Source organism: Pezoporus occidentalis, unplaced genomic scaffold (assembly GCF_034315485.1).
Source record: "Pezoporus occidentalis ecotype Australia unplaced genomic scaffold, CSIRO_AGI_Poc_V1 ctg164, whole genome shotgun sequence".
NCBI lineage: Eukaryota > Metazoa > Chordata > Aves > Psittaciformes > Psittacidae > Pezoporus > Pezoporus occidentalis.
Genome location: NW_026913466.1, coordinates 1,585,250 through 1,812,188, shown reverse-complemented (window position 1 = coordinate 1,812,188; position 226,939 = coordinate 1,585,250). Strand labels below are relative to the sequence as shown.

General features: G+C 41.0%; 2 protein-coding genes and 1 long non-coding RNA gene across 7 annotated transcripts; 2 read left to right on the top strand and 1 right to left on the bottom strand.

The window, feature by feature from the left end:
• The first annotated feature begins 35,858 nt into the window (after positions 1-35,858).
• Positions 35,859-154,990, top strand: TGFBR3 (transforming growth factor beta receptor 3). Of its 3 annotated transcripts, none has more exons than XM_062613156.1 (17): positions 35,859-36,083; positions 50,001-50,176; positions 82,127-82,311; positions 103,172-103,309; positions 115,893-116,076; positions 123,976-124,144; positions 126,225-126,372; positions 130,686-130,875; positions 132,088-132,410; positions 133,063-133,212; positions 134,996-135,127; positions 135,357-135,524; positions 137,787-138,086; positions 138,897-139,017; positions 142,705-142,740; positions 144,601-144,708; positions 150,979-154,990. In XM_062613156.1, exons 2-17 carry the CDS (start codon positions 50,116-50,118, stop codon positions 151,095-151,097), a joined length of 2,532 nt encoding a protein of 843 aa, XP_062469140.1. In that variant the 5' UTR covers positions 35,859-36,083; positions 50,001-50,115; the 3' UTR covers positions 151,098-154,990. The 3 variants fall into 3 exon arrangements, with proteins under 3 accessions (XP_062469140.1, XP_062469139.1, XP_062469141.1); XM_062613155.1 differs by having other exon boundaries at positions 35,861-36,083; positions 132,085-132,410; XM_062613157.1 differs by lacking the exon at positions 35,859-36,083 and adding an exon at positions 62,117-62,216 and having other exon boundaries at positions 132,085-132,410.
• A 2,976-nt stretch (positions 154,991-157,966) lies between these two features.
• LOC134160806 (uncharacterized) lies at positions 157,967-217,270 on the top strand. 2 transcript variants are annotated; one of them, XR_009963700.1, is made up of 7 exons: positions 157,967-158,685; positions 193,067-193,163; positions 208,916-209,057; positions 210,059-210,212; positions 211,355-211,458; positions 215,845-216,456; positions 216,712-217,270. It is a non-coding gene; the product is annotated as an uncharacterized LOC134160806 (long non-coding RNA). The 2 variants fall into 2 exon arrangements; XR_009963699.1 differs by lacking the exons at positions 157,967-158,685; positions 193,067-193,163; positions 208,916-209,057 and adding an exon at positions 209,672-209,795.
• Positions 201,661-218,986, bottom strand: CDC7 (cell division cycle 7). Of its 2 annotated transcripts, XM_062613153.1 has the most exons (12): positions 218,963-218,986; positions 216,279-216,384; positions 213,618-213,701; positions 211,618-211,753; positions 210,916-211,009; positions 210,691-210,833; positions 209,501-209,750; positions 208,855-208,950; positions 207,843-208,021; positions 206,530-206,612; positions 203,557-203,706; positions 201,661-202,818 (listed from the first exon to the last, which is right to left on the bottom strand). In XM_062613153.1, the coding sequence occupies exons 2-12, from the start codon at positions 216,370-216,372 to the stop codon at positions 202,466-202,468; spliced, it is 1,662 nt and encodes a 553-aa protein (XP_062469137.1). In that variant the 5' UTR covers positions 216,373-216,384; positions 218,963-218,986; the 3' UTR covers positions 201,661-202,465. The 2 variants fall into 2 exon arrangements, with proteins under 2 accessions (XP_062469137.1, XP_062469136.1); XM_062613152.1 differs by lacking the exon at positions 218,963-218,986 and having other exon boundaries at positions 213,618-213,704; positions 216,279-216,378.
• Positions 218,987-226,939: the final 7,953 nt, after the last annotated feature.

Here is a 226,939-nt window from a genome sequence, read left to right as displayed (position 1 = left end):
TTTTACTGCTAAAGATAGCATCTTCAGGTGGCTGTAAAAAGCTGCCTAGCTTCTTCATAACACAGATGGAAGTGTCATTAGCCCACATCAGCTGGCAACGCTGATGTTCACCATCCCTACTCATGGTATGAATGTGAGCCGTATGAACTTAAGGCCAGGAGCTTTATCAGGCTGCTGGTGGAAAAGGTGATGGGCTGTTTAAAGCTTCTTCCTTCATTCCCTTGGGCAAGAGGAGGAGGAATAACAGCAGAAGCTGGTGATTCAGTTAAGACACTAACCTCTGCAGATTCCAGTAGGTTTATATGAATCATGCCTACCAAGCCTGAGCCTTCCGCTCATGCTCAGGTTACTCATAGTGCCAACTTTAGGATTATCATACAGCTAATCAGACTTTGTGTTTATAACCTTTATTTTATAGGGAAAAAGACTTTGCAGCTTCTCAATATCAGACTTAACTGCCACAGGGTTTTTCCTGCAGTGCACCTCAGTAAACCCAGTTAAAAGAATTATGAAGTTTGGCAGGAGCAAAGCAACCAATGTTGTTGTTTGTATCATGGCAGTCACCAAGTTCCTTAATAAACCAGTAATCAGAATGAATTAGCAGAAAACATCCTCTAAGAAAAATCAGTAAACCAAGGTTGGAAATCCTGCAGTTGACCACAAGCTTCCTCTTATTGCTAAAGAAATGTTAATGAAAGCCCAGCAACAGGTTAGACACAGCATTCACAAAATGATAGTAGTCATCTAGAATGCCAGAAGGATTAAAGATGGAAGTGTGATGTGCCTTACTATAACCAGGTATTTAGCCAAGTTATGCCACATTTCTTTTACAAAAAGCAGACCAAGTGTTTTCACAAGAATAGTAATAAGTCTATTTGTACATCACTAACTACCTGGGAAGTTTTATGCCATATGTCTTAAATGATACAAACCTTTTGCCTGTGGAGGTTAGCTGCATCATTTTCAGATATTAGATAGGGATCCAGTATCAGAGCTGGGAAGAAGATAGAGCCGGGAACCTAGCAGTTCTGAGCAGCTTCTGCACAGTGAGATTGATGCATGCCCTAGCTCAGCATTTCTGGGCACCTCTAGCTGCACTATCTTTGCTGTCCTGTTGGTCAAGGAAACATTAGCATTCCTTTTATTGGGAGTGCTTTCTTTGTACTCCAGGACCAGGCTGGCTACGTGTGTGGCAAACCTGTTTGTACAAGGCAAACACCTTCCACACATTTTCCTGCATCTTGTAGAAGAAAGTTCAGAATCTTCTATGTATCTTGTATGAATAAGAAAAATGCAGAATCCCAATTGTTTTTCCAGCTTCTTTATACTTCCCTTATACTTTTCCTATCTTCTGCTCCAAATTGTTGTTCTAATGGGTGCCAAGCCAAACCAACCCCAGGGCAGATAGTCTTATGTGCTTTGACAGTGTGCTTTGCACTCCATAAGGTGCCATCTGCCTGCTTATCTTTTGTCAGTTCAGCTGAGAGAGACAAAAGAGGACAACTTTGCCCATCACTGCCCTACCTCCAGCTTGACCAGCTCCTAGTTGATAGGGCAAAATGTAAGATGTTCCATTTATTAATGACTGAGGAATCTGTTAGAGCTTTTAACTATCTAACCCTTCGTTTACATGCAGATAAGAATTACTGGTGTAGACAAAAGTATAAAATGGACACTTTAGTGCAGCTATTCGCATGAATTATCAAGACAAATTAGCGCCAGAATATAACATACATTTTAACTGTTAGGCAACAAAAAACAGTTTAAGCGGCTTGTTGCCTGCAGGAGGTATCTATGCAAGTGGTATTCTTGCTTCCTTGAGTCTGGTGATAGCTTTGGGCAAACTCAGCCATTATAGGCTTGCTACTTGAGTTTGGAGGCCATATCTCTTTCTTATGAACTCCGCCTTCTGTCTGGAGGTAGGAACTGATCATCCTCTTTAACTGACTTGCAGGTTTCAGATAAAGGATTTGTCAGATTAGCATTAGCAGCACTGGCATTGTGACTTTTAAGTCCTCATGACAATGTAGAGTTGTGGAAGCTGGAATTAGTTTTTCAAGGGGCAAAAGCAGCAGTTCATACTATCAGCAATGCCAGTAGAGTTATACAGAATGTGTGAAATGCAGAAAATAAATTCTTGCGCTACCCTTCATCACCTCCTATTTCGAAAGCAAGAGGTCTTGAGCTTGCATTAATCCAGTCAGAAAGTATGTCTAGATGACAGCAGTGTAGGAGTCCTCAGTATGAACTGTAATATTTTATTGCAGACCAAACAGCTATTAATGACGTATATACTACAAGTGAAGGTAGGCCTTAATCACTTTTGATGTGGATGTGAAACAAAACCTCCTAACAGCATCACTTTGCATTAAGAACCATCTTTCACCCCAGATCCCCTTCCTATTTAAGTACACGTCTCCCAGACAATATACACTTGAGCATGCATCCAGGCAGGGCTCATGTAAGAGGACCTTGTAGGCATTTCAAGGGGCGATACCCCAAGCTGAGCATTTGTCAGTACTCTTTCTGCTATTGAATGAAATACTGCTATTCCAGCTATGGCAGGAGTAGAAGATAGAGAGCAGGATTTTGTTGCAGGATAGGTATTCTGGAGCTAGCACTAGATCATCAGCCTGCGACCTGAAAGACCAGGTTGCCATTTGTAAGCATGCTTTAGCTGAGACTTACGACTTTAGATGCAGTTCATTTCCTTCATCTGAAAATTCAGTCATTTGTAGAAAGTCTTGTCCACTTTGTTTACATGGATGCTCTTTGGCAGACCCTCACCATAATGCTGGCAGTGTTACCTTCACTTCCAGCTTTGATTCGGGAACTCAGCAAGCCAGAGGTCTTCACAGGAACAGGGAGTTTTGAGTGGGAGGTTCAACTAAATCAGCGGTCTCCAAAGTGGAGAGTGGGAAGAAAATCTTTAATAAAAATAATTTTTTTTTTAAATTACAAAAGAAAAATAAGTAAGCAAAATTGAATCAACACAATTTAGAAGAGTTGAGTTCCCTTTTTGTGGATTTTTTGTAATGTAAACAACATATTGGCACAGTAGAACATGTATACGTTTTGCAAAGAGATAAATACACATGCTTAAAATCTTTTAATGATGGGCTGGGTGCATGATGAAAAAGGTTTGGAGGCCACTGAAGTATACTATCTTGAAAGGACCTCTTCCACCCAACAGTTCTGTTGTACATATTGTGGTTTGGTGTTGATTCTACAGAACTGTATCTTCTTAGTCCTGTACTTTGCGATAGCTGTAGTAAACAAGCATGTAAGGTTTTTACAATCTAGTGCCTACTTCAGACAGGTAGTCCAGCATTAATAAAATCTTCCACTGATCAGAAAGCCTTTCAAACTGGGACAGATGAGGGATATTTTAAGTGATTTTTTCCTGTGAAGAATCAGAACTGTTGGGCAGACATGCTTGCACCCTTATCCAAATGTTCTGTTAACATAAAATACGTGAAAGAGGAGATCAACATGTCAGGGCCTTAAAGGGCATGCAAGTAAAGTGGATTTGCTGCTGAAATCACAGAGTTCCAGGAAACTTTTTGCAATTATAAATGATGTTGCACACCCTTTACAAATGATCACTATTACAGAGATCTTTTGTCACAGGCTAGATTCTCTGCAAGCGTGCCATAGTAAAGTAATTGCTTTAATAGCAATCACGTGATTGACACAAACTTTTCAAGTAGTTTCTATTGGTGCTTATTTAGTATATTATGACTTAATGCAGTCAGAAAAGAGCTTGGCTCTGCTCAGTGCAACAGAGTCTCAACTGCTTCTGAAAAAAAAAATAAAGATCTTTTAAAAAGCAAGAAGAATTCAATCAACTGGTACTTACTCGTATACATACACACAACATACGAAACTGTAATGAAGAGAACAGCTCCTGTTCCACTGTGTAGCAGACTAGATTACATAGAACATAAACATCAACAAAAAGAACTTGTGAGGCTTCAGGTGTCAGTGAACAAACATTTACTATTAAGTGTTTCAGAGGAGCTTGCATACACTGAAGATAGTCTTAACATTACTATTAGTCAAACAGGAGTTTGGATATGACAGCTTTTTCAAGAATGGCAAAAAAATGGAAAAGCTGGTATTTTCTCGTATGAAACTATAATCAGAATGTAATGCAAAAAGAACTTGTGATGCTTCAGGTATCAATATACAAGTTTATAGAATGTTTTAGAGGTGATACCATACTTTTTAAAGTGGTGTTAATATTTAAGCTCAGAACTAGAACATTTAATAAATTATAATGTTTCTAGTAGTCTTGAAGTTCTGTCTGAACTCAAGTCTCCTTCAAGATGCTGTTCAAAAGCTGCCTAAATATCCCTCCGCCGTTATCCATCTAATCCAGACTCTTTCTGCAAGAAAGGACATGAATGTATTTTCAGAGCAGTCAGACATCAAGGAATAGTATGCAGGTTCAATATGTAATAAAAAAAATAAGAAAGAATTGGAAAGCTTCTATCCAAATGGTATATGCTTCCTCAGTTATTACAAGTTTATGTGTGCATGCTGCTGCAGCCATCTCTGAATAGAGGTGAACAGGTTGAAAGCTTCAGTAGCCCATATCTGAATCTAGCAAGATCTCACACTGCAGTTCTTACGTTCTATTGTACAATGTTATAGGTTTTTAAAAAAATTTTACTCTAGAAAAGGTAGCATTCAAGAAACATTTATTGCCTACACCAATAAAAGCAGTAAGTTAGTTTTAAAAAGGCTCAAAAGACTGTTTCCAGCAGGTTTTCCAATAGTACCCAGGGCTGTTTCCATGCCACTCTTATTACTGTTGCTGGATCAGCAAGGAAGGGCACACTAATATCTTGAATATTAGAACTAGTTCCAGGAATGCTGATCATTGCTTCAGTATTAAAACTGGATGAGGTAAGCTATGTTTTTAATGACAAAATGGATGTGTTACTTCTAACTGAATGTCGTATTATTTACCTTCTGCAGAGGTCCAGACCCATAGATGTGTTTGTTTCTGTGTTTATTGTTAGCAGTAGAGGTGAGGTAAATCCCCAGAGATTATAACAAAACCAGAGACCTATCAGAACCTCTCAGACACAAACTGTTTGAATCCCAAGACCAGATTTTCAGAGAAGATCCCAGGACAGGGAATTCCTGTCTTGGTAAGTATACTCAAACTCTACTCAGCAAATAGAACTTCAGCAATACTTAGCTGTCTTGGAAGAACTTCAGATTTTGTCTCTAGCCTGTTTATACCATTAGGTTTAGCACTTGGCGTACGGGGTCCTAATGAAAGAAGAAAAAAGATTTTTCACTCATGTTGATTTTATGGACTATGTTTCCTTAAATTTCAGTGATAAAAGTGTAGTTCTAGAAGCTGGCTTAAGAATTGACAATGCAGTTGTTTCTTCTTCTTCTTCTTTGGTTCACAATGACAGAAATGCTGCTAAACATTTACTAAGATGGAACTGGACTGGACCTCTTGAGATAGGACAGGGAAAGGCTTGGTTAAGATCAACTTTAGATGAGAAATTAGCTCCTGGATAATGCAAGGAGAGGTCCCAAAAAGTCTGGTCAGAAAGTCTCAACACAGCACCTCTTCCATTTGACTCCAGCATTCTTTAGCAGTACTTCCTTTGTCATATAAACTCATTTTGCCTAAAGCTTTCCAGCCTCTGTTTGTTTTGGTTTGGAGCAGATAGGTCAGCCAGGAAGGGTTGGTCATCATGTTTCCAGGAGCCTAGAGCATGTGTGAATACTCCATGCTGTTGGCTCTTTATTACTTGGGATGGAAAACATCCCCACCACTTACAGAGGCAGAGTGCTATTTTGACAGTCCTAACGTCAGACAAACAGTTCTGATTTGCAGTGTTACTGAACAAGGTCCAAATCATTTTGTGTGAGAAACACTTACCAAAACCCTTTCAAGACTTCAAAACACTTTTAAAATCCAGGAACAGATAAAGTTTCCTACAGTCACTATGGTAAGCTTGCAAACAAATATTTGTAATACTATGGACTAGGTGGAATACCATTCAGTTAACAAAAGCCATGTTGTAGGGTAGGTGTTAGTGCTGTGCTTTTAATTTATTTTCATTTTTATGTATTGTTCTATTCCTTTCTAAAGGGTTCTGGGATGAAAATCCAGGTGTACTATGAAACAGCCGCTAATTAGAACTTTCCACCCAGATATCAGCACAGTGACAATACGTACTTGGTTACTGACTCTTTGATGTTGAATCAACAGCTCCCTCACCGGCCATGTTCTGCATTTGATTTGAATTGTGTAAACCTACTCCTTTCTCATCTTTTTTGAACCCGGCAGCGGTGACACCCAAGGACTTGTTCTTGAATACCCTGAAGAGAAGATAGACTTCAAACTATGTTCTGAAGTGCTAAACATGTGGGTTCTTATAGCTGTAGGATTAAAGATGTAGAAGCTCTGAGCAGTGGTTGTAGCTCCAGCTTCTCTAAACACTAGGGAAGAATTATATTTCATTCATCTTGTGGTAGCGAGGGCAAGTTCTTACATCAGCACTGTGGATTTAGAGCATGAACTGCTCCTAAATTCTGAGTGATGGAGTGGGTAGAATATGAGAAACCCACAGAAGCTCTTTAGGCCTTAACAGAGCAGTTGGCTTTTACTGTTGTGAGGCCAGTTTCTCCAGTCCAGCTTAGGGCCCAGGGTGAAGGGCTGCTCTGTTACTTCAGTTCTGAGGCAGTTTTTCTTTGTGCAAGGTTGTGTAGTGATTGCCTTAAACTGGGGGAGGCGTTGCACAGACCTTAGCCTCATAATGCATGTGACTTGCTGCCTTGGATGGGGAACGCAAAACGGAACGGGTGAGTTGCTTTTCCTCCTTTCTTGCAGGACAGCGTGTTATAGACTGAAGAGGTAGTTTCTGTCCATTTCAGAAAGCAAAATATATTGAAACTAAAGCTTCAAGGGAAATTGTGAAGGGCAGCTAAACCCTGACAAGAATCAACACCCACTATCTATACTGGCATAGAGCAGTTAGAGGCAAGAACAATTATTTCTAGCTAAAACTACGGTTGCTCATAGTAGGAACATAACAATAAGTAATATAAAGTGTCCTGATAACGGTAGGTATGGTTTATGGATTTTCCTGTTGTGGGTGCGGGTGGGATGGAGCCGTGGGTTGCGTGGGGCATTCTTCCCCTCTCTTCTTTTCCCTTCATCTTTTTCCAACATGGAATTACCACAGTGATTGTAAGAGGTAAAAGCCACAGGACTTGTCCCAGGACATCAGTTTCTACACAAGTAGAGAAGCTTCTTTTGATGTAGAGCACATTTTACATCTCCACGTAAATGAGTCCCACAGAATAAGCAGCATTCAAGCCCTGTTCCTTATTTCCTGATACAGTCGTGTCATTTCCAGTAGCTTTGTACGTAAGAAACCATTGTTTAGGTCAAAAATGTGATGCCCATTCCAGTCAGTTTACCTCAGGCTTTTCCATAGCGGTTGTCCCATTCTTCCTGGCTCCAGCCTTTTTTGAGGAGGTTTCTGTAACCATAAATACAGGGAGGTGTCAGAAACAGGGGGATGGAAAAGATAAAAAAAATCATTCACTGTCATCTGCTCTATGATTCACACATCCGAGATGCAAGTTGCAGTTGTACCTAGAGAGCCAAAGCTCCTAGGGAACGGAACATTCTTATCTTGGATACTTTGACTTAAGCTTGACATGTTTAGAGAACTCCTTCTAGACATAACCAGCCCAACAGAGATTCCTGCAGGACTAACGTCTTTGCTGCCACCAATGCCTTCACTGTGTTTGTTTCCCCATGCTGCAAAGGGTTGAGCATTCATCTCACCTCACACTGCTACCTCATCTAGAAACCCACATTGTAGGACTCCAGTTTGCTAGATCTATTGTGTCCTAGGAAAGTGGAGTGAGTTGGGTGTACAGAGAGAAATGTCGCTAGGATGTGCTGATGCTGCAGGACTGTAATGGCCCATGGACAAGCTTGAGACAGCTTAAGCAGCAGGGTAGGCTTTGGCGCTGCAGGGAATGCTGTTGGCAGTGTTCTCCTTCATCTTAGGGGCTAAGCCTTACCCCCATGGTAAAGCACCTTTGAGGCTGCAGACCAGGAGAGCGGATAAAGTAAATCACACTTTCAAAGAGGAATCAAAACCACGGGAGTAAGCTTTAGCCTAATAGTCAAGTCTCTGGGTTAGATACTCAGAGTTCTTGTTTGCTGATTTTGGTCCCTCTGTTTTTTCACTGGAAAGTTGAGTGGATGTGTTTGTGGGGTTTTGTGTTTGCTTTTTTGTTGAGGGGGGTGGGTTTTTTATATTTGTTTCTTTTCTTAAAGTAGAAGTTCAGCATAAGCCACTCGTTTACTAGCTGTGAATTGGGCCTTAAACATGGAGCAGACCTTCAAGAGTAACTGAAATCCTTGTCAAGCATATGGAAGAGTAAGTGGTAAGTGAGGAGGGAGATGACAAGGGGAAGTTTACTGACCCAATTCAGAGTTGCTTCTGTCTGAAGACCTAGAAGCAGCTGTGCTGGTACCGGTGCTGCTGGTCCTGGTCTTAGGTTTTTCAGCTCCAGGAGTAAAAGAGAGAATTTAGACAAAGATGCAGCGGAGAGGTGTTCATATACAAGAGTGGGATCAACCATGTTAGGTCTTTTTTTGCCATATAACTCATTATCTGTCACTTCATTGTCCACTCTTCATTTACAGTGGACTTGAGACTGTTATGCAGGAGGGAGATTTACCAGTGGCAGGCTGGCTGAATGATTGAAATAACCAAGGAGGAGCCAAACCACACTATTTCTAGTCTTAAAGTAGGTTAAAGCTGTGCTGTTTCAAGACACAATTCAAGCAGTTCCAGTTCTTCCTGCCAAGTTTTCTGGCTGTTAAGAGCCTGTTCCTGTGCTTGCTGCCAGACCTCCATGCTGAGATCTTTATTGATAGCCAGCTCTCCTTTCTCCCAAGCCATAGGTGCTGCAGAATTGTCATTTTTTGCCACCTCTCTGCCATCTGATTATTTTGTACCTTCAGGGTGGATTTATCTCAGTGAATAGTGGATTTTGCATTAAAAAGCTGTCTCAAAGCCTGTTGTTCCAATGGAAACTTCAAGACTGTGAAGTTACTTGAACACCAGTTCCCCTGGACACAAGGGAGATGTGTCCATTCTAGACACAGAAAAAGAGCCAAGCATCTATTTAACAGCTTTTTCTTTCTGATTTGCTGCCTTTTCTGTTTGGTTTTGGTTTTGGTTTTCGGTTTTTTTTTGAGGACAAGGGGAAACTGCACCCCCTCCATTATTCTGCAAATAGATTGATCTCCAAGGGTTCCACATTTTATTTCTTCAAGGCAGGTTCACAGACATTTTTAACTTTGCACCCCTGATATCAGTTACAGTTTTTATCATGACAATACATACTGGGTTCTTGACCCGTGAATATTGAATCAGCAGTTCCCTCACGGCCATGTTTGTAGTTTCTTCGACTTGTATAGGCCTATTGTTTCTTTCCTGTTCTAAACCATTCAGCACTGGCAGCCTGTGGAGTTCAGTTGGATACCTGAAACAGAAATTAGATTTCAAACTATGTTCTGAAGTGCTAAACATGTGGGTTCTTACCTTATAGCTGTAGGATTAAAGATGTAGAAGCTCTGAGCAGTGGTTGCAGCTCCAGCTTCTCTAAACACTAGGGAAGAATTACATTTCGTTCATCTTGTGGTAGTGAGGGCAAGTTCTTACATCAGCACTGTGGATTTAGAGCATGAACTGCTCCTAGATTCTGAGTGATGGAGTGGATAGAATATGAGAAACCCACAGAAGCTCTTTAGGCCTTAACAGAGCAGTTGGCTTTTACTGTTGTGAGGCCAGTTTCTCCAGTCCAGCTTAGGGCCCAGGGTGAAGGGCTGCTCTGTTACTTCAGTTCTGAGGCAGCTTTTCTTTGTGCAAGGTTGTGTAGTGATTGCCTTAAACTGGGGGAGGTGTTGCACAGACCTTAGCCTCATAATGCATGTGGCTTGCTGCCTTGGATGGGGAACGCAAAACGGAACGGGTGAGTTGCTTTTCCTCCTTTCTTGCAGGACAGCGTGTTATAGACTGAAGAGGTAGTTTCTGTCCATTTCAGAAAGCAAAATATATTGAAACTAAAGCTTCAAGGGAAATTGTGAAGGGCAGCTAAACCCTGACAAGAATCAACACCCACTATCTATACTGGCATAGAGCAGTTAGAGGCAAGAACAATTATTTCTAGCTAAAACTACGGTTGCTCATAGTAGGAACATAACAATAAGTAATATAAAGTGTCTTGATAACGGTATGTATGGTTTATGGATTTTCCTGTTGTGGGTGCGGGTGGGATGGAGCAGTGGGTTGTTTGGGGCATTCTTCCCCTCTTTTGTTTTCCCTTCATCTTTGTCCAACATGGAATTACCACAGTGATTGTAAGAGGTAAAAGCCACAGGACTTGTCCCAGGACATCGGTTTCTACACAAGTAGAGAAGCTTTTTTTGATGTAGAGCACATTTTACATCTGCACGTAAATGAGTCCCACAGAACAAGCAGCATTCAAGCCCTGTTCCTTATTTCCTGATACAGTCGTGTCATTTCCAGTAGCTTTGTACGTAAGAAACCATTGTTTAGGTCAAAAATGTGATGCCCATTCCAGTCAGTTTACCTCAGGCTTTTCCATAGCGGTTGTCCCATTCTTCCTGGCTCCAGCCTTTTTTGAGGAGGTTTCTGTAACCATAAATACAGGGAGGTGTCAGAAACAGGGGGATGGAAAAGAACAATTATTTCTAGCTAAAACTGCAGTTACTCATCATAATACCATGCCAATAAGGAATAGAAAGTGTGCTGATAGTAGCTGGTGAACTGTACCATTTACTTAGTTCCAGGTGTAGATGGGAGGTTATTAATACGTTATGAAAACTTTGAAGTGGGATTTTCACTGTTACGTGCTCAAAGATCATATTGCAGAGCAGTTGCTTTGCTGGGTGTGGGTGGGATGGAGCTGTGGGTTGTGTGGAGCATTCTTCCCCTCTCTGCTTTTCATTCTCCTTTACCCAACATTTATAAGAAAAGATGTACCGAGCAGTCATCCCAATTTCTGCTTACTTTCTTGAATTAATACTGGCTCAGTTATTTAGCAGAGACTCAGAAGATTTAATCAAGATCTCTTACTGTCTTCTATCACAATAGAAGGTCTGTAAAGATCCTGCAGTGAGCATGGCTCCTAATGGTTTTGCTCTTAATGCCTGCAGGAGCAGTTTCAGTATGTTTCTCTCTGAAAGCTATTTGGGGAAACTTAACTCTTCTTTTTGGGACTGCAGGTGGCATAAAAGGAGTCGTCTGAGCTGGTGGAACCTGCTGTAGCTCTCGAGTCACCACTGGAGGCTGCTTACAGCTTACAGGCTGGGGCTGCTGTGGTTCTGGTTATTTTAAAACACGAAGTGTCAAAGTTAGGTCTTAAGTGTTGCATTGTAAGTTCCTTCATGATCAAACAGAACAATTGTCAACAGAACCACTCTTCCACACCCAAGCTATAGAAATGAATACAATCAAGAGCATATACAGCAACATTTGTATCCTCCTCTACTCTGCACAGTTAATACCTCCCCTACAGTATTGTACTAAGTTACGCATATTTGTCTTCAAGTAGATTAAACTAAGAGGAAATATTGAAGAAACATCACGCAGAAACATATACATTGTAAAAACATTCTTGCCAAGAAGAGGATCATGTTGTTTTCTACATGCACACTTTGCTGCTTGGTCTGTCTGTAGTAAGCTGTGTGTATAGAGCAGTCTCTAAAGCCAAAGTCTGCAAAAGACAGGACAGAAATATTTCCTTGATCCTACTATCCAATTCAAAAAGAAGCATTTAGAAGATTTGTACTAGTTGCATATTTGTGTGTGCAAAGCAAATGAGGGGACTTAAACAGCATTAATACAAGCAAGATGGTGTTATGAAAGCATCTCAACAAGTTGTTGGAGTCATTTGAGAACCAAAAAGCTACTTTCACTTCCAACACATTTCTTAACAGAAATTATGTTGAGAGCTTAGATGTAGTAATGACCACTTTGTGAAAGTCAAACATTGTAAGAGCAATTAAGAAGACATAGGAAGTCAGTGCTAAGTAGTAAGTTGCAGCTAATCACCCATCCCCTTGTAATGAGGCTTCCCTGTGCCCAAGCACTTACTGAGTGATTTCCTCAGAAGTTTGAGATGTTTTGACTGAATCACCCTTTTCTGGTGCAAGAGCTCTGCATTTCATCAGGAGTTTGCCTCTGAAGCTGTGCTGTTGCACTGCCAGTGAGGTTGTTAGTCCTGATGTTTACACCTTCTTAAACACACTTCGTTAGTAGAAAATACAAAGTTTAGCTACTGCCTATGAAAGACATTATGGCTGCACTGCATCTGCTAAAGGCTTACAGCAGTGTGTTTACTTGTCTGATATGTTCTGGGAAGATAGAGAACATCCTGACTGCTTCAGGATTGAGTTGTGTCAAGTTGTGGAGGATTCCCTGTGTTTTTTTCCTATGCTTTTGCTTGTTTAATATGTTAACAACTTGGCATAGAATACAGATCTTACCTTCTGATTTTTTTCCTTTATCATTTCCTTTGTTGGAAATGTTGCCACTTCTAGTGGTGCTTTGGCTATACTCTGCAATAACATTTTTTCTAGTTCTTGGGCCATAATCACAATGTCATCGTCAGGCTACAAAACAATGTCAGTAATGTTCAGAGTAAATGAAGGGCTGCAGTAACAAAGGGCTACCTTGTAAAATAAAGAGTCTACAGAATCCTGCTCCAACAGATTGAAACAAGCCAGCAGTACCAGAGAGGTCTGTAAGTCCTTGCCATCCCTGCCCCTCTAAGTCACTTTAATACAAGTTATTTCATTATTTAAATACTTTCTTCCACTGCCCCATTGCACACTCCTTCCTGCTTATATATCCACATACTTCCTACAGCAAAGGTGAAAGGGGGCAGATCTGAAACTCCCTTACTTATGCCTATGTTCTAAAGCTGTTGAAGCTTAAAGATACTAAGACTCAGCCAACAGACATCCAAGTGCAGGGAGATGCTTACACTTCAAATTAGGTTAAACTTGTTGGGGGAGCAGAGCATGGCTCAGGGTTGCCAGCCTTAAACTTGTATAGCAGTTTTGGGGTGCTTGCTGCTTGTGAGCTCTGCAGCTAAAACCCAGAGATTTTGCAGGTGGAATCCTTGCAGAAAAGTCTATGTATTAACACATCCATTAAAGTCATGCTGCTGTCTAGGATAGCGCTCTGCATCCATGATTCAGTGTAGAAAGTACAGGGTGGTGGAGAAGGGAATCACAGAATCATAGAACAGTTAGGGTTGGAAAGGACCTTAAGATCATCAAGTTCCAACCCCCCTGCCATGGGCAGGGACACCTCACGTTGAACCATATCACCCAAGGCCTCGTCCAACCTGGTCTTGAACATTGGCCAGGCATGGAGCGTTCACAACCTCCCTGGGCAACACATTCCAGTGCCTCACCACCCTAACAGGAAAGAATTTCCTCCTTATATCCAATCTAAACTTCCCCTGTTTAAGTTTTAACCCGTTACCCCTTGTCCTGTCACTACAGTCCCTAATGAAGAGTCCCTCCCCAACATCCCTACAGGCCCCCTTCAGATACTGGAAGGCTGCTGTGAGCTCTCCACAACGGGAGAGGGAAAACAAAAAGGGCTCAGGAACTTCACTGATAAATGATCTTGCCTCACTTTTCCCCATTTCTCCACAAGTTCTTATTTGCAGAACACAGCCTGTACAATCTGGCCAGCAGCATGAACAGACTGGCAGTGTGGGGAGCATCGAAAGCTTTCCACACACATCAAAGTGGCACTCAAGTGCTCTGGAATCAGTCCTATGGTGGCAGCACTGCCCACCAGAGCTGCACTTGGAATTTACTGCCACACATTCTGGCCAAACTACTCTTTATGACATGATTTAACATCTTATACATAACAGAAATCAGATCCCTAATTTGTGACAAAGTTTCATAAGGCATTGAAGTTGATAGCTAGTTTTTATGTAAAAGAGGTTAAATCATGTAATTTAGTCATAAATTTGGGATCTAATTTCTGCCATGTAGAACAGAATGAACAGAATCTGTGGCAGCCATTTCCCAGTTGTCTGGAACTTCTCATCTGAAACCCCATGGCAGAGCCCCATGACAGTTGTACAGGCAGGTGTGGCCCATAGGAACAGGAAACTACAGTCAAACCTTGCATCCATTGCAGAGATCTGCTTTGTTCCGGTTTTTTGGTTCTCAGAACCAGCAGGTCCTCTAAGGTATCCCTAAAGCAAGAGTACATGGTAAAATCCATGTATTGAGTCATGAATTGGAGATCTATCTTCTGATCTTTAAAAGACGTTAAGTCATTTAAGTTAGACATAATTTGGGGATCTAATTTCTGTCATGTAAAAGACATGTAATTTACGCTTCAATTTTGAATCTCATTTCTGTTATGTAAAAGATGTTAAATCATGTAATTTAGTCATACATTAGGGATCTAATTTCTGTTACCTAAAAGACATTAAATCGTGTAATTTAGAGCAGTTTGAACGGAATCTGTGGCAGTAACTTCCCAGTTGTGTGTAACTCTGTAACTCTGCTCAGCTGAGACCTTGTGGCAGAGCCCCATGGCAGGTACACCTATACAGGCAGGTGTCAGCTGTTAACAACTGGAAACACCGGTCAAACCCTGCATCCATGGCAAGGAGGTGCCATGTTCCTGCTTCCTGCTGCCTTTCTTACCTACCACAGTGGTGCCATATGTGGAGCAATGTCACCCTTCACTAGCTCAGCATTCAGCTGGTGCCCAGTCGAGGGATTGCAGCAGAATGAGCTGTGGTGGTCCCTGGTTGTCATTGTATGCAGCCGCAAGGCAACATACAGCCGCAAGGCAACATAGAACCATCGAATGTGTGGGTTGGAGGGACCCTTAAAGGGGAATTGCTTGCAACACAGCCCTGCAAAGGCAGGGGTACCTTCCACTATCCCAGGTTGCTGTGAGCGTCCTTGGGGTGTGAAACCAGCAGAACCAAATCCTCAGCATGAGGAAATTACTCCAGAGTACTTGAGTCCAGTTTCATGTATGTTGAAATCTTTGGAAGCTCCTCACACTGCCAATCTCTTCATGATGCTATGTGGGAAACTGAGGGTGTGAAACATGCATCTGCAGTCTTACCTGCATAGTGAATTGATTTTGTTAATGCAGTGTTTTTTTTACTAGTTCAGGTCTCTGAGAAAACAATCTTTTTCTGATTTACTAATGGTTTATTTCAGAATACTTTGGATTTTATACCCTCTTTATTCGTGGCTTTGTGCAAGCTGCATTGACTCTTGCAGCTCTCCAGGAGAGTGTGCATGTTACTAATTACTGTGCTTCAGCTGAGACCTAAGAAGTTTGTGAACTGCTGGAACACATTTGCAAGCTATTATTTGTTCATAACCTCCATGATCTAAGCTAACCCAAAGCAGATCTGACTAAAATGAATTTCAGCATAATTATTTACATTAATAAAACCTCTTGACATGCAGAACTTGAGGTGATGATTGAGGAGTTACATCCCCCAGTTATGTTCCTGATCTCTCTGTGAGAGACTACCACCCTTACAGAGGAATTGCATAGAATTTAGACTTCTATGAGCTCTCATCCTGTCCAGTCCCAGATCATTCACAGGGATGACTTGGAGATCCTTAACAAAGCATCTCTGTTTCCCGATTGTGTCCTACACTGTTGCAATCTCCTGCCAGTAGATGTCATCTCAGAGCTGTTGAAAGTTTATTGTTTTTGTTTCACGGTAATTAGTGTGGTTCTGTGGCTTTGGCCTTGACTTTTATTATCAGGTTGCTTGTTCAGAACAGGAGAAAGCATCCTATCACTAGTCAGACATTCAACGTGTCTCACACTCAGCGTGTGAGCAGTGTGACATTTGCATACTCTTGTGACATTTGTGAAGAGAGAGGAAAGATCTTGCAGGATGAGACTCTAGTTCTAAGTTAGCATACTTCTAAATTAAGCTAATAAGCCAGGGCAAAGGAACCACAGTGGTGCAGGGGGTGGTAGCAATTCGTGGCATCCTCTACACTGCCAGAACAGAATTACTGGAGCATTTGAGGAAGCATCTGACCCAGTGAACTGTGAGACAATGTGAGGAGGGGGTGTGCTTGGTCTGTACTGCTCTGTTGGGATTTTTGTTTCTTTCTGCTTGGCTGTCCTGGGTTCAGCTAGAACATCATCTGAGAGGCATGTGTGGCACTGTTCTATGGTTCCATGATTTTCAGAGGTTAGTTGTCTTTTGAACTGGCATCTTGTGGGTGGCAAACCTGCTCTCACTTGGTCCTGTAAATAAAGAAAACAGATACATCAGTTCCAAGGGAACATTATTCCTTATTTTTGAGGACTGTGGCCTAGTTCCATGTGCAGTTGTGAATGTGAATAGATTAAATTCAGTAAAGTTAAGTTGCAGGGTTCCAGTGTCTTTAGAAGATCAGCTGCCTGTATTCTTTAGAACAGGAGTCTACTCACATTGCTGTTTCCCAAGTGTCATTACTGGGGTTTTGGGGAGGGAGAGGGGCTTCCCCACTGCTGTCATTGCTGAACAAATGGTACTTCTTTCATGTCAGAGGGCTATGCACAGTAGAACTGGCTGTAAATGTCTGCCAGTGTAAGAGGGTAATTTTGTTGAACTGAGTGAAGGTTGATGGGGGTGTCAAAAATCCGTTTGGATACCAGTGTAGTCAGGGCCATCAGTTAGACTGTACTTGTAGACCCAGAGATATTTTTATATGAGGTGTTTCCAGGAGTCTACTTGTTTAGGGAGTTGATATGGGCAATCAGAGTCCCTTCATTCCTGGGTCTGGATCAAGGCAGGTGGGGAATTAAGAGGCAACCTGCATACCAAAATTCAAATGACATAGGATATGCGTTTCTGAGGGGGGCTACAATGGTTTGAACAATTTAAATCAATTTGTACTTAGATTTTACTCTACAACCATCTGCTAATTTGTCACAGACTTTATGGGATTACAGGTTTAGTGAGATTTCCTAAGTGGTAACTGACCGTATGTTTTACAGTCTTAATATGGCTTTGTTTTTTAGGCAATTATGACATTTTGTGACTTTTTTAAAGCTTAGTAATCTGTTCCTTGGCTCTTCTGCATATGCAGAACCCATGTAGTACTGTATTGTAAAAGCAAACCAAATCATTAACTACTGAATTAAAGCCAAACCATTTTAAAACCTGCTAGCTGCTTGTTCATTTGCAGAGAGAATAACCCGTGTGCAATGTGATCTGTATGTTTATGTGCTTAGAACATATCAAATAGTTGTAGTGAGATTATGTGAGTCACAAGGAAGATTACTGAAGCTCAGACTCATTGGTAGTGGCAATCTGAAGAACTCTTCCAATTCTTAGGCATTCCCAGACTTAGCAGCTCCTGTGGCTGCTTGTATGAAGTGACTTGAAGCTGAGCATATGGATGCTGATGCTTCAGAGTAGTGATTCTGTGAAGAGAAGCTGCTGTGCAGCTGCAATATCCAAGTTCTTGGCTCCAAACTGGTGAGTGATTTCATGAGTATGAGGTCCTGCTCCTAAGCCTCTGTCCTTCTGCAGGGAACCTGCTCTGCTGTTTCCGCCTGTGCATTTGTGCATCCACTTCTGTGGAAAACTCATCCAAGGCCTTCTTGACTTTCTTCCATTGCTAACCCCTCCTCCTTCTGTGCATGTCAGCAGCAGCTCTTGCTATTAGTGTCTACAGGCACATTATGTTAAGAACAGTTCGATCATGTTAGAAATTGGCCTGGGAGAGCCTCTATTGTCAGTGCTGGTTCTAACTTTGTTTTAGGCCAGAGAAGTCCTGGAGAGCGCAACAGTTGCTAAAATACCATAATGGAAAAAAAGAAGTAATATTTGAGGCCAGTGGGAATATTCCACCTCTTTGTGCCAAGGAGCCTGTGAAGGGAGCGCTGTATCAGCAAATGGAGAGGCTTAGTAAGTGGCCACTGCAGTCCTCGGGCGTCTGCCCTGTCCAGGAGTCTGATGGACTGTTACTGCTCTTGCTCTAATAAATAATGCTGGCCAGAGCTATTTACTAGGGAGATCAAATGATAATACAGTGCTGCACTGGGATGCAGATGCTTGCTATTGGAAGAATATTTTTCTCCCTTCATCCTCTACTTCAGCTGTGTTGTGCAAATAAACAAGGAAGGATAAGCAGTGTGGACCTACAGCTTTATACAGCTCTGCTCCTGCAACAGTAACGGTCCTTCAATAGTCGCAAATGTTTATCACCTTATGTGACTTCTCTGTGGGGTGAGGTGTTGCGTTAGCTACAGTCCACAGAGAGGGAATGAGGAACCTCACACGGGAGGAGACAAGAGGTCCTTGCCGAGTCTCACTCTTGCAGCATGGACTGTCCTTGGCTGCCACCTGGAGCTGAACAATTGATAGAGGGGCTGCTCCGAAGGTGGCAAAGGTGAACAGACTACTTGGGTTGAGATCACAGACTGTGTGCTGATAACTGACTCAGCTCTGGGACAGGCAGGGATGCTGCTGGGGGTGAGAGACATGGGGGTAAATAATGGACTCTGGTACTCATGGACAGTGACTACTGAGCAGAGAGAAGGGAAGAGGGGTTTGATAGAGCCTTTTTTTTAGATGATGGAAAAGAAGCTGCAGGCAAGTTGTAGCTGGGTAGACTGTCTATTTCTTTGAGATAAATGGCTGGCTGGAGTCTCTGTTTTAGCTTAAACAAGGGTCATACAGTTTGTGCAAGACTGCAACAGCAAAGTGTATTTATTTTGGTTTATTATCATCCAGTTTTCTGAATTTCTAAACCCCTGTTTCAACCTATGTAGAATTCTATTTCCTTTTTACAAGACACTGCATTTTGTGTTACACTTTTGGCTGTATTGCATGTGCAAGGGTTACAAAAATGTCACTATATGTGCATTACTGCTGTACCTTCATATTTATCTACATGCCAAGATTAATCCAAGGTGCAGTAATGTTTTGCCTTAGAGCAATTGTACCAATGAACCTTAACCCTGATCTTAAGAGACTTCCTCTCTGTTCCTGTGACAGTTTGTTTATTCTTCACTTCAGGGCCTCTTTTGAGCTAAAAGAGCCATTAAAAGCAAATTGTTCTGGACAGCTTTTCTGCCTCTGAGTAACAAAAACTGCAACTTATTTTCATGTTTCCTATACCTTTTCCAGGTGATTCCTGCAAACATAAATCCACTGTTTTATCCATCCAATTCTGGAATATTCTAAATGCAGGAAATGATGCGACTCATTAACAGTGTGACCCTTCAGCACTCTCTCAGTAAAACTTGCTGCCTGCAAGAGGCAAATCCCACTGTACCTTGTGTACTTTTCACTGTGAATAAAAGGTGTACAACGTCCATGCTGGAGGAAGATATTTCATCCAGGTACTTTGTATATTTTCAGTTATCTGTACAGGTTCTTATGGTATGTGAGTGGCAGATAAAATTACAGCCATATTAGAATCACAGAACCACTTAGGTTGGAAAAGACCATTAAGATCACCGAGCCCAACCGTTACCCCAGGACTGTCAAGCCCACCACTAAACCATGTCACTAAGGACAAACTCATCTCCCCTCATGGCTGCCCCTCATGATCTCCAGTCACAGCCACTGTTCATCTGCCCCTTCATAGTGGCCTGCAGTACATAGCTGCCAACCCTACTCCTCATGGCCGCCCCTCACAGCCCATGGCTGCCCCTGATCTCACCTCACGATCTCCCCTCACAACCACCCCAGCACTCCCCTCACCTCTCATGGCCGCCCCTCCTGTCCCTTCACAACCTGCCCTCATGGCTGTCCCTGCTGTCCCCTCATGACTTCCCCTCATGGCCTCCCCTGCTCTCCTCTCATGATCTCCCTTCATGGCCACTGCACCCACTCTCCTCATGGCTGCTCTGCTCTCCCCTCATGACAAGCATGATTTCCTGCATCTTGTATGGAATAACCCTATGGAAATATATTCTAAAAGAATGTTCCATTTGAGGGTTTAGTCCTAAAGTAGATTTAAACCGCTGTAATTCAGTGGAAGGTGGAAGTGCTCTGCATTTATTCAGGTATTTGATTAATCCAATTAATCAACTTAAAAATTATTAAAAAGTATAAAAAAAAAAAGTAATATCAAAAAGTGACTGAGAAAAATCCCTATATTGAGCAGGAAATATTCTTTATTTTACTTCATTATAAACAAACACATTAGGTGTGAAAGGGTAAAAGAACAGAAATGAAAAAGGACTGTTTGCATGCAGTACAGTGGAGATATCAAGGTTAAAAAAGGAACCCACTTCAGCTGCTGTTAAAGGTAATAAGAGCTGGATCAAACCTAGGATTTGTTACAGCTCTCATGAGGCACCATAGCTCTTGACTTCACTCATCAAGAGTTAAAACAGTAATTATGAACTGTATCTTTCTATTCACTAAAGAAGAAACAAGTCCTGGGTAGATTTAACATGGTAAAACTTGCTTTATTAAACCAAATATCTTGCATTAGTTTAGGTCCTGCTATACTTACAGGAGTATATAATACATTATAATATATATAGTATTCTCTTCTAGGAGAACTACTGAAACAGACAAAGTTCAATTTAGGAATATAAAACTATATATTTTAGAATGATATCTTAAATAAAAAAATAATCAGAGATAAAATCTTGATGGAGCTAAAATCTCAGGCTGACAGTACAGGTAGGTTTATAGTAGAATAATAAATCATTTACTGCTCTTTTTAAAAGCACATTTTGTTGAATTACAGTTGCAGAATTTGCAAATTGCTGAAAAGGAGATAGAATCATTTTTTAATGTTTGCATTTTTCTTTGTTGCTGCCACAGAACAGAGGCAGCAGTTACAGTTGTAGCATGGCAAGTACTCTTCCTTTCTGTAATCCTAACATAACTGAGACATTGCACTGCTTAGAATGAAGAACAAATGTTACAGATGTATAGATCCGTATGTATAATATTTATGCAATTACTGATTTTTAATAGAAGTATTTGTATTGTTAACAGTAACTGAGAGTTCTATTTTGTCCCTTCTGTTTCTGTTTATTACAAATGATGATCTAGGAAAACATGAACAAGTAAAAAACTGATCTAACATTTCATATTGCATCTCAGTAGTTTTCAAGTGTCAGTACATAATTACATACAGTACATACAGTAATAATTGTGAACGAGTTTATAAGCAGTTGAATAGATAGAGGAGCTGAAGTGGAGTCTTAGAGGATGCTTGAGGTATTTTGTGAACACACTGTACTACATGCATTAATGTTAGATTCTGAGAAGTGTTATGTGTTGATGGATGTGATGAACAGAGATGGCAATAAGCTTCATTACAGCTGCAGCAGTTTGTAAATATGAGGTTTATGACAGCTTAAAGAAGCTGGAACTGAGGAATTCTTGCAGAATAAGTGCCTGCTCATGGGCTGTGCTACCAGGAAAAATGAAACACTGAGACAAATCTCAGACTGGTGTTTTGTGCAAAATCTGCCTCTTTCTGGCAATCATTGCCCTCAAGTGAGGGTCTGAGCAGCTCAGCAGATTTTACCATATGAAGAAATCTTGTCTTGTCTGTATGATTTTACACAGAATATGGAAGTTTCTCAGGTGGTGCTCAGTCAGCTGCAGTTTTCAGCAGAATTATGTAGGAACATAAATAATTCCAATAGCTCATGAAATATGAATAAAGGCCTGTTCAATACATTCTCTTTTTTTTTGTGGCTCATGGGAAACCTAAATTGAATGATGTTGCTGAAGCTCTTTTGAAAGAGATACTCTGTAAAATTTTGAACATGCAACATACTTTTCCATTACTTTGAAATAGTTTTCAATTCTTTCATTGTTCCCTTACGATTAAAAGTGTTGTCAAGTTCCAGTCCTCAAGTTGGGCACAGTTTCCAGCAAGAGCTGTTGGACTTGTCTTAAAATGCTTAACCTTGGTGCTAGAAACATTTCACTTTCTGCATTGCTGCTTCTTGTTATTACAGAGTAACAGCAATAACTGTTGGGCAAAATGCTTTGCCTCTAAGTAAAATGATACTGTTACTTGTCTGACATCTCTGAACACAGAAAGGCCAGTGCTGCTGATTCCAAGGCATCTTAAGTTCCCCTTGTATCCACTCATGCAAGGGGCTTTCCCTGCCTCACAGCCTTGTGTGCTGTGAATTAACAGGAGCAGAAAGGACAGAGTTACCTGTCACATATGTTGATAAGACTCCTGCTGCCACAACATCTTTCTTGCCCCAAATTACAGCAGGTTGCAACAAGATTAGTTTGGTAAAAAAAAGTGAAAAAAAACACAGCAAAGCTTTCAAACTGAGAGGTAAAAAACTACAATTAAGGTAAAGGAAATACGTCCCCTTCTATGTGCCTCTGCTTTACGCTAAGAGTTTCATCTGATAATTAAGAACCAGCATGAAGAGGAAAATGGAAACCTTGAAAGTGCTTCACAGTAAATGAGGTGTTCAGCATCTTACCATTTACTGCTGAAATATGATTAATGACATATAATGCTATTTACTGTGAAAGCTGGATGCACTTAAATATCATATCTCCTCAATATATATGAGCTGCCCAACGTGGATGTTTCTTATGCTTTTTCATTCTTGTTTTTGGCAGCCAATTTCATACATTCTAAACATAAACTCCTATATTTTCTCATTACTGCTGCATGTCTCAAGTATCTCTCATAATTCTGGGTGTGGTTTTACTTGCCTTATCATTGTCATTTCCAGTAGTTCTGTGGTGGTGATTTGGAACCTGAATAATAGAGGCATCCCAGCTCTAAAGTAACAGGAAAATCATAAGAAAACCAGAGTGTAATACTACAAAATTAGACCCCTTTTACACCTTTTGCCCCTCCCTGCCCCCAGGGCTGAAGCTGGCTGAGCCACAGCTAATTCTAGTTGAGAAGTTTGTTTACAGTCTTATGCAAGGGCTTTTATTCTGCATATGTTACAAATAATAGCTTTGGACTAATAGGAAGAGATCCTAGAACATTACTCTGACATCTGTAAGTCATTCTTGGAAGCTACATTCTTGGTTGAAGGATCTCTCCAACTCTCCCCTCCTCCCCTTCTCCAAGATGTCTGCTGGAGGAAAAGCCAGCCCCTGCATGCTTGCAGAAACTGATTCTAGTATCTCTTGTAGTAGCTATGTGGATAATCCTTATGGTAGAAGTCTGATCTCTCTCCTATGTGTCAAGAATGGCTTAACTACATGACAATTAGTGTGATAAAAGAAAAAAACCCTAACTTCTTGGAGAGCAGATTGTCTGGTGAACATATGTTTCAATGCTAAAGTTCATAGGCTCTTTAATCTAAAGTGGCCTGATTCAGCCCTTCTTCCTTGTGTCAAATAATGTGTGAAATTTCCCAATAAGCAGAGCTACCAGCACTGGGACCTCAGCTGAGTAACGCAGGATTCTACAAGTTAAAAAATGAGGCATCCTACCAAATAGTATGTACTTTTCTCTCTGCTTATTTTGGCCTGAGTCTCATTTTCATTTGAGTCTTGGTCTTTGGCTAGTATTTGTTAGTACCACTAGGAGATCTGAACTCATGTAAACTGAAATAGTGAGGGGTTCCAATCTGCATCTCTTCAGGCACATGACCTCGTTACAGCTTTAGTCAACACAACTTAGACGCTCAAGCAGTTTAATTAACTCTGAGGGGAGCAACTTATAAACTTACTGGTGAACACATCAGTAACTGGTTAAACTGGAGCTTAACAAGATGTATATTATGGGTCAAGTTCCCTAAAAACTTCACTGGCAGAGATGGGTGAGATGATGCCCTAAATCAGAATACCAGAATAATCCATGCTCTGTTCCAGAATGAAGAACAAACATAAGTTGATACTAAAAGTAGCAAAGTAAAATCACTTTGTAAAAGTTGTCTTCTTTTGGGAGTTTTTTGACGTGTAGTGTGCAGAAAATGGAGAGAGCAATGTAATTGGATATTGTAATGAAAATGTTTTGTGAATCTCCTCGAATTAGCTGACAGTTTTTGTAAGCTCTTTAATCAGATCCATAAATCAGATTAAATTGATTTTTGCTCTTTTTTTTTTAATTATTGAAAGAAAAATAATTCAAGTTTAATCTGTCCAGTTTTAGTGTATACAGAAAACACACATGGTGTTTAAGCAGGAAAGACTTGCAAACCGTGTGTACGTGCAACTGATGGCTTTGTATTTTCATACATGCTAAGTTTAAACTAAGCTTAAAGTGATGGCACATTTTCACAGCGCACAGTTGGTAAAAATACATTCAAAATGTATTAAATTAAATACGTTAAAAATTTACAATTTTGAATGTTTTCAAAATAATGCTTATTCTTTGGAACATGTTACAAGGACTGTAAGAAAGCAGGAAAAGAGGTGACCTAAGAAAAGATTGCTCACATTTACATAGCTAAATGAACAGTGGGCTTGTATAAGGCTTTCCTTTCTAGTGTGTGATAAGCCCCATGTGCAGTATCTGTATCTGTTGGCAGATGAAAGATGGGAGCAGAGGGAGGTGTTTCTCATTTAAATGGATCTGCTTTCCTGTTTTTTAATAATAACCAAGAAATAAAGTATACTTTTAGTGTGCTTGGCTAGATGTTCTTTGTTGCTTAAAATTACCCTGAGCATATTAATAGTATAGCACGGCATTCAAGTAATACCACTTGTGGTGGGTGTGGGAGTGAAGACGTAGCTGGGTTGGGGAATATATATATACCATGGGAAATCTCTTATGAAATAACTGTTACTTCGTGCAGTGTGGTCCATTCCAAATGCTAACCATTTACTCTTCAGATATTTTTTATGAGCCTTGCAGATAAGATATCTCTGTGGAGATTGATTTAACTGCCTTCAGAATAAGCTCTCAGCAGAAATGGGGCAATCAGCCCACCTTTCCTTCAGTTTGGTGGTAGAATATTAACAAGGGGAGTGTTGGTCTCTGGAGTTTCCCCCCCACCCTTTAACACATCAGATTCATATTAGCAATATTTATTATCAAAAAAGGGTGACTCAGTGTCAGCTGTTTTCAATTTTGGCTTATAGCACCCGGGAGGAAAATGTATACCTAAGTAACAATTTACATTCTCATTTCTCTGTTTCACTGTGGTGGAGCTGGTCACACTGCCATAGTAACGGTTGCTTTGCAGATTCAGTTTTTGACAGCGTTTGATTCTTTGCCATAGTGGAGGTGGTTAAAAGACTTGCTTGTGATAAGAACTGGCAAACCTGCAATTCAGAATAATTAAGTGCTGTTATTTCGTTGAAGGAATTTAAGGAAGCAAAGTTTGTCTCTGTTTAAAGGAAGCCAAATATTTACAAAAATAAATAAAAAAGATCTATCCAGTGCATTATTTTGCTTCAGGATTTGCTTCATACATAATGTGTGTGCATATTGCGTACAACAGCATGTGCAGCGTGTAAAGACAATTTTACAACTTCCACAGCTGCTCACCACATGTGTGGCTGCATGGGGAAAACAAGTACAGGCTAAGAATGGTCCCCAGCTTATGCCCCTATGAGAGATGTACATGGTTACACTAAAAAATATATGTATAGGTGTTGTTAATAAAATGCTAATAGTTACCAAGGACTAAGTTTTGCGTAGCACAACAAACCTGTATTTCAAACACTACATGTAGAACAAGAAAATTCAACTAAACTGCTGAATATGTTGGTTGGGAATTTTTTTACCCACAGAAATTCAAAAACACACAAAATTCAACCTGGGATTTAGTTTTACTACTTAGGATAGGAATTGCTTTCAAACATTAACTGCATTTCTTGGAATTAGAAAGAGAGGAAGCAGCTCAGTCATTTTTTTTCTGTCTTTTGCAGACTTGACCTAACATTTGCTAACTTAGCCTTTCTGCTGGAGGGATGGCTTCTTTTGTTGCCCTCACACTTTTTTACATATAAGGTGAAAGAAAATATGTTGCATCAGAGAAAACACTCTTGGTTTTGGCTTTGAAAGAAGTATTCTCATACCTATGCTAAATAAGTCTGTTTTATCATGAATGTATGTGGGATTTACTATGCAGCTTTTAAGAAATTACCTTTGTAATCTTTTCTGCATTAAAGAGGCTTTGCTACCTTTTATATTCTGAACACTGAAAACTGGACCCAAAGAATCCAGCTGCTTTCGCTTACAGGATCTGAATTCCATCCCCTGCAATGAAATAGGACTGTGGTTAAATGCTTTTACTTTTTCATTGTAAAAATATTCTAGAAATAAAGGTAAGCACAGGACAGTGTCTCCTGTGGTATATCTGCCTCATACATACAGGTATGGATATGTAAGGTTCCCAGCGTAATGGAAAAGTCATTTGTGTTTTGTTTTAGAGGAGAAAGAGGATTGGAAAGAAGGATTCTACAATTTCTTCACGGACAGTCAGTGAAGATCTCCCCAACAGAGAGCCAGTACAAGCCTGGACACCACATTGAGTCACAATAAGAATAAAGAAGGACAGAGCATTACATAAAAAGCTTTTTCTCTGCATTAACACAGATTTCAATGCTTAGAAGCAGAGGTTTTAAATGTTTCATGAATTTGCATTCACTTTGAGTGAGAATATCTTAGAATAGTATTAGATGCATCAATTTGGCAAGCAGCAAGTGTTAATGCTGTCAGTGCCCTGCAGTGTTCTTGTCCGTTAGTTTCTCTGGCCCATGTGAGTCCCTGTACAGCAATTAGACTAAGACTGTGTTCTGTGAGGTATTTGGGATATTCCCACTTCAGCATTCTAGGTTGGATCAGGAGCAGGGTTTGGAAATTGACCTCCTGGTCATTCCCATATTTGGGGCTTTGGTTCACAAGATAGTTTAGTCTTAGAGTACACAAATAGGATTCCTCCTGGGTGAAATTAAACTGTGACCTGGGACCTAAGATGCTTCAGCAACTAATGGACATGTCGTCCACCCTGAAATTGATTGGAAGTAACTCCCCATAAGCTGCGTCTAATGTAGACATCAGACCCTCAACATACACAGTTTTGTTCTGTAAACCCCTTCCCATTGTACAGTGCTAGTTGTTAGTAGAGAGATACTCGCAGTCTGATCATGCCTTGCTCCTTTTTAAAACAGTTATGGGAATCTCTTGTACCTCCTGTCCCTTCTGGAATTAATTACTGTTCATTAACAAAGTGGTTGGTCTATTTCATGGGAGAGACGGGATGAGACAAATGGAGGCCAGCCAATGTTATTTAGCATGAGGCCTTTCTCACCCTCATAGTGATAGTTTTGTGGCTCATACGTTAGGACAGTTTTCAATGTAGTTAACTATTCTGCTTCTGTTGCCTTTTGATATCCAAATATCTTGATGTCTAAATATATAGCTGTCTAATTAACATGAAAAAATGTGTTCTCTTTATCCGAGATAACAAACAGCTCTCTGGTTTACAGATTCTCCTGCCTGTCGTTGTGTACTTGGATGTATCAATGAATTTTGTAGAGTAGGTAAATGCTATCCTTCCATGTTTTAAAAAAGAGTATGTTGTATAGAAATGATCTGGGGGGTTTCCGCTTCTCTCCCCCCGAAAAAAGTAACTGAATGAAGTACCAAAATGAAAATGCAAGCTCATAACATTTCTCTCTTAGTAATTTTGGTCGCACCTTATGCAAATTGAACTTTTTAGGTACATTTTGGCTAGTTCAGAAAAGGATGCATTTTTCAGTATAAGCTTTGAAACTTCCTGCAGCTTTATATTGCTGTGGTGGACACCTACCATGCCAGCCTGTAAATACCTCAGGAAAAAGAGTTTGGTGCAGGTGGAACTCCCAGTCCTCAAGATAAAATGAATCCTTAAGGTGGTGGCAAAATTGAAGGGCCTGAATAGCGAATTTACTAGATACATAAATTTATGATCTCTGCTAAATGTATAACTTGCCTTTGATTGTTTCTTTCTGTCCATAGTTTTCAACAGCACTGAGTGTGGATTTTTTTTGTCTGTCTGACAAACTTCAGGTGGTTCAGCAGATGCACAGCTCACATGTGGTGAGTGTAAGCAACCTGTTTTGTACATAAGGTTCTCGGTCCAGTGATATAGCAAGGTCTGAATTGTCCTTGCTTTTAAGTGATTTCCATGCGATAACACTGGGGGCACTGGCTCTGACGTCCTTAGTTTGCTGATGTCCTTCAGCTCATTATTGCCTTCATGTTTGACATTGCCAGTTCTGGGGAACAGATAACTCAGAAACACAGCCAATGCTTTGTAAATTGTGCAATCTTGGGGAATCTTGGCGGCTTACAAGAAGCAGCTGTGAGAATTACCAAGGCTTGTGTTTGGGCCCTTAGCGAGGAATATTAATGAAAATACAGCTAGTTAAATGTACTCTGGGCTGCTTGCGGACTGACAGTTCACATTTTTTGGTTTTGGAGCTGTGCTGTGATTGGTGGTGTTGATCAGTTTATTTCAAGGTTCTTTCAGCTGCTTTCAGCGTCTCTGCGTGGACTTGCATGTTGAATGACTGCGTTTCTCCACAAGCCCCATTCTCACTAGTGCAGTCAAGAGACCCAAGAATTGGAAAGACTAATCTTTCTCTCAGAGTTTGGTAAAGGAGCAGGTGGGAGGCTGAGTGACCTTTCCTCCTTTCTCTCTTTTCTCAAGACCTTTCTTGATCATCTGTGTATATGCGAAAGAAAAAGAAACTTACATCTGGCTTATTTGAATGGCAAGCAAGAACGGATTTTGATAGCAATTCACACACATCTACACTAAATAATTGATACTTTATGAATCAATGTATGACATGTAAGTCAGCAGCAAATTATATGTCAAATTTAAGTGTAAACCCTTCAAATATTACATCTCCACTCAGACTCGGTGAAGGACAGTAAAGACTGAGAGTTCACATTCCCTGGCATATGTGTTATTGTAATTTCAAGGACGATGAACTAACATGTGGGAAAAACAAACAAATATCCAACATAAGGCATTAATCAGTAGCAGTCTAAAGCAAAATAAGGAATGTAACGTATTACAGATCACTTGGAGGGATGAAATTGAGATCTTAACACTTGCAAAAAGACTAATTCTTATACATATACACAAAGACAAAAGAATATACCCTCTGAAACAGCTAACACTGTACAGTATATATGAAGAAAAAACTTTTATATTAATTCGTAATTACAGCTAGATCTGAACTGTAAGTCGCATAGGAAAATACAAAACTAAACACTTTCACACATTTCTTTTGCAGTAGTATTGGTAATTTCCATTGCAAAAGGAAAATAGAGGTGTTTTCTCCAGGAGGAATTCTAAATGTGAGCACAGAGCAAATTCCTTCCTTGAACTTTTGCAGTCCAAACAAGAAATAAATTGGAGCCTGGCAATACGTTAATCGGTGATCCCCATATCCAGAAATGTTGCCAAAGGTTGGTATTTAAGATCATATAACTCATAGGTTTAAATGGGTGACTTTTGCTGGGGGGAGGGGGAAGCAATTTTGGAAACAAACTGTACTAAAAAGAGGCTTATTCTATGGTTCCAATTTAAAATGTGATTACCTAAACTGGGCTCCCTAAATATCCTGCTGTATCACTTTATAAACATCTCATGACCTCCTCGTCCTCAAGCCCCTTTGCAAACAGACTGATAACAAAGCAGTAGCTTTATTTAATAAAATAAGGACTTGCACTTCTGGGGTTTTCTTTGTTGTTAGATTTGGTTTGGTTTGTTTTTTTTACTTTACATGAAATTTTTTTATTTCACTGTAATTTGTAGCTAGATTCTGAACTTTTAGCCAATTCATTTATTCTGGGATAGAAATATAGCTTAAGTAGACTTAATTCAGGCATTTTAGTGTGCTGGATGAAATCTATGTTATTGAAGATAATGACTATGTATCTACATGCTTGATTTTTGGCTCTGCTTCATACTGAGGAAGGCTGTATTTGAATCTCCTTCTATTTCTGTGTTAAGAGGCAGTGGATTGTGTCCTTGGAATCAAATCGGATTGGAAGGGAAGAAGAAGAGAAAAACAAGCCAACAAAAGGTCAAAAGGCTAAACCAATATCCAAGCCACATAGTTAATACAGTGTTTCAAACTTCAGTGCCCATTTACTTTGTCTTGCATTCCTTTCTTTCAACTCACCTTTGCTAATTAAAGTTATTCACTCTCTATACAGCAGCTTTGTCTTGATATCTTTCAGTAAAACATTTGGCACCCTGTGGATATTACATAAATAATTTAAAAAAAAAGTAATTAGGCCATTATAACCATGAGAAGATTTTAGCCTATGACATCCTGGCTGCAAAGAATTCCATCACATAACATAATCTTGAAACCACAAGCATGCCATATAAACTTGAAAACAGAATCCAGCAGTTGGGGACCTGATCCTGCAAACCACATGTGCAATTTTAGTCATATGTATAATTCCGTATTTTAAGGATTAGCAAGGGTGAATATGAGTTATTTAATATATAGGCTTGAATCTGAAAGTATGTGTTAAAGGTTTTTTTTTCGTTTTTGGTTTTTTTTTTTAATGTGACTACTTTCTAGGTTTGTTTGCTCAAACATAAAATGAATTATTGTCCAGAACTGAAGAGTTTAAAGTCACCTGTTGACTTCTGCCTACCTGATTAGATTTTGGATTGGGCTGGAAACAGACAACATGCAATATGAGGAATGGGATCCGGCCGGAAAGAAGTGATTGAGCACTGATGGTATGCTAGTTTCACATACTTCTTGTTTGATCTTTTGTTGATTTTCCCCTTCTCTCATACAATCTATCCATCTTTCCTCCCTCTTCTGGTCTGTTGTGTTTGCACTTGTTAGGTTGAGGGCCTATAAACATCTTATCAGAAGAATGTTGGAAGGAGGGTAAGGGGCATATCAGTCAGTAAAAGAGGAGTGCTGGGTATAGGGGAGCCTCTGTAAGGCATGCAGGTGAGAATGGGAGGCACAAAGGGGATGGTTAGTCATGCTGGGTTTTGGTCTTTTTCCTTACTTTTATGTGAAATCTTTAAGAATGTGTTACTCAAATTGGATACGTAGCATCAGTTTTGAGGTCAAAACCCATGGTACCTTTTATGGCTTTTGTTTGGAATAATTCCAGATTTGCTGCTGCACTTGAAATTCATTCCCTGCATTAATCCAAATTAACTTTCAAGTGTAGGCAAACTGAACAGTTCAACATTAACATTTATTTACCTTTGGCAGAAGTTTTAGGTGTTCAAGGAATGCAGAATCATTCAGTGAGGAGTGTAGAATTTTACCTCATTAGTTGGCATTAATGAGTTATTTCCTGAAAAGCTTTTAATGACTTAAGTTTATTAACTGAACCTTCATATTAAAGGTTGTATAGGTAGAGTCATATAACTATAATGACGCAGCATAACAACCCATAACTACTCAGCAACTTACAGTTAAGGCTTTTAGACCTTTCCTTTCCCTGCCTCCAGCTGTACAATAAAACACTTCAAATTAAATTGCAAAGTTAATTTTAAATAATAGCATTTTACCTCAGAGAGGAACAGAATCGATCACCTGGCAAAAACTGCAGTCATCTGAACACACTCCTTGTACTTGATTCCAATTCCAAGCCAGTTTTATGTACGAGATGATACCCTTGCAGGATGCTTATTCATGCGTTCCTGTTTTGAAATGTAGTGAATTGGGATATTTACTCTTTCCTGGGCATTGAAAATTACCAATCATAGAATCATAGAATCATAGAATAGTTAGGGTTGGAAAGGACCTTAAGATCATCAAGTTCCAACCCCCCTGCCATGGGCAGGGACACCTCACACTAAACCCTATTGCCCAAGGCCTCGTCCTGCCTGGTCTTGAACACTGCCAGGGATGGAGCATTAGCATTTCAGGAGCATGGATGCTGGCATGTTTTCTGGAGCAAGGGTTACAGAACCTGTGTTGGCTTAATGTAGAACATGATCCATAAGTTTAAAAGCAAACAATCAAACAGTTTTTAGAACAGTGTGGTCCTTCTCATCTTTGATTCTGGCACAGTATTTTAGCCTTGAAAAGATTCTAGACACTGTATGAAGTAAGATGGAGTTTTGTGAAAGTAAGTCTGAGTGTAATTTCTGTGACCTTGAAATACTTTATCACAAGAAAGCATAAATTGCTCACTTATGCATGTCCGTGCTTTCAGGATTATAATCTCCAATTCTAACCCAATTCTTATTCTCAATTTGAAAATAAATATTTTGTAGAGCTTTTACCCTCTATTTCTTTTTAGTGGGTGAGGTACTTTTAGTGCTATAGTGCATGAATTATAATTACTATTATATAATGTATACTATAAAATATATATAATATATAATTATAATTAGTGCTGTACTAATAGTGCTATAAATAGGCAAGTGATCATCAGAAGCCAACATCCTACAGTAGCTACTTAAAGCCCACTTGTACCTGTGGCAGTGAAGAGTATGTTCATTAGCAGGAAGTATATTCAGTGCTGTACCAGCTATAGCAGCACATAGTCCCCAGCTCCATGTTTAGTCCCAAGGCCCCAGTTTAGCGTCAATACAGAAGGCAGAGAGGATTCTGTGTTCCTTAAACCCTTGGAAATCACCTAGGCAATAATGGTTTTAGGATGGTAGAGTTTTGAGAACAAGAAACTAATTCTGTTGTTAAACTCCAATGTATTAAATTACTTTATGGGAAATTAGATTTCACAAGAAGTTGAACGCTGTGGCTTTGATTCAATACATGAGCACTGGTTAACTATGAGTAATGCTTTATTATCTTCAGTAGTGTCTGCTTAAAACTTTGTGCCTGAAGTTATTTGTTGAATCAGTGGTAAATGTGCTAAGCTGAGCTCCTTGCTGGATATCCAGTATGTTGGGTACTCAAGAACCTGGCTAATGCCAAGTCTTCAGGCTCCTGTAAACCCAGAGTAATATGGGATGTATGTGTGTCTTGAAGAATGCAATGTGAAGGCCTTTGATCTAAGGCTGATGAAGGCTGGTGTATGTATGCTGCTTGTTACTGTAAAGGTCTAAAATAATAAGAAAGGCTGAGAGAGCTGGGTTTGTTCAGCCTGGAGAAGAGAATGCCCTTGGGATCCCTTAGAGCAGCTTCCAGTGCCTAAAGGGAGCTTGTAAGAAGGATGCGGACAAGCTTTTTAGCAGGGCCTGTAGCAAAAGGACAAGGGGTGATGGTTTTAAAATGAAAGAGGGTGGATTTACACTAGCTGTAAGGAAGACATCTTTTACAATGAGGGTGTTGAAACACTGGCACAGGTTGCCCAGAGGTGGTAGATTCCCCATCCCTGGAAACATTTAAGGCCAGGTTGGATGGGGCTCTGAGCAACTTGATCTGGTTGAAGATCACCCTGCTCATTGCTAAGGGGCTTGGACTAGATGACTTTTAAGGCTCACTTCCAACCCAAACTATTCTGTGATTATGTGAATATAGAGTGGTATCCAAATTCCCTGGGAAGGAATAGCTCAGGTTGAATGCCATTTTAACAGATTGATGCTGTTTCTGGTTTGGGTCATGTGAACTCGGCTGGTTCTTCAGTGCAGGTTAGAGCTTTATGGCCATAACGTGAAGTTAGTAATTGAGGCTGGCTTATAATTTTGTGTGAATAGTGAATTAAAGGTTGTTACCCACAGAAGTATCCCTAAAGTATTTCATGGGACTGTGCAGATAAAAGCATTAGTGCTAATGACTCAGAATTGATGCTGTCTGAAAAAAAAAAGGAAAGGAGGGACAAGAAGTTAATCACTAGATCAGCAAATACATAAAAAGTAAGTAGAAATGTAAATTACATATATAATTGTGTTCCACAGCTGCAAAGATTGAACACCACAGCTAAGACTACAGGAATTTTCCTTGTTTTCAACAGGAAATTGGGTGGCTTTGTTTATTGTGCCATGAAATGTTTCTGTGTGAACCAACCCATGCATATAATTGTACTTTCATGTAGCAATTTTTCATATCTTCAGCCTTTGCACTCCATGTACATCAACTACATATTAGTGTTGAGCATGTCCTGGAGAGTACTGAACTTCTTCAGACACCAGAGGAAGTGGTGTAAAGTCTGAACTATGGTCAAGGATGGTCAGTACCTAACAGAGTTGGCGCCAAGGACAAGAATCAGTTCTTAACCAACATCAGTGAAAACAGCGAAAACAATTTGGCTGGGTTCAGATCTGTGTACAAAGAATCTGATTTTGCCAAGACTTGTGCACACATTTGACTTGACACACTTGAACAGCTCTCATGGCTGCTCATTTGAGTAAACCTAATATATTTAATTTAATCTTTCCAGGACTGGGACCTCACTGACTATTTAAAATAATTGGTTTGCTGAAGTTTCAATCCCATTTTTAATCAGCACTCTGGAAATTCGGCTAGCGGAAATAGAGCAGACACACAGTATGCATTGCAATACATATGTTGCACTTAGTGCTGCAGAGTATTAATTTTCTTTTTTGCTGAAGGGACCTTCCCTGCCTCCATATCTCTCATGCAGAGATTTTGCATCCTACATATAGACTGAGAATGATAAGAGTGTGTCATGCTCCAACATGCACAACTTCTCGAACACTAAAAATAAAACTTATGTAAGTGGCCCTAGGCTGCCAACAAGCAGTCTGAACTTGCATTTTACTTGTTTCTGCAGGTTTTTTAAGCCTGTTCACCAAAATGTTTAATGTAGACTAAATGCTTTTTACAGCAGTATTTGATTTACTTGCTAGAGGTCTCATACACAGATCATGTAGATGTTTTGAGGCTTAGTCTTGGGGCTCCTGAGCACTTCCCATGTCCCAGCCACTTACTGGTGTATGGCACATGCAGCAGAACTCCATAAGACTCATCCAAATAGGTAGAGATCAAAATTAAGTGTAAGTAGGTGGCAATGTTTTTTTCTAGGTTGCAAGCTGGCATTTCAGGAGTGGCTGAATAGTGCCTGAAGGCTCTTAACACACCTCTTGCTTGGGTAGATGTAGGAACTCATTGTTGGTGGTGATTCAGGGACAAATGGCCTGATTGGTAGTGAACAAGACCAGCACAATAAAAACTGTTGACACCCCCCTAAGTGAGAAAACACATTAAACTAGTAAAGTTTTATTGAAGCATTCTGGAAGTCCTTTGCATTTCTCTGTGTCTCAGCATGGTCTCAATGCCTATGCAGGAAAATTTGCTTTTTTGGATAATATTGAGATGAGAACTTTGCTGTATTAATGTTTGCAAAGTTCCAGTAGCACTAAGAATTACCTTGATTTTTAAAGGTTTTTAGGTAATGAGAGCAGTAGAGCAGCACAAATGAGTCCTTGTAGTCTTGCAAGACTGTATCAGAAATGAGCTCTCAGCTTATCCTTGCTGAAGGAGAAAATTATTGTTAAGCTGAGGTATGTGTAGAAAGGCCTCATCCATAGCGCAGCTGCCTTGATGATGGTTTTTTGCTCCAGAATTCAATGGCTTCGACATTGACCGAATCAGGCAGTAGTGTGGGTTGGAAAGGACCTTCAAAGCTCATCTATTCCAGCCCCCTGCCATGAGCAGGGACATCTTCAGCCAGACTCTGGGCAACCCGTGCCAGGATTTTACCACCCTCATTGCACCAGCCTGAATCTCACCGCGTTTAGTTTAAAACCACCACCCCTCGTCCTATCGCAAGAGGCCCTGCTAAACAGCCTCCCCCCAACTTACAGAGCCCCCGCTAAGTCCCTCACACCGCTTCGAGCCCCTCGACCCTCTTTGTGGGGCGGGCGGAAGCGCCCGTCACGGCGCTGTCCCCGCCCCGCTCCCAATGGCGGCGCGGCCCCTCCCGCCGCCGGCCCCGCCCCGCCCCGCCCAACCCCGCGATGGGGTTACTGGCGAGCTGGGGGCCGGGCGGGCTGCCGCACGCCTCCTCAGCCTCCGCCTCCTCCCGCGCTGCGCGGGCCGGGCAGCAGCGGCTGACGCTGGGCGGCCTCGGCGAGGGCTGCCCTCACGTCTCGTCCCCTCCTGTCCTCGTCCCGGCCGCCGTTGCGGTGCCCATGGCGTAGCTGCGCGCCTGCCCCTGAGGGACGCGGCGAGGCCGGACCTGCTGCCAGGTAAGCGCGGCGGCCGCGACCCCCGCCTCGGCCGGGGTCGGGCGGAAGCGCCGGGTCCCCCGGGACATGTCACCCTGGGCGCGGCGGGAGAGTGGCGGTGGCCGCCGCGGGGCTGCCCGGCTCCGGGGGCCGGGCGGTGTGTTCGCGGGTGCTGTGAGGAGCGCTGGAAACGGCTCGCCCGTCCGCCCTGTGCAGCCGTGAGGGCTTCGTCCGTTCGTGCGTGCAGGGGTTAAGCCCAGGGTCGTCAGGGGGCTTGTGGCGAGTAGCAGCTACAGGTGTCGTAGCGAACGTGGGCTCTGTCAGGCTGGATGGGACGTGCCGGGCGAGTTACTCGCTGGCACCGAGGTTAAGTCCTCTGCAGATGCGAACACCGCTGTGCGTGTCGAGGTATCGCACCCTTAACGAGCCCAGCTGGGAGCTTAGCAGTGTACTAGCAGAGTGTAAATTCGGTGTGTGTGAGAAAAGTCCAAACACCGGTAACGCGTCACTTCAGTACTTTTTCAGGGAGTAGTTGTTGGCCTGTGGGGTTTATCGTAGCAGGCTTTGTGGGGGATGTGCTGAGGTCAGTTGCCTGCAGCCTTCTGAGTTGCACCTCTCTAGCAGAAGTATGCCATTGAAATTAGATACAAGTTAATAACTTTTTCAACTTCCCCCAGTTTTGGATGTACTTGGAATTCCAGAGATACTGTCATCAAGTCAAGCGGTGTGGGAGATGATACTTCCTGTCCCTTTGAACAGAAAACACTTCAGGTGTAGCTGTGTGTGTGGTTGCACCTTTTCCCCTGGTTGTGGACGTAACCAGATGTAAAGCTACTTATTTCAGTTCTGTTAAGACGTAGGTGTTGTAAGTTATTTCCATCGTTTATTATTCTCAGACGTTTGATCACCAGCGCAGTTCAGTTTCAGTAGAATCCTCTTGATAGGTTTATAACGAATTAGAGTTGGATGAACAAGTGTCATGATTTTGTTCTAAGAAGGAAATTTTCCTGAATGGGTCTGTATTTATACCAAGCTAAGGATATATTTACTCCTTTTGTATGAGGCCGAGCAGCCTGATATTGGCCTCCACCTGGGGAGAAAACCCATAATGAGAGGGCTGCTTGCTCTGTGATTGTGGGACAGGTTATGTTCGGCTCATGGTGACCGGGAGCGCTGTTGCTATTGTAGTCTTGTAGGGGGAAGACTTAAAACTACATGTGTAAATACAATTTCTTACAAAGACAAAATGTATTTGTTCATTGCTTCTTGCTAGGAATACTTTATTTCCCTTAAAGTCCATGTCTGTTTCAGTGAATGCCAGGCACAACATAAATTGCTTTTAATTAGCATAATTTGCTTTTAACTAGCACCTGTCCAATTTAATTTAGACAGGTGCCCTGTCAAAAGTATTTCCAAGTAGAGCATTAACAAAATGTTAATGGCAGATGCTTATTCCTTTGAATGGCTCCAGTTGAACCCATGGAAGCTTACAGAGCTTGAGTGCTAGTTGGGGAACTGCTCTTGTTAGGACGCAGACCTGAGCTGACACCAACAGCTGCAGCCAGTGCTCCGCATTCCCAGCTGGCTGGGGGAGGAAGGGAGGGACGGGTGTTGGAGGGGGAGCAGGTTCTTGGCTTCCTTCAGTGAAGAGTCCTTTACTCTGAATCTTGCTTCCCCCAATTGTTTGCTATAGTCCAACCTTGTTAAGTTTAAAGTGACACTTCAGATTTTTCTCTTCTACCATGCTTTCTCTCTCTGGGGAGGTCTTGTTTGGTTGTTGGTTCTGGTGCATGTTTTGGATCTCCATGGGATCACCTAGTCAAAGTATGTAAGTACTGTCTATTATGGGTGTGATTTCTTTTAAACAATAAGCTTCAATTTTTCTTCTCTGGCGTGCAGAACATCTTTTAATACCTCAGCATCTTGATGCCTACCTCTAGGAACAGTGTTTTGAAGTTAACTTGCTAAGCCAGCAGGGGGAACACAGATCTCTTCATCTGTAACATCTCTCTTCCTACAATTGCAGTTTGTTAAAATGTTGGGCCTATATTTTTGATAGTATTTCCTTAGAAGATGATTATCAATTTACTTGGAAAAAACCACCATACTGTGGAATAAACACATCATTTTTGAATGTTTAATACTAGTTTGCTAACAGGCATGTCTCCCACTGTTCTGAATGGAATTTTTGTCATGTTAGCCAGAACCAAACTTGAAAAGATCATTAGAGGTTTATCTAAGTGAAGATAAACCTCTCTGAAGATATTGGAGGTGAATTAATTAAACCCAAAAAAGGAGAAATATTTTGAGCAATCCTGTAAAGTTTTTGAAAATAAGCTAGACAAAAGTACTTCCACAGTAAAACTGTTGCTGTAGCATGTTTGTGGTTGCATATAGAACTTTTGAAAGCTAAAGCTGAGTTGCAAAAAAGCTGTATTCTCACAAGAAACTATTCCTAGTATTTAGGGTTTCCATAAGAGAGAGTATTTTTAGATATTCTCTTAGGTTTTAAGAAGTCATTACTAGCTTATTTTTGTAAAGGTCAAGTGACACTCTCATCACAGATCAATAATAAGTTTCTTTTTAATTTGTATTGGTGTTACAATTGACTGCATCTTGTGTGTGAGGAATACTAAATGCAAAGTCTTGTGCCTGAGAAGGTCACCTGGATGACTTGCATTGATCCTTACTGCTTTCTAGTCTGTGAAGCATGAGTATAATACAGCCAAATGGCAAATACTTAAGGTACGAGTATACAAACAGATTGCTGAATGCTAAGTGAAGAATGGGAATTTGCAGCATGTCAGCTATTCCCCAGTAAGAGCCAGGGAATGGGCTCTCACCCTGCAGTAAATATGATTTATCTTGCTGCTTATACTTGGACTTAGCTGTCTTTCACTGATGCTGGGGTGAAAATGTGCCTGGGAGCATGTACCATGCAGTAGCTGGTTTGGTACTTGTGAGCGATAACAATTTTATATTCTCCTAGCATCAGGAGAAGTGGAGACAAAATATATTTCAACTGAAAAGTCACAGGGTAGGTTTAAAGGAAGAGATGCAAGCTTCTCTGGTTCTGGAATGGCACTGCCTGAATACTGAGGTATTGACTGCATATGAATTTTCCTCCCTTTATTTTAGTGACTGTGTGTATGTGTATCCCAGTGGCTGTGCATTATTCTCCAAGAGCATTATGTGATGTTGCCAATTACTGAAGGTACAAAAAGATGCATTCTAAGTTCTACTGACAGTCTCCCTCTTCCATTGTTTTTGTGGAATCACAAAACTTCCTCCCGTTTACAGTTTTCAGAGATGCTGAAGTACGTAATGTGTAAAGTTAAAGCGTGATTTCTTTGTGAATGTCATTGGAAAATAGCACTGAAGCTTTGCCTAAGTTGTCTTAGAACCGTTTTGTTTGATATCTCCAATAATATTCTGTTAAGATATGAATTACCAAGTCACGGGCAATTGTAAATCTCAGAAAATACTCCGTGGAACACGGAACTCCGTGCAAAGTTATTTGCAATCACATTACTTTTGATCTAGTTCCACAGCATTCTTGTGTATTATACATAGGCATTACTTGGACAGCAGTAATATTTGTGGTGATCAACAGCAGTATGCTAGTTTCTAGCCACTTCATGAATATAAGCATGTTTTGCCATAAAAACATACTAGCAAAGAAGCAGTGCAATTGGAATTATTTTATCCTTAACTGTAGATTCACATTTTTATGTCCTGGCAGTCATCCAACAGAGCAGCATTTCTTGTGCTATTTATTTACAGCAACAATTAACTCTCTGGTAGCCAAAAGGAAACAAGATTCACACGTCTCTGGAAATCACTGAAAGAGGGACTTTAAAGCTGCTACTTTGTGTATATCCCACATTTTTTATTTCCACTCTGGCAAAATAGATTTTTTTTTTTTTAAGAACAACCTTTATGACCTCGAGTATCTAAAAAGGTTTGTCAAGTTCAGCAAAGAACAGTTTCTGTATTGCACTATAGCTGTTAATATTGTTGTACTCCTTACAAATAATCATGTTTGGTGAAATATGGTCTTTTATTGTATTTATAATAAATGAGTTTATTGATGAAAATGTGAAAGTATTTCATATTTGTTCTGTGTATAGTACTTTAACAACAGACAGATATAGCTCATTTTAACAAATTTAATTGCATTACATGTAGCACTTTAGTAATCTGTCTAATATTAATACAGTCGCTGGCCAAGTTCAGATTTATTTTTTCTTCCTGTTGCAGTATGTTGTAAGGTTGTGGGAGTTGACTGGAGGGGCCCCTCTTATATAAGTTTAGTTGTGACCTTGCAAGAGACCTATTTAGATTGTAGAAGAATAGCTTATCTAGAGGTCATGGGTCTGAAACAGGTTAATTATAGAGCTAACATGTATAGGTTGTATTTGTGCAGAGAAGGCAATAGGGGCTGTGATCTATAAGCTATCTATAAGAATTAGTGATTCTGAAAAAGAATAAAGAATGCCAATGCACTTATGCTTTGATTTCCTTTGTAAGCACAGGCATTTTCTGTTGGACATTGGTGTAGGTTTATTGTGAGTTGGGGACAATTAAAAAAATCCCAAACTATCCAGTGAGCTGACTGCATAATACAGATCTGCTGAATACGTGTATTTCTTTGCCAAGAAGCTGGAGGTGGATTGAAGACTTCTATGTCCTCTTTCTTTTGTCTTAGATTTATAGAAGTTGTTTGTTAGACTAGAGCCATTCTTTAACTGTAACTGAGAACTATGATGGTATTTCATCAAGAATGTGATACTTTGTTTTTGACAATGATTTGAGTACAGTAAAATTCTGCTGATTTACAAAAGAGCTATTGCTATATTTGAAAAGGTGGGCCTTTTCTTTTGTTAAACCTATTACATTAACGGAGCAAGTCACTCCAGTATGTACAGCTTATGGTATGTGAGGGATTAGTTCCTCCCTCCAGAGTTTAAATGACCAGTGTGTCTGAATCCATGTAGATCTGGTGATGTGGCTCACTCCAGTGATGTAGTGATTTCCTTCTGCCATATGAGATGGACAAATTATTTATATGACCACAGGAATTTATTGTGGCCTTCTGTCTCCCTAAGCTTGTGTTCAAAGGTTTTTACAGTCTTTATAAGTGCATTCGATGTAAAATACTGAAAGACAGGAAATTCTGCATGGTAAAAATTACAGGGGAGTATCTCCACTCTGAGTGGAACATGACAGTGATGTGTGTCTTGATCGAAACAAATCCTCATCGCAGTGCTTTAAGTGATAATTTGTTATGGAAAAGTTTACTTTGTCCTGAATATGTTTCTCTGCCCAATAAATTAAATTAACTGGTTATCTGTCTGACAAATGGGGAGAGGGTAGATTACCCCTACACAAAGTGAAGAAGCTCCTTTTGACTCATTTTTTGAACTGTGAGGTAGTTTAAGGCCTTCCCTATTTGTGTGGGAGAAGTTTCCAATCTTCCATATACGCATCTGAAAATGTAGTGGCTAGCAGCTAACGTTAGATAAATGTATATATTTTCTTGTTTGGCAACCCAAAGAGATAATCTGTTCATCTACCTTCTTTCTTGAGTGTGCTTTGTTCTAGAGAGCAAAACTCATTACCTTCTTTTTTTTCCAAAATGTGGTTTGGTAATGCATGTGGTTAAAGTACCTACTAGCTAAAATACTAACCTGTTACTTTACATCTTATAATATCTTGTGGCCAGTGGCAGCGGGGAGGGCTGATTTGTATCACCTCATCCAGTTCCCCTATAATGGGAAATGCTGGTTTTCAATCCTGTTCAACCTTTGCTGTCCAGCTTTCTCCTCTCCTCCCTCTTCTGCCTCCCAGGGGATTGCATCTTTATATAGCAAATTTATGCTTAATGCTATAGTCTTGCTTTTCATTATTACCCCTTTTGGGCTTCTCACAATTAACCCAGAGAATTTCAGGTATTTGTAGGCCATGGTTTCAGAACCACTTCTCTAAATGTTTAAAGGTTGTTTAAAGATTTTTAAATCCAGCTGAGATTGATTTTACTTTTTTCCTGGTAGAAAGGTTCCAGCTGGATTATTTCTAGATACAGGGCTAAGGGTTTGCAGTTCAGTCTTGAAAAAAACACAGCATCAAGCACTCACTGATAGAACAATTTGCTGAACTCTTTTACCCTGAGTGGAAGAAGCCTTGCTGAGATGTTGGTAACTTTCCTTCCTGCTGTGGCTCCTTCTCCACAAGGAGATGCCTTCCCTAGAGTTTTATCTGTCTTGATAGGTACATTAGAGCTGTCATCTGTTTAGTTTAGGTGTGCAATTAGAAACCGAGCCAAGTAAAACTTAAGATAAATGAAATTTGTGTGAGGTTGTTGGCTGCTACTGTGTTTGTGTAGAATAAGACAGTCCAGTGCCGGGAAACCTATTATGTTTCCAATTAGAAACCATAAAAAAATGAAGCAATTAGGCCAAATAAGATTAACTATGAGGAGGAAAGGTTATAGAGATTTGTTTTGTGCAATTTATGATCATCGTTTTCAGCCTGAAGATTCCTGTGCGCTAGAAATGTTTTTATTTCAGGGTAAGCTTTTCAGAAACAGCAAGTCCCACTTAAAAACATTAGCCTCACTCCTGTTAATTGTGGTGAGATATTACTGGTTGAGTTCATTTGGTACCTGAGGTTTATTTAAATGTAGATATGAGAATCATAGATTTCTTGAGCTTTCATGAAAACTTTAACCCAGCCTTTATGTATGTACCTTTCTAGAAGTGTCTGCTTTTTTCCTCCTTCTGCTACCTGAATATTCATCAGAACATGGCGTATAATTGTACCACTGGTATTCCCTGATGTAAGAGCAGTGAGATGGTTTTTATCCGTCCTCTAACAAGAAGATGAAAGCAGAACTCCCTAAAGCAGTGTTGTTTTCCTAGGTGATCGTTACGGGGGGGGTGGGGGGGGGGTGCTGCCGCTGTGGGCACATCAAGGTCCTGCTACAACTCTTTTGGTTGTGAAAGAATAGACTGAGTTGCACAGAAAATTCGGGGCTGAACCTGATACTAGGTTGCAGATTGCTTGAGCCATTATAGTACAGGAACAGTACAGCATCCTGGCATCTTGTTTTCCCCACTCCCTTTAGAGATGCTGTGAAACAGGATGCTCCCAAGTGCTCTGTGTTAAAGTAGAAAACATCTGATTTGGTATTTAAGTTACATGTAGGATGTTGGTCTTGCTAAACTCTGTCTTCAGTGCCTTGTGTGCTTCCTTCTGTAGAGATATGCTAACCTCTAGGAATTTCTGCTGTTGTCAAAAAGGAATCTGTTCCAGCCTCCTTCTTGTGGAAGATTCTTGTGTACTCCTTCCACTAAAAGACTCCCGAAGTGCACTTCCTTCCCTTCCACCTATTGAAAGCCTCCTACATCCTGATCCTGTAAGAGGCTATTCTCTTGTTTATGCTTGGTAAGCAAAACCTTGTCCCTCAGCCTATGCAGATTTAGCTGCATACCTCCCTCTGTTTGGGGGAAAGGAAGTCCTGGGAACATTAAGCAGAATGATTTTTATCCTGTTTCTGTAGACTGTCTCTTACTTTTGTGCTATATTGTGCAATGATTATTCAGCTGAAACTTCTCAGTGTCTGGCGTTACGACTTTATTTTTCTCATCTAAACTCACAGCAGTTCAAGTCAGGTGATGAAAAAGAAATATGTTGGGAAGCTGAAGGGAAAGTTGGTTATGAAATTTTACTGATAGTAGCTGCTGTCATCCAGACCAGAGCTTCATGCCAGCTGTGGGCAAAATACGTACCAGGTAACAAAACCAACCTCAGTGAACTGTTACTAAAAAGGCGGAATGGTTTCACATCTTTTATGGACTTATCTGTGTATATTTTGTGGCTTCCTGTAATTTGACAGGCTGCATTGTAATACATTAATAAGAAAATAAATAAAATGTTAAAACAAAAGTCACGTGGAATAGAGGGGCACAATTGCTAAATGGCATAAAACATCTTCCCTTGGCACTTGTCCAGTTCCCATAGCATTTAACTGTGACTTGTTGAAATGTCCCATTACAAGCACAGCAGCATGTGAACTGCAGGCCATCAGGGTTAGTTCTTCTTAGGCTTTTGATATGTCAGGACTTTTATTCTTTATTACTATTCATGTACTCCCTGAAATTAAATCACTTTGATTCTAAAACAGAATCTGTCCCCTTAATGGTTTATGAATAAGTTACTGTTTTGAGTTCTGAATTGTGGGACTTCATGTATATACCTTGGATGTAGGTATTAAAAAAAAAATAGATACAAATTTTCAGTTCCACATTAATGTTTTCTAGCCCTGTTAGCTTTTTGACCTGTATGTGTCCAAATCATGCAGAATTGACAGAGGATAAATCTGATCTAATAAAAAAGAAATCTGCTAACATGTATATTTGATAGGAGTAGTATTATGAATAAACTCTACACATCTAGGAATAGAAGAGGTTTTGAAAGAGCTACTGGTGTAGTTGACCATTTGTGGGGGGAGGGGGTTTCTTTTATTGATCTTGAGTCTGCTTGATTACAAATGATTGCCTTTTTATCTTCTGCATGGCATGCATGTATTCATGCCTTTGCATAGGGAACCAACACGGAGCAATGGGAGAAAACCTAGTTGAGTGAAATGGTTGCCATGCATAAAGCAAGCAAACAAACAAAAAGTGAAAAAGTTTTGGCTGTAAAGGCTGCCTTGGATGGCCTAGAAACCTGGGTTCACGTTGCTATGGCAAAACAACACAAAGGGACAGATCCTGCTGGCTTCACTCTAGTATTCTCATTCACTTCAGTGGGACTTGTGACATATAAGAGGAGGATTTTTGGTAGAGAAGTGTTTATCATTGTTGTAGAGAGCTGTGCAACTTCTGGCACCATGTGTGGAAAGAGGAGGGAATTACCAGAGTCCATGTTGATAAGGAGGAGAGGAAGTGGAAGTTATTCTTCAGGCAGTAGAGGAAAAGGTTAGACATCGAGGAGGATAGAGTTAAGGCAAGGGAAGAACTTGTATGGGGAAAGGTAGTTTGTGATTAAAGAAACAGATGGTGACTATTGGGGAAAAGGCTTAAGGGAACAGAAATAAAAAGGAAAAATAAAGTGATAAGAATGCAGTTCAGCAATAAATGTGGCAAATTCCTATGGTATAGAAGCCTTTTAATAGGGAACAGAAACACCACCAGATCTGTGGTCGTGGCCACCTGCAGGCACGTATATTGCTAGGTTAAGCTGGGCAGAGAAGCTTTGAAAAAGTAGGCAAAATTAAACTGACCAGCAGAAGACCAGTGGTACAAACTGAAGTTAAGGAGATCACGGATCCCAAGAGTAATATGTTATGGGTATTTTGCTAGAAGTACAGGAATAGGCTGAGTAGAAAGGTGCTCAAATGTTCTGAAGGCAGAGCTTAATCCTAGGGCTTACACTTGGTCATTTTCATTTGCAAGAAACTCGCATTTAGAGCAGTGGCCTGTCCCCTTTAATGTATTAGAATTCTCATAGACATTAGAGGCTCCTACTTCAGACCACATTAAAACCTCATACTTCCTCCTCTTGTCCTCACGCACTTCAGTGTGTTTCCCCCAGTCTTCTTTCAGACCTAATAAAATCTAGTAGTAATAAGATTCTTCCTGATGTTCCCAGTAGCTCTCATTCCTGATTGCATCTGCAAAATGATACTTCTCAACAAAACAGGCTCTTTTGTGCCTTCTTGTGCACTTTTATTCAGGACCAGTGGCCTCTGTGACAGCAACCTTCAGTGAAAATGACCCCAGCCAAGTGTGTGCCTCTTAGGCAGAGTCTCCAATGGCTCTGGCTGCAGATGCCCTCTTTTGCCAGCCTTTCTTGCAGCTTCTAGTAGTATAAAGCATTGGCATGAAGTGTTTGGAAAACCTGAGCTCTCATGTCAGCTTCTCCTGCTCTTCTTCATTGGATTTTTTTTGATCCTATTTCTAATATGCTCTTTTGTGACCTCAGTTACAGAAATAGCCACCCAGATATACCCCAAAGGAAAAGATGATTCTCTCGGAAATTTCTTTTGAATCTCAAATGAACTAGCACTTGTGTTTACTGCTTGGATAAATAATTTAGGTTTGTGGTCCCTTTACAAAGATTTCTTCTTTTATTTCAAAGGAAATGTCCCCCTGTTGTGTGGACTTAACTGGTTTGCAGTGTAGAAGCCTAGGGCTTTCCCTTCATATACTGCCTGCTCTGACTTACGTGTTGTAAATGTTACTGGTCAGTGGCTTGTGGCAGGCATCAAATGACTCTCTTGGTTTTACATAGAGATGGCAATGTGTATATACTCTCTTTCCCTTTTAAATCATTTCTCTCAAATTTAATGGTAACTGGCCTTTTAACATACATAGGTGGTCGGCACAGAACGGGATTCTTGTCAGCGTTGCTTTATCTCCAGTTCTTTCCCTGTGCTCCCTTTTTCTGAACAGCTGTGTGCCTTACAAAAACCTCACCGAAAAATGAGGTCTGTGCTGGTGGAAGGGTGATCTAAGTAATGGCTTGTCTTTTGCTATTCAGTTTATTAGTGAGCATTTGTGCTGTAGTTACTCTTTTTCTGATTAATATTTTGCTTGTTGTTGATGGAATGGTTATACATCAGGAACTCAAGTTTCAGAATGCTTATTAAGGACGTCTTGCAGGACATTATGATGGTCTTTTATAGGTGACACTGGCTAGAACCTCAAGATTTGCCCTATTTGATATTTTTTCTTCATGGCAACATTTAACTATGGAGTTATCAGCTGAATACTCTCACTGAGTAGGTTTCTTTTTAGCTAGAGAAATAGCAAAAAATGATTCCATCTTAGAGTTGACTTCCTTCACTATAGTATCTTAGAATGGTTTAGGTTGGAAAAGACCTTTAAGATGATAGAGTCCAACTGTTAACCCAGTACTGCCAAGTGCACCCATGTCCGTATGTGCCACATCTGCATGATGCTGCTGCTTTTGGTGTTCAGGGGACAAGGTAGTGTATAGAATTCTTATTGCCAAAACCCCCTTCATTTGTCAACATGAAATACACACTGGCTGGAAGAGACTTGCAGAGACTAATTCTTTCTAGCCTAAACAAGGTCCACGGAACCATTGACAACACCAGTTGCCAACTTCCTGTGCTTGACTGGCCAGTGGAAGTCACGAATTCCTTATGGCTTGCCATTCTGTCATGAAACCTGTTTAATTTGGATTTTCAGGGTCAAAATCTTCTGTATTGCAGGATTGTCCAACACTCTTGTCAACAATTTATTATTCCTGTTTACCTTAATTTACCACAGAGTTTGGTATCCCTCATGGATTTGAGGGTTTAGCTGTATAATTTTACACTCTGGGGAGAGATGCAAGATATCTAGGAACTCGCTGAATGCTTCCAGTATGTTCAGGATGAGTAATTTTTACAAGCCTTATAAATTGCCCAAGGAAGCTGCTGTTCTATGAAGTTTTCCTGTTTTGAGCTCTCTCTAGCATTGTGTTTGTGTGCGTGTTCATCCTTCTCCAGAACTGTTTTCTTCAAAATCCATCTTTTATAAGATGTTGTAGCAGAAATCTTTGTGTGAATCGTGCTTGGTTGGGTTTTTGGGGTGGGCTCTTGCTGCTTTAAGAGGCTGTGTTGTTTGTCTTGCTCTCAGTGATAGAAGTTTGTTGCAGTGTCTTATTACCTCGGTCAGGTTGTGTGGTGGTGTTGATCCTAGCAAAGAATAGTTTGTGCTAGTGAACCTGTAAGTGAGGAAAAATTCATCGTTGGTAACAGTGCTATGTTTTAAGATGGAATAAGTGAAATGATACAGAATTGGTGTTTTATGTGAATGATATATAAGTAGGTATTTGTTTATTTATTGAAATGTTTTTCTCTTAGATGAATTAATCTCTTATTTCTAAATTCAGGGCCAGTTTTGAAAAGGACAGTGCATGGCAGAGCACAAAAATGCAGTTTGAGGTTGGTTTTGTGGCTAAGGTTGCTTGAAATGTCCAAGGATAGTTTCACAGGTTGTTAATTTTTGAGGTCAAGGTTTTAGGTTCGTTTGATAAATCTTTTCACAGGTAATCACAGTCTGAATTTGATGGAAAAGTTTGCAATATCCAGTCATACGTTAATCATACATAACTTCATGAATAGCAGATAACAAGATACCCAGATCTTTTTTGCGCTGTGCAAAGTGACGTGTACCTCTTCAGAATGAAGAGTTAACTCCTTTTCCCCAGATTAAGCACTAGCAGGTAGAAGATAAAGATTAGTAGGCAGTGTTAGCAGAACTAGCTTTTCTCTAGGGGTTTCCTTCATTCACTGTTGTGGTATGACAATGTTTCGAAGTCAGTGGAAGCCAGGCCACGAGGAGGTACGCATGAGAGAGAACCAGTTACAGAATTTTAACCTAAAATATCCAGTGTCAAAAGCCAGCAGGGAACAAAAGTAAATGTGCTTCTTACAGGATGCTCAGCTTGAAAGTGACCTGCAAGAAACCCTGTGTTGTGATAGATACTCAACTCTTTCCTTGCTCTATTCCTGTCCTGCAGCAGTGTGGTGTCTGGGTGCTTCAGCATCCCGCAGAGCCACTCCTGGGCTCTTCTACACAGAAGACCTGGGGCACTGCCAAGACCAGTCAGAGGTGCTTGGAGCAGGGTGCTGAGGGAAGTATCTGGTGGAGGCTGTAGTTCAGTGCTTGGGCATTGACACACCTTTCCTGGTGGGTGGCTGCAGCTCCCTCCGCACAGGGCAGTGCTGGCTCTGCCAACTAACCTATAAAGAGGTTCTGCAAAGGAGTTTCTAGTGTTCTCCTTGTAGGCATAGCAGTGCTATGAGCAGGTGTCTTGAAATGCTGGTCTAGGTACAGGTCTTCCTTGTGCAGACTTGATTGTGCACAGCACATGCTGCATAACAGAGCCTAGCCTTTTGTCTTTGCACTTCATTCCAGTTTAGTGTCAGCAAGAACTTTTTGAATGGTATTCATGTTTTGCGGTTCAGATGTTGGTCCTGACTCAACGTTCTGCTCTCATTTAGCCCCGTGATGGTTATTAGTAATTGCCTGCATTGCTTTGTGGTGAGTGTTAGTGGTTGCTGAGGCACCATCTGTTACTGTCTGCTCCTGAAAGCTGGTATTGAAGTAAAGTAGGTAAGATTTGTATTAGATTGAATACAATACCAACATTCTGGTTCCTTACCTGCTTGGTCTGTGGTCTCATTATAGACCTCTAGATGACTGAGAATAGATTAAAAAAGTGGAGGAGGATATTGCACATCTAGTGAGTGTTTCCCCTCAAGAGTCTGCAGTGTGCATTCTACAGTCAGAATTCCCTATGCTTTTAACGCCTGTGGGCATCAGCTGTATCACCATTCATTTGTATAGCATATTTAAGTTGTTTTACTGACCTGGTATATCGTCTCTCGAAATCTCTTGACATAATGATTCTGAGCAGCTTTGTGTTTGTATTTATTGTCAAGTGGCCTGGAAAAGTTTTCAGAATTTGTGATACTGAGAAATAATGAGTTAAATTTATCGTGTTACCAGTAAACCAGCTAAAGCACATGTGAAACATTGCTTTGTGGTGTAATAAAGGTAACAGCAGATAATTAAGCAAACAAATGTTTATATGTCCCAGAGAAAGTCTGAATACTTAAAATAAACATGTCTGAAGCTATGAGTACTACTGGCAGTCTTCAGTTGACAGAAAGAACTCTGGGATTTCACTTCCAAGAAGATCACAACTTGGACAATGTGTAATATGAAAGAGCAGCAGCTGCACAGAAGTTCAGGAGAGGGAAGAGTACTGAACTGTCAGTACCTAGGCTATCTGGTAATAAAGTCCTTTTAGAAAGAATTCTGTTTCTCTTATTACAAGAGTGATAATTTTAAATACCTGGTAATGCTTCTGTAAGTGACATTTGTATTCAGATTTTTTTTTTACTTCTTTCTGTAGGCAATTAGAAGTCTGGAAGATTTGATTTCAAAACACACCGCAAATTTCAAAGGAAGTAAATCTACATGAAGAGCTACAAAGGGAGTTGATTTGAGAAGATACAGCGCTTGCAAAAATGTCTTCAAGTTGTGCGACTTCAGTGTTTGCTTTGATGATTTTGTGCTTTGCAGCTGCAGGTAGGTGACATTATGTAAATCATGCATTCATTGGAACTTATTGTATATATTCAGAATTATTGATCAGAAATACTTTTTCATGCTGGAAAAATGTAGGTCAGCTGGGTTTTATATAAAACTATTGTGATCATAACTGCTGGTACAGTGATGTGAGGAGCAGTGCTGTTCCTGTGTGAGTGTTTTTGTGCACCTGTTTTCCCCTTTAAAATCATTAAAGAACTGCAGTTGTAATGTCAATTATTTTTGCAGTTATTTATTCTAAAAAGAAAGTAACAGAAGTGTGTGGTGCACATATATTATAAAGCTTGCTGTGGAAGCCTTTGGGAGTGAAAGCAGGGTAGCTCTGCCAGTATGTGATGCTGTGGAGCTATTAGCTCTGCCAAGAGGCTGTTTTTACTTCCTTGGGTGCAGGGTTGTGCTGGTGAAGCTGAGCTGGGGTCTCTCTCCCGAGCTGGGCTGAAAGGGTATACCCCTTTTCAGTTCAGTGCTGCCTTTGAGGGCTGTAATCTAGAATGAAGTCCCCCTTATTTTAGTTCATCAAAATAAAAACTGTGTTACAGTAACTTGGAACAGAGAGATCTGTACAGTTCAAGTACCTATATTGTAGTTTCTTCAAGTGCTGAAGTGATTCTTCTCGCTATGTTTGTTTGTCAAAGTTCTTCCTGTGGTTGCAAAGGGAAGCCTCTTCTTATGTGTCCAGCATACAGCGTGGGTCATTGGAGAGGAGGCCAAGTGGATATACAGTTAGTCAAAATGAGATAGTGGGAAAAGTGGACAGTGGACAGATGGTTTGCTTAAATCTGAGATGTCCTCACTGTGGAAAAGATGACCAGCTTCGGAAGAGACAGGGCTGAGCAATTAAATGTGCTACAGTTTGGCTTCTTTTCATCATCGGCATGGAAAATTATGTTGTTTCAAGCCCTCAAGCCTTGTGGGACTTTCTCTGGGCTTGACCTCCTGAGGGCATCCATCCAACATTAGTAACTTCGATTGTTTAATAGTACATGATGCTAAGGTTTTGCAATAGCTTCATTCCAGATGAACTTGGAGCAATCCAGGGTGTGTCTGAGTGCGTCTGCGGCTTGAGCTGAGGATGTGAATGCTGGTCTTGGCTGAGAAGAGCGATTGCTGGGAATGAATCTGAATTTAGAGATGCAGAAAAATCGGCTTTGAAAGAAGGTGCCAGTGAAGAAAATAAAAACTGTTTTAATTGATCACAACCACAATTCCCTTTTGCTGCTGAAGAGATTGCTTGCCCAAGAAGTCAGCTTACCTCTTAATGCCAGCTTTAACTAACCCACTAATTTAAAAGTGTTATCAAGCACAGTACTACTATTGGTTGTTAGCATGTCTGTCCTGAAGTTTGTTGTGGTTTTTTGGTTTTACTCTCTAATTCTGTGTTTCCTCTGGCAGCTATTCTTGAAGCAAACTCTTAAAAAAGCACGATGGACTTGGATTTGATCAGATGCTTATTCATAAGTAGAATAGTAGAACAATTTTGGCTAGACGGGACCTCTGGGAGTCTAATCCAGCCCCGTGCTCAGAGCAGGGCTAGTTTCAAAGTTACTTCTCTTTTGGAGACTCATTCTTCCCACTATCTTCATGTGAAGTAGATAGCAGAAGGGAGTGGAAAGGGTCACAGTTTAAGAGGAGGTGAGGAAGCACTCTGTGGTCCTGTGGGTTTTGGTTTTTCTTTCATGCTTTTTATTTTTGCAATAAATTCTTAATGAGAACACCTACTTAATGTGCTTTACAGAGTATAGTAAGTACAGTGAGATAAGAGCAATAAAGAACTGATGTATTCTGAAGTGTGTGTGTCAGGGAGTGATCTCTGGCAGATATAGTTACAATCAAGGAAGGACTGTTCTCTGAAGGTTGTTTAGATAGAGCTTTTGCAGTGTTTTTCTGTTAGTAGTCCTGTTAACTTAAACAATTATACTTTAAAGGCAGGGAGTTTGTGTCTATAGGTGAAATAGAGATGGGAGCAAGCAGCATGTTCTAGTTGTGTGGCAGATGCCCATGAGCTATTGTCAGTGTGATGGCCAGGGGACCACAAGCTCAGCTCTTAGTTGCTGGTGTACAGAACCCCTGCTTGTTCAGGCTTGAACCATTACCAAGCCAGTATAAATAAAACCGAGGAGTATAAATAAGACTAAGAAGTATAAATGAAATCCCTGTGTGCCTGTGGTAAAGCCTGGGGGAGGCAGGGGGCAGCATGCCACCTCCCGAGGGTGTTCAGTTTTATATATTGAGGTTTTTCTAGCTTACTGTTGGTTTCTGGAGCAGTGAGGCTGCTGGAGAAGAGCACGCCTTTTTCTTGTTTGCCACTGCTGCTATTGGTATAGGTTTTGTTGCTGGCATTCCAGTACCTTCAACATTGTTATCATTTTAGACATAGGCGATCTTCTGGACAGAATCTGTGTTAATGTTTTATTTTCTTTCCATTCTTGCATTTTAAGGTACTAATGTGTGAAGTCTATCTCAGAAAAGCGCCAGGTGTTGGATGGCATGATGCACAGAGATGCATATTCAAACGCAAGCTACAAAATTGCATGTTTTTCACGCTGATAGCATGAAGAATACACCTTGCTAACTTCACATTGAAAATGGTCTGCATAAGTATTTCAAAGCATATTTGTCTATTCCTCTACCCTCTCTTACGGCTCAGATGTATGTAGCTAAATGCTTATCTGAATCTGATTTACTTTGAGCTTGTACACGGATTTCTTGTAAGCTCCTATTTATACATCTTTAATTGTACAGAAAAAGACTGCAAAGAAAACCTCGATTACTGTGAGCCTTTTCTTCCCCATGGAAAGTTCAAGGCAGGATGGAGAAGAGAACTGCTGGCAAGCTACCTGCCTGTCTGAAGGAATTATGTTTTTGAAGTGGGCTTAGACTAAGGTCTGGCAACCTGCAATAGGAACTCCACATAAACACTCAGAACTGCACACGCTATAGCCTTGAATAACCTCATAAGCAAGTCTGGATTTGTAGTCTTAGGAGCAAAAATATTCTATCCTAATGTGGCTTAAATCAAAGACTGAAATGTATTTATTTTACTTGCTGGCAAATTTGTGCATTTGGGTGCATGATGTCTGTCTGATTGGAGGGCAGCTGAGACACATACTTGCCCTAGACCCTGAGGGCTAAGCCATCAACAAGATAGGTCCTTCCATGAAGGAATGGGAATGTGTTTTAAACTTGTTTTTTCTGTTTTTCTTCCCTGCTTTACTGTTGGGCTGGGAGGAAGATAGAAAGGTGATGAAGCCTGTGGACCTGCCCTGGCCCAGGGTCTCATTCAAGCTTCCTGGAGTAGATCCTCCAGCAGTGCAGATCATTCCTGCTGCCGACAAAGCAGCGCAGCTGTGGTGTTGATACCAACCTCAATTCACGCATGTAGCTGTATTCTCCTTCCCTCATACTTAGTGTTTCCTGTGCCTTCCTTGTAGACACCTCTCTGTGAAGCTGTCCTGTAGGGGCTGTAAGGGTTCTTGTGAAAGGTTCTGAGAAATAACTAATTAGGAAGCACCTGATGAGCTTTTAAAGGTGGAAATTGCTCTAATTTTTTCTTTATCTCTTTGTGGAGTTTTGTGGTTGTGGTCAGGCTGATGGAGAGACTGTAAGAATTGGATATCTTATATTGGATTTCTCTACTGTGAGAGTGACAGATCACTGGAACAGGTTGCCCAGGGGGGTTGTGGAGTCTCCTATGTTGGAGATATTCAAGGCCTGCCTGGACAAGTTCCTGTGTGATGTACTCTAGGTTACCCTGCTCTTGCAGGAGGGTTGGACTAGATGATCTTTTGAGGTCCCTTCCAACCCTTAGGATTCTGTGATATATTGAAGAATTTACCCATTTACTGTAAGAATGCCCATTCTGGTTTATCTGCTTATTTTCGGTCTGTCTCTGTGGTTTTCTTTCAACAGCTCTTTATTCCCTGGTTCTCTATTGTTATCCTAGCTTTTTTTCTTTCTTTCTGCATACTTGTTCTTGTAAGTAATCTTGTGTTGTTCAGAGCATGTGTGCTTCGTTTTCAGTAAGGCTCTTTGCCTGTATCTGGTGTATCTTTTGGATCTGTACCCCCCCCCCCCCCAGATATGGTGGTGGTGGGTGCCATGTTAATAAGCATCACAAGAGGAAGAAACAGGCCTTGTCATGACATCGTTTTTGGTTTGCTTTGAAGAGGAGCTTCCCCTGACCATAAACATGGTGTTTGCAGAAACAGTGTAGTCCTTCCACTGGTAGGTAAAGAACACAGCCTAAAAATACATATGCTGGGAGTCACTCACACACATTGCTTTGTTTTAAACAGTGTTTGCTAGGTATTTTCCCAATGTAATTAAATGGTAAGCTTTTTTTTTTCCTCAGTACATTTGTTTCCAGAGGTGCGGGGGGGTTTGTTTGTTTAAATTGTGGTTAAAGGATGAGAACCAAGGGACAGAGGTTGGCCCTGGAATTATTAGGGCTGAAGTAAAGCACAGACTGTTTGCAACTTGTGAGCGGATAGAGATTTCACTCTCCATCTCCCTTTTCCTTCAGTTCTTTCTCATAATCATCAAGTGATGCGGTGAAGCTGATCAGATGAATCTCTCAGGCTCAGTCTAGCCTTTCTTGAGACTGGGCACAATACTCTAGAAATGTTGTCAGAAATGCTAGATAGAGGGACATAATAAATTAATAAGCCTGCTGGTTACACTTGCTAATATACCCATGTGCAGTCATTCTTCTGTACCACATGGGCATGCAGCTGACTCGTGTTTCCCACTTTGCTTCACCATAACTCTCAGGTCTTTTGCAGCAAAGCTGCTTCCTTGCCAGTCAGTCCCAACCCTATGTATCTCCATAGGGTTATTCCATACAGGATGCAGGAATTCATGCTTATCATGAGGGGAGAGCAGGGCAGCCATGTAGGGTGAGGGAAGATGGTGAAGGGAAAGCAGGGACTGCCACGAGGCAGGTGCTGGGGCAGTTGTGAGGGCAGATCATGAGGAGACAGGAGGGGTGGCCATGAGGGAAGATCATGAAGGGAGTTCTGGGGTGGTTGTGAGGAGAGATCCTGAGGGGAGAGCAGGGGCAGCCATGGGCTGTGGGGGGTGGCCATGGGCTGTGATGGGTGGCCATGAGGGGTTGGGCTGGCAGATGTATACTGTGGGCCACTATGAAGGGGCAGATGAAGGGCGGCTGTGACTGGACATCATGAGGGACAGCCATGGGGGGAAGATGAGTTTGTCCTTAGTGACATGGTTTAGTGGTGGGCTTGACAGTCCTGGGGTAACGGTTGGACTCGGTGATCTTAATGGTCTTTTCCAACCTAAGTGGTTCTGTGATTCTGTAATCAGCCAATTTTTACGTTCTTTGAAAAGCCACCCAGCGCTATCCCTTTATGGTCTGGTTAGGCAGTCTTTTAGAGGATGATATTAACCAGTACACTGAGCATGACTTGTAAGCTGAGAGAAGAGTTAGAGGAGCAGAAGGCTGGTTCACATGCTGTGGCTTGCTTGTCTCATACCTGTACTGCTGCCATGCTCTTTTTGTGAGAGCCTGTCATGCTCTCAGTGCTGAGAAATACTAATTAGGAACCACTGATGAGCCTTTAATGGTGAAAAATGTTCTCATTTTTCCTTTTTTTTTTTTTTTTTTTTAATCCTTTGAGCACCATGATGGTGATTTGAAGCATCTTCATGTCAGCTGTTTATCTGATAGGGAGCCAAATGATGAATTCCTAACTTCATGTCAGTGAGCTGGTGAGATAGCTTTGAGAAGCCAAAATAGACATAAAAACTATTGATAGTTTATCTAAATTTTACACAAAAAAAGAAGTAATACAAGCAGTAAATGATGTGTTCAAGTGAGCAATTTAAATACAAAGACTGGTCAGAACTGGGAAGTTAGACTAAATCTAGGTCCTCTGAGTTAATGTTTCTTCAGCACTGCAGTTTAGTGATCTGTTCCTGTGTGAATTTGGGTTTTTAATCTGGTTTTCTGCCTGTCTCTCGAGCAGCTCAATTGAGTCAGATCCTGTGCTGTTTCTTTGTGGTTTATGCATAAATAGTATTTTTATCTTCCAAAGCCACACAAAAATTCTGAAGAACTTTGGAGCATCGCAATACAGAGAAAGGTTATGTATTTTAGAAGAGGTAATTGTATCACAGACTTAGAATGGCTTAAACTTAGCAGACTGCATTTTTCCTGTATCAGCAAGGCTCTGACATGAAAAACCAGTTGGATTTCAGCAGAGTTTTGTGCCCGCACAGAGCAGTAGGATGTTGGGTTGTGGGTGCTGATTCAGCAAAACAGCCGAGTATGTATCTAAGTGCTTTGCTGAACGAGAGTGTTGATGGGTAAACATGAAAGTCTGGTTCTTTGACTAAAACTGACTCTGGATGATGCCAGAGGAATCCTAAGAAATGTCAAGTCCATGTACTTGTATGTATAGATGCAGGCAAATTTATATGTCAGTATAGATTGAGACACAATAGTGTCTCTGGAGGGAAGTACTCAACTGATGAAAAGTAGTTCTGCAGAAAATGTTATGGCATAGACTGGTGAATGGCATTAATCCTTGTCTTTCTAAGGAAATCTGTTGAAGTTTTTTAAGGAGAAACTTGTCTTTAACAAGTCCTAAGCATCACATAATTGTTATATAAATACTGTTCTAAAAGTAATTCTTTTGTTTTCCAAAGGGAATTGAGATTTTGCTTTTAGATCTTTTAATATCCTTTCTGTACTGTAGACCCTTCTTAACTCTTTCTTAGCTTCTCCATTTGTCATTTATGTTAAAAATAAGGCAAACCCTTGATCTCGTTAATAAAAAAATGAAAAGGGCATACTTGGTTAACTAGAGACAATATTTTTGTCTTGTCTGATGTCAAGGAGAGGTACAAAAGTTTTCTGACTCAAGGGTCTACAGAGTAAAGAAGTGGGTACTCTGGAACATACCAGAAAATAACTGTCTTCTAACTAACAAGTATTTGCATCGTTATGATTTTAGGAATTATTCTCCTCCCATCAGAATGACCTCAGGTGTTGATGGGCTGAACTGTGAATGTTTATTTCTTTTGCTGCAAGGTCATATAAATGCTGTCCTTTGGACTAAGGAGGGCATGTGCAAGCATCAAACTGTTTTATCTGTAACAGGAAGAACGAGGCTCCAAGGGCTGTAGGACCCCAAACCCAGCATTCCTGCATGTGATCCTAGGATGTCACAACAAGAAATGGAGCATCTGCTTTTAGAAAAGCAGTTGTTACTTGCACCTGCAGAATGTATTGAGTTTCTGCAAGTCTTTTGCAAGCTTTTTGCACTGACATATATTTGCATGAATCAATACTGTTGTTTTACTACTGGTTATGGTATAGTGTAGAGAAAATAGAGGGTTCAGATATATTCCTTTTCAAAGAGAAATAATTTCATCCGCTGTAGCTAATGATAAGAAAAGGAACTGAACCCCCTCGAGCTGTAAGTCACAGAAGAGATGAATTTGGAGTTAAAAATATATATTTAGCACAAAGGCTTTGTGCCATGTTTTGTTACCTGAAGGCACTGAATTGGATTCCTCTTTGGTGCAAACTTGTTTTAAGTCAGTAGTATTTCAGGAAGGATAAGTTTTGACCCGAGGTGACAAAAGCAAAGGTTTTAAATAACTCCAGTGAGGCGTAGCTGCTCCAAGCACAGTGAGCTTTTCTTCATATTTTTAAGTGTACTTTATAGGATGGATCTATTGTTCCCTTATTGGGCAGCTGCTACACTGTGAGGCTTACTAACAGGCAATTAATAAAAAAAAAGGATATTACCTGTCCGGGATGGAAAGAATTAAACAAGGAATGTCATTACTCTCACTACTGGAAGCAGTGCATAGAAGAAGTAACAAAGGAATTTGGAGTTAGACGATGGGAACATTTGTAAGGTTTGTTGCTGTTTTATCTCTTTAGCAAAATTTTACTTGCCTCTGGAACAGGTTTGGTGTTTTGGGTGGTTGTTATTTTGGTTTAAAATTTTTAATTAATTTACTAACACTTGGAGCCATGAGTGGGTGAAGAGTTGATTTTTTTGTTGTTATCTTTACTTCTCGTCCTCTTTTTCTTCCCTTTCTAGATCACCAAATTTGCTTTATGTCTGGAAAGGATGGTTGATGCAGTTCATTTTGGAATAAATAAAACTTTCCTTTATTAATTTCCATTTAAATGGAGTAATAAAACATCTGTTCTATTAGAGATTCTCCTCAGGCTATTTTGATTTGAGCCACTAAGTCAAGCTGAGATCTTTTTTTTTCTCCACAAGATTGTGTGCCTCAGTGGGAGTAAATGGGCACTGAGCATCACAATGTCATGGCTGTTCTTCAGGCCTCAGCAATGGTATGGAAGTGCTCTGCTGTGTCTGAGTTCCATGGTGGAGTCTTCTCCAGGCTGCTGACTGACACACTTTTCACACAGCCAACTCACAACTGCCCTGTGGGACTCGGTGTGTATGTGTTCACCCTATGTGTGACTAAATACAAGTGCCTGTGTCTGAAGGACCTTTGGGAGAGGGTGGAGTGAGTTAGGGGCTGACAAATCAATTCTTTCCAGCTGTGGCCTGTCCTTGACCATGACCAAAACTCCTGGAGAAGAGCCCAGAGGCCGGATCAATTCTTCTTGTGGAGATGAAGGTGGCCTGATGGCCATAAGTATATTAATTATATTTTTTATATTTATATAATTAATTTATACTTAGTATGTTAAATGCATAGGCCTAACCTATGAGCCTCAGCTTTTGACTGAAAGATGAAAGGCTTGTGTCTGGATTAATGACTTTCTCTGTGATCTCATCACAAGTTATTTCATCTCTCAATCTTGGTCTCTTAATATGTAAAACAGATGTGTTCTGCCCTGTCATCTTCTGTGCAGGACTATTTGAAGGGCTCAAGTAATAGCTTGAAAGTACTTGGATCACATCAGTGCTAGCTGCTGTTATCTCATTAATTCTTCAAAACCTCCCCCCTGCCCTTTTTTTGGAGGCATGAAAATGGCAGAGGTTTTATTTAAAGGTCTTTCATCCTTTCTGCCTGCCTTGTTTGTGTTTAGACTCCTGGATGCTGAAATGCAGGAGTTCTTTGTGATCTCAGATAAGGAGCAAGCTGGTTGAAGTTTTGGCAAGTCATAAATTAGTTAGGATGTCCTGAGGAGTGCCTGAACTGATGGAGCTGCTTCTCTTTTCTCTTTCTTCTCCTGCCATGCCAACCCTTATTTAAAAGAAAAAAAATAAAGTTTATATTTTACAGGAAGTAGAATCAGTTATACTCCAAGCAAAGGGGTGGAAGTATGGAACACTCTCACTTTAGCTGTAGGCAAAAGGATTTTCAGGTGAAATGTTCTCTTTTCTTGCATTATTAGAAGAAAACTTATCAGATAGGACTACATTACATCTCATGCATATTTCGAGCAACATGTTAAAGCTTAATATGTGGCTTCAGTTTCTTGCATTAGGGCAGACTTCACCTTTGAAGATAATTTGTTAAACTATGTGATTTTGAAAGTTGTTGGTTTTCTGCATGTTGTGCTTTGAAATGTTAGATCAATTTGGCAAAACTTCCTCTTATAACACTAATGAATTCAAAGCAGTAATTAATTGTTCTATGGGATATTTTCGCCTTTAGGCTGAGAAAGTAGTAGGTGTTTGAGAAAACTGGCAAGAAAACTGTTCAGAGATTACCTTGGATATTACTTGTCTCAGTTGCTTTTTGGAACTAGGCCAAGAATAGTTGTTTTTCTTGCTGAAGTAGAGCCTCATGGCCATACTGAACGCTAATGTTTGAGCTCTCTGATATCATCACGGAGGGAAGTAAGAGGGCTAAAATATGCATCATAGCAAGGACTCGAGGCTTTTTAAAGGATTGCAATTGTTTAAACTGTCACACCCAGGCAAATGCTTCTCCAGTATCTCTTCTTACAAAGCCAGCTAACTGACTTTAGTAATAGGTTTTATAACATGGGGGGGGGGGGGATCATGTAACTGAAATGCTTAGAATAAGGGATGTTTCATGCCTGTAGCAGAAAAATAAAAGCAACCCTGGAAAAGGCCCTATTCTGTTGCTTGTTAATTCCCTTGAAATCCCAATTCTCTTTTTTAAATTAGCAAAGCTAGGGTGGTTGTTCTAAGCAATCTCATGCAAAAAGTAAAGCAATGTGTAAGACTCTGAGTGGTTTTGAATGAAAGAATTTTAAAAACTAAAGTTACTTAATTCTTGGTCTGTTACATTTACTGGATCTCAAAAGTCCATTTGCAGCAAGAAGCCTGTAGGTCAGCTCTTGTGAATACCAAACTGAACTTCAATTTTATTGATGCCATTCAGGAGAAAAGAATTCTAATGAAACAGTACTGAATATTGAGCTGCTTGATGGTGGTGTTAAAGAAATGGATAAAACCTAATTGGCTAATTCTTCCAGTTGCTTCAGCATCACACAAGCAAAAGTTTTCAGCAAAGGAAATTGTCCAAGACATTTCAAGTAAAGGCTGTTGCTAAAAAAGAAGCCCCCCTGCCTTGAGAAGTCCTAGAATGCAGCTTCCCTCTTTCTACAGTGAAATCATAATGCGCCTAAGATGGTTTTGTAGGTCAAGCACTCATATATCTGTCTGTGATTTGACAAAAGTGCTGAAAGGAAATCGGGATTTATTGGGGAGTATTCCTGAGCAATGAATCAATGTTTGGGTTTTTTTTTGGCTTGATGGCCTAGGATTAATTTTAATTAGAGCAGTAAACATTTTTTGCTTTAGTTGAGTGAACTAATTAAGTGAATTCGGTTCTGATACCTGTGTTGTCTTCCTTGTTCCACTTGCTCTCCTTAAATTTTTGAAAGGACCAATACTCTGTTCCAGTAGAAAGGATATGATTTTTCTGTAGTGCTCCTCAGTGCCAGCCTATATGCTGGTGCCCAAGTGCTCCCAGTAGAGTCCCTTGCTGGAATGTTTCTCCAAGGATTCGTTTGGCTGCTTCCTGGCCTACAAGCCCTACAACCTGGAAAGGGGTCGATATTTACTTTCTGCACAAAGTCACTACATCTTCTGCCCTTTAATCCCATTCAAAACCAGTCATTGGGTGTCTGATCCTGACATGGTCCTGTAACACTACGTCTCTGGGACAATTTTGTGGCAGAAATTTGAGAGCAGTGTAGTACAGCTCCTGCTTCCTTAATGGAATTAATCCTAGGGTTCATGGCCTGAAGTGGGTAACAGTCAGTTATCCAGGTCCAAAGTCTTCTGATGTTACTTTTCCACTTCTGATTTGCTTTTTCTTGTTAGGTCCTCCACACTGTTCTGTTAAATAAGCTATGAGTGATACAGTTAGAGATTTAGTGGGAACCTGCTGTAGCTCCAGTGAAGGGGCTCATATTTGTTACTTCCTGTGGGACCCTGCCATGACTGTGATGCTGTCTGCTCCCTTCTTTCCTTGGGGGTGCATTCTTCCTCCTGTGGCTCATACCTCAGTGTAACTCTCTATATCCAAGATGTATATTAATATGTTTTCTTAGTTAGGATGATCTCATCACAAATGAGTATTTGATGCCTTTGTAATGTTCCAATTGTGCACACAGAGCGGCTGGCACAGACTTTTTAAACAACAGTCCTTGTAATCTCCTGGATAATCTCAAAGAACACTTAAATACAACAGTGCAGTTACTGTGGAAGTTTTAAATGTAAACATTTTTTCTCATACAATGGCTTAACATTCTGTGTTATATATGGGGTCTCTCTCTGCATTTATGGTGAATGAAAGCTGCAGTTGACTGTCCTAGGTGGTTAACTAAACTGTTCATGATTATATTAAGGGCCGTTAGAGAATTGGTGAATGGGAGTACACTTCCGTGCTTTATTTCTGAATATGTTTGATTTGTTATTGTAGCCTTGTTATCCATAGAGAAGAGTGTTTGTGCTGAACAAGAACTTCATTCTTCTTTTCCAGGCAATCTTGTGGCATTGGGAGTAGGGATGAGAGCAGTGGGACTGCTGAGCTGCTCTGCCTTGTTTCTCTCTTGTGAGTCAGGTCTGTGTTGACCTCAGGGGTGTGTCTGTTTATTCAGTTGTTTGTATTCCATTAGAAAATGGTGGTACCACTCTTCAGATGGATCAGTAGGAGGTGTTTTTTTAAAAGTGTGGATAGTAAGGCTTATGCTTAACCAAGTAACTTCCCTTGCAATGTAATGTGAAGACTGCCTCTCAGTTGTACAGCCAATAAATGATCACAAATCTCATGAGCTGTTAGTAAAATAATGGGTGTTAAGTTCGTTGAAAGGAATGGAAGTTTAACCACTTTTTCACTGATAGGAAGAGTAAGTTTCAGCCTGGCTCCTTTGTGTTTACATGAGAACTTTTGAAGTCCTAGAAGAGCAGTTGATTTTTCCCTGCACCTTCATGATTGCTAGAGCAAACACAGGGACTCTTGAAGGTAGGTGGCAGGAGTAGTGGCCTCCCTTTGTTTTGTTTTGTTTTTTTTTTGTAGCAGTTCATGTTTGTACTAGATCAAAACTGTATTTCCTCTTATAGAAGTCAAGTATTGAAGTATTGTTCAAGTACTTTGAGTAGCTTCATCTGCGGTTCACCTGGTGGCACATTTATACTGCATCTACTGAGTAAAACATATCTTGTCAGAATTGGAACATATGGCAACAAAGTCCTTTGAGTTACTGCCTTAACTCAGCCTCCTTACCCTAAAAATACACAAAAGGCTGTCAGAAACACTTTTTTGTTCATGTAACTGATGTAACTGTACCAATAAGAAGGGTTTGCCAACATAGCAGATTCCAATGCTACATTATGGAAATTCCAACAATACATTATGGAAAGGAAATGCACTGTTGTAAGATGGGATGTTGAAACTCACATGCTTTTCCTATTAAAATGGTTAGATGAGAGGCAGTAAGTGAATCTGGACTGAGCTGGAGCCCTTCACACTCGGGGCGTTACGTTGCAGTGTTCCCGAAACATCTGAATTTATCTCAACCCTATCAAACAATATGAAAGAACCCTTAGGGTGATTTAACCAGGCCCTGCATTGGGTTCTTTGTTTGCTTTGAGTAAGTGTTGTTCGTATTAAAATGCATCAGTTTGTGTTAAAATGCTATTTGTTTTATATCCAACTTTTGTCAGCTGGGAAGGATAGTGCCTAGCTTTTTTCCCCAAAATCAAAACCTTATGTTACCCCCTAATTATGGATATGTTGAAGTGGGTCATTTGACTGTTATTTTATTCTACAAGAATAATAGTACTAACTAAAAAAAATACATATATGGGTATGTGAGATGTGTAGCAGTGGGCACACTTGGATTGTTACAAATTCCAGCAAAGCAGATTTTACTCTGCGGACTGCCAACACCAAGTGCTGACTCAGAGACAGTTTTTATGTGTACCTCTAATGTTTAACAGGAAGGGATATTACTCACTTTTAATGCTCTTTCTGGGGGATTGTTTCAAAGCTTGCAAAGTATGTTTGAGGCCCCACAGGCTGCTGACTCCACTGCGAAGTTATTTTGCATCTAGTAAGTTAAGAGAATATTGAGACTGTTTTCTAAGTACTGCTATCCTTTACTGATTGCACTTGAAAACAGAGTTATGCTGTTGTAAATGTTGCCAAGTCACTTTGAAAGTCTCACTTGTAAGGTTTCTTACTGCTCACCCCTATGTAGGGCTGGATTGTTGGTTTGTCTTTTTGCTGGAAGGAAAAAGCCACCTTGCTCATTGTGGTATCTGCTTCCAGTTAAGTTGTGGTGAGAAAGCTTCTGTGTTCTTGCAGCATGAACATCCTCAGGCTTTTACATTTAATTAATATTTTGTGGTTAGTTTTTACAGAATCTACCTGCCTTTTGTTTTTTCCCCTCCTTGAAGCCTTGTTTGCTTGATCATTCAAGAAGGAGCATCTAGAGTTTCTGTGTACTGGAAAAGACAATTACTTGCACTGCATCACTGGCAGTAGGGTTCCCTGTGCGAGTCCCTCCTGCCCATAGTGTCAAGGGGGCTCTTGCTTTCTTCAGACAAGCCGTTAAATGGGATTTGAACCCTTGCCATACAAGAGAGATGGATTTCAGCTCTGTGGGGTCTCTGCAAGGGAGGTACTTTAGATGTGTGTGTGTGTGTGTGTGTGTGTGTGTGAACATTTTATATTTTCATGAAACCTGAATCAGCTTTGAGGTTCCCTGAGACTTTTTTTCCAGGCAGCAGTGATACTGTCATACATGCCTTATAAAGGTTATGTTAGCATTGGGCATGCATGACTTATTTCCTGAGTTAAAACTCCTTTCACCAATTTCCCTTTAAATAAGAAAAAAAAAGGGGGGGCAAAAGTCAATAAAAGATGACTTGAGGAGAAGAGCCATTGTGATTTCCTGTTGCTCGCCTGGGAGTATACACTGTACTTATGTCCTGGGCTTGAATTATTTGAGCTTATTAATAGTTTTGCAAATGCATTTAACAGTTAACTGCCAGTGTGCATGCTCCTTGTGGTTACAGCTAACAAGCAGCTGGTCAGTAGATTAACAAAATGTGGACTCAGTTAACTCTTGTAGAACTGCATCTCTGCATTTCTTCAGATGCCTTGTCAAAACTATATGGGGAGTAATCCAGTAGGATAACACAAAGAGCACGTGCTTAATAAGGAAAGAAATGAGCAGAAGGAGGTGAGGAAGGAGAAAATGCTTTTGCATTTTGGAAAGGAAGAAGGGGTGCACAGAGCAGGGCATTGAATTGTTTCCTAGGTAGAAAGAAGAGAGTGGTATCATTTAGTAAGGAAGTCCTTAAGCAAAACTTTACCTCAAGGGAAGTGGAAAGAGAGGCATTAGTAATTCATTTAAGAGCTCTGACTGATATTGAAGATCACCTTTTGAGAGAGATTTCTTAAGTGAGCAATTTTACTTTTCTGTTGAGAATGATTTTGTTGTGGTGTGGGGTTAGTTTCATTTCTGGTGGGGGTCTAAAGGGCAGAGAAGAACCTCAAGGGTACTGATTAGAAAGTGCTTTATTTTACAGTTGAAGTTACATACTTTTATGGCTGCTTTAGCAGCTTTGACTGAATCTCATTCCTGACTCTTTCTGTTAAAATGTACGTTCGAGATAATCAGAATCATGCCTGTCCAGTGATGAGCCATTCTTTCTTTTAATGAAGAAGAGGTGCAAGTATAGGATATATACGGCCAAATCTTTTTACATGTGGCTGCCATCTGCATGAGCTAAATAACTCCCTATGAATCAGACATACAATGTGCATGCTCTCTGTTCCCTATAAAGATCTGCTCCCAAGTTGTTTAGAGTCATCCTTTCTCACTCCCCATTTAGTCCTTTCTCTGGCAAATCTCCCATGGATTTCATCTGAATTCTTGCCTGATGAAGGACTAAGAGCTTGACCCTGTGAGGTAATAAAACCCCAGCATCCACACAAGAACCTGTGGATTTCAATGGGAGTTGAAGGAGGTATGTGCTGCTACAGTGTTCAGCATGTATGCTGGGTTTAAGGTAATGATTTTAGGACTTGGCTGCTTTACAGTATACATACTTGCTGGCCCTAACTTGATTAAACTGCAAGTATATTACCATGATTTGAATCCTCAATGGAAAGGAAAACACATGGTGTCTCTGTGGATTTTGTGGCTTGTTTAGAATGAATTTTCTTTTTCTGAATGTGTATATTGAGATGTTCCTCACCAGAAAATTCTGGCGTATTGGTACTTGTGTTCATTTGGAGCTGTTTTCCTAAAAGCAGGGATCCAAGAGCAGATTCCTTTGGGAAGTGGAGGCCATGAAACTGCAAGTTCTAGGAAGGGCTGTAACTTTGATTCTTACTGCACACAGCCTTCCAATATGATTCACTGCTTCCTTAAGAGATTCCGGTATCTTCAAGTTCTTGTTAAAAACAAAGAAACACAAAGCTAATTATCACATCCCAGAAGAAAACACATTACATACTTAGGCCATATAATGAGATAATGAGTAGTAACCTTCAGCTCTTTGTGTGGACAATACCCTTTAGACTTTATTTACAAAGCAGACTACCAGACCTAAGGCTTGTTGTTTGAAAAACAGAACTCCCACCAAATCTTTGAAGGGAGAATGAACTATGGAAGTTCTTACACAATCCCCAAATTCGCTTTCAATTAAAAACCAGGTAAATGTATAATACAGTTTAACTTGTGGATATTTTTGACATTGAAAAATTGTTCTTTAATGTTGTAATGCTGTTTGTAGGTTTCTTTCTGATTACTGCTGTGCTGAAGCATAAGGAAGCTCAATTTTATGTCGAAAGGATAACCTTTAAAAGTTGGAATTGAAGGCTACAGCGTGGCTACATGATGCCTACCAAAAGAATCACTTTGTATTGAAAAGCAAACCACAAACATAGGTAATATTCAATTAAAGCAGCATTTTTTGAAAACGTAGATGTATTTGTCCCCTGAAAAACTAGGTAGCTTTTTGGTGTTAAAGCTCTTTCAGCCTTTCAAGACTAGCATTTCTGTTTGTTATAGAAACTTTTTTGGTGCGTGCAGTCTTCTTTTTCCCCATATAATTGGCATCTCACAACATTCATGGGGCTGGGTTATGCTGTGATTTGACACATGGTACTATCTGGTCAAACAAGATAACACTTGTGTGTTAAAACACGTCATGCTTGTTATCCTCCTGCAACATGGACTTCCGTTGTGATGACCTAGTGACACATAATGTTTATGCAGATAGGAATAGCTAAGTTTGGGTGCTTGTAAGTCCAGCAGAATGGATATCCTTTTGCTAAGGCCCAAGTAATACCTGCCCCAAAGAGATTATAATGATAAACGGTAAGAAACAGGACTAGTAAAGGTGTTCTTGAACTTACAGCAAGAACTGTGAACAAGATGTTATCAACCAAGACATTTATGTTCATTCAGCTTAAGGAAGTAAACACAGAGTTTGACTGAGAAGAGTGCAAAGCTGTGAAAAGAAAGAGCAGACAGCAAAGACTGAAGGAAAGAATTGGAGAGATCATGTGGCATATGCTGTAAAGTGCTATTCTGGCCAGGTGCTGTATCATTGCATACTTAGACCTTCAGTTTCTCTTTCATTGTGTGTAACAATATGTTGGGTTTGTTTTTTTTAGGGAAGATGTAAATCACAAGTGGTGTTTGTTGTGTAAATAGTTCAAAAAGAACTGTGTTAGGTAAATACATTAATTTCAAGTCTCATTTAAAAGCCATCAAGGTGGTTTTTTGTTGTTTTTTTTTTTTTTTGCCTAAGGACAAGCTCACTTTTTCAACTGCTGATTTTCTTTTGCTCTATAAATTAGTGGTAGAAATGTTAACAGGTTATAAAAGTGGAAAATATGGCCCTGGAGTCACACAGGGGCAAAGCATTTATCTTATGTGCTAAGCTTCCTTTTAAATGATAGTTATGTATTTAGGAAAGCAGGACCTGTTTTGCTGAGTGCAAGAATTTCAACAGCCTCAGATCCTTGACTCTTTGAAAATACTCTGAAAAATATTTGTCTAGGTCTTAGGACCGGGCGTTTCTGGTTTAGGTCATCTTGCTTGGAGATAACTTCACTGTGATGGTGGTAACACAGAGCTATGGTGGAATGGCCTCTGGACTAGTGGAGGGTTGGTTAGTTATTTTTCCCACTTCAATATTAGTTTAAAAGTTGAGTTTAATATGTAACATCACACTTCAAACAGAGCCTGTTTTCAGAGTGTGGTGTAAGCACTGAACTTGTTAATGTTCAGGTATTGTTTCTGTTGCTTCTAATCAGCCTTTTTGTATGGAGATTTGCAACAGGGATTTCTCAGGCCACTTGACCTCTGCACTTGTATTCCACTCATCCTGTTGAGTCAGCCTTATGAAGAGGACAAAGTTCAATTTCTTCCAGTTTGGGGAGGAAAAAACAAAGATGTTTTCTGCTTTTCATAACTATAATCCAAAAGCAGTGAGCTTGAAGAGCAGATGTATTTATGTAATTGTTTGAATATCGACAGTTTAATAGAAGCAGCACCAGACGAGAAAAAAACATGCCCTTGATCTGAACAGATACTGTGCCCAGCAAATAAACCTCTTTGTGATTGAGGAAATGCTTATTCCTGAATTTTTAACAAAGGTTTTTTATGGTTGAAGACCATAGATACAGCTGTTCATGACAAGATGCTTTCAAAGCTGGTCTGAATCAGAGGTGCTTTTTTTCTTCCCATAGAAAGCTTTTTCCTCCTTTGAGGCAACAAACTGCCTATCAAGTCACCCTGCATAGTAAAAAGCAATAATGTAAAGGGATTTGAATTTTGTCATTTAAATTCTGTGTTGCTGATTCAGACTTTCTGGTTCCCAGCTCTGTGTATGGTGGCTCTGACTGATCATCTCCCTGTACTGGAGTGGCTGGTATCTTTGTACAGGTACCTGGCAGCAGTTGGTCATTTTGGCATGACCCTAACAGCTAGTTGGGTGGAATGGATGCAGGCATTGAAATACATGCAATTCTTAGAAACAACGTTATTTTAATCCTACTTTGAGCTACTTTTTGACCACTGGAGCATTCATCTGTATTTAAGATGCCCTGAGTGTTTCATTTAGTCTGTTAGCTGTCTTCTGATTTTTCACTTTGGAGGCTTGTTTAGGCTAATAAATTGAGTTTTTAATCTCAAGTACAAATTGAGAGTAGATACAAAGGAGGGAGATCGTAATTGTAGCAGCAAAACCTGAATTCCCTGATTCTTCACTACTAAAATTGCATGAGGAACATCTTTTAAGGTGCGTTCTTATGTTTGGTTGGGGAAGGGGGGGGGGGAAGGTTGCAAGCTTTTGAATACATTGAGCAAAGTTGAGCTGGTTGCTGACTTTAGGAATATCCATGGTCTTGCTGAACTACATGAGCCATCACGCCTACAGTCAGCCAATGCTGACTGCACTCATATGGCTTAAAAAATGACTCTGGGGATTAGCTTGCAAAGCTAAGGCCTATTACCATGATAATGTAAAGGCACTTTGTATTTCTGCTGTAATGATGCTTCTGTTTTAAACAGAAAAGGCAGCTGCAAGGTTTAGTAGGCCTTTCTTTTTTATTGTTGCAGTTACTTGCCTATCTTGAGAGTTAAAGTAATTTTGTAGCTGAGCTTGTCACACAGCAGGGAATTTAATATTTGGTAATAAGTATTTTAAACAATGTTTTAAAGATTCTGGCATGTGGACTTTAGAAAACTCTCTTTGGTCTTGTTCTACAAGATGTCGCTTGACACTGTTTATAAAACATAGGCAGATGCCTGTGGATCTCTATTAACATATGTTTGTTCTTTTGCTTAAGGTAATCAGATCTAAATGGGCTTTATAGATTAATGTGTATCTTTTCTGAGGAGCTTGAAAACTAACATAAGGGTTTTTTTTCTTATTTTGAATCAGAAATGGGAGATATTTTTTGAGGAATAATTGGCATATATGGAAATAGTGAAGATAAATGCTTCTTAAAGCAAGCAGGTCAGCTGCTTACTGATGGTGCTTACTGACGGCTGTTCCGATTGACTTCTGTTCCTAGCAACTCAGAAACATGGGATAGTTTTGTCTTCTGCAGCAATACCCAGGTGTGTAGTCAACCCTTTTGAAGTATGGTTACACATACCACAGACCATGTATGGGCAGCTGAGCCATCAATGACCTGTGGACCACAGTTCTAGTACCACTGTTCTGTTACGTTTATAGCCCTTGTTAGAGATTGAGCTGTGGTTTGAGCTATCTTCAACACCAGCCTGATTCAGCCAACTTGCCTGAGGTACCTTGATGAACTTGGAAAAACATTTGGCAGCATTTAATTTTATAGCTTTCAGATAGGGGAGTGTGGACACTGTTCCCCTGTCCAAGGGGATGCTGTCCTTGAGTTCAGGATAGATCAAGGACTACATAAACATTCCTCAGTACTGGGGTCAACCCCATGTTGCCTCCTCTCCTTTATGCAGAGTCAAACATTTTGGGTACAGGGTCTTTCCTTGTTAAAAACAAACCAGATAATAAAATTAGCAAGTCTGAAGAGAAAACCTGTAGCAGGGCATATTCCAGAACTGATTTCCTTGCTGATTCTGCAACAGAGGCTGAGCAGAGTTGGTTAACTGAGTGGGGGATGGGGAAGAGTATAGCAGTTTTTGCTCCCCCCTCCCCCCCCCCTTTTTTTTTTGTATGAAGTTTTTACTTTTTTCAAGGCAAGGCTGAAACTTTAAGTGTTTTGAGGAGGGAAGATTTGTTTTGCTTAAGCATTTGACACGGATCGGTTTTCAAGGTTTGTGCAGTGAGACGTTTAGTGAACTCATCCTTAAAGGGTCAGTTACAGGAATTCAACCTTCAATTGAACTTGTAATCTTGTTATTTTTAATTAGGAAAGGGCTGGTGCTCTTTCAGTGGTGGAGCCATCTTCTCCCAAGACTGTTTCCTTCCCTTTGGCTTGTGCTGCTTTTGAGGCCCGCTGCTTTGATGGGACAAAGGCAAGCAATTGCCAGCTGCCACAGCTGGAAGCCCAAGTAACGGAGCAACGTTTTTGCCTTTTATGAAGGGGCCTGTCCACTGCTGAACATTTCCAACCCGTTTGCAGCTGAGGAGGTGGGAAAGGCAGCTTCAACACATCCCGGTCTGGCTGGCAGCATGTGCATCACGCGTTTCAAAGCCGCTGCTCTTGTTCTGACTCTGTGGCCAGCGGCGTGTTTATCAGATCTTCTCCACATTCGGCACTGAGCAGATGTTCCCTTTTTTAGTATAAAGTGATGTTCCTGACGTGCTAGCTGGGATTAGGGAGGGGAAGGCTTATAAAGCTTCATGCTGGAGTGGAGCACCTATACGTCAGCATAGAAGGGCTTCTGACAGGCAAAACCAAGGGGTAGGAGAGGGAACCAAAGCAAAAAGCCTTTTTCATCTGCTTTTCACTGAATGCCTGGTGTTGCAAGCAGGGTCCACATGTTCCAGTACTGGCCAAGGATTAGAGGCAATGACTGCTAGCCTGTTGTTCAGATGTGTTAGACATGAATGAGAAGTCTCCCATGTGCCCCCAGGGGTAGTGACAAAGTTCAAGCAGAAGAAGATTGCATGCAAGTTGCTGTTGAGCTTAAAGCTGCACCCTCTGGTACTCCACATCTCACTCATCAGAAAGATATCTTTGCAAGGAAATCACTTCTCTCTCTCCAGATGTGTGTGCATCAATATGCATCAACATCCAGAATGCATTATTTCCTCTTTGAAGACCAAAACATGACTTGCCAATAAGCCAATTGATAGATAAAAAAGCATGGCTTCTTACTGAAAGAAGAGTCCTTTGTATGTGCAGTGAATGACAAGTGCTGGTGAAACCGAGTGACTGCATAGGAACTGTTTAATGTAATAATAAGGGCTGTATAGAGCAGAAAGCAAATTACAGAGAAGTTTGAGAGCTGTGGAAAGGAGTGCCTAGCAAAAAAAAAGGTGCAGACAGAGCCCCTGAAAATTCAGTGTGTCTTTGTGTGAAGGAGAAGCAGCAATTTGGGCCCAAATAAAAGAAATTAAATAAAAAGGAAAACTTTAGCTATGAATTTATTTTGGAGCTTGGATGACCTATCAAAAATGATGCTCATGTTCTGAATTAAGGGAAAATCTGTTAATGGTTTGTAGAAGTCTCTAATGCTGTAATGGTTTAGAAATGTTTATTGAGTGTCTAATAGTTCCAGTAACAACAATTATAAAAGCCTGGAAATTGAAAGAGTAGCTATCAACTCTGGTTGGTTTGCACCCTGATTCAGTTAACATGAGACATCTTTAATCTCTTCTGATCTCCTTGAGGGTACTCTCATTAGCCATCAGGTAAGACTTGGGCTATAAACTCTTAACTGCGTGGTAGTGCCCCTTGGACAACCAGTACAGCACCATGTATTTTGGGCAAAAAGATGGCTGTGCATGTATCTCCAAATGGAAGTCAGTGGGGATCAAGCGTAAAGAAAATCCTCTTAAACCAAAAATCCTGCCCCCAATTGAGTATCTTGTATAATCTTGCTATTACTGTGTATTTTGGTACCACCTTCTATAGTTATTGATGCTGCCTCAGATGGGATATTAACACTTCATGTGCTGGTTTGAAAATCATTAGAACTTGTATCAGCACCTTCCAGAGTACCAGTATACAAAGAACTGAAGTATACATTTGCAATTTAAGTAGGTAACACTTTGCTGAGAGGCTCAAAAGACTTTTTTTTCTTAAATAAGCATAGACTGCTGAGGTCTGATTTATGTTTGCACGTGTTTTTATGCATGCTTTTTGATGATGCATGAATTCCTGTGTAGCTGATCATGAAGGCAAGTATGGTTCTTTCTCTTTGCCTCTTGAAACTGATTTTATGAAGTCTGGCATTTCCTCTCTGTCATCTTCAATTTACTCATTACAGTAACAGCAGTAGTGTGGGTAAGATGGTTTAAGGAGTTTCAATTTATTGAAAATACAATGGTTTTGAAGCCTATTTAAGCTATTTTTGTTCTAAGCAGGCATTTCATTTTCATAGTCTTCCTCCCTCGCCGCCCCAGCTTTTGGCCCTAATACAGAGCTCTCATGTAAACCAAGCAGAATGCTTCCTGTCGTTGTCTGATAAAAAGTGCACTTCCCATTCATTGTTTTCATGCAACTTCCTATCCTTTCTACGGTAAAGAGGGATAAATCTGAGAGAATTTATGGGCTGTCTCTGGGGAAAAGAGACTTTCACAACAAAAAGTTTGGCTGCTGTTTGGAATAATGAACAAGGAATATTACAAATAGTTTGTTCATTTTTTCCTTTTTGTACAATCATGGTGCTTAAGACAAATTCATCCGTTAACATTGGTGAAAACTGAATGCTACATTTGGTTCTTCCATTAAGGCTGTTAAGGCAAAATGATTTACTTGCATTTTAGAGAATTTGTGATGGAAGTCAGGCATCTCTGAAACACAGCCGTGTCTGGGGTGGGGAAAGCCCTCAGTCTGAGTAATGTTAGCTACTGCTGAAAAAGGATAGGAGCTCCATGGACCTGAGACTTGTACAAGAGCATGACCTACACTTGAGTTTTAGACCAGTTGCTGGAAACTTGTCTGTTTCTACTAGTTGAGGATACCAATGGGAAAAACTTGTCAACCCTTTCTGAAACATGAATAGTGGACTACTTTGTTTTCAGTTCTTGGGCATGGAAAACAGAGGTTGTGTTTTCTGGATATATTTAAATGAAAGTCAACACATTCATGCTGTTCTGTTTATACAGTTTAAAAAGATGCTCTTGTGTTAGTGGCGTGTTTTTCAAATACTCGCTTGGGAGAAGGGATGAGAAGGGAGAGAGAACATGTATGGAAGTATTTGGATGTTTAAGCATGGAAAAATACTAGAGAGGAATTCCCATAAGCAATGTTTTGCTGCAGACCTCAAGAGAAGGTAGAGATCTGACCGTACTTCTGGTCAGAAAGAGGTTACATGAAATGGAGCTCTGTGGTACAGTACATCTACTTTGAAAGACTTCTTTGTTTTCCAGGTGCAGATGTTTGTTTTCTAAGATTATGCCTCATGCATAGCTGTATCTTAAAGTTGTGCTCAGCAGATGTTAAACCAAACAGGTTTTTAACTCATTGACTTCTCTGTTTAACTGATTTGAGGTGTATAAACAAGACAGATGGAGTTCCTTTTGTTAAGCAAGATACTGACTTACTGACATTGTCTAGTTTTGCTGTGCTCGTTCAGCCTTTGAAATAAGTTTTGCTGCATAAAGAAATAATTGGACTTGATCATTTACTTATTTTCATGAAAGGGGTAGGTTAAGTATAATTAATTATTTCTAAATAGCAGTACATTGCTACAGAAGTTGAGCTCTATTTGATGGTAAACTTTTCCAATTGAACTTGCATCAATTTTATGTCCTGGTAAGGACAAAACATCAATAGAAGCCTATTTTGAAGAAAGTAGAAGAAAGCATTTCTACTTTTGAAATGTAGTTTGTTGTCCATTTTGTGTTTTCTTTTTTCCTGCATGGAAAAAAATGTGAGATCTGCGCAAGCACCATTTGAAGTTAGATCATCTCTGCTAAACAGATGAGATAAACCTCATGTTTTTACCAGTGGTTAGAAACAGTGAGAATGGATATTTTGCAACACGTTCTCCAGAGAGGCCTAAAGGATTACTTTGCTTAGAAGGAGAAACCAGCACCAGAAGGTTGTACCAAACATAACAGCAACCCAAAAAAGGTATGAGGCATGTCATCTGTGGGTCCTAGTGATTCCCAGTGGGCAGGCAGAAGATGCTAGGTAGATTTTACTGTGCATCACAGAAACGTCTAGAAAGACTACAGAAAATAGAGGATCAAAATACATTGCAGTTTAAATACAATATTGAATAGTTTGGCCCCTACATGGAATAAATCTGGGCAGAGTTGGTGATAGTGGAATTGGAATTAATTGGGGGTTGATAGTTGGGGATTGGGAGCACACAGAGCAGGAGTCTGACTGAAACATTAACAACAGAAACCAGCGTAAGGTATGTAGATTAATGCATAGTTCCAGATGGTTGGTTTGGGTATTTTTTCCCTTTGAGAAAGACAGAAGGAGCAAGGGTAGTGTTAGGAAGGGGAGTTGCTGAAGATTAGTGGGCTTCAAGCACTGGGATGGGGAAACTCTGCTGTGTTTTTGCATAAGCACATGGTTTTAGTTAGTGCAGCTTATACATTTTATTTAACTCTTTCTACAACCAAATCTTGCCATCTGTATTAAATATTTCTTGAGGATATAGTGGGTTTTTTTCCTCTTCTCAGTTCAGGTTTTATAGCTCATTTAGAATAGATGTATGTGGAGGTTGAGATTTGAGGTGTTTTGGTTGGTTTGGTTTTTAAAAACGGCCAAAATCAGTCCATGTCCATGAATCTTTTCCCCTGTAACTTTAAACCTGTCCCCCCTCACCCCTGTGGTAATTCAGTCAAAAGTAGTTGCATCATGAAAAGTACTCTTTCATTGCTGAGAAGACTGTGCTAGATGTGGTGGTAAAAGAACTCCCTGAAAAATCAGGATATGAAGGAAAAATTACCCAGCCCTGTGTACAACAGCTATGCTGTGTTTGTGGTTTCAGTACCTTTTTCATGTACCCCCGCTTAATTTTCAGTGCATATTTGTTTTCTCACACACTTTTTTGTTCCTCTGTCAGTTTCTGCTAAAGTCCTGAAATGCATTCAAGGGCCTTCATTAACATTTACTCTATTTCAGTCCTGCTTTGGCTGCAGTGCACGAAGGGTCTGCTTTTCCTTCTGTTAAAGTAGAATCTGCTCTAAGTTCATCGATACCAGTCCGTGGTTAAGATGCAGTGATTGAATGAACTCTCATCAGTTACTCCACAAATGTGGAAAATGTGAGCTTTTAAGGTTTAAAATACTCTTTGTGGGTAATTCCTACTTCATGTAAGTAGTCTTATTGAAGGGAGATACCTGCAGCATTTCAATGCAGTCATAGTTGCATGAGGAGAGGCTTAGAAGACCTAATATGTAGGTCTTCTACTTATTAGTAGATATGTTACTTAGATATATTACTTAAAGTAAGTACATAAGTAAGTGTTGGGACATACTGTAAAATATCTACATATTAGTAGATGTATCTATATATCTATTTAATGTATTACTTAAATTACTGTATTACTTACTTAAGTAATATATTACATAAGTGTTGGGACATACTGTGAAAAGGCCAAATGTCACTGAGGTTTTTTGTCCTAGTATAAAGTAAACATGTAGAAAGGACAAAGAGGAGAGAATATCCAAATAAGAATGGAATTTATTTAATACTGTAAGCTTATTGCTTTTATCTCATTCCCCAGCCCTCTAAAATATCAAAGCTTTTATTGCAGTATTGAGCATATCCTATTGTAATTGCTAGGAGGGTTTGAAAATGAAGGTTAAATAACTGGAAAACCCACCCCACACTTTAAAATTTGCTTTTTAAAGCATCCAGAAGTTGCTTTTTTTTTTTGCTTTTTTTTTTTTTGTTAGAATGTATCTACAATCTTTTTAGTCCCACCCTTCTCTGACTACGTACTAAGGCAGAAAAGTGATATTAAAACACCCCCAAAATTTTGTTTGGCACTGAATTTCTTCCGGCTTACCAAAATGATGGCAGATTAGCAGTAGTATCATTTTGTGTTGCATGTGCTGTGTTTCCTCATAGTTGGAACTGCTGCCATGAGCTGTATAGAACAAGAAAGCCATAACATTCTCCTCCCCCTCCCAGTAATATTCTACTTCAGTCTTCCTACTGGCTAGTGTGAAGGCCCTATGTACAATTCTTCCTTTCAATATCTTGTTCCTCTCCCCTGCATCTTACGGTGGTCACACTTACTCAGAGAGGAAAATTGCATAGTCCAGGAAGAGTCTTTGACAGTCCAGCTTCTTGTTGGTGATCATGGTGGAAATGCTTCTCCTTTTCTATGAGGAGAAACACTGCAGTTTCCTCTATGCCACTGCCTCTCATCACGAAGCAGCTGTGGTATTTCTTACCATCTCATCTTTTCCATCTCTCAGGACTTCAGGCTGCTTGCCAAAATTGACTGAACCCGAGCAGGGATGTCTTACTCAAGTGCTCACTTAGGAGTTGAAGCTGTTTTTTCATGGTCACCTGTAGTAAAAGCCGCTCTTTGTATTGATGGTAGAGGTTGTCCATTATCCTCTACTCTATTTGAATCACCAGCCACTTGGCTTCCCAGGTGGTGTTCCATGAAGGGGTGTGCAGGAAGGAATTTAATAGTTGTTGTTACAGAGCCACCTATACTAAATAATAGTAATGACTTATGTTTTCTCTTTAAGTGATAGGCACTCCTCCTTTCTGTAGATTCTAAGTTGCTTGAATCTTTGAGTACAACTATTTGGTATAAATGCTTCCCTCGGTGGGAAACCCTTAATGAGAGGAAGGTTGTGTAGGTGGTAACTATTCCACAAGGAACAGTGGCCTTTTGCCCATGCACTTTGTATCCTTAGAAATGAGTGATAAAGGTTATAGAAAGAAGTTATTGCTAAATCTAGTCAAGTGCTCTGCAGTGAATCTTAAGCTTTTCAGTTCCAGAGAAAATGGCTTCCCCTCCTCTTGTTTTTACATAACCCTGTTATCATTCAAAAGTAGGTTGAAGGATCCTGTCTCTTTTCTTCCTCCTTGTTCCAGTTGTCATTGTCACTAGCTGATGTAAAAAAATACCCTTAAATTAACCTTCTTCAAAAGAAATTTGTGAAAGTCCGTCATTTGGACATACTGAAATCTCTGCTTGGACAGTTGGCCTCCTCTGAGATACGCTTTTCAGCATATGAAGTGATGAATTCTAGCAGGATCTGCAGTCATTTATATTACTTTGTGCCCAACAGCACAGGGATCTCTAGTGTTGCTCAAGTCTGGATTTTGAGTTGTCTTCCTTTATAATGACTAGATTTGTGTCATTCCTTCATTCAAAACCCAATTAGAACAGATCTGTCCTTCTCCTAAGGAGTGTTATATCCCATTGGTGTAGCTTGTATCCTCTGGTGTGGCGTATGGGAACCGCTATAGCATGCCATGTGTCCTCCAGCAAAGATTGACAAAATCCGCAGGAGCTGGTCATGCTTTTCAGCTGACAACAGTGTAGAAATCTCCATGGAAGTACAACAGAATGTATATTAGCCTTTACAATTTGAATAAAATCCATCACAGTTATGAGCTGCTCTTGGGTTGTTGTATTGTCCCCTTTAGTGTCTTACTCCCATTTCTGTTACTTTCTTCCAGCAGAACACATGTTGCTCATTAGTAGCATGGATGATATGGGAAACAAGAATGTTGAAAATTGCATTGAATAGGTTCCAGATGTTTGTATCAAACAAGGTTGGGTCTGCACGAAGATTTCCTTTGAAAGACTTATTAATTGGAAGTGGAAAATAATTCAATACTAAATGATTCTCTAGAACTCAAAATTTGCTAAACAGTTGCCATCATTAAACACTTGCCATCATGAAACACATATGTAATAAGTGGTTCTTATAATACTGCCTAACCTGCTTTCCATCTTCAAAAGGCTTTTGAGGCATTAGGCAACAGAAGTTTGACTGTGGGAAGCGGCAGGATTTGCTAACAAGGTTAACTGGATGCATGCTCCAAAGTTAAACAAAAGCCCAGTGATGGCTGTGCGTGCACACTTGTGTTCTTACAGAGAAGAAGCTAAAGGCTTGTAGGAGCACAAGGGTGCATAAACTGGGAGATACTTTTGACTTGTTAAGTGCCACTTCGATGGGGATGAATGCAGAAGAGTATCTGTATGTGTTTGGAGCTGATGAGGCAGTCCTGGATTGTTCATTGGATGAACTGGCCCTTCAGCAGTGACGATGGTGAATTTTGTTGCTGGTGAAGGTGAGGTCAGCAGGAATGGGCCATGGGGCTGGAGCAGGAAGCTGGCAGAGCCCAGTCCTGGTGTTTGTAAAGGGGCGAGCAGCTCAACAGTAAAATCCAGGCAGGATGAGGCTGCGGCTTCACATTGGCTCTCAAATAGAAGCAGGCGGTGCAGAAGTGATAAATAATCAGATTTGTAGTGTCATAAAAAGGGATTGCTGTTTGGTTTTTTTCACTGTGGTAAATATGCATTTTTAGGATTTAAACTGCCTCGGGGAAGTAACTAGCTTTCCAATGGTGGCAGGAAGGAATGTGCATGAGCAGGAGGGGTCTGTGAGGGAGCCAGGAGCCAGAGCAGCTAACTTGAAAAGATGAGAGCTCTTGCTGCCCTCACTGGAGTGAGGGTGCTCGTAGTGGCACCTACTCGTCTTTGACTGGGACAGATCTGCAAGTGCAGTAGGAAGTGCTGGAAATAAAATTACTTAATGTTTAATGAATAACTCAGGCAGCACTGGGGTGTGTGCAGTGTAAAAATAGGCAATTTTATGCATAAAGAAATAGATAAATGGAGAGAAGGTGGCTTGTGCCATAGACAGGCTGACCATCAGTGGACTTTTTGAGCTAGAGACAAGTTTTGCTTTCACTTGGCACTACCTCCAGGAGTGCAAGCATATGCTGGGCATGGCACTACACCCCATATAGTGATTGGGCAAATGTGTGTATTTCAGTGCATTAAGATTGCTGTTTGGTACTGCCAGCAGCACGTTTAAGAGAAATAATGTTTATGAGAGTCTTGAGCTCCTAGGAATTGTATTATGGCTCTAGGACATAGCTACACAAGCACCTACACGAAACTTGGCAAAAATGCCTCATCTGGAGTAGCCCCTCTGTTACTTACCCCACCATCATTTCTTTTATGTAGGCAGCCTTGCCTACATATGTGGTCTGAATGCAGTGGAACCAGCCTTCAGTAGGTACTCTGATCTTCTGTTCTGATTTTGAGGACCAGCTGCTTATGAGGCTGGCCTGAAAGCGACTCTATCAAATGCAGGAACTCTACAAAAACACTGGTTTCTTCTATAGAGCAGCTTAGAGCAGCTCTGTGCCCTGTTTGTTCAAAACAGAGCTGACAGAAGTGGCATGCCAGTGGGGTGATGGGGTTTCTGCAGGAGATCTGGCCCACTTCCAGCCGCTATGGAGTGCAGGCAGAGCGGGCATGCTTTGCTTTGCTCTTTGCTGTGTAGATAAGCTCAGCTGCACACAGTTATCCAGGATGTGAACTTCTGCTCCCTCTGGGAGTATTTCAGTCTTTCATGTCAAGCAGAACAGAGGGCCTTGCAAGAAGGGCTTGCTTAAGCACACTTGAGGTGCCAGCAAGGGAGTCAGTTACAGGCAGCCTGAATGTACCAGTCACTGTCGTCTTCATGTGGATGAGTCCTCATAGGAATTGAGGGGAAAATCCAGATGTCTTCTAATGTGGCCCATTTGTACAGGATAAAGATCAGATGAAGGCTGGAGGGGAGGATTGGTAGATGTACTGCATGGAAATAGGCGTTCGCAATGGAATCCCCTCTGCAGAGAGGGAGTTAGTAGCTGTTCTCCTGAACCTTTCCTAAGTTGTTTTTGTCAACAACTCCATTTCTGTCGAGTTCTGAGTCTTGCACCTTGTTCTTCATGTGTGCTTTATGATAGAAGCATCTTAACTCCATTCTGGTCTGCAAGAAGGAGTTCAAGGAACAAACACTCCTTGGTTCTCAATTTATTCCACAGCCCAAGAAATGCTTGTGGAATTCAGAAATACTTTTTGTGCAGCTTGTATAACCTGGTCTGCTGCAGGACTTGCACACCAATGGCTGGGCTAATTGATTAGTACGTTCTCTGATCTATGCTTGTACATCAGGAAAACAAGGCCTCTCTGCTGGTTGTGTTACTGTTACAAATTCTAAATACTACTTCAACCATTACAAAGGGCAACTTTTTCATAGTTTGTGTGTTTTTAGTGGTTTGGTTTTGGTTTGGTTTTGAACTGAGTATCATTGCTTGGACTCGTCACACTTTGTATACACATTCTTGAGAAGGAATTAAACCCAAATGAACCTTAAATCCTCCAGGCTGGTGGTCAGTGCTACTACCAAGGTCCTTCTGTACAGAGTAGAAAGTTTATCCTGTTTCCCAAGCACAGGCACGCGTAATTCATGCCTTGAGCATTGTCTTTAACAAATATTCCTGTTCTGGGGGAGCTGGTGGGATACGTGCTATGCACTGGTGGGTTTCAGGAATGGCCCCTTCGGCAGGACAAGGCACGCATGGCCCAAGCCACTGCGGAAATCTCCCTGTGCTCAGGGGCTTTGCTTTTTCCAGATGAAGTCTGGTTTAAGACGGACTCTGCCTTCTAAACAGCCAGCTGCTAGCTGTGTCGTGAGTGAACTGCCTTTATAATCAGTGCTAATATAATTAAACATATGTGTGCACATAAGTCAAATGACCTCTGGGGCTGCAATAGCTGGATGTAGACTTCACAAAAGCAGATGGAGCTCTGCCATTTGATCAGCTGAGGATTTGCTTTCATTTTGAGCTGGATTTGAAAGAAGCATTTTACTTCTATTGCAGATGCACGCTCTCCAAGGGGGGAAAAAAGTCATGCTTCTAGCTTATATTTCTCTTTTATGCCTTGCAGCCTCTGAACTGACTGGTTGATGCGTGTCTCATCTGAGTGATTTTGGTGCAAATCAGGGGTTAAGTCAGTTGTGCTCCCCTGTGACCTTCTGAATCAAAAACATACAGTATCTGTTACTGTCAGGGGTGGGTTTGAGTCCTTTTGGAAAAGCAGGGCTGCTTTTCATAAATATTTGTCTTGCTTTAGTTTCCTGAGATATAGTTTAAATGTAAACTGCTCCCTATGTTTTAGCTTTTGTGCTATCTTGCTGTATCACATCACGCTGTCTCACGTACTGTATAACTGTATGGCACTACATCATGCTGTGGTGATTATTTGAAAGGGCGTACACTCTGTTTTGGACTAGATATCTGTTATCAGTATAGATAATTGCTGTCAGACACAAAATAGACTCAGTAAACAAACATTTCATTTTTATCATGTGACAGATGCCTGCTGTTTTGTACAATCTATTTGAACAACATTCACTATAAATCAGCACTGCTTCAAAAGCAACAAATCCAACTCTCCCAAATCCTTCCTGATGTAATTATCTGTGTATTAGAGATTAACTTTTCATTGTTATATGTACATGATTGCATTTTTCAATGCTTGGAGATAACACTGTTTGACATAAACAAATAATTCACATCTAAGATGACCCAATTCCTCCTACCACTATAACCACTTTGGGGTTTTTTTTGGTTGGTTTTTGTTTTTTTTTTCCTCTTTAATCCTTGATTTTTCTCCCTGGTAAAGACAGGACTACCTTCAATTTGGAATTCATACTTAAACTTTCCAAGAGAAATGAACCAACGAGTTAGTGTATTCAGTGAAAATAAATGTCTTCGTTTTGTGGGCAACGAACTCAAAGTCTCTGCTTTTGTTCCTATGGGCTTCATGACCAAAAGAATGATGCTTATTTGACAGGTGTAATCTGTGTATAGCTCTTTTCTCCAAATGACGTGCCTCTGTGTCTTCCTCTGCAGGTCCTGTGCCTAGGAGCGAATGTGTCTTGTCGCCTGTTAACAATTCACACCCAGTCCATGCCTTGCTGGAGAGTTTCACGGTGTTGTCTGGCTGTGCAAGCCGAGGCACAACAGCCTTGCCACAAGAGGTGCACGTCCTCAATCTCAGAAATCCTGAGGAGGGCCTTGGCCATCATGAAAGAGAGGTAAAGGGGAAATAGCTTTTTGTCCTGATCCCTGGCTACAAGTGTGTCTGCAAATGGGATTGTTCTACATTAATTTGCTGAATGAAACTATTTCTGATCTGTGACCAGAAGGAAGCATGCACAGTGTGTGTGGATACTTTCCACCTATGCTTTGTGCGTCATGAGTAAACCACTTCTATACCCAGCCACTCTCTCCATCACCTTTCACAACCATGAAGTACACTTTAAAAAGGTGGCAGGGTGGGCAAAGGAAATAAGAAACAGATTTAGATCTACAAGAGGCCTTTGCAGAATTGGCTGCCTTCAAAAGCAAATCGTTTACCTAAATGTGTTGTAAATCAGCATGAATACCTTTGGATCCCTGCCAAGGCCACTATAAACAAATATTTAAGTTCAGATGCTTTTACCTCTAATACATCCTTAATGTTTCCCTGTGGGGGGACTGCCGTACAGAAAGCAAGTGTTGCTGACTATGGAAGTACGTAAGTACAATCCAATTACTTATGTACGTTGCACTCAGAGGGACCTGCAAGAACATCAGCTGCTCTGAAAGCAACAGCACAAGCAGAAAAGTTTTGATGTTAAGTGTGCAGTACTGTTGTTTACTCTCAAAACACATCAAAACAGAGTGCCGAAGAGGAAACACTTCGTGGCATGACAGCTGGGCTTCTTAGTTCATGTTCTCATAGTATTACACACACAAATCCTTAATACTGTGTCCTGTGAGAGCAATGAGCATGTACGCAATTAGCAGAATTTGTAATGAGAGAACAAAGATGATGATCTTGCAGGCAGAAGCTTAGAAAAAGAGGGTCTATTATCTGTGCTGAAAGAACTTTTAAGTGGAGTCTTTTATATAAAGTGATTTAAATAAAGGCAGATCTCTTGGACATAATCAAAGTCTTTCCACTGGCTTCAATAGCAGCTTTGTTGGGTTTGTGGTGTGTTCAGCTCAATGTGTCTTGGATGCATCCATGAAACTTCAACTGTTGTGTTCACTTTCAGTGTATACACTGTCTGAAATGTCTGGTGTATGATGAAAAAGTTGTTTACTGTTTTTTCAGTAGGCATCTCATGGGCTGCCCTCAATCAAAAATGTCAGGTCTTTCTCAGTTCATCTGTCACTAAATGAACAGAAAAGTACTTTGGGTTTTTTGTGGGGCTCAGAATGAGGAACAGAGATTTTTATATTTGTGTTGTTTTGGGGGGTTTGTTTTGGTTTGGTTTTAAAAGCCTTTCTTAGTTTGCCAGGCACTGGATTGTCGTGTGATGAGTACACTGTGAATGCCTGACAAAGTATAGGTACAATCAGTTCTTTGGGCATGAAAGCTAAAGCTGTATGTGATTCTGCTATGTATTTGTCATTGCCTCTTTCATCACTCAGAGACCTTTAAGTCCATTAGCGAGTCATAGACAAATTTAATATAGGAGGTGGTAGATCTCACAAGGTGATCACAAATTTTGTTGAAAACAGGCAGAAGAGTGCTCTCACTGTGAGAACATGGGATAGTGGGAACTGGTAACTTCTTAGTTACTAAAGGGTGCCCGGGGACGGGATGGAGCAGGCTATAGCTGGGGCTTGTGCCTCCCAAGAGACCAGAATGAGTCAGCTCAAAGAGCCCATTTGCATAATCCTAATTTTCACTCTGGTTTGATGCTGTTGGCACTGCTTGTGTAACAGTGTGCACACAACGTGAACAAGTCGCATGTGCACAAGGCTGCAGGCTATGCCACTGCTGTCTGATCCTTGACAGAAAGACATGAGATTTAAATATTTGGCTTGCAATAAAAATAATTGCTGTCTAGCAGAAAGAGGCTGCTTGTGCCTCCTTTAGCACGCTTATGGTAAGAAAGCAGCTTGTCCCAAGCTGTCCTTTCCATGTGCTTCTTTGGTATACCAAAGTGTAGAGCACAGAACATGCTTAAGGATTTGTAGCCCCTTAAGCTCCTTCCCTCATCTCCCAGCCAGTTTCCAGTCACAGCCCCTCCTTGGAGATAGATGGCTGCTCTAAAAATGCACAGGAAGCTGGAGCAAGGCTTGCTGGCAACAGTGTCAAGCAAAAGAGCATAAACAAGTTGGAAAAATCAGATTTTACTTATAGGATCAGGGCCGGGAAACAAAGCAGAGCAAATGTTATCTTTTCCGTTATTGTAGAAACCAGCTCCAAGTGGCCTTTTGTCTTAAAGTAGAATGTACCCATCACCTCAGTTACATTAGCTTGATTTACCAACTGAGGTATTTCCTGTTGCCTGCAAATGCTGATAGCAAAGGTAGAGATCTCTGTCATCCAGTATTTCCAGGATACTCCAGAATAAAACCAGTCTTTTTGTTTGACAGTGCCTTAGTTAGGTTTAGCAGAATCAAAAGCATGTTTAAAATAAATCATGCACTTGTTCAGAGGTTGGTTGAAGTTCTGAATGTGGAATGCAAAATCTGAGAATCTTTAAGTGAAGGCTTTCTCTGGGGGAGGAGGTCAGTTTTTGTTTTGTTTTTAACCTGCCCTGTGCTAGATGCTGCTAAATTACACATTCCTTACTTGCTGGGAGGAGTGTAAACTTCCCCTAGCAAATTCCTTGGAGGGCTTATGCATTAAACATACTTGTGCAGTTATCCTGGTTCTCATAAAAACATGTATGCATTAGTTTAACTCATTTTGACACTTCTGTAGAATATACAGACAAGTGCTGGCAAATTTAAGCATAGGAGGGGTGGCTGATGCAGAGGGGAGGGCATGGCAGGGGCATGTTCCTCCTGTGATACATGCAGGGTTTCTGTAAAGATTGGTAAAGTTTGGGTGCTTTTTCTTCCCTGTAAATGTGAATAAATAATAAAGGTGAACTGGAAGTTTATAGGTTTATGAGTTCTGAAACTTTGCAAAACTAAATCAGTACTATATTGCTTTCATGTTAAGGCTGAAATCTGGTCCTGTCTGTGATCAAATGCTGTGACCGTATCTCTGATCTTCAAGGGATTTGTATTTTACTTCATTAATCCCTGTTGGGATGAAATCTCATTTGCAGAGACTGTGAAGGCACTTTCTTCAAGTAAGAACCCCAAAGTTTTAATCTTTTTCAAGTATTTCTTAGAAATGTCTTTTATCACAATTCATATTGACCATGCTTTATCATAGGAAATAGAATACGGGTGCATGTAATAGCCACAAGTGTTTATGTTGAACTTGGCATGAGGAATGCAAGCCTTTTCTGTTTGTTTTATTTGATCAAGTATTCCTGGGGAAGTGAGTGCATGTGTGCATTTCTGTACTCTGATCCGGGTCTCAGCTAAAAGCCAGCAACTACTGAACTCTACCCAAAGCTGAAGAGAAAGTTACTGTATCTTCACTGTTTCAGTTTCCCTGGTTTTAGAATGGAGGTAGTTGCTTTCTCATGGAGCTGCGTGTTCCATTACAAAAAAAGGTTATTGTTTGTGGAGGCACTTGGAAACTAGAGATTGCACCAGAAAAAATGCATCTAGAAAATAAAACTTATTTGAAGATGAAGTTATCAAGTCCTAAGTTAATGGAGGATTCTTGCATTTTACCTGTCAGTTGGATTTCCCTGAGCTGCTTCAGGCATGGAGCCACAATTGAAATGGCTGAAGGCGGAGTAGTGGCATATAAAATTAATCTCATGTGAATATTTAGGATTGAATACATATGAATACATGGAGACAGAGTTCCTGGCAATGGATTCACTATTGTTTTCATTGATATCCTCATCCTCAATAGCTTTTATGCCTGATACTGATGTTTAACACGTGTTACCTGAAATGAAGGCAGGAAAATCAAGGACTCATCTTTATTTCTATAATTTTGAGTAATGCCACTGAGGGTGCAGTAATTTGAGAGATTTCCCCCATGCTTTAATCACTGTTACTTGGCAACAGTTTCAGAATAAAAAAATATTTTCCTTTGAGAGCAAACCTGCTATTAAAATGCCTGTTAGTTCCTGTGGAGCTGGCTAATGATAATAGCCAGGTACTTACTAGAGATGTATCTCAGATTCCTGAGCCTGACCCACTTCAAAGTCATAAAATGATGGGCAAACTTATGTAAGTCCAGTGTTTTAAGTACTTTTTGAAGAGATCCTCTACATTGTAAAAACATGATGGGAAAAGACTCTGGAACAGTCACCTGATAATATATTTCTACATCCTGGCCTTTGCAATGCATCGTGAATTCAAGATAATTCCTTTGTGTCACAGTGGTTATGTATTTTAGGACTATGAAGACATCACAAGGAGGGTGATGACAACCTGGTTCATTTTGCCTATATTTTCACATATTTACTCTAGTTCCCAGTGTGTTCATTTAACTGTTCTCAGAAATTTAACACAAGAGCTTTACCCAAGGCTATGTCAGGGAAAAATGTTTTGTTTCATGCTCAGACATCCAGAGATCTGGGGACAGCCTTGAGATTCAGCTGTGATAAAGGGGCCACTTATTGAGTGTGGTTTAAGCATGCTGACCTGCTGCACCAGGGCCATGGCTGGGGGGCCCTGGAGGTCATGTGTCATCAGCAGGCAGGAAGGGGATCCAAGGTTTGTTATTTGACAGCTGGAGTTAGTGACGGGTTTGTTACCTAGTCACTGGTTTGATTCCATTTTGTTTATTTCTTCCTCTAAGAGTGCATTTGTTAAAGTAAGTTTCCATTTAGCATCCGTCAATGTCTGCTCTAGGCTGTTTCCTGAGACTTTAGGATCTCACACAGTAAAAATAAGTTCAGCTTCTTTTATTCCTATGGCTTTTCAGTGCTAAGCTCTCCATGTCAGCTTGTCCAGCTGCTCTAAAACTGACAAGACAGGCTGGTTTGATTTGTACTTTTGAAGCACCCTGCAGCTTGGTCTTAATAATCCAAATTAAAGTAATTAGATCATTATCCAATGCAATCCTAAACTTATAGCAAAATAAGAAGCTCAGGAACAAAGAGTTTGTTACTCCTGTGAGATCAAACCTTTGAGAAAGACCACAGGTTTCACTAATGTTAATATTTGATTTGTGCACTGCCAGGTCACTTGGCTGTGCAAATTTGATGTTTCTGGTGAGCTGAACAGAACATGTGGTGCAGAGTTAAGCTGGGAAGTAAAGGACATGTTGCTTGGTTTGCAAGGCTGCAATGTATCTGCCCTACGCTCATTTACTGTAGTGTAGTGGGAAGCCCACGCTGCTGTTCATGGGTATATTTGGTACTTCTGGTTGGCCAAAAGGCCTTTGTTCTGAAGAAAAACAGTTGCCACTTTAGAAGAAGCTTTCAAAGATAATAAAAGCACCGTGCCTGTGCCTCTGCTGGGGTACAGACCAGATCTGAACATTGCATAGGAATGTTGCTCCTCTTGTGTCTCAGCTTTCTAACCACGCTTGCTTGGCAGCAGTAATGGATATCTAGCTATGGCAGCAGACATACAAATGGCAGTGCAAGTATATGCAGGGCAAGTATATGCATAGTATATGCAGTGCAAGTATATGCATAGGCATGGCATGAACTACCTATAGTGAGATAGCTTGAGAGAAGAGTAGTGCAGGTGACTATGTTCCTGCCTAGTCTGTCTGGGGGTGAAGGAGGATGGCAGTATTGGAGATGCTTAGTCTTTCTGTGGATGGGGAAGTCTGAGGTGAGACTTCTGATGAGAGGACCAATAACTTGGTGGCAGATGACTTCGTTCAAAATGTGAGAAGGTAAACCCTGAAAAGAAGACTACAATGTGGGAGAAGTTTGGTGGAAGTCTGGGCTGATCTCATCCGGCTTCATGGGTCAACCAGTAAGAGAGTGTCTTCCAGGAAAGGTGGCCTTTGTCGCTTGGAGTGTGACATCTAGCTAGCCAGCCAGCCAGTTCCATACTGGAAGTTGACAAACTCCAGCGTAGTTTGGGAAACAACTTTTGCTATTTGGGAAGTTCTTGCCCCTTGCTTCCTGTGCCTGACTTTGCAGTTTTGCTCATACTGGCTTCCCCAGCTGTCAGGGTTTCAGTGGGGCTGTAGATCTTTCCTGTTCCTGCAGTACCAAGAGTGGTACTGCATGTTTTTGTAGGCCACTGTGGACGTTTTAAGATACTATATCTGGGTCTGGGTGGGAGCATTCAGGTTTTTCAAAACACTGGTTGGCTTCAACCTCTTATATGCAGGCCAGCTCTCCTATTACATGGAGCCCAGCAAGTTCAACTTGATCACTTTCACCCTATAACTGCTTGTTCCTTGGTGATCTGTGGCTCACAAAATCATGGAGAGGCATCCTTATCAGTCCAACTAGGATGTGCAGTGTGGCAGTGGAAAATCAGTTTGACTGCCTGCAAACCTCTGTGTCAAGCTTGAAGTTGACTGCTGCTTTTTATCACCATCTTCTTTCATGGTGTTCTGCATACCACTTGTAAGAGCGAGGGAAGGGGCCCACATCAGAAGACCGAGAATGGGAAGCCCAGGTGAATTACTACTTCCACCAGTGCTCCATGCCAGGGAGGTCTCAGAGTCAAGTTGAGACATACTCCAGGAATACCCTGTATTTGTTGCTTGGAAAGCAGTAGTCCTTCATCATATGCATCTCTTGATCCTGAGTATTTTCCAAAGCTTGCCCGCAGCCTGTGGTAGCTCCACTGGCTCACCAGCATGGTTTCACAGGCTGTTGTTACTCCCTTTCCCCACAGCCTTGTTCAAAAGCCCTTTTGAGGCTGCCTGGGTGCTGGACTGAATCAGAAGTGAAGCACATGGTGGATCTTAAAGCTCTAAATGATACTGACAGAGTGCTCCACAGAAATTGTAATCATTCAGTGTCTTTCTCAGATGATGCAATTTTTACTGAAAGCAGCAGCTTGCATGCAGCTAATACGCTATATGGCACTGATGTCTTAAAAGGAACACTGAATTGCCATGTCTTTAAAAAACAAAGAAACCAACAGCCACCCAGCCTCTGTTTCTTAGAGCCCCTCTTCCTCCTCTTCATTAGCACTTTGAAGCATCTGTGCTTGCATAAAATCCAGCCTTTTTTTAATGTGTTTTTTTTCATCTTGTTTGCTCTGGACTGCAGTGTCTGTGGGATGTTTTTAGCCAGCTCTGGATTTGCTGGTCATTGGTATTTGGCAATCTTTTCAAGTCCTGCCCACCAGAACTGCCAGCGGAAGTCATGTGTCGGCCAGAGGAGTCTGTTTGTGCAGAGCCTGCTGTCCTGCAGGAGCATGGCTTGCTGCATGCTGCCCTTAAAGAGGCAGCAGTGACTTCTCGCGCCTTGGAAAGTCATGGTATTTTCCACAGTTAGAAAAGGGACTGTTTGCTGTGCACAGGAAGTGAGACCTGTTCTCGGTTTCAGAGCTGCATGGAACAGTGACTGAAGCCATGCCAAGGCCCAGCACAGATAGCTAAAGGGTTCAAACAGAAGAATGTCAGAACGACTTCTCTGGTCTCTCATATTGTTCAGTTTTGCTGACTGCTATTTAAAATGACCTGATTCTTCTTTTCCTCTGCTTCAAGTGCCCAGTGGGTACTGTTATGCAGTTGCTGTACTGTAGAGGGAAAGGTGGCTACTGCTGCTGTATTTACTAGATGAACTCTTCCGCTGCTTGTGTATGTAAGCACACTGTGCACATTACTCACATGTTCTCTTAGTGTGTTTTGATTTTTGTCCTAAACTGTGATTCACATTTATGGTCTCCAGTCCCCTCCTCAAAGCTTCTCTCTGACATGCCCTGGAGTATTTATGAATTACTGCTTTGTCTATAGTTAATTTCCCCAAGAAAAGGTAATTAAGGAAGTGATGACATTTCAGGAGTCATGACAAACAGGAGTCTGTTTCTATCACAAACTTGATGGGCAGGTTCCAGTCTAGCTTTGGGCTCACAAAATTAGAATGGTTTGGCTTGGAGAGGACCTTAAGTTCCAACCCCCTGCTATACGTGAGAGAGGTGTCGGAGCACCACTTGTCATGAGTGGTTATCTTTATGTTGTTCTCTGGAGTGTCTGTTTGAACCAAAAGCTGTATTCAGTGAAGCTGTTCTCCTCCAACCTCCCAGCATTGAGGAAAACTTCCAATATAAATTGTGTAGAGCTGTGCCTGACCGTCGTGCTCCTCTTGTATCAGCTAAAAAAGTAAAACCTTACAGTGGCAAGATGTAAGAGGCACAAATGGTTTAATTGTGGGTTGTTTTTTTTTTTTAATGTAGATTATGCTTTTGATAACACCATATACTCAAGTTTGTGTTTCTCTAAAAGAGCATCTTATTTCCCTTGTGAAACATAAACAGAGTACTTCTGCAGGGGTAAAACTTCTTATTTAAAGAAGATGCGAAAGTAGCACCACCGTGAGGTACAAGCATCTGAAACTTAAATTGCTTGAAAAAGTTTGAAGGAATTACAGGTAATTTATAGTTGATAGTGCCTCTTTAACAAGTGCCATGGCAATTTAGAATACAGAAGTATTTTTCTTCTGGTTGGAGCTGATGCTGTATGTGATAAACATGACTGGCAATGTTTCTAGATGAGAAGTAATATTTGGTGATGAGCCAAATCTTATCAGTAAGGGAAAAGTATTAAAACATGTCACCTTTCTGGAGATAAAAGGCATTCTCTAACCCTGAAGGCTGGTTGAAGCCTGGCTTGCCCTTTTGTCATCACTCAAGGATGCAGAGTCTTCATTTCTTCTGCACAGACATGATCTGCTAGTGCATGCAAATACGTAAGTAAAGTTTTGAGGCCTGTTGGGAAATGTGACTCTGCATGACATTAGTTTTGCAGAGAAGCACAGTGCACTTGCTTTGCAGTATCCTTTCAGAATAGACCGTTGGAACGTCGCTTCTTTCCTCCATTAATTGGGTTTCAAGTGATACTTGCATTGAGGATGCTGAAAAATGCACCTGAAGCGACAGGGGAAAATACAACACACAAGCAGTCTGTTCTTACACTTAGGTGGAAAGTATGCCAGTATTTTCTTCAGTAAACCTGTTTTCAAGCAAGAATTTGCAACACAGTGCAGATAAGTGCACGGAGTGGCATCATTGTGTAAGCAAATACTTGCATGGCAGCCTCAGTTAATGTCTTCTGGCACATTTTGTCAGTTCTCATGGCTTTGATTCTGCAAGCATATACAATATATATATATATATATAAGGCCTGATTAAATAGAAGATTTGGTTCGTTGGGGGTTTGGTGATTATGTTTTTTTTTCCTTTATTTCTATGTAATCAATATCACAAATTCATTCTTTGAACTATTCCCAGAATACTATTTTGTTTGTACAGGGAGTAGTAAAAGTTCTGATTGTTTTCTCAAGTTTCCAAATAGAAAAAACTTGGGAAGAATGAAGACCTGCTGCAGAGGAGTAAGAAGACAATGTGTTGATTACAGTTACTTTGAATCTTCTAAAAGCAGTTTCCATTGTATTTAATTTCTAATACATTCGTGAGAGTCTGTATTGCACCAACTCCTACTCAGGCTGGTGTGTTACTGACAATAAAGTCAACAAAACTGTTCCCTAAATCTGGTGGTGCTGCCCAGTGTTTTAGTTTTTTATGACTCATGCACACACGCTGTTCTTTACTCTGGCTTGGGAAGCAAGACTTTGGTTTTACATGTCCAATAAAAACGTGAACTCCACATTTTACACATCCCAGTGTGACTGTGCCTCTCTAAAAGACACCTGTAGAATGACGTTTCTTTTTTCCACTGTTAGATCTATGTGTGATCTGGCTGAAAAACCTTACAGGAACAAATTGTTTTATATGTTTTTCAAACGGCATAACCCTTTGTCCTGCAGTCTTTCCATCATCTCATGTTTGTTTGTAATGTTTTTTGCTTTGTGAAGCCTCATTGTCTCAGCCTCTTCCCCTTCCCCACCTGCAGCTTTTGAAACAAGCGAGAAGTGTTCATCCTTTCAGGATTTACCCTGAGATTTGGATAATTCTGTATTCAGATTCCAGTTTTTCTGTGGTGTTCTTGTGACACCATGTGCTCTGTTACATCTGCATGTTGTTCTGCAGTTGAGAGAACTGTGAACTTGCTGTGTCTACTGGCAGAGATGAGATAGTGCTAATTCTGAGTCTCTGAACCCACAGTTACTATCATACTCTGATTAATGAGAGCTGTTGGGAGGCAAGATGTACTACCACAGTATCAACACATCAATGCAGCTGTGTAATTTCTGGTCGGGTGGCTAGCACCTATCTAACCAACTGAAAAATACAGGTGGTGGAATCTTGTGGTTACCTGGAAAAACCTGTGTAGATTTGCTCAGAATGCCCCAAATGCATTTAAGGAAAGGGGTCCTGGCAGCAGTTTGTCATCTGGCTTCTACCTGTCAGTTTAAGAAACGTTTGCTTTGGGGTAGAAGCTCCTCTTTAGTATGTACCTATATATCCCTCAATTTAGTGGTTAAATCCTTCCCTCCCCACCTTTGTTTTTTCAAGGTGTTGAGCACTATGTTACGCAACTATCTGGTAATAGTACAGGGATGGGAGAAAGGAAAAGGAGTATAAAATTAAACTTACATTGCAGCCCAACTGATTGACCGAAGAAAAGCACAGATCTGCAATATATCTACACATAAGTGCAGAATTGTCTGGGAAAAAGTTGGCTTTTCACATGAGTCTGCTGCCTTAATTGTTAAAGTACAACTTAGTCTGATGTGATACCATTTTGTGAATAGGCCACTTAAGAACAGTAGGGGAGATACTGTACTTGTAGCTTACAGGAATGGATCCTGTGCCCTTAAACAGATCTAAAGCCAACAAGAGATTTTCCCACAAGATGTATAAAAGGATGACTTTCCCCTTAGGATTCATTATATGGCATGTGAACAGTATTGGCATCTAATGATTTATGCAAAGCTGAGTGAAACATTGTGGTTTTAGGTCTCAAGAGCTGGGAAGCTTAGCTATTATGTGGAAGGGCAGATGGCACAAATGGTTTCACTTTATCTTTGGGAGCCTGAGCATCTATTTCGAGTCAAAAGAGGAATGTGTGAAGTGGCCCCAGCCTTGCTCTGGTGGGCATGGGCTTTCCATTAATGATCCCTGGGGCTGTCACTGTGGGCAGTCCTTGTTCTGCAGGTGCCCACAGCAGGGGTGGCCTGTGAAGATCAGATCTGATTGTCAGAGCTGGGTGAGATACTTGTGGAGAGATGGTTTTGAAAGCTTGCTTTTCCGGAGAATTCTGGTTCTCCAAATGATATAATGCATGAGATAACACAGCAGAAGTAAAAAACTGGGTTAAAATATATACATACACAGGGAAAGATGGATCTTGTATTACTCAGATAAACAAAACTCAAGTAGACAGTTTACACTGTGTATGATGTCTACATAAAATTTATCAGTAAGCTCTTTGGGTTATACTTTTGAATCATAGAATCAGCCAGGTTGGAAAATACCTTTAAGATCAAGTCCAACCGTCCCCCAGCACTGCCAAGGCCACCACTAACCCATATCATTGAGGGCCTTGTCTACATGGTTTGTGAATACTTCCAAGGATGGTGACTCCAGCACTGCCCTGGGCAACCTGTTCCAGTGCCTGAGCACTCTCTCGATGAAGAAATCATTCCTAATATCCAGTCTACATCTCACCTGGTGCAGCTCGAGGCCATTTCCTCTTGTTCTATTGCTTGTTACTTAGGAGAAGGGACCAACCCCACCTCACTACCTCCTTCTTTCAAACAGTTGTAGAGAGTGAAAAGGTCCCCTATGAGCCTTCTTGTCTCCAGTCTAAACCCCCCCAGCCATTAAGATCGTTGTCACAGAAGTAGCACAGTCTGAATATGACTTGTGCTAATACAGTTATTACCCTTTGAGTTCTAAATCTGCTGTCCTTACATAAAGCCTCAAGTTTTTTCACTTTTCTTATTCTCTTACTGTGAAAGTAATACCTCTTTCTAGTGCAAATTAGGACTTCAGTAACCATCCTGCCAGTTTGTCAAGTTATTTGTATTAGGAATAGCTTTGCTCTGAATATTTTGATTACCTAGCTATTTGCATAAATTATTATCATCTAACACAACGTGCTTGCATTTGGCAGCTCCAGCTTAAAATAGCAACTTTGGAATGCTAGAAATTAACTGAAATTTATCTGAAGATAAATTATGTGACTTAGCCATGGGCAGAAACGGTCCAACGTTTTCATGAAGTTAGAACTAGTATTTTGTAGTATTGTGTAAGAACTACTACTTGTGTATGAACTGTCTGATGCTGCGTGAGCTGTGGGGCTTTCTGAATGGGCACTTCCATCACTGCATTTCCAGTTAAAACTTGCCAGCACAGTTGCCTACTCTTAAGCTTTTGAGGAGAAAGTTGTTACTGGTACAGTTGAAAATGGCAGCACTGCTAGGTACTGAGCAGCATGTTTAGTTCTATACAGCATGCTACTGTACTATACTGTGCTCATCTTGCACATAATGTATTTGACATTTTACTTGTGGTTGGATTTTTCAGTCTGCCTGGAGCAGCTGAATTACAAATCCATGTGAGGAGTCTATACCTAAATGTGCTGTAATACCATCCTGTTACACAAATCCTCAGCTTTGTCATTTAATATTTAGGGCTAGAAAGGTACCAGAACATACACTGGAGGGAGAACTACAGACAACATTTGAATATGCTGCAAGCTATTAGTGTTTTGTTCAAATGGACTCTGTTTATCAGGCTGTTGGACACAGCTACCATGTCAGTGGATGGGCAGGTCAGTTTTCAGGTTGGTTCTGAGGGTAAACTTTAGATCTTTGTTAAAAGTACTGTTACATCTGAGTACATTGCTTTTCTCTGAGGATAACATGTGCCAAATATAGAGCTGATGCTGCGTCCTCACTGAGGGTGAAGGGAGCTTTGCTTAGTTCTTCTCTTGAGCACACGAGCTGGGGCTGCATTTCTGCTCTGAGCCATTAATAATGCATCTTCATTTTAAAGTGGCCGCCTGAGAGCATCATGTATACTTCAAAATAGTTTGTTGGTGCATCCTGGCACACATGTGGTGCAGGAGCGTGCAATGGTCTGTAGTTTATATTTGGGTAGTTCTCATCAACCTTTCTGTTCTGTTGCATAATTTTTGGAGCCCAGTTTTCCATTCTGGGTTGTGGTAGATCATAAGCACCAGCAGATTTGCAGTAGTATGGGACCACATCAGTCCGGCTTAATGCTTCATTAGAATTATGCCAGGGATGAATCTTTCCCATGATTTTCAGAACTGAGCTATAACTGCTGTTTAGTCAATCTGATTCTCTTCGTAGAGTGTGGGTGAGAAGGTCCAGGCAATACCAGTCCATTTGCGACCATGTGTTTAGGATAAAATAAGCAAAGGGTTTATTTTAAAATGAGAGTGTTACATGAGCCTTGGAAGTAAATTCAGTCTTCCACACACCTGGTAATTGCTACCAGGGACTTAGACCCCTTCCCTGAGGACTGAACCGTGCCTCATCCTGGCAGTAATGCAAAAAGAAAAGGCTTTTCCTCCCCACATGTGCTTCATGCATTGCAGCCCCCCTGCTTTCTCCCAAAGGGGCTGGTCCCTGCCCCAGCAGCATCCTTTAGTGCTGGCCTGACAGAAAGACGGAAGCATGGTGTACCTGGCAAGGGCTGTGAGGGTGGCACAGCTTTGAGTTCTGCAGGAGAAAAAGTAACTGTGTGTGGATGTGAGTGCTTGTTTTTAATGGCATTGCAGTTTTCCTGGAGATACTTATTTCTGTGATGCTGTTCTGAAGATCTTCTGTCTCATTGCTGGGCTAAGTTTTAAAAATAAATAGGTCCTTGCCCTGTGCAAATGAGTGTGGCAGGGATCTTGTGCTTATAGGAACTGGCTTATACCATAGTTTGATTTAAGAGTGTGAAGATGTAACCCTTTACACAAAAGTACCTTTAAGCAGTGACACCACGTGAATATATTTTGTGTTTCTTGGAAAAATCAGCAAACTTTCTCTCAGAAACTGTTGGCTTCCAAAAGCTGGACGTTGCAATCTACTATAACTGGCTCAGTATCAGAAGTGTAACACAATATTCAGTAAGCATAGCAAAAACACAAGGCAGGGGGAGGAGGGAAGTGTTCCATTTTGAATTCACAGTGCCTGCCTAAAGAATACACTTTTGCTTTCATCTTAGAAGAAAAACTTGCCTGGAGATCCTTCCTAAAGCAATTGATTAACACTTTTATAAATCAGTGCAGTACCAGATCCCACCAAAGGAAGTGGATTCATGGATTGAATCTGAGCAACTTGACTGAATTCTTTTAGAAACAATGTATGGACATTAATGTTCTTCATGTGGCTTTCAGTAGAAATTCTAAACCTCTTATATTGGATATTACACAGTGATAAATTGTGAAGATAAGTTTCTTCATGTTAGTTTCTTTGACTGCTACAATACCAGAGTAATTTGTCTATTACATATTAACGAAAAGAGTGAAAACACTTAATAGAGGGCAGTGACAGGTATAGATCTTCAAATTTCAGTTCTGTATTTTGCCTGCTTTGTACTGATTACCTTAATCTTTGCAGCTGAGCAGTGAGTTAAGAAGTCACAAATCCCTCTTAAGTGCATCACTTTTAAGTCAGAAAATGTGTTTATATGGTCTGAGAGTTAAAAATTCATTTTTCTCTATTAAAGAACAGCTGTCCTAGCCTGGGCAGTGTAATTCAATACAGCACAGCACATTTTGTGCACATTTATTAGCACAAATTCATAATGGCTGTTTTGGAAGATGTGCTATGAATTTCTCTAAAGCCCTTCACACTGGAATAGTTAATTCAACCTTACAAATCCTTGGCACTTGACTTTCATCTTTTTAGAACAAAACACAGAGGCTGTGATCTGATGCCTTGAAGTCAGCAAAACAAAATGGTACTTTACCAGCAGCATTTACTTTGATCAGTTTTCACCATTTGTGCCCTTGCCTTTCACGTAGTACAAATTGCTTTACCAGAGGAAAGGGGCAGGAGCCCGCAGACTGTTTTTGTAGTTGGTTTCTGTGGTGATACTCAGCCTTCCATGAAACTGTGATCCCTGGGGATAGAGGAACCTCAGCAGCTGCCTTAACTGTGCTGCTGCAAGAGACCTTAAAAGAACTCTGTGGAGACTGCAGACAGCAGTGACCGGCATGGATACATGCAAACAGAGCTGGCTTGATAGACATGGCACCTCTGAAATGTCCTATCACAGTATGCTAGAGATTGGAAGGGACCTCGAAAGATCATCTAGTCCAATCCCCCTGCCGGAGCAGGAACACCTAGGTAATGTTACACAGGAATGTGTCCAGGCGGGTTTTGAATGTCTCCAGGGAAGGAGACTCCACAACCTCCCTGGGCAGCCTGTTCCAGTGTTCCGTCACCCTCACCAAGAAGAAGTTTCTTCTCAAGTTTAAGTGGAACCTCTTGTGTTCCAGTTTGTACCCATTACCCCTTGTCCTATCATTGTTTGCCACTGAGTAGATCCTGGCTCCATCCTCGTGACACTCCCCCTTTATATATTTATATCTTTTAAAGGTCTTTATTTTTCTACAGTTTTTATGACATGCATTGGAAAATGTATTCTGTCAGAAATGGCAGAACTTCTCTGTGGTTCATGTCCTAGTCACAGTTCTATGCTTTGTGTTGGTGTGCTTTTTAAAAGTGTATTTGTAGGGTTTGTCATAAGGTGTTTTTAGACTAGCTCTAATCTTTACTTTTCACCTCTGACCAAGTTGTCATATTCCTCACAAGTTAGTCATGTATTGTGTGGAGGAGTGTGTGCCAGAGGAGGCTGCAAGGACAGACGTGGGTCTGGAAGAGGAGCTTGCTCTGACAAACAGCTGCTGAAGCTGAGCCTTGTCGAGAGGACTGCTGCTGACACACGTCTGGAAGGTCTGGCTTAACTGTTGATTGTACAATGAAGCTGCTGGCTATGCTCATCTATGGAAGTGAGGCATGTGTTAGACTTACTGTCCCATTTGCAGCACTGTGCAGTTCTGGTGTCCTCAACATAAGAAGGACATGGAGCTGTTGGAGCAAGTGCTGAGGAGATGTCATGAAGATGATCAGGGGACTGGAGCACCTCCCGTATGAAGACAGGCTGAGAAAGTTGGGGCTGTTCACCCTGGAGAAGAGAAGGCTGCGTGGAGACCTCATAGCAGCTTCCAGTGTCTGAAGGGGGCCTACAAGATTGCTGGAGAGGGGCTCTCCATTAGGGGCTGTAACGATAGGACAAGGGGTGATGAGTTTAAAGTTAAACAGGGGAAGTTCAGGTTAGATATGTGGAAGAAGTTCTTTACTGTGAAGGTGGTGAGGCCCTGGAACAGGTTGTCCAAGGAAGTGGTAAATGTCCTATCCCTGGCAGTGTTCAAGGCCAGGTTAGACAGAGCCTTGGGCACCATGGTTTAGCGTGAGGTGTCTCTGCCCATGGCAGGGGTGTTGGAACTGGATGACCTTAAGGTGCTTCCTAACCCAAACCATTCTGTGATTCTGTGATTGTTCTGTGTCATTGTTATGCTGATATCTGCATGGTTAAAGTGCTGGTCCTTAATATGTTTTAAAATCAACTTGGGCAGATCAGTAGTAACTGCTTGTTACATGGACTAGGTGAGCTAAAAGTACGTTAGTCCATTTATTAGCTCTGGTTTAATTTTCTTTTGGTATTGTTTGACCAAACTGTCTAAGATGCAGAAGACTTTGAGACAGTATGTTGTTGACAAGTACAAAATGTGTGTGTTTTTATAAGCTTGTTTGAACCTGTAAGAATGGATGGAGAATATCCCTTTTTAGATAACTAATGTTAAAAAGAAAAAAAACCCGCTTACATGGGAGTTCCAGAAAAATAATGAATTTTACCACAGAGTTCATTGAGTTCAGAATTTCACACCATGTCTTCATATCCAGCTGTACAGAGCTGAACAACAGAACTGGTTTCCGATGGAGTTTCTGGGCGATGATTCACTTAAATATTTAATAATATGGATGCTGCCAGTGAAAATACAAAAAGAAAGGGAAAAATTCTACTTAGCTTTTTGGCTGTTAATTAGAAACATTTTGTTTGGTGGTTTGAAGTGATCCGGTACCTTTCTGTTAATTTGTGGAGTATTCAGAAGGTGTTATGAATTGTCTAGACACTTGAGAAAGGATGTACCTTGGAGAGCTCGTAAGCTGAGACACAAAGATGGCCAGGGGAAGGGGAGAACACTTAGGATTCAGCCAGTATCTGGCTTAACTGGAGCCACAGTGGGGGCACTCCAGCAGAAATGATGTTTTGGTGAGATAACACTGCAGATCATCCACTGCAGTACTGTGGCTGGAGACAACCATGGCAGAAGCTAGCAAAAGGGCAAGAGGATGGGAGCTTAACCAAGTGTGATAGTCCACTGACTACTGTTACACAAGGTAAAACCCACATACCTGGCAACTAGGTTGTTGGCAAAATGCTAGTAACTCCCCACAGCAGTTTGATGGAAAAAACTTTCCAAGGGCCAGGAAAAAGCCTCCCGTAAGAGATATCACTGTTGCGTATCATCAAGAACAAGCAGGGGAATAATTATACTGAGGAGTCTGCTAATTTTGTGTGACTTCTCAGTGGGAGCAGTCGCGTTCAGACAAGGCTGCCCAGCTGCTCCTCTGAAGCAAAAATGAATGATGAAAAATATGATGACCAGGGTAGTCTTGAGCCATTTTTGAGCAGGTCTGGGGGTTGTTTTTCTTTGCCTGTAAAACCAAGCTGGCGCTGAGGACTTCATTATTCTAAGAAGTGTAGTGACAGGGAATATATATGCCAAGAAATACAGTGACAGAGGCTACTGCAGAAGCATGATCACATTGACTATATTCTCTCTCAAGTTTAGGACTAGGAATCTGAATCGCACATTCTATGGTTTGTTGCAGTCTCATTCATGAGCAAAGTTACATTTATTCTGAAAACTTTCACAGAGATACTGAATTTGCTAATGAAAAATTAATTGATTTTGTGCTCAAGACCTGTAGCTTTTCTTAAGCTTTTCTTAAGGATCAATCTGCACATTTCAGGCAGAAATGCAGGAAAATTCCATTGTGTGATATAACTTATCCTACAGTTCCAGCCAAAGGCATGGATAGATACATCGCTACTTTTGAATATGGCTCAAACTTTGATTATTTCCATGCATATATGGAAATAGTCATATATGTGCATAATATATACATATTTAATTTCCAAATTATAAAGGAATAGCAGCTACAAAATCTGATGGTAGATCCAGTTGCAAAGAGTCTCTGATTTTCTCACTAAGATAGTGTGATTGCTCTTAATGCTCTCTCATGTGAACAAACTGACAGGCAGAAATCTTCCTGAAGTCTAAAACATCTGTCTTGTCTGATAGATGTTGGCTTTGAATAAACTTGTCTGAGATTAGTTGAAACAGAGATACTTCTCCATTTCCTTATTACCCAAAGGACTTGGCCTAGCTGTTTCTGAGATGAAGTTTTCAGAGTGTGTCATATTTCTTGTATCACTTCTGGTTTTAATAAATACCAGAGGTTTTAAATACCAGAAATGTTAAAGATTTCTAATAGGAGCTGCTTCTTTACATTGACTTGACATTCTAATGAAAACACAACCAGGGTGCAAACCCAAACTGAGTATATGTGGGCCAGAGTGACAGGGTTGTTACTGTTTTCCTACTCTTGGTTATTTACATAAGCCTATATTACAGCTGATTTCATCGATAGTTACATTAGCCTTTACTACCTTTAGGATCAGTATCCTTTAGGAAACCCAGTTATCATTGGGTGTGAAAATGGATGCATATGTTAAGAGTGCATGTGTTTAATATTTATTCCATTTAGTGTAGTAGACTTTCTCTTTGAAACTTTAAAAAAGTTTAAGCTGGATGCACTTTATGCCATTTAGAGCTAGGAAAACCCTAATCAGAATAAAAATTGATCTCATATTTGCCAGATCAGGACTGCAAAAGATAGAACTGGGCTGCTTTGGTCATCTTAGATTACAGTATTTTTCGTGCTTTGTAAAAAAATATAACCCCAGAACAAGGTAATAATATTTAATAGTTTAAACAGTTTATTACTAATTAGCTGTGATTACAGCTGAAAACCCACAAGGATTACTGAAAGCTTTTTAATAGCCATGAATTTAATAGCAGTTCTAAACACCTTTTTATTTCTACTTCCATCTCTCCATTTCTAGACAGAACAACAAAGTGGAACCCTTGTAAAACAAATAATGTTATCTTCTTTCTTATTATAGCCTGATACTATAAAGCAGTTCTTATAGCTAAGGTCATAACTTTGGCATTTGAAGTCTTTGTCATCCTGTTAGCATTCAGAGTGCTGACACCCTGCAGTTACCTAAATGAGGTATTTTATTCTTTTTCTTTCTTTTTTTATTTTTTTTAAATTTTTTTCTTCTTTTTTATTTTTTTCTCTCTTCCCCTCTCTCTCTTCCCCTCTCTTCCCCTCTTTCTCTCCAGAAAATGGAGAGATGTGGTAATCTGTGGTACTGTGTGTTTTCTGTTGGAAATGCACAAATACAGCTTGAGCCAAGCAGTGAGGAAGGTGACTCCTTTAGGTGTAAGGTGGTAGTGCCCAGCCTTCCTGCAGGCAGGACTAGTGCTGCCGGGGCTGCTGGCTGAAGGGAGGAGCCCCACATCTTTAAAGCAGTTTGGGTTGAGGACCAATACAGAATTATTCCTTTAATATCAGTTTTCCAACTAGTTTTAATAAGGATAACAGATAGGGATGTCCTCAGTGCCCCCAGAGGTGTACTTACGGGATTAGACAGCTGTTTCACTACTTTAAGTAGTAAACTGATGCCTACTGCTATGTAAGAATAATGCAGTGAACTCTTAGCACCGTCCATGTCTCAGATTTCCTTTCAAATTCTCTAGCAGGAGACAAAAGGAATTCTGAATTAGCTGTGTGCTCATTTGTGCATGCCACCACTCAAATTGGTGGCTGTGTTTGCTCCCTCTAAGCTTTTCCTAGGAAGACTTGTGATTGTCCCACCTGCTCTTCCCACTGTTGAGACATCAGCTTGCCTGCTCAGTCTGTGATAGATCGTCTCCCCATTGTGCACTAAAGCCTTTTTCCTGTAAATCAGGATGAGCTATAAAGCCAAATGCTGACTGCTTAAAATCTTAGATACTGCAAAACCAGTATAATATCAGTTACAAGTTGTTACAAGCTAAACACTGGCAGGCTGTTCTGTCATGCATTTGGTTAGGGTTTTGCCTGAGATTGTGTCCTTTCTAGAAGGACAGCATTGGGACAGAAGGAGCCAGGGAGGAGAGGCTTCCAGCAACTGCAAACTGGTTGCTTACAAGTCACCTCTAACAGGTTGCCTCTCTTCTACGATGTCTGCTTTCCTAGGATCATTTTCCACATGTATTCGTTTAGTCCCTGAAGACAGGCGTTTTCTTTCCCTGGTTTATGTTAGGTTTTTTACTGCAATTCCTTCCACAAATTAGTGCAGTGCTTGCTTTGTGTTTCTGGATGTGTCCCTCCTGTTTTTTGTTTGTTTAGTTTCATTTGTTTTGCAGGTTAGATTTATGCCCTAATAGCATCAGCAGATGAGGTTTGTACTCTAAGCCAGCTTTGTAGGCTACCATCTAGAAACCAGAGTTTGCTTTGCAATTCTTTTTATCTCCTTGTTCTCCAAGTCTCAGCTTAGTGGTTTGACCTTTTGCGTAAGCTATTTTTCATCAGCATTTGCCAAGGTTTTCTTAAACACTTTAGCAGTGCTTTGCAGGCATACAGCACAAACGTTAACTGTTTCATTCTTTGCATTATGTGTGCTCTGCCGACTGATTTTGAGGGGAAATAGATTAGTCTGTAATCTTGAGTCATGAGGTCTGAATGCTGAAAGCTGTAATATATATAAAAAAGACCTTTCAAATTTCACTTTGGTTTTGAAACTTGCAAGGAGGTATTCATATATTTATGTGTTCCTTTGTAGGTCATGTTACATTTGAATCCAATTTCATCAGTGCATATTCACCAAAAGCCTTTGGTGTTTCTTCTCAACTCTCCTTTGCCTCTGGTCTGGAAGCTAAAAACAGAAAGGTTGGCACCTGGAATCCGAAGAGTTTTCTTTGTAAGTACACACAAACCTCTGCCTGCTTTGTATCGTAGCTACTGTCGCACAAGACTTGGTTAATGGCATTCATTTGGAAAGTTTTCAAACATACATTAAAAAAAAAAAAAAAACAAGTTAAAAGGAGGTCAGGTTTCAGTGTAGGGCTCTGGGGAACAGTTAGGTGCTAGGGCAAAGCAGTTTGGGAAAAGTAACCAATTCCTTGTTAGGTGAATTCAAGGTAAAGAAAGCAAACCTGCCTCTTCAGGATGTGCATATCGTGCAATTAGCAGCCGCTCCAGTTCAGAAAGCTGTGAGGTTATAATAGATTGCCAGTCCTGATTAGAAGTTTAATAGTACCATAATGCAAGAAGCCCTAAAGCAATGGGAAATACTATGGGTGGACGCTAGTTGTGTGGTCTGTGACCAAAACAAAAATGTGTATGCATTGAGCTCAATATGTACAATTATGGTTTACTCCTCTAATGGAGCTTTTTTTGACTGAGCTAAGCCCAGAGTGAAGTCATTTTTATTTCTCAGAAAGACTGGAGCACTGCTTATAATGTAGGATCCAAATATTACCTAGTATTTGTAAATCATGTCCTTACAGTTTGCCAGGACATTCAAGTTTTCTATTTGTAGTGAAACAGACAATTTGTTTGGATGAAATTTTTAATGTGTGACATCATGTCTAATCACGAGTTGTCTTTATCAAAGTTGCAGCTTTTACTGTATTCAATTCTAATTGCAGAACTAACCTTGATTATTTTTAGCTATATCCTTATAGGGTTTAATTTTGCTCCTCCAGCACAGCTGACAGTGGTAGGCAAAACTGTTTCTGCAGTACCAGATAGGAACTTGATGGTGTCACTTATTTATCACCAGCAGGGGAAGATGAACAGTACTGCAGCATTAGTGCACTGGAAAGGGACAATGCTCTCTCAGTTGACCTGCTATAGTGGTGACACCATTAAGTGCATCAGGAGTCTTATCACTTGCTGGACACCTAAAGTTTTCTGGGTTTGTTTTATTTTTTCCTGTCATCAGGGTATATGAGTAGAAGTATCCTTGATATTTTGAACTCTGAAGGACTCCATCCTGGTTTTGGTACAGTGTTACTGATTGGTGCAAAGAACATTTGCTTTTTTTGTCTTCTAAGGTATTCATAATCTTAGGTTTTCTCATTGCTGTGTTAGAGACTCTTGACTGTTACCTTCTTGTTGAGCATTCCTGGTATATGTTCTTAGTGCAACCAGTACAGTTCAGGTCTGCTTAGAAAATGACTGAGGAACAAGATGATGAAGAACAGTATTGTAAGAGTCCTCATTTCTATCCCGGCCAAAAGAAACAGCACCTTTCATCAGTTAATCAAGTCTTGGATCTACTTCCAGTTTAGATCTCCTCCTACAATTACTACATCATCACTCCATATCAGCTAGTTCAGCTATCTCTTCCCCTCTCTTCTCCTCTTCTTCCTCCTCATTCTTCTCCTCCAGGATTTCCCTCTTCCCTCACCTTGCTTCTGGGAGCAGAAGTGCTCTGCTGAAAGCCATCATCTATTTCTGCTCAGCAGACTGTGCTGGTGTTCAGGCTGCGATCATGCTGGGCTTGCTTGGCTTGGCTCAGCAGGGCTTCAGCGGACTGCATTAGGGCATAGGAACAATAGGAATGTGCCTAGGGCCTTGTCTGCCCAAACTGTACCATTAGCTAACTGTTTGCTTCAGAAAACTGTTTCAAGCTCTCCTGGTTACAAAAACAGGCTTGGAAAGGTGAGCAACAGCACTCATGATTTGTGCCAAACAAGAAATTGTCTGACCTCAGGAACTGCCACAGTGGTTTAAACCTGATGCTGCAGGAAGGAGTGCGCTGTCTCTCAGGTGGGGCAGCAGTAGCTGGTAGATGCTACAGGTTCAGTTCTTGGATGGGACTCCAATAACTCCTCTCAGTACTCCAGCCTCTTAGGCTCTGCTGGTCATAGTAAGGGCTGAAAGTCATAGTACTTCATCCATCCTCCCAGCACATGCCTGTGGTGGTAGGGTAGCACTACTTCCCAGATAAACTGTGCAGATATGAACAGGGAGCTCACCTTTCCCTTGCAAGGAGTGAACTGGCTTTCAATGTTGACCCATCCCTAATCATGTTTAAACAACTGAATAACAATTTTGTCCATAACAATTCTGGATCTTTACAAGTGCCATCTGATTCTATGTATTCTTCCTTCCACTGTGTTAAGGTTTCTATTATTTTCTATAAAGAGCTTGAACAAAAAATGCCAGGGTACTGATGACCATTACCTCTCCCAGTTTAGTCCCTCATCCCCTATCGCCACAGAACTGAATTCTCTGTATGCTCTCTTAGCTGCAGGCATAAGCTAACTTCAGCCTGTTATCAGAAGCCCATCAGCTTTCCTGCTTTTCATCTACCAGTTTCTCAGTAGCTAGTGTGGTTGAGATGATAGGCCATAAGGTTACAGGCTGAACAACTTCAACTGTTCCCCATGGATTTTCCACAGTTCCCCTCTACACACAGGGACAAATGCATTGTTTTCCCAAAAGTTTTTTGAAGAAAAGAGCACTGGGAAATGCTGAGGAAGTCCTAGCAGCACTTGTGGGTGAGTGCAATATGCTGAAAAGAAATGAAGGGGCTGTAGTTTTGCAGCCTTCGTAAGTAAATAACAGCTTCAAGGGCTGCAGAGCACAGAGCTTGCTGCCTTGGCCCTAGTTTGAAAATACTTGGCTTATCCTTGTACTTCTGCAGCTCTGTCCTGCTCCTTCTCCTTAAATGTATAGCCAAGCCAGAGAGCAGAGTATTTTGAATCAGAAAAGATTTCAAATTTAAAAACCTTTTTTAATGCCCATGAATTCTGTGCTCAGAACAGAAATCTGTGTCACACATACCATAGGAATGTCATAACTATTGTGTCTGTCTCTATGGAAGCCTCGGGCAGAATAATCATTGACTTTCCAGCTTCTCTTTCAGACTTTGCATGCAATACATTCATTCACAATTTTATTAATATACTGTATGTAAAGTATGAATTGCACCAGTTCATTGATTAATCCCTAGTTAGAAAGGTAAGAGGTTTAAATGGCAACTTCTGGGACTTACTGCTGACAAAGACAACACCCCTAGAGCCAGGTCAGGGTTAAAGAATCATGTAACCATTAGTGAAGTCCTAGCTGGTTATTTCTTTTTATTGCTAGCTCCTATTTTTTTTCCTGTAAAGCATCATAATAAAGTTCTTAAACTGTTACAGGGAGGTGTGTTTTGAGTAAATCAATACATAAAAAATACAAATTAAAGCATTAGAAGATCCAAGGTTATTTCTAGGAAAGAAGAGAACTTCAGGATATGAGCAGATAATGAACCGGAGCACTCTGTTAAGTGCTGTTAGTACCACTGTATAGGTGGAGAAACTAGGGCATACTGAGCTTAAATGGTGTTTATATTGGAGCAGAGGGTAGAGTTAGTGCTCTGTGTTCTTTGTGTCCTCATTAGGAAGACGGTCTGCTGCCTTTGCTCTGTGAATTTGTTGTTTGAGTTTCCACTAAGGCTTTATTTAAAGGAAAGGATGAAAAGATTTAAAGCTTGTGTCAGCACATATTGTAAAGACCAGGAAAATACAGTACTACTGAGTTGGTCTGGAGTTTGACTTCTTAGCATACAGTTCAAGCATGGATTTTTGCCTTGAGTCTGGTCCTCCATTAGGCAAAATTTTAAAATGAATGGGGGCAAAAATCTAGCCTTTGAGCATATAGTGTAGAGAGAATCACAAAATGCCTCCTTGGTAAATGCTTCTCTGTACAAAAAAATACGAATTTGGTGTATAAGTATGGTTTTGCACTTACATTCATCATGTGATGCATGTAGCTTAACCCAGCACAGTGGCTTGGCATGTGCTTTATCTTCATGGACACAGCTCACAGTTTCATTTTCACAAAATGTTTATTGGTACCTAAACCTCAGAGTGGAACAAACTGTCATTCAAATTAAAGCCTGTTGCCTTACTGTATTGTCATTTTGCCTCTCAGGGTCCTTTCCCCATCTGTAAACCAGAAAAAATGCTAGTGAATATTCTTAAGTATTGGCATCTTGGTAAAAACCTGATGTAAATTTCTATATGTGTGTTAGAGAAAAGTGAATGTATAGTGAGTATGTAATGTGGTGTTAATACATTTGGCATAGACAGGGTTATTTTCAGACTCTGCGTGAGTTATATATATCTTGATGGGTTAAGTAGGTGGTGCTGGGAAAATTATTGTGATTTTAGTAAAGTAAGTCTCATTGTGTTAAAAATAAATATACTTAAAGTATTATGGCATTTCAGTACAAAAATACCTGAAATGGGTTAGTGCATGAACTCCACCTGACCTAAGTATTGAAAATCACATTCAATTACTGGTATATAGAGTCGTATTAGTCTGGTTGGGTATTTTTTACGTATCTCAAAAATTCAACAGTTTGGGACTCGGCATTTTCTATTGAGGTGTTCCTGGCCTGGACTGTTGGTCTTCTTGTGCCTCAGAAGAGCAGTGCATGGTTGGGAAAATCTGATCAGTTCAGTAAGGGGGGAACACTTAATATCTGTGCTATATGTATATTTTAATTATTTTATTTTTTTTTTTCCTCAGCTGGAAATAAATGCCAAAATTATAACCTAAAAGGGGAGCGGGAGAGGAAGTTGAAGGATGTTTAGATTGCAACAGATTGCAGTTTTACATAAGCTAGGTAACACCTGTAGAAAATGCTTTTACCTGCAATCTTTTTGTAGGTCAGTCTTGCAGAAAAACCTTACCAGACATCTCCCACCACCACACTTTGAAGTTTTCATATAACAAAGTCATTTCCTCCCTTTCCATCAAGACGTTATTTCTCTGCTTCCCTAAAGCAATTTATTGTGAACATGTCCTGGCAGAAAACCAGCAATTTAATGTAACTACCCAGAAAGAGGGGTTTATGGGTGCTGCTCAGCTAGTGATGTTTTTTAGTTTTAATTTAGATTTGGTAGCCTTCTCTATTGCTTTTCTAACCTAGGAATGTCTTTACTGGGCAACTGAAAGTAGTGAGAATTAAGGACCCAATCCTTCGTGATTTCCTGACGGAAATCAGTGTTAAATCTCAAATTCCCTTCAACATATGTGATTTTATATAATATTTGATTCAAGATGTGATGCTTCAGCTCTTTCTCTGAGTTACTTTTTCAGATGATTGAATAAGTTATGCAAGCAAATAACCTTACTTAGAGGAACCCCTTTAATAGGAATGAATGTGTGTATTAAGTTAGTAAAATGGAAGAAGCAATAGCATTAATGATAACTACAAAACCAGATCACATGCTCTTGGCTTGAGATGTGAAAAGAAAAAAGCTTTAAAGAAGAGTAAGTTTAATTATTAGTCATTTCTGTATTTATAAGAAGAAAAAGGCCATGTTCTTATTACTTCAGCCAATAACTGGTTTATTCTTTTCACTTCGTGAAAATATGGTTCACATATTTTGGATCCCTGCCACCAAACCACAGGCTGTTCTATGGTTTGCACTCGATTTTGGATGATTGACAAAAGTCACTGAAAAACAAGTGCTATTTGTTTTCCTGTGCCTAGTATTTAACGGGAAATCAGGAGGCTAAATTTCCAATCACTGGTTAAACAGACCCAGATGTGAACAGAGTGCTCTGCTAGGAGAAGAGTGAGGAAGGATAGGAAATGCATGACTAGTGATAAATTTGGTATAAAAAGTGACCTTTCACTATTCAAAGTAAAAGCAGGAGATTTTCAGTGTTGTGTAACAGTTTGAAGAGGAATTTAAAAGGACTATTGCATTTCTATAGAAACCTGGGTCTGGTTTGTTTTTTTTTTTTGGTAGATCTTCATCCTCCTTCTACTCAGGAGCTGGAAGTAATCCTGTAGTTGCCCTTTTTCACTTGGCAGAGTTGATATTCCTTGTCACCCTCCCCATACCATTTCCTTGCCTTTTCAAAGAGTGTGAAAATAACATGAAGTGTCTAATTAAAAAGCAATGTTTAATAAGCAGTAACTTTTACAATGCTTTTCACAATAGTCAGTTTCCTTTGTCTCCTGGTCTGGTTCACCCCCCCCCCCCCCCCCAAGATCCTACTTCTCTAAAGTCTCTATAACTGGTTTACTCTCGTAAATATCGGGGGGACCTCAGGCTATGTATGGTGGTTCTGAAGTTCTTGGCAGTAGGGTGGAAGGATTTTGTCAGAAATAGGGATGGCAGAACATGACAGGGTGGTAAATCCATGTTTGAAAGTGATGCATTGCTTGCATTCAGTGAAACGAGTTTGAGTACAATAACCCTAGTGAGGCATCTTTAAATATCTGGTTTTCTTCTTTTGGTTTGTTGTGGTTTTTTTATGGTTTTTTTCTACTTTTATTTTTATTCAAAGCTTGCTTCAGGAAGGCGTTCCAGAAAAGAGTGATATTTCTGGCTTAGGAAGCAAGATACACAGTACATGAGGCATAGTGTGGTAAAAAGTGTCTATATGTGGTATGTGATGTCCCAAAATAGGGAAATCTTATGATGCCTTGGTGTCCTCTGCTTTCACTGGAAGCACTTCAGCTTGGACAGAAATATTGCAAAAATACCAACTTGCCAGTAAATTTCAGAAGAAGGAAGGTGCAGGTCTGTGTGCTTTAGATTCTCCTTTCTTGTGGCTTTCACGTCCTGTACTTTATGGAACCTGGTTTGTTGAGAGTATCACCTGGTTCCTACTAGATCTTTTTCTGTCCCAGGTGATTCAAACCATCTTTCAAAACTCAGGCTTTATTGCTTGGTGTTTCTTTCAGCTTTAGGAGCAGGCTGTCTTCATGGGTCATTACTCCAACCAAAACTCTGTGTTAGGAGTGTGGATGGACCACATCTTGGATCTTATGCTGGTGTTTCTCATTGCTGCCACTGATCCTGAGTGCTCCCTCTCACAGTCCCTCTAGGAGCTCAGACGCACCACTTTCAGAGTAAGGGAGGCTGATAGACAGAAAGACCTGGGGTTTTAAGTTAAACCAGGCTGCAAAAGTGAGGAAAGAAACAACGTTCAGGCATTTAGTAGTTGAGATGTGTTTGCAGACCCATTGTGCAGGAGGCTGAAGGGCCTAGAACAGGTGTATGTGGTGGTCTTCTCTGTATGGTCACAGCTCCTTCCCTTCTCTGCTTCTTTCAGTATACAGGGGTTTTAGCTAGTGGAAGTTTACGGAGGCAGGCAGCAGATTCTGGCAGGCTATTGGTGTTAGTGATGTGGAGATAATAAATCACAACAGGTTGTGTTACTGAGTCATCAATTCCAGTGGAAACTATGGCTGCAGTTGCTTAGATAGGCTTTTATTCTCCCCTTCTTTTCTTCCACTACATTGAATCTAACTTGAAACAACCCCTTCAAAGACTTCTGCTACATTATTTTGTTCAGATCAAATGCGTGTTACGTTGAGTCCATGAAGATGTTGTTAGATTAATGTGAGATGAGTGGACAATTACCTGTGTGCAATTAATAAACCCCTGCTGAGCCCTAAACTTTGGGAACAGATTTCCCTTTTACATGAACTTGTTTTCTTTCTTGTTTCCTTTGTATCATTCTAGTAACTGTTCCATGGGGGTTTTGAACGTTGTACTTGGTTTGGCACAGTTTCAGCTTTGTTTGAAAATCCCAGGATCTTCTTTCTAGGTACATAAAGATGCACAAGAGTCTGATCCCACAAGGTTCTTTCATCCTGAGAAAGTGTTGAGCAGCCTTAATTCCTAACAGCATCTTTTGTAGTTGAGCATCTCCTAGAAGTAGAATTAAAATCTAAAATATAACTAAGATAATGCTGCTGCTTTTATGTGTTTGCTTTCAAAAACTGGAAGTAGAATTTTGTTATAACTGTATGTGGTCTTGAGAACACTAAACTGAAAATTAAAAGCTTTGCTGCTGCATGGAAGTATCACACCTTTGTGGTTGGTAAAGATCATGCAAAGCTGATAGATGATTCACGAATGTTACATTTCATTTCAAAAGCAGCATGTTTCTTAGTCACTTACCAAAGAGAATTGTTCTCTTTGTGATTACTGAATGTTGAATGTAGGTTTATGCACATAAAAGGAGATAGTTTTTAGTTCCCAAATACCTGATACTTCTCCATCAAGGAGATGGAGAAGGGGACCAAAACACATCAAAGTACGTTAACAAAAACCACCAGCTGAGTCTAAAGCCCATGTTGGCCACTGTGCAAGTTGGTTCAAGTTTTAGAGTTTCATTCTGAGCAGACTTACTCCTCTCCTACACATTTTGCCAGAGGTCTGATACTGAATAGCTCAGATAAAATTACGAAGGGGGCTCCTTTTCTTCTGCTGGTGTATTTGCTTCTGTCGTGGCTTTATGGGTGGCTTTGTTGGCCCCTTGTGCTGGAGGGGCCTTGGTGGGTAGTAGTGTAGTTGTTGCTGTAAGGGGAGGGATTGGTTCATGCTGTGTAGTCATGGGCACATAACTTTGTATAATGAGTTATCTCCCAAAGGTCCCTACCTCTGTTTCAAGGCTAAATTACAAACTTGCTTCCTACTTCTTCCTACTTGGGAGTTCTGAATTATAGCTATATTAAATACTTAAAATGTCATAAAACAAAGTAAATATCCCACTTGGATCAGGCTCAAAGAAAACAAAAAGCAATAAACATTTAGAAAGAGAGAAGGAAATAGGTAAAATAGGAAACAGAAGAAGCTGTTTTGAGTGTGTGCAGTGTTCACCTTCACCACTATATGTATTTGAGACAACTCAGGAATGGTTCTGAGAGTTGTTCTTTCTGGGGAGTAGTAACTTACACCATCTGGCACATCTGCCAGGTTGCTGGTGTCCTGAACTACCACAGCAGCCTGGCAAGGTCAGGTTTTGTAAGACTGGAAAATTTTCTTAAGGGACATATAAAGTTTGCATTTTGTATTTTCTCCCAGCATGGGGGACGTATGTTTCCTTGCTTCTGTACAGTGCAAAGGAAATCACAGTCCTTATTTTCCCCAATGGTCAGCAGAGCAACAGCGTGTGTAATCAAAATATGTTCCCAAATGTGTTCTGCTCTTTGATAGAATACTCATGTTTTGGTAGCATATTTTCAGAATCATGTACTTGATCCTCACTTCCTCTGAGTGCAGAAGTGCCTGTTGAACTGTGGTCCTTGCTGTGGTTAGTGACCATAACCATCTTTTTGTCTTGCAGACTGATTTTTCCAAGTCAGGCTTGGAAGTTTCCTCATTTAGCCTCAGAATTTTGTGAGGCATGTAGGTGAACTCGGCAGCAGAGGATGTTTCTAATGCAGTCACTTCTGATGTCCTCAGAACAACAGGAAGAAATAGACCTGGGGCACATTTTTCCATTCTGCAACCTCAGAAAGTAACCATTGGGGATGAAGTGAGGAGATAAAAGCGTATGTGGCAGCAGTTCCTTAATCGTCCAGTCAGCTGTGTAATGAGTGCACAGATAAAACTCCTTGATATACTCCCAAATACTTAAAGCATTTTTTGGTTTTAATGCTCTGGCTTATCCTAAGTATGTTAGCGAAAGCTGCTTTTGGTTTGTTCTGAAGAGTAAGCAGTTAATGTTCAAGGCAGGTGTTGAAACAGTGATGGTTGCCTTTTTTGGAAGAGGCTGTTGAATTCTCTCCAGAAAAAATAACGTGCTTGGCTCACTTAACCTTGCCTTAGGTCCGTGTAGTAAAAATCCCAACACTGGCAGGCACAGCAGTTCAGTCCTTTCTAAAACCTGGTAGTGGAACCAGCATTTCAAATAGACTTGAGCATGTGGTTAGAAAAATAAATGATGATAAGCTTCATGTTTGTTTAAAGATATTTACTGTATGATCATGCAGGGAGGATGCTTGTGCCAGACTTTTTAGTCACTCTGTTTTCTGTCTCTCCATTCCTCCCTACTAGGGCTCAGTGCTCTGGGGGTTCATTGATAAGATCTGTCTCTGAGGAAGACATTTGTCATGCCACAGAATGATGCAGAAGGTTTTCAAGTCTAATTAGGAATAAATGGAAAGCCAAGTGTGTTCTGAGGAAGAGAGCTGTTGTATTAGCAAACATTTAAGTATCTCAAATGAAAAATACAGTGAAAATGCATTATTGCAGACTAATGCTTTGGGGTTTTTTCTCAATATTTAGGAGGGATAATATTTTCTCTTACACTTTCCTCAGATATTTTAAATCCTCAAGCCCTGCAGTTTTTAAGCACTGTTAGGCCAGAGCTCCAAAAAGATGTTCCACGTGCCTCAGATGTAAAAGACAACATTGCTAAGAGGTGGTGTTCTTCTGTATGTGATCATACATACTTGCCTTGTGCTATGTCAGTGTTGTCCTGCGAGACTGTGAACACTATAAACCTTCATGTCCTAGGAGCATTGTAGAGGTGCCCTGTAAAATCAGTCCATGGTGTGGCTGCTTTCAAGTGATGAAAGTATCAAGTGAATGCTACTTGATAACTACATTTTAAAGATAACTATTGTTCTCTTTTCCTAGTGTTATAAATTTGTAGGCAGTTGATTTATTCTAATGGCAGAGTTTGCTTTCTTATTTGACAAGTTTTGAGAGTATTGGAAGAATATGGTGTATTCTGCATTATGCTGAATAAAGACTTTTCATTTCAAGGAAATGTTTTATGGTAGTCATGTGCAAAACAGCAAATGAGGAAGATCATTCAGAATTGAAACAGATGTTAGTTTAAACTTTGGAAACTCTTCTGGCAGAAGGATTTCTAAGCTGGTTTTTGTCACAGGCCTGGTCAAATTGAACTCTGAATTACATGGGCCTCCTTTTAGAGGAGAGTATGTGATATGTAAATGCTAGTGTAATAGCTGGAAGCGCAGGGAGGAGTTTTGAAATTCTTTCCATGTGCCAAAGTGTGTAATTTATGTGCCTACTTTGACAAATATTTGTAGGTGCTAAACAAACCGATGTGTAACATCCTGAACTAGTGCTGGGAGCAACAGCTCCAGGGAAGGCAGCAGTTGGTTGCAACTAGTTCATTTCTCTAACAGGAACCTGACCTCGGCTAATCTTTGTTAAATAGTTGCTATTGATGCATTTTGTTGTTTAAAAGGTTAGAGAGAGATACTAATAACCATTATCCTGCTACAATGTGTAAATAATACTCAGAACAGGTTAGAAATTGTTATGATGTATTTTTCACTCTTCCAGTCATCATCATTAATCACTTTGGATTTTCGGTTGGAGAAAAAAATAGAATGAAAGGGAAAGGGGGAGAGAGCAGCTGAGTGCATTAAGCTTCTTTCTATTCTGCCCTTAGGACAGAAAATAGTACTTTTTTCCTGAAGCCTACTGCAGTGATCTGGAAGTAAGGGCTGTGCTACACTGGGGCAAGCATTGGGCAACACACCACTACAGGGAGTATGTCCAAAGAAATCTTCACTGATGCAGTCAGACCTGAAAGCTTGTTCGTCTTTCTGTGCTTTCTCACTCAAGCACATGTTATTCTTGACTTGATGTTTTAGATCTTAGTGGAATCAAGTGCTGATGGAAAGACCAGCCTGAGTAGGGCATGCAGGCCCCAGTCCTCCAGCACCTTGAAGGAGGAAACAGGGAACTGCATAGATGAGTGGTGGCTCCTGAGGTTGGGCACATGAAGAAGTGCTCTTCTTTCAGTACTTGATATAAGGACCTCTTGAGAGCTGACAAATGTTCTGAAATTGTTGGCCACGTCCATCTGTAGGAGCAAGAGAGCCAAAAGGTTGTTGTTGGCACAGTCTAGCTTTGCAATCAGTCTGGAACGACTTGTTTATCTGTTGAGTCCAGTGCAAGTTGAAGCAGGTCCCAGTCTGAGCCTGACCCTGTGCTGTTGCCTTTTCTTGAATGATGCTATTGCCACTCCAGTGAAGTTGTATTTGAAAATCTTAGGCTTTCCTGCAGAACCTGTTACACTCCCACTTTCTGTTTCTCCATTTTGACTCTTTGAAACAGCATTATGGTTTTACCAGTCAAGACCTGAGTTAGTGTAACATTTATAAAGATTTTTCCAAAGATGTATAACTCATCTGTTTTATGTGTTAGACTAAAGCAATTCCTTGCTTCCTGTAAATAAAGCAACAATAAATATCTTCTCTTCCTCTTAGCCTTTCTCTTTCCTTACTCTGTGTTTCTCTCTTGGCCTTTATCTGTCATTGGGCTTGGACTTATGTTCTTTCTGATTTAGGAGTTGCTTGAGTACTTCCAGGTTTTAATGAGCTTCACATCCTTGTCTTGCTTCAGTTCCTGAGACCACCATCTATTTACTCTCTCCTGTCTTAGTTTTCCTGTTGTCTTTCTGCCCTCCCCTTGCTTGCACAGTTCAGCTCCTCTTGCAGCACAGTTGTGCCACTTGTGCAGCAGGATGATTTTGGACTCTAGCACCCCAGCTGGGCTGAGGGGTGCCTCATTTTGTAACAACATCTCTGAAAAAGGAATCACGATGCAGATGTGAAAACATGTGAAGTTTAGGCGTTGTTGGAAATAAGCCGTAATCACCTTCAGTGAATGCATGTGGGTGTGACAGATTACATTGCTTAAACCCGCTACCTTGTCTGTGAGGATAAATGTACCACATTAAAACTATGTTTTTATTCCCATCAGGTGTCCTTAGGTTCCGTTGTTCAGTTTGAGAAGGGAAATTTCTCCTTGTCAGCAGAAACAGAAGAAAAGCTTTTTCCTGAGAAAAATGAACAACTGCTACAGTGGGCCCAGAAGGAATATGGAGCAGTAACATCTTTCACTGAGCTCAAAATATCAAGAAACATCTATATTAAAGTAGGAGAAGGTAAACCAAAACAAACCCAACAGAACTGATAAACACTCTGGATGTTGAGAATGTCTTGCTGTAGTTATTTGAATCTTTAAACAACTCATTTTCCAAGGGATGTGATATGAAAGGGGAAGGCAGAGAAATAAGAGCAAGTGTAAAGACCAGACCTTGAAGTTAGGCAACTTCTAGTGGATTCTGGTACCCTAATTTTATGCTCATAAACATGGATGCAGTTGGCCAGAATCTTACAGGAGTCAAAGTTTCACTTTTTAAAAAGGAATGAACTACTTGTGGTGATTGTTTGGATATCTTTTGTATAAAGGACTGAAGTGAAGAACTTGAGGTAGGGGGTAATTTCTAGAACAACCTGAATTAGGGCTTTGGGGTTGGGATTTTTTTAGCATTTGCTTGTATAAGGCTCGAGACTACTTTGGACAAAGAATTACTGCTTTCCTCACAGACACAAGCTGGCTCAGTCTGGTGTCTTTCTGTGTTTTCGTCCCAAGGAGAAAGATTTCCTGTCCCTGTGATCTGCATGCCAAATTTATCAGGTGGCCTAGGGTAGGTGGGAGAGGACTCCAGCTCCACAGGGATTTCACAGGCATATATTAGGGTAGGGTCTGGGCTGTAGCTCTGTATCTGAGAAGTGTTGGAACAACTTAACAATATGAACCTCTGCAGAACTTTGTCTCAAGCTGGTGCTGATCACATAGCATGCCTCCTGCAGGGGAATTCCACCTGAGCCAGTCATAAACCAGGGATAACGCAGGAGCCATGGCTCTTCAACATTCTTGGAGAAAGGCAGCTGGTTCAGAGGGGTTTATGCCCTACTTACTTACCTCTATTCAAGTTTGTTTTTTTTTTTTTTAGTTAGTAAAAGGAGCTTCACAGGGAAAGCAGACCTTCCTCTATGATGCAGGATGATTGGGGGTGAAATTTGTTTTCTTGCAGGTGTAGGATGTTTTAAGATTTTTTTTTACCGACTAGCCTGCAATTCACTGGGTTTTTTTTGCTTTCTGAAGATGTCATCCAAGTTCAGGCCAAAGCACACATCTAGGTTTAGGTTAAATCAAAAGCAGCAAGAATAAAGGCTGGTAAAAGTGAACTGGAACTGATTTGCATTGCAGTGAATGGTCCAGATATGTTGAAACTAATTGTTGTCTTTCAAGAAGCTCAGTGATGGGAAGAGTAGAACCCAGTCAAACATTGTGTCAATGTCCAACCTGTACTGGTGGGCTCAGCATTTACTAGAACCAGCAGCCTAATTTAGTAGTGTTTCAGCAGTACTTCCAGAGAAACCCCTTCATAGCTGAACTAGTTGGCTACCAGAAAACCCAGCCCAAAACCTTCTGTGAAGAAAACGTTCTTTGCTAACCACCTGTATCTGATAATTTGATTTCCTGAAGCCTGAGGTTTGCCCCCCAAAATCAGAACATGCCTGTGTTGGCTGTATCCGAATCCTGCCAAATTTGTACACTGTTCCCCTGTGTGATTTTTCTTGGCACCATTTTTGGATTTCAGAGCCAGAAAATCATTCAGAAATATATTTATTAGCTTATTAAAGTGCTCTTGGAACGTATAAATGGGAGTAGTGGTCTCTGCATTGCAGAGTTGAATGTTTAATTAGACATGTCAAAAAACAGATAAAATTGTGTTGACTTGCACATCTCCAGTCAAAGCAGGCAACTAAATAGGAGAGCTTTGCATCATGCTTAGAATGTGTTAAAACACAATTTAATTAAGAGTCAGTACACAAAATGGAACTTGGCAGGCAACCAAAATAGACAGTTTCTGAGAAGGCTGCTATGAACTAGCTCAGCTGTAACCATGTTTGATTTTGAGTTAAATTCTTGGCAGAGGAGTGAATAAGTGTGTATGTTTGGGGGTTATGCATCTGTTTGGGGTGGGGAGAGGGTCAGTTCTTGAACTGCACTAGGCGTGTGAGGAGTTCTATGGAAACCATGTGGGATGTGGACCTGGTCTGCTTCTCTGCAGAGCGAGCAATGGAATCACTGGATTCCACAAATCCCAGTGTATACTGTTGGACATCTCAGGCTTTTCCTACAAAACTCACACTCCTCAAGTGCTTTAGTCAGGTAACCCTCAGCTGCCAGTTTGTGAATCACAGCTTAGTATTACTCATAATCTGTAAGTAGTCATATAAAGTAGTTCCTTGCTACATGACCAGTGCATGTAATTGTCTACATTTCAGCTTCACTCAAGTTAGAAAGATCTGAAGCTGAAAGACCTATAACATTTTAGAAGTGGAGGCTGTAGCTGAATACAGCAAACAAAGTGCAAGCCAGAGGACAAAGATCTGAAGAAGGGTGATCTTTCATAGAATAATGCTACAGCTTTATGCCATGGGTCTCTGAAATCACTTTAGAAGCTGCAAATGAAAGGCAGCTGAGCGAACTAGCAAACTGGGTCAGGGCTGAATGCATCTAAATCCTATCAATTCAGAAGACTGGTGGTTCAGATACTGCAGGGATGGTGAGCACAGTGAGAACTTAAAGGGACCAGAATGAGGGTTTGGAGGAAGGCGGTACAAGAAGTGGGGTTTTTGTTCTTGGTTTGATTTGCTTAGTGAAGTGAATGGCAGAGTGACTGTCATGATAATCACTGTTAGATTCTAGAAAGCAAAACTGCTCATGGTGAAAGTGATCTTAGTACAGGTTTTCCAGCAGAATTCACTTTAATTCTTCATGCTTCAATAAGATACAATTGTACAAGTCAGGAAGACTTAGCAGTTAGCTAAATGTTACCTAATGCATCCAGTATAAATCCAGGGCAGAGGTCCTAGCCTGGAGGGAGCCTAATTTCAACACATTTCTTAGCTAAATAAGAAAAAAAAAGTAATTTTTTTACGGATCAGGGATGTGGCAGAGAGGCTGCCTGCTCTAGTATATCCCACGGACTATTACCCACTCCTGGTGATACATGTGTATAGATAATAGTAGCCTGGGGAACATAAAGAAGGACTACAGAGCCCTGGGGGAGGTGGTTAGGGGCTCTGGAGCTCAGATAGTCTTTTCATCAATTCTCCAGGGTACAGGGGAGGACCTAAAAAAGGCTAGGAGAATTAGCCAGGTTAATAACTGGTTAAAAGGGTGGTGTCATAGTCAGGGGTTTGGGTGTTTTGAACCCAGGACCCAAGCCTATAGTCCAGGTCTAGTGGGGGCTGGTGGAGCTGGTCTGATGATAAAGAAGGGAAAGAACAGTTTTGGTAGGAGGCTTGCCAGACTGGTCAAGGAGGCTTTAAACTAGATGTGTTGGGGGAGGGGGGCATCATTCCATCCCAACACACCCAGTCAGTTGCCAGAACCTATAATAAATGCTTGGATCAATGTAGAGATATCCCAGCCTCTCCAGCCTATGAGCCGGCTTCAGTTGGAGCTCGGCTCAGATGCCTCTATGCAAATGCCCGTAGCATGGGGAACAAACAAGAGGAATTAGAGATGTGTGCACATCTACGGGGGTATGATATAATAGGCATCACAGGAACATGGTGGGATGGCTCCTACGACTGGAGTGTTGGAATGGAAGGTTACAGGCTCTTTAGAAAAGACAGGCCTGGCAGGCGGGGAGGGGGAGTCGTCCTTTATGTTAGGGATAGGCTGGAGAGTATGGAACTCTGTCTGGGGACAGGTGAGCAGTCCACAGAGAGTTTGTGGGTCAGGGTTAAAGGGAAAACAGCTATGGGGGACATTACTGTGGGGGTCTGTTACAGACCACCTGATCAAGGAGAACCTGTGGATGAAGCACTCCATAGACAGATAGGAAAAGCCTCACGCTCGCAGGCCCTTGCTCTCATGGGTGACTTCAACCACCCTGACATCTGTTGGAACGACGGTACGGCCCGGCACAAGCAATCCAGGAGGTTCCTCGATTGTGTAGAAGACAACTTCCTTCTGCAAGTAATAGAGGAGCCGACAAGGAGAGGTGCCATGCTTGACCTCGTGCTCACCAACAGGGAAGGGCTTGTTGGAAATGTGACTCTCCAGGGCAGCCTTGGGTGCAGCGATCATGAGATGCTCGAATTTGAGATCCTCAGGACAGTGAGAAGAGCGTGCAGCAAGCTCACTGCCCTGGACTTCAAAAGAGCAGACTTTGGCCTCTTCAGGAACCTGCTTAGGAACGTTCCATGGGATACAGCCCTAGAGGGCAGAGGGGCCCAAGACTCTTGGTCGATATTCAAGGATCACCTGCTGCAAGCTCAGGAGTGTTGCATCCCAACCAGAAGGAAGTGCAGCAGGAGGGCCAGGAGACCTCCTTGGATGGATAAGGAGCTCCTGAGGAAAATTCAAATGAAAAAAGAGGCTTATAAAAGGTGGAAGCAGGACAGGTGGCGTGGGAAGAGTACAGGGATGTTGTCCAGGAAGCTAGGGACCAGGTTAGGAAAGCTGAGGCCCAGTTAGAATTAAACTTAGCTAGAGGTATTAAAGATAACAGGAAGGGATTCTACAAGCACATAGCAAATAAAAAACAGACTAGGGAGAATGTAGGCCCCCTCAGGAAGCTCTCAGGAGAACTGGATACACAGGATTTGGCGAAGGCTGAGGTTCTGAATGACTTCTTTGCTTCGGTCTTCACTGCAAAGGCTCTGACCGCACCACCCAAGTCTTGGAAGGCAGACCCAGGGACTGTGAGAATGAAGACCTTGCACCCACTGTAGGAGAGGAACTGGTTCGAGACCATCTTAAAAATCTGAATGTGCACAAGTCCATGGGTCCTGATGAGATCCATCTGCGGGTCCTGAAGGAGCTGGCGAATGAAGTTGCGAAGCTGCTGGCCATCATATTTGAGAAATCATGGCAGTCAGGTGAAGTTCCCGATGACTGGAAAAATGGAAATGTAACCCCCATTTTCAAGAAGGGAAAATGGATGAGCCGGGGAATTACAGACCAGTCAGTCTCACCTCTGTGCCTGGCAAAATCTTGGAGCAGATTCTCCTGAGTGGCATGCTAAGGCACCTGAAAATCAACAAGGTGCTTGGTGACAGCCAGCATGGCTTCACTAAGGGGAAATCCTGCCTGACCAATTTGGTGGCTTTCTATGATGGGGCTACAGAACTGATGGACGGGGGTAGAGCAGTTGATGTCATCTACCTGGATTTGTGTAAAGCGTTCGACACTGTCCCACACGACATCCTTGTCTCTAAACTGGAGCGACATCAATTTGATGGATGGACCGCTCGGTGGAGCAAGAACTGGCTGGATGGCCGCACACAAAGACTTGTGGTCAATGGCTCAATGTCCGGCTGGAGACCAGTAACGAGTGGCATCCCTGACTCTCAGTTTGTAGCCTGTACATACCCAGTGCATGTATCCTGCCCATCGTACTTGCTTGATTTAATACTTGCAGGCTTTAGCCGTGTGTCCTGCTGGGGAATGAGCACTGCCAAGAGTTTCCACCCTGCCTCTGGGGACTACTGCAGCCTCTTCTCTGCTCCCATTTATACCCTGCCATTAAATGTCAGTTGAGGTTCTGATCTGTGTCATCCTAAGAGCTAGTAAACTGCAAAATACACATGAAAAAGCCCTGCCATCACAGTGGCTGGGGGAAATCCTATATGCCTTGCTTATTCTCAGCTCACACTTTGAAAGGCATGCTCTGCTTTGATGGGATTTGTATTGCTGAATCAAGCTGCTGCTGCTGCCCAGGGTACATGTCTTGGAGAGTTACACCTGATTAATGGCACTCACTTTCACAAAGACCTCCTCAGTTAAGCCAGGATGCTCAACTTTTATCCGGCTTAGCTACAGCCTATAGATGGCACCTAATTAGCACAGAATAAAGCAGTGTCTGTTGCTGCCTGTAAGAAGGAGGTGCTGCCCACAGAAACTCCAGATCCCAGTGTGCAATCCTCTGTCTTCATCTTAGCAGCCTGGCATGTGCTGCTGGCCGCTGTGTGCAGCTCCATCACATGCTGGCCAGAGCCTCTCTGCTGAGGGTATTACATGCTAACCTGATTCCATACTGGGAGTCTGTCAAGATTAGAGAGGCACAGGGTCTGTAATGTGACTGTTTGCTGGCTGGTTTAGTAAGATTTTTAACTGATTGCAGACACCTGCAGTCCCTTTCCAAAGCAGACAGTCCTGAAACTAAAAAAGTAGTGTGGTGAGCAAAGAAAGATGAAATAGATCCCCTTTTCTTTTCTGTTCCAGCACAGATCTTGGTAACTGGTACAGACAAGAGTAAATACATGGGGGGGAAGTAAATGTGTACATCAAGACAGTTAAAATTTGTTGCAGAAGAAAAGCATGCTATAGAGCAGAGGCCCAGGCTGAGGAACCTCTGTGCTGGTGGTGGCAAAAACAGCAGTTCTTGAGAGCCCCAGAGATGTTTAATGAAAGTGCCTGGAGCAGGAATCAAATTCTTTGCCATAGCAAACGATAGCACGTGTGTAATTATCCACGAACTATTCAGAGGCTGTTATTTTATGGCTTGAATTGTGTTGTATGGCAGCTGAGAAGCAAGTACCTAGTATATCCATCTGTGTGTGTATGTACAGATATAAATTCAAGCTCAGTGTAGGCCGTTTGGGATCTTTTTCCATTCTGTGCTGTTGTGGGAGGAGCTGGTCAAAACTGCAGCTGCATTCAAGGCTAATCTGGCAAGGCACATAGCAGATGTTAGAAGAGTGCTTTGCTTGAGCAGTATGAATTGTTAACAGCTTCATACAGCTCTCATAGGTTCTGTAGGGAAGACAGCAAGGTCAATATTCAAAGGCTACTTTGTGTACAATCAGGAGAAGAAACTTCCTTAATCGTTTCTGCAGAGGCCGGGTTCACCCCTGTCTCTGGTCTCCTTGCAAAGCTGTGTGCCACACACAAATGCTCTTCAGGGGTGACATTTCAGCTTTCATTTAGGGAGCAAGTGCTAACTGTGGTCTCAACTGAGCTTTTCAGAGCTTTTCCACAGTTCTGCAAGCATCTCTCTTGCTTCTAACTGTAATAGGAAAGCCTTCTTTGTAAAGCAAAGGTCAAAGGGCCAGCCCTTTGGAATTACATTCTTATAGGACTTTGCCTGTGAACATGATACTTAGTCCTTCTGTGTGTTGTTACAATTCATATGTTAAAGCTATCTCAGAAATACAAAGTATTCCCATTCTTCACCGAAAACATTGATTTTTGGGTATGGCAGTGTAGGCTGGGCATGAGAACTTTACGCTAAGTGATTATGTTTTATGTTTGGTGTTGTATGCTAGTTAATGCTCGTCATCAGCTCAGCAGTTAAAACCAAAAGAGAGATTGAATATCTACTCTAGAATTTCTTCATTTCAGTTAGGGGTATTATGGTCAGACTTCTTTAATATCAATAACTGGCTTCATTATTCACTTACATTTTCCATGCACAAGAGGACTTCAGACATCACTGATACTATACAGTGTATAGGAAAAATATATGGAGTAAGGAAATGGAAAATACTTTCTGTGATCTTTTAAATACTTTAAGTTCATAATAGCAAGAATAAAACATTTTCTAAAGGGAGAAGGAATTGATCACATATTCTGCTAGTTAATTTCAAAAGAAATAAATCTTTTAAAGATGCAAGGAACAAATTAAATGTTTTATTCATTTTGGAAAATGCTCCATAATTTGCTTCAGTTTTGTTTTCAGATTTCTCTTTCTTGGGATTTTCTTTCATTAAATATCTAAGTCCATAAATATAAACTCTTCAGTTTAGAAGTTTATCTTTTACATCAAGTATATGCTGTGTTGTTGCAACAGTGATCTCCTATTCAGTATTACGTTGATTTGTCGTAAGTGCTTATGATAGATAATAGATGAACATTATAGCCTAAAGACCTGTGTCATATAGTGCAGCAATGAAGTAAATGTGCATACATGCACGTAAGCTAATATCTGTGTGTAAAGGTGCATATGCTTTCGTTTATTTTCCTCCTCCAGATCAAGTTTTTCCTCCCTCGTGCAACATAGAGAAGAATTTTCTCTCGTTAAATTACCTTGCGGGATACCTACAACCAAAAACGGCAGAGGGGTGCCTTATGTCTCACTTAGTCCAAGAAAGAGAAGTTCACATCATTGAACTAATCACTCCAAATTCCAATCCATACAGGTAAAGTATTGTCTAAATACACTAAATCTGTTTGAAATCACAGCCAAAGATTTTAGCTGTCTATTGAAAATCAACTGAAACCGTAATTTCAATCTTACAAGAAGAGCTTGGACCTTAGTACTTTGCCTTAAATAGAGATTGGTTTTTTAATATGTAAAGGTTTTGAATTCTGCTTCATGATCCCAGGATTTTGCTGGACGAGGCTGCAAAGCACAATTCTTATGGACTCTATCCTGCCTCTCTTCTTGCTCAGTCAATCAGATTATTCCAAGAATAAGATGAATGAGAGCAACATCTGACAGACAGTGTTAAAGATGGGACCACTGTATGAGGAAGTGAGAGAGAGATTGAAAGTAATCTTGACCTGTCACAGATAGGGGTAGCTGGCAGCGAGGCCTAGGGCAGTAGCTTTCAAGCAGTGGTCCAGAGGTCACAAGTGGTCTGTGGTCCATGATAATTGTTCCAGTATGGGTCTGCAGAACCATAACAGTATTTTCTGTCAAGTTTCCAGTTGAGTTTAATGGATAGTGTGTATTGCAAGAAATGTTAAGAGTTGACAGAGGTCCACTGTCCAAAAGGCTTATAAATAGTGATTAGGGAAAATTGCTTAGCTCTCTGTATGCAAGAAGAAAAATACTATTTCCTCACAGAACAGGTAGAATTAAAATCCTGTCTATGTACTGCAGACACTAGATATCCGGCACTGTCTAGTTGTACTCCTCATGTAATTACATTTAGGCATATCCATTCTATGATGAAACATTCACACAGGGAGATAGAGGTAGGAGGAGGGGTCTTTGCAAGAAGGGTAACTATCTCATTACAAGATGGTGAATCCAGAGCCTGGAATATTCGTGCCTGTCAACCTTGGGAGAGTAAAAATGTGCTGAGGTGTAGTAGAAGTTGGAGTATAGGTAAACCCAAATGATCTGCCTCTGAGTGGCCTGAGTTGCAGCCCTATTCTGAACAGCTGCTGTTCAGTGTCAACATCAGCAAGTCCCTTGCAGTGTTGTGCAATGACAGCCATGTCTCCAAGTCCTCTGGGCTTTTGGCTTTGGCTGGTAGTACGATAGGAATTTGTTTTTCAGATGATAACAGTGCAAAATGTTTTGTTATTTAAAGTAAAAAGTAATAAATACATCTTGTTTCATTTTTAGTTTTATCTGTTATCCACAGCTATTTTTGCAAAGTTTATATCCAGAAAGAAACATACAGAAGCTGACCTGGGCATGTGTAAAACTGCAGGAGGTGAAACAAAGGTCCCAAGATACTTAGCGTATCTTACTTAGGGATGAGCACGTTCTTGTGACATATGGCCCCAGAAGACAATCTGGAAGTAAAGGTTTTCCTGTTCAACTAATATTTTGCATGACAAGATATTATTGATGGGTACAAACCCATTTGCTCTACTTATTTTACTGAGGTCTTGAAAATCTGGATGGTGTTCATCTATTTTCCAGCAAGCAGTAGGCTGGACATCTGCTTTTCTTTTCATTTTAAAGAAAGTATATATCCAGAAGTATTGGAAACAGAATGCACAGTGTAATTCTTCAACACACGCAAGATCCTAAGCAAAGTCATTTCCACAATTTAACTTCCTAGGCAGAGACCCACCCCAATATAGTATTTGTGCAGTTTTTTTGGTATTAACCTGTCTAATTTGTCTTTTTTTTTTTAAGGTATGATTTTGAGCTTTAATATCGTTATAGCCAAAGGAAACTGCAACAGCTATATTTAGGCACTGTCACAGTGAAATAAGAAAACAATATTTACATTCTAAAGCAAAGTGCTAGTCATATAACTAACCTCCTCTAATAGCTGAAATGAGTAGCACAGTTCTTGTAAACAAGAGACAAAAAAAAATGATTTATCTAAAAAATATTTTATTTCTATTGTTATTCAAAATCATTTAAGCGTATGTGGAGTAACAATCTGTTTTGCACATGTTGTGTTGCCTGGGATAATCTCCAGCATTTTAATCAGCTGGCCAGACAGTGGAAACATGATGGATTGGAAGAAGGTTGATAGCTGAAAATTTCTGGCATTCTGGTCTGACTTTCTCCCTATTTTCCACATACAGTGCTTTCCAGGTGGATATAATCGTTGACATTAAACCATCTCAACCAGGCACCAAACTTGTCAGAGATGTCGTACTTATCCTCAAGTGTAAAAAGTCTGTCAATTGGGTTATCAAGTCGCATGATGTCCAAGGAAAGCTGGAAGTGATTGTAAGTTGAGACACCTTCATTTTTTGCAACAATACAGAATCCATTTAAACGTGGTACAGTGCTAGATCACATTTTCTCAGCTGCTTTTCTAGTTATTAACTGCATTTCAAGGAGTAAAATCAGAAACTATGTTTTTTTTTCCTTATTAACTTAGTATATGGGCTATTAAACTGACCAGCACATCACAGAAACCAGGTGGTAAAAATACAAGGATTTAGGGTCTGTGTCTTTTTGGCTTCGGCTGAAGTACCCAAAACACTGTGTTGGATGTTCATCTCCCTTTCTGCTGTTACTTTGGTGAGTGGATGTACAGGTTCATCTCTGAAGTTGGAAAGATGTCTGTGAGTACAGAATGGATAATCCTAGATACTATGGCACATACATCCCTGTGGAAGTGAAGGCTTTTTTACTCCTTCCACTTGTGGTTCTAGTAGTCTTTAGCCCTCTTCCCTGCCAGTACTTCTGTCCCCAGCAATGTTTGTTCAAACTGAACTTGCCTCTCCTCAGACCACAACCAGGAAGCTTTAAAAAACATAAACCCAGGATCTATAAAGCTAAACTTCTGAAACTATACTTACACATAACTGGAGATTCTGATGCAGAATGATTTTTGCTATAGGCTTTGTGGCTCAACACCATTTCTACCAAGAAAATGAGCTTTTCCTTGCTTTGAAATAAACAGATAAATACAATTGGACTGCTCTTGCAGCCTATAGATGTGTGACCTGTTTCAGTCTTAAGTGATCAGTTAAGAGCATATTGTGCAGATGAGCTGAATGTTTGCTCAAGACTTCTGGGTGGCCTCCTTATTAAGCTTTGCAGTAACTTGGATGCATTTTCAAACTCCAGCTATCTATACTAACATTTTACGAAGAATTTTACTTTGCTTAGTAGCTTTCTCCCTTTAATGTGTGCAAGGGCAATTCTGACAAGATCAGAAGGCTGCTTAGTCTAAATATTCTAAGAGGACAGATTGATAGGCAGGATTTCGTGCTAGATTTTGACAGGGAAATAAAAGGAAATAAATTACTGTGCTGCTCAGGAAATTGAATGGAAAAATTATCTAGGGTGGATGATGAAATTCCCTTTTGATCTCTGATGCATATTTATTTAATGGACGGGAAAGGATGTTCTGGTCATTCTGCAGGTCCTGAATAGGCCTGTTTATAGGTCTAAGGATAGAGAATTGTGCATCAGTTCACTTCACACTTGGAGATAGTCAAAGTACCGTATTTCATATCATAACATGACATTTTATTTAGATTAAGGAAAAGAGAAAGGAATACTATATATGGAAATGTCAGTATATAAAATACTGTATATTTATATTAGGATTTGTAACTGCCATACTGCTTCATTTGCTATACTGCTTCATTTGTATAGATGCTTCGTTTTCTGAATGTGTATTTGTTCTCCTTCGTTTAGAGGGGTGTGGGAGAGAACTAAACACCCCCATGTCATTATAAAGCCTGTACATCCAGCATTTAGGATCTCTCTGTATCTCTGTTAAGCTGAAGGCCTTTCCAAGCCCAAGTTTAGACAATGCATAATAACATTACTGAACAATTAGGTAATGTTTCACAATGTTCTTTTTATTAGTTGAAGCAGTTCCATGCACTTCAATTTTCCTAACTTCTTGCCCTCAGTACTAATCGGAATTGTCTTGAGGGGATTGGCAAACCGAGAGGGAAAGGTTAGTGCTAAGCTGCCTCAAACTCAGGACCATGAGTTATTAAGGTCTAAGTTCATAGACAAAGTGAAAAAGACTTTTTGGGTCATCTGGCTCAGCTCCCAGCTTGCTGGGTTTTTTGAAACTCTGAAAGAGGATGAACACAAAATCAAGTAAAATGGGAATAGTTTAAGTAAAGTAACTGCCTGTGATATACACACAATGCTTTCCTCCCAGGCTGTGCGTACAACTCGTGTGTGCAGTCTGTCTTTCCTTTACCCCCCGTGCAGTGCTTGTGTATTTCTGTGCTTATGGACTCTCTGCCATTCACATTACTTTGGACTCAGTGTCCTTTGAGAAAGCTGTGGGCTGCACAGTGGGCAAAGATGTGAAGTTGCAGAAAGAAAGTAAGTGTGTTGAGGGGCAAAAAGCGAGAGAGGTGAAATGCACAGAACAAACCCATGAGGGTTTTGAAAGCTTAAAGTCACTCTTCTTTACAGGAGAACAACTGCCCACCAGTTCCTGAAATGGTCTCAGTAGGTTAGAAGGTGGCTTTCGTTGCCCGGTTTCATCTACTGTGAGTGAAGGTGTTGGCAGTGGAGGCAAGTGAAGACACTTCACTATGTCTATTTCTTCAAGCCCTTGTGCTTGGTTTTGTTTCATTGAGGCAATGAAAACTGAATGTTTACAGGCTCAGCATGGAGTGGAGAGGTAAAAACAAGCCAACAAAATGGTCAGGTGCCAGTTAGGACAGTAAAATCCTGAGATAATGTTTATTCAGCTGTCTCCTCGTGGCAAAAAAAGAGAAGAAAAGCAGAGAGGGAGGTCCAGCAAAGTTGGGGTAGTCTAATAATTCCAACCAGTCAAAGCCATATGGTAATGTGAAAATGTGTGATAAATCATATCCAGATGAGTATCTGTTGAAGAATAAGAGATTTTTTTTTTGACCCAAAACAGTAGGAAGGCACTAAAATTAGGATACTTATTGCTTTTTTTCTGTTTCTTATCTTCAGTGGCCTTTGCTGGTCATTGATAACTGTACTGGTAACAGTATCTTCAAGCTCTGCACCTAAAATTCTCTTTAACTTCAGTTGTGAAACTATGAGTGTTTAAAGGATGTAGAACTGGGTCATTAGGAAGAAATGAGGGACGGAGCCAAACGAAAACTGTGCTGTGCCATTCCATCAGGACTCTGTACAAGCTTTATTCACTACTTTCTTCAAAAGCTCCATTTCTGAGGTGAGGCAAAGACGTGCAGCTGAGCTCAGTGATGCTGGGTAGCAGGTCAATACAAACCACTGAGTAAAAGCAATCTGGGCAAAAGAGATTGGTGTGGTCAATCTTTTGATGTTTGAGAGTGAAAGAAAATTAAGATTGGCTTACATTGAGGGAAACCAGTGGGGTTTTAAAAAAATGCAGCCTATATGATGAAGGTAATCAGGCATAGAAGTGAATGTGTTTGTTGTAGAGCATTCAATGGTGTCATCTGCATATAGAAAGTGCAATTAGATCACATTGCAGAAATCCTTGACAAGTGGGTCGTTGTGCCTTTCCTGCTGTGTGTCTACTCAGCTTGTTCTGTAGTTGTTGATGTAATTGTTATAGGCATAATAGTAATGTTGTGTATACGAAAATAAATACATATGTATTTAGCTTTGTGTGAATACTAGTTTAAGATGCCAAGCACTTAAAAACAAGTGAAATATCAGTGAATGTTTCCTAACTGCTTCTCTAACAGCTAGAGATGCTTCTTACATTTGTTTTACTCACCCATTTGTATGAGGAAATTGAAGGTTTTGCAGAACTTATGCAGTAAAACGAAAAGGAACTGGTTGTGCGGCTTATCTGTATTCCATGGCCACCTCTGAGGAGCTGTTATTTTTAATGATATAATGGTAAAACTAAGAGGTCAGCAAGTGCATTATGAATTCACTGTATGAATGTATTTGTGCAAAACTTATATTGTTAATGAAATCTGAAATTTTATTGTGAAGAAAGTGTATGCTGTCCTTTGAAGCAATTTGGCCTTGCATAAATGTGTATGCTCTTGCGTATTGCTCTATTAAGGGTTGAATTCAGTCCTGTTTAACATACTCAACATTTTGCAGGAGACACAGCATGAAGCTCATTCAGGGAGGCACAGACTATCCTCGATTCGAGCTGACTTTGAAGCATTAGCTGGTATCAGCTCTCTACTTCATGAACATGCTATGTTTTGCCTTTTTCAGTAATGTTCATTTGAACAAAGGTTTTCCCATATGTAGCTTAAGTAATGCTCTCTTCAAAGAAATGAAGGGGGCATTTGAAAGAATCAGTTGTCATCCTGAGTGCCCCTTACCTCAGAAGTCATTTCGACTGAGGTTTGAAGAAAATACAGCTGTAAATATGCCTTTGTCTCATTAGGGATTAACAGTTCCGAGCTACCTTGATTTATTGTACTCCTGGCAGAGCCTGGGAGGAAGGGGGGCCTTTTCTCCATGTGTGCAGCAATTCTGTGCCTAAGGTGGCAGAGTTTGGTTTATTTCCAAGGTGTTCTCAGCTTGCTGTTACTTAGTAGAGTAAAAAAAAACATGTTTAGTCAGTGTCACTATTCCATTTTAATTATCCTTAAATGGTAAATCATGAACCAAGTTTTTCTTTGCAGACATCAAATAGCATTGGTTTTGGAAAGGAAACGGAGAGATCCATGAGCATGAGTAAATCAGTAATACCTGATCTTCCTTCATCACATGAGAGTTTGATCAAGTGGGCTTATGAGCATAACTACAGTCCAGTTATTTCCTACACAAAAGCCCCTGTTGCTAACAGATTTCATCTGCAACTTGAAGATACAGGTACACTTGAAATGGACTTCTAGCATATAGAAAACATGTCTTGTATTTCCAGGAATATGATGATTTGAAAGGTGCTCTGTCAGTTGTTGGGGGTTGCGCTACTTTTGTTACTCATCATCAAGAAAGCTGGTGTTGGAGTATCTGTGAATGCTGGTTAAAAGAAGTATTCTGTGGCTTTTTGATGAGAAAAATCCAGGCAAATTGTGTTATTTCCTGAAATTATAGTGAAATTAAATGATTATAGCTTATCTAGCTCACAAGCTGTTACAGCTGACCATGCTCAGCCTTCACTGCAATGGACTTCAGTAGCTGGATATTTTGTAAGTTAATAAACCCAGCTTTGATTCTATAATATTTTTTCCCAAAAGTGTGAGCATAGTATTTCCTTGAGATAATTAAATAAACTTTTAAATTGCTTTCAGACAAAACTGTCTTACCATAAAAATCTGAGCAAATTGAATAAATATAACCCTCAAATTAGTTACTTGGCCAGAGTCATTACTGATGTAAAAATACCTGTGTCCATTGAAGCTAGTAGAGCTGCATCTGCTTATTCACTACTTCAGCCACTAGAAGGGTTGCTTAGCTGGTTTGATAAAGCTGATGTTCACATTAATTTTATCAATTGCACTCTCTTGGGTTACTACCTGCTTGGGGTGGGTTTGAGACTTCTGTCCTGAGCAGTTGCGTGTGTAAGCCAGCAGATAGTGTTCTCATTTACATAGTATAAAGTTAAGCCTCATTTGACTTCACTTTTGTTATGTAAGTAGTTCCACAACTGTCGAGTGACTGAATGTGTGATGTGTTTCATGCCATAATTTGCACTTAGGCTATTTCAGCAGCAATAAACTAGAATATTTTCTAAATGGGATGTTCCTTTTACCTCTGTGATTGCCTTTTGCATATAATAGGCCCACTCTTCAAAGTTTATTTTCAGCTCCTGGTTAGGCAGATTTCTAGCAGGGACTAAAATACACCGAGAGCAGATGTCACAATAACAACTAAACCCTTACTGGAGGAATTGTGGCCAGATATCTGGAAAATACAAAAATGGTGCTTTAGGTGTCCTTCAGGAACTTCTTTTCTGGATAATACTTTATTCTTTTTTTGTATGAAAATTATTAGTTCTGAATACTTTTAGGAAAAATATCTAATAACCTAATGTTTTCCTTTTTTTTAATTTTCTTTTTCTTTCCTCTTTTGTTTTAGAAGAGATGAATGATGAAGAAGATCATTCCCTTCCTCCGGAGCTGACAGAATTGCTGGGTGCTAACCCACTGCCTGCCCCAAAGAATCCTGCATTAAGTGATGGCCTGACTTTTCCTTTTCACATTAACAGAGGAAGACATGACACAGTGGGAGAAGGAATCTTCCCATCAAGGGATTCAGTGGATACATTAATAAATCATGATTTTGAGCATTCCCTCTCAAAACATAAAGAACCTGAAGAGGCTCAGGGCAGTGCTGATATGGCCCTGTCAATAAAGTGTGATGACAAAGTCATGACAGTAGCTGTAGAAAAAGACTCTCTGCAGGTTGGTGTGATCTCTTTTTCTCAAATTTGGGAAGGCTTTTCTGGGCAGATCATTTTATTTGTATTTTGATAATAAAAAATAAACATTCTATACCCATCACCAGCCAGCCTCCCAGAATAGAGTTTGGTGAGGAAACTATAATATAGTTGTAACTCAAATCATGTTTCCTCTTCCCAACAATCAGGTAGTTTGTAGAGGGATTTTCTGATTAAAGCTTTGAAGGGTTGGTTTGTCAGAAAACGACTGTACTCAGCCATCAGTCTGGTTTTAACTTCTATAGTACAAAGAAGCTGCTTTTGATAGCTGCATGAGACCTGAATAGATCTGTCTTTACCATCTACCAGCTGACAGGTTGCTTGTGGCCATTGTGGAAATGAGCCTGACACAGACAGCGTTTTTAGCTCATTTTAGACCAAACAGAGTCAGCATTATTAATCAGTAGATTAATAATGAACCTGTTGTTTTCTTTGTTCCATGTTACATTTATTCCCTGTCTTGTACAACAGCATTTTGAGAGTGACCTTCCCTGAATGTCAGTACAATGAACTTCACTTCCTTCTATTAGCAGTCATGAGCGGTAGTCTGAGCTGCACTTTAAGCAAGAGACTAACACAATTGTGTTTCAGCCACTTACAAAGCACCTTTGTTTCAGGCTAGTGGCTACACGAGGACAGAACTCTCGCTGTTGGATCACTCTTGCAAAGCCAGGATGAATGGTACCCATTTCATTTTGGAGTCTTTGCTGAACAAATGTGGGACTCGGACAGCATATATCTTGAACAAGATTGTTTATTTTAACTCTGTGAGTATTTTACAAAGAAGAGCCTCCTGCGCTGCACATCATAGTGGTACAAGGACAAGGAAGCCATTGTAGTTAGCTTTGGTCTTAGGAAAAGATCCGGATGCATCCCTTTTGCTGTCTAGCTCAAACCTAGTTGTAGTCACAGTCCCTGTATTCAAGGAGGTATGAAGGCTCCGCATTCAGTGTGCTCCTGTGGTCAGATAGTATTCCAAAGGAAAAAGGAGGAGTTGGAGTTAAATACTGTTACAAAACTGCGTGACTGCAATCTGGGGACCATCCATACCAGTCTCAGAGAAGTTTCACCAGCTTTTCCTATGCAGCTTTGATGTACCTGTACATAACAGTACTACATAGCTGTAAGGAGAAATAGGAATTAAGTTTTGTGATTCCACAAAGCAATACCATTTAATTCGTATGCTGAATTACTCACTAATTCATTATTTCATTAAGTGAAACTTTTTCTTCCCGAATTGCATGTGAAAAAGGAGAAGATATTTTTGCATGCTTCTCTCTTCTAAATCGGATTCATATTTGCCATCAGTTGATGTACACGATGAAGGGATTCTTGAGTGCTCTGAATAAGGGATGATGCTAAGGAGCCAGTTAAGTTCTAAGCAACTGCTTCCAGGCTGACTCGGTTTATGAGCTTGAGTACAGTGCAGCTAATCTGGGTTAGAAAGTAATGACACGTTTCTCATGCTGAGCTTTCCAGTACATAGAATTAACCTCAGCAAATGATGGTCCAACCCAAAAACGGCTAAGGCAATCTGATCTGACCTTGCCTGGTTAAAACCATTCTGTACTGGCAAGTCCGTAGCACTTAACTTTAGAAACAGTCCCAGACCAAGACTGTGGATAGAAAAATCTCCAAACTACAGAGTAGCACAGGTCTAGAGTTAAATACTGTAATTGCCCTTATATTATGGCCCAAACTAAAATGGATATTTGCCTCTTCTCCTTTCTGCATCATGTCTTTTAATGGTCTTGGATACTCACTGACACTCCAAAACATGTATGGTATCTTCCAGAATTTGGGAGCATTTCTCCTAAAAAATGAGCACCATGCAGTGGACTCTCAAAGAGTGTATATGTCACTTCTGAGCAGTTGTTCAACGGCCAAGAAAACCAAGATGAAGTTCTGGAGGGGAGGGAACTAGCTGAGGAGCTGCTGGGCTTACAGCAGCAGAGTGCAGAACATTGGAAAGCAAAAAGAGGAATTGTCAGGTGAAGAAATGGAGAAGTGTGTAAAGGAGGACAAAAAGGGAGGGGCAAGTCAGTAGGAATTCAGAGAAAAATGAAGGAAAAATGAAGAAAGGGATATGGTGGTTTTAGGTGTACATCTCTGAAAAAAATAGTCAAATGACAGAAGAGAAAATCCTTTAATGACCCAAACACTTGCAGTGATTTTCCATGAGTGCATTAAGGAAAACTAAGTTGCAAAAAACCCACTTTAGAAAGCCATTTCTCTTTTCAGTGTTGGTTGTAGGAATACCAGAAATAGAATGGAAATGGTAGGCTGCTCATTCAGACACTAGCACCCAGACTGGTGTCTTTGCTGGCTCTGAATTGTGGAAAAAAAACTAAGGGACATTCTCTAAATAGACCCTACATACCTTACATGTTCAGCACAAGGCTGTTTAAGACGTGCTTTTCACTATCTGCTTAGCTGGTGCACTTCTTCTGGCCTTTGTATTGTTCTGAAGAGAGAAAGAAAGAATAATCATGAAGAGAGAGTGCTGAGTTAATCACCTAATTTTATGCATTTGCAATCCTTTTTGTGCAGATCGTTATTCAGCTGTCATCACCAGCCGAAAACAGTGGCTTTGATGATGATGACATGGAATCAGGTGATAATGGATTTCCAGGGGATGCTGATGAAGGAGATGTTGCTTTCTCAAGCTGGCCTGAAATAGCGGTATGTCCCTCTTGGGTTTTCACCTGACACTAGAGAAATGCCCATTGTACTAGCCACTTCACAAGAAATCATATTAATTGTATAGCAAATAATTTGTCTTTTAACACATTTCTCTTATATTGCTTGTGACCCTATTGAAGATTTACACTGTATTGTACAATGCAAATTTGTTCTTATCCAGCTTCCACCCCGACTCAGGATGTTATTGTATTGGTTTGTTTGATTTCAGTTTAATTGCACGCTGCACCAGCCAGAGAATGACAGAGGCGTGTTTTGGCCTCCTGAACCACACATCGCCAATGTCACCTTCAACATGGAGCTGTACAGAACAGATCTGTTCCTTGCTCCCTCCCAAGGACTCTTCTCTGTTGCTGAGAATGGACCAGTATACGTAGAGGTAACAAACTGAAAAAGGCTTTCAAACCAATGGAAATGGTTTGCAAGGCCATGCAGCTGCACCAGATCTGTTCTTAGCAGTTGAAAGGTTTTGTGAAGTTGCTTTAGGCAGACGAGTAGGTACTTTAGTTGCTGCAGAGAACAGAAACTGGGGGGTGAGAAGCAGGACAATCTATTTTGGGTCAAAACCAAGAGATTCCTGCAAAATGGGTGAACTTAACAAGGTAAATGGGTCATTTTGCCAAATCTGCTTTTCTGTGCAGAATTTCAAGGTGTTCTCTGAGCTCTTCTTCTGAACTGGCATTTCTTGATGAAGACTTCAGAGTTCTTGTTATTCGGTAATATGGCTGAGGAACTTCAGACCAATACAGTCAGTATTTTGGGCTTATAAGGCCGGGAAAATGAAGATGTTACCAGAAGCAGTGCTGTGCCATGTTTCCCTTGCCCAAGGTAGCTCCTCTTTGGGAGCCCATGTTGCAGAAGTGTAGTGCCTGTTTGACATTGATGCAGTTTTTGTCATTGTTTCAATGTGTTGTGTCTCCTCCTCATTCTCTACACAGTGAGAATACTTAAGGCAGTTGAAGCAAAAATGTGTTGTGTTAAGTGTGTGGTTTTTTTCATTTGGACAAAACCAGCTGCTTCCTTCAGTGATCTGGGATGAATCCCCGTGGCTCCAGGCCTCTGGATTTGACCAGTTCTGGAGCTGTTTATTCAGACACATGTTCTGATTTCTTCATCACCTGTCCTGGCAGAAAACTTTATTTTCCCTGCTTCTTCTTATTGCACAGTGGAAAACCTGTATCAGTTTTGAACTTCTGTGATTCCATTTTTAGCTGATGCGGACTTCTAACATTTTTATTCCTGTTTCTGTTTTGCTTTTGTTATTAATATACATAATTCTTTTGGTCAATAGATTGCTTAGGTCACAACCTGTAAGAATTCTATAGCTCCCTTTTGTTTCTCTGCTATAAATGTTTCTTTGTATTTGAATCTTTTGGCTATTTTTCTTCATCTTTGTTCTCTTCTGTCACTTTCTTACCACATTTTGGGCTCACTATCCTCCTTAGTTCTCTTCTTTCCTTGAAATATCATTCCTCCCTTTATTTACCTGATGGTGTTTCATGATAGTGTAGCATTCCTGCCCTTGACATGATCTCTTTTTAAACTAGTTTATGGCATCAGCTTATTTAACTGTCAGTATCTGTGACTTGACTTTCATTCATCAGTGTTTATTTCTGTTCATTTTAGAAGATGGTCTTTCTTGCTTAGATGCTTCAGCACATCCCTTCATTTCTAATTTGATTGCTGCTCACATAAGGGAGAGAAAAAATGCCTTTATTCACTGCACAACTCATAGCATCCAAAAATTTCTGTACAGACCACAGGAAACTTTGGCAGGCTCTTCCTTAAATATACATGCAGCACATCAGGATTAAGTGCACATAAAGCACATTTCTTCTAAGAAGAAAATAATTTCTTGTGTAACTGTTCTCATCAGGCAGTGTTAATAGTTGAGGCACAACACTTCTGTTGTTTATTAAGAGCAACATGCTTCATTTGTCACAAATTCCATTAATTTTTTTTCCTTAATTATTCTGTAGCATTTCTTGCCTGCATTCCAGCCCAGCTGAACAGCATCAGTGTCCTGGAAGTTTGCAGTCATTTTTCATAAAGGAATATGAATTTCAGACTTACAATAAACTAAAAGGATCCTTTAGGAGGCTCCCCTGCCCCCTGAGTCCAGGAATGCCACCCACATGTCAGACCATGACCTCCTCTCTGCCTCTGCATTCCTCTCCTGGCTGGGGGTGGGTTCTCTGCTGTGTCTGTTGCCTTTCTTTTTTGCCTTTTTCCTTTTTTTGCCCTTTTTCATTAATGTTTCAAGCAGATACAAAGACATGGAATTAATAATTGACTTCCACACAGCTCTGTTCCAGCCCGTATGTCTAAGGGAAGCAGAGCCATTTCAGGTGGCGGTTGCAGGCATTAACTATGTGTCTGATCTAGACTGGCTTTTAATTTTGCTTTCAGAAAGATAAGGGATTGCTGTATTTAGGCATGGTTGTGTGCTTAAGCAGCTGCTGGTTTTGAAACCGCAGCTTTTCTGTCTCACAGTTTGACAGCCTACCCTTAACATTTAGCCTTCAAAATAGTTCAGATTGGAAGTGGCACTGGAAAACTGCTTGAAAAATTGTTGAAAATATTAGTGAAATGTGAACTGAAAATGCAATTTCTGACATCTCGCTGCCTCTCTTTAATGCAGGTGTCTGTGACTAAAGCTGACAGATCCTTGGGCTTTGCCATTCAAACATGCTTCATTTCCCCATTCTCAAATCCCGATAGAATGTCTGACTACACCATTATAGAAAACATTTGTCCTAAAGATGAATCTGTTAAATTCTACAGCACTGAGAAGGTGAACTTTCTGATACCATATGCACAGAAGGACAAAAAGAGGTTTAGCTTTGTGTTTAAACCAATATTCAACATCTCACTGCTCTTTCTTCACTGTGAGTTGACTTTGTGTACCAACAAAGATAAAGATACTCAAGGACTGCCAAAGGTCAGTAATTTATTGAAGTCTTAAGTTTCTGATTTAGATGAAAATAAGAGATTTTTTTGTCATCTGAACTTTGAAGTGAATAAATGTTTTTTCTGTGGCATTGATGTCATGAACATTTTATCTCTAGGGTCAAGGCTTTAATAGATAAGACTTGTGATGCTAAGCATTGCATGATTTACAGTTTTTGTTTAAATTGCATTAGGTGGTTACATGGGATAAATAGAAATTGCTTTTTATTTTACAAGTGGTTCAAATTTATCTTTGCTACCTAAAATGCAAAGCACAAACAATGTTACCTTTAATTTCCAAAGACATGTAGAATACCAGCTATCTGACTGATACAAAAGAGGGCTGCCAAATTTTGTTTTAGAACTAATGGAAATGGCTGTAAATTGGTTGTTAAAGAACATGCTCTAAGAATTTGAAATTTCGTTGGGGTTTATGCACGTTCTCCTTAAAATGTTTTGTTTGGGGTTCTTAAAGATGACTTTTCAATGTTGATCAACACGTGATGGGAGCTACAGTTTTGGCTACCAGATTTTTAAAAACAGATTTATCATAAAATAATTGCTACTTTTTGAGTTCAGTAGTAACACCTGTCATGAAGGTCACAGGATCCTTAATGAAGGCAAAGGTTGTGTCCTGAGGCACAGCTAAGAATTACCTTTGCCAGTACATTATATGGGGTTGTCTGGAGGTTGTCCTCTTTTTTTTGGTAAAGAATATAGGATAAAACTGATGATGGGGCAACTGTGGAGCTGTCAATGGGTGACTCTCTCTGACTTCATGCACTGCTTCTTCCACTTGCAGTGCATTCCTCCTGATGAAGCTTGCACTTCTCTCAACGTGGATATGATTTTGGCTATGATGCACAACAAGAAAACCTTCACCAAGCCCCTTGTTGTAGTATCACATGAAGGAAAACCAGAAGGTACTTGTACTGTTGTGTAAGATACAGCCACTTGGAATGCTAGAGTGCTCCATGTGGCATTGTTTGATCTTATGATACTGTGATTGTAAGATGTTACTAGTTGAGACACCTCCCTGGCAGCAATCATCATGGCAGTTCATTGCTGGTTTTTGACTGTCGTTACTGATCTCAGGGCATGTGGTTTTGACAGGCATTGTGGAGGGAATACCATCCTACACCAGAGTGGTTTTCAGAAGTATGAATATTTATTAATAGCACTTGCAGCAACTTCTGGCTGGCCAGAGATCAAAGGCAGTACTCTTCTCCCTGTTGTATGATTTCTTTATTTTGCTTGTAAATACATATTTAGAAATAACAACAATGGAATTTCAGAGTACTGGGGGACTCTAAAGTCTGATATTCAGAGCAAAAGGTGAGATGCACAAAGGGATTTTAGCTCCACTTTCAGGCTTTTTTGATTCTATAATCTTTAAGGAAAAACCCCACCAGTGTGGCTGTTGAAGGAGTTGGAAATGCTGAAGAGCGTTATGAGATAATGCCAGACAGCACAATGGGACTGGAAAGTTTTTTGTAGTGAATCCCTCTGGCAGCATCAGTCACGTTCTGGTGCATTTGGAGAAGAAAATGTGTGTTGTCTTTTCCTTTTTTTGTATTAGCATGGGAGTTTAAGCAGAACTTTTTGTAGCTTCACTTGCACATTAAAATCTTCCAATTATGTCCAAAGGCTGTTTGCCCCTTGAAATGCTTTCTGGGGAGTGTCAAAAGGATGCAGATCGGAAGTCCTGTAATGTCCCTTGTACAGTGCATGCTTTTTAGTCTTCAAACGATGTAAAGTTCCATACAGCATTGCTAGGGGAAATAAGCAACAACTGCTTCTGTTTAACTCTGCAAGTCAGCTCATATTTAGTTTTTGGGGGTTTTACAAATTTACAGATCAAATCCACTCTGAATTAAAGGCATGTATTTGATCTGTCAGTGTGGTAGAGTTCAAACTGTGCTTTGGGCCTGATTCTGCAACTCTTTCTTTTTGCAAAGCTCTCTTTCTTATTTCCTTAGTGGTTATTCTATTGGGAATGAGTAAATCCTGCAACTGAAGTTCAGCCTTCAATAAACAGACTCGTACTCTGAGCTCTCTTGCCCTTCTGATGTGTGGAGCACTGTGCGCAGTTCCCGTCTCGGGCTTCACTGAGAATGTTGTCTTTGTGAGCGGCACAAGCTCTCAGTGTGCAAAGATGAGCTAAATTTATAAAGATTAGTTACAAGACACCAGTGTGATAGAGCATTTTGTTGCATTGTGGGTGATATAGCCTAATTGTGGAGTGTTTGGTGGAAATCTCTCCAGCATATCACAGCTTTCAGACATCATACAAAGCGGCCCATTAGCAGCGTAGCTTTGTTGGTATGCAGTTGTTCTGCAGTGAATCAAGCAGCCCCTTTCTAAAAACTAAACGCCATTGTTGGCCAATATGCGAGCATAAGATTTGCAGAAGAAATACTGAACAGGAGAATTGATATTTCAGGGGTGTGGTGTCCTTCATTTGCTTTCATGGGAACAGGCCAGCTTTCATTGTTGTAAAGCATCTTAACATGAGTTACTGCCATTGGATCCTTTTTCTGAGCTAAATGAAGAAGTCATGCACTTGATATTTCAAAAGTCAGAACAAACTGGTCATTGCAAAGGTGCTGTCTTTTGTTCTTTGAACATAGGCTTATGACTCATTGACTGTAATAGAAACCAGAACTGTGTGTCTGAATGGGAATGATTCTCCTCCTAATTTTGTTAGTTATTTCCAAGCTCAATTGCTTACATTATTGCAGTAGATCCCAATGGAAGTGTCTAAAACTCCATGCCACATTCTTTCCCTTTGCATTCCTGCATTTCATGCACACACTCTCCCCCAATTCAATGAGAAGCATATTCAATGGTGGCCCCTTAAATGCTAAGAAATAGGCGTTCTTCTGTAGAAATAATCTACCAATTGTTCGGATTTTTGTTAAGTGTGGAAACTATAGATTATTATTTCCACAGCAAAAGGAGAGAGGTCATAGAAAGGATGTCAGGTGAGCAGCTAACAAGTGCCTCTATGCTATAAAGCTGTAGAAAATCATGATAATTTTTAAAGACTGGCTGCTGGTTATTCTAAATTAGATGCTTTTCCTGGACTTTAAGAATTCCTGCTGCTTCTGTGTTGCACTGAGCGAATCACATTAAAATACGTGTAAGAACTGGATGACTGGGGAGAATTGTTAGTGGGCGATGCAGCCTATCATTAGCAGACTTTATATCCTCTGTAGAGAGGCCAGTGGCAGAATGAGCATGGAAAATTCATTCTCCCCTCAGCTCAGAAGGCATTTTCTTGGCATTTGGGATATGCTAGTGGAGTGTTTGGACAAACTGATAGTGCCCTTACCCATGTTTGTACTGTTCAGTGCTCCCTGGTTTCAGTCCAGCCCTCCTCACAAATCTTGCATCAAGTTACACTTTTGCTGTGTGTTAGAACAAGTGACAATCACACAGATAATGAATAAAATGCTTTTTTTGGATGTTGTAGGCACATGCGAGCCTAATGATCTTGTTGGATATTGCTGGCAGTTTAGTGCTGCCATTTGGGGTTCAGAAGGTAGAAGCATGGTCTTGGTTTAAGGGTAATTTAACATACTTATTTGCAGTATTTTTGAGCTGCTGTGTTTAGATAGCAGGTAAACAATTCTTTTTCTCAGTTGCTAAAGATACAAAAACAACTACTGGGACACTGTCTTACCAAATCCTTTTACAGCTGTTGCAGTGAACACACTCAGATATGCCAGAATTTAAATGAGATTCCCTAGGTTACTGGGCAGTCCAGAAACAAACTACAGCTAACCAAACAGGTCCTTGGGGCCGAAGCCAGACTCTCTGGCTCTTCTGCTCGAGGTGGCACATTTGGAGAAAGATAAGAGAAGCCAGTTATCAAAAAAAGGGAAAATTCTTCGTTTTCAAGTATATGTTTACTTGTCTCTTTCTGTTACATGCTGATAATAATGATGATATTTGATATTCTTGCCAAGAATAATAGCTTTGATATAATAGCTATGAGCGTTTATTTCTTATATATCATTATATCACCAAACTTTTTAAAGCAGAATACCAAGTAGGACGGACTCAGGAAACTGTGAATCAATGCATACTCATGCAATTTGGACAAAGCAGTGTGTATCATGCCGTAATACTGACTTTTCTTCAGTTGTGATAGCCAGTGTTTGATTGCATTTTTGTGATATAGCTTATTGATATCTCTTGTTTGTCATTAATGAATACTCAGATGAATGTCATCACCTTAAAACCAGCCTTTGCAATCTGTGCAAAATCTTTAAGAGCTCCATATAGGAATAACCAGAGTTAGTACAGGTCAGACCTGGTGACATCTGGGTGTGAAAAATTGCAGTGTACTTGCCATCAAAACATATGATGCATGAACTGTACTATAGATGTGTTTCTCCAAGGAATGATCAATACACGAACAGAATTCTTCTGAGCTGAGCAAGATTATTGAATTTGGGCTGGTTTTACTGAAATTCCTGATTAAGATTACAGTTAATGCGTTTATGTCAGATCAGGTCCTGAAGGTTGCTTGCATAGTTTGTAAGCTGTATGTGGAACTCTGATTAATGGTTTGTTTCTTTTTTTCTTTCTTTGTTTTTAATTAGATTCTTCCCTTCCAAAGCCAAATGTGAGACAGCCGCGTAAGTAACTCTTGAATAAATCTCTTTTAAGCCTTAAACTTTTATCTAGAGAGTATTAGAGGAATGAAGAAAATTATCTTAAAGCTTTCTGTGTGTGTGTGTGTGTGTGCGTGCATGTGAAATTCTGGGACAAGACAGAATTCTGACTGTATTGCTGGTTGAAAGATTCCAATCAGCGTTTAGAATGAAGGGCTGTGACCTTTTGTACCTGTGCAAATCAGATCTGGAGAAACACCATGCCACCTTAGGAAGCGCATTTGCTGATGTGTGTTTGTTGTTTCCCCCTTCACTGCTTCCCTATACCAGCATTTCAGCAGCAATGCCAACTGGCGGAGCTCCTGTGTTCTACTTCAAACCTCGCTCCTACCCTGCACCACAGCTGGCTACATCCCCAGTTACTCTGGCACCAGCACTTACAGGTCATGCTGGAGATGAGATCACTGACTTGATATGGATTAAATTCTCTGTGTTTTCTGTTGTCTTGATGCAGTAGGTTAATCAGGGTCAATAGGAAGGGAAGAAAAGGAGAGAAGCATCACTAGAAGACAGTAATAAGCAGGAAGGTGAAGATTATTTGTAGCCAAAATCAAGAATGGATAGAGAAGAGGAAGTGCAAAGAAGGTGGTTTTTTTTCCTTTGCCCTTGTCCCTATGTCTTTGGGGCTAAATTTGCTCAAAATAGCAAGGGGAATGAGAAATGATGCTTCTGGGAGAAAAAAAACTTCTAAGCCACTATCTGTCAGCTATTGCATATGTAAACTTGGTCACAGGCACCCAGAAGTGAGTCCTGAAAGGCCCTTGCCAATAGGAACTGTTGGAGAAGACATTTGCCAGAAGACCCTCAGGAACTCAGGAGGTTTTGGACTGGCGGATGTCCATAGGGACATCTGCTGGATGCAGGCACATGTAAAGTGAGGGTGTTGGTTGTGGTTTGAGGACTGAAATTCCACTGAAGGATACTATTGAGAAGATCCAGTCAGCTCATTTCCTGGCCAGCTTAGTAAAATGCTAATCACTGGCCTAAACCATTTTGTGCACTGCATTAAAAATACTGAAACTAGAAATCAATTTTGTGAGAAGAAATTCCCCCAAATGATCACTAAAAGTGATGATTTTTATTTTTCTTTTTTTAAGTATTTCTAATCACCAAAAAGAAAACCACAAAAGCCAAGTTTCATTGCTTGGGTGGTTAACACTGGGGGGCAATACATGCAGGAACCAGATGCTGTTACCCTGGAAATGGCACTGCAAAAGGGCCTCTCCCCTAGACTGTTATTTGCGTGTGTGTATGCTTCTATTTTTGTGTTCTGGAATTAATTTCAGTTATTGAAAGCATTGCCAAATGTGAAAAACAATTGTTTCTATTTATGTTTTCACTGACTTTTTGCTGGCATCTCTTTCCTCTTAACAGCAGTTCCGTTCCCCACCTAGATTTCAGACTGAACTTGTAGGAGATGTAGGGGAAAGTTTGCTTGAGTATTAGGGCATTTAAATGAAAAACATCTTTTGCTAAAAATCTCAGCCCTTTAGAAATACATTTGTAAGATGAATGGATATATCATTGAAGGCAAGTTATTAATGCCAACTGAAAATGCTTAATTTTTGCAGCATTTTCCAGATTTGTGTGTGCTGAGGTGGGTTTTCCCTTTGCGATGTGGAACAGTTGCTTGGAGCGAAGCCAGTGTCTGAAAGCATCACTTTTATTTCCTTGATGCAGATCAGCTCGTCTGTTCCTTAAAATAGTGCTTAATTAATTATGAATTTGTAAAAGTCTTTCCCATGGAAGTATGATGTGAATTTCTATAAACCACTACTGCCACTGAACATGAGAAGTGCTTATAATGTGTGTTTACCTTTGCAGCTGTGTTCTACGGGCTGGACACGCTGACTGTGGTGGGCATTGCCTTTGCGGCATTTGTAATCGGCGCCCTGCTAACAGGAGCACTCTGGTTCATCTACTCTCGCACAGGTAAGGGTGAGGGCTTCCACAGACCTCAGTGCAGATCATACTGCAGGAAATGTGGTCTTCCCTTTCCTCCCACCTTGCAGAGGCTATCCTGGGCTTTGTTCCTTGCTCTCTGCTCTTACTAGGGTGTTTCCAGCACCTCCTCCCATGAGCCTGTTGGTGCGTAATGTCAGATTGAAACCCGCCCTTCCCTAAAGGGATGGAATCATGTTATGTTTTATGAACATGATTTGAAATTTGATGAAATAATTTTAAATGCAGATCTTGAAAACTCACTTGGGACATGAATGAAACTGAGTATTCCTCATGCATAATCATTAGTAGCATCCCTGTATTTCAGACTTAGTTAATGATTCAGTCAATGGATCCCTTTTGGCTCCCATACTCCTCCTTAAAAAATTTCTTGCAGTTACTAGATTAGGCTGATGTGACTGAGAATGTGATGTGATCAGTATGTGTAGTGGGCCAAATGGCCGAGAGAATGCTTTATTTACATAGATGTATTCTGAATGCTACTAGACTTGAAAATGTTTCCTGTGCTTTGATTACATAGAAATTTTGCCTCAATTATTTATTCCTCCATTCTTCAACTGTGACATTAAATTGATAGAAGTTGAGTGTCTTCTCAATTAGTTTTGTCCAACCAACTAACCAGGAATGTGCCTGAATTGGTGCAGCCTTTATGCATAGGTGGTTTTTCAGTATCTTAGAAATTTTTTTTGCACAATAAGTTAGCAGAAACACAGTACTGTATTGAAAGAAGAGAGAGTTTTGGGAACTTTGTTGCATGTAATCTGCAGGGTGGTACAGAAAAAGACTGGACACTGATGGGGCTTTGATTAGCAACATCTTATCTTCGGTGCTGGTGGATTATGGGTATTTCAGGATCCATACAGCCTGCTGGATTCCCAACTGCTTCCACTTCTGACCTGACAAGACCCTTCCAAGATCTCTGGATGTGGGGAAAATGAAGTCAGTTACTTCAAACCTATGAGGCTCTGGGGCACTGGAATTCTCCTCTAGCCCACCACAGGGTTTTTCAACATCTAAAACCTCATGGAGGCTATTTAGGAGTGAGCATCCAGCACTGCTAGTCAGAGCTTTTGTAAATATTATGACCCAGGAGCTTATGTTAATTTGGAAAAAAAAAACCAAAACCTGTGTGTTTTTTTTCTAGTTGGCAGTACAAGAGCTTTGTGTAAGCAGTTTAATACTTCTCAATGCATCAGCTGTGCACAAAGCTTGTTTGGAATTGGGACGTGGAAAATTTAAAGGTTGTGATAATATGTATAAACAGTATCATTCTGCCTCATATACTATTGAAACATTGTGGAAGCGAAGTAAGTGCAATTTCAATGAGTGAATGTGTAAGTTAAGAAGATAATTTCCAAATAGGTAGATTTTATTAACATAAAATTAAGCACTGTTAAAGTAATATAATTTATATTGGAAGTTATATGTGGAAGTTCTGTCTCTGTTCACATATAGAACAGAGACACATGTAGACACATGTTGTGTGTCAGTAGTCAAGGAACACTGAGGAGCCAACATGATAAATCCTTCAGGAGCAATAGCACTTGGACCAATCCCATTAAAAGAATTACATTAACAAAGTACATCATAGTGGCTGCATGCAAGTAGTAGAGCAGGCAGCTGCTCTTGCTTTGTGTTTGAGAGATGAAAATAAGTTGAGAAAAAAGCCAGACAAAAGTAGTGAGAAGAAAAGAAAGAAAGGGGACATTGTAACTCATCAGAGATTTGCAGAAATGATAAAAAATACCTAGGAATATCTGGTTCAGATTTTGAAAGGACTGTGAAAGTGAACCTGTGTTCCTGTGCACATACTTCTTCTGTGCATAGTATCTTCTGTCTCCAAAGCACAACTTGCAGCAGAGCGCAGTGAGGGCTCTTGGCAGGGACAGTCTCTTAAAGGCCAACTGCTGTGGCAGACAAGATAATCCAGCTGCAGTGGAAACATTCTGGAGCTGGCCGCAGGCCTTTATTAAAATAAAGGTGGGGGGGAGGAGGGAGATATTCTAAATTTCATCTACAGAGTGGCTGTCTTCTGCCATTAGAGATTTCATGCATTGCTGAATTGTGCTCTGAAATCCCATATTTTGTTGTAAGTAGCACGGGGGTTTCTTTTCTGACGTACTTCAGACCAAAGGTTGGAACATAGGAGCTCATTCTAAAGCATTTAGCTGATGCTCAAGAGCATGGACAAAGGCTACTGCTGGTGGAGAATGGCAACTGGGAATTTCTGAAGAAAGGTATTTTTTGTTGCTATAGTCCTGTATGAAATACAGCAAAAGGCTTTTCTGTGTCTCTACTGTCAGACTCATTCTAGCATAGAGAATATGCTTTACATAAGGGACCTAGTTTGTTCATCTTGATAGGCCATTAACATTTAAATCTCAAACAATTGACAGCAGAAGAGAACTATAAAATAAGTAGAATTTCATCTCCAGATATTAAAGGAGGATTGTTGTGTTGAGGGTTTGTTTGTGGTTTTCTTATGTGTGGGGTTTGGTGATTTCAGTCATTTTTGAATTGCAGAAATGGCAGATTTCTGCCAAAGCATCAGAATTGTGCTTTAGAATACTCCAGACTCTCTGAAACAATTAATAATGGAGTACAAATGTCCTAAGATACACAGGTAGTAGAGGAAGGGAGAGGGGAGGCTAAGATTACAGCAACAGAGGAGGAATTTTAGCTAACTGCTCTGCAAAAGGACTCCATACTTTTCTTTCTCCAGTCAGGGAAAGGACATGGAACGTGACTGAAAGCTTTCCACAGTTGCATGGGTTCTGCTGGAGAGGAACAAATGGAAGGTAGCAGAGATTTGCCACAATTAACCCAATTTACCTGGCTGTCTTTAGGAAGAAGCACAAATGTTGCAGTGTGCATGGATGCAGACTTTCAAAATGTAACCAGATAAATATCTGTCAAGGTAGTATCTGTCTTAGGGATAATTGTGTTTAGGAAGGGACATGTGCAAGTCTGATGAGTTAGTGAGACTGCTAACCCATGTAAACTGTGTTACAGAGAATATCAGTCACTTCATTCACTTAGAAAGTGTGTTTTTCCTTCTCCAGGCAGTGTTGCAAGTATAGAGGGTAAAATGTTCCAAAATCTGGAAAGTTGAAAGTGTCCCTCCTCCCCCACTGCTCCCTTTTTTATGGATCTGATTTAAAATAAACTAACATAGCAACCAATTATATTTGGCAAATGGAGATAGAAAAGCAAACATTCAGACTTCCTGGACAGGGAGTACAACTGGCAGCTTTCCTAAGTGTGAATAATAAAGTGCATGTTGTCGCATTCAGATGGGTAAAAGCTTGTTTACCGTCAATAAATGAGACATGTCCATTTTGAGCAGTTCTGGTTCAGGAAGATGAGATACATGAAGCTGTTTACATGAAAAAGGCAAATGGAAAATGCCTTTGTGGTGATAGTTTACATCTCTTTACATACTTTTATGAATGTTCTTTAAAAAGTCTTCACTGCAGATTAGCTAGGTGTTGAGGAAATAAAATGCAGGCAAAGTCAGCCAGCCCAGATGTGGTTGCTAGACTGTGTTCATAACGTCCCTGTGATTTGGATTGTTTTTTGCTTGAGGACATTGAGAATTTGTTATTGTTTGACAAATGTTTGCTGTATCAGAGTTGCTGATTGCATTCTAGAGATGAGGTGCTTCAGAGGCAATTGAATTACAGCAGAGGGAAGGGGGCTCCTATCCCAAACCAAAGGAAAGGTGCCTCCTAAGATGCTTTCCAGAGGAGCTGGGAGGAGTAAAGCGAGCTGTTGGGCTCGCACAGGGACCCCAGCACTGCTTTTGTCACACTGCCATGAAACAAAACCAACATGTGTTTAGCTTATAAGTGAATTTATGGCTAAATGCATGCAGATTGTATTGCCATGCCGAGGCTGACGCAGAGCTGTGTGTAACCATGTGGTTTGTAAAATGGGTGACAGCGGAGCTGCAGGGAGGGCTGAGAGGGGCCCTGCCGGGGGGAGCTGTGGCTCCTCTGCACGCCCATCGAGGCTTCTCCTGCTGCCGGGGTAGGATTCACTGCCTCACTGCTTTCTCATGTTTGTGTTCGCTTGTTTTGCTTTAATGAAGGGGAGTTTGCTTATCACTGCCTTTGTAAATATATCCTGTAGTACAAAAAGAAGGAAGACTTGTACACAAACAGCTGGAGGAGAAGGGAGTGAGTTGCGGGGAAGACATCCAAACAAGGCTCATGAAAGCTTTTACAGTATAATAACGCAGGCACTGATTTGCTACAGTTTCCTGTGATGGGTTGCAAAGCTATTTCCAATGCAAATCAGAGCTGAAACTCAGTTTATTTACTGACAACTGAGGGTAGATTCTGACCTGCAGCAGAAATCTGCTGCTTGTGAATGAGCTACATAGATATTTCTTAGACTGGGGAAAAGAGAATCAAAATATGCTCACAAGGGTAAATGCCGGTTTGAGTGCTTGAATTCAAGAGTGAGATCCTCGCCCTCTTTTTGAGCATTTCATTGGTCTCCTGGGCAATGTGGTTTAGTTGTTTAGTCCTGTCCCGTCCCCCTTTTCCTCCCCATTCCTAAGCCAGTGGGGTGTAAGGCAAGAGCTGTGCATGGTGGGGCCTTCGGTGCACTTACAGCTGTGGCGCAAGCTAACAGTGAACCTGCTGGTTCCCATTACAAAGTTCGGATGCAGCCTCTGCTGTGAGGAGTGCTCAGAGCTCCCTTGTTTGTAGCAGACCTCTGAATGCTGAGCAGCCTGCAGAAGGACATCTTCTGGCCCGAGACGCAAAGTGTTAAAGGCACACTTCCTCCACAGCCGCGTTCCGGAGGAGCATGGGGCTCTGGCAGCTGGGCAGCAGCACACAGGGCATGGGGATGTGCCAGAGCAGCTCCTGGGGGAGGAAGCTGGCTCGTCCCTGCTCTGTAACCCTCTCGATGCAGGCTGTGCTTCCAGTCTTCGACCTGTCGCTGAAGCAGACACCGGGTAATGAGAGCTTTACCAAATCCTGAGCAGGGAAGAAAAATTGAACTCTGCAGAACTAGCGCATGGCATCAGGGCAATGTAGAGCAGAACTGTGTCACTATAAACTCATGAGGCAGGAGATATAACAGCCGTTGATTTTTATTTCTTTTTTCCCAGTTATCCCTGCCCATGATGTGGCAAAATGTTTCCGTCTTGCTCCTTTGCTGGCGCTGGCTGCCATGGTTGGTCTGCAGCTCAAGCAGCAGCAGTCTGTTGCTGCTGCTGGGATCACAGCTTCGTAGCCTGAGAGAGAGGAGTTCAAGGGAGGGGCCAGCTACAGTGCATGTCATACAAACTTAGTCTTGCCATCTGTTTTGAAGAGACTATTTTAATATTGCTAAGGTTGCAGATTTGAGCACTGTAACTTTAAAAATGTCAGTTGTGGTTTCCTACATGGCCTCTTTATGATCTGTTAGGTATTCACATAATTTTTACTTCCACCTTAGTTGAGACATGGATTTTTTTCATAGCATCTGAGCCACAGGTGCCAGAGAGGTGTGAGGTGAGCAGACAGAAATCTAGGTTTTATCAGAAGCCATAAATATGGCTTTAACTCCTAGTGCTTGATTTGGCAGTGCAAGTAACAAAGAGCTTTGAATTTACCATCAGTAAACAATTAACAAGAAATGGTGAGACTTCTCACTTCAGGTTGTAAGTGCTGCATGTACTGTGGTAGCTATAGGGGAACTTCTTGCAAATTATACTTGGAGTAAATCAAGTCAAGCTTGCAGGGTAGCTTGTTGGTTTTGTACACAAAGAAAACTGGCCATGTCTCTGGGTATGTGGCTGTCCAGCTGATTGAAGAACATTGCCTTCAGGTCCACTTTTACTGAGTATGCTGCTCTATAAGCTGACGCTAAAACTAAAGCCTATATTTCATTGGCCTTTTTTCATGAAACAGCAAAACTATAAAGAGGTCAGAGTCATGTAACGGGACCCATTTGAGTGACAGCTGACAACAGAAGATAGTGTCTATCTTGGCAGTTTTCATCAGCTGCTTTTAAAATGCTTAAGAAAACAGCTGTGTTGTTCTCCCCATGTGCAATGCTCAGGTGTCAAAGTCTAGTAAGATTTTCAGCAGTACTCTGAGGACTGTCACCAAGATACTCATTGCATGGCAATACAAACCGCCAGAAGAGAAAGACTGGGGAGGAATGGAGTATTGGTTTTCATGACAACTAACATTTTCTATTTCCCTTCTCCCAACCCCACTTTTTGCCCCCCCTTTCCCTCAGGAGAAACCACGGGAAGGCAGCAGGTGCCTACATCCCCACCAGCCTCTGAGAACAGCAGTGCAGCACACAGCATCGGCAGCACGCAGAGCACCCCCTGCTCCAGCAGCAGTGCCACCTAATGCTGCGGAGGCACGTAGGAGGGCATAGGTTCAAAAGACTGTGTGTGGACATCAGCTTTTTAAATTTAAAAGGATTGCTTTGGGGAAAGAAAAGGAAAAAAGAGGAGGGATTTTTCTACAAAAAAAAAAGGAAAAAGACTTATTTTCTTTTGGGGAAGCCACTGTGTGTGTGAGTGTGTGTCTATACGTGCACACAATGCATGGGTAAACACAGCCTGTTGGATCTTCTATAGGATGTTGTGCAACACGTGACAAAGCTACTAATTTTGCAGTACTGCAACCTATTCTAGGGGTCTGTGGGCCCTCAATGTGAAATCTATGCCAGTTTGGGAAAATGCTGCTTTGTCTGTATGACTTTTTCTTTCCCTAAGCCTTCTCATTGACATGAGGTATTAATTATAGGAGTTCAGTCATAGACTCATAGAATGGTTTGGGTTGAAAGGGACCTTAAATATCATCTAGTTCCAACCCCCTGCCACGGGCAGGGAAACCTTCCACTAGGCCAGGTTGCTCCAAGCCCTGTCCAGCCTGGCCTTGAGCACTGCCAGGGATGGGGCAGCCACAGCTTCTCCGGGCACCCTGCCCCATGGCCTCACCATTCTCACAGTAAAGAACTTATTCCTACTATCTTATCTAAATCTACCCTCTTTCAGCTTAAAGTTGTTACCCCTTGTCCTATCACTACACAACATAAGCAAAAGAAAGATAATCTTAGGTCAAAAGATTTTTATTTGTCTTAAGCAAGAAAGCCTCAAGGTCAGATCTCTTTGGTTAATAACATTCTATTACTTCAGCTATGTTTAGCTACTTTTGAGTGATCTTTGTTTTGTTCAGCTTACAGCTACAGCATCTCATTTGCTTTCCTGTCATGTTTGAAGCTTCAAGTTTGTTCCAGGTATTTTTGGTTTACTATGTTTTGATTTGCTAATTGGAGAGGAGCACACTCTAACATTCCCTTTCTTGTTCTTTGGGCCAAAGCTCTTTAAATAACAGAGGTTTTTAATATCCTATACCAAATCAAGGCACACACAAACATTAAGACAAATAATGGTCTTGTGCACTAACATAGATGTGTGTACCTTTAATGGCAATGTCTTTATGCAAATAGATGTATACCTATGTATACAGAGCCTAACTTACCACTTTAACAATTGGGAAATTAGGTTAGTGTTCCTTCCTTACATAAAATATATAATGCATATATATAGATAGATAGATATATTTAAAAACAGCTCTCCAGTTTATGGTAGGTAGATAGAGGAGAAAGAACAGGTGATTTGGTTCTGATCCTCTAGCTAGCCCAAATTCCCCTTGAAATAAGGGATGGTTTTGAGGGCACAAAGAATGTGCAGTACAGCCTGTCTGTGCAGAACACTGCATATCAAAATGAAGCTATTAAGATAGTTTTGTAGTTTTGTGTCAAACTGGTGTATGAACATTGCGATTGGATAGTCCCAAAGTAGTGTTGGAATATGGAAATGGCAGAAAGGTACTAATTGTCACAGTATTTTTTTAGTGTCATTGCCATATCTTGACCTCCAAATCAATGCCAAATGAAAAAAGACACTTTTAATGTGTAATTGTCTGACTGTTATGTTGCCACTTTGTAATGTGTTCTACTGATCCTTCTCCTTCTGAAGAAAAGCATAGTTTTCCTCTAAAAATGAGATCAGTAACTTTCATTAATTGTAGCGAAGGTTACCTGTGTTCTGCAAGAGGAGAAGGGAATTCATTACACTAGGGTGATAATCTGCTCTGAAATCTGAGCTGCAGATTTCTTTTGCTGATTCTACACTTGTGCCTTGCTGATGCTAGGATGGTCAAAGTGCAAGATATGCAATAGATGTAAGTGCCCAGGATCAGGTGGAATATTACTCATTTTAAATCAAATCTGTTACTAATCCTGCAAGCATTTATGCATGTGAGTAACTACACACCTTGTCCTTGCTAGTACAAGCACATGCCCAACTCTACATGTTATGGCTATTCTTGGAGTCCTTGCAGATGGTCAGTGTATAGAGTTGCTTATACCAAAAGTGGTTTATGTTACCAAGCCAATGAGCTGTGCTGGTACCATCAGGAGGATGTCATGAAAATGTAGTTATTCCCATGCTTAAGGGGATGCAGGATGGGCTCTGTTACGAGATGTTGGGAGGACGAGTATGCCTCCTTTGTGGTTGAAAAGGAAGCGCTTTGCCTAACCTTCAGCAGAATGTATTGTATAAGCATATTCTATGTGTAAAGTCTTTAAAGATGTCTTCAAAGAAGACTAGAGTCTTTAAATTCAATCATAGCTATATTTTACTACATTAAATTTCTGTATAAAGATATATTTAAATGTTTTAGATAAATGTAAGTTACTCTATATGAAATGTTTAATTTCAATTACTGTGAAATTTATATATCTTGTAAATTCTTTTCCCTGTTTTAAGCCTTTCCTTCCTCAGATATTTTATTAAGTAGTTTCTCATAGGAAGTATTGGATTTGGTTGTTGGGATGGACAGGTTGAAAACTTTTATGTAAAATAGATAATTGTATATTTTTGAGAGAAACTTGCTGCATTATCGGTGTTTTTTATAAAAAAAAACTCTAATTTTAAAATAATTTACAGATTTATATTTACCTTTGGATAAACCAAAATATAGAAAGATGAAAGATTCAATTTTTTGCCTTGTGTTCGAAATACAATTTAAATGAACTGAACATGGTGTACTCAGCTATTTAATTCAGACATTTTAATCAATCTGAGCTAATTACCTATTGGAGGTTACCAAAACTACGTGTAATTGGCAGATGGAACACCCATTTCTGCTTCAATAAAGGCGGAGAGAGAGAACCAAACCTGGGCATTCCCAGATAATAGCTTTGTAATGAAAGTGGATAGTACTTTCCCGCTGCTGGTAGCTGCCTTCAGTTCAGAGTACTGATCCACCTATAAGCTCTACTTTTATCACAGCCATTTGTCTCTACAGCAGGTTTCTGTGTGTGGTGAATGTGTAACTGCAAAGCCACTGGCTCCTGCCTCTGTCAGACCTGGTCTCGCCATGCTGGAAGGGCAGCAAGGCACTCCTGTCCCAGCAGAGGCTTTAAAGCCAGGGCTTCAGGAGGACGGGCACAGGGGTAAACTGTAGCATGATGGAATCAACTGCAAAGGAACTTCTTATGTAAGAATGGGAGGATTAGGCTTAAAAGGGACACCTTTTGTCTGTAAAAGCTATTGGTAGCATACTTAAACTCCAGGGTAGACTGCTTGTTGTGTCATGCATTGTCTAATCACTAGGTCTAACTTTTTACAGCATTTGGTTTTGGACATTACTATATTCATGTTTTGAGAAGTCACATCTTTCTGTGTTAGGCTATTTTTGTAGCATTTTACACATGGAAATGGATTTTGCGAAATGTTTGTAGATGCTGACGATTGTAACCTTCCCCCTGCCCTTTTGTAATCATTTTTTCTCCTGTATGTACTGTTCCTTGTGTTACGTATATCTACCTCATGCTTCACAAGAAGACTGTACTGTTGGTTTGCTGACAGCCCTTCGTGTGAGGTGACTGTTCTGCCCTATTGTTGTTCGTCATTTGTAGGGATGTTCATAGTGTTATGAGATCCTTGCTGCCATGTTCCTACCATTTGTTAACACAATATTCTCATGTTTGAATTAAATAAGTACATTTCTTTAGGATCTAAATGCCAGATGTTTTTTAAATAAAAGAATGGGAGAAATTTACTTGCTAATACCTGTGGCCAGTCTGAACACCCCATTTGTATTTCATATTACATTCAGTATTTCAGAGACTTGTGGAAATGCGTAGTTGTACAGTTTTGATAACCACAGTGTCATGTCATCTTAGTCTCTTGTGCATAATAAAGTATATATCAATTTATTAATAATTGGTGCTGTGATTCATTTATTTGAAGTTGTGCAGGGGCAACAGCAGTAGATCAAGTTCTGTCTCACTGCTGTGTCCTCATGCCCCATAAACTTCAGTGGGACTTGTGTATGTTAAGGCGGTATGTGATTTTGGGTGGCAACATTCGTTTTCCTTCTGTGTTCTTTTATCCACAGGCTTCTCCGTATCATGGCTTCTTGCAGAAACCAGTAGATCTATTTAGGTAAATGCTGCTGTTCTTCACTCTAATTTGAAGTTCAAAGCTCTGATTCTGCAGGCATTTAGTTATTGCATGTCAAGGCACAGCCTCAGTCCCATCCTGCACAAAGCCTGTCTTGAGCACAGTCAAGCCAAGGAGTCTGCTGATAGTCCTGTGTCTGAAGAGCTCCCTTGGGCTGTTGTACCTCTGACTGCAAGTACACTGGAGCCACGTGAGCAAGGCTGAGGTGTTTTCATTACTTACTGAAGGGTCTTCCTGTGCTAGAGCAGATAGTTTGGCCATGTGTCAGCAGGGCAAGGATTTGAGTGTTTACTGTCCTGCTTATTGCTTTGTTTCCTGTATTTCGTGTGCAAAATATTGTTTATGAGCACACTGGGGGAACCAGTCTCAGCGGTATTTCACTGGGTTATTCAAAGGTTGTGGTTATTAACTCAGGAAAGAAAGTTCCCCAAGAAAGGGTTCTGAAATGTTTAATGATTACTTGTAAATATCAAGATTCCTTCAGTACAGAAAAGGCCAGTAATTAGAAGCAGTTGTAAGCTTACACGTTGCCTGTGACTTACATCTTGCAGAGGTGCAGAGATTTATTGCTTCATAACAACCATATTTCAGTTTCTGTGTAAAGACTTTTTTTTCCCCTTTGGAAATTAACTCCATAGGGCTGACTCTCAGCCTAAAGATACTGGAGCTGTTCTTCACCTTTAAGATTTGAACTTCAACTGAAACGTGACGTGAAAGCATGATCAGTGTTTCAAATGAGGAATCAATTTTAAAATGCAATTTTTAGCCATCAAATTGTGATACATTTGCATGATTATTTTTTGACATTAAGAAGCAAGAGTCTCCCCATATTACAGAGGAGGTGTCAGTGTTGTGCGTGTTTGTTCCTATCAAGCATTTGTGATTGAAGCAAACATTTTGGAGAGTCAAAAAATACCAAGTGCCAGTTTTGGCAAAAACACAGTCCAGAGCTCTTTAAATTCAAACAATCAGATTTATCGCAGTGTTCCGTCCAAAATAATACAAAAGGGGAAGGAGCCAATATTTTGATACATTTTCAGAGCTGTCACTTTGTAATTATAAAGCAGATATTTATGAGGCTGGAAGTCTGTTTGATTTTTGTATTGTATTCCCAGATCCCCGGGCCCTCGCCCTGGCCTTGCGAACCTGTGTGCATTCACTCTGTTTGAATTCTTTGCTTAAAAAAAGATCAAATTACACCACTTCACCTTCCCAAAGAAGGATACTGCTCAAGTTACGTTTTTATAGTCTCTCCTTGCTAGAAGCCTTTAGGGACTCAAAGCAGCAGGTCCAGAAGATGATGTGCACTGAGGTGGCTCCGGGCCTGCTATGCAGCCAGCCTGGCATTTAGTGCTGCACTCTTCCTGTGTTCAGGATAAAGAGGTTTATGGACAGTCGAGGAAGAAAAGCAGCATGAAATTGTTCCTCTTGCACTTTCTTAAAATGACAAAGTTTTTTCCATCCAATTATTTTGGTGCGTATTGCTGGAGAATTGGTTAAAAGATATTTGGGTGGAGTCTCTTTTTCACTCTGACGTTACTTACTGCTGCTTGTAAACTGCCAGCTCTGGTAAGGAACAGAGTGTACTGACAAAAAACTGAGTTAGTACTGTAAAAATCAGGCTATTGAGTGTTAAGCACTGGTGGTATTTAAATATGCTTTAAGTGGTTCAGCAAGCTCTCTTTCTGTTTGGTCAGCCGTGTCCATTTTTTATGATATGCCTGCTAAAATTAAAGCGCAGTCTCTGCACTTTGGTGTTCCCAGTTCTCTATAAGCATTTCACTTCCAGCTTTGCTTTGTAAATAGGGTGAAAGGCTCAAAAGAGTTCTCAGTCTGTCCTTTAGTACAAGCAGGCATATCCCATGGGGTCGTAAGCGCTTGGGATGTAGGGAAAGTCTTCGCTCTGTGCTGTGGTTTTATTAGCCTGTGATCCTAAAAGTGATTAGTAATGTTAGCTGTTAAGAATTGAAAATAAAATAAACAGGAAGGTTTAAGAGGCTCATACACGCAGGGCACTTTCAGCAGGAATATTTAGGTTTTCACAGAACATTTGAGTGCCAAAGCATGTCACAGAAAACTTAAATCATTGAAATAAAATAACATGAAGGAAGCAGTTAGGAAGTGTCTGGAAATGGGAGGCTGAAGACTCACACCACACTTAATCCTGAATGGAGATGGAGCTGGCTGGCTCCCAGGGCCACCACACACCACTGCAGCCATGACCTGGGTGTTCAGGTGGGATGTTACCCATCACCAGGAACTCACAGAGCGTGAGGCATCGGCAACTGAAGCAGGATTATTATGGACAAGACTTGGCAATACTAACTTCGGGGTATCTCTTGTGATAAACCCTTTAATAACAGGCTTTTTCAGACAAATAAGGTTTTAGTGTAAGCTCTCTCTGTCTTTTGCTTCAGGAAGAATGGCTGTGAAATACAGAAGGCTCTAATTAGAAATCACAGAACCACATGACAAGCCACAGTGCTGGCACTTGGGATGTGCTCAGGTGGCGTGTGTCCATGGTGTCAGGAGAACACGTAACTGCTTCTGGGGAGCTCCTCTGCTGCTGGAAGCCATGCTCAAACTGAAACTAGATTGAGTCCTAGTTCTAGCTAACAGTCTCTGTCATGAATGAGAGCAGACCTCTGCCTCACGCTGGAGGGAAGGGGCAAGCGAGCCGAAGATGGCAGCTGGACTTAGGGGGTTCTGTGGTAGAGCTCAGACAAAGCAAAGAGGGGAGGCAGCTCCAGCACAAGGGGCCAAAGCTGAGGGTGTCCCTCTCAGATGGGCTTGAGATGGCAGCCAGCCCAAGGGGGTTCTGTGGTGGAGCTCAGACAAAGTAAGGGGGAAGGCAGCTCCAGCACAGGGGGAACAGTTGAGGGGTGTCCCCCTCAGGTGGGCTCAAGATGGCGACCGACCCAAAGGGGTTCTGTGGTGGAGCTCAGATGAAGCGAGGGGGGAGGCAGCTTCCAGCACAGAGGTGCTGGGGCACAGTCGAGGGGCGCATGGCAGTGATCACAAAAGGCTCCTCAGGGTTTTGATGGAGGTTTGAGGGAAGGTGCCTCGCTTTTTAGCTCCATAGTTACACTGCCATCTAACTGAACCACCATATGGGGAGTGATGAGAGCCCCTGTGCCCTCTGGAGGCTCTGTACAGCACCTCTGCATGGTCTGCGGCTCTGGTCACAAAACAGACCTGCCTTCACTCTTTTGCTTTAGGTGGAAAGAGACCCAAAGGTGGGGTTTGGATCCCAGTCCTCTGACTACATGTTTCAAACCCTCTCCGAGAGCCATAAAGCATGGCTCTCTTGTCAGCAGCTCCAGTGCACAGGGCAGCATGAATAAAGCAGACTACTGCAAGTGCAAGATGGTGAAAGGTGCTGAAGATGTGGAAGATGGTCGGCAGAGACAGAGAAGACTGAGCATGGGATGACAAACGTCAAAGTTAGGAAGAAGGTAAGGCTGTATTTTTATTTCACACAGACTAAGTTGGCTCTGCCCTCAGTGGGGAGGCGATGTTGGTAATTAAGGGTGGAAAAAGGAAGGAATCCACGATGAGGTTATTGTCAAGTTGTCTGACAGAGAAAGTTGGATAGATGCTGCAATTACAAGTATTGTAGCACAAGAAGCAGAATATACTGGTTCTGTCTGGGGAGGGTTGAGGGACGATTACACTGGAAAGCATGTACCCTGCTGACATGCTTTGTACCATTACAAAGCCAGAGTAAGAACACCCGTGTTTTTACTGGCAGTGCTTAGTTAATTATTCTGTGACTTCCCTCAAATGTGTGTCCCTGAAGTGAGTCATAGTTTATTAGATGTCAGACAACAAGGGTCTGTCATAAACCAAGAGGCTTTTGCCAGGCTGGCTGCCTGGCCTTTCACCTGCACCCATAGGCCATGGAACGCACAGGATGATCTGCTCTGTGGACAAGGAGTGATTTCTCTGCTTGCATTGTGCTTGTCACCAGCATTATGAAATAGCCTACTGAGGAAACCATAATTGTACTGGGAACTTCAGAAATCTGACTCTGGCAAGGCATTGTGTACACTTGATTTTGTTTTGGGGTTTAATGGTAAAAGTAGGGTTATGCTAAGCTAATTCTAGAAGATTTCTCCATTGCTTGCTTTTGTAAACTTTCATTTGTGGCACTGCTTTTTCATTCAGAGGTAAAATACAAAAAGCTTAAATAAAAATGTATGTCATAGGCTAAGTGTACAAGAGGCTGAAAGTCAGATTTCATGCTTCTGGAGCACATACTTGTTAGTCAATATCTGGTTAAACAGCTGTGAACCAAGAACAAATTTGACATTCTCTCTCTTAGAAGCTGTAAGAAATCTTAATTACTGTGTTTATTTGAGTAATGACAAATAGTGTGGTTAAAGGGACCCCAGCTGTTATTTTTGTATTTGTATCATATTGCTGTTATTGAGCAAAGACAAAACCGTGATACCAAAAAGTTTGGTCGTCGTGCATTTACATTTTTAAACCCACGTGTATATACAAACACAAATCATTCCATCTAGTAGTGGAAGAACTCAAGAAGGGAAAGTGCCAATGTATATGCCAGAGGACAAATGCACGTGGACACATGAGTAGTGCAGAAAGCATCTCGAGTATGCAAGCCAGTGCTGCAAGCAAGCGTTGTACATCTGAAAATATGGCTTAGTTGTGCTCTTTCAAAATCTTAGAGGTCTGGATTCCCTTTGCTTAGTTCAGACAGTTAGGGAATCATCAGCCTGTGCTTCCTGTGTGGTTGCTAGAGGCTGACTGAGCACACCTTGCCTATCTCCTGTATGGGCACCAGGGAGATCCTAGAGCAGTTTCATTCCTAACCGAGCACCTGCAGCTGGCCAGGATGAATCTGGACATCCATCTTCTCTAGATTGCGTTGCTCAGGCTGGGGAGTTCTCATAAAAATCATGTAATGGGAATGAACTCATAAATTCTCAGTGTTTATGTGTGCTGTGGTGCCGGTGTAGAGTTACAATGATGTAAGTTTATTTTGACACAATCAGTGAAGATAGCAGTTACATGGGATGAGGCTAAGAGGAGACCAGGGTCACTGCCGTGCAGCTTCCATCTCTAGGTGGGATAATTCAAGTGTTGCCTTCTGCTCACTAATCTTTCAGAAGATTTTTCACATAATTGAAAGAAACCAACATGTGTTAAACAGGAGGCACTTGCCCACTTGCCAGCAGCCAGGCTCAGTGCCACGTTGGAAGAAAAAAAAGTTTGTTGTTACTCAGAGTCCATATTTCATTTTTAGAGCAAACTAAGGGCCAGATTCTCAGCTGGTATAAACCTGCTCTCCTGACTTCAGCCCAATTCTGTCTGTTTACACCAGCAGAGCATCTCTCAAGTGTATAAGCTGCTCTTTAGCGCTGAATAACAGAAACATAATCTGGCAAGCAGCCAGTTTGAATAGCTGCCAGTGTACTTCAGATGCAAAGATTTCTTGAACCCCAGCTCTTCCCTCCTTCTTTAGACTTTAATTGAAAACAGGACCTGTTCCCTAGTCTCTGAAGTCATACTTCTTGCAACTTTACTTCAGCACGCTAGTTCAGCTGAATTTTGCTCTGCAGATTTAAAGCCTTTATCAGCATTAAAAGCTTTTATTTCCCACCGAGGAAAATTCTGACAACTGCAGTGCTGGTCTTCCTGTTTGCATTTAGGTCAAGATGACCCACGTTTCAGATCAGCCAGTACAAAATGCCATGGTCATTTTTCAAAGATGCCTGTGGTCTGAGCAGGGATTGCAAGGTAGCAGTGCACTAGAGGCATTCTGGCACCAATGAATTGTGTGTGAATTCACTATAAAATAATCCCCAAAAAGTCTGAAGCAGGTGTTCTGGGCAGCACACATGCACATATGAATAATGTGTTGATTAGTCACAGAGATTCTCTACAGAAAAAGCAAAGCCCACAAGCTCTATCTGACACTGTAAAGTCTTTGGTGGTTCTGTACCTGTTTACTCACGAAGTGGTTGTGGGCTTGCCCAGACAAGTACACCAGGATATATTTGACACATTGTCTTTCTGGAGCAATGTCATTCTTGTAAAGGTAGAGAAATGCTGCTGCTGTGTGTCTCAGGTACTGTCACTTCAGAACTTGTGAAGCCAAATGGCTTCCTGGCTGCCTATGGGCTTGCTCCTGACAGGGGTGACAGCAGCAGACTGCTGCTCTTGTGTCATTCCTCTAATCAACACTTGGTTAGGCTTCCAAGGAAAAAGCTAGCATTAGTCATATGTGATTCAGCTGTAACTATCCCACCCATTATAAATCCTACTCACATTGCCTGTTTCCAGATGTTTTTAACTAGCAATTACTTTAAAGCGTGTCCATGCTCTGGCTGGGACTGGGCTAGTTAGCACTGCATGTGATGAAGGCTGCTTACCAGTGAGGCTTAAAAACTGTTTAATTGATCCAAGTTTTTAGGAGGGTTTCTTTCTCTTTTTCCCTTGAGCTCATTGCCATTCCTGCATTGAGTGCTGTCTCTTCATGCTTCTGAGCATGCTTTTTGGACAAAACAAGCACATCTCTAGCTTGACACTTCTGCCATTGTCTTCTGGAAGTGTGTAAGAGAGGTGACCTCACAGGAAACAAAGAAGTAGCATTTGAGCCTTCAGTAATAACTATTTCCAGAAAGCAGCCTGCAAACAGCATATAGACTGCAACTTGCATTCAGGGCTCATCAAATGCTTTGAAATAGCAACCGAAACAGTAGAATCACACACTGCTCTTAGACAAGTCATAGGTAGGAAAACAAACAGAAGAGCTGTAAGCACTAAGTATGTTGAACTCTTGGGGGAGGGTTTTAAGTCTGTGGAAAGAAATGACTCTCCAGTTCTGTAAATACAGACACATGAAGCTGTTGTACAGTGCTAAGATACTTTTATTTTTTTTAGGAATTAGAGTAGTTCTTTTATCAGTCATCAATTTAAGAAAACCACTCTTCATGTATCATTGGCTATGCTTTCAACATATTCTGTGATTCATCATCCAGGACTGAGACATTGCAGGGATGTTCTGTGAACTTCTCATTTTCACAGGACTGACTGCCACATAAGTGCTCACTAGATGACCCTAACAAAATGTGTATACAACATGTGATTCAGACTGAGATTTCACCAAAGCTTTCATGGGAAATCTTGTCTTTTCCCTGAAGCCTTGCTTTATTTTCCTGAAGATTTCTAGTGCTAAAATTAAGCCTATGTTAAACTGCTTTACTGAATTACGTCATACACCTTTATGCCTCTGGCTGTGAACTCAGATAGGTACTGGCAGCCAGCTGAGGAAATTTCACACCTTCACTTTATTCTTCTAAAGTAGTTGATAACTTCATGTGGATGTCATTGGGATACTAAAAACGTACTCATGGAGGAGATGCCCATGTGTTTTTTCTTGAGGGAAATTGGTTGATCAAAGCTAGCACGTACGTCTTGCAAAGCCATCAGGTTTTACTCTTACGACTGTGTTAGTCATAAAAACCTTTCACTGGTGATGCCAATTAAGAAAAATGTTTCTCCATGGCAGTGGTTTCTCTTTGATGCTCCTATCAGGCCGATGCAGACAGGCAAGTGCCAGAGAGCTGAAACTGTATTGCTTGCTCGTATCTCAATAGTATCTAATACTGCAGGTCTGTTTTCCTATCAAGGCACGTGGGGGTTTGTGTATAAGTTGTTGGAGCCCTAATGGGAATTTCCCATGTTAATCTCTCTCCTGCAGATGAGTTGGACAATTGACTCTTTACTGTTAATCTCCGTTTATGTATCTTCCTCCTCTCACAGTTTGAGTTCATTTTGCAATAAAAGAACCTTGTGTTTATTTCCTTTCTAAATCCTGATAGTGACAAATAGGTCTTAGCAAACTATTTCTTGTTAGTTTTTGTTATTTCTGCATACTCCAGGTACTGCAATACAGTGGAATTACGTTTAGAATAAAAGGTTCACACACTGTAAATTAGACACAGAAAATATCTGTTTAGACCAGCTTGTCTGCATGTCTGAGACATCTGGAGGTTTGATGTGGATTTTATAGCAGAGAATTAGTGCTGATTTCTGTGACACAGCTCCTGATTATTACCTGAGTCAGATTCTGGGGATTGGGGATTGGGGGTGCTTGATATTTATACAATCTACTTGAAGCCCTTTGGGGGAAGTTCTTATCTGCTCTGTTTCATTTAGGCATTGGTTCTGAAGAATGACATCCCCTAGCCGAATGCCATTAAAGAAAGATAATCTTTGTACTTCCTATGGAGCAATGTAAACCACTCTGCAGGGCACAGCACAGTGGAGAACCCAGCACTTCCAGTAGCCCTGCCGAGGCATTTAGCTTTTCTATGCCTCACTTTTCCTGCACATGAGCCTTTCACATCCACTTGAGCACATTAAAGATCATGCACATCTGAGAGCTGGCATTCAGGGGGGGAGGTCTCTGTTCTGCTTTAGGTATTTTGGCAATCTACAGTAAATATTAAAGGTTAAAACACTTTTCTGTAGGTGTGTTCAGCCTTCTTTTGCTGAAAGGCACATTTTTTTTGGCAGTGCATCAAGAAGACTTCTCTAAAATTTTAAGGTGTGGATTTCTTGTTCCTATTGGTAATTTGTTTTCCCCATGCTATCTTCAAAGGTAAAACAGTGAAATACTCAGTACTGTTTGCTACTGCAAATAACACTATGAATTAGAAACAAATGAGGCAATTTTACCACTAACAACAGATATGTCCATGAAGAAATGGAGCTTGGGAGCTGTTATTTTATAGACACAATCCCTTTCCTGACAAAGCTTGTAAATTCATAAGCTACAGTAAAGGGTAGTACATAGGATGTAAGAGGCTGTTATCCCTCTTTCCAGTTATCATCTAGTGTGTTTACAGCACAGCACATCCGCCACAACATGCAGAATCTGTGGAAGAGTGGATCTACATGAGTGTTAAATGTCAGGCTGTAAACTAAACACTCCCAGGAAAGGGAGGCATCATGAAGGGATTCATGTGTGGAGGAAACATCATTGTCCAGGGTAAACTTGAAACAACCGTGTTTTGTTGACTCCATATTTCAAAAGTAATTGAATGCTCTGAGATAACTTTGGCTCTGAGCAATGAATGCTGTGTCCTGTATTATTTAATAAGCTTTTCATTCTTGGGAAGGAGAATGTTCTGCAGATGGATACAGAAGATATTCCATCTTAATAAAGTTGATTTGTAGGTCAAGAGAATTAATCTAATAATCATCATAGATGATTAGAGGATGTTGAAATACACTGGATCCCACATTTCCACCGGGGCTAGTGTATTTAACAAGTTCTCATGCTGGGAGGATGAATGTTGTATCACAGCCGGGTGAATCACATCATCCAACGAGACATTAGGTACAAAGCACCCTCCTATTTAGAAACCTGTGTGACCACAGCCGGTGCCTCTGGTGTGGCTGAGTTCAGAACTGCTCTTCCCAGCTCCCAGGCAGAGGCTGACCACCAGATTGGGAGCTGGGATACCTTGGTCTGACCCAAAGCTCTGGCTGCTCTCTAATTTGGATAAACAGTTTTCCCTTTTTGTACCGCTGTTTTCCTTGCCCAGCCTTTGTCTTCAGGAAGTCTGAATGCTTGGCAGCAAAATCTGCCTTTTCCTTTGTCAGACTTTGCACTGTGGTGCTCTCATTTTACTAGGAATGAGGGATATCCTGACCCCTTGGGATTTGCTGGAATCCTGCCCTCCATCCACTGCTGCTGTACCAGGCTGGAGCATCCTGCAGCACACATCTTCCTCCTGCTCTGGGACATCTTGCTCCATCTCTAGCCAGGCATATCCAACGCACAGGAAGGGCTCCTCCCATAGACTGTCTTCTCCATTCTGACTTCTTCCTGCTGTGCACTCCACTCAGACTGGAGAGCAACTGCATTCAAATAAACAAGAATACTGGCCATAGGCAGCGAGGGTGTGCTTTATCCATGATGGCTTCTTTAAGATTAGGATGAGAAACTGAAAGACATGGCAAGAGGCAGCTCAAACTGTTTTGGAGATTTCTTGGAAGCACAGATTGCTTTTTGAGACATTTATTTTGTGTGATCTGATTAGTGTATGCTGGGTGCATTATGGAGCTGACTCATTGCTTGGGTGCAGGCGGTGCAGAGGGAGACATTTTCCTGCCTGTGCATCCAGCTTGGAATAAGGGCTACAAGGGAGATGAGTAAATAGCAAAGGAAGGAGATGTAAAGGGTAAAAGGAAGATTAATTAGAATCAGAACTTTGAATATATTGCAATTCATGGTTGTTTGTGGTTGCATAAATACTTCCCCTCAATGTAGTCATCCAGGTATTATCCTAACAGAAATCCATGCAGCCCATTAAATCAATAGGCACTAGAGTATGGTTCATGTATTTCTTTACTCCATTTAACTCTCTCATGCTGTGTATGCACTAACATTCATGTTTCTACTAGAATATTTGTTTACACAGAATATTAAGTTCATAAATCTTACTTTGATTTCTGACCATGACAGAATCTATTGTCCACAAAAATCTGCCAAGCACAGGAGCCTGTACATGGAGATAGGACTCTCTAGAAGGAAGACCACTTCATTTAATCAGTGACTTTGGCGGAATAGGATTACATGAAGTTATTCTAATGCTTCTTTTTCCTCATCATGTCAGCTCATTGAATTGACTTGAAGTTTTGGTGCCAAAAGTAATGGTTTGGTTTTAAATGACTTAAATTGGATTTCTCCTATGTGCCTTCTGTTAGAGCCAACACAGCTGAGCACAGTTTGTTTCCCCAGCTCAGCTGTGTTAAATGCACATCAGTGAGTTGACAGCCTACACCTGCCACCAGGGTGTGTCGGTTGTGTGTCGCAGGTGGGGATGTTGCAAGGGTCTATTTCCTGGTACAGGTGGAAGGGTTTGACCATTTGGGGTGTTGGAGCCTTTTCTGAGCTCTGCAGACTAAGGTAAGGCAGCTTAACAAAGTTTACATGCTGGGGTTTTATTTTTCAGACAGGCCTTTGAACCTAAAATTGCAGAGGTACAGTGAATATGAACCCTACAGTGATTTTGCATGTGAAAGTAAAGCTATATTCAGTAGTGGCGGGGGAAAGTGCCCTTGAACTGTCTTTATTTGACTTGCATCAGAAGTAGTGTATTAAGGCTAATTTGAAAGGCTGTGTGGACAGATCTTGCAGATGCTGAAATGGAGGGATTGGTTTAGCTAACATATGGGAAATATTTACAGATCTTACACATGGTGATATATAGGAGTAAACAGAATGTCAGATAAGCACTGCATTCCTTTATTTCCACTTAAGACTCACAAAAGAATGTATGTGCTAGCAGGGAGAGAGGAATGGCTTGATGTTGGAGGGCGAAGTGGGGAAAAATGTGCATGTTAAGCAAAGAGAAATATCAGCTTTAAAATCCTTAATAAATTCACATGTCAGGATGTTTTCTGACGTCTGTGTAAAAACTGATTTTTGTGGAGTAGGAGCTTGGGTTATGGCTCAGTTTTCTCTCCACTTCTATTTAACTTGCAATTAAAAATGAAACCATCACAGTGACTTTCATCCTGGCCACGGTGGCAGGAGATTAAGTGTCTGTGCAGGCAGGGAAGGGGGCAAGTTAAACCCTGGGGATATTATTCTTTTCTTCAGCCACCAAGGTAATACCAAAGGGTTTCTCATGGAAGCAAACATCTGGGAGACTGAAAGCAGCAGGGTGTCCCTGTGTGGCTGTTCAGGCAGAGGAAACAGTGTGATATGCAGCACAGAGCAGAACCTTCAGCTCTTGCCCTCATAGTTGTGAGCTGAAGTTGAGACTTGGCTACTGAGCTCTCATCTTCCCAGAGCTGGGCCCAGCTGCTTGGGCTTAGGTGTGGTTCCATTTTCCTGCAGTTTTATGCTGTTTCAGTATTTGTATTACTGCAGAAATCTGTATTTTCCTGCTCCTCAAGCTGCTAGGGATTCCCTGGGAGCATTGAAGAGGAATAGAACTGTGACCAGGGTCCAAGCATCCCAGGGTCATTGCTCAGGAGGGGAAAGGCAGGAGCACACTGACAGCCCAGACGCAAGCTGGTGCTGACTGTGCTCTGCCTTCCAGCAACCAACAGGACTCCAACAGGCTCACAAACACTGGCTGGAGTTACAGAGTTTTCCTGTAGATTTATTAATATGGAGCAGGGTCCTATGCAAATGGTTTCTCATCCACATCAGCTGGTGGAAGGCTGGACCAATGATTTATTTATTTTTATTTATATTAAGGCATAAAAGATGCTTTCCAACATAAGCAATGTTAATACATAGGAGATTTAATACATTGCGAACTTGGTGAGGATAAAACACAACTTTGAACAAGTGTATTACTAAAGCTGAGAGCTAAGAAATGTTGGCTTGCGGAAAATATTGGTGGTTTGAAACAATGATTAAAATGTTGCTGACTGAGAGTTTTCTTAGGCTTCAGCTGTTGTTTCTTTTGGATATGCTTAGCTGTTTATCTAAGCAACTCTGGTCACTGAATGAGGTTTCAAGAGAAAAGGTAAATAGAGGAAAAATTAGTACACGCAGATATAAACAACTTTGGCTATAGTATCAATCTACACTTCTTTCATTTTGCAACTCTGAAAATGTATTAAAATGTATGGATTCATTAAATTTCTCCATGTTTCTATATGGAGCAAGATTGAGGATACTGATCCATACCAAAATGCTTAGGAAGTACCTAAGACTTGTTAGCTTTGGCACAGGCCTGCAAAGGCAGTCTAATGTCATCATGTTTGAAAGAGGAGGACAGTGGCAAAGGGTGATTCAAGAGCACCATAAACTTGGTTGATTTACAGCATGGTCTTGGTTTGAATAAAAAACAGGGGAATTGGTATACGGTGCTGGCAGAAAGAGCTGAAATCAAATTTAGCTGTAGGTACCAATAGGGAATCATAGCCAGTGATTGCCATTGCTACGTTTATTTATTGCTGCTTAAACTTCTTCAGATGACTAAATCTGTGTGTTGGCAGTGATTTTCTTTGCTTGTTTCATGGTTTTTTTTTCCTTTAGTCTGTAACTGTGTCTGAGGTACTTTTTATATGACTGCAGTGTCCTGGTCTGCTCTAAGTTCCACTGACAAACAGGCACCAGATCACTTGCTGCTCAGTGCTCACTCATGTCAGTGCTGGGTCCAAAAAGAACCAGCTGTGAATGCATCTCAGCTGTCTCTGATACAGCTCCAAGTCTGGAAAAACTAATTCCTCCCTCTCTGTGCAGACAGTGTTGTGCAATGGCCTGAGCTCACTAAATACTTCTAAATACTTGTACAATGGAAAGTAACCTAGGTACAGCATCTGTTTTAATGGCAAATGGCTTGTTGAGGCAATAGATATTTGGGGGTATTTTTTTTGCAACCTGTGCTCTGTTTCTACCAACTAATTTTTTGTTTATGGAGTTACAAGAGGTTGGTACAACTATGCCATCTTGGCCACCATTTTCATGCTATTTTGTCTGCTAAGCAGACCTGAGAGACATTGTTTTATGGCAGATGGCCAGGAATAGGTTAATTCTCTCTCTGCTGTATGCACAGAGCCAGTGTTACGGAGTTTCTGTTACCTGCTTACAAACTGCTTTGAGGAAACATTTTATAACAGATTTCCTAGAGATGTTAAATGGTACTACGAAATAAGGTGGCTTATTACTAAACCATATGGAAAATCAAACGGTAAATCAAGGAAAACAACCCTAGGGGGCCTGTAGGGATGCTGGGGAGGGACTCTTCATTAGGGACTGTAGTGACAGGACAAGGGGTAACGGGTTAAAACTGAAACAGGAGAAGTTTAGATTGGATATAAGGAGGAAATTCTTTCCTGTTAGGGTGGTGAGGCACTGGAATGTGTTGCCCAGGGCTGTTGTGAATGCTCCATCGCTGGCAGTGTTCAAGACCAGGTTGGACAGAGCTTTGGGTGAGCTGGTTTAGTGTGAGGTGTCCCTGCCCATGGCAGGGGGGGTGGAACTAGATGATCTTAAGGTCCTTTCCAACCCTAACTATTCTATGATTCTAACCCAGGCACTTCAGTATGTGATATTGTAATGTTTCCTGAAAATGGTGAGCTTGGCCAGCAAGATTTCTATCATCATCCCTTTCCTGTGCTACTCCTGATATCCCTTGGTTCTGTAGTGCTCTTGCAGGTGGTGTTTGTTGCAAAACACTTCTAACCCCCAAGGAATCTTGAGGACTACTTCTCAGTATACAGTACGCTGTTTGTGCCAACCGATCTCTACTTCTGCTTTTGGAGTCAGAAGTTTGCTGTAGTTTTTCTTCAAGAGGTTTTTGCCAGCTGCCTTACTTATTTTAGTGTTTACAAGTCTGCAGTTGTTGACAGCATTAACAGCATTGTTTGTTCCCTTCCCTTCTGCAAATAGTTCATTACATAGAAACACTATCTCACCCACTTTCCTATTTTAGGACTCCAGCAAGCAGTGTAGCATTCCTGGGCTGTTTATTCTCTGGAGCCCTACTCCAGCACCAAAGACAAGGGTTCAAACTGAGGGATGATGGATAGAAGCAGTTAAAGCATTCAGGTAGTAGAGCAATATTTGTGCTTCAACTTCATAAAATACTAAAGCTAAGACAAGAAAATGTCCACAAATACAGTTTACAACAGCACTGTGCTTACAGCTTGCAATGCTAGCAGACTGCAAGCTGGTCTGTCTCTTTCCTTCCCATGAAATACAGGCTATACTCAGGGCCAGGATAGTGAACTTCCAGAGTCAGTGGAACTGCCCTAAGATTAGCAATGATCACAATGCAGGACTAGCCTGGGTTTGACAAGACTAATTATTAAAGTGAAAAAGAGCAATATGAATCAGCTGTTGATAAAGCTCCATTGGTCTTGGGGAATGTGGCGAAGACAAGTCCAGAGTTAGAGTAAGTGGAAAAAGCCAAGGGCTCCAGGTGGTGTAGAGACAAAAAGTGGTTACCAAAGGAAGGGGTGGGCTGCATGAGGACTTTGTCCATGACAATTTAGGGGGTGACTGGTGGATGTGGAAAAAGGTTGAGTCCAGGTTTTATTATACTTGGGCTCAGGGTTAGCAGAGACAAAAAGCCCAGGTAAACACTGCCCCAAAACCTGAACCTGAACTCTAGTCATGGGCTGAGCCCATGACTCCCAGTTATGGCCCTGAAGCTGTCAGGGTTGAAATGTTTGCACAGCCTATCCTTCCCTCCGCAGCCCTGGTGCTCCTAACCCTAGGAGTTCTTGCTTGCCCTAACACTAACTCCAGGTGTTGGCTGATCAGTATATAATAATGCCCAGTTATGGCCCAGAAAAATATGCCAGGAGTTCATTTTTGGTAACCTATTCTTTTGGCTGCCCCTTTGCATTCTGGCCCTGCTTGGAGCTGTGTGTCTCTCATAACCCTAAGTGTGGGCTGAACATGAACCCATGACCACCAGGCATGGTCCAGAGGCCATGGCTGAAATCCTTGTGCAGCCCACCACTTGCTTAGGCAGCCCCTTTTAATCCCACAGCACTTGGAGCTATTCTTTCAAGGTAGTAAGCAGATTAGGTGGTGATTATCCAGTTCTGATTACATCGTGTACCTGAGGACAAGTACACTTCAAAGAAAATGTAAGACAAGATGCCTCTTCTCCAGGCCTATCCTACTTGGCAGCCATACAGCTTCTATGTGGGTCTGTACTGAGGCTTGTAGTTAATCTACTTGGCAGAACCTCTATCAAAACCTCCTTGTCATGGTCATGGCTCACGTTGTTCTCAGACACAGGGCAAACGGCATCTCTGGGCAAGGCAGTTCGGTATGTCCTTTCTCCAAGGCCACAGTTTCAAAGGTTGGATAACTGCAATATTTCATCACTGTGATTCTATGCTCGGAAACTTCATTTTATATGTAGCCTTGATTACTGTCCATTACAAGCCATGCAGCTAGGGACAGATTTGCTGTCAAGCCCATGGAAATACACTAACAAATGTAATGCTGACCAAACGTCTAGTACATCGTAGCACATTTTTGAGAACAATCACAAAGTAAAGTACTCATTCTTTGGCAAGGGGAGATCTCAATTAGGAGGTGCCAAAGGAATCCACAAAGCTTTGGAAAGCTCTATGTATCCCTTCTTCTAGGGAAAGGGAGAACTCAAACATTATTTCCTTGACTGTTTACAGCTGAAAATGAAAGCTGGAAGCCCATCAGGGACACAAGAATTTCAACACATTTTTTTTTGCCACAATTAGCCCTCTGTGGAATATTGATTCTGAAGCCATTGAGCTTGTTCTCAGGAGGCTGTTTTGTAATTTACATTGGAGGGTTTGCATTTTATAATCTCATTGGAATTTGCCAGATTCTCATGCGTGCTGAGAGTCAAAGCTATGTACTGAGATTTTTAGATCTCTACTGTGTTAACACAGATAAGGGTGAATTCAACAGTCCATGCAGTGTTAACTCAAGGACTAGCAGACCACATTGCCTGGCCTTGGATAAGGAAGCTAAGATCAATTAAGATACAGAAGGTCATTAACAGCAACTTCTCTTTGTAGTGTCCCTGCAATAACAACTGCTAGAAGCAAATGCTGATGTGAAAGAATACAATTTGTTCAGCAATTTTCCCTAGTATGGAACTTATTATACTATTGGCATTTGGCTGTGTAAAGAATCTTCCCCTGAATCTGGTGGTGTGTTTGGTGTAAGCACAGGTACAGTATCTAAAGCAGCAGTGTCTGAATCCTCATACCATCCCTGTTGGTAATGAAATCTACTCTACCTTGGCAAATAAAGTAGATCTGAAGGTCTAAAGATCCTTGAGTATGCTGTACAGTACCCTGTTCACCTCTTTTGGTGTGGGAACTTGTACATGTGAGGGGTTGTTATAATCTGCGCACCTCCCAACCTCTCTCTCTTCCTCTGCCTGTGTTTGGGTGCAAGGCTGAAAGGATTTTAATTTAAAAAGAAAGGAAACCATGGTGTCTGAGGAGATTCAAAACTTGTCCTGCTGCCGCTCCAGGAAGGAGTTGTCATCTTCTGTATGGATGAATTGGCCAAAATGAGCACCAGCAGAAATGAATTTGCCCAGATAGCTGGAGAAGGCAAGTTCTTTTGTTTGAATTTGCTGTGAGCATTTGTCATGTCATTAAAAAGATGGCATGAACTCCCTCTCATATGCTTGTCCCTAGGTGCTTTGCTCAGGTATTCCTGCTCTTAACTAGGCTTAGTTCCCCATACTTCCAGCTGTATTTTCTGCTCACCTGCCTGCCTGTCTTTTTTTCCCTGTTTTTTTCCTTATTTCTTTTTTTCCTCCCTTCCCACAACACCCTCTTGTTTTTTACCCTTATGTCCCACTGGATATGGCATGCAGTTAGTGCTATATTTCAGGCCTTCCAATCACATCTAGTAATAACCTTGTTAAGTTGGGCCTCACGCTGTCAAGTTTGCTGAAGCTTTGCGGTGCAGGATTTGGAGCACAAAGCTCAGAGAGAGCAAGCTACTCCTGGTACTTAGCCTGCTTCTCTAGTAGGTTTTGAAACCTATGCCAAAGCATATACTAGGAGAGAGAAGTCACTGCAAGCCATGTTCAGTGGCTAAAACTTGGCATGGATTTCTGGTCTCTTATCTGCATAGCAGTTACTATAGAATTAAAGAAGGCTTCTCTGCAAGGACAGCTACAAACGTATTATTTTTAATGAAATCTGAGGGGTTTATTAAATAGGTCCCCAGGACAAAATTGAAGAGTGGTGATAAAACTGCAATAGTTGCCAACATGGACTTAAAACAAACTCTCAATCAGTCTCTTCCTTCCTCTTCCCTCTTTATACAGCAGAAATTCAAGTTGGCATCATTTCTGCTCTGGGAGAGGTCTGTCCATCAGAAAGCTTTCTGAGAGGAGGTCTTCCCTGCTTGCTCTTTCAGGGCAGTTTTAGATATGAACAGCCCACGAAACTCCATTTCCAAAGTCAAATCTCCAGGGTAGCACACAATTTAATATGTAAACTCTTTTTATGACAGTCACTAGTTTGTTGCTTTTGATGATTTATATCCTACTTGAGTGAATAATGTCTAGTACAAAAATTGAGTGGCAGACTGCTGGTTGTCGTTAATCTCTTGTGTTACTGAGGCTGTTGAACCATTAGCAATGCTGGGAAGCAGTACAAGTTAGGCTGGAACTGGTATTTCATCATGTTGATATGGTGGTAGGAGCTTGCTGACACAGTCTGCAGTAACGGATCCAGACAGTTGGCCTTGGAGAAAGTCTTGCCTGTTTAAGGGCTAACCTAATGAGAGGAAAGATAGCTGTCATGCCTCCAGACCATTCCTGTTTAAGAGAAACAGAGCACTGGACTGTTTTGCTAGTTGGGGTGGAAAGTGTGTTTGGTTTATGTCTCAAATAATAAAAGTAATAAAAAGACACAAATACCTCACAGCAAACAAAGTGGTCAGGAGCAAACTGACGAGAAAAACAAACAGCTGACCAAAGCACATTAACCACTCAGACTGAAATCTAACTTCAGTCTTCAATAAAAAGCTTTATTAGCCTCTGCACTTGATGTACTTAGTTGATTTAAGCACCTAGGTGGTTTTTCCTGCTTCTGGTGAAACAGGAACTGATGAGGATAATTATGCTCACAAATGTCACTAGCTGGGGAAGAGGAGAAGGGTGCTGGGCCTCCTCCACTTGTTTGCTTTTGTCTCTGCCCAGGAGACCAGCCAGGGCTTGCTCTGTCAGGAGACACTGGCAGGAGCATGTGTTTCCTTGGCAGAAATGCAACTGCTCTATTCACAAAAAAAATAGCACACAGTGTCCTTGTTCCTCAGACCCTGGAAATGAGCAGAATGCTGGTTATCCAAGCCTGCCTTCCGGTGAGTGCCATGCCTGGGTCCTGTACCCCAGCTCTGCAAGCCGCTGCGTGGAATGGGGCTCTGTCTCACTCTGCAGCGCAGCTCCCATCACTGCAACCCCTCAGTGCTCCAGCTCATGTCTGTGCTCCATCTCTGAGAGAAGAGCTGAAGCCACATAGTTGAGATTCAAATAGCGCAAGCCTTGCCCTCTATCACCCCTTATCCTGGGCAGTAGCTTCTGGTTCTGTTTCTTTGAAATGCAGAGCTGTTTTATTTAGCCTGAATACAGTTTTCTGATGTCACATAGGTACATGAAGGCTATTGTCATCTCTTCATGTAGTCTTTTGTGGGAGGTTTTGATTGACAATGGTCAACTTTGTGTTCATGAGGACTAACTCATATTTAGGTGATGTCTTTTTTCAAAGATGCTGGATCTTTAAATGTTTAGGGTTTTTTCTGCCTGTTCATTGTTCACAAAGGTCTGAGTTATTCAGTGCTGAAGAAAACACTGTAGATGCCTTCTGCTGATATAAGCTGCCATTAGCAGAAGCCTATCAAACACATCAGCAGACAACAGCGGTTCTTAGGAAGGATTCCAATAGTTATTGTACATATTTCAGTCATTATTACATTTCTGACCTTTATTAGATGATTAGTTCACACAGGAAAACTCACAGACCAGTCTTGTTATGCCAGTGTGGCATGTAGGGGCTGTTCAAACACTGCCACCATGTTTAGAGGGGTGGGAAGGCAGAGGGAAGTACAGTGGAGCTGTCAGCTTCTGAAATAAAACTTATTTAAACTAAGCATTTGGTTGTGAAAGAAGCTACCTGGATTATTTCTGGAAGGACTAAGTCTTTGGTCCACAAGAAGCAGCAAAGGATTTTCAAATCCCTTGGCCTGATTCACTATGTGCCAGCTGGGTGATGCTGCAGGATGACCTGCCTGGCTGCAGATGCTGGTGGAGAGAAAACTGAGACTGAGCAGACTACTAGGGTTTGTCTGAAGACATATTTTCGAGATACCAGGAACTATAATCTTTCCCGACTTCCTTGAAATGCAGAGTCCTAAAATAAGTGCAGTAGATGGAAAAACTGAAGGCGAGCATACAAACAACAGATCAAGCAGAGTGAAGACACAAACTTTCACATTTCAGGAGTCCTTCAGAAAAGCAGGGTTAGGTTGAGAAAGATCTAGATGATGATGCATTATGAAAAACAAGATTTAAAATTCTGTGTGATATATATTACCTCCACAGAAACACACAGCCCTTTTAAGTCTCAAGAGCAAAAATGGCTTTTCTGAACACGGTAAATCAGGTTTTCAGGATAGAAAATGTTGTCTTCAGAGTCTGAGAGAAGGAACAGTTCTGTGATATGGAAGACAGGACCAGTGCCGGATGGTGCAGCCTGCCCACCAGGACAGAGCTTCCCAGGATGGGCACCTTCAGCCACTGCCCAATTAGCTGTTTCAGTCTTCCCAAGAATGCCATGTGGAATGTTTATAATATAAACTTTTCCCAGTTTATACTGTAGTTGAATAGGCAATTATAATAACTTGCAGTTACAGCAACTTGTTCTCTAGTTACAATCAGTTTTATGTTGTAAAACTTGAAATGGTTTGGGATGCTGTTTGCAGAGGAAGTGCTGCCTTGCTGGAGGTTGGCAGTGGTGTTTGAGCTGGAGTGCCCCCAGAGAAGTGGGAGGGAGCTGCTGGTGGGGACTTCTTATACACACAAGACGGTGTCACTGGGAGCACACTGCTCCAGGAGCCTGCTGTGTGCTGGACACGTTCTTTCCGTGGGCACCCTGAAAAGGCCATTTTCTTCCTTTTCCACCTGGACTCTTGGAGGGCATGTGCCAAGGTGGACATGTTCATGCTGTAGTTCTTAATTCTTGCTTGCACTGGGAACACTGGCTCTTAGGAGTCCAACTGACAAGGAGGAGTTGTGCACAATAGATGCAAAGATGTGGAGTTTGCAGAAAGTGTGAACTTTGTGAAAATAATCATGTGAATCTGATTCTTATATTCTGCATAATGATTCATGCTGGAAGTTTAATTTGAAATGAACAGGATAAAAAGAATTATCAATGGCTTGAATCTGATAGTTGCTGCATGCTCTCAGTTCCCTGTGGATGTTGCACAGAGCTGGAAAAGTTGTTTCCTGTTGCATGTTACTATTTCGTCTTTATTCAGTATTCTCTTGTGTAGTTTTATAGTATCTTTACAGGCCTGGATTTTTTTTTGTCTGGGATGTTAATTAAAGCCTTTTTTATAAACAAGACTTGTGAATGTTAAGTACAAGGGCTGCTCACTCAGAAGGGCTGCAGTGGATTTTAAACAGAGCAGACTAGAGTGCCACCACTGCGCATGCAAGGCAGCTCTCTTGGGAAATGTCATGTTTGCTTAACCGGATTTTTGACTGCTTCTTGGGCAAGAGTGTGTTTGACAGTATGAGACCAGCAGAGTGCATTGAGGAAAAATTAAAACATAAAGGACACTTTCTTCCTTCATTTTTATGGAAAGCAAATTGATCTTCCAAAGCAGAATCAAGCTCTGATTGCGGGGATATGCCCCATGGGATTTCATATTCTCTGCTCCCCTTGGCTATCCTGAGGTGACCAAAATATTACTGGGTTCACAGTTTAATGTTGCTAATGAGAACTGATAGATTACAACATTTCTCTCCTTGAAAGCCTCTCATAACAACCTTGTACAAAACTCTCTCCAGCTTCCTTCCGTGGGCACTGAATCAGATAATGCACCACATCTGTCCTAGTCACCTGCGAATGTACATAAATAACATGCTGTAGAAGGTGCTAAAACTGTGCAATGCAGTTCATGAGTTTTGTAGAATCTATAAAATCTTCCCCATAAGTACCAGAATATGATGAAATCCTAAAAAAAAAAAAAAATCAAAAAAAATAAAATCCACACACAGACCCCCAAACCCAAAACAAAACCAAGCACACACAAAAAAAATCCATCTGGAGGACTGAATTATTGAAGGCAAATCTTGAAGGTTTGCTTTGAAGAAACACTCTCTTATTGTGAGAAAACTGGAGACGAAAAACAGTCAGAAGGAGTTTTGTGACATTAAAAGAAAACAGAATTTCCTGTTATAATAAAGCATCCTCGGGGAGCCTGTGGAGCACTGTGTTTGGAAAGAACAGGTATATTAGCAAATGGATAACAATTGCTTCATAGACTTGCTTGCTTTAGTGCTCTGAAGCTCAAGTCATCTCTATTGACAAGAGGTTTCATTACACAGATACCTATTTCCTGCTAATGTTAGTGAGTGGATGTTACTACTTATTGGCACAGATTTAGCTTTATCTATTCCTGACTAGTCTCAAGAATGAGCATTTTGTCAGTAAGCTTAAAACTCTTAATGAATCTGTGCTTTTCCAGCAGTGGTGCAAAAAAAGCAGTAGCAGTATTGCAGTGTTTTCATGTATTGGTTTTATAGCATGTGTGTGTATGCACACATGTATATGCAAAAATACAATTAATTTTGAAATGGGGCCAAGTACCAGAAAAACTCTTGCACATGGTGTCTATGGGCAGTTTAAGACTAATTTAAAGACTCACAGGCTTTCTCAAATGGATACTGCTCTTTGTGTGGAGCGAAGTAGGATGTTGGTTTTTATTTAGTGGCTAAGAAAGGTAAACAGCGACTGGTCTGGTGCTTTACTTCTCCTTCACTCTTTAAAACATGGTGCCTCATGCTTTAAATATCTTTTTTTCCTGGTATCTTCAACATTATTTCAGACCCATGGTCCTGAGATCCCATTTAGTAAGATGCCTGTGACTAGATGCTCATGAAATCCTTGTTAGAATGATATTATCAGTCATCTTTAGAAATACCTTTTGAACCATTTAAGGTTATCCTAATGATTCTGTCAGCTAAGAGGCTGAAGGAGGCAGAGGGGCTGCAGCAGCAGTCCTGTTCTTACAGCAGGAACTAAGCTTTTTCTTGCTTATTAGCTGTGATATCCGCTTGCTTCAGATTCTTATTTTCCTTCCACATGATGCTGATCTCCTAAGACCTTTCTCCCCAGTGCTGGAGATACCCACTGACAAGTTGGTCTCTTTAAAATCTCTTTGCATGCTTTTTCAGTGCTGGAGTGGAAAACTTCACTAAATTAATGACAAGCTCGTTTTCAGAAACAAGAACATTCTCCTTTAAACCTCTGCGGGGGGAGGGTGAGAGTTGATATTTTCTTCAGCTGTTATGGTTGACATTTGAGTCTTTTTAGTTAAATGGCTTGATTTATCTCAGTTGTCAGAAATTTGCACAGTCAGAGCTCTGGTAATATGTACAAATATTTACAGATGGCAGCAATAGTTTGGGGTAATGTCCTGATAAAGAGTCCTCTTCACAGCAGTTAGCAGGGTATCCAGAAAGAACAGCAACTACAAAAGGGTTTGCTAGACACAGGCAACAAGAGACAAATAGCCTATTCAGTGAAGATGGCTTATCTCCATCACGATTTTGAGTTTCCTTTTTCTTCATCTTACAATCATCTGATTAGGTCACATACTGGAGAGAAGTGTCATCTAAACCAACTTTCTTCTGACAGAGCCCTTTGTAGAGCAATTGAATGTACACTCTGGATTACATCAGCTCAGGGTTTGAAGAGAATTTCACATCTCGCCTCCTATTTCAGGAGTTTTCACTATGATAAAATAGACATTTGTATGTGCATAGCGAGGTTGCTTCTGTCCGCAGCTAAACAAGTATGTGCCACATTGTGATTTTTGTATCTTCATGTGACACATTGTGTCTTCTCCACAAGAAAGAGGGTTAGTCTAAAGAGACTACTTGTCTTTCTGTCAGGAAAAATAATAGCAATGGCAAGATTTCATAGTCTAAAACATCATCCTCTTTCCTCACTTCTTGAAAGTCACGAGCTGCAGAAAACGGTCTCTGGATCAGTGACTGTGAAGCTTGGGTTATGGTGACACTGACGCTTTCATCAGATGAAAGACTGCTGCTGTGACTGGGGCAAACCTGCACAAATGACAACAGAATTGGGGGGGGGGGGGGGGGGGGGGGGGGGGAAGAGAGGAGAAAAAGGTTAATTTTCAGCCAGATAATCTCCATTATTTGTCTCATGGTTTCTCACTGTTGTTGCTACTCATAAAGGAAAAGGAGAATGTGCAACTGGCTCTTCTGACAGCAGCCCATGCTTTTGTCAGAATAAGGCAAGTGGAAAACGATGGCTCAAATCCTGGTCTGTATAGCTCTCACATCTGGCAGGAAAATCAGAAGCACGGTTCTCCACAGCTTTTAGTTTGCTGTTTTAAGCATCTGGCTTAGTCAAAAACAGCAAATGAGAAGTTGTCTTGTCATTGCTTGTAACTATGAAGAGCACGTGTTACGGAATTAATGCAAATCATTGATATTTGAAACAGCCTCAGATCTCCAAAGGGCCTAACATGCTCTGAGGGCATAGCTGTATTCTGATTAGAATATGTCCACAAAATCCACAATATGCCACAAATAAGATGCTACAAATTCTGGTTAATTATTGAGTGTGGCTTTTACAGCCCTGCCCCTTTACCTCCCTGGAGGTGAAATTATAAACAGATACTAACAAGAGCCAGATTGTTGCAACCTGAATGGGTCCTGAAAATACATCTCTTTCTGGAAGTTGCAATGAGCTTCCTAAAATCAGGTAGTTCAGTTCATCAGTAGGAGGAAAGTGCTTGGGATGTGGAGGTGACTGGTTATTGAAGTCAAAATATACCATTATTTATATGAAGGCTTCTTAGTCTGTTGTAGCATGGTAGACCTAAGTTCCATAGACATCCAAACAGTCGTGTGTCGGTCTACTTGTTCTTCTTTCCAAATGCTCTTTTGTTTGTTTCTTCCTTTGAGGAAGTCCATTTCAGGTTTCTTCAATCCTTTTGACATTCAATACCCATGGGCCATCAGCTGTACTTGTCTCTTATCAGCACCCAAGTGTTTGCAGAGACCATACCCTGCAGTCCCCTCATCTAATTACAAAATAAACATCCCGATAACTGTGTAAACATTGAGTATTCATAAATAGTTGCAGAGCAGCTCCAATTCATCACAGCAGGATCTTGATAAGGCTAAAGCTTGTCCACGTGAACTGTGTTGCAGCAGAGCTTCTTGACTACACTGTATTTGTAATATGAATCAATCATTACCCTAGCATGGATTTATGAAATCATTTTGTCATATGGTAGCCACTGCACACTCTGAAATAGAAGCCACACTGGTACCTTGCTAGCATGAAATACAGCAAAATGGATGGACTGGCTTATGCTCTTGTTCAGTGCTCTCTGACCAAGTTCTTCCAGATGTGCCATTTGTTTTTTATTATCAGCTTTACTTATCTGAAGTTACTGGACATTACAAACCGCAAATCAATTGTAAAGCTAATCCTGCATTTCTTGTGCATCCAGTATTTGTACTGAAACTGGTGCCTTTGTGTGCACAGAATGAGAAAGTGAGTTTCCACTTTTACAAAGAGAACTGCTCTACAGAAATCATTTTAAAATTCCGTCAGAAAAGTCAAGCTAAAAAACCTTAGTGGAGTGCTACATTGTAGCCATGCCTAATATCTGAGAGCAAAATGGTGCTGTGTGGTAGAGCTGGAGATGATATGTAAATGCTGCACACGCAGCTGCTGCTGCTGCCTGAGGAGTACAGGGTGCCTAGGTGCTACTGACTGGTATGTCCCAGAAAACAGCATGCAGATGATTTCAGGATGCATGATACTGCCTCGCTGCCTTGCACCTCTGCAGCACTAATGCCAAGATCTCTGTTGATTTTGATACATACAAGTCACTTGGAGACACTACATCAGGTAGCATGCCATGGGGATGTGGGCTCTTTCAGTGCCTGAGCAGAGAACAGAGATCACAGCTTCTTTCAGAGATCAAAAAATAGCCTCTAAATCAAGCCTTGGTATGGGAGTCAGAAATGCATTTGGTGAAGAAACAAGAAGTGACCATGCTGTTCTCCATGTAGCACTTAGCACTAAGTTGCTAAGAGTGATTTCAGCTGTAAGATGTCTCTATAAAAGCTTTTTCAAAGCTCTTTGGTCACTTAACTTAGCAAATCCAGTCTTAACCAAGCTAGGAAAAAGTATTACTTAACCTAAAGATATCAAAAAATCATTTGTGTAGTTAAACCAAAATGATGGAAGATTAGATTCTGACAAAAAAACATGTTAAATGAGGGTCAGGTTGCTCTCTTAATCAAATGACTTTGCCAAATATTTACTAAAATAGGACAGGCTCTTGTAAAAGTATAAATAGTTTGTTAGTTATTTAAATAAAAGATTCTTACAAACCTTATTTGGTATGATTCTTTGATAATGTTTATGACGGGCTTTTTTAATAGCAGGATTTCCATTGTGATTTTTCACTTAAAAAAAAAGTCACTTTTTCCCCTGGCAAAGTAGATTTTCCCTATAAAAATTTGATAGAAAGCATACAACTTAGTAAATGATATATTATAAACACTCCATACATGAACTTTATCACTAAATAAATATTTAATTATAAAGGATGTTGCCATCTGTGGGATTTGAGTAGATATTTTGTTTCTGCGCAGTAACTTGTAATCAGTAAGTTCTGAATCCCTGATAAGAAAGGACTTAGAAATGCAGGGAGGAGGGGAAATATTCTGGAAGAGAAGGCTTGCAGTCTTTTGCCCAAGCATGTTCTTTGTGCAGGCTTGTATTTTGCAGAACAAAACATATCCAGAACAAAGAAGACAGAAGTTTTTTAAAAAAAGTATTAGACAATAGGTATAAGACAATGCAACATGAATATTGAGAGCAAATGTGCACATTTTCAGTGTCCTTGATCTTTCAGGTCTAAACAGGATCTAATCCTTTTGACCTCCACTATGCATGGGCCACCAGCTGTACACTTCTTAACAGGAGTTAGAAAACACAAATTATCCTTTCACAGTCCTCTATAAGGAATATAAGCACTTGTGACAAGTCAAGTGTAATTACAGCTTAGACACTTCTTAATATGTGGGAGATAGCAGAATTGTTTGATTAGGTCTTGGTGGCTTAGACGTTAACACCCCATATCTGGTGTAACTACAAATGGGATGAGGATGGAAAAGTAGTAAACCAAATATGAACACATGGGGTTTTGAAAGCATCTCTGATGAATAGATTAGGCAATGATTGCTCACCAGGAGGCTAACCTGAATCTTCTTCTTGGTCATCTTCTGTCTAGTATATTTCAAGATTTAGCAACTGTAAGGCCATGGTCCATTTTAGCTGAATGGAGGATTACTTAGGGTAGAAAAATATCATGTAAAAAAGGTTGGATTGTGTTGGAGAGAGATTAAAACAGAGACTCAGCAATTTTTTTCAGCCAATCTGTGTATGAAAAGTGATTTGGCCTGAAATCTTGAAGGCTGAACTGTCTGGGTCAAGATTTGAGAATAACACTATGTCTGTGTAAATTTTGCTGCTATTTTAGGATTCTTGATTGTGTAATCTGTAGTTCTGATGGTGAACGTTTGTGTAGGTCATTTCTTTGGCCCTGGTGGAGTGGTCATGGGAGTAAGATTTACAACACTACCAACTTCTACTTTCTAATTTTCCTATTTCTGTCCACCCTTGCTCAAAGCACCTATAGGAAGTAGGTGCATCTTGTACTAAAGCACTGACCACAAGTATAGAGATATTCTTTTCTTTCTTGATAAGAAAATGGCCTGCTTCAAAGGGATTTTCACACAGGACTTCATAGTAAGTGCTGGAACTATTGGAAGTGAGTTAATCCAAGAAAGGATAGAGCCTGCTGTTCTTCAGGCAAGGTCAGAAAACCAACCAGAGTCCCAGTTGGAAGCCGCCAGAAGCTAGACCCATGGAATAAAATGGTGGCTGCAGAAGCTCCATCCTGAGGTTCTGCCTGTCTGCACATCATAAAGAGTAATAGGATATAAAATTACTTTCAGTTGAAAACAAAAAAGATTATTGATGTGGCCATAAAAATGTGGAGTGTGTTACATTCCTAAAAAGACTTGCAGTCACCCAATAGAAAACTGAAGGTAGCTAAGAGCTAGACTGCCATCTAACTCAAAGCATAATCTCCTGCAATGTTGTTTTAAAAGTCTGGATATATTCCAGATATGTGATCAGATGGTTTGAGTCCAAATGATACCTAAGCAAGTGAGGCAATAGAGAGATTAACCGTAGTTGAAGCAACTAAAAACATGTGAAACAACTGACAAAGGACCAGTAGAAATGGAAACAAATGTAAGGGGTACAAAACCATAGCAACAGTCAGTGTTGCTGGCTACAATAAGCTTTTATTAACTGAAAATAGAACTAAGTAATGCAAGGGATTGGAGAATAAAAGATAAAGGCTGTTTCAGTATTTTCTGTTGTAACCTGTGCCATTTAGGGAGGAATGCAGCAGAAAGCAGTGCATTTCAAACAAGCAATGTAAGAAGATGGCAGTAGATAATTCTGTGAATTAAATGCATTCTGCATTTAAAACTCTTCAGTGAAAGAAAATTCAAAGCTTTAGCAGTTTGCGCTTAACAGGGAAAATCCTGCTGATGTGAGCAGATTACACAGTCTCTTTCCTGTGCAAACGTCTGCAGAATGATCAATCACGATTAAATGGCAGTTTTTAACCAGTGACGCTGTTTATGTAAAAGGCAATTCGTGCCCTGAAGCCATGTGAAATATAATGGCAAAGTAGGAGAAAGGAAAGATAAGCAATAGTAGCAAACTTGCAATACTTGAAAAATTAGCGAAAAAAAAACCAAACTCAACCCTGAAAATAGGCAACAGCAAAGAAAGTGAACAGTAGGATTATGCAATTCTGTTAATGTATTTCAAGGGCTTGGGAGTTTGCCAGTACTATGTACTATATGGCTCTACTTCAGCAGATTTTAAAGCATGAACGTGCGTTATGCTTGTAGGTATTCCTGAAAAGCTGAGGTTGTGCATGTGGAAATCCAGCTGGGCGCTGATGTAATGCTTCAGGCTTTGTGCTCACGGGTTTCCTAGCATGCTTGTGGGTGGATTTCTTGCTGTCTTATACTGTGCTGCCATACATGCTACAGATGGTCCCCCTGTGACCAGATGGTCCCCCTGGGTCTCTCTTCTATCTATGGGCCAGCTATTAACAAATCTTAGAGATTTCTACACTTTAGCAGATTTTGTAGAAGAGGTCAAAAGTGGTTTTATGGAGAGGGGTAAACAAGTGATAGGTGTACAGACAGTACAATTCCTAAACTGTAGGAAACCAGACTAGAAAGCTAGGCCTACGAATGAATGCAAGGGAGAATGTATCAGTTCTGTAAGTGAAGGGTGTGTTGAGTTGAGTGAAAGAACATGCTGGATGGGGGGATGAACGGCTGGGACTCATTTGATTGTAACACTCAAAGCACCAGACAACAGCGTCAGGATTTCTACACAGCAGAGAAATTCTCAAGAGGGCATGTTCATCTGCTGACTTGAATGAAATAGTGGGAAGAATAACATCAGCCAAATGACTTTTATCTAGATTTGCTCCAAAGAATACTATTTGATGAGGCAAATTCCAGAATATTTGCTGTAAATAAACTATTTGAGCAGTGTCAATTCCTGTCTTCTATTAGTGTTCTGCACCCCTTGTACCACAGGACACAAATCCAAGTATTTGATGGACACACAGTATGTTTTGACCAAAAACCAAAAAAGCAGAAGCACACTAAAGCAGTATCCTAAAACCTGTTGTATATTTGGAGCTGCTTTTAAACCACCTTGGCAGTATTGTTACTTTCCCAAAAATCAAACTATTAATCAGGTATTTCTGCTCTGAACTTCAGCACCAACATAGTTGAAGTTGTAGTACCAGCAAAAGAAAAATTTCCAGCAAATACTACTTCAAAAGCGTTGAGCTGAACAGAAGAGATCGTTTGTGTTTTAAAAACCTATAAACATGACTGCAGTAGATGTATGTGCTATATATACGCTTGGGTTGGGATTTTGATGTGCCCATTTCAACAGCCATGTTAAACATAAATTTTGGTTTAATGAACTTGAAACTATAGCTTGATACTGGCTTTCCCACACCCTAGTCCTTTCATGCCCCTGTGCTTTTCTTACAGTTTACTATCCCTTTGGTTGAATTCTTGCAAGTGTTGGTGTGGTTGTGCACTGATTCTGCCTCTCAAGTGGTGCACCAAAGTCTCCCAAACAGTGAAGGCTCCTTTGTTTCAGTGATTCACTTTGCAGCAAGGACAAAAAAGAAACTGTGCCAGTGTGAGAGAAAGGGGGAGAAGGAGCGTAGAGGGTGCTCTGCTGCAGGAGGGGTCCTCTTAAACCGAATGTGTTTTGGAAGGAAAGGTGTTATTGCTTCATTCTTCCCCCATTGCATTCCAAGTGTTTGAAGTCTGTAGATTCCTAATCACAATCTGGAAGGTAAATGTAGTGAAACCAACAATTGCTCATACTATTATTTTTAAGTGATCCTACCAGTGATTTGAGGAAACTCACAAAAAGCTATGTGCTGTATTCTGGCTGTAAAGGCCTATGCCTTTTCTCCTTAGGACACAGAGATTATCTGTCAATTCCTACTTTATTTAGGTTTTAACTTGAAACTGAACTGTTATTGGGGACCACAAATAGCTCAGTCAAGTCTATTCTGCAAAGAGCCTCAGAGCAAAGAAGAGATTAGTCACGCCAGCTTGCCAGGAGGCTATTGCCTTATATGTAATACAGAAATTGTGAAGGAGAACTTCTGAACTATGAAACTGTGCACACTTATAGAAATACATTAATAGCAGCAACAGCATAAGGCACAAGTGAGTCAATGTTGGAGTCAGCATTGCTTCACAAAGCCAGGAGCTCGCAGCTGAAAGACTATGTTGTTGCTTTGTACTTTGGATCAAAACTGTTCTGTCATGGCTGGATCGCAACATGCTCTGAAATACCCAAACTCTGGCTTGTTTAGAGAAAGGTTTTTATTCAGAAAAAAATCTTTGTTTATTGCTCCTCTTTATCATCTAAGAGGAAGTGGTTTGCATATAGGAGGTTGTACCCAGCCCAGGATACCTGGACTGAACTGCAGGTTTCGTGGCCTGAGCCTGGAGATGAGCCAGTGCGGGGCAGTTTAGACAGTGGCTTTTTGTATCTCTGAAGTCTTCTGGTTGTACATGACCATGACCATGACCATCAGAGAGATGAGGCTTCTGTGACAAATGTGCATGTGGTGTTATATACATCCCATAGTGGGGTAAAGTAGCCTAGTCACTGTTAGGGAATGGGGGAAAAGAGACTGTTCTTCATCTGGTAGCTGCTGGCATGTATAAGCTGGCAAAATGGGTTGCCTAATGTATGCTGGTATCTTATTTAATATAGGTCAAAATATTTTCAATTACACTAGTGAAGGAGATGAATAATCTGTGAAGCTCCTTCTCTGGTCTGAATATATCCACATATTTCCTGGACTTGTTTGGGTCTTTTTTACAAAGCATGGTCAAATATACTGTGCTTTGAAATCTAACTTTAAGTGCTTGTTAAAGTTAAATGAGCAATAAAAGCCTGTTCTGTGTCTGCCTCAGTGCTCAAAGATACTCAAAACTTTACAAGCCCAGATTCTAGTTTTTAGTATCTATATTATTATTATTGTTGTTATTTAATTTAGATTTAGAAGCACTAAGTACTGAAAAATACTAGATTTCTGTGATGTTTTCCTCCACACAACCACCCACAGTCCTCTGTGTAGTATAACACCACTTTCCATTAGGGCAACCACTGTCAGGAGCAAAAAATCACTATGGCCAACTATTTTTCCACTGCCTCCACCCGGTCAGAAAGTGATTGGATAAATGTGATTTAGCCTGCACACAAATGGAAGCAGGATACTGCAGGAGTTTGGGGGTTTCCTCCATTTCATTGGTATGTCAAAGAAATAGACTTGTTAAACTCTGAAAAGTTAAACTGGATTTGATTCCAGCTTCAGAAGCACAAGCAAAGGTCTAGAGAAGTAAAACTTTCCCCTCTTTGACGTTTTTCTCTGTGAGACATTAGATATAAATATTCTAATATTAATAATATTCTAATAGTAAAAATCTAATTTTATGTAGAATTTAATTTTTTTTTAATGTCGATATAAAAATAAATTCAGTCAATGACAGTATATATTTTGGCCTTTTAAATACATCAAGTAATACAATGTTGGACCCAAACTCTTCTTTCTGAGTTAGACATACCTGATTCGGACATGTCAAAAAGGTTTTGAGTTTGGGGGTTTATTTCTTTATTGCTTTTGGGGATTTTTTGGACATTTTTCAAAACCAGCTTTTCCCTATGAGAAATTTTCAATAAATCAGGATTTTTTTTATATCTTTTTTTTTTTTCTTTCTCCTGAATTGAAAACTTCCTGCTGAGACATTGGCCAAAACTTCTCACTTCCACGTTTTGGTTCAGGAACTTGAGCTATCCCTAAGCTTACAGCTATTTGACAGAATGCATCCTCAAAGGAATGCTATAAAATGAAATGAAGGAAATTTAACTGAAGTAGTCCATTAAAAAAATTCCTTGATTAAGGGATAAATTGCCAATGCTAGGGAAAATTGGCCCTGAAGTTTTGCAGCTATTCACTGGGAATCTTGGTAGGGTACAAACAGATTTGGGTGAAAAGCCAGACATAGAACAGCTGCTGCTGGAAAACTGGGAGATCTTATTCTAAATACTTTAAGCCAAAAGAAATGTTTTAAAAAAAATCTGTTGTGTTTCAAAACGGTCTCATGTGTGCAATCCCATTATCTTCAGGGGAATGAAGACTATTTAACTGTTGCTAGATTGTGTCCTTAACTGGTGATGTGTTTATAATCCTGATTCAGGAAGGAAAAAAGAAAATGGAGAAAATGCTGAATTCCGGAGAATATCGGAGTTACTTGGATCTTTCACAAAAACAACTTGTTAAAAAAACAAAGGGAAAATGATCTGTCAAAAATCTGAGAGGATTTGATTTCTAAATTTATCGTAACAGATGTAACTATTTCTTAATAGTTTTCTAATATAAATAGTTTTTTTAAATGAGTAACACACATAGGGAGGAGTGGTCCTGCTTATATTTCACTTTCCACCACCTTAGTGCGGGGAGGAGCTCAGTCAGTAGGAGTCCCATGATGGTGGCCCCTGTGCCAAGTTAGAGGGAAGCAGCAGAAGCGTGGATGTGAGCTAAAGGGTCAGAGTGCTGCATTTTGCTTACAGCAAATGATGAGCCCCTTTAAAAAATGGGAGAATATACCAATGTCAGTTGTTAATCATTGACTCATGGGCAGTGCTGAACAGAGGTGCTGTGTCTACCAGTAACATGCTGGGTGGTACAGAGTGGTGGAACCCTCAGACAGTGAAGAAATGATCATACCTTGATCCTGATAAGAACACTTCAATTGGGAAGAGCTGGTTTGGGTTCTAGCTCTTAAGGAAAGTCATCTCAGCTAGGAGAGGCAGAAATGAAGAGGGTCACTAATGCATGCTTACTAAATAACAGTTTGTGTCAAGCGACACTGGTGGTAACTCAGGCACCTGCTTGGGTATCAGTTGGGATGAAATTCAGAGAGCAGTGGGATTCGGGAGGTCAAGTCTCCTGGGAACAGCAGGTATGGGAGCTCTGCCACCAACACTGTCCCTTTGCAGGGACATTTCTGTGAGTTGGACACTTTGGTTCTGCCTCCTGTACTAGCTGAACTTAAAAGAACTTACTGCTCTCATAATTTTGCATGTATAAATTGTTCAAAACTATCCAACTAGAATCCTTTTCCAGAGTTCCCAGGGGTAGTGATAACACTGCCCTAAATTACCAGTATGAAACTTACTATCTCTGTTATACTTAAGCTTTCATGGAAAACATGAACCACAGGCGTGGGGTGGGGGAGAGGACGTGTGTGTCTGTGTGTGCACTGAGAAACGTAGCTGTCCCTGTTTTGGTGCAGCAGTTCAGCCCACTTCCAGGGGATTTGCAAATATTTGACCTATCTGAATTTAGCCTACTGAATCCTGTATCGAATCTCTCTTTGCTTAATGTGCTCCATTTCCACAGTGCTCCTGAGTATTGGGAGAAAGCAGGTAACATTCACAGTCAGCGGACCTGCTCTGGGACTCCGGGTCTGGGCAGCCTGTCCTGCAGCAACATCTCCTGGAGACTGGAAACATTTGGGGTGCACGGTACCAGAGCCTGAGAACAAGACACCCCTCTGTAGATCCAGCACTCACAAGAGTAAACTCACTCTCCTTTTGTTACTCAGAGCAGCCATCTGGTTAGAAATGAAGCAGTTTGGAAATATTTGGGCACGGAGAAGCTGGGATAGGAGTTAGGAGAAGAGAAGAAACAACAGAGCTGGTTCACTCTTCTGAGTCATGTTGAGTTGGAGTCCTGCTCTTGTATGTTCCGCTGCAGCCCAGTGACCCACAGGTGATTTGACTAGAGTGACCACTTACTCATCTGTGCAGTGTGGTGTGCTAACCTACTTTAAAACCCTTGATTCCAGGCGAGTCCCCCTCTGCAGACCTAGCACTAGGCTTTGTTCAACGTCTGCCTCATTTGCCTTTCCCAGAGTAACTCTTTAGTGGAATAATTACTGTACAAAAGCCAAAGCCCAGCAAACTGCTCTGCATTCCAGTTCCACAGGAAGTAAAATCTGAGCTTGCCAAGAGTGCTCGCTCATCCGCGGCCACTCGGCATCCGAAATTCCCGCTCCTGTTAGCGGGGCTTTACGTAACAGGAGCATGCTGGGCCTCTGACTTCTGTTTTTTATGCAGAAAACTAGAAATGAATGTGATGTGGCAGGAAGCAGCTTGTATGAAAGGCATAGAGATTGAAAGATGACAGTAATATGTTTTCAATACTAAGTTAAAGCAATGAAATACTCGCTTGAACAGCAACTCTGGGGTCCCTGAGGCTGAGTTTAAAAGGTATAAATGAAGTAAACCTCAAAAATTGCATGGTCAATTGGCTGCATAAGCTTAAATTACCCAAACAGCTGGTTTAAAAACTGGCCTCTTAATAGAGAGTCAAAGTATTGGGGCAGCTGCCTTTCTGTTTTGAGAACACGACAGTAAAAACAATAGGGTTACAATAGTGACCTCCTCCTACAAGGAGGTGAGCAGTTAAGATTTGAGCCATTCTGCTGGAGTCCCTAGTGCAGCACCAGCCCTGACCCTGAGCCTGTGCTTCAGGTCAAGTTTATTAGTGCTCCTGCCTCCAGTCCTGGCCCTGCCTCCTGGATAGGTCCTGGGCCTGTGTTGTAGCCTTATCTCCAACTCCATCTCCTTTTGCTATTGACTGGACCCTCTGCATAGATACTGGACCCAGTTTATATCCCTTTTGCTTCACTAGTGACTGCCCATGTGCCAGCACCCAGCTCTGCCTGTCATGTTCCCATGCTGCGAGATTTTGGCATGTTGGTGAGGGGGCTGTTTGCACTGTGGTCACCTCCACTCTTGCCTCCCATCCTCTCATGGAGCAGCACTGCTGCTACTGCTCCTACTTTTTACTGGCCTTCAGTAGGCATTTCCTTGCTGCTGAATTGCAGATGATGCTGGTGCTGGGAGGTACCAAGCAGCTGGCACGTAGCAATACATGCCAACTGTGCAGTCATGTGCCTGCTGAGCTCTCCTGTGCTTCACCAGACTACAGAAGCTGATGGAAACCAACTTCATCCTGAGCAGGACTGTGCCATTTATGCATCTCAAGGGGTATCAAAACTTCTGAAGTGGCTGTGCATATACTGAGACTGAGCTGATTGCCCGCATGTTTCCTGACCTCTCTTTCAAGGTCGTCTCTTTTTCCTGTGTACTGGGGGCATTGATTGCTTCTTGGGATGAGATCAGACTTTTGTTTAACAAATTTCCTGTTGTTGTAGGGACTAGAGCAGGAACAACGCTCAGTTTCGTCAGTGTTCTTCCTACAGTGTGCTACCAGGCTCTGGGGCTCTTGCTGCAGCTCTGAACCTTGCCAATGTTTTTTGAGAAGTGTTTTACAGCCTGGGGTGATATTTGGAGCCCTTCAGAGCTCAACAGCTATAGTGCAGATATCTTAGACTGGAGCAAACAGAACTCTTGAGCAAGATGATGTAAGGAGGAAACTTCTTTTTTCCCCTGTATACCAGGTGTGAATGATGCTTGATCGCTGATGGGTAGGGTTGGGACTGTTGTGATCTCCCCTGCTAGAATGCAAAAAGACAGTTCCTGCGTACTTTTTCTGGTATGAACAACCTAAAACAAAATAAAGGAAATAAAAATCCTAGCCAAGCAATAAATCAGGACAGACTGGGATCCTGCCTCCCCTGCTGCTGCAGTGGAGGATGAGGTTGGTGGTGTGGGTGCTGAAGAGCAGGCTGTGCTTTACTAAAATTTGGCGTTGTGTGCATGTTCCCTTCTATCCTTCCCTCATCCTGGCTGGCCCTAAATGGCTCTGACCCAGAGGGTGAAACCTCCCCTGGTAGAGCCCACCTGAGCATTGGTACCTCCATGCTTATCATGTATCAAAGACAGGCTAACCTGACCTGAAGCAGAACCTGCAGCTCCAGCAGCACTGTAATGACTGGAAACAACCAAACACTATCTAAAAGCAAGCCTGTGTTTTGAAAGGAATATATAGTAAAGTCTTGCTAAAAATCAGCGAATTCTGAACTGGGGTGTGGGATGGTCCTTTCTAAAGATGAACTAGAAATGGGAGAGGGAGGGAAACTGTGTGCCTGTCTATAGCATTAGAATCAAGATACAAAAAAGGTGGAGGGGAATTGTGCAATAATTAATCTACCAGGACGCTATAGATCTCATTTCACTGTGCTACAGTAATAACTAAATGAAAATCCAGATCATGGCTGAGCACATGAAGAAATAAACAGTTCCTGTGTATTTCAGAGAAGGATGAATTTCACGTTGCTGTGGTTCCCAGTGGTTCCTCAGTTTGCTTGGGAGATGGTTGTTATCAGGATAGTGCATTCTTTAGAGATGAACTAAACTTGTTTTTGTTTTGAAGTTGCATACTTCTATCATCATCAACACCCGAAGCAAGACACTTTGTAAACTTTTCTTGTATTACAGCTTTATAATGACAAACCCAGGCTAAAACAGATGTATGAAATTTAGAAGGTCATGAAGTACTGCCCATATCTTTTGGGGTGTATTTTCTGGTTCCTCTGAAAGGATCTTTAACTCAATGCTGCAGAATTCTGGTACCTCCAGAACTGCCTCATCTGAGAGATCACTTAAAAACTATGGCTCTCTAGGGAAGAGAAGTATCTTATACACTTCTAGTGCTGTTTGTTATTATGAAAGCTAATGGGAAAATCAGGTTTGGAAAAAATATTATGTAGATTTGTGCTACTAGAAATCCAGCATTTTTATAAGGAATTTTAATCCTTTCTGCTATGGATCTGCTGTCCTTTTCTGTGTGCTTGCTGTGGGCTCTGTCTGTATGGAGGCTGTGGAAATTATGTGAAAATCCAAGCAGGGCTTTTGTCCTTTCTGCTGGCCTGACCAGCAAAGTACAGCAAAGACTCACACAGGCTATTGATCATCTTTAGATCAGATTTCAAAATCATGTGTAGAGAATTTAATAGAATGAGTTTCATAAATGTCATGATATAAAAGCAATCTTTCATAAATTTTATAATCTTTTGTTGTTGTTGATATTGTTTAAAAATTGTAAATGAAAATATTTCCTAACACATTTATATGCTTCACACTGCATTTGCTTCTGTCTAGGGCATATTTCTGATTGCCTGCACTTGTGTGTGCATTCATCACCACGACAGCTGAGGTTTTTGGGGGACCAGTCTGTTTCAGCAAACTCAACCAGGTAGGAAAGGAAGAATCTGCGAATATCACTGCAACTCTCACATGTGAAGGGATTAAATTCATTTAACCTTTTAAGAGAAAGGCTTAGGCTTTCTCCCATGGATTCTTCTTAAATGGATCATTTATCTTGCTTCTGCACTGTATGCTTCAAAACCTAGGAAGAATTAGGAAATAATTCCTTTTATTCTTTTTTTTTAGCTGTGGCAAGACTTGAGCATTTGTGACCATTTTACCTCTTCCTCCCACATGACACACACATCTGAGGCTTTGGGGACAACAAAACTGTAAGAAAAAGGTATGCTCACTGTAACTTGATTAGCAAGTCAGTTGCTGTGTGTCTGTAGTGCTAGTGAAGGATCTGTGTGCCAGTTTGTCTTCATAGTCAGTAACACTTTGCAGGAATACTCTCATTTATTCAGACTGCTTACGTACCTCTGGCACAGACACTTTCTTTAACCAGCAGATCTTGAAATCTATTTCACAACCACTCTTTTCTCTTATATGTGTTGCTTGCCAACCATAATTAATGGACTGAATTTTATAGGCAATGCATGAGCATGTTCTCTCTCTATATATGCCCTAATTCTGGCAAAAGTTGCATTGCCCAGGCCTCCCTATGAACTGTATTTCTGTATAAAATCCTAGCATGCGTGTGTGTACTGAGATGGCTGTTGGAAACTTATCTTTAAAGCTTTATTGCAAGCCAGAATATTCTGAAACTTGGCATACTGCTTTTGGAGTGGGTGCAGTTCATTTAGTTAAATCTGGGTCTGTCTCCTGCTCTCTTTTTATAGCCCAGGTTCCTCAGGGTAGAGGGAAGTACCTAATTGCAAATCTGTCTTGCCAAGTGCTTGGCAACTAGAGCTTCCCCCCACAATGGAGTTTGTCTCTAAAGCAGATAACGTCCATTTGGAATAACCTGATGTTTTAGGCTAAAAAAGGGCAGAGTTTTGAAGAATGATTTAGAGATTAAACCCAAGTATGTGTAACACACTGATTTGTTTCCAGACCCTGTGGATAAAATACTCTTTTAACATGTCACTACTTGAAAAGAGTGTCCTGTAGCAACCTTAACTCTATATTTTTTACTTTCTCTTGCATTCCATCCTTTCCCACTGTTGGTTTAATATGGCATTATAGGATATTTGGGTCAACAATCAGATTATGAAAATATTTTGTACCTATTTAGCACACAAATACCTATTTCATTTTCAAGAAATGTATGTGCTTTATTTGAATCAGGTAGAGTGCTCGAGTTTGAGAGGTACTTTTATGGCTTTGTGTACGTTACAGAGGTCTGGCATGTGGGTCAGGGTTTGCAGTATGTGCATACCAAGGAGCCCCTATCAGCAAAGCAGAGGTACCAGCAGAATTCAGGGCCTGCGGTTGCTGCTAGTCAGTCCTGTAAATCTGCAGTACTGCAGAGTCAGCACAGGCCCCACTCGGGCAGAAACCTAAACATCTGTTTAACTTTAGGCATGTGCTTTAAGCTTCTCTCACATGACCTGCTAAGTAAAGGGGGGGTGGGTTTGTTTGTAATCACTGTACTGAGTGCTTTACTTCATAAGGTTGTGCTGTCGAAGCACTTTTCAAGCAGGATGGAGTTTGTTCCTTACCTTCAGACTGTCTTTTCATAGTGTGGCAAGACATAGGCATGCAGCCCTAAAATTTCTCTCTTCCTTTTCTTTCTCTTTTCTGTCTCTCCATATGTTAGGTTTGCAGAGCAGGGGGAACCTTGGGTGCCCCAGCCTAAAAGAGAGCTGTAGCTTGTTCATTTGAGTCTCCAATCTGGACAATCAAGAGATGGGGACTGCAGGGCTGCTGCGTGCACACCTGCCCCAGCATACAAATAGCCTATAAAATACTCCGAGTGTTCTCATTTCATATTGAGGTAGGGTGGTGTGCTCAGGAATACTTCCATGAGTAGGCTGACCAGTATTCCTGCAATTATCTGTGGAGTCTGGCTGTGAAAACTTGCAGTGGGCTTGCTCCTTCTACTCCTCCAAGCTATGAAAACAAATTGCTCTTCCTTTTGGACTGAATTCCCTTCCCATTTCATTCTGTTGCTGCTCCTCCTGTGTGTTTCTCTCTCATCTATTTTCTTCTGGGTTTTGCCTGTCCAGACTCTTCCTGTATTCATGCTGATCATTAGCTGGAATAGTCTGTGTAGAAATATTCTATATATTATTTATAATAAAGGTCTGAATTAAAACCTCAGTTGTCCCAGCAGGGTTATAGGGAACCTTTTGAGAAGAACTATGGCTGAATATGTTTGGAGAGGATGACATTCTTGCTCTGACACTGATGTGATACCTGAAAAACTACTGACAAAATAGCGCTAGTCTGTTGAACACTTTTGGTTGAGCTCTGTTCTCCCAGACAGTGGAAACTGTTGCTTTGTTCCACTCAAATGATAGAACTCAATTTGAAGGCCTCTTCTGACTCTTTGGTCACTAGCAAGTTTGGAAAAGTTAAATATCCCTCCTGTGCTTAGGTCTGGTATACTTAATTATGCATTATCTATTTGATAAACTCATTTTTGGGAAGATGAATGTAGAAGTGAAAGGAAGGGTACAGGGAGGAAACATCTTTTGCTTATTGCCGTTAGAAAGACTTCATTCTGAACCAAGGGAAATATGACTTAACAGCAAATGGCATGTTTCTGTGAACAGACCAACAGGAAGATCTCCCTCTATCTGTGTGGGGGATGTTAATGATTCATTACAGCCTGTTTGATGGGAGTTGGAATTTATTGTGGTATCTGGTAGCATCCATCGTTCAGTTCTTCATCTGTTTTGATAAGGAAAAAATCCTGTGCTGTTGTATCCAGCTCTGTTCCTCCTGATAAATAAGCTGCATATCTTTAAAAGCCATCTATTATCCTCTGTTTGTCAGTTTTATAAACTGGAAAAGATTTGTGGGAGCAGAAAGAGAGGATTGCTGATTATCTGAACCAGTGTTAACTGTTGAAGAATGATTTCTTCTGCTGGGCCATAAGCAGTGCCCTGGAAGAGCTGCCCTCTTGGTAACCACCGCCTCAAGGGCCTGTGGCCAGCAGAGCTGCTCCTCTGCACCCACAGCTCCCTTACTCAGTCATACAGGTCACTTTAAACTGTGCCAGCTCCAGTGCTTCTGGGACATGAGTTGCCTGTGCCCCCAGACACTGAAACTAGCAGAGGTAGCTTGGCGCTGTGTCCTGCTTTCCTTCATCTCTTCCTTAGCAGACTTCCAGAAAGTGATGGGCATGGGATGCCTGCCATCCAGGCACATAAAGCTGGAGAACAATCACGGCCATCTAGAGCTGACCTACTCCAGCCTTGGCATCTGACAGTGCTTTATGAAACATACATACACACAAAAATGAGCCTGTGAAGCCATCTCAGGGCACTGCTGATCAGTGTTGTCCTGCTCTCCAAAAGGTGAGCACTCCTCTACCACTGTCTGCAATGATTGCAGGTGTTGCGCTCCCTGAATTTTCTTTTGACCTCTTATTTAATGTAGTCCTTTTTTTTACAGAAGCTTTTACAAAATCCTTTCTCGTAATTCCCTGAAAGCTCATGAGGAGGAATTATTTTCCAAACTCCAGTTTGTTGCACTGGAAGATACAAAATAGACCTGCTGGGATTAACCCAAACAACATGCACTTGGCTGAATCACAGCACTGAATTTCTCCCCTGGATATTCTGAGGCTTCTTTGAACACTTCAAATTAGCATTTCACTTAGGCTGATACCAGCAATAGGAGATGAGTGATGTTAACATTTGAAAGTTATGTGGTAAATCTAATTTTCAGGTTTGCATGCCAAAGCTTAGCATGTACTGAGGCACTTAAAACTGACATATGGATGTTGTAGCTACAATTTAAATGTGTGGTATATCTCAGCATTTCATGGCCCTGATACACAAGTCTTAGAGGTAAAACTAATGAGTAATAAGCATGATGGTACAGCTTCCTCTTTTGAATGAGTACGTATTTGTACTTACTCAAATAGCACCTCACAAACTGTGATTATGGTCAGTCAGCATGTGAAAAAGAATTGGTTTGGTAAAGGAATTTTAAGTTTTCACCTCAAATTTTACTGTGAGGCTGTAGGCAGACTCAAGCATGTCCAGAGGATACTCTCATCTCCAAGGATCAGTATGTAGTCCTAAAGGGGGTGTGAGAGCAGGACCTGTGTGGTTTAGCAGCAGTCAGCTGAAGTGGCACAGTGATGTCCTACCAAATTCATGAGGATTCAAAATGGGCAGAAGCAGTTTTATTAAACAGCTTAATTTGTTCTATGAAATTTGTAGATGATGGATCTTCATGGGAATGTCTCAAGGAAAAGCGCTAGATTAAGTTGCATTTTATAAGCTCTGACACAAGGCCAGGGAATGCAGTTCTGGAGCACTATTGGTCCAGTGTATTTGCATAGACGTCCAAAATAATTTACCAGGGATTCTGCAGTCCTCATTTTGCTGGCTGTTGGGAGACTTACTGTATACCAGTCATAATGCATCAAATTAATCAGATCATTGATACTTAGCAAACAAAAAGCATAGCAATCAGGAGGTAACCTGAACCTCTCTCCCCTCCCAGAATAGGCTGCCTGTAAGTGAAAATTCCACAGTTCTGTGATTCTTTTTAACAAAGGCAACGGGGGTAAGTACCTATAAATCCAAACTATACACTGTTTTTTCATGAAAGAACTGTAATGAATGTGACTCAAGTTACAGAGTTAGTTGCAAGCAGACCCACAATGGAAAACATATGCCAGGTTACACGTGTGAAGGATCCCAGCAGGCGATAACCACTGGGCTATAAGCTGTGTGCAGGACAGTTCTGCGCCGTGGTGGATTTACTGTGGTAAACTCCCCTGGTTCAACCCATTAAACCAGAAAGTACTAAAGGAACAAAAAGATTCCTGATCTGAGCCCACAGGAATGGAAAGTACAAGAGATTTTATCAATGAGCTGCCTCCTGCTAGACGTGACCCATAGCACTCATTAAACCAAATTATGTAAATTTTTTCTCATAAAAAGGGAATTTCCTTAAAATATTCCCATTTTCAGGCTACATCCTAGCTCTTCACATGAAGAAGTAACACTAATTATGCATTGTTTGTTACAAGTAGTTTGTTCATGCCATATGAAAGAAATGGATTGAATGGTCACCTTGGGTAAAGCGCTTCTTAGCACTAGTATTTTTGGAACAAAGGTATAATTAGAGTTTAGATTAAAGTCTGACTCTTCTGACAACCATGGAAGAACTTCCTGCAAGAAAGCAAATAACATGTAACAAAACCACCCTCTTCCCTGCCATAGACCCACAGGAGAATTCAAGTCTTTCCAGAAATGGAATAAGCAACACTCTGGGGATACTCAGGAATGTTAGTAGTGGTTAGTTTTTAACATGATACACTAAAGCATTGTATAGGGATAAAATTCCTGCAGAGTCAAAGGACATGAAAGTGAAAAGGGCTGAGTCATGGAGAGGCAGAATTAAGTATACAACAGGCCCATTTAAAACCCCTCTGTTATCTGGGTTACGCTGTGCCTTCCTGTTGCAAAATACCCAATTTACTGGACCCTCACCTCAGGGGTACCAGAATACTTTTGTTCCCAGGGTAGCAGGGCTCTATAGACTGGCCTTCAGAAGCATACGATCAAAGGGACTATCCAATTTCCACCCACTGTGCGCAGGCTGCCAATTTAAATATTTACTACCCCTTGAGCTGGCCAGGCAGGAACGCAGCAGCAGAGAGGAGTATGAACAACGTATGTACTGCCACTGACCTGGTACATGTTCTGCTCTCTGGAAAAGGGACGAGGAATTTGAAGCGAACGTTCTGTGGCTACATTAGTAGAAAAACTCACTGTGTGTTTTAAGAAAACCCCAAACATACAAACCCAAAGAAATTAAGCCCCATTTACAACTCTGCTGCAGTAAGAACACTGCTTGAGTAATGCCTTGGGGAACTGTCCTTGCTATAAGCCTAACAATTGAGATCTATTGTTCCATTATAGAAAAGGAATTCATTAAGTATTAATTTCCTTTCAAACACTGTTGTTCTATGAGGCACACTCAATAGTTGGTAATTTTCCGCCGTAGCTGAAGCAGCTTTGAAATGTGGTGATAAACTGAACAAATGGGAGAAAACTGGCTTGGGTTTTTTTGCTTCTCTTGTGTGCTCTGCCTTCAGAAGGTAGGAAAATTTCAGGTGTGCCTGCTAAATGCGAACACTTTCTTTTCCATGTGTTACCTAGTTCAGAAGAACACACCTCTTCATCACCAACAAATAGTTGAGGCGAGCGCTAAAGATGTTGTCTTTCTCTGTGTATTTTGCAGCCTGGTAGAAAGTAATGGTCAGAGATGCTAAGAAAATAACCACATCTTCATAAAGGGAATATTTTCTTGCTTGGCAGTTATATCCAAAATGAGCTGTTGGACTGCAGCCAGAACAGATTAGAGAGTCCACTGTGAGTTCGATGTGTGTTTTATTTCTGAAAAACCACACTGCACCAATTGCTAGATTACCCACGTCAGAGGCGCTTTGCAATGAAAATCTCCTTCGTATTCTACCTTAAGGTCCAACATAGCTCCTGACCATAGGAACTTGGCTGGATATTGGGCAGTTATGGAAACACTTTAGGATCCCATCACACCTGGTAGCCTCAAGAGGCTACTTGAGGATAAAGGGGAGCCTTTTGCACCTGCACAGGAAGTCTCAGCTGCATATTGCTTTTACTTTCTGGAGAGCAGAGTATCTAAAGTCTGCCTGTGGCAAATACATGAAATAAGGAGCATACTGATTATTTCCAGACAGAATAATGATTCCCCATTTATTTTTGTTTCATCCACATAGTACTTTGCTTTAAATAAACACTTGGGTACAATCTCAAAAGTGATCTGACTACAAACTCAATAGAATTTTGTTTAATTTATTCACTATTATCAGTATTAGCCAGAAAAACTTCTTTATTGTCTTGCAGGCATTTCCTCAAGCACTCTTTAATAGGATGCCCTCCTGTTTGCTAGTTTTCATTCGCAATTAGGAAAAATACCATAAACTTAATGCATGCCACTATTTCCTAACCTGGTCTGGCTTAGCACCGAGACTAATCTAGTGTTCTCTCCGGTAGATACACAGATGGATTTAGATTTGCTCCCATCATTCTGTTCTCAGGATTTTAGGTATCAGTTTCTCTTCATCTTTCCAAGTCCGTGCTGCTTTTTGCTGCCATTTTTGCTTTCTAATTGATTAATATCGCTGTTGTAGCATGGTGGCCAGCACCTAACAGTAACCCAGCAGCTGCCTCACCACCACTGAACATGTGTTGCAGCAATGGCATTTCTATGCAGTTTCTTCTAAATGCAGCTCTCATGGTAGGAGATTCATATCCAGTTTATAAACATATCAAATAGTGTAATTAAACTTTAAAGGAATATGGTACTTGGCTCTTCCCTATGGCTTTGAGGAATTTGTAGAACCACAGGGGAGAGCAGCAGAAACTCAGTGACAACCACTGCTCACCTCTAATGTTTCCTTAATTCTCTCTCTCCATTGAGAGTCTATTGCATTTTACTTCTGGCTTTCATTCTTTTGTAGAGTGCTACACTAAGTACTTCATAATCATATGCTTGTTCAAACAGATTATTCTATTCACTTTATCCTTCTCCTAGAAAAAAAACCCCAAACCTCTCTGGATTTTAACCTATTTATTATTTAGCCTATTTAATAGGTATATGGAAGCAGGAATAATAATGTATTCTTCTAGCACATTATGGAACATATAAAGCTTAGAATTGTTCCTTACAGAATTCTGTTTACCCCTAAAGTTTTGATAAACACACCATCAGCAATGATTTTTCCCTGTTTGGCTGTTAAACTGCTGCAATGGTAACGTTTGCAGTGCCGGCTGCAAGGAGCTGCTCAGTGCTGTGCCTGGCAGGGAAGCTTGAAGAGCTGAAGCCCTTTAGAAAGCTCAACAATAGATAGTTAACATATTTTTGCTTCTTGTCAGCTAGTGCTCTCATTAGACCATAGACAGCGTGAGTGAACGTAGGAGGAAACAATACATCTGGAGACACTGGCAAGACAGCATTGCTTGCCAAATTTGGCCACAGTTCCTTTAGACAAATAATTTCTCAGTGACGTGCTGTTTTAAATTACATAAACAGCAAAAATGACCAGACCTGGGGCTTGTGGGCTTCAAGAGTTTCTGCAATCAATATTCTGACATGTGCAAGGATTTTTCTCCAACAGCTGATGCCAGGAACACAGCAAGGTTACCCCCACTTTGTGTGTGTTGTAGGGTCTGAATAGACTGAAATGATGTCTCTGCAGCCCCAGCCCTGGTCAGGACCTTTGCACTATCAGAACCACCAGCTCATATTATAGGACTTATGTAGGAGTTATCAAAGCAACGGTTTGTAACCTCTTATACCAACTCCATTAGCATTTCAAGAAAGGCACATGGAAAAACACTGTATAAAGTTTCAGCCTCCAGAATTATCAAGGGGATTAGAGTAACTTTTGCTGAGCATAATGTAACTTACTTTGCACATTGAAAGTACGGGGTTATTGGTTGGTTTTTCTTTTTAGGACCAGAAAATAGCCCCTAACTCTGTGGTAAGACTTCCTTGATAATTAAGATACTTCCACTTTAACAGTTGAATACACTAGAGCTATCTGAAAAGCGTTTCTATCACTGAGGAATTTATGCAGGAAACAAACGTGCACGATTCTTCCTGAACAGCACCATCCCACAGGAAGACCCTACCTGACTTTTATAGAACATCTCTAGACAATCTTCTGAAGTTGTAAAAACAAATCCTTTATTTAAAAGATATTATTTTTAAAAAATCAGTTTCCATAACAGAAAGCAAACCTATGTACATCACATGAGACATTCTGAAGGCAGGAGCTGTTGAATATTGACAGTTACCCATGGCACTGAGGAAACATGGGCTATGCAAAATTACTAACTGCATTTATTACTATTGACTGCATAGGAAAGCCCAGACAGGAACAAAAAATGCACTTTTAAAACAGTTATGCTTTCCTTTTGATGATACAACCCCCATCACCTGGCCCCTCCTCCAGCAACACTCTCAAAGAAACCCTGCTCTCTGAAAACAGTCAAAATGAACACACTTTGTTCCACTGTCAGTCCCCCATGTACTAATGGGGAACAAGGCAGAGAGATGCAAGTACGGCAAAAAGTCTCTCAAGCACTTCCATATTTCAGTTGTACCTTAAGGCAAGTTTGTAAATTTTAAGGGAATATCTTGAGAATTAAGCACAGAGCTTGTGAAATCCTTTTTCTTTGTAGTTTTTGATCAAAGTTAACTTTCTCAGAGAACAGGTAAGCGTAGCAATAACCCCTCACAAGTGTCTTAGGATAAGACCATGTTAGTGATGTTTATGTCATTTTTACATCTGCAAGTATTAAACTGACATTTGCAGTCCAACTGTACAAGGCAACTTCAGTAGTTGTGTGCACAGTGTGATGGCATTTCACAGAGTGTAAATGTTGAGAGCAACGAGGCAAAACTATCTCAGTATCCCATTTCCACATAAAATGCGCAAAAGGAAGAACAGACCATAGGATCTTCTCAGAGTTTCACGTCTTTAAAAAAAGGATGCAGCAAAGCCTCTTTTGCAGTTATTCTTGTTGCAGGGTTTAAGTCTAGTAGCTTGTCAAGTAGGTCATATGCTTCATCAGGAACCTGATCCCATCCTTTCATTTCTAAAGCACCATCACCTTCCTGAAAACTCTTTAACTGTTGAATTTGCTTTCCAAGTGGCGCAGGAGCACACAATTTGTCTGGCAAAGCTGAGTCATTTCCAGCTTTGCCGGGCACTTCATCCTGGGATCTCATACAGCTGCTATGTGTTCCTCTCAGCTTCTCACAGAGGGTTCTTAAGTTTTGTGCTGGGACAACTTGAGTACACAGAACTGATTTGCCTAGAAATAAAATTACAGGAAGCAATGTTATATCTTCTATGCAACTGTAACAGAATTCTAAGTTTGTTTCAGAGAAACTTCATGTCTTACACCTCTGGAGAATAAAATTACATGCTGTGTTACACTGCCAGGTAGGAAGTGCTGCAGCATTTGGCCTGCAAACAATTAGGGGAATGGTTATTTCAGTTCTTCGTGTGTTTGGTGGGGGTTTTGTTGTTTGGGGTTGTTTTTTAACAGGCCATCTGTTGGGATTTGGTTTTGTGTTTTCTTTTCCTAGCCCTCTGGGGAGGGGAGGTGGGCAGGAAGCACGGTTTACATCATCTGAATATTAAGTCATATTGACATAAGCCTCCAGGGCAAATTTTGCAGGAATAGAAACGTTTCCCTCAAGAATTCTAACTAAATGCCAGCAGAAAACATTTAGTTGGCATGTTTCACCTTAAGTGCCCTTGGCTTAGTGAAAAGTAGTAGAAAGGTTGGGAAACCTATGGCAAGAAGTGCCCTGTATGGGAATTATAAAATATAGAAAAATACAAAGCTTTCCTAAAACTCTGTACATATAGACCAGTGCTTTCAGTATTTTACATGCAAAAAGCGTGATTTACCTCCAAGATGACTTGCAAACCTATAAATGTATTTATATAGATATTAAAAACCTCACAGATTTTAAGTCACTGCATGAAACTGTGGACCAAGCACACATTTTCCCCTCTTCCCCATTAATTAAGGTTTGCATACCAAAAGTTTTAGCAGCCTGAATGGTTTCTCTGGATCCACGAACTGTCATGATTTGTGCCAAAGCAGTTAAATCATCACTTGCTTTGTAAAATGGATACCGTCCACTGAGCAGAGAAAGGAATACAATTCCTGCAGACCACATGTCAATAGCTGGAATTGAAAGCAAACTTAGTGATAACTAAACACAGGGTTTGATCACAAACAAAATCATAAGTTTCTGTAGAATATACTATGACCTGAAGAGCTTCTGTCAGGAGAAGGTTCTGTTCCGAAGTACTAACTTTGGTCACATAGATAACACTTCAGCAATGGAAATAGCTATTGAAGATGCAAAGGGACTGTTTGAGATTTTCTATAGAATTCATGTGAGTAATTACATTAACTTGCTAAATTCATAATGTGCCAAAACAATGTTTGAGGTTGTTTTACCCATGGTGATGAGAGGGGGCAAAAAAATGACTAGTTTTGATATGAAGAAAACCTTATCCAAGGATCATAAATAAAAATTAACCCACAAATGAATGCAAATCTGACTTTTCCTGGTGCTGAGACTGCCACAGTTAGGCAGTACTAGAGAAATTTATCTTGCTATGAACTTTGTTCCTCTTGAATATGAAATCATTTGACAAGATAGCCAGTTTAAGAACTGTAATAGTAGAAGTTATTCATCACTTTCATTGTGTTATGAAGAGTACAGAGAGTGCTCTGGGGATGGATGCCAAAGCATGATGGAAACTTTAATACTGAAAGTTATGAGAATACCTGTCTGCCATAAGTTTTTGGCTCACTGAGGTGCACGGTTTGTGAGGAGATGGCAAGGAAAGTGCAGGAGAGAGTTTGAAAGGTTCTCAAACTCTGAAGAGAAAAAAATAACAATTGAGAAATAAAGTCATAGTTATTCTCCTCTAACTAGTAAAATAGGCAGTAGCTAATTTGAATGCTTTAGTTAGAAATACTATTAGCACAAGACTTAGGGGGGGGAAAGTATTAGGCTGACTTCGGTTGCAAAATCAGATTCTAAGTCTTTCAAGGAAAAAATAACCCCCAAGTTAATAATTTGGCATAATTTACAGTGGAAAAAAGTTGTATCTTCATAGTTCCTGTAAAAAAAAAAAGTTATACTATTACTGTATCACTGTTGAAAAGACCATACTCTCTGTCTGAGGTGGTGTACATCATCCCAGCTGTGTGGTAGGTCAGGATCTTTAAAGAAGCTTAATTACTCATGGTGAAATTAATAGCCATTATATATCTGAATGGCTGGTAAATCCTGGCCCTGCAGTTCTGGTAGAGCTGGGATCATGAGCACACTGCAAGATCCTGTGCAATGACATCAAAGGCATGACTCTATGCTTTGGTCTAGTGACAACCAGTGGGCAGACTGAGGAAGGGGGAACAGAGGGAAAAGCCGAGTTAAAGTGTCACTGGTGCCGTATAACGTCAGTTTTCGGGTTTAGGTTGTATTCCCTGCACTGTAAGCCTGGGTCAGACGCACTAAAGTAGCTCTGGATAGAGTCAGCTGGATCCATCTGGTAACTTGGTCTCAGCACAGAGACCAAAAATTAGTAGTAAGACTGGCAAAAATACAAGGAGGTGACTGCAGGAGCCCCAGATGGAAGTGGACAAGACTTGTTAGTTCAAATACAACATCATCTCATAAATATTAGTATTAGTCTATGCAGCTCTAATGAAGGCCTTTGTTGACATACAAGAGCTTGGGACCAGTGAGTCAGTACTTTCAGGGCTGTTTGTGCCACACCCAAGGCTTTCCAGATTTATCCATATTCTTTGTAATCCTGCTCTCCGTTAGAGAATAGAAAGCGGTCTGAAAGCGTATTTAGCACCAGCATGCGTCCAAGATTTCCTAGGTATGTCTTCTTTCTGCCTAAATTCTGTCTAGACAGGCTCAGAGATTGTCTAAACTTGTCCTGGATTTCTGGATGTCTTCTGGCCCATAAAGCTGGCTGTTACAGCACAGGCATACTGACTCCAAACAGCCTGCCGTGCCTCTCGAAACCCCAGTCATGCCCCCAGCACAGATGTTGTTTCAAATAACATCATGCTATTTGGGGATAAGCTGATCAAAGACATTGTATGCACACTCAGAAGAGACTTAACACATTTTAAGTACTGCAAATTGACAATTTTGTCAAAAGATATTCAGCAAAAAAGTAGCTAATTTTATTTTAAATCAGATTTTTTACAATGTTTGTATTTATTCCCCAGGACTGAAAGCTCCTGTCATACACCAAATGTTTAACAAGTAACTTTGCTTTTCTTTGTCCTCCATTCTCTAGGTAGGCATAATCTCTCCCATCCTACTTGCATCAGTTGATGCATTAAAGCATCCCTCTGCTCTGCACTGGTATTTTCCCAGACTATTGAAACTTCACTTGCTAGTTTTTAACCCTCAGAAATTAAAAATGCAGTAAGGAAAGAAGCTGTCCTTCACAGACCAGCTATTTAAAGCAACAGCAAAAAGGAAAAAATCTGATAAAAAGTATTAAGCAACGATTTCTAAAACACATCTGTAATTATACCATTAACTGCCTGCTATGACAGCAAACTACATGTGACAATCTGACTAGAGAAGTCTAAAGTTACGAACTCTCCCTCAGGTTTATTCATGATTTTATTTGAATAAACAAGCCTGTAAGCCAAGAAACTTGATAAAAATTACAGCTTAGTTTTCTTTTAAAATGCACTGTGTTCAACTCCTGCACACAGCACTGCCCCTAAAGTGAGTAACGACACATTCAGGTTTCAAACACAGGAAAAACATTCCTAACTTGTTCTTACTCTGAATAATACTTTTAAGTAAAATCAGGAAATGCTTCATGAGTGTTAGAAGGGATGATAAAATGAATCTCACAGGTAAACAAAAATCCTCCCATAAAAAAGACAACATAATATGCATAAGTAACAACGATCAAAAGGTGAAAATGGCACTGGCTTCAGTCTGTGGTGCACTACCTGTGGTCTGAGTGGGGCACTTTGTTAATACTTCTGGTGCTCTGAATCCTGGTGTTCCTGCCCTGGGAGCAACTTGCTGACACCTTGTAATAAGAGATAAATATGTTCAGAATATAAAAGTTGATAAACAGCTCTAACTATAGTAATGCTAAATATTACTCGTGTAAGATATGCAAACAGCCTAACCCAGTCTTACTCCAGTTGTATAGGAGTTTGAAGTGTCTTATAATTACCTAGTATAAAATTATGTTGTATAAGATAATTATAAGCCTTATTCTATTATTATATTATTTTGATAGTTATTATCTACCATAAGGTAATGCCACAGAAATACTTATTGCGCACTTCACTCACAGTGACCTTTTTTAGTTTCATTCAACAGCAGCACTGTTTTTGCTAAAGGCTTCTTTCCATAGGAAATTTTATAGTTGAGACTGATTAACCAAAGGCAAAAATATGCACTAGGTTCTTGAATGAGGCTGGTCTCGCCTCAGGACTTTGTATTAGTCCACAGCAAACTAATGTTCACTATTTCTGAATGCTGACAAGAAATCACTTTTCATTAGATTACCTAAAAGGTGTGAGATTGTCGTTATTTAAAAAACCCCAAATTCCTTTCCAGAGCTTTCTTGTATGACCTTCTTCTATGGCCACTTCTGAGTTGGGCAAATTCCTCAAGTTTGAAGTTGATAACACCATATTTTGACAGTCTGGGAAGAGGGGACCCCACAGTTTCATGGCTATGCCTAGTAGCAGAATTCTCTGCCTTAATCTGTGTGCCTTAATGTGTAGATAAAAGGCAGTAGCAGATCCTAACCAAAGCTAACTGCAGAGGGATGTAGTTGAGCTGAGTTACTAAGATTCTCTAACCTATTATTAAAAGTTATAAAAAAGCATTATTTTTAAATGAACAAATACAAACAGTCAGATTTCCCTTTTACGTTCCATGATTTCCACAATCCAAACCATTGGCCGATTTAGGCCTATTAAACAGGTAACTACCAATGACAGATTGATGTATTGTCTGCTTTAAGTGTTGTAATTAATTCAAGCAATTTTCTATAATGCATGAAGGTGGATAATTAAATACAACAAAATCATTAGCAGTGAATCCTTCTTGCTGCAGACAGTGAACCAATTAGTCCATGAACTCCATGAACGTTTCTTGTTTAAAAAGAGAATGTTCAGCGTTTTAAGGGTTGCACAGATCAAATGCTTTTTTTTACTTACTTAATCGCCTGTCCAGAAATCCACGTTTCTGACCCTGCTTGACAGCACACAGGCAATTTTACAACGTTATCAAAGCAAATTACCTTGAAAGGCAAACACTGCAAACTCTGTCTGTTGCGTAACAGTCACAGGTCAGGTTTGAGGGACAGGCACTGGCAGCTTTCCTGGCTGCCCCATTGCTCACTGCTTTGGTAGAAATAATCTTCTTCTTTGTTACTAACTTCCTAGATGAAACATCTATCATCTTGGATTGTTTTATGAGCTGCAATGTAGATATTTCAGAGAAGGTGACATATTTAAGAAACTTCCCTTTTACACACAAATAGGCCAGTTCCTAAAATACTAAGACTGAAGAGATGCTCAGGAGCAAGAAGCTGCAATTTTAGAACAGAACACAGCAAACCTTTTCAATAATATCACAACATCTATAAAACAGACACTGGAGCTTTCTACGTATCCTGGTTTCCTCCCATTTCCCTTCAGAAAACATTTTCCAGTGTTTACCAAAAAACAATATACATTAGATATTCTGAAGCTACAACACAGGTATCTCTCAGGTTAATATAGTGCTTCACAAATTCTTTTGCCTCAACATAAGAACAAAATAACAAAGTACATGAAATGCCACAGCAATACACAGGCAGTACCTCTAATTTAGAATAAGATGATCACTGCTGGCCAAACCTTCTAACTTAATTGGGTTTCCCCCCTGTCATATTAAATACTAACAAGAAAAAGTGCAGAAAAATATTTACTACAAGTTTTATCTCCAGCTTCAACTGCAAAATAAAAGAAAAAAGTCTGACAAGATAAGTGTATCTTAGTTGTAGAGGTACACGTGTAGCAGAAAAGACTGATTGCACACACAAGATCAGTTCGGGGGACAGCGACATAACTAGCTCTTGAAGAATTTCAAAGGGGGCTGACATAGACAGGAAAAATTATTCAAGCCTTTCACCAAAGACAAACTTAATAATCTGCTCCAAAACTTGTAGTTTCACAGCATCCTGGAGTATCTAATTTTACAGAACAACCAGTTCTGTAATTTTTCAGATACGTAACAGATTGCTCTTACTGGTAAGTCATACTTCTTACTTTTGTACTCGAGTTCTCTTGGTATGTGGAACTATAGACATTGAAATTCCTCTCTCCAAAGACAGAGCGCTGGACAGAATGGTGCACAGAATCCTCCTGCAATACCAAGAGAAAGGACAGTGAGGATCCTACCTAACACAGCTGCACACTGACAGTTCAGAAAAACAAAGCGTGAAGTGACATAAAACAAGAACAGTGGCATGGTAAGTCATTTTCAGACATCAGTTTACTGGGAATGAGGAAAACATGGTCTAGACAGAACAGCAAAACCAATCACACCTCAGAAGCGCCCCAAGACAATCTGAATGTCATCTGTGCTGTATTTGTTATGCAATTTAGAAACCAAGCACAGATGAATAATTACTGGCTTGGAGAGGAATTCCAAAGCACATCACTGAAAAGTTAAGGCTGTCTAAATAGAAACCCATGCTAGGGTTTTTTACACAGCCTTTGGCACTGTATATCTAACAGGTAATGAATGATGCCAGTAAAACCAGTCACTTTGATGTGAAAGCTGTAGCTCTGTGCATCACATTAGGACCTGCAAGACATGCATGTACAGCTTTTATTCTAGTATTACATCTCCCCCTGATGGATGAAGTAATACATTAAACATACAACAATATTAATGAAAAAGTCTGAGAACCTTTCCTCCTCTTCCTTGTTTAATATGTATTTTTGATAGTGAGCTGGACCTTTTATCAGCTGCTTTTGAGGCTGAGTGTTGAGCTATCTGTGCAGGTGCTGTGACACTGACAGAAACCCCATTTCCCAAGGCTATGGTGGGATTATTTTGCGAACAACTTCCCTGCTGATCTTCACAGTGGGCAGTTTTGAGAAGTTCAATTTTTGTATCAGGGGTTCCTTGTGCCAAGCCAAAATCAACCAAGGCATACCTGAAAGACACAAACTTACAATCAGAAACCACAAAGTACCCATCAGTAAGTTCAATTTACTATTCATTACTTGTTTACTATCTTTCTCTCAAGCTTTACTCAATATATTGCTTATCTATACTGCTGCCAGCATCAGAGCCTTATTTTCCTCCTCTTTCTCTTGCCCTTTTTAGCTATCCCCTCAATGGTTTCACACTATACCCATTTTATTTCACTGTTTTTTTGCCTCAAAATCTGCTCCACTTTCTCCAGTGGTGTTAAAAAAATATTCCCAGCAACTCCTTTATGGGATTCTTCTAATTCTACAGCTCCAAGCCTGCAGCCAAGTCAAGTGACTTGACCCCTGCAGGACTCCCATGGTCAGAGGACAAATGCAGGAATGACGGAGACAAGGCTAAAAATGCTGAGAGTTTTGTCAGACTTCACGCAGTACTACTGGAATTAACTTCAGTCTTCAAACAGGTAAGACCACATTCGCTCACACTTCAGATCTGTCTTTAAAAGAATTATTTTCTGCTACAAGCAGTACAGAGACAAAACCCCGGTCTCTGGGTCTCAAACTTAATTCCATGGCCTCCACACCTCAAGTAGAGATTAAGGCTCAAATAAACGCTGGAAGAGGAAAACACCACTACAAATTCATTTTGACAGATTGAATAAATAAACAATCGGTACTTCTCCACTTTTTAAGCTTACGGTTTGGCAAAGTATAATCAAACCTCCCTTACAAACTTTTACTACATAGAATTATAGAATCATTACCCTTGAATCCCTAAACACAGAAAGAAAAGGTTTACAAATGAGTATTTTTTCGCTTTATTACTTAAGCACATTTTATGCAGCTGGAAGGGAAAAAAGCCCCAAAAGCTTAATTGACTCTGTTCTGCCAAGGCACACATCCCCACCTGAGATCACAACATGGGCATCTGGACAGACTTACTGCTTTAGCTGCCTGTTGTAGAGGAAGTTACTGGGCTTGACATCACGGTGAACAATCCCAAAGTGGTGAATGCGCCTCAGCGCTTTGAACAGATTAAACATGTATTCCCTCACTTCTTCAAAGGAAAGAGAATTCAAAATGTCCTGAAAGATTATATGGATACTGTAATTATGCAACTGCTTTCAATTAAAAGGTTTTAGTACACGTAAGAAGTCTGGGACTCACCAGGAAGGATTCATGTTCCAGGTACGGCATAACAATAACCACATGATCATTCTTCCTAAAGCAGTATTTAACTCCCATAACATTATCTTGTCCCCTAGAAGATAAGTAATGCCACTGAATAAAGACCAGAAGCTAGATCTTTATTTCCATTTATTTCTTAAAAACTTCATTCAGGCTTTCTTTTATGATCTAGTTTATATATTTGACAACAGTCAGTTGACATCCTGGTGCCACTCATTGCTATGTTCCGTTTGCAATTTGCAGTAAAGGCTCCAAAGATTATTTCTGGGGCCATGGTTTGTAGTTACAGCTGTAATTAAACATAGGACCTAACCTTTATGATATCAACTCCTTTAAGAAGGTGTCATTCAGCACACTCTGGTAACAGGCATTTATACCTGAAACCACATTTTCTGATGAAGACATTTTTTTTTCCAAGCACTTCAGACCTGGAATTTTTGTTATCAGAGATACCTCATACAACTTCTCAGATGGAAAACACATCTGCAAACTGAGACTAGCAAAAAAGGGCATCCATTACAGGTAAGACATTCCATTTCTTATTTGCTCTTGATAAAAGGAATATACATTTCTGTGCTTATAAAAAAAAAAAAAAAAGCAAGCAAGTGAAATGCCAAAACTTAAAGAACAGTGAGACAATGTTCAGCAGCTGAAACAACCACTGTTTCTTTGTTTATGTACCCTGCTACTGTGAGGCACTGAAGTTCAGCAGCAATTCGCAGAGGGTGGCTGGTTGGAATCAAGTGTTTCAGAGCCATTTTTTCCTCATGTCCTGTTTGTAGTTGTGCTGTGGCCAAGTAAACAGAACTAAAAGTACCTGTAGGGAAAGGAGAAGAACACTGTCTTCAGCATTTTTAATTAGGTCAATTCAGATTTCTACAGAAGTGATCTAACTGTTCACAATCCTGCTGCTGTGTATTTGACACTACATCAAAAGCCAACTCGAGAAGAGAAAAATGCAGCTCCTTTTTTCTACTCCTGAATTCAGGGATCTTGTATACAAGTTTTTTATGTCAGTAAAAATGCAAATGTAACACTGTCTAGCTTGCCTGGGACACAGAGCTCTTTGAATGTAAATTTCCTATCTTTGATTTGCGTTCTTGTTTGGGTAGCTTACTTTCATCTGACATCTAACTTCTCTCCTTACAATGTAAGTGGGCTATATAATGCTAGCTGGAAAGCACTGCCTTTACTATTCAAAGCACCTCTAAAATTGCTATATTTTTCTTAATTCTGTTACCTATAAAGTAAGACTTCTCACATGATGTGTAACTTTACTATTTGTTTGCCCAGAGCATTGCTGCATAGACAGAATGTGACAGACTCACTTGAGAAAGGAAGTATTCAGACTCACCCATTTCCTTTTAAGTATATCCTAACATACCTCTTGGAAAGTTAATTTATCCTAATGATCTGAGATACCTGAATACACAAGTTGAAGCATTCTTCCACATGAATAAACACTACAAATCACACTGATTAAGTACTGCGTTTGCATCATGCCAGTTCAACAGTCTGTAAGTGCATGCATACATGCAAAAATGCAAGCAAAACCTCTAAATGCTTCTTGCTGTGACAAAACCCCTGGAGTCCGCTACATTCAGTAACACTGATTATAGCAACAAGGGTTACCAAGTTGACCTAAGACATTATTTTTGGTGGTGAGAACTGCTAAAATGAAAGTGACTCCAGAGTGGAATCCTAAGTTGTTTTCCCATAATGCTGCAAACTGCAAATGGTACTTCTTAAAAGCACTGTTTGCTCCCAAGAGCAAAAGCAAGAGTACTTAAGAGTACAAAAGCAAGAGTCCTTAACCAGAGACTTACTTTAATTATACTGTCTTTTCTTATGACAGGTGGAACTCCTTTGAAACTGTTTTGGTCTTGAAATTGTTATTGCTGCTGTGAACGGAGCTGGGTTTGGGAGGGTTTTTTTTGAGAGGATTTGAGACAAGAACTTTTAGCCCTGTAGCCTGCCATCACAGGTATTCCATCATGAAACAGCCATAGAACAATCCACCTTCTCATCAACATCTTTGTTTAAACTGTGGAGTGTCATAAAGCATTTCAGAGATCAAGTGGGTGAAGTTCCAAAAAGTGCTGAAATCCCTAAGCATCTACTTACAGTCCTGCCTAACATTAATTGAAGGTACCTGCAGTAGTGTCTGTTGAAGGCAAGGTGTACACAATCATCCTAAAATTTGATACCACATGTCTTTAAAAGAGAAAGTAAGTTTTTGGTGGTTTAAATAAAGCAGCTATAATCTTTCAGTCTCCTTCACTTCTGCCTACAGGGTTTTGGGAGAAACAAGGCCACCTTAGGGAACAGTAGTTAAATATGTCAAAACTCAGCTGCATATGAACAGATTCCTCATGTAAAAGACATAAAGAATGGAGCGCTAAGGCATTTACTCAAGTCTACCTCAAACTTTGTAGCTGTCAAAACTGGAATGCTGTTTTTTTGAAAGGCTTTAATACCCCAGATTTTCAAGAAAATACCTTGCAAATATCCCTATGTAACACATATATACTGCCAGCAACATATATACAGAACTAAGAAGTAAATCAAGTAAATTTAAGTAAATGTTTAAATTGCATATACTGGCATCCTAGATTTATACTTTTAAAGTTAGAAATACCAAAAGAAATCTAAGTTTAAGGTAGCTAAAATAAAACGTTTACCTTCTCCAATTTTCTCCTTGATTTTAAACACATTCACAAGCTGTGGCACTGCTTCGTAAAGCTTTTCAATATCTTTTTTGATTCCTGCTTTGGAAAGAATGGGGAAATATGAATTTTATTGCTTGATTCAATATTCTATTTCCATTTGAGATCACAAATCATAACCTGAGTTCATAGGACAGTGAATTTACACACACAGAGGAAAAACCAGCAGAGACAGGTATCTGTCCCTGCTGGCATTGCCATTATCTGTAGTTCCTGGCAGGGCAAAAGGCTCCTGGTTAGTCAAACATCACATTACAGCTCACTGATAAATGTTTTCATGAGATTTGCAATGTCAAGTACATTAATAGACAAAACTACAACAGCTGCTTCTGTGAGCACTGGAGCACATCCATCGGATGAAAATCCAAAATGCAGGAAAATCCTTTTTTTAAGCTCAAGAATGCAGTCCTTCACACTGTTATTTAAAATAGCAAACCCCATGTTTGCTCTGCATTGAAGTTGCTGCACTTCGTGCTGCGATCACTAGATGGCAGGACAAGGACGCTGTACTACAGTACAGTAGTGCAAAAACCGAGGTAGTTTTCCATTCAGTTTACAAATGCTTGTACTTTAAGTGCTCTCTATCCCCTGCATAACAACTCACTTCTTTTGAATGTATGAGGTATGAAGAGGCTGTGACTCATTTCTGTAAAGCAACGGTAGGGAATATTTGATTACACAGAACTAAGCACAAACTGGTATTTGGAAAGTCCATCAAATGGAAGGAAAAAAAAGTGTACAGATTTTTTCACCCCAAAAATAAATAATAAATGAAGTTTAACATAAATACATAAATTGTATTGTATCCATTAAAATGTGCTGTTGCACCAGGTCAGAAAACCATCCACAATGGGAATTTTTAAAATATCACTGATATGCTAGAAACAAAGTATGGGTTAGCATGAAACCACAACCTCCTGTGTTAGCTCACTTCATACAGCAACAAAAGCTGAAGGATATCTAAAGAACCCTTTCTTCTTGGTAAAAGCACAAGAAATCAGTTGGTAATTCAAGCTACCGGTAACTTCTGACTGTGACTTTTCTTGTTTCAACAATTTATAAAAACCAACATACTAAAAATACTTCTGAGAACTGGAGCCCGCTGCCTCTCTTGCTATATCCAGTTACTTATTGTTTTCCTCTAAGGTGTTCCCTCTGCTTCTCCAGGTTGTTCTAAGTCATTTCTGGGGAGCTATTTCAGGAATGTAAGAAAAAAACAAACCTCTATACTACACACTAGAACCTCCAACAGTCATTTAAGATGCTTTTGATCAACAAATACAAGTAAAAGGATAATCAGTTATGCCAGGAATCATACCTAAAAACTGCAAAGCTATCCTAGGATAAGAATGACCAGATTTGACTGTTAGTACAAGACGTACAGGGCCCTGCATCCAATAATCCCTGAAGGAAAAGGCTAAGGTCAGCTGGACAGTTATTCTGGGTATTCCTCAGTTTTACAGAGAGGAATCGCTTCATTTTCCTGTCAACATTGTAAAAAATTCTATTGAAAGTAACACTGAAAATTCAGGAAGTTACTACGTAACATTTTTTTACCTTGATGGTATTCAGATTGCCCATGTGCTCAGAACTCTATTAAGAAATGTATCCAGTATTGCTGTAACTCTTGTCACTTTGTCACTAGAAAGTTTTGTCATTTAAAAAGTGGTATATCCAGGTAGTTTGTGCAGTAATTTCCATTTTTTACACAAATGCTCATGTGCTACTTGGCAAGTATGAGACACACACAAAAGCTTTCTGAAACCTTCAGAAAGGAAGAGGAAAGGCTGAGATTTGCACTATGCTCCATTTTCCTCACAAATACTCAAAGACATCAAAAGATGAAACCATGTACCAGAACTATAAAGAACTTCACATTGAAATGTTATTGCAACACTCAAAGACATAGGCCTTTCCCCTCAGGAAGATAATCCTGCTGCTGAATTCTGAAACATCCTACACAATCTTCATCCCAGAAGGTCAGCAGCTACAGGACAGAGGTTGTTTAATAGCAACACAGTTTTAACAGGCTCTCAGTATACTCATCACCTATTCTCTTCCAGGGCCTGAATCCCCAGCTGGGTATAGAGAACATATAGTCATTATTCCATCAGAGTGTAAGAATAAATCCTATCCAACATTTCCTGTGAGAAGATTTTAAAGTAATTTCCTTTACTTCCAGGAATGAAAAGCATTTACAAGAAGTGAGACAATTAAATGTTATTCAGCATCACTCTGTAATTCCAGACATGGATGTGGCAGGGAATGACAGGACTACCTATTTCTAGGAAAATCAACGGTCATTATATATACAATTTTATTCTCAAGGGCTGTCTTTTTTGAGTTCCGCTATTCTCTTAGAATATTTTGTAATAAATGAAAATATAGGGTGAGCAAATTGTGACAAATTGTTGATGATGATGTTCTGTAACATACAAAATATGCAGGAATAAACATAAAATCAAGAACCACCTCAAATGTTTTCATTTCATTACTGCTTTATACAACAGGGTCACATATAGAGAGGCTTACAATCGATGCTGAAACTTCCTGAAGTGATGAAGAAGCATGTCAGCAACAAAACATAGTGTTAGCAATCCCTGCTTTAGCACATACCTGAGAGCCTGCCGTTCTCCTCGCGCTTTCCATGGAAGTCTTCAGCCTGATGAGGGTGCTGTTCATCACAGTGAGACCTCAACACTGCCTCCATCACACAACAAACCTGAAGTGAAAAACCCAAGACTGTGAGGACCACGCTGGGACACCCTGGGAAGCCAGCACAGCAGCAGATCAGGTAAGACACTTTCTGGCCCCACACTCAGTTCCCCACATGAGATTTAATGAGTCAGAGGAGTTCTTCTGTGCTACCTAAAACAACAGAGCGTCACCCATCATCCCAGAGACAAACCAGTAAATCCACGCATCTCTAGTAAGAGGTAAAAAAGGGGGAAGGGAGGGAAGACTGCAGAATAAGCTTAGGCAGAAGTGATCCTCTTTCATCTCTTGTGTGTTTCCTCATTCACATAAAAGCATTATCTTTTCCCGGAAGGTTGCTTTGAAAGGCAAAGAACTGAGGCACACAGAAATAGCTGCACTGCGTTCCGCAACATACAAAGCCAGACATCCTGAAAGAACTGTAAGAGAAAAACAAAATTATCTTCTCAACATGAGAGATTTCCCTCTTCTAGGCAAGATTAACAAAGGGGCATAATTAGGTGTCATTCTCCCCACTAACAAGAAATCATAGAATATGCTTATTTTGAACTGCTTCTTTCCAAATCTTGGAAACACTGTAATAAAACTGTAAATTAGTAAAGTGTACTCATACTGTACAATCAAAAACCATTGATAATCCTATTTCATTAAGAAAAGAAAGGCAGAGAGCCTCAGGGCAGGATAACGGGTGATTGGTATGCCTGGAAGCACCACCTCTCACAGCTGCCCAGCCTTGGTTCCATCCAAAGACCTTCCTTGCTTGCCACTTGGCCAAACCTTCCAAGTTCTGGCTGAACTTTTCCACAAGGGGGAAACATATCCTGAAAAACTTCAAATCAAAGGATTCATCTGTTTGAGCTATGGAGCTAGAAATGTATTTTATCCCCGAAGAATTTGAGCTACCTTTAGTCTGTCATCCTCGTGCAACAGAATAGGGACAGGGAACAGGCTCTTCTTTTGAAGGAGCTTTGTTGGAGAGTGGGACTAAAGGAATGAGATTAGAAGGATTTTTGGTCTCTCACGGGTAGACACTCCCTCTGCTACTGCTGAGTAGGCAGATAAGCCTGTTCCAACCCTGAAGTAGCATGGCTTCATTAGCAGAATAAGGAGAGCAAATTAACAGAGACATCCTCACAGCCTCCTTGCTCTATTCGGCCCCATGCCAGCCCCAGCTCTTCCAGTTCAAAGCTGGCTGCAAGCATCTTGTTGGGGAAAAGCACGTGAACGCTTCTGCCTGCAAACTGCCATGGGAACACATTCAGGGCTTGCTGGCCATGAGAGGGTGAAGGGGGCTCAAAACCCCATGTATCATTTCCATTAATTTATGGTAAACACACAAGCTACAAAGTGCAGAACTGAATACCTTGACTGTGAGCATACATTAAAAAATGGTTTACTGATTTGGACTTGGACTTAACAGGTATAAAATGGAACATGAAATCTGATTCAGTCAGGTATTTAGTTTTATGTTAAAAAACACTTAAATTACATCATTAGACATAAAAAATTAAGACAAAATGATCCAAAGTTTCAGCTCAAAGAACCTTCCTGCAGTTAAATCACATCTCCAATGAAATAAACCATAAACCCCACACACAACAGAGAGTGACAGACTCAAACAGCCCACACGGCTTCAGCGGTTTCTGAGTCAGGTACCTGAACCTTGTACACAGAAACTGGCGATCCTGCTGCTGAATCCTTGGCTAAAGCAATGCTGCTACTAAAATGCAGAGCTCCTTTAAGTGGGAACTCCACACGGACACCCCTGGGAGAAATTTGAGTGTGACCAAAATAAAAGTTGATATCTCTACTTTGTTGAATCCTAGAGTGGTCTGTGTTGGAAAGGACCTTAAAGCTCACCCAGTTCCAGCCCCCTTACCACAGGCAAGGACACCTTCCACTAGAGCAGGTTGCTCCAAGCCCCGTCCAACCTGGCCTTGAACACTGCCAGGGATGGCGCAGCCACAAAAAGCAAACGCTGTGGCTGGGTTAAGCCTTGCAATGAGCTGATGTTTTGTACACATGCACAGTAAAACCGTTTACTACAAGACAAGCGGCAGAAGCCGCACACCAGAACTTCGGTTTGCCACAACGATGCCACTACCGCCAGTCGGAAGGGGAACATGTGGAGCCCGTCACCGCAGCTGGCTCAACAGGGCAGCCCTGGCAGCGAAACCCTCGTTCTCCGAGCTGCACTCTGAGGGGGCGCACCAAAAGGCGGTCTGGAGTGCGAGCGGTTATAACGGGGGCAGGAGGGGCGGGAGTGAGGGAAAGGGGAATCTACGGGGCCTCCCCAGCGGGCGTGGGGCTCCGACCGGCACGGCGGGGATGGCCGGGCCCGAAAGGGGGAAACGGGGCCTTCCCCACAGCCTAGCAGGCCGCGCCGCACGGGGCGGGGCGGGGCGGGCCGGGTCGGCTGAGACCGGACCGGGCCGGGCCGAATCCCTTCTCCCATCCCCCATCCCCCGTCCCCCGTTCCCCATTCCCCGTCCCCCATGCCCCATCCCCCCCCGCCCCGACAGCCGCGGCGGGGCCGCCATGGCGCAACCCACGGTGCGGGTGTGGGCTCTCGCGCCGGGACTCACGCGGAGCGCGGGCTGCTGTCGCGGCGCGCGCCGGGGTTTTTGCCTGCTGCCGCCTTTTGCCGACCGCCCCTCCGCCACCAATCCCGGGCCTCGGCGGAAACCGCGGCCTCGGCCAATGGGAGCGCCGATCGCAGGAACGCGCGCTGCTATTGGCTGGAAAGCTCGGAGAGGCCCGCCCAAAGAGGTGCGGCGGGCGACGTGCTCGGGCTGGGGCCCCAGCCCTGGTACCGCATCCGCCGGTGCGGCGGGGAGAGGCCGGGTCGGGGGTTACATCCCCCACAGCCATGCCTGGCTGCCTGGCATCGTACCGAGCGCCGTGCGGTGGGGCCTCAGCGGTCCCGGCGTGGTGCGCGCCCTCAGCCGGTCCCTCGGGCCCGCTGTAGACCGCAGTGCCGCGGTTGCCGCAACTGGCGGCAGCGGACCCACAGCGTCCCGGTGGGAGGACGCGGCCGGTGGCACCGTTAACTGGAGCTGTGCGGGAATAGCTGCTCGGGATACTCGTGCTCTGAACCCCAGCACCCAGCCCTCGGAGTGCTTGCTTTTCTGCATGGGATCGTTGTGTAGTGATTGCAGTCCCTGGACAAGAGCTCGGTCGCGTTAGCTCTGCCATAAATTATGCTATGAAATAGTCGATGGTCCGTGAGACACGAAGGCGCAGAATACAACAATAAGTATCTTATTTTGACTTGTGCTATAGCCACTGACTAACAACGAGCACGAGTAGGAAAAGTGACTGTTGGAATAATGGTTTGCTGTTGTTCGAAGTAGTTGTTGGATTTTACTGAGGCTGGTGAAGTTGCATGGTTGTAAATAAAAGAATTTCGCACTTTCTGTCTTTATCCGATTTTGGTTATTGTTTCTTTTAAATCTAAGATAAAATAACACTGCTCTTACTAGAGACTAGCTCTCTGGCATTTGATAATGAATAGAGCTCTTGTTCACTAGAATATAATGCTCTCGTTTAATGCATGCTTCATGTAGAGGTATCTAACTGCACCCCTTGGTAAGTAACAACAAGCAGGGGCTGCCAGAGTTCCCAAGGCAATGCTGGAGCCTGGCTATTTCCTTACAATAACTGTGCTCAGGTTAACAAAGATGTTAGAAACAAGTTCCATCACTTTTGCTAACCTGTGTTGTTTCCCATTACACAGCTTAGAAGGATGGTGCAGGACAGAGCTATGAGCTGCTATGGTGGGTTTTGTGGGGTTGTTGTGATGTAGGGGGGCTTTTTTCCAACAGTTGCTCTAATTTGTGTTTATTTAGGCCTCTAATAAGCCCCATGCAGCAGCTGGGATTTCCTGAAGTACTCTCAGAATTCCAGTTAAGGGTGACAGTATTTAAAAGCAGATTGTAGCAAAAATGAATTAAATGAAGGATCATGACAAAATAATGCAGGACAAGTTCCCCTCTTGCTTGTATCCAGGTAATCTTATGGAAGTCAGAAGGGCAGCATAAACATTTGTGAGCGCTTGTCTTAGTGCTGGTGACAGGTATGGTCACTCTGAATTAACCTCTTGGGAAAATCTGACCAGCAGTGATACCTGAATCCTCTACTGAACCATCCCATTCTGTGCAGTATGGAACTGTCAGCATTTCTGTACAGCTCCATTACTGGCACTGCTCTGTCAGTCGTATCCATACCACCTTTCTCCCCATCATTTAGGTTGCACAGGGAGAAAGCCATTTCATTATGTCTTTGGATCTAAACCCTGCCTAGTTGTGGTTTCTTTCCCTTCAATACCTCAACTTATCTTGGTTGGATCTGAAGGATGAGAAGCCAAATGACAAGCCAGGCCCATGCAGAATGTTCTTTACAGCCGACAAGCAATTGCCAAACCCCACCTCTGGGAGCTTGCCAGGAAAGGTTCCAAACATTGCTGTGGATTGCATCCACTGCTGCCAGAATCCACAGCTCAATCCAACTTTTTCTATCTGCTGACAGATCTAAAAGCGTCCCTGCTGACACTAGAGCGCATCTATTAACCTTTCCTGGGTCAGTTAAATCAGTAGAAGAAGCCTAGAATTAGAAATCAATCTATTTACAAATGAGCAAATGAAAGTGGTTCTTGCCCTGACAGCACTAAAAATATTTATACTTACATACATGTATATAAAAATTCAATTTTAGTGATAGTATAGACTGTTAAATGTATTAGTCTTCATTAGCCTAAATGCCACATGCCTTCCAACTTTTAATTCCTCTTTCTGTTAGGCAATACAAGTCCGCAGCAAAATTTTGTTCTCTTTAGCACCAGGTTGAGACAAATCTCTTCATGCTGTTGTGCCCTTTAGGAATCCTGTCAAATTCAATCACTCAGGACTCATGAGTCTTGCACTAACATGAAGAGATTGATTTGAAAACCATGGGACTAAAGTCCTTTTTTCTGTTTCTCATTTTCCATTTTCATACCTTAACCACTTTGCAGGAAGCTGAGATTGCCAGCTTTGCTCTCACATGCAGATGAGCACTTCCCAGAGCTCTGCAGCCCTACAGTAATGCACTGGGATGTGGCAGTGACTATCTCTGCCAGTGTTTTCTGATCACTTGTATCTGAAATGTCAAGAATTACTGTGGTGTCAGGAAACATACTAGAACACAGCCTATTTAAAGGGGTTAAAAATAGATAGAAAAATTACCTCAGGCAAAGATGCAGAGTAATTCTTGACCTTTTCTAAACTGTACCTCATTCAAACAAAGTATGCTGTAATAAAATCAATAGAAGACATACCTGGGAATAAAGAATGCAGGCTCTCCTCCACAATGCAAAGTTTGAAAAAGACTGATAAGCTTAACTGTAGCAAAAAGGGCTTATGCAAACCTTAGCTTATAGCCGGAGTGCAGATGTTCATGGTGGCAGTTTTTACCTGTCTGTGCAAATTCTGAGGCTGATTAGGGCATGGTGTGCACAGTCATGATGCTCACATTGCAAGATGGACACTGAGTGTAGAGAAGGGCTACAGTATGACCTGGAGTCAGAGAAAATGCCACATAATTGAAGATACTAAAATCTTTACCTATTCACTGGATCAGAGAGTTGATAAAAGTGTATACATTAATGCACAGGAAAAAATACTGAATATAAGGGCCACCTGAACCTACCAAAGAGTGCAATATGAAGGGGTAATGCCTAGCGACTGGAATCAAGCAAATGAAAATAGAATAGTCTTCAGTACCTGATTCAGAACCACTGACGGTAAATAAAGCCTTGGAACAGTCAAGAGCTGTGGTTGGTTCCTTGGCTCTTGATGCCTTCAGACTGAGGCTTGATGCCTCCCTGGAAAACACAGGCCAGCCAAATGCAGGCTGTGTTGCGTTTGAGTGCAGCAGGCTCAGTTTAGGGTTAGATGCAGCTGCTTGTAATTTACAGGAGATCAGACTATATGCTCCCATAGTCCCTCTCTTCTAGGCTTCATATATAAATTTCTATACTTCAGACTCTTCAAAATCTCTATAAATAATTATGTTCCTCCAACAACCCCAGGTTTAGCTTTCCTTTCCATGTACACCTCTTCCCTATTTGACTATTCTGACCCACCTGCACAGCACTGTGGCCAGGAAAACATCACTGGCAGGTAATGGGGATTTCCTGTCCCAGCTGCTGAGCTGCTCAGCAGTGCTCAGAGGGGTTTCTGACACAGTGTCCCCGGCCCTCACCTCTATTTGTCCTCGAGGAGAACACACTTCATCCAGCTTAGCTCTCTCCAGCTGGACAGGGCTGCACTTTGGAGACTTCTTCAGCTTTTAGAACAAATCAGACTAGACAAAACCCAAGCTTTACTCAGCAGCAACAAGCCATTCAGAGTCATTTGAATGTTCTTAGAGTTGCTGCAGGTTTTGCTCACAGTCTAACAGGAACATTAGGCTTGGCTAAACTGGTACTTGGGTAACTAAGGGGACAACTGGCACCTTATAGCTATGAGCAATTGCTTTTCGTCTCCCTTTCTCTATGTTGCCTGTTTTCTTGGAGCATCTGTTTGAATGCAGAGCTACAGTTTTCTTTGTTGTTGTCTGTATTTTATCAACACACAAGGTTTTTCTCATGGTTAAATAAGAGGTTCTGTTCTCCTAATAGATCTGTAGATAACACTGTGCTTTTGCTCCATCTATCTGACATAAAGCTGACTCTGGTAACCTCACTTACTGACTGGGAATACTCACACATGTAAAATGAGCAGGACTTGGCCCTTTGGTCATATTTTTGTAATAAAAGATAAAATGAGATTTTTAGGAAACTGCAACTTATGACCATAATATTTATGAGGCTGTCAGGACTGCACTGTAAAAATTCCTATTATTTAATTCCTCACTCTGACACTAAAGCATCATTTCATTTATATGCAAATAAGAATATACTCTACTGCTGTTTCTTCACTGAAGAAGCTGTTTGAATTATTCAGATTTTATTAATAAAGCTTCATAAATAAGTATTTTTTCTACTCAGTTGGTAGTAGCTAGGGGAAGTAATCTATTTATCAGACTTTGTTATTATGAGCTTCATAACAAAATATGAAGATTTATGGAGTACATAATTAGACATTATGTGATTGTAATGGAAATGTTGGGTTATCCAGATGAAATACTCTTTCCTTATGTATTTCTCCTTGGTAGAGGCACTTTGTGGAAAATGGCAGAGCAGCTGCTCTGCAGACTGAGGATTAACTGTGTGTGTGACAGCACAATTCACAGCCTGACACAGCGGGCTTTGAAACCACCACTAAGTGTCCAGCACTTGATATTCCCTTCAGGTATAGACCACAGTCAGTGTGCTCCTGTAGTGAACTCAGTTCTACCTGTGCTGTGAAAGAGGCTGAGCCCTGGCAATGAACCCTGGTTTGCGACAGCCAGGTCTGTAACTTCCAAATGGGGTCAGGCAGAACAGGGATGCCCTGATGCCCTGCTTAGTCAAGGCATCAGCCTCTTCATGTATGCAGCAGGGGGAATTTAGGGACTGGACCTAAGGATTTTCTTCAGCAAGTCATAGAGACTGAAGTGCTTAAGTTTGTGTAAATTGCTTTGTCCAAGTTAGGTCCCTATACTGCAGTTAAAATAGGCACTTTTTGAAATACTGGCTCTGAATTCTCCCTGTGGAGTTGAAGCATGAGACCTATAGAGCAATACAGTCATGAGATACCCAGTGCTGTGGCACCTTAGGATCCTCGTTTGGTCAACAGAATCAGGAAGGCAAAGGATATGCCAAAAATGTTCAACTCTGCATAGTCATCATGAACCTAGTGCCGGTCAGAGCAACATTTAATCATGTATGTTAATTCTGTGCTACTTTACACAATGGTTAACATTACAAAAGTCCTAAAATAACCACTGTTTATGATACCTTGGAAAACCAGAGATTTCATTTATGTTGATAACATTAAGTTCTGAAAGCACTAACCCATAAGTACTCACTGCATTCATTTCTGAAAAAGAATCAATACTGAAGCACTCACTTCAGGAGTTTGATTTAAAAAACAAGCATTACAGTAAACATTTTTCTGCAGACTCTTTAATCTTCTGCATGTGGAATACAGAACTAAATCTTCTAGACAACAGTGTAATGATGTTATTCCTTTAACAGTGTCTATTTGCTGCCTGTTCACGGTATTGTTCACAATTATTCACAATAAGCAGAGGCAAAACAAGAAGTAAGTATAAATGTCTGGTTTGCTGAGGTGTCTGTAAACAGCATTATAGCCAAGAATAGCAAATTTTTAAGGCTACAGACATTTGATATGCCAAAACCAAAATCCTCTTTGAAAGTAGACTCCAATTCTAACCCCTAGGACATGTTATGAAGCTTTATTTACAAAGAAAAAGGGTAGTAAAAGGAGCAGAAAAAAAGCTTGCAGTGTAATGTGAATTTTGGTATGTCTGGTGCCCTCATTTCAAACTGAAAATTAAAACAGCTTGTATGTCATCTAGAAAATAATGCAGACTATGTGCAATATTCTAGTAAGGCTAGAATTAAATGTAGAGAGTTCAGAAAATGTGCACACAGTATTCTTCAAGTATAGTTTCACCTATGGAATTCAGTACATACTGAATGTGGAGGCATGAGCTGTTAACCTGCACATTACATCATTTTGTGGGCCTGAATGGAAGGGATAAGCTACTGGTCCAAAAATTCATAAGCAATTCCTAACCTGCCAGCCCTGGGAGAGGACAGATGCTAATTCTGAGTACTGAAATGGATGGGAATCTTAATCCTAGCTCTGCAAAGGGAGGAAACCAGGGATATGTTGACTTTTCACCCTCCGTTTTTGTTGGAAGTGGTTACATACATTTGGACTTGCCACGGCCCTGGATGCACTGATGGGCCTCATCAGCCCTGATCAGCCCCACCTGGGGCCTCTTCCCACCCTGCCCAGGACTCTTATTTAAGCCCAGACTGGGGCCATCACTCTGCTTTAGTGATGCTGGAACAGTGCTGGTCTCCTGTTCTTCACAGCCTTGCATGGATATGGGCCAACCTATGGGTTTGATGCCTTGGGCCGCCCTGTGCCCAGGGAGGCCTCAGATGGGTGCTGAGTGCTGCCCCTAGTTGGGGCTGGTGAGGTTCTGCTCACCCTGGGGACCCCTCCCAGCACTAAGACAGCTGCCACCTTTTGATGTGCCCTCACAAGACTATTACTATAGCTGGATTTTAGTGAATTAAAAATCCAGCAATCCTCTCTCCATGACTTCTCTCCTCCATTACAGAGATGTACAGCAGAGACTTTCCATGAAAACCTTCTGGATGGGTAGGTCTTGACCTGTGTGTTTCCAGCCTGGCACCTCTCTTTGCATGTAACTGTGTGCTTCTGGTTCAAACTCCCCGGTCAGTTGGCCAAGGGCTAAAAACACAGGAATTTAAATCAGGAACTGTATATCCTGGCATAGGCAGCTAAGTAACCTGATTTTTAGGCTTTACCAGCTCAGCAGTAAATAAGAATTGGTCAGAGTTGTGATATATTTGTTAGCTTGCTTCTGTTGCCACTTCAGTTTTTCCCTGGGGCAACTAATTTCCTGCAATCTGCTTGTGCTAGTAGTCATCATACCTCTAACGCAGCCGTCTCCAATACTACTGCAGTGCCTACCAGCTACTGTAGGGATAACAGTTATTGAACTTGGATATTACAACCTTTTCTTTCCTTCAGTAAGAGGAGAGGATAGCATGCCTTGGAAAGGCATTACTTAGGTATGTGTCCTGGGTTCAGCAGTAGCAGTCATTTTTCTCCTTCTTGGTAGCTGGTGTAGTGCAGTGTTTTGACTTTCAGCTCGGGAACAGAGCTGATAGCAATGTTTTGGTGTGGCCAAGGACTTTGTGAGCCTCATGCTCTGCCAGGGAGGAGGGGAAGCCAGGAGGAAGCAGAGACAGGACACCTGACCCAAACTGACCAAAGAGGTATTCCATACCACAGCACGTCATGGCCAGGATGTAACTGGGAGTTAGCCGGAAGGGCTGGGAGACTGCAGGGTTGGAGGAGGTATCGGTCAGAGCTTGGTCGGGCTGGGGGGGGGCGAGTTATCGGTCGGCTGGTGGTGAGATGATGTATTCTCTTCCCGCCCATGATGTCAGGCTCCATCTCTTGTAACAGTCTTCCAGAGCAGGAGAGACTGTGTGCAGTGTTCACACTTGTGAATAACCTGGGCAATAGTGTCCATTGCTAAGTCCACCCCTCGATCATGAGTCCATCTCTATGTTGCATCTCTGCTCTGATGGCCTGAAGTGCCATGGGCCCACCAGACTCAAAATAATTCACTGTCCCCTTAAGCAGTTTCTGCAGCTTGTTGCTGGGGACTCCATACAGCTGCCTTCCATCTCCGATGCTTCCAAAGCACTGGAGGGGCCCAGTGGACTAGATACTTGCCCATACTGTCCCACACACCCTGCCACTCATCACTGTCCAGCCTTGGAGAAAACCTTTTGGTCCCCCTATATCCTTTTTCATGTCCAGTGGGACTCTTGAGCCTTGTTGTATTTTATAGCTTTGTATTATGGG

Excerpts from the sequence above, each read along its gene's own strand:
- CDC7 (XM_062613152.1), bottom strand. The coding sequence starts at position 216,372 with ATGGAGGCAGTGTTGAGGTCTCACTGTGATGAACAGCACCCTCATCAG. Across the intron at positions 211,010-211,617 it reads CAGTGCCTCACAGTAGCAGG|GGGACAAGATAATGTTATGG; the intron begins GTACATAAACAA and ends CTTATCTTCTAG. Across the intron at positions 208,951-209,500 it reads AACAAGGAAGAGGAGGAAAG|GAGGATTCTGTGCACCATTC; the intron begins GTTCTCAGACTT and ends TTGGTATTGCAG.
- TGFBR3 (XM_062613155.1), top strand. The coding sequence starts at position 50,116 with ATGTCTTCAAGTTGTGCGACTTCAGTGTTTGCTTTGATGATTTTGTGC. Across the intron at positions 130,876-132,084 it reads TCTGCAACTTGAAGATACAG|AAGAGATGAATGATGAAGAA; the intron begins GTACACTTGAAA and ends CTTTTGTTTTAG. Across the intron at positions 139,018-142,704 it reads ACATGAAGGAAAACCAGAAG|ATTCTTCCCTTCCAAAGCCA; the intron begins GTACTTGTACTG and ends GTTTTTAATTAG.